Source organism: Heloderma suspectum, chromosome 1 (assembly GCF_057233095.1).
Source record: "Heloderma suspectum isolate Gila_16-S chromosome 1, 16-S_ref, whole genome shotgun sequence".
NCBI lineage: Eukaryota > Metazoa > Chordata > Lepidosauria > Squamata > Helodermatidae > Heloderma > Heloderma suspectum.
Window position 1 is genome coordinate 394,590,941 of NC_139458.1, and position 288,358 is coordinate 394,879,298.

The window sequence follows — 288,358 nt, forward strand, 5'->3', positions numbered from 1 at the left end:
AATGAAAAGCAGGCGACTATAATGGTATGGATGGGCTGTGCAGGGGAGGGGATGAAAGGAGTCATGGGCTGACAGGCAAAGCCCTGTAAGAGGATAGTGGGTAAAGCCATCTACACATCAGTAGACTTGGGGCCAACTATTGTGAAATACTTCACCCTACTTTCACTGTGTGAACAATTATTATTTTTCAACTGCATTTTCTTCCAGAGAAGGAAAATGGCAGTAGGAAATGCAGAGACAGCCAGGAGGAGAAAATAAGAAATGAGATGTGGGTGGCAGCTGGGCGGAAGGCTGCCACAACTGAGGAGTCTGGCTACTGCTACGCAATGTGTATAGAGAAACATGCGGAGAACCCCATGCTGCCTTTGTGGGACGGAGCCCAATTTGACCTTGTATGCAGTGTGTTTTAGTTCGGTGTTAGGCTCTATTCTCTCTCCTGTTTGATTTTAAGCTATTAGATTGGGTCAGTTCATTTGTATCATTTTATAAAGAGTTGTGTTTATTTATGTATTTTTACGCATCTACTTATTGACGTTATTCGATTATCTGTCATGGTTTCAGTTGTTTCGATTGTTACATTTATTGTTCACTTGATATATCATAAGCCGCTTTGGACACAATCGTGTGAGAAAACAAATAAATACAAATGCATACAAATAAATGGATGATGATTTACAAGCCTTATTCAGCTGTTTCTGAAAGGGCTTAAGAAAACATATGAGTGGGAAATGTGCAGCATGGCCCCATGCCTAAAGTCACACACTTGATGTTGGCGCTCAGGCATCTGCGTGCAAAGCATAGACATCTGGAGAGAGGAGCTCTATGCTGGGGCGGGGAAGGCATCATGTGTGTGATGTTAGGGGCAGGGCTGCATGATGCAGCCCCCACTCCCCAGTTGCATGTTTACTTAATCCCTTTGATAAACACCTGAATAGGGCTACAGTGTACAAAGGAAATGATCTTGAGAACATGAACAGTGGGAAGCATGACTCAGCCTACAACTGTCTCTCTACAACTTAAGGTTCAGGTGATGTTTGAAATATGAACTCCCATGCCTATTCCTATAAGTGGATGTAAAAGATGATGGAAGCCATGCTCCTCCTGCTTGCTACTGTAAAACACCTCGGCAATGTTGCTGCAGAAATATGATTCCATCCTATCAGATCCCAAATCCTGTAGAATTTTCAAGCAAAGAATAAAGAAAGAGCTAAACAAGATGAAAGGCCAAAAGAAAAAGAGATCGTCACAGGAATAAGTTCTCAAATGAGCTGAGAAAGCACTTGCAGGACAGTACAAACCAACCATAAAAGAACTAACACTTTTGGTATCCACTCCCATCATAAAATAGCAAGAGATATAGTGAACAAATGTTGAAATGTAGAGAACATTTGAAAGCAAGCAGATGTGAATACCCAACGTAAGTCCTGTCCCAAACTGCTCAAATAAGATTCATATTGTTTAAGGCAGTTGTCTTCAGCCTTTTCAGACCCATGAATCATTTTATGATAAAACATTTAATCCACTGCTGTCGTCCCATTTGTTTCTGCTTCCTTCCCCACTCTTTATTCCTTCCTATTTTCTCCTCTGAAAATTCAAACAAAAAATGGGGGGGCACTTTTTGTTATAGTGTAATTCATTTGTGCATCATGATCCATGAAGGGTTTTGAGTATAGTAGTAACTAGATGTTAAAGCCCCAAAATGTATAGCATTGCTGTAGAGAATAGAGATTCTCTCCTCTTGTATGTACAAGTCTTCTTTCAAAAAAGATGTTGGAGTTCTCATCATGAAGACACCAGCATTTTACTCCCATCCCCATCTCCATAGATGTTCTAGAGTAGACAACTAGAAAGATAGATTACTCTGAATTAAAAAAAATAGTAATTACCCACTCTGTCCCTTTAATACTATTTTGCCAGAAGACTTCAAATCGTAGGTTGATTAGATTTAAAAACAATCTCTGGAGAACTACAAAGCCTGCCCTGGAGGGGGTCACCCACGACTAGTTCTGCTGGCACCCACATAGGGCTTCTCTACAGCAGGTTTTTTATCCTGCAACTTTACCTGGCCTTTTGCTTCCAAATTCTTTTTGGGATTAAGATCGACTCCTTCACACACACTTCCTGGGGTTTTTTTTTCCTTGGAGGATTGGCTTTATTTGCAAATTCTGTATGTTTCATTATACAGCTACCAGATGGCACTGTTGTTATAGTGCTACTTCCTCTTTACACGGACAAATTCAAACTGCTTCAAACCGCTTCTTTTTATTACCTCATTATCTCCATTTCAAATAAAGCCACGGAAACGATCAGAAAGCATGGGAGGGGCACTGGAGGTTGATGATGTCATGTAAAGGACCCGCAAACTTCCATGAGTAACCAATCTCAATTGCAGGATAAAAGCTCCACGTGGAGAAGCCCTTAGTCTACACACACCACCTTCATTTGTGAACCACCGAGAGGGCTTTGGCTATTGGGTGGTATAGAAATGTAATAAATAAATCAATAAATTTGGCACATCACACCGGGGTGGCCATGTGTCCTTCTTTACAGTGGGCAGTCCTCTATTGGAAGAGCTGTCCAGTCCAAGTGTGGTTTAAAGATAAAGAACCATAAGCAGGGAGAGCAGAGTGGGTGTTGTCTATCAAGTTCTCTGTCAAGCCTGAAGTTGTCTATCAGTAGTTGGCACCTAGAAAGCAAATTAACCAGGCACACTGCACCCTTGGTCACAGTGATATCCCCACTACGGTGAGATGTATTTCTATTTAAATTAGTTATTTTTTCTAAATATAAATTAGCACATACAAATTTTATGGAAATCTGTGTTCTCTTTTTTGAAGATGCCTTTCCTCTTTTTTGGACGATGCATACATGGCCTGCTACACTTCCTTATCTATTTAAGACATTTGTATGAAAAAGTTCTTGGATGGCTTACAGTAACAAACATAAAAATAATGTGGACACAAAATAGAACATAAACCATAAATTCAGAAGCAACATAAAATACAACCTGAAATGAAACTCACAGCAACCCCAACACAGAGATTTTAAAACAAAGAGGCCAAGACTACGTGAGTTATTCAAAAGCCCTAGGTGAACAGAAGATCTTCATCTGGCACCAAAGAGACTGTAAGATTGGTGCCAGGTTAACCTCTCTGGGAAAGCTGTTCCATAACTGGAGCGCCACTATCAAAAAGCCCCTCTCTCTCTGGTAGCTACCAGCCTCACTTCATTCAGCAGGTGCATTTGGAGTGAACTTCACTCTGCTCCTGGGAGTAGGGCTGTCAGTGTAGTCATCCTTGGGGTCAGCAGGTACTCCCCCCTTTCTGCGTTTCATCAAGGCTGAAAGTCTTTGTTGTTCCAGCTAGCATTTGGCAAGAATGATTTTTCAGCTAGAAAAAATTCTGCTGTACAGAGGGAGACAGCTTATTTGTTTAATTTAAAACATTATTGAATTGGTTTTTAGTTTTTTTATTTTGAATATGTCTTGACGTTTATATGCCATTTGAGTGCAGCAAAAGCAGCACACCAGTGCTTTATAAACACATACACTAAACAATTCTCACAACAGCAGATGAAGTGACTCAATCGGTTTCTGGACTGTACCAGTTCAAGCTGCAGATGAGGGCTCATATGATCAAATGCTCCTGTAGACCTGGGGTGGGCAGAAAGTAGAACTTCAGATGTTCTGGACATCAACTCCCAGAATTCCTGACAATTGGCCGCACTGGCAGTGGCATGTGTTTAACTCCCAAGCATCTGGAGATCTACCTTCTGCCCACCCCTGCTGTAGACAACAAAATGTCCTGTCCATAGAAAATCAGCTGTGAGGGAGAAGGGTATTAATCTAATCTTCACACTCACAGCTAGTTTTCTATGTACATGACATAGTACATAAGCCATGAAAGACTCCATCTGAAGTTTGAAGTGGTATAGCCCGGAAAAAGGCTTACCTCTCCTGTTGTTTGTGAGAACTATGCCTAAATATGAAGTGTAAGGAATGGGGGAAAATGTATTATAAAAACACATGCACATTTTCAAGTAGATTTTTCTTACAATTAGTAATAAAATACTTCCAACAATAAAACACTTTAGAGGTTTTTTTTTTAACCAAGCTGAAAAAAGGAGTCTTTTTAGCTATACTGTATGTGATATTATATATTCACACAGATATTTTTCTTGGACTGATTGCTCCATTTCCATCTGGCAGAATGAGATGTACTCCAAATGTATTTTCAAGGGAGCATCCTCATTTTAATTTAATCAAGAGCAGATGGGGAGTTCATGCCAGATGTCCAGTGATGAGTTAAGAACAACTGTATTGGTGGTGGAAAATATGGGAAAGAGAAGAAAGTAAGCAAACATTTGGCTACATTCCCCTTCATTTTATTTTTAAGTTCCCCCACATAGAATAGCAGAACTAAATTTAGAATGTTTTATTTGGGATGTGTCAGGATAATGAAGTGTTTAATAAAGGAGTTGCAACAGCCAGTTTCTGTAGCTTGATGTCTGTAAACTAAATGTCCTAGGCGTTGTATTAAGACACAGGGATGTGCTGAACTTATCTAAGGCATTTAGTAGTGACATTGTTCTTGTTATCAAATTATAGTGCCATAAACATAATCCTAGATCTTGTCCACAAAGCTTGAGTGTAGTTGGGTTTTCCACCGAGCTCAACAACAAAAATCCTATCCTCATTTATTTGTCAATTTTTTAAAAGCCCATACCGGATCTCTCAGCTCTCTTTCCAAATACCCAGGAGCACACAGATTATGCCAATGCAATTTCCAGTGCTAGATATACAAGTGGAAATGGAAACACATGGTTTAATTTGTAGAATTTGGCTGCTGTTTTGCTTTTCTGTTACATTGTTAATCTTGATTTGCTTGTTTTCTAAATAGTTAATTTTTATTGGAGTGGATCCATACCCGGCCATACTTACAGTAGATCCATTGAAATTAAAGAGACTTAATCAGAACTTAAATCTCATCATTATAATAGATCAGCTGTTGTTGTTGTAAGCATGACTAAATATGGATACAACCCATTATGTTTCAATAAACTTTTTTCTTACCTTTTGATTGTACGCCATCTTAATTCTTTGCAAGGTGGGGTGTTAAAAGTATCAAAAATAATGCACACAAAGCCAGTGCATGATGTTTTCCTTTCCCCGCTTCTTTCTCCTCGTGTGTTTATTTAGAATCTAAATTTTAGATCATAAGATTGTTGTTAGGCTTGGTTGACTTTTATTGTATTTATTAAAAAACACTGTACAGCATTTTGATTTTTGTAGGGATTTAAAAAAAAATCATCAAAAATAATCTCCAATGTAGATGGCTACTACTACTGAAGCAATTTCCTTGTCAAACATTTGATTTACGGGTATTTTAAATTGCAAAAGATTAGAAATAAAACCAGCTCTGTACATTAGATGAACTGCTGTGCAAAGGCACTGTGCGCTAATGAATACATTGACTGTGTATTTAGTTTATTTTCATTCCAAAATAAAATAGGTGCCATTATCTGTTTTATTTTGGAATAGAAAGAGAGTGAAAATGTAAGGATGGCTTTGGTATAATTTTGTATATTTACTTTTGACATTAATAGGATTGTGTGTTTGTACTGTGTTGATTTATGGTGCCGAATGTGTTTTGGTTTGTATGTATTTTTGAAGAGACATTTAATCAATAGTATATATACTTTTAGAAGTTTGACTTATGGAAACATTTTGGCAGGAACACTGAAGATCTCAACTTGGATGTAAATCGCTAAGCTTCAAAAAAGTACATACCGCTTTGTTTTGTTCACCAGCCAAGAACACAGCTAATTTAATTTTATAAATATACATTACATCATAATGCCTTATCTAAATCCAGCGATTTTCTGATTTTTCTCCACTAACAACATTACTTTAAGACAGTCTATCAATCTTGCAGTGTTTATACTTCACATTGAACTTGTATAAAATGATCAAGTGGGGCTGAATTTGCAATAGCACTTTTGGCGGCAAAACAGGGCTGAGTGACATTTGGCCCTCTAGTTTTGGCCGACATCTCCCACCAGCCCTAACCAGCATAGCCAATGGAGAAGTATCATGGGTGTTGTAGGCCAAAACATCTAGAAGGCCTCCAATTACCCCCTTGTGAGTTAGGAAGAAGTGATTTTCATCAGAAAACCAGTGTGGGGCCCTGATCTGGAACCAGATAATGTTCTGGTTCAGGGCTTTTTCTCCAAAATAAAAGTGGCCAAATTAACCAGTCATTTAAATATGTGGTCCTAACACAGCTACTCTTCTATAATTCCTCACAAATTGCTTGGGGAAAGCTATTTTTTAAGGAAAGAAACAAAAGTGAGATGAGATACAAATAAAAAATGTATGACTTTTCCTTTCAACCAGTTTTGGAACTCTTGTCTCAGTGCTTTCACAGTGTTATATCTGTGGTTACAGTTGCTAGCCAATAGATTCTAACCCTTGCTTTGCTATTTCCCCCTTTTTCCCAGCCTCTAGGCTCACTATTTTTCTCTCATATAACGTCTAATGTTTTTAGACTGGAATCAACGCATAGTACAATTTACGCAGTACAAGCAGATTGGTTAGATTTGCTCCCCAGGTAGCTGAAAGGTAGCTGAAAGAACAAATTCCTAAAGAATTCTTTTGACAGTAACTTTTTTTTAAAGGGTCTATATTTTAATATTCCCCCCCCCCTCCTTTTGCTCCCTTTTCTGAACCTTTAGAGCAGGGTTGGGAAGCCTCTTTCAGCTGAATTCAATTTTGGAGACGCTTTCAGGGGCTGCTTTCCAGTGGTAGGCAGGGCAGAAGGCAAAGGAGGTGGTGCCAAAAATACAAAGAAAAGCAGCACGTTGTAGCTTAAAGTTCTTACTGCCAGTAACCAAGCCTTAATAGAGGCTTTTCAACCTTTTAGAATGGGGGGATTGCACAAAAGCTGGGAAACAACAAAACAATTGGTGATTAGGGGAAAAGGGAAGGCAGCATGGCTGTCTGGGGAACTGCGGAGGGCTGACTTGGGATCCAAGGAGGGCTGGATTTAGCCCCAGGGCCTGAGGTTCTCCACACCTGCTTTGGAGGTCATTTCTAGCTGACCCTACATAATTAAAGGCACAATCCTATGCATGTTTAGACAGAAAAAAAGTCCTGCAACTCCCAGCATACCCCAACCAGCATGCATAGGATTGCATTCTAAATAAGAGAATGAATGGTAATACAGTAATAATACTGTATCAGAATGGTAATTAATTCTAATACAGTAGAATGAGACAGCATAATCATAATCTCAAAGACTAAGTTTCTCTTGCCAAATGTCCCTGGGAAACACTGTTTGAAATGCTTTATTTTTCAGCTAACAACCTAAATGCTTTAGGCATCCACAGAACAAGAACGGAGTTAAACACAATTTGACATTCCTGAGAGCAATGTATCATCAACTTTAAAGGGGTTGATGGAACTTAGAAACATTCATTAGTCTTTTAAGGAAGTTTTAAAATTCCAAAATGTTAACTTCAGTAAACTTTGTTTGACTATTTGAGCAGGTTTCAGTATTTTGAGCTCTCTTTCAAAGAAGTCAGAAACACCAAGCTTAAGATTTATTATAACGTTTTTATTAGCAAACTTTCACTGGAAAGTTCTGGGTGTGCTAACAGAACAGGCACATGGGCTTCAGAGTTTGGCATATGACACTCAACAGAATTGCACTTGGTTGTTATGGTTCGGTTACAATACGGTGGCTTCTCAGGGCAAGACTCATAACCAGCCTCAATTGCTATATTGTTTTCTATACATTTCTGGTTAGCTTTCACGTCTGAAGCAGTTTGCAGCAAGTCCTGGACGCCCTCCGTTTCTGCTGGCTTGCTTTGCTTTGATGCAGAAATCCCGTTTTCGTTTCCATTTACTTCGGTGACCCTAGCATCCCAGTTGTCTCTGTAAGTATTACAGAGTCCCTTTTGCTTATTAGACATGGTTTTCTCCATTTCACAACAAGATCGAGGGAGCAAACTAGCACTTGTGGAGATAAATGGAGAAGAACTTGCCTCCTTTGGAAAAGTTCTCAAGTTCTCCTCAGTATTGGGAAGACCATGGGATTGAAAATGTTGCACAGAGTGGAGAAATATATTTCTGGGGAGTGAATTCTGAACTGGGGGCCTTTTTAATCTGCCTTGTAGACAGTTACACTGGAGAACATGCTGGACAGTGTTAACATAACCATCAGAAGAATGATGCAAGGCATTTATGGGAACTAGAGAACTCTGGATGTGTACATTTCCAGATGATGGACAGCAACGATAGCATAAAGTTTCATTTAACTGCTGACATGAGTGAGGGCTCCATTTCATGGGCACAGGTTTGTATGCATCTGAACAAGCAAACTGTTGGTTTTGACACAACAGCTGACAAGCAGTATCCTGCTCACCAGGAGATGTCACAGCTGAACCAGATTCACTTTTACCGTTTATATTCAGTTCATTGTTATATGTTGACTGGGGAAGAACATGTGCATTGGCTAGTCTACCATTGCAGAGCTCAGAGCAGACATGTGTTTCTTCATGGGTTCTCTTCTCTCTTGCCATGCAATTGTTGGTATGGCACGCTAAAGGCTCTAGCTCATAATGCTCATGCTCCATGTCTGTTTTTTGACCTCTAGAGTCTAACTGATATTTACTGACAGTGTGAGTTTTGGTTTGTTCCCCATCTCCTTGGTTTCCTGACAATGCCTGTGAAAAGGCACTACATTGCAGTCGTTTTGGCAGAGGAATCTGACCAAAGGTACCTTGGGGCCCAAGGCAACGGCACATGCACTGGAAGAAAAAGGTTGCAAACGCCCAACTAATGCACATTATAAGCATCATGAAGGTGCCAAGCTGAGTGTATGCTAAAACCGTGGAAGGCATCATCATTGCACCAGCTACAAATGTGGTCAGTGCAGCCATAGCAATTGCTGAACCCATGCGGCTGAGGGAGAAGATGACTTTTCCTTCTCGGTCAGGATCAGGAGCCAAGCGGTAAGCAACTCCATAATGGACAGCAAAGTCTACCGATAAGCCAACAGCGACAGAAATGGTGACAGACTCCAACACGTTGAGCTCCCAACCCAGAAGAACCAAAGATCCAACAGTGACAAAAATAGTTCCTGCTATTGAGACTATTGCATAAAGGCTTATTATAATATTCCAAGTTGTAAGCAACATTACGCTAAATGCAACAGCAACTGAAAGACCCATGGCAATCAAAGTACCATCAGAAAGACTGTCCTGGAGATCATAGAACTCTAGATTACTCACAAACCAACCACTACTTAGGCCCTCAGGAGCGGTACTCAGTTCATCTGAAATCCAGGTATCCACCTCTATGTAGAACTGATGCATCTTTTCATAGGCCAAGGTGAAGAGGTAGGTGCTTTGGAACTCCAGTACCACTGCTCTGATGGTATCGTTTATATCAAAACGGGGCCCGGGGGTTTTGCTGTCTAAATGGTACCCTGTGCTTCTTTCAAGCTCCATGATGGCCCTCTTGATACATAACTCAAAAACCTCCTGTTTGTAGGGGAAGCTCCAGTGGCTGCAGCATGGATAAAGAGCTGGTTCATCACAGTCCTGATTTTCCATCCACTGCCTAAATGTCTCAATAAAGCAGCTTGTGAAGTCTTGCTCTTCTGTTTGATAATAAAAGGTCTGGTTCCTCAGCTTCTGGCAAAATTTCAAAATCCAGAGCTGTGAATCTGGGCTTGCAATATTGAACGTGCTGTCTAATTTTAGCCTTCCTTTACTCTTAGGATTTAGGGGGTCCCCGCTATCCTCAGGAGAGACCCCCCAGATAATAGTGATGGGCATATGAAGCTCCTCCCCGTGGTGGACACGTTCAAACATAAACAGCTTTTTGAACTCAGCATCATAGCGTTCAAAAGGATGAGAAGACCTGAACACTTGAAATTCCGAGAGCTCCAGTGACGGCAGCTTCATCTTTGGATTCACACACACTATATATGCGCCCCCGACAGTTAAGGCTAGGAACCAGACCAGCCAAATGTAGCGAAATTTGATAACAATGCACGGCAATACTTTTTCAAAAAATATCCGAGATGCTTCCGAACCTGCAAAAACAACCTTACGGAACATTTGGCACACCACTGTCCAGCAGCTTTTGTTACTGTAGACTCTTGCCTGAGGCTTTCTGAAGCAACTAAATATATTGAGCAGGTACCGTTCATGTAGCACGACAACTGCAGGTAACCATGTTACCATTAGGACATAATTCACCAATATGGCGGTGCCAGCATAAACACCAAAACATCGGATTGCTGTAATATTGCTGACGTAATTGGCATAGAAGGCAGCAGCAGTGGTAAAACTGGTGACAAACATGGAAAGGGCAGCATGTTGCAAGGTGATGCTCACCGTCTCTGAAGTTGCAGCGTGAGACTTATCACATTTTGTGTAGTTCCACACATCACACAAGACAAAAGCATCATCTGCTCCAATACCAACAAGAATAATCAGTGCAGTGAGGTTCATAAAGGGGAAAAATTCAAAATTAAATACTACCCGATAAAGGAAGTAAGAAACAATCAAAGAACTAATTATTGCAAACATGGTCATCAGTGTGATAAACATGGACTTGGTATAGATGCACATGACTAAAAGAACAATCACAATGGCTATAGCAGGATACACAGTATCCATTAGAAGATAATCTTGGAACAAGCTATGCTTTATTCCAAACTCAATCCCTGTGATGGTGGTTATTCCATCAGAAGAGTTCCAGTTCTCAAAGTTATCCAAGTAGATATTCATCATGCTCTCCCCCTTTTCAGTTGGTGAAAAGAGCATGCTATACTTTAAAGCTGGTAAGGCATAGTCCATGGTCTTTGGGCTTAGAAAATCTTTATCCACTAGGTAGTGGAGGATCTGGTAAACAGCATTGTACTTTGTACATTTGCGAGGTACATTTGTACACTTGAGTTGGTCCTTCCTTCTGGCTGCCATATCCCAGCAATCTGGTCCCAGAGTCCCATTATAGTAGTATTTGGCACATGTACGGAGCAGCTTCAGAGTGTGAGAAACATCTCTCTCAACAATTTTTTGACAGGATGATCTGTTGTTTAAAATGGCAATATAATTGCCTAGGGTCCAGCTGGGACAGCATGAAGCAGCAGTGGTCCTCTGGCAGAGATCACCGAACTGAGAATGGGATCGTATCTGTGTAAAGAAGACATACAGAATTATGACACGAAGCAGACATGCAAAGCTGAATGGCCACTTGAACATTTTCTCCGCCCAGCAAGACAACACAACAAATCTTCCTACGACCCCTACAGTTTAGTCTGACTGTGTGTTTTCCCTGAGAAGCGTTTAGGTGATTTGGCACCAATACTGTACATCCTTAACTGGGCACACTTTGAACTCTGACCTTCCCTCATGCACATCTAGAGCACGAGTAATTTCAGTTGAGGAACTGGTGCTTTACAGGTCTGCAAAAGTTGTGCAAGTGATATAAGCTAATGAGGAACTTTAAAGTTAACTCTGGATACGAAGGGCAGGCTCGCGAGTCATGATAAGCCACCCTGAGAACAAACCACCATGGCTTGGGTAATTGATCGCTAACCAACAATGGTGCTGACAGACGATCAGCCTCTCTGAGGCTTGTTGTGGCTTGTTTCCTACCTACTCCTCCTGCCCATTCCCTGCATGTATCCCAGGGGCCTTTGCAGGACAACTCCTCTATGCTCCTGCTGTGATGTGAATCTCATCCCCTCTCTTTCTTGCAAAGCACCTGCACTGACATACGTCTGCCTTATCTTCAGAGTGGAGGACAGGGGCTTACCTTACTTTTTAGGATGAGGTGGCTGAGGATTTTATTTATATTCTTTCCTTAACACTTTCTTTAACACTTAAAAAAAGCCTCTTTGGCTGCTCTTTGCAGCCCGTTCGTCTTCCTAGCACAACTATACATGTAAGCGTGATTGACTTGCCTCTGGGTAAGTGCACGTGCCCCCAATTCAGGACCATGGTGATTCGGGAGGGCAGATTTAAACTTTCACCTCTCCTATTTTCAGGCCAAAATCCCCCGCCCCCTCCAGTGTAGAAAATGGTTTAAAAAAAGTCAGATTTTTTTTTAAAACCATTCCTCATCTCTGGGTGGTGGTGGGGGAATTTCAGCATGAAAAAGGAGGGAGGAAGCTGTGCTAACTCTGCCCACCAGGGGATAAAGGCAGTTGCTGTCAAATGAAGCACGGAGTTGGAGGAGGAGGGGCGGAGAGCATTGCGGGGAGCGGTCAGTTTTTCACTGCTCTTGCCAGGCATCTCTGCAGCCCCTTCAAACAAGCCATGCAGAACCCAGTCTGCTAGGTTTGGATGTCATGACAAGCCACCCTGAAAACAAGTCAACTTGAAAGCACAAAAACACGCCAACTTGAACAAGTCCCCTGGGTGTGTTTTTTTTAAATTACTGACTTCCTAATGGGATGCCCATGCTTTTAAGGGTGGACTACATCCTGGGAGTGATCCCCCAGCTAGCTGTCAAACTAGAACGGGCTTCAGTAGTCTTGAGGGAGAGGTGGAACTGTGTATTGGGCACCCTGAAAAATGAGCGCAGGGGACTAGACACAAACTATCCTCAATTGCAACCCTGTATGCTTGCTAAGTGAAACATACAGGGGCTCCAGTTATTCTTCATTAACCTGCCATTGCGCAAGACCGATAAACTGAAGAGGAAATTAAAAACAAAATTCGAGGGACGTTAGCACACATTCCCTGGGCACAAGGAAGTGTGAATCCCCCCCCCCGCCCCGTTTTGCCTCAAACACTGGGCTTGGGATGGTGTGGGGAGGGCTCCAACCGTGATCGGAACAGGAATGGAGGACTTGATGGCAGACAAGATGGGTTCTGCTGCCAAGTCCCTAGGATGCCAGGTGGAGCTAGCTGGAGGACCAAGGTGAAAGCCGGGGAGGCGGGCAAACTACACACTGTGGGTGGTGCACCCGACTGCCTGTCAGGTGCACCAACCATGCACTGTGGGTTGTTCGCAAATCAACCCACAGTGCATAGCTTGTCTCCCATCGTGGGTTAGCACGTCGTGCAAACGCGCCCATCCTATAACCCAGAAGAGCAGTAAGACTGTAATACTCACCCCGACCCAACCTCTCTTACCTTTTCCTAATTCCTCAAAACATTCAAAGGACTCACAGCAATGCTGACTTTGCTCCCAGTATTGGCATATATATATTTATGCAAGTACAGAAGGGCAGGCCCCTGAATCTGTGTCAATCCATCTATAAAGATCTGGAAATCTTGGTAGCAGCACAGCTCTGTTTGGAGGGCCAAAGTAGCCATTAATTAGGCCTCAAAAGCTTTAGAATTAAAATGTTTTTAATGTACAGTTGGGCTCACTAGTCAAATTTCCTGCTTGGAATGCATAACAAAGGGCCAGTTCCTGAAAGTACTTATGTACTTTCCCAATATTATCATAGGATTAGTCTTACTGAGCTAGTTACACACATGTTTAAGCATTTGAAAGCCAGGCACATTTCAGAGATCCAAGTGCTCTGGTTTTGAGTCATATTTAAATGGCTTTGGCTTATTATGAGCAATCCCTTTTATAGCACAGACAAAAAAACAGGATTTAGGAATTCTCCTGCACATTATAAAAGATTTAATATGGCCTTAATTTTGTCAAACAATTTCAGAACCAGAAAAAATAGGATAATTCACATTTGATTGTTTCCAGATAAAAACACTCACCCAGGCAAACTCAGGAAAAAATGAACAACCTAATAAATAAAAGGAAGCCCTGGAATGCCCTCTCTTTATTTTTTGTGGCACATGTCCAGATTTATCAAGGAGGATACAATATACAAGCCGTTTGGGTCAGCCAGGCGAGCTGGGAGGAAAAGGCTATTGTCTACTTCACTTATTCAAGTTCAAGTTGAAATGCTGGGCTTTATTTGCTATTCTTCAGCACATTGCAGGCCATACTCATTTGCTGCTAAAGTAACCATCACTAAAGATAAAGATGAATTGGCTGCTAGAACTTGGAAGGAGAGCCTTAGCCTTGAACTTATCACAATGCCTCTTAAAACATAGTTGTAGGAATATTGCTAGCACAACATTCAAGAGTTGGGGCCCGTTTTTTTTACTTGATCAAAGGGTGATGTTTGGCGCATAATAGGTCAGATGTCTCATTAGGATAGTTTCCACTTGTTCTGGAACATCTAAAGAAAACATTGTGCTTATACTATCTTCTCAGTGGTTTTCTTACCCTTTCTACATGGATTTGTCTGGCAATGGAACCCTGTACACTACAGGTATCACTAGGGCACACAGTGTATGAGGGGTGGCAGCCAAGCCTATTATCCCATATAGCAGGGGCAGACAACCAGAATGGCCTCCCGCCCAGCCCTCCACAGGCCAAATGACGTCATTTGGTCCCTGGCAAGCATATCATAAGGATGATCCTCTCAGCGCATCCACCCAGAATCAGCTTTGCTGCACATGGGAACCACTGGAGATCGTTCACATGCCGTGAAGCTGCTTTGCCTGCCCCATGCCTACTCCCATTGGGAAGAGGACACAGGGAAGGCAAAGGACAAATGTGCTGGACAAGTGCACAGCCAGCAATCCCCAATCCCCTTGTTATCTCTGATCTGTGATTGGAGATAACGAGGGGATTCCCCTGCATGACGCTCCTCCTCTATCATGAGGGGGAGCATGCAAAGGAATCCCCTTATAATCTACCACAGATCAGCAATAAGAAGGCAATTCCTCTCCCAGCCTCCTCACAACCCCACCCCACAGTTGCCTCCAGACCAGGGGTGGGGCTTGGGGAGTGGAGGGGGAGGAGCCTGATGAGGGAACCTAAGCCTCCGCAGGCCAGACTATGTGCCCGTTTGCCCTAGAACTCACCTAACATTTCCCTGTAAATAGATATTGCAGGGGCCATTTGGTAATGACAGACCACAGTCTTTCATGGGGACTTACCCAGCATTACTGAGGACTGAGGATAAGTTTTCAAGGAGCCTCAATGTCTGGAAGCTGCTGTTATATATATCACACACACACACTTGGATGTACCTACATACAACAGGATTTCCCTTGGATTGGATGCTCCCTTGTAGGAAACACCCAAGAGCAGGTAAGAACATAAGAAGAGCCCTGCTGGATCAGACCAAGGGTCCATCTAGTCCAGCAATCTGTTCACACAGTGGCCAACCAGCTGCCCACAGGAAACCCACAAGTGGAACTTGAGTGCAATAGCACCCTTTTACCCATGCTCCCCAGCAACCGATGTATGTAGGCATGCCGCCTCTGATACTGGAGACAGCTTATAGCCATCAGGATCAGTAGTCATCGATAGCCTTATTCTCCATGAATTTGTGCTATCCAAATTGGTGGCCATCACTACATCTTGTAGAAGTGAATTCACTAACTATGCGCTATGTGAAGAAGTACTTCCTTTTATCTGTCCAGAAGCTCCCACCAATCAACTTCATGGGACGACCCCCTTGTACTATAGGAGGAGGAGAAAAAATGGAGCAGGTTTTCCAGATCAATTAAAATCAATTAAAATTAAACCCTATGGCTGATTTAGAACAGTTTTAAATGTTAGCCATGTACAAAATAGAGGCTGGACCACTCCGCATATGGCATTATCATTAAGATTACGAGCGTGCCATGTGTGGAGCAGTTACAGGACATAATCCTAAATACAAGTAAACCAGATGGCTAAAGCTGATACCGCATGCCCAAGACAATTTGTGTTTGAATGGTACACAGCTGGAAATACGATTTATAATATATTTTTTTTACTCTTATGGACATACTAGGAATTTGTAATCAAAACTTCCATTAAAACACGTAATGGCACAGAAAGGCGAAGGGAAACTGGCGAAACCTTAAATTAGTCCTGAAGCTTAACTTTCAAAACACCAAAGCAGTTTGGATTTATTTCCACTAGAGTTAATGACACTGACTTCAGTACAAAAGCAGTCAGACCTCTAAGAAAGCATGAATTGGAAAAAGATATGGACTGCAGCCAACAAGAGAGACTTTAATAAAGATTAAAGACATCAATTCCTCATTACTTTGGAAAGCAGCATCAGTTCAAAGATCCAAAGATTTGCAATAGGGCAGAGCTGTTTTCTAAACACAACACACGCTCCAAAACACCACCTATTTCCACACGGCTTGAACAGTATACCAAGGAATTAAAAAATGATTAAAACGATTATATGCTACTCATATTACACCACCCACTCCATTAGCCCTTTTAGGAGTGCAAATGTTTCTAACAGGAAGCCATCTGTTTTAATATATGGGTAGCACTCCTGCTTCTCCAAACATTCAGGATGAAGGCTACAATAAATAAATAACTCAAAGCGCTGTCGGCTGGCTTAAAATAACCCCACTATTTTAGAGTAAACTTGATTGGGATTATGCCAGAAATAATGGTGATGATGTTGATGATGATGATTATGATGATGATAGAATTTAAAGGTAAAATGTCTGCTCCAAATTAGATATTGGCCTGTTCTCAAATTGTGTGATACTAAGATTTCTAATGTCTTTGAAATTCTCAGAACTTTTTATTTTGCTTTACCCACCAAAATGTACTTTCCCATAAGGTTCCTGGAAGTGGGGTGGAGATCATTACATGCGCAAACACAGGCAACAAAAATCCAACTGCCACTTCTATTAGATCCTAATTGCTAAAAACATTTTATTTCAACTTATAGCCAGTCCGATCCCTGGAGCTGAAGATGGATTGAGCAAGCCTTACAACAATTAAAGAAGTATTATGAATCTCTGTCCTGAGAGGACTAACAGATCCATCTTCTAACCACTCATTCCTGCACCCACATCCCAAAGAGGCTCTACAGATCCTCAATAAACTGAATATGTGTCTGCACACTTCTCAGCTTGCATGTCGTCTTGCACTGTTGGGTTATAGGAGTCCTATAATCTATAAAAACATAGTCTCCTGTTTTGTCCCACCAGCCCTGCCAATGCCCTGATGTACAGCTCCATGAGATTACCAAATTCTGGGGCTGCAACACCTTTCAAAGAATACCAATCACTGCACTTCCAGAGGCTGACAAGCTCACGTATCATCACTGACACACAATATGAGCATATGCTCTTCACTCCAGTGTAGACCTTGTGTCAGTTAAGGTCCATTAGTTAAAACCAGACTTCAGTCTCAACTATGTGCATTGTTAACTTCTAACACATGCAAGAGGAACTCATGAGGTCCCTGAGGCTGTCTGTTACTTTTTACATTTTGGTTCCTTAGGGGAATAAAAAAAAGGCCCTAACTATTCTGGAGATGGAAAACATTCTCTCCTGATCACAGCAGTCAGGACCAAAGTGTCTTCTTTCATCCCCTTGTGCTCTGAAGAGGAAGCAAACTTTGCTTTCTCAGAACACCATGATCTGGATTGAATTATATCTATTTTATTTATTTATTTAAACAAGTTACTGTATATGTTTGAGTTCCCAAATGCCAATCTATTTCTTTCAGGTGACACAGACCTAAATAACTGCCTCAGAAGCATGCTGACAAACTGCTTTATGGGGATTTTTTTTTCAAAAAACAGGCAAAGTAACGCTTTCCGGCCTAGTTTTGGAAGATTAGATGACAGAAACACCAACAAAGGGGAAAAAGCAAAGTCTTGTTCAAAAACATAGTGCTAAATCCTGCCCCTCACCCCAAAAAACAAATTTGTCAGAACAGGAAATGGTGGAAAAAAGAAACAGATGGCACTCTTAAGATTCAGAAGGGTTCAGGAAGAAATATCGGGCAGATGCCTTATCATTGAATAAGGCAAAGTTAGTTTTACTTTAATGAATGCTTGATAACAGCTTACTCTCCAACTAGAAAGCTGTTTAGTAGTTAGCACAAAATGTATATTCTGTCATATTAAAAGTTAAATATCTTTACTTACCCTCAAATTATCCACACTACACATTGATTTTATTGCAGGTAAATTCCACAAGTTCTCGCCATCTGCTGATGCAAAAACCACTCGTGAATAGCGATCACCTGAAAGCAAGATTGACAAATCGTGGAGGTTTCAGACATCACAGGCATTCAGAGCTAACATAGCCCTGTATATGACAGAAAATATCACAGCATGTTTACATTGAGCCAGTTATTATATCTCAGCTTAACCTGAGATAAAATGGAAGAGGAGAACCATGTACGCCACTCTGGCTAAAAGGGTCTCTCTAAAACATCTTCTATACTTCATTAAGATTCAGAAACTCTTTGCCAAGAAAAAGAATATATATAACAATTCAATAGCAGCTCAGCTTACTGTGTTACTATTGTTACGTTAGGGTTATTTTCAGAAACTCTGAGTAACCGTTTTGTAATAATGGCATATTCACAAGTTGTATAGGCTCAAGTAGAGGAAAAGGCTCTCAATGGCTACTAGTCTTGATGGCTATGTGCTACCTCCAGTACCAGAGGCACTGAGCTTAAGTACACCAGTTGATTAGGAATGGGGGGGGGGTGCAGTTGCACTCATGTCCTGCTTGTGGGTTTCTGGTCGACAGCTGGTTGGCCACTGTGTGAACAGAATGCTGGACTAGATGGACCTTTGGTCTGATCCAGCATGGCATTTCTTATGTTCTTAAGTGTATTATTTTAGAATGTTAATATATACCCTTTCAGTATCACTGTAATCTTTCTCCTGGTGCCAAAGGGACCCATGTGCTACTGGGGGGTGGGGGGTGGGCAAGACTGAGTGGAGGAAGAGTTACGTATTCTAGCAGCAAGAGGAAGAAGTCTGTAGGCCAGAGGTGGGGAATGTCTTTCAGTCCGACGGTCAACTTCAATTTTGGAGAAGCTCTCAGGGATCGCATTCCAGTGATGGGTGGGGCCAAACGCAAGGTGAGCATGGCCAAAGGAAAAAGGAATGGGGCCAAAATACAAAAAACCCTAACCCATTTTAGCTTGAAGCTCTCACTGCCAGTAATTAAGCCTTAGGAGAAGCATTTCAACCTCTTAGAATGGGTGAAAAAATGGACAAATGCTGGGAAGCCACCAAACAATGGTTGCTTGGGGGAAAGGGGGTGGGAACTTCTGGGGAACCCCAGAGGGCTAGATTAGGACCCCAGGTAGGCTGGATTTGGCCTCCGGGCCTGAGGTTCCCCATCCCTGCTAAAGACCCACTTCCCTCCAATCCCTATTCCTTCAGAAGTACAAGAATGACAAAGAATCTTAGGACACTGGTGTCAGTTTCCCAATCCCCCCAGTGCACATGCTCAGGCAATCTGACACTGGACACCCAAACCAGTGAGATTTCTTTATTGCAGGGAATCCCACTGCAAAAGCTTAATGGTTACACTCTTCAGAAATCATATAGCTGATCGTCAGTAGCTATAGGCTCTATGTAATTTCAGAACAGTCCAAAGCTAAACACTACTACCGTGACTGAGATGCTCATCAATGTGGTTTCTCCGTTGCCATCTCCAGGGTTTTGAACACAAGGGAAGGGACTCTGGATTCCTGGGTACCTAACCCAAACAATCCTTTCAAGGGGTTCCAATCCCGGACATGGAAAGGGAATGATTCCTGGAATGAACCCATCAGGCAATCAAGGGATAATTTCTTGGAAGGCCTAAACAACCCACACCCATAGAGATTCCAACTTTGAATCTTTTGTTGGTAACTCCAGGCTACATGGTCAAGGCCCATCAAGATCAAGAGAAGGGCATACCCACACACACAAGGAGTTCCAGGCCACCGCTTTCATGCTGGCAACTCCACACTGCATGAGTTTTGGCAGAGGGAAGTCCAAAAGTTGTAGATCAAACCCAGCCTGCTGTATACTGAACTGGCTACAAACACAGACACACAATCCACAGCAACAAGAGTTCAAGTCTATGAAAAGCCTCACAGTACTTTTCATGGCAAGTCCTTAACAATCCAAAGTTCCAGTCCACGTGCAGAGTGCCTCCAAAAGCCCAGACGATGATGGATCCAAAAAGAGAAGGCTTTGGGCAATGAAGAAAAGATGTTCCTAGCAAAGGCTCTTCGCCTTTCCATCAGCTTAAAAGGGAAGGCGTGATTGTAGGACACCCCCTCGAGATCCCTTGACAGGCATGGGCCTTTAGCCCTTCAACAAGGCCCCTGTCTAAACAGGGTGTCACTGCTCAGCCTTCCAGCAGGGACGCTTCAACCTGGGCAACACTTCTACAAACCCCACCCCACCTCTGTCAGGTTCTCATGGACAGCTTCCAGCCTCCTTGCCTGCTAAGGCCAGACCAGCAGGTGGACAGGGAGCTGGGTGACTCCCCCTGGCTCTGCTCTGAGAACACTGACAGAGATAAGCTCACACAGACTCTGACATTCCAGAGCCTGAATAGGCTCAAGCTCTTCCAGGCTACTTCTAATCAAATCCTGGCTATAACGTACAAGGCCCACTGCAGTACTGAAGCTGGGCCCTGACAATTGGTACCCAGTTTATCCCCCACGGCTGTACCTGTCCCGAATGATTTGGGAAAAGAAAGCACTCAGCTACCCATTTACCTCCAGCAGTAGGATGCAATGTCATTTCTTCCCATGTCACAAACTTCTCAAAGCTGCAGCTGGCAAGAAAGTCGGAAGTCTAGCAGCAGGAAAAATTTTCAGTGGGAAAAAGATACATGTCTGTATTTTTGTCTCACTTGTGGAAACCACCACTACAACAACCCACATACATGCTAAATTGTGCTCTACTTTGTTGGTAATCCAAATGTAGTAAGTCTACAATGGTCATCATCCTTCGCTTTTCCCAAATTGAAAAGAACGATTCCTAGGAAATGGAAATGCTTGACAGAAAGCACCAACTGCAAATAAAATATTAGTTTAAATTCCTCAAACCCCTTGTATACAAAGGCAGTTTAGTTTTAGTGCTGGGGGCATTTTCCAAAACATTTCATGCACTTAACAGTAATCAGCTTACTTGGAATGTCACAAAAAAAGCTGTCCTTGTGGAAATTCCAGTCTGCTTCCCTTCTCTCTCTTTCATAGTGATCCTCTGACCATCTGTCATCTCGATGACTAAGAGAGAACAATTTTCATCTTAAAAGAAGAGCATCCAAAGCAATTACATCAGCTTCTCCCGCACCTAGTGCCCTCCAGATGTGTTGGACTACACCTCCAACCATCTCCATCCAGCTGGCTGGGGATGATGGGGCTGTAGTCCAACACATCTGGAAGGCACCAGGTGTGGTGAGGGGGGAATTGGATCACACAATTTCAGCAGTTGTTTTTGTTTCACTAATAAATGCACAAACAGAAAAAGGGCCATTAAGAGACCTAGAAAAAAGGAAAATGTTCTTGAAGTAGCTGAATCAAAACAAAACCCAGACAGGGAAACCAATTGTTACTATTATGATTTTTAAGAACACATCTATCCTTAAATGCACACTATAATGAAAGAGTATAAAAAATAGACAACTCAGAGAAATAATTTTGTTTACCCTAAATAGGAGAGATACAGCCCCATTACACATCTTCAGTAAGTAAAGCTGGAGAAAGTTGAATTCCCTAAGAAAATAAATCATGTCCCACATGACTTCCTGCGTTTAAGAGCTCAAATATTCAAAATAGTTTTTATATCAGTGTAAACTTTTGTAGCATGCCACTTTGTTATTAACTCTGAGTGCATGGTTAAGAGAGCCAGATGTTAAATGTACACTGCTATTTTCGTTATACGGTAGGAAAATTTTTCTTTAAGAACTCCCATATTTCATTTCATACACCTGGCTTTAGTGTATGTAAATAATCAGTGGAAAACAATGGCAGAAAAGAACATGACCCAAAGTCCCTACCTCTTAGCCTGTTCATCTGCATACTTAAAAGGGTAGTTTGCCAAGGTTGCTTTGTAGCCTGTGTTTTTCACCATATTATTCCAGGTGACCAGTCTCTGACCTATAGGAGTTCCTCTTGGCTCAAAGCCCTAAGGCAGAACATTAGAGAGGTTATTTTAGTACATGCTGGCCTTTGATTTAACAGGAAGACAACAATTAAAAGTGATGAGCGAGTGTCATTAGAAAGCATTTTCTCTACAGATAACAGTTTTAGAGTTGAATTGCTTCATATTCCAAAGGGAGAACTCCATGAGAAGAAATATGGGACTTTGTCCTACCTGGTATCCCAATGTCATTACGCAGCACATGTTTCTGAGTCCACCAGCCAGTGACATGGAGTAGGGACAGGGAATGTAACAAGCATGAGGGAAATGCACAGAATAATTATGACAGGCACAAGGCATGTTGTGCTAACCGTTATGGTGGAAGAGAACCCAACATGGGATGGGGCTGCAGTTACGAACGTAGTAGCAGGCCTGTTGCATCCTCAGACCAGCATCTTGTTTCCCAAAAGGCCCATCAGATACCTTTGGGGAGCCCAGAAGCAGGACATGAAAGCAATAGCCCTCTTCTGCTGTTGCTCCCCAGCAACCGATATTCAGAGGCATACTGCCTGATCCTGGAGATGATATATAGTCATCATGTCTGGTAACCAGTGATAGCCTTATTTATTAATTTGTTACATTGATATCCTGTCTTTTTCTCCAAGGAGACCAAGGCGGCGTACATGATCCTTCTTCTCTCCCTTTTATTCTTACAATAACCCTGTGAGGTAGGTCAGGTGGAGAGTCAGTGACTAGCCCAAAGTCACCTACTGAGATCCAAGGCGGGGGGGCGGGGGGGGGGGGGCTAGAATCCCTGTCTCCCCAGTCCCAGTCCAACATTCTACCCATTGAACCACACTGCCTCTGCTGCACTGCTCACACAAGGAGACAATTTATGAATTTATCTAAACCCCTTTTAAAGCCACCAAAGTTGGTGACTATCACCACACCTTGGGGCAACAAATTCTATAGTTTAACTCCGCGCTTCCTGAAGAAGTACTTCCTTTTTCCTGTCCTGAATCTCTCACCACTCAGCTTCATACGATGACCCCAGGTTCTAGTATTAGGAGAGGGGGGGAAATGTCTCCCTATCCACTTTCTCCACAGTATGCATAACTGTATACATATCTATCATGTTCCCCCTCCTCACGCAACTTTTTTCTAAACAAAGTAAGTCCAAAACATAACTATAGGGGAGTTGCTCCAGCCCCCTGATCATTTCAGTTGCTCTTTTCTATACCTTTACCCATAAAATATCATTTTTGAGAAAAAGAGCTTCGGCTATTGGGCGGTATAGAAGTAAAAAAATAAAAAAAATCAGAGACCAGACTGCACACGATGTTCCAAGTATCATCACACCATTGCTATGTATAAAGACATTACAATACTGGGAGTTCTATTTTGTAATTCCTTTCAGTAGCAGCCTCATCTTTCTTTCAATATGTATTTCCACCCTGAGAATTCAAACATGAGAAGATCTGATCCCCAACCCCAGTCACTGAAAGTTCAAACTGCTTAATGAAACTTATACATAGGATTGGGCCCCATGCTCCAGTGTGAGGCCTGCTGCTTGTGCGGGGGCAGTCAGCAATGCTGCTGCACCGGCATTCCAGAGGAAATGCTTCATGGTGCAGCCATGCGACACCATGGGCTTTTAGAATGCTGGTGCTGCTATTTGGTCATGCTTCACTTGCCAGAGATATATGGCAGGTGAAGATGGAGCTTCCTGTGTCTTAAACTGTGGTGTAGCTTGTACAGGGTAATCTGTGTAGGACTACTCAGTGCATGGGTGCTGCTGACCTTTCAGCCAGAGATGAGAATGACCTGTAGCACCTCGCGATTCTACACAAATCAATGCAAGAAGTTCCCAAATACACTTTTTTCTACCTCTTCACCACTACCAGGTGAACAATTTTGCTCTTCCAGAAGTGAAGAAGGGCAGAACTGGATATGACATTAGTTGTGTGAATACAGTTCATGTGCTTGTAGACAAGTCACGGGGAAGCCTGAACAGCCTTGGAACTGTGAGGAGGAGGTTGGGAACTGAGGTTTAATCCTCTCTACCCCCACCAAACTCCTTCATGGATCACTGCCTTGTTGTGGTGAAGGGGCTTGCGTAACTCAGTGAAGCCATAAGCTATGCCGTGCAGGGCTACCCAAGACGGACAGGTCATGGCGGAGAGTTCTGACAAAATGTGGTCCACTGGAGAAGGAAATGGCAACCCGCTCCAGTATTCTTGCCAAGAAAACCCCATGGAACGTATCACAAGGCTAAAAGAGATGACGCCGGAAGATGAGCCCCTCAGGTCAGAAGTTGTCCAATATACTACTGGGGAAGAGCAGAGGGAATTTCCAAGTAGTGCCAGAAAGAGTGAAGCGGCTGGGCCAAAGCTGAAAGGACACTCAGCTGTGGATGTGTCTGGTGGTGAAAAGAAAGTCCGATGCTGTAAAGAACAATATTGTTTAGGAACCTGGAATGTAAGATCAATGAATCAAGGTAAGCTGGAAGTGGTCAAACATGAGATGGCAAGATTGAACATCGATATCTTGGGAATCAGCGAACTAAAATGGACAAGCATGGGCGAATTTAATTCAGGTGACCATTATATCTACTACTGTGGGCAAGAATCCCTTAGAAGAAATGGAGTAGCACTCATAGTCAATAAAAGCGTTGGGAAAAGCAGTACTGGGGTACAACCTCAAAAACGATAGAATGATCTCAGTACGAATCCCAGGCAAACCATTCAACATCACAGTAATTCAAGTCTATGCCCCAACCACTGAGGCCGAAGAAGCTGAGGTTGATCGGTTCTATGAAGACCTACAACACCTTCTAGAACTAACACCAAAAAAAATGTCCTCTTCATCATAGGGGATTAGAATGCTAAAGTAGGAAGTCAAGAAATCACCGGGATAACAGGCAAGCACGGCCTTGGTGTACAAAATGAAGCAGGACAAAGGCTAATAGAGTTTTGCCAAGAGAACACACTGATCATAGCAAACACTCTTTTCCAACAGCACAAGAGACGACTCTACACATGGACATCAACAGATGGTCAATATCGAAATCGGATTGATTATGTACTTAGCAGGCAAAGATGGAGAAGCTCTATACAGGCAGTAAAAAGCTGACCGTGGCTCAGATCATGAGCTGCTTCTTGCAAAATTTCGGCTTAAATTGAAGAATGTAGGGAAAACCACTAAACCATTCAGGCATGACCTAAATCATATTCTTTATGAATATACAGTGGAGGTGAGGAATAGATTTAAGGGATTAGACCTGATAGACAGAGTGCCTGAGGAATTACGGACAGAGGTCCGTAACATTGTTCAGGAGGCAGCAACTCAATCCATCTCAAAGAAAAACAAATGCAAGAAAGCCAAGTGGCTGTCTGAGGAGGCTTTACAAGTAGCTGAGGAAAGAAGGGAAGCGAAAAGCAAGGGAGAAAGGGGAAGATATACCCAACTGAATGCAGAGTTCCAGAGAATAGCAAGGAGAGACAAGAAGGCCTTCTTAAATGAACAATGCAAAGAAATCGAGGAAAACAACAGAATGGGAAAGACTAGAGATCTTTTCAAGAAAATCGGAGATCTCAAGGGAACGTTTTGTGCAAAGACGGGCATGATAAAGGGCAAAGAAGGCAGGGACCTAACAGAAGCAGATGAGATTAAGAAGAGGTGGCAAGAATACACAGAAGAACTATACAGGAAAGATCTGAATGTCCCTGATAGCCATGATAGTGTGGTCAGTGAACTTGAGCCAGACATCCTAGAGAGTGAAGTCAAGTGGGCCTTAGGAACCATTATTAACAACAAAGCTAGCGGAGATGACAGTATTCCAGCTGAGCTATTTAAAATCCTAAAAGATGGTGCTGTTAAAAGTGCTGCACTCAATATGCCAACAAATCTGGAACACTCAACAGTGGCCACAAGACTGGAGAAGGTCAGTTTACATTCCAATTCCAAAGAAGGGCAATGCCAAAGAGTGTTCAAACTACCGTACAATTGTGCTCATTTCACATGCCAGCAAGGTGATGCTCAAAATCCTACAAGCTAGGCTTCAGCAGTATGTGAACCGAGAACTACTGGAAGTACAAGCTGGGTTTCGAAGAGGCAGAGGAACTAGAGATCAAATCACCAACATTCACTGGATCATGGAGAAAGCAAGAGAATTCCAGAAAAACGTCTATTTCTGCTTCATTGATTACACTAAAGCCTTTGATTGTGTGGATCACAACAAACTGTGGCAAATTCTGAAATAGATGGGAGTACCAGACCACCTTACCTGCCTCCTGAGAAACCTGTACGAGGGTCAAGAAGCAACAGTAAGAACCGGACATGGAACAACTGACTGGTTCAAAATTGGGAAAGGAGTACGACAAGGCTGCATATTGTCGCCCTGCTTATTTAACTTATATGCAGAGTACATCATGAGAAACGCCGGGCTGGATGAATCACAGGTCGGAATTAAGACTGCTGGGAGAATTATCAACAACCTCAGATATGCAGATGATACCATCCTAATGGCAGAAAGCGAAGAGGATCTAAAGAGCCTCTTGTTGAGGGTGAAAATGGAGAGTGCAAAAGCTGGTTTGAAAGTCAACATTAAAAAAACTAAGATCATGGCATCTGGGGAAGAAATGGAAGCAGTGACAGATTTTATTTTCTTGGGCTCCAAGATCACCACAGACGGTGACTGTAGCCATGAAATTAAAAGACACTTACTTCTTGGGAGGAAAGCTATGGCCAACCTAGACAGCATAGTAAGAAGCAGAGACATCACTGTGCCGACAAAGGTCTGTCTAATCAAAGCTATGGTTTTCCCAGTAGTAACGTATGGCTGTGAGAGCTGGACTATAAGGAAGGCTGAGCGCTGAAGAATTGATGCTTTCGAACTGTCGTGCTGGAGAAGACTCTTACGAGTGCCCTGGACTGCAAGGAGGTCAAATCAGTCAATCCTGAAGGAAATCAACCCTGAGTGCTCATTGGAAGGACAGATACTGAAACTGAAGCTCAAATATTTTGGCCTTCTAATGCGAAGAGGAAACTCCCCGGAAAAGACCCTGATGCTGGGAAAGATTGAAGGCAAAAGGAGAAGGGGATGGCAGAGGATGAGATGGCTAGATAGTATCACCGATGCAATGAATATGAACTTGAGCACGCTCCGGGAGAGAGCGCAGGACAGGAAGGCCTGGCGTGCTATGGTCCATGGGGTCACGAAGAGTTGGACACGACTTAATGACTGAACAACAACAACCCCTACCAAAACCACCTCTAAAGCAGGTATTTGCATTTAAAGGGAAACTCCCTTGAAATTCAATGGTGGGTTCCCTTGAAATGCAAACAGCAGCTTTGGAGAGGCAATTTCTATCAGGACCACGGCAGGGACTATTAAATTTGCCATCCCCACTCCAAGATCTCCAGGCTGTTTGTTCTTTGCATTTATGCAATTAACATCATGGCCCTGAGTTAGCTCAGGATTTTCCTGTAATGTATCCATCCATTATGGTATTTGAAAAGGACGAAAGGAACTCTGCAAACAACGCATTTACTAATCGGAATGTCTATATACACCAAAATGTAGGTTTAGGTGCATGTCGTCAAATGGAAGCTCCTAAATGCATCAACTGGTTTTTACAAAATCAGGGGGTCTGGTCTAATAGTCCATTTATGGATTCTTATATCTATGTCAACAGCGACTCATTTAATGTCTAATGAAGTCCATGTTACAGCCATCCTAAAGTAAAAAGCATAAAACAGATAGCTCTGTAGCAGCTTTTATTAGCTTAAGTATTCTTTTTTTAAGAAGACTCTCACTTATTTTGATGGTCTCTTTATTGTTTGAAAAAGTCTCTATTACTATTTTGTTATTTATTTCACCACTTATATGTTGTTGCTGTTCAGTCGTGTCCGACTCTTCGTGACCCCATGGACCATAGCACGCCAGGCCTTCCTGTCCTGCGCTCTTTCCCCGAGCGTGCTCAAGTTCATATTCATTGCATCCGTGATGCTATCTAGCCATCTCATCCTCTGCCGTCCCCTTCTCCTTTTGCTTTCAGTCTTTCCCAGCATCAGGGTCTTTTCCAGGGAGTTTTCTCTTCGCATTAGGTGGCCAAAATATTGGAGCTTCAGCTTCAGTATCTGTCCTTCCAATGAGCACTCAGGGTTGATTTCCTTTAGGATGGACTGATTTGACCTCCTTGCAGTCCAGGGGACTCGTAAGAGCCTTCTCCAGCACCACAGTTCGAAAACATCAATTCTTCGGCGCTCAGCCTTCCTTATAGTCCAGCTCTCACAGCCATACATTACTACTGGGAAAACCATAGCTTTGATTAGACGGACCTTTGTCGGCAAGGTGATGTCTCTGCTTCTTACTATGCTGTCTAGGTTTGCCATAGCTTTCCTCCCAAGGAGCAAGCGTCTTTTAATTTCATGGCTACAGTCACCATCTGCGGTGATCTTGGAGCCCAAGAAAGTAAAATCTGTCACTGCTTCCATTTCTTCCCCTTCTATATGCCAGGAAGTGATAGGGCCAGATGACATGATCTTAGTTTTTTTAATGTTGAGTTTCAAACCAGCTTTTGCACTCTCCTCTTTCACCCTCAACAAGAGGCTCTTGAGATCCTCTTCGCTTTCTGCCATTAGGGTGGTATCGTCTGCATATCGGAGGTTGTTGATAATTCTCCCGGCAATCTTAATTCCGACCTGTGATTCATCCAACCCGGCATTTCTCATGATGTACTCTGCATATAAGTTAAATAAGCAGGGTGACAATATGCAGCCTTGTCGTACTCCTTTCCCAATTTTGAACCAATCGGTTGTTCCAGCTCTGGTTCTTACTGTTGCTTCTTGACCCTCGTACAGGTTTCTCAGGAGGCAGGTAAGGTGGTCTGGTACTCCCATCACTTTAAGAATTTGCCACAGTTTGTTGTGATCCACACAATCAAAGGCTTTAGCATAGTCAATGAAGCAGAAATAGACGTTTTTCTGGAATTCTCTTGCTTTCTCCATGATGCAGCGAATGTTGGCAATTTGATCTCTAGTTCCTCTGCCTCTTCGAAACCCAGCTTGTACTTCCGGTAGTTCTTGGTTCGCATATTGCTGAAGCCTAGCTTGTAGGATTTTGAGCATCACCTTGCTGGCATGTGAAATGAGCGCAATTGTGCGGTAGTTTGAACACTCTTTGGCGTTGCCCTTCTTTGGAATTGGAATGTAAACTGACCTTTTCCAGTCTTGTGGCCACTGTTGAGTGTTCCAGATTTGTTGGCATATTGAATGCAGCACTTTAACAGCATCATCTTTTAGGATTTTAAATAGCTCGGCTGGAATACTGTCATCTCCACTAGCTTTGTTGTTACTAATGCTTCCTAAGGCCCACTTGACTTCACTCTCTAGGATGTCCGGCTCAAGTTCAGTGACCGCACTATCATGGCTATCAGGGACATTCAGATCTTTCCTGTATAGTTCTTCTGTGTATTCTTGCCACCTCTTCTTAATCTCATCTGCTTCTGTTAGGTCCCTGCCTTCTTTGTCCTTTATCATGCCCGTCTTTGCACAAAACGTTCCCTTGAGATCTCCGATTTTCTTGAAGAGATCTCTAGTCTTTCCCATTCTGTTGTTTTCCTCGATTTCTTTGCATTGTTCATTTAAGAAGGCCTTCTTGTCTCTCCTTGCTATTCTCTGGAACTCTGCATTCAGTTGGGTATATCTTCCCCTTTCTCCCTTGCTTTTCGCTTCCCTTCTTTCCTCAGCTACTTGTAAAGCCTCCTCAGACAGCCACTTGGCTTTCTTGCATTTCTTTTTCTTTGGGACGGATTTCGTTGCTGCCTCCTGAACAATGTTACGGACCTCCGTCCATAGTTCCTCGGGCACTCTGTCTATCAGGTCTAATCCCTGAAATCTATTCCTCACCTCCACTGTATATTCATCAGGGATATGATTTAGGTCATACCTGAACGGTTTAGTGGTTTTCCCGACGTTCTTCAATTTAAGCCGAAATTTTGCAAGAAGCAGCTCATGATCTGAGCCACAGTCAGCTCCAGGTCTTGTTTTTACTGACTGGATGGAGCTTCTCCATCTTTGGCTGCAAAGGACATAATCAATCTGATTTCGATATTGACCATCTGGTAACGTCCATGTGTAGAGTCGCCTCTTGTGCTGTTGGAAAAGAGTGTTTGCTATGATCAGTGTGTTCTCTTGGCAAAACTCTATTAGCTTTTGTCCTGCTTCATTTTGTACACCAAGGCCATGCCTGCCTGTTATCCCGGTGATTTCTTGACTTCCTACTTTAGCATTCCAATCCCCTATGATGAAGAGGACATCTTTTTTTGGTGTTAGTTTTAGAAGGTGTTGTAGGTCTTCATAGAACCCATCAACCTCAGCTTCTTCGGCCTCAGTGGTTGGGGCATAGACTTGAATTACTGTGATGTTGAATGGTTTGCCTGGGATTCGTACTGAGATCATTCTATCATTTTTAAGATTGTACCCCAGTACTGCTTTTCCCACCCTTTCGTTGACTATGAGTGCTACTCCATTTCTTCTAAGGAATTCTTGCCCACAATAGTAGATATGATGGTCACCTGAATTAAATTCACCCATGCCTGTCCATTTGAGTTTGCTGATTCCCAAGATGTCGATGTTCAATCTTGCCATCTCATGTTTGACCACCTCCAGCTTACCTTGATTCATTGATCTGACATTCCAGGTTCCTAAACAGTATTGTTCTTTACAGCATCGGATTTTCTTTTCACCGCCAGACACATCCACAGCTGAGTGTCCTTTCGGCTTTGGCCCAGCCGCTTCACTCTTTCTGGCGCTACTTGGAAATACCCTCTGCTCTTCCCCAGTAGCATATTGGACACCTTCCGACCTGAGGGGCTCATCTTCCGGCGTCATCTCTTTTAGCCTTGTGATACGTTCCATGGGGTTTTCTTGGCAAGAATACTGGAGTGGGTTGCCATTTCCTTCTCCAGTGGAAAATTTCACCACTTATATACCACCCACTCAACACAGCCCCCTAGTGATTTGCAAAATGTTAAGTAAAAACACTAAAACTTAAATCTCAGAGAGATTAAAAATGACACCACTCCACGTCTTAATTATTGCAGTATACTAGATCTATTAACCTAGGTATTACTGGAATTGCTATGATACACTCAAAACTCTATTTTCAGAGGTGTTGCTGGAAGAAGTCTTTTTTATTTTTGTTATTGATTAACAGATTCAGCAGCAGCACAGACATATTTGAAGACATCTGGACTCAACTACCAAACTTCATAAATATTCAGATCTGGGGTTTTGATTTGTGCACATCTGTGTGTCGAAGCAGTATAATACATTCTCCAAGAATTCCTTACATCTCTCTTACCATTATAGCTGGAAAAAGGATATGCCAACACAATGCTTTGACAGAACAAGGTAATAATGTTTACTTACCAATAATGGATCAGAAAAATCTGGAAGATCTGGGACTAGGATTCCAACCAATGCACACACCACAATTAACACAGTACACATTCCTAAAACCACCACAGGCCAGTCAGCTATCAGAGCTGCATAGCTAGAACAAAATAGAAAAGAGCCATTAAAAGGGGATACATTCCAGGAGGGAAAAAGAAGCAAGGAGACTGGGTTACTTTACAATGTTGCTTGTAACACAGAAGACAGCTTTAAAGTCTTTATTTTATTTAAATAGGATTAAATTGGATATCACACATATAGGGCTTGTTCAGATGACCAGTGGGAGAAACAACGCAGTTGTTTCCCCCACCCCCACATGCACCGGTTGCACAACCGTGATTACTCTAATTACCTGCACCACGTTGTGAGTTGTTATGTTGTCCAAACCTGGAGCACAGCGCGAACACAATGCACTTTCACCCACCCTACAACCCATACTGCGAGCCGTGGGTTGTAGGGTGGGTGAAAATACACTACGCCTGCGCCGCGCACCAGGTTCAGATAACACAGCAACCCACAACGTGACGCAGGTAATTAGGGTAATCATAGTTGTGCGACCAGCAAGGGAAACAACTGACACTGCGTTGTTTCCCCCACTGATTGTCCGAACCCAAACATAGAATAAGACAGCCCTGCCCAACCTGGTGCCTTCCAGGTGTGCTGTACTATTGCCCCAGTCATCCTACCCTGCGTGGCTAATGTCAATGCTGGCTGGGGATGATGGGTGTGGTAGTCCAATAAATCTGGAGGGCACCAGGGGGTGTCTCCATGAGCAATTTACTCTCAGCTGGCTGCATTTGGAGGTCATTAGGGATACATGACGTCATGGCCATCCAGCAGCCACCCCGGAGCTTATCATGGAAAAACTGGATTTCCTGAGACTGCTTAAAGTCAGATTCTTTTCCTTAAGTCGGGTTGTCGGCGGTATAGTTGTGTGCCTCAACCCTACATTTACCTTGGGTATACTAACCCTGCCCAGGGGTGTGCCTTTCACCGTGACCCCGGTCAAGGGGTGTTTCCTGTCTCCTGCCCGTGTTTCCGGGCACAAACCAAGTAGTCTCTACTCAGAAGTAACTCCCACTGTGCTCAATGAGGCTTGTCCCCCGAATGTGCACTGCATAATTTTCAGAGATCCCCTTAATCGAAATAGCACATTTTAAAGTACTAATTCCCTAAAGGCTCTGAAGCGCTTTACCAAGCTGTGATTCGCCATTGTTTGGTTTATTGTCTTCGGAAGTAACTAATTCACACCTCCGTTACAGAGATCCTGCGCACCATTGGGTTAGAAAGGGGGCTAGTTTCCCCGGCTTGTCTTTCCCAGCACAAACATAAGTGTGTCTACTCGGTAGTAACTGCCCTTCTGGTCAAAGTGGCTTGTCCCTTGAATGAGCACATCGGAAGTAACTAATTCACGATCTGGTCGGGACCGATGTTGCTCTGGTAGCTTCCCACAGGGCTCCGTGGGAGCTTTCTCAAACAGTTTTAAAAGGCTGAAAAAGTTTTTCATCTCCCCCCTGGAATGGAAAGGGGGGGCAAGGCAACAGTTCTGGACAACATCTTGGAGAAAGGTAATTCCCACGTGATAATGGGGGGGCTGGATTCCAGAATTATCTCCCCAGGGCTTTACCAATGCAAAAAGCTGTATTGAGACTCCTATTTTATAGGAGAAAACAGGGCTGACATGTTCCATATAATATATGCTTTAAGAAATATCAACAACCTTTGAGGGATGATTTAAGAAACATTAACAATATTTGAGAACATCTGAGGACCTGTGTGAGAGAAATATGTCTGCACCAAGGAGAAGAAAGGAGCTGGCATCCACTCTCCCCACATCCTCTGTGTCCAAAATGTCAAAGACAGAAGATATAGGGTAATTATTTACACTGATAAAGACTTTATCTTCACAATTTACGGAGCAGGTCAAGAGGCTGGATTTAATCCAAAATTCCATCACCACCCTGCAAGGAGCTGTAGATTTAATTAATGCGTCACAGCAAAAAATGGAGACGAAAATTAATGAGCTTGAAGACCGTGTGGATGGAAATGAAACTACGACTCAAATCTATTTTAAGAACACCTCTGACAGAATTTCTCAACTGGAGGCTTTCATGAAGAGTTCCAATGTATTTTGGGGATTAAAAATTTGCCTAAAGATGTAAAATTGCTTGTTTTTGTGGATAAACTTTTGCATGAGATACTCCCTATTCCATCTGATTATTTACTTGATATTGAGCAGGCATTTCGTGTGCCAAATGCTAAAGGGACTGATTACGCCATCATAGTTCAATTTGCAAAAGTCTCCACAAAGAATTATATCCTGTGCTTGGCAAGAGAAGCTCGAAGTCTTTCCTGGAGACAAGATAAAGTTATGTTATTTCCTGACTACATCAAAGAGTTGGCAGATAAAAGAAGGCAATTTATCAAAGCAAAGAACTTGGCAAAACAAATGAACTTACAATACTACTTAAAATATCTTGCTATTCTTTGCATTGTGTCTCAAGGTCAGATTAAGAAGTTTCAAAATCATGAAATGGCGGAGGCTTGGCTGAGCGTAAAAATGCGTGAGAATCTTGTTACAACTCCATGAACTGGAATTTTTAAACAAGCTTTGTTAATTGTTTCTATTTAGCCTATATGATCCAGGCTAATTCAGAAGATAAATGATTATATATATATTTGCTTATTTCTTTTCATTTCTTATTCTTTTCTTGTTTTTATTTTAAAATAGATAATATATCTAGTATAAAATATATTAATGAATGTTGAAGGTTTATATTAAGTTTTATTATGATATAATATTAGTATAATTATATATATATATATATATATATATATGTATAATTATTACTAATAATACTAGGCTTTTGGGAATGAATTCTAGACTTCTTTCTTTGATATAAGATTGATGATATGATATAGAAATGTAAGGTTGTTTATTAAATTGTAAGATTGTTAAGGTTATAGATATAGTCTTTAAAATAGAATGACATTGGAGACCGGTGGGTGTTGGAGCTTAAACTCAGTTCTTTAGTGGGGAGGAAGAGGGAGGGGGGGAGTGAGGGGGAAAGGTTTTTTTTCTTTTTTCTTCGCTTCCTTTCCTCCTCCCTTTTCTCTTTCTTTTTTCTTCTCTTTTTGTTATTGTGGTGTCCTCCTCAGAATATTGCATTGCTGGGAAACTGAAGCATTGATAAGGTTGTTGGTAATTTTGGTACTGTTTATTTCATTCATATAAAATAAATAAAAATATATTAAAAAAAGAAAGAAAAAGGAAGTAACTAATTCACACCTTCGTTCCTGGCAGCATCGGGTTAGAAAGGGGCTTGTTTCCCATCCCTGTGTTTCCCCTGCATATCTTTCCCAGCACAAACCAATTAGTGTCTACTCAGAAGTAAGTCTCATTGTGCTCAAGGAGGCTTATAATTAAGAAGAAAGCGGGGGGGAGACCCTGGAGGCAGGGGGAAGCTTCGGTTATTGGTTGAGCAGCCCCTGCCAGTCAGATGACGTTCACTCCAACCTCCCCACCCTACCTGGAATTATGCTCTGTGAAGTGACTTAGAATGGTGTGATGCACTCACTCGTGGAGCCCTGCCCAGACCAAAACCGGCTCCTTGAAAAATGCAGGTAAGCCATGATTGGCTTCTCCTTCCATTGTTGTGGAGAAAGCCCGCAGGTTGGGGAAGCCTGGCATAAGACTTCAAAGTGAAACACTGCTTACTTTGTGGTGCTTTTAGAACGGGGTGCAAAACCTCAGGACTGGGCCAAATCTATCCCTCCTGGGGGCCAAACCCATGCCTCCAGGGTTCCACAGATGGACATACCACCTTCCCCTGGCCCCACCCCCTTCCCCCCAACCACTGATTGTTCAGTGGCTTCCTGCCTTTTGCACAGTTTTTCCCCCATTCTAAAAGGTTGGAACACCTCTCCTAAGGCTGACTTATGTGCAGGAAAAGCTTTAAGTGAAAATATGCTGGTATTTTGGCCCACCCCTTTTGCCTTCAGCTCTGCCCATCCATGGAGTGCAGCCCCTGAAAGCTTCTCCGAAACTGAATTTGGCCCTTGGGCTGAGAGAGGTTCTGCTCCCTTTTCAGAAAGTGGTGCTTTCAATAAGCATTAGTTTGTTTTTAACCAACCCCCATCCTCAGGTGATTCTTCTTCATAGTGTTGGTTTGAAAAAACATTTAGATTAGTCGATGAATATTTGTCCCAAATGTCTAATAAATGTACAGCCTAGTTTGTTATTTTTTTTGTGCAGCAATTATTTACTATTTCTGGTCTGGCCAAAAATAGATTTCTTTGGCTCACAGAACAGTAATGATACTTGCTATATATTTAATTCAAACCATTCTGGCACCTTCAGTTTAGAAAAACAGTGCCATTTTGAATAAAACTGTTATACTAGACTAAGCACACACACAATTGAATTTTAAACTTCTTCCTTAAGTTCATATTTTCAGTCTGGTCAGGAGGTTTCCAAATCCAGTACCAAAAATAAACTCTATGGAATATCAGAACTTGAGAGGAGCAAGGCTCCAGCTCTTCTGCGAAGGTTTAAAAGGAATTTAACGTAATTTATGTTGCAAAATATGAAAATGCCATTTGGGGCTTGGCTAACCGAAACACTATCAGTCAAACATAAAAGGAAAAAGTACTCCCACTACTCTGTACTGATTACGCCTTGGGGAGTTATGTCCAGTTTTTGGTGAACACAACTTAAGGAGGACACCAACAAAGTGGAGAAGATTTGGGAAAGCAGCATATACTCCATTAAGGGCTGAATATGCAAAATGTGATGAAAAGGTGAAAAGACTGGCCACATTTACTTACAGAAAAGACGAGTGAAGAGGGCCGGAGGGCTAGATAATTAAAAACTACTTGCTATTTACTAGATGCACCATGAGAAGGTTAATAAGTAGTGGATTCCAATGGCAGCAAAGCATATTTAGGCTGGATATCAAGATGCGATTCCCAACTGCAAGAATGCTTAGGCAGTTATCCAGAGCAGTTGAATCATCCCAGAAATATTAAAGAATGTTTATTAGGTGCTGCCTGTGTCTTAAGATGTCCTGCAATTACTGGGTGTGTCCATACTGAGAGTTGGTTCCATAATATGCTGGTGGCTGACTTGCACCCAAAGAACTGGACGCACATGTGGTCTACTAATCCCAGCAGCAAAACGTTAGTGCCAATGTTCAGCTCATGTTGAATCTCAATTTCTCTTCTAGTAAATGGAAAAATCCCAGCTTGCAAGGGGGCAAGGCTTGCATGAGTTATTTCTTTATTTATTATAAATAATTACATTTATATCCCACCGTTTTCCTCTTACAAGGAATCCAAGGTGGGTTATATGGTCCTCTTCCTCTCCACTTTATCCTTACTACAGTTCTGTGAGCTAGGTTAGGCTGAGAGTCCATGACTGGCCCAAAGTCACCCAGTAAAACTTCACGGCCAAGTGGGGATTAGAAGACGGATCTCTGGAGTCCCAGTCCAACACTCTAACCATTGCACAACACTTGCTCTGCTGCACTGCTCACAAAAGGAGACAACTTGGTTGAGCATCTCTTTTATTTCATGCCAACCAGTGTATTACTGGAAATCACTCTGACCTGTTTTTAGGAATCTAAGCAACATTTATGGATGTCTACTATGGCCAGGCTTCTGGATATGACAACTAAATTCCGCTTTCATCTAAAGTGAGCATCTCTTGTCCGATGCAATCCTAACTGCACTGTGCTGCAGGCATCCTGCTCAGCTAGGAAACCTTAACTTCAGGGTGGGGAGAAGAGGGCTACCACCTGCCACATTACTCTCAGCAATGTTTGCCATCTATGGATAAAAGCACGTCTTGTCTTGCTGCTGCAAGCAACTCTCTTGGCTCCTTGTTGTTTTTATAAATAAATTGGAAACAAGTATTTCAGTTTTAAATGGGGGTGATTAAGCTTTCATCAGTGAACTACTGTGGAGATCTTTCATCAGTTATTAATATGAATGATAAGACAGGCATCTTTTAAAGACAATTTCACAAGTAAAAGTAGATGAACTAGAAGGATTTGTCTGCCTACAGATCCTTTGCTTTTAGAAGCAGAAACTCCATGATCAACTAATTGTTTGTAAAGTAGCTTGGGGAGCAAAAACATTAATGATTAATGAGTAAAATGGATTATTCAATGTGCTCCTACCAATGTGTATTGTTTTTTAACATCATTTATTTATTTAGAGTCTTTCTATACTGCTTTTCAACTAAAAAGTTCTCAAAGCACGGTAGAAAGGTGGCTTACAAACATGTTTCAAGAAAGCTGTTTACAGTCTCAGCAGGGGCGGACTTCACATGCAGATCTTTCACCCTTGAACAAAAGAACAGACTCCATCACCCTACTCCTGATTGTCCATGCAGGGTCTGGCTGCCCTGGACAGCAAGCCTGGGAACGGATCAGATAATGCCAGGCAAAGAGGGCGGGGTGCTCCTACCACATAGTTCTTCCTTCAGCTGCCTTGATGGCAGTTGGAATCCTCCCAGGAGAGGGCCTGATGGAGTTGCCCTCCTGCATTGTCCCTGGCCGATTTCAATGATAGTTCAGGTGGCCGGCCTTGGGCTCTGAGACAGGAAGACCCATTTCTTGAGGTGATCAACAGTTCAACTTCATATTTAGCAGGCTGGATGTGTTTGCAAACATTATACTTTTTCCATATTCTATTGCGGGGGGGGGGGGGCTACCTGTGGCTCTCCAATTGTTTTGGCCTACAGCTCCCATCAGCCCTAGCCAGTATAGCTAGTGGTGAGGGATGATGGAAGTTGTAGGCCAAAACATCAGGAGGGTTAGAAGTTACCTTTTGAAAGACTAATTAGGCAGAAAGCAAAAATTATCTTCTAATGCAGTGAGTATGCTCTACTTGTACAAAGAACATTCAAGCTGCAAGATCAGCAATCATAAATATATTTTTGCTCCTACATATTTATTAATTCTTACAGTGGTACTGTGCTGTAGCTTTTGTTGATTAGCTCTGCCCTTCTGAATAACTAAAGCATGCAAAAGTAAATTTCTCACCTTTAGAACACAACACAGCAGGAAACCAGCACAGCTGTAGGTGAGCATCACCATTCTGTTTCCTCACAATGCAAATTCTAGTTATAGACATTTGAGTTTCCTGTTTTCAGCACTGAGCTCATGAACAGTTGACATTGCTAAAGAAATTGGTGTCAACCAAAGCACCATCTACTAATACTTCTGAGAAAGGAGGATTGCATGCTCATCACTGGGTGGTACTAGAATGGAATCCAGGATGGGGGGAATGGGGGGAGGAAGTGATAGTGGTGACTTCACTCATGCCATGTGGATTGTGGATTCCTGTTCTATAACTGAAGTGGACAAAGTTAACAGTGGGAGGATTACTCTGCCACTGTTGTCAGCAAGCTGCATCCATATTCTTTGATACAAACCTTGTTTATATGAGCATTGCAGGTTGAGGAACAATTTAATAGAAGTTAAGCCTTTCTCTAGATGCAATGACAGTATGTTTTGTTTTCTCTCTCACTTTGCTTTGGTTTTACATGAATTTCTTATTCTTATCATTAGTTGCTATGGATGGATATATATTATATTGATCACATTAGGTGATGCTGTGGAGAAACCTTAGAGGATAAGGACATCTGCCTAACCTCTAGCATTTTTGTCATACAAAAGCACAAAAAGTACTCTCCTCAAGCTCTGAGGTGGCTTGGACTGTTGCACAAAAGATATTTGGTTTTCTCCCCCTCCCCCGCCTTTATTTCAATGCATAAGAACATCAAAAGAGAACAGAAAACATGCAAATACTTTACAAGAGACTCTATCCTACCTTTTAGGCAGTGTTAATGTTCTGGCTGGCCTGAAAATGAAATACACAATCATTTTAGATAGGCAATACAAGTACACAACTGTTCAGATTATTAAGTGGTTCCAATAGGATGAAACTAAGGAAAAATTCCCTTTCAGAGTTCAACACTGTGCTAGTATTTTAAATGCACATATATCATATGGACCTCCAGTCATGAAGACCTTGCAAAAGTGAGGCAAACTTTTACAAGTTAAAAAAGAAGGGGGAAAAAATCCACATTGCACTCCCTCTCCTTTCTCCAATGAGTGGTGGAAAGATTTCCCAAGCACACTTTCAAAGGCAAGCCCAAACGTAAGACACTTGTACTACACTGAGTTGCCTGGCTTAGGAGAGAAACTGACAGGAAATTTTAAAAGAAACCCTGTTCCTACACAACTCTTAATTATATCATGTGCTTCTTGAGCAGGCCTGCTTTTAACTGCTATGTCTTGAAAAAACAAGACACACACAACTTTCGTTCTAATAGTGCGTAGTCTCGACATGTCAGCGAGGCAGTGGAGGCTGGTGGCTCTGATGTCAGTGGGGCAGTAAATTACAGTCCGAACGTCACACCTTGGATAGCTCCTTAAGAGTTCTGACTGAAACCAGGAGCAGGTTCACCGCCCCACTGACATTGGAGCCACCAGCCTCCACGGAAGGGGAGAACGCTTGCTCCATCCACCTCTGTTATCATTCTTATCCTCCTCCATGTGTAGAGGGTAGCTGTCTTCAGTGGGGAGCCTCCTCTATGCATGGAAGGTTTCCACACAAATTACAACCCTGTTTTTCTAGAGTTCTAAACCACATGGGATGCCTCCATAGATAGAGATGACTCCCCTCGGCTGATAGTTGCCTTCTACATGTGGAAGGCAACAGGAATGATAGGGGCAGAGCCAGTTTGTTCCCCCTCCTGTAGAGACTACTAAACACTTAGCATGACTGAACAGGGCTATACATTCATACACATACCCACACCCAAACCCCAAATAGAATACACATGCTCTTTATTTGGATCCCTAAGTAAAAGTACCTGACAGAGCACCTCTTCAGGTATGAACCTACCCATAAGCTGCAATCATCATCTGAGGTCCTCTTCCAAGTGCATCCTCTAAGGGAGGTTCGGAGGATATCCTTTTTGGTGGTGCTCTACCCAGCCCCCCAATTTATGGAACGCTCTCCTCAGAGAGGTCCGCCTGGCACTAGCATTTTCATTGTTTCGGCACCAGGTTAAGACTTTCTTCTATTCTCAGGCATTTGACCAGGTTTTAACCAGGCCTGGGATTTTTTTTAGTTGTTCGTTGTTTAAAAAAAAGTATGCAAATAGTTTTTATATTATATTTTATACTGTATTTTTACAGTTTTAATCTTTTGTAAACTGCCCAGACAGCGTTGGCTATTGGGTAGTACAGAAATGTACTAAGTAAATAAACATTATTTCAGTAGGAAAACCTGAGCAAGAAAAAAATTGTTTGTGCTCTTTTTTAGAAAAAGCAATTGAACTCTTGCTTTCTAAATCCTAATCAGATAACCAAAAAAGGGGCCTCCTAAGAAAGCTGAAAATCCCTTGAAAAATGACAGATATATGGACACAACAAACACAGCAGATGGTCTGAAGTAAGAGCTTCAGGTTACTTCAGGTAAAAAAAGGAACTTCACTTCACAATGGAGGTCAGCTTTAATGGTGGTTTTGTATACTCCTAAACTACTGAGTTCTGGATAAATGATTCAAGAACAGATCATTTGAAGACACGACGTTTCTATCTACCTGTACACTGTACAACCCAGAGACATATGGTACTGGACGATCTCAAACTGTTATAAATGAGTGATAGTTTTGAAACCCTACAGCCAACATATTGATCCAGTTTGAACATAATGATGAATGATGGCTGGGTTTGGACAACACGCCGTGGTTCCTCATGGGTTATTTAACCTATAACAAGCTGTGGTGCCTGAAGGCACCAATCTCGCTTGGGGGTTGCTTAGCCCTTGTATAACTCATCCTAGCCGTGTTCACATGGCACGACAAATCCTGAGCAGGGGTTCCATATTCACAACGGCAGTTGCACACACACTGCACGTGCTGCAGTCTCACTGTCGGTTAAATGAGCCATGATGGACTTCGTGCCATGTGAACAGCCCCAATGGGATATTGTTACGTGCACTCCCCAACCCTCCTCTGGCACAGCTGTGAGGAAATCAGAAGCTTCTGTTTCCCATTTGAATTAACCATGGTTTAGCAGTAGTTAACTTTAACTACTGTTAGTTGAAACTGGCTTGTTTAAACTAACCATAGTTAAAGCTAATCACTGAGACTACATTCTCACATCACGACAAACTCACATGATGTGTATGAGCAAGCCTCAAGTTTGTGCACTCCCTCTCCCACATAGACAGGACAATGACTTTGGCAGAGTTCACTTTCAGTTTCCCTTAAATTCAACATGTCATTTGTGTGAACTGGGGATCATGGTGTACACTAACTAAAGTTAGTTTAAACAAGCCAGCTTCATAATCCATAGTCTGAAGTTGGATTGTTTTGAAAATGACCATAGCTAATGATAAACCATGATCCTGAGTGTTCATGGGAACACTGCTGAAGCTCTCCTAGTTGCACAGGAATGAGGGGAGTGTGCAAGCCTGAGGTTTGCTTGGGCTGTTCCAGCTCATGGACATCACGTAAACCATGGTTTAGCGTGATGTGCAAATGTGGCCAGTTTGTCCAGGTTTGTACATAACAGTTAACTACAGTTAGTCTATAATGGAGAGGAGGAGAGCATACAAACCCAAGGCTTGCTGCAGCTCGTTCCTATAACAATAAAGCATGGTTTGTTGTTCTGCCTAAACAAGGCCAGGGTTTTGCTCAATGAAAGGAAGCATTTTAGGTCCAAAGCTATTATGCTTTTCAAGAGCAAAACTACAGATGTTGCTGAAACGTATTTCTGCAACATGTAGCATAGCATACCTACAGCTGCATTTGGGCCTGGCTCATCATTGTTTCAAGTAGGCATTTCACAAGATTAGTTTTACTGATACCAAGCACTTTTTGGAATACACTTTTAGAAAACGTGTGGATAAATCACGTAAAGCCACTACTCTCCCACTAAGAGTGGACAGCGCTTCCCTCCCCATTGCCCCACACAGTAGCATCTCTGCAGTGTGGATAGGGTTTCCTCAAGCATAACATTTTTAAAACCGTGCACATCACCATCCATTAACTGAGCGGGAAGTTCTATTTTGCTATGCATATCTATATTTTAGAGCATAACCAACACATTTTTATTGGTGAAGTCTAAGAGGGATAACATTTCTAACCAACCAACATAATAAAGTTGTCACACACAGCTGCAACGTGTTGGTTACAGTGCATGGATATTCATTTTGGTGCACAGTTTTTGTAAGGCATACTTTTCGAAGCAAAACAGTTTGATAGCAGGTGTGACCTTTAACATTTCAGATTTGAGGGACTTCATCATTGTTTTGTGCAGCATGGAATATGCTTAAAAACACTGAAGTAGAAGAGGATAAGACAGATATCATGGGCTGGGATACAACCACTAGCTTGCATGTGCCTAGTTCTTTTAAAAATCAGTTTTCTTTCTAAATGGCTCTTAAAACTCCCCTGACTTTCAAAAAGTGGATTGCTTAGAAGCATTGCTGGAAGAGGGTAGGGGCGATGCTGCTTTCTGAAAAACAACGAAGTGCAGTGTTGCAAGTCTTTGGATTCTGGCCTTTCTTTTCCAGAAAGATGCTGGGCAAATTATATATATATATATATATATATATATATATATATATATATATATATATATGCCAATTACTAAGAAAGTGTAGCCACCCACTTGTAGCTTAAGCTAAAATCCTATACACACCTATCTAGGAGGAAGCCCCATTGACAAAAGGTCTTACTTCTGAGTAGACATGCATAGGATTGTACTTTTAACATCTGGAGCACTGCATTCAAATTGCTCAGCAACAGAATCTGGTTCTCTGCTTCTGCTTAATGGATTCAGGCTTTTTCCTACCAGCCCACATGCCATGGAGGAAGTTTAAGGTGCAATAACTAATTCCACATTCAGAATGGTAAGAGGGAAGGCTCCTCTGGCAAAACCAGTGCAGCAATTTGTAAGATGAAGTAGAAGGGAAACCTCGTTCTTTGAAGAGCAGCTCTTACCTAATCAATCTGGTTGTTGGTGAAAATGAGAATCATTTTTGGGGGGTGTTAATATTTCAACACTTGCATTCAGACAAATCTATGGCCTATGGTAGATATTTTTAAATAAACAGATAACTTGGAAATGGAAAGCAGGACATGCCAGACAGAACACGGTGGGTGGGGTTGGCACGATCAGGGACAGAAAATAAGCCATGGTGGCTTATTTTCCTCCCCAGTCGTGCACACCTGGTCAGTAAGACACCATGGCAGAGCTTTGAAAAGGCTCCAGAAAGAGATCCTCATCATTGTCATCATCAAAATTGATAAACCGCCCTTTGTCCACAGAATCCCAAGGTGGTGTATACAATGTCAAAAACAGACCATCATGCTATAGAAGCATCACCCTAAAATAGCCTTCCTCAACCTGGTGCTCACCAGATGTTTTGGACTACAACTCCCATTACCCCTAACCATTGACCATGCCAACTAGGCCTGATGAGATTTACAGTCCAAAGCATGTGGAAGGCATCAGATTTGGGAACAATGCCCTAGGAGAACAGAAGAGATAGTAAAACTCACTTTTATATGGGGGCTTTATACTTTTGACTTCAAACAGGAAGATAATGGAGTCTTCATTTTTAGGTTCAGGAGGAAGGTTGCAGCCTAATTATGGCCTTGTACACTATTGCCCTGCTGTCCTGTGTCATATGCTGGCAACAATCTAAATTCCTTATACAAGTACTTACAGATTGATGTTTAAACCAGTTCTATTTTTTTTTTCTCCCTAGATGTCTAAGATGTTATTCCTAGGCCCATCTTCATATTACTTCATCATCCAAGTACACTGTTGCAAAGTCTTGACAGTCATTGAACAATAGGACCATTAACTTCTGGCATGAAAACCAATGGAATTAACTATAAATGAAGTCTTGCTGTGATCCAAAATGTTGCTAAGGGTTTGGATTTTGGAGTAAATGGAATGTACCAGAAATAATTTATATGGAAGTCCTTTTTACAGCTATTCCTACCTTGCAATTAATTCATTACAACCCCCCTCCCTTAGATTGATAAAATCAGATGTTGCATTTGACAAGGTAATATTTACTGAGCTCCATCTATTTTTGCTTTCTGAAAATGTATGCTCAAAGTGTGTACTATCTGAGAGAGTCGGGGTCATTCCAAACATTATATTTTCCTACATAAATATAAATACATACAATAGGGGGTGATTTTGGTATGAACATAATGCCATGAATATGGGGTACTTATGGTTGGCTTTCCCACTTGTGAATTTGCCAAAGGACACTTTGTAACTTGAGAACTGTTTGAGGTGTGTTAGGACCCAAGTACTCATTAAGTTAATCAGTTTACATGGGTGGCACCTGATGGTTGATTCACAGTGATATTTTTCCTATAGGCAGAACATTTCCAGTGGGCAGGCATAGGAGTGTACATGTACTCCAGCCAGCATGGCCCTTGCAGGTGTGTGGTCCAACGCATCTGGGGAGCACCAAGTTGGGGAAGGATGATCCACTGGTTGCAGATGCATATTTGTAAGTGTAAATACACATCTGGAACTCCGTGAGAGGCAGGGGAAGCAGTTGGGGGGGAGGTGCAAAAAGAAAAAAAGCCTCCTTGCCTCTTGCTGCCTCCAAATTGCCATTGCCCTAAACTGCTTAATAGAAGTGGCAGCCGGATTTTTGTGGCCCATATTTCTGCACATAATGGCTGTCCTCCACCACTCCCAGGACACTTAATGGGAAGATACAGTTTGGTAGGTAGCTAAATAAAAGATTCTGAGATATTCAATGATGATAAAAAATTTTAACATCGCCATGAGTCACAATCTGAGAACAGACCAACAGCTAATCCAGAGCAGACATTTCACTTCTAAATACTTCATAAGCTGAAATCTTTTTGTGCCTCTTCTCCACATTCCCTTCCATCATCTACCCAAATGAAACTCAATAGCAGTTGATCTAAAAGCCAAGTGGATTTCACCAGCTTTTTTGGTACATAGTGACTTCCGTAAAACATTTTATTTGTAGACCCACATTGTACTTTCATGAAGCACCACAAGGGCACGGCCACAAATGAGCATCTCTGAGAGGATGGTGAAACGATTCAACAAAAAATCACAACTCCTCCAAACCTCCACAAGAGCAGGAATGAAGGGCACATGGTAAAAGTTCAAAATCTATGCTGGAAGCAACTCATTAAAAATTCTAATTCTCTCTGTTGATTATAAATGCAAATGATCCAATCTGCACAACTTTGAAATCAGAATGTGAGTTGATTGTTCCTAATTGCTCTTACACATTTTTCTACAGATACAGAGGACTTTTATTTACAGATAAATCCTCAAGATCTTTGTGAAAATACATCAAATATTACAAATGTCCACCACCGTTTCTAAGACTACAGAATGGCCATAGACACATTATGGATCAGGAGAGTTTAGAGACTGCATGCACTGCCTTCTCAGATTCCAAAAAATGAATCAAGGATTGTGGAACCCAATTCTGCTTTTGGCGCATTACTATTTAACAGACGGAATTTAGAAACAGCCTAAAGAGCTAGCTAAATGTGGTCCTTAAAGAAGAAGGTTACCACAAATACAAAGTATTCACAGCTTTGACTGACACCAGCTATCCAGGAGAATCTCTTACACAAAACAACCTGCAGTCGTAATTCTGAAAGATATATCTTTTGGCCTAAGTCAATAAGGTTGCAATCCTAGGGTGCAGAAAACAGTCAGTCCTACAACTCCCAGCACTCCCCAGCCAGCCATAGCTGGGGAATATTGGGAGTTGTAGGACTGTTTTCTGCACCCTAGGATTGCACCTTAAATCACTGTAAATAATCCAGCTAATTAGTCCTGCTAATCCAAACATATTTGAGTGACTTAAATGCTACCTAGGCCATTTAGAAAATGTGAATTACGTTTTATTTGCACATGAACGTATACATTTCCCCCTCATTTTGTCCTTTGTTAAAGCAGTTTCTTTCAGTTTTCCTAGAGAAATGGACACCTGGCACCAACAATAAGAAGATCTTACCAATACTTCATTACCAAGAATAAAGCATGTACTCAGCCACAAGGCAGTCCCAGAAAAATATGTATTCCTTATAAATCCAGTAATGGGTTTAACTCACTGCTGACACACCTAGCTATTAAAATTTCTTGAGCTTGTTTAGACACCTACTTTCTTTCCAGAAGAAAAATTCTCTCTTTACTTCAATTTGGTGTCCGCATTAAAAGGAAACTGAAGGAAAGATCTGAGGCTGAATTCAAAGGAAATGCCAGCAGAGTTTAATATTTCATTTTATTTGTGGAAAAAGAACTGAAATTAAATTAAAGCAAAATGCAAAAAGAGCAAACTAACAAAAATGCGATAAGACTTAACGGTATTATTACTATTAAAGTGCATATTTAGTATTAAAAATGTTAGCCTGGGGGATGTTCACACACTAATTGTTTCTATTTTTTATTTCAAGCAAAAGAAAAAAAAAAGATTTAGGGAGTCAATCGAAAAGATAACCATGGCCTACAACACTGTGGCATTTATTCACATGTCTATGCCATCTCATCAAGCTTGAGACAAACAGAATAAAATTGGACCTACATTATAATGTCCTACGGTGGTTTCACTCTAGTGGTAAGAGAATTCCATATATGTGGGGCAAATATTCTGTGCCAGCTGCACTGGTTGCCAGTGTGTTTCTAGGATCAATTTAAAATGCTTCTGGTCACCTTTAAAGCTCTAAACATCCTGGGACCAGTTTATCTGGAGGACTGCCTACACCTCTAGGAACCTGCCCAGACCCTAAGATCAGCCACGGAAGCCCTGCTCATGTGCCTGTTGGTAAGATCTATTAGCTTGCTGGGCACAAGAGATAGGGCCTTTTATGTGTTGGCCCCAATTTTATGAAGTAGCCTACCATAGGATGTATGCGTGACTCCCTCTCTGACTGTTTTTAAATGGGTCTTAAAGCCCTGAATGTTTCGGTCTTCTTTTAAACTAACGTATGCCCATAGTGCTGTTGTTGTAAATGTTTTACGATTCTGAATTAGTTAACTGTATTGTTTTAGAATCTGATCTCGTAAACTGCCTCAAGGTGGCTTCACTTGAATGGAGGTATACAAATTTTAAACAAACAAATAACAATAAATAATACTGAGAACACTTCACCACATATCCTTACTACTGAAATGTGGGCCTTGTCTCACAGCAGTAAATGAGATTGTAAAAATGTGCCTAGACTGAACCACTTCAGGAAACAGGTGTAGGCTCATGTGACTAAATGGTTCTTCACACAAATAAAAGTTCTTCCATATAGATCTCAGGGAGAACGGTGCACACTTAGACTTCTAGATTTCTATGTATAGAAGCACTATGTAAATCAAAAGGCTGCTTCACACAATATGGAAAAGAGATCTATGAGTATACCAGCTACATGGTCCAGTGGTGAACCCCACAGTGTTCATGGAGGCTAAGGCTTCATGGTTATAAATGGCTACTAGTTATGACAGCTAAATATTACTATCAGAGGCAGAATGCGCCCAATACCAGTTGCTGGAGAATACAAGCAATGGGACTGCTATTGCACTCATGTCCTGCTTGTGGGCTTCGTTTCTGGTTGGCCACAGTGGAAACAGTAGACCTAGACAGGCCTGTGGTCTGATCTTGCGTGACTCTTCTTATGTTCTCACGTCTTACACCAATTTTCATGTAGCAAACTTCAGCTTAGACAAAATTCTATCCCAACACATTGTTCAATTAAGGCAGTAAGGCTTTATTTTGTGTGTGTGTGTGTGTGCGTGCGCGGGGGCGGGGGGACTTCCACCTGAGACTCTGGAGAGTTTCTGCTAGTCAAGGTAGAACATACCAGGTTGGATCCAGACTTAATCATACTTACAGTAGACACAATGAAATCAATGGGACTTCAGTTAATTATGGCTAACTGAAGTCTCATTTATTTCACTGCGTCTGCTCGAAGTGTGGCTAAGTCTGGATCCAGCACTCTGGGCCGGTTTGCATGTTTGGATGACATGACAAACCATGGCAATCCCCCACAGGGATTGAAGATTCAAAATGGCCACTGGCAAGCTAGCGCCAGTGGTACATTATTATTATTATTAATAATAATAATACGTTGTTATTGTTGAACATGATTTATTATTACTTTAAGCAACAGAGAAATAAATTTAATATTGCCACTGTGTTAGAGAGTTTCATTTAGTAAAATGCAATTTGTTCAAGAAGAAAAATGTGTTCCCACATATTTTTTGCAGGCTTTAATCCAGTGCTTGGCTACTGTACATGAACACCTATGATGAGCTGGAAGCTTCTGGAAGTTTCTAAAATTACTTGCTCTCATATCAAGAGCCTGTAAACAGAGGAGGCCAATCAGAGGAAACTATACTTCTTGCAAAAAGTGTGGAGAGCTGAGTTGGTCCATTAGAGGAAAAGCATTCCAAAACCTACAGTACAGTAATACCTTTATTAGGACCAACAGAAATGTCGCAAAGTCATCAGCAAGCTTTTGAGTTCTCAGTATACTTCTGAAAGTATACAAATATTTGAAGTCCACCTTCCATAAATAAACTTCAGGAAAAAAATGCCCATCACTTGTACACACATTCAAGAATGCAGAAAAGCAAAGAGACGCTTGTTGAGTCTGGCCTTTTTTTCAGACTGTCTAGTGTCTTGTTTAGAATTAGAGTCTTGTTGCTTAAGTGTTTGGAAAAAGGAAGCCATTCATCTATCTGACCAAAAGATCTCAGGTTTTTTGTCCTTAAATTACGATGCTCACAGCTTGTTCAAGTGTACATTTTTAGCACTGCCAAACGCCGCTTGTGCATAATTTGCTACACGCTTTAAAATGGTCTGAAATAGTACTCCTCATCTTTAATTAACAGTGGGACACAGCTCCAGTTATTCTGAATAAACAGGGGAGGCTTTTTTAGTTGGCCATTCTTGTTATATTAATTAACTCATTTGGACACCACAGTTCGAAGGACTAGCAGATCACTAGGTTAAGTACTAAGTATTTTGCTGTTGCTTAGGTGAGGGATGCAGGGCATGGGAAATGAGTTTTCAAACACTTTGTTGCTACCATTTGCAACTGCCAGATTCTAAAGGTCAAAAGACATCAATACACCAGGATTGTGGAGTAGAGGCCAATTTGAGAATTTACAAAGTGGTTTTTGAAACAGCAAAGAAATCTAGTTTTAAAAAGACAGTACAGTTAATGAGAATGACTACAAGGCCTGAGGTTGAATGTTTAATGTGTTGCCTTATTAAACCGAGCAAATTTAGCCAGTACATACTATATTTAATTGTCAAACATTAACTCTGAAATGGTTTTCAATACAGTCTGTTCTATTAGCACAGAACCTAAGGCAACGGTTTAATGAAATTACAGCATACTGTTTTCATATGCACGCTAATAATCAAAATGCGAGCTGTGAAAGGATATCAATAAAGCCTGAACAAACAATATTTAGAATATTTAGAACAATATTCTAAAGTAATATTGACTGTGATTCATTTATTTGATGAAAGACCTAGGCAGGCAGAGCCTAACAAATATGGGTTAGACTAACGTTCTAGAGCAGGAGTGGTGAAAGGTGGATCTCTGGGTGATTTGATCTCTGGGTGACTCGCAGTAGACAGAAGGCTATCAATGCCTACTAGTCCTGATGGCAAGATGTTACCTCCAGTATCAGAGGCAGTATGCCTACGTACACCAGTTGCTGGGGAACATGGGCAGGAGGGTGCTGTTGCGCTCATGTCTTGCTTGTGGGTTTCCCATGGGCAGCTGGTTCGCCGCTGTGTGAACAGAAGGCTGGACTAGATGGATCCTTGGTCTCATCCAGCAGGGCTCTTCTTATGTTCTTAACTTACAACAAATGTAAAACAGCAATATCTCAAGAAGACATTTAAAACTAAGATAGGCAAAGATTTCTGACACCCAATTATTTAACACATGACCCCTTCCCTGCTAAATGTTACTGCTGAAATGAAGAAAGGTGGGGCTGGGATAACCAGAAGTAGGGTTTTGTGTGGAAGAGCTGTGAGCTCAGTTCCATTCTGGTACTCCAAGCAAATTCCTGGGCTCAGAATCCTTTCATTCTAAGCATATGTCTTTTGCACCAGGCATTGGTTGGTGAGTCTTGGGGTTCTAGTAAAATAACAAAGGAGATCCCACAAGCCTGAAGTCTGCCCATCTGCTGCTCTAAAGAACTCACAAATGAGGAACTTCTGGAGTACAAAATATGTCATTCTGAAGCAGTGGAGGCTGGTGGCTCTAATGTCAGTGTGACAACGAACCCACTCCGTGTTTCAATCAGAACTCTAAAGCTCTGACTGAAACCCAGAGCAGATTCATCGTCCCACTGACATCGGAGTCACCAGCCTCCACTGCTCTGTAGACATTTCAGATACACAGGAAAAGATTATGGAATGTTTGTGTAGCCACAGGGTGGGTACTTCCGCTTTCGTGTGTCTTCCTAGATGTGTTCGCTTGTTGTAAGGTCTCACCTTTGTTCATCTGGAAATAACTGGGAAAGCCATGGGAAGGGGCGTAGCTCAGTAGTAGAGCACACACTTTGCATGCAGAAGGCCTCAGGTTCGATCTGCAGCATCTCCAGGTAGGGCTGAAAAAACTCCTGCCTGAAGCCCTGGAGTGTTGACAATACTGGGCTAGATGGACCAAGAGTCTGACTCAGTATAAGGCAGTTTCCTCGGTTCCTAAACGGGTGTGGGTGCGGAGGATTCTATTTTGCTGAACACCATGCCTCCATTCTTTGTCAAGGAACTTTTGCACCAACAGGAGGCATGCACTCCAGCAGTGAAGTACTTCACTTCCGTACTGTCCACATATACTGCTCATTGGAGCATGCTCACTGTGCAGACGGTACACAAGTGAAGGGCTTTACTGCTGATGTGGTGCACTGGACCACGTGTCAGACTAGGACTGCAGAGACCCGAGTTCACACTGCTGCTCAGCCATGTAGCTTACTGGATGACCTGAGACAGCCATTGGGTTGTATCCAATGTTAGTCCTACTTAGAGCAGACCCACTGAAATTACTAGGACTTAATTTAGCTGTGCCTAGAGCAGTTGCACTAAAAGCTCTGCACCTGGGTGAGTGACTTGTGGCCCTGAAGATGTTGTTGGACTACAACTCCCATCTTCACCGAACATTGGCTATAAGGTTGGGGGTGGAGTCCAACAACATCTGAAGGGCCACAGGATCCACCCCTGCTCTACACCAGGGGTCCCAATGCAGTGCCGGCAGGGACCTCCAACGGTGCCCACGAAGCTCTCCACTCCATGACCCTTTCAAACAGTTATTTTTCATTTTAAAAATCTGAAAAATGTTAGGGCACCAGGTTTTCCTTTCCATTCCTGAACCTGCTGTTAGGCAGGTAGAGAAGGGAAGAGTTGCTTCCTGGTCCCACCCAATCTTCTTCCATCCACACAGAACTTTCTCACTTGCTCTCTTTCTGTCTCTCCACACCCATCCTCTAGCCTTGCTCATTCTCTCCCCACTACCCCTTTGCCTTGCTATTTCCCCCTCCCTCCTAGCCTCTGGCCTTGCTGTTTCTCTCCCCATCACCTCTTTTGACTAGCCAGGTCCCCACAACAGCCTTTATGTAACTAGCCACATCTTCCATGGGAGCCATTTTGTGGTGGTGACCAGTTTCTCAAATTCCCAAATGTGTCCATGGGTCTAAAAACGTTGGGGACCCCTGGTCAGTGCAGGGGTGGGGAACCTTTTTTGACCTGACAGCAGGGCAAGTCAGGGGCCACATGCCAGCAGCAGGTGGGACCACCCACTGCTGGTACATGCCTCCCAACGGGACTGCCCAGACCCCATTCACACATACCCACACCCACTCATGCCCCCCCACATTTTTGCACAGAACACACACACCACAGTTTACCCTCCACAAAATCCCCCCTTCCCCTTCCCCTGCACGGCAATTAGACTTTTTAAAAGCCTCCACTTGCACCAATGGAAACTTTTTAAAAGGCTGACTGCAGTGCAGGAGAGGGGGACACAGTGCTTGGGGAGAGGAGGGTTAGCTCTTCCTTTTCCAGCAGCAACCCTTTCCTGGAATGCCCCACCCTCACCCCTGTCGCACAGCAATTAGGCTTTTTAAAACCTCCACTGGCACAAATGGAGACTTTAAAAAAAAGCTGGTTTCAGCTTGGGGCGAGGGGAACAGCAGGGAAAATCTCTTATACCCTCTTGTCCTAGGGCTGGAGAGGAAGCTGGTGGGTTAGATGGGGAACTCCTGCAGGCCATATCTGACCCGCAGATCAGAGGTTCCCCATGTCTAGTGGTATAACATTGTTCATGAAGAAGTACATCAGGATGTAATTATACTGATTTAAAAGGGCACACACATAACACAGGTTGTTTTAAAGGTGTCCAAATTTCAGTTACCGTGGCTCAGGCTTCTGTATAACTCCAAAATATAACCAAGGAAAGCAGTTAGTGAGTGCAAGGTAATTAAACTTTGTACAGTCAGATTCATTTTTAGAACAAAAACGCATACTGACTGCAGTCCTGAAATGCTAAAACAAATCTGGAGTGTGCACTTTTTAAAATTTCAAATTCATTATGATTTTCATAATTCAAAACTAAACACTATGTTGAATCTAACTCAACTAAAAAACAGAGCAAAAGTATTGCTTTGCTTTTTAGCAACCAATTTACAACACCAAGAATCAACACTTCATTCTTTTAATGTTAGGTCACTGAAAAACGTTAAGCTCTACAGGCTTGAAAAACATGCTCTAACCTGCTGTGCTAAATTGGTTACTTGCCAAGTCTCAATTTTAAGTTAAATTTGTACAGAGTTCCTTCCCCAGTAATAGCACTGTGTCCCATCCCTCCCCCCGCCCTCATTTCAATTCCCAATTAAATTGAACAGTGTGGGTATACACAGTAAGGAAAGGTGGTTTCATTATACACTACATTTAATTAATGTGTCATACAAAAATGGAAGGACACCTGCATTCAATACTACACTGTCAGAACATGCACACTGCAGCACTGGATGACTTCCAACTAGGGTTGCTTTACACACAGTGTTTTCCGAGTAGGTTTTGCATCCTTTGTACTCATGGCAAAGTAGATGTGTGCATGTTATTCACATGACAATATGCATGCTTTGTCCATGATTATTTCACACAGAGAGATTACTTCTCTGCAGGAAGATATATGTGAAACAGGCTCTAATGCAGTGACAGGCACCTTCCAGTCTGAGAGCCAGATGTGGCCCATTGAGTCTTGACCAAGGCCCCTCACCTTTCCTGAGGACCCGCCCCTTGGGAAGGGCAAGAGCTACCAGGAAGAGGGAGCTTGTTGTGTTTCTGTGCTGTGTGGGTGAGGAGGGGGCCCTGAACATGGAGAAAGAAGACGATCTCTTTCTCTGCGCCTAGATGCCTTGGTTTCTGGGCTGTGTGATGAGGAAGGAAGTCCCTTCCCACTGTGCAGCTTGCTAGCCCAGCGAGCTGGACACAGAGAAAGAGAACAATTCTTCCCGCTGCACAATGCAGAAGCCAAGTGTGTGTGTGTGTGTGTGTGTGTGTGTGTGTGAGAGAGAGAGAGAGAGAGAATGGGCGGGAGGTGTGCATGCATGCTTGTGTACTTAAATATCTTACGTAAGTCATAGGAGTGCCAAAAAATAAATACTGTATGTGTGTATATGCGCACGCGCGCACACGCATGTGTGTGAAAGAACGAACATGCAGTGTGTGTAAAACGGAGTGTGTGTGGGGATGAATGGGCTGTATGTGTGAGTGAACGGTGTGTGTGTATGTGTGTGCGCGTGTGTGTATGCACACACACATATGTGAATGAATGGGGGGTGTATGTGTACTATCTTGCATAGTTCACAGCATCTCCAAAAAGTGAATGGGGTGTGCATACACATGTGTGTATGGTTTTGTGTGTGTGAGAGAGAATGTGGAGTGTGTGCATGGGTTGTGTGTGTGTGTGTGTGTAAATGGGCTATGGGATGTGTGTACGCACAAGTACCATACTGAGGAGGATTTAACTCACTGCGGCACTGAGGTAAAATCTCCACCTATATTGTGCAAAGTACAATAGAAAGCATATCAAACTGGAATCAGTTCAAACACTATAGAAAATGTGATCTACTTACCGTATACTTGCTATATGTTGTTGCACAGGCTGGTGCTGAAAATGTTCAGGCCACTGATGATGTAGGCAGAATGAGGGCGAAGACTGAAGGCAGCAGGCAGTCTGATACAAGGGGGGGTGTTTTTGGCAAGCAGATGCTGAATATTCAGTATGAGGGTTTGGGCAGCAGGAAGTCAATGGAGATGGTGCTGAATTGGCAGCCAGCGAAATACACTCTTGTTGATTACTATGGCTATTTAGTGGATGATGATATGGGCAAGGACGACAACACTGTGCTAGCACCTGTGGAGTTCTTTGGTCATCGACAGGCAGAAATGATGCTTTTAGCATGCCATTAAGTGGAAGGCACCCATTTGCACTCACTGTTCTTCTTGTGGCTTCCTTGGGTGGGAGGCTTTGGACAGTGGCAGGGCCATCGCTGGTTGTGAGGAGATCAGGACCAGTTGCGTTGGATGGAATGCTGCCGTTACTCAAAACTACGAAGTCATTGTTTCCATTGCTTGTAGCCATGCTCCAAAATTCTGGTGTGGCCTGCAATGCTTCGAGGAGGAGGAAAAGGAGAAAAGTTTAAAAACTTTTAAAGGCATAGTTTTGTCCATAATAAACTAGTCTTGGGGCTGATGTTATCTACTGAATAAAAAGAAACCTGGGTTAGTGATGCACCACATCCTTTTTCAACACATGATGTTCCAGTTGCTGTACTGTTTCACAATCCAGACCTTCACTATTTCTCCGTGGGAAGACACTACACCACAGTTTAACAACTTGGAAAAGCAAATCAAGCAAAGACTATCAAGAGCTAATGGATGCTCTTTCCAAAGCCTTTTTCAAAATGAGATTAAACCAAAGCCGTTAAAGGTAAGCCCCAGGGGCCCTTATCAGGTCCGCCGAGGTTCCCACGGCAGACCATGATGCTCTGAACCAAAGTCAGGAGCAGGACGTAATGGCTTAAGTAGAACATATGGGCTGACCTTCCAATAACTGCTCCTACATCTTCATGCTGGTTTCTCTGCCCCTAATCAATTTAAATTCGCAGCACTGGTAACAACAATTGTGGAACCTGCTATTTTCCGGGAACTGTAGCTAAGTGGAAAGCTGTGGAATGGGGGAGTAAGCAGTGGTATATGGAAAGAGGGCCAGCCCTACCTTTAGGCAAAATGAGGCAACTGCCTCAGATGGCAGATGTTGGGGGCAGCAATGCCAGTTCCCCAGCCAGTCTCCCTGAGCCCCCAGCCATTCCCCTCTGTTGGAGAACAGGGCTGTGCTATGCGTGCCACACGACCTATCCTACTGCCCTCAGATATGGAAAGGAACACTGTCCTGTCACCAGTGTCAAAGTAAAATTAAACTTTCTGTATATGGAAATGGGGGCGGGGAGGAGGGGAGCCCCATCTTTTGCTTCAGGCAGCAAAATGGGACTGGGGTTTAGGGCAGTGGTGGCAAAATGACTTTGGCATGCAAGATATGTATGGATGATATGATGGGAATGGATGGTGAGCCTTCTTTTTAGAAGTTCATAACTGGCACCCTTCTCCATCAAAGCCCATGATATTTTTTTTCTTCCTGTGAAAAGTGACTGATGGGCATAGCGCTTGGACATCTGGTGGGAGTGGAGTTTTCCTGTCCTTTTGACTTTGGTGCTCCTGAATATCCAAAATCAAACCTGTCAGCTGAGGAAACGTCTCCAAGCAGCAGTGATCATGAAGGCAATTAGGATGAGAGTCTTGTGCAAAAAGAACAGACTAAACTAAGAAAAAAAAAGGGGGAGAAGCCTCTGGAAAGGTGACAAACTGGATCCTAACGCAAGTTAACTTAAGGACGTTCATGGAACGCAAATGTCCCTTTCCACCCTCCCTGCTGCAGCCACTTGAGACTCCTCAAAAGGATGGGGGGGTGTATCCTGAACATTGGCATAGGGCAGCAGGGGGGAAGAAGGGACAGGATGGAACCTTTCTTTCTCTGAATGTCCTTAAGTTAACTTAGGATCCAAGCCAAAGAATTTTGTCCCTGTATACAAGCAGTCAATAGGCTCAAAATGGCGTTTACTGAAGTGATGACAACAGACGATTTGGCTTGAAGCCAGTAGAAGTCAAAGGAGCCAACAGCAGGGAACAAGCTAAGGGACATTAATACAGAGCAGCAGCACTCATGCAGGGGCTGTGCTTGGATCACAGACCCACACTTCAGCCCCACAGAGTCTCTGTCAACATGGGTCAGGCAGGGAGTGGGCAGGTTTTGCCCACATTGCAATGTGATCCCTAAACACATTGCTTGATTCCCTACACCCTGCCATAGGAGCAGACAGTAGCGCTGGGGAGCGGGGAGGGGTTTGATGGTGAAAGAGGGAGTGAAATTCCCACCTCCAGATGCTCGCTGGCATTCCTACAGCCTCTATTTGGCTAGCAGCTGCCATTTTTATTTTTCAATAATGCCCTGAAATGACACTATTTAACAAACATAGCATCGTTTGGGAGCATTATTGGAAAATTAAAATAGCAGCGGCCAGTCCAAACAGCGCAGGTGAGTTTTGAGCCCCCCATCCTCAAAATTTGCCCCACCCTGCAAAATAGGCAAAAAGTCTTGCCCACTTTCATGGTTTCCCAAGCAGGGCTGAGAAAAAATGCCTTCTTCATTCAGCCCGACCAGTTGTTCATTTGTGGTGGAGAAAATGAAGGGATGCACTGTCAGACACCACTGCGGTCAGCCTAAATCTGACTTTTGCCTCTGGTGAACCAACTATTTGGAGAGATGGGCAGTTTTCGCTCCCCATTAAGGTGTGAACAGGACTGCCGCTAGCCTCCATCTTGCAAAGCCCTACCCCTCCATCTACACATTCCGACCTTGGGTTTGTTCCTGTTTTCATTCTAGAGTAGGGGCGGGGAACCTTTGGTCCTTCAGATTTTGTTGGACTCCAACCCCCATTATCCCTGACCATTGCCCATGCTGGCTTGGGCTGATGGGAGTTGGAGTCCAACAACACCCAGAAGGCCACAGTTTCCCCACTCCTGTTCGCATGATCAGCTGTGTGCCGGCTGCTATTGAGAATATTCAAGCCATGGCAGGCAGTTGCCGTGGCTTATTGTGGCATGCAGGATGGTTTGTTGTCATGGGTAACAAGCCAGCCAGAACCCACGGGCTGTAATAGGGTTCTGGGGTGGTTTGTTAACCATGGCAATAAGCCACCCTGCCCATCATTGCATATCACAATAAGCTGCAATGATCACCCGCCATGGCTGGAATATTCACAGTGGCAGCCAGCATGTGCCACAAGCCACTGTGGCTTACTGGCCCCTAGAGTTTGATGAAATCGTGGGCTTTTGAGAGTGTGGCAAAGAGATGTTGGGGACTGACTGTTACATAGTCAGTCTCCAACCTGGTGCCTTCCAGTTGTTTTCAACTCCCAGAATTCCTGACTATTAGCCATACTGGCTGGATCTGACGTGAGTTGAAGTCCAAAACGTCTGGAGGGCACCAGGCTGGGGAAGGACGACACAGACTGTAGGAGACATATTAAAAAAATCTCTTCAAGATCTAAAATAAGATACTACCATCACTATACTAATCTCTTTCGAACACAAAAAATATTAAACCTTGGTGTATGTTAATAGCTGGTTGAGATTTGGTTTGCTGATCTTTGGCCTTACAGCGTTAGTTTTCTCTTCCTTCTCCATGACTGATCTGCTAGAGTGCGACAAACGTTCAGCCAGCCAAGCTATTTAATTGGCTCACCACTAATATTAAGCATAAGGTGCTTTGCACACTGGAGTGCTGCCCATAGCAACCTAGGGTGCTTCTTCTCAGAGTCACTTGGGTTTGGAATCCTCAGTGCCTAAAGCTAAAGGGGAAAAAATGAGTCCTGGGTAATGTAACTTAACACTATTTCTTCTATGTTATACCCAGATGCTTTGCAAAGTTAATACCAAAAGGCAACTAGTCATAACTTGACAGGACGTTCACAGCAGGAATATTTCGCTTCGGGATTTGATTCCACACATTCTTGCTTGATATTCTCTCCCGACCCCCCAAATCAGTTGGTAATTGCTAAAACGTATTGAACAAGCACTGCTGAATATAAACTGAAGCAGTTTTTGAAAGCTGTTTTCTGTCTGAAAATACTTTAAAAAAAATACTGAATGACAGAAACAGCAAAAAATGAAGCAGTTCATGAACGCTGGTTGCTGTCTGAAAATACATTCATTTATTTTGTTCAAATACTAAAGGACTGAAGTAGCATGGCTTTCTTACAAAACACTTGGCAGCTACAAAGTGGCCACTAAACAGGATGGAGCCGTGAGTATATGTTCCATAAAGGATTTTTTCCCCTTAAACATACAAACACAGCCCTTTTCCTGCATTAGATTCAGGGGAATGTTGGAGAATCATCTTCCACTGAACAGGATATTCAAGCACTTTCCTCCATATATTTCTCTCCCTAGCAAGGTCCACCTGGCATCAACATTGTTTATCCTTCGAGCAGCAGGTTAAGACCTTCTTCTATTGCCAGGTATTGGATGTCATAAAATAGCCTTCTTAGGGAGCAATCCTATGTGGATCAATGGTCGCCTCTGACCCTGGCGACAAAACATCTGCCTATCCAGTGCAGGGTGGGAGGAGTGGATCTCCTCTACTTTCATGGCTAGACAGCTGATTTTGGCTGTCTAGCCACAGGACCTTGGAAAGTGGCAGCTGGCCAGCACGTAGGATGTATCATACCAGCATTTCTGACCTCCCTGCCCCACCCTGCCCCCAGGAATGCCCCCTTTTTGCCACTCCATGCTGCCTATGAGGTGGCACAGGAGGGGGTGGGAGTTGGTTCTCCCGGAACCAACCTTGGGAATGGGGGCTCTGAGGTTGGTTCCCAGGAACTGACCTATCCTATGGCCGTCTAGCTGCTGATTAGGGGCCATAGGATTGTGCCCTTAATGCATCAGTTGAATCATCCATGGTTGTCACTGATGCCTTAGCTGTTTATGGGGCCATGGTATTTTATTTATAATTGTTTTTAGCAGTTTTTAGCAGTTTTAAATTGTTTAAAATTTTTGTATGTTTTAATTTTGTTGGAAGTCACTGAGTCCTTTTTGTGATTGTTGAGAAAGGTGTCTAAGAAATTTAATTAATAATGATGATGGTATTATATAGTAGTGTATGGAGAAAACAATGGCTATGAACATTTAGACATCTGAACTGTCAGTTAATGGCTTGATCAAAAGATGAAAAGGTAGAATTGTGATAAAAAGGCATCTGGACTTCTACAAAAAGCAAGCTACACCACCAGGACAAGACAGACAAATGCTCATTCTATTGCAATGCAGCCTGTTAATGTGGATGGCTTACAGCAGCTTTCCCAAACTTGGTGCCCTCCAGATGCCCTCCATACTACAACTCCCAGCATTCCTGACCACTGATCATGCTGGCTAGGGCTGATGGGATTTGAAGTCCAAAACATCTGGAGGGCACCAGGCTGAACTTACAGTAAAAACACTAACACAAAAAAGTGGGCTGAAGAATGATTTTATGACCTGGCCAAGACTACTGCAGCATGCTAGTCAAAAAGAAAAACATTTTAATGCCTTCTTTGTTCTCCATGATAATTAGGCAGAGATGTGCAAGTTCCTGACTGTACATGGCAAGAGACAAGAACACACACACGCAAACAGATGAATCAGCAATACTACACCAGTAAACAAATCTCCCAGAAATTAAGAGCCCGGTGAAACAAGCATTTTAACCTGTTTGCAGAATGCCAGAAGGGAAGATGCCAGAAGGGCATTCCATAGCTCTGGGGTGGGGTGGGGTGTGGGGGGCAAATGAGAAGGCCCCATTTCTCAGAGAGGCCAATCTGATCCTTCAGCAAGTAATTACCCACAAAAGGACTGATACAGGAAAAGGCTGTGATTGCACTTCTGATGTTAAGAATGGAGAAGGGACTCGCATGGTGGTATTTAGAGAACTGGTTTACCAGGCTTTATTAGACTTGTTTGAATTTGTTGAGAGCTTGGCACTATGTAAAGGTATATATGACTAGTTAGCAGTTTAGCATCAAACTCCAGAAGGGAAAAAAAAACCTCTGCTGCTTTAAAAAATAATAATCCTACAACCGATCCTTTATTCTTTTCTGCTCAGAGAACTTCTTGTCAGGCACAAGACCTGATCTTGGCATAGGAGGGTTACCACATCAGCCAAAGGCTAGATATGCAGGCATTCAAAAAAAGGTAAGGGCTAACAGCAGACCAGCCACAGAGATGGGAGAACAACCAAGAGGGCAGGTAACATACATATACTAGAAAACCATTTTTTAAAGCTGCCTATAGTATAGGTTTTACAACCTTCCCCCACTCCAGAAGTGTTGGACTACAACTCCCATAGCATGGCTATTTCTGCTCTTTTGAACAGATGAATTCTTTTAAAATTTATAGCCCACATGTCTTTCAACAGAAGTACTCAAGGCAGGAACCAGAAGAAATATAAAATACATATGGGCCAAAAGAATGGAGGATCCAAAGCAGGAAACAAAAATCCAGATGAACTATTCTTGTATTTAGTCACATACGCATGCTGTGCACCAAGGCTTCATGTGAGAGTGTAGGTTGCATTTGTACTGTAATAGTGTAGCATAGTAGGTACGCGTGTACAGCGAAAGCCATGTTGTGAATGCAAAAGCATGAATACCAGGCTGCCACATGGAGTTCAGCCCCGTCACTAGAGGATTATTGGGGAGACTGGCACCATTTCGCAGAGTGCACTGCGCATAGGGTTGCCAACTGAGCAGAAACAAATTGGACTACTCTTGTGCCTGAACCACGTGATAGACCTGTACAAGTCAGGAGGTGAAGCTTTTCACAGCACAGATAAACATCACCAGCACCTAATGTGTGTAGAGCGAGTTTCTATTAAAAAGCACAGGGGCTAGTTAAAAAGTTGGCAACACTAATTAGGTGAGATGGCAGCTCTAGTCTGTTGAGTAGATAAGCCCAGAGTGCAAACCTGAGACTCTCCCTCTTCAGTCATGTAGAGCTTGCCATCTTACCCCAGAACACCTCTCAGGCAGCCCTGCTACCTTAGGCAGGCACAGGGCTGGGCCTAGACATTTTGGTGCTTGAGGCAAAGGACAAGATGGCACGCTCTCCCATTCCACATACAAAAGCCGAATGGACTGGCAGCAGAATCTTTCTTTGACGCTAGCAATGGGAAAAAGGCAAAACTGAAGTACTTTGGCCACGTAATGAGAAGACAGGATACCCTGGAGAAGATGCTGATGATAGGGAAAATGGAAGGCAAAAGAAAGAGGGGCCGACCAAGGGCAAGATGGATGGATGGTATTCTGGAGGTGACGGACTCGACCTTGGGGGAGCTGGGGGTGGCGACAGCCGGCAGGAAGCTCTGGCGTGGGCTGATCCATGAAGTCACGAAGAGTCGGAAGCGACTGAACGAATAAACCACAACAAGCAATGGGACCGCATCCTCCACCACACCTGAATGTTGCAGGCAAACTTAGGGGGGTGCAAGCCAGGCCACATAGCCCACATCTCTCTCCTCCATCACCTTGCTGCGACCTCCCGGCATCAGCTGCCTGGGACAACTGCCTCAGGCTGCTTAATGGAGCCCTGAGCAGGCAGACTGAGACTGGAGTACAGGGCATCAGATCCCACAGCATACAAAGGCAGACAAAGAAGCATTTCCTTCACAAAGGAAAGACACTCTGCACATGCTCAAGAGCACTCTGCCCTAGTCTTGTTTCAGGATGTTCCTGTGTCCATAGCACTTGACAGAAGGGAAAACTTACAGCTTCTGAAGGCCCCTCTTGAACTTGAAATGTTGGTCTGTACATTGTAAAAACTATTCTGATAGGATTGGGTTGGGTCCAGATGTCACCATCCATGTATAGAAGGGCTCATTCAGGCAACAGAAGGCTTTTGATCCAGCGGAGGGACCCTGCTAGCGGAAAAGAGCATCTGTAGGGGGAGACTTTTGCTGATACCTCCCCTCCCCATGCAGCCCCCAGTGTCAACTCCTCCATTGTTCCAGAGTAACCCCCAATCCTTCAGGGCACAGTTTCTGGACCCACTGTGTCTAGATAGAGATACAGTTCACAGGTTTATTTTCAGAGAAATCAGTATTGTATTTTACAATCCATATTCAATAATAAAACTGAAAATAGTATTTTGTTGCTTTTAGTTCAGAACTAACAAATCCAATCTCTATCCCCAATTGCACTGAAGGAAAAAAAACCTGTCCACAAAAGCACTCCCCATACTCCCAATAAATAAACCACAGATTCTAGACTGCTGAGTGGTCTGATAGTAAAATGCAGTTGAAAATTTTTCAAAGGACTCCAGAAACTGCTATATAATAATTTTGAGGGCTTACCTTTGATTATAGGAATGGGAGAGAGATGAACACATCACAGAGCTGAATATTTCCACCGCTCTCGCCCCAGCCCACCGCACTGGAGCCAGATAATGTTTACTTGCCTGGAAGACAGTGCTGGAAGGGGCGTTTAGTGGAGTGAGTCTGAGACACAATTAAACTGTGTGTGTATGTGGGGTTTGAAGGAGGGGTGGCAATCTTTACCTCTCCAGATGAGAGATGGGGAAGGGACTGAGCGATGAGACCCAGGAAGGAGCCAGGAGGAAGGCTGCCACAAGGGAGATGTTTGGTTGCCCAACCAGTTGCAAAAAGCCACATGCTGCCTTTGTGGAATGGAGATCCATTTGGCCTTGTATGTAGTATATTTTTATTGCTGTTAGGCTTTTTTCTCCTGCTTGGTTTTAAGGGATCGGGTCAGTTCATTTGTATTGTTTTATACAAAGTTGTATGGATTATATTGATCTGGTTCGCATGACGCGACAGTCCACCATGGCTTAACTTAACCACAGGAGCTGTCACGTTGTGCTGGGTGCCCACGGATGTAGTTTTTGCGTGGCACCCATGGGTGCCTGGCTTGCTGTGGCTTGTCATGTCATGTGAACCCAGGTGGCAGGGGTTGTTTGAGGGTCAGACAATCCTCAAATACCCCATGGCTTGTTTTAGGGTTATTTGAGGGTTGCCTAATCCTCAGACAACTTGTGCCACCTCGGTTTGCATGACACAACAAGCCATGAAAAGCAGGGTGCTTGTGGGCACCATGCAAAAATGGCACCCGCAGGCACCCAGCACAACACAACATCCCCCGCAGGTAAATTAAGCCATGATGGGCTGTCGGGACGTGTGAATAGGCCCTGTATGTTATGCCTTATTTCTATGCCACCTTTCAGCCAAAAATGCCCCCAAGGTGGCTCACAAAGGTTAATACAAGATTTAAACACAATGCAACTCATGGAGAATAAGGCTACCAATGGCTACTCATCATAATAGCTATATATTGCCTCCAGTATGAGAGCATGACTTTCAATACCAGTTACTGGGGAACCCATGCAAGATGGGGCTATTGTGCTCATGTCCTGCTTGTGGGATTCCCATAGGCATCTGAGTTGGCCACTGTGCAAACAGAATGGTGGACTAGATAGGACTTTCGTCTGATCCAGCATGGCTTTTCTTATGTTCTTAACTTACAACAAATGTAAAACAGCATTATCTCAAGAAGATATTTAAAACTAAAAACCTAAGACCCAAACACATCCTTCCCTCATGTCTAATAGCAAAACACCAGTCCACAAAAATATGCCAAAAGACAGCAGGAATATACCTCACCCCCAGGGGGCTCCTTACATGACTTTCTAGACAGAAGGTGGGACAACAAAGCAGGTGGAAAAGCTCATCTCTGGTGCACAAAAGAATCCTTGCTCTGCTGCAGTGCTTCCCAGACAGGTTCTTTCTAATGTGTCCAGGCAGGAAGGTGGGGCAGTGCCAATGGAAAAGCTCACCTTTGCTGGTCAATGAAGCCCAGCAAATGCTTCCAGCATGGACCAAATTCAAGCTGTTGAGGGCAGCTGGTATAGCGTCAGCTCTGGGGTACAGAATCTCCTGTCTTCCTTTGGCATCTGCTCCCATGCCCCGTTTTCAAAGACAATAGCCATCCAAAGCAGCTGTTTATATACTATCATCATTTAAAGCCACCTCCTGGTTCTACTTTCCTGGAGTTTTTCACTGTAATGAAAATGCTGGTAGAACACTACCATGTAAAGCTTTGATGAGCAAACTGCCAGATATAGGAGTGCTGTGAGTCCAAGAGAAATATAGGATATGCTTATCCTGTATTTACTGACAGATACTATGGGAACGGTTCATACTACTATGTTTTTGAATTTTTATATTTATTACTGTTCACCAGTTATGTTGCGAGCTGCTTTGGGCACCATCTTGTGGCAAAGTCACATCCAAATTAACTAACCTATTAATGAATGATTACATTATTGCCAATCTAGAAGGATGTTAACCCACCCCATATATAAATATCTCATCTTCCTCCACCAGGTTCTGGCCAGCCTCTTTATTTTCACTCACAGGGTAGGATGTGGAAGACACAAATACATTTGCTTCTTACTGAATGATCAGGTAGAACAGAGCCTGCACATTTTCCCTAGTATCTGGAGAACCAAAAGGGCTATGGACTTTTTGTTTAAATCAGTCTTCCCCAAACTGGTGCTCTTCAGATGTGTTGGACTACATCTCCCAGCATCCTTGACCAGTGGGCATGCTCACTGGGGGTGATGGGAGTTGCGGTCCAAAACATCTAGGGGGCACCATGTTGGGGAAATCTGGCTTAAATTAAAGTTAAGAAACCAGGCCAGCTAATGGCCCCTAAAAGGACAAGAGCATTCCCCAAGCCCAGGAAAAACTCAGCTAACCAGGCAGGATAACTACATATGGACAATTTTCATAACAATCCTACAAGTTTGTTTGCAACAAGACTGAGCTTTGTTTTCTGAGCAGAGAACCACCTTCTGAGCTTTGGACCTTTCAAGAGAATTGCAGTGTTGTACAACACTCAAACATATGTGTAGGATTTTGTGTTCACTCAAGTAAACGTTAATTTAGATGTAGGTAAACCTTTCCCATTCGTTTAGGCCCAGATGACGTTTTTCATTGCTCTAAAGGTTTTTTTAAAAAATATTATTTTTTTTAAAAGGAGGGGTTGGAGAGAAGCAGGCTTAAAACAAGATTGGTTCAAGAAAAGCCATCTGGACTAACACCACTTACTGTTCAAAAGGACAAGTGCAAAATCAGGTGGGAATGATGTATTGGAAATGTGGTTGAAGTTGCTACATAGCTCAGAGCATTTATAGATTTTAACTCTCTTACATTTAACCTAGATTCAATTTATGCTGCAGTTGTATATGAAGTGATTCATATACAGAGAGAGAGAGATCCTCCAGCCAAACAATACTGGTTAGGGAGATAGAGTTCTTTAAACCCTTATATTCCTGCCAAATAAAGAAATCAGAGTGGTTGTAAAAGTATAACTGATGATGTGCAAATGTCTTCTCATGCTAAGATGTTTCTTTAAGACGCATTTCCTAAATGTTCCAAGAAGGATAAATTTATCAATATGCAATGACTTGTACAATTTCATTACAATTCTCTATTCTCAGTCATCTTGACACATTCAGGTCCAAGTTTACAATGTCATACACAGTTTCCACTTTTTAGAAAAGAAATAATGTGAATATTAGCAGGAGGTAAGCCTTTCCAAACCAACTAGATAAAGGCAAGCTGCAGAAGTTAGTGTTCTCGTACTACAACACTTTGGATTTTGTTAAAAAACGAAACAGAAGTAATAGGTGGTGACGCCTGATCCTTTTATCGGTGAGGTCTACCTACCTCTCAAGTCAGTACTCCTCAGGCAGTTATGGACTTTAAAAAAATGCTTCATGTCACTGATCTTAGCTTCTGGCTCCCAGCTAGACATTTTTGGAATTCCCTAGCATCCTTGCTATTCACAATACATGGGAGCCTCTCACCATTTCCTGGCACTTAATTGTTATTTTGTTTATGGGCCGCTAGCTATTCCTTCAAACATTTGTCTTATTTAACTCTGCTCTTACTCCCTCATCAAGTAAGTGTCATACCAAGAGAATAGCGTTCCTGAAACAGAGTAGTTCAGGCCTACTTAAGATGTACCAAGAAAATTGGGGTGGGTTTAATTCAGCAAGTAATAATTTTGCTGTAACACTGTTAGTACATTAAGTTCAACTTGGTTAAAATGAAGTGTTTTAACTCCTCAATTACTGTTCTTGGAATACATGTAGAGCAAAAACCTCACAATACCTCCCCCACAATTTGACTAGCACCTGGACTGAGAGTGCTGCGCTTGCTTTTCCATCCTCCTCTCCTAAAAGGAGTTTATAGGCAAGGGCACTGATAAGTTGTTAAACAGAGTGCCCATTTTATTAGCTATTTCCTCCCTGATGTGAATAGGCCCTCAGCAACCTTTTCCCCTGGCAATGGATCCAAGTTGTGTGGAGTAACCTGTTTTAGCCAACAGATTGACTTCTCTTGACCAGGACAAACAACTATCCATTTCTGAAATGATAACCATGTTAGTCTGTTGCAGCAAACCCAGTGGAGTATTGTGGCATCTCAACAGACTGGCAAATTTATTATGGCATTAGATTTTGTGGACCACAGCCTCATTCATCTGATGAATGGAACGCCATCCTGGGTTCATTCTCTCTCTCTCTCTCTCTCTCTCTCTCTCTCACGCAAACGAGTGTCGGAAGAAGATATTTAGCAATGAAGTAAGATGGGAATGAAATGCAACAATAACAGACAGTGATAATTACATTTGAACTAAGCTTAAGTCTAAGTTTTAACGTAATTACCACTGGGTTTTAACGTAATTACCACTAAGTTAGTCATACTTCAGCCCCCTGAAATTAGTTTTAGGGATTAGGAAGAAGTTAGTCAATACGCTGATGACACCCTGTTCTGTTCCATATGAGTAAGGCAACACTGTGAAGATGCAGAACCAGCCTATGGAATCAGTAATGGGTTAGATGAGGGCCACTAAAATTAAGTAGAATCCCAACATGTTGGAGGCCTTGTGGGTATATGTTTTTTATGTCCAGGAATTGGATGTGTGGCCTGTTCTGGATGGGGTTGCACTCCCCTTGAAAGAGCAGGTGTGTAGTGTGGGGTACGCCTTGATCCAGCATTGTCACTTGAGACTCAAGTGGCTTCGGTGGCTAGGACTGCCTTTTACCAGCTTTGGCTGGTTCTACCAGCTATGATCGTTCCTGGACAGGGATAGTCTGGCCACAGTTGTTCTTGCTCTGGTAACCTCTCGATTGGATTACTGTAATGCATTTTACGTGGGACTACCCTTGAAGATGACTTGGAAGCTTCAGCCAGTGTAGAATGCAGCATCCAGAATTGTAACCAGTACAGCCAGGCAGAAACGTATTACGCTGGTTCTGGGAGGTTCACTGGCTGCCTATTTGCTTCCATGTCCAATTCAAGGGCTTGCCTTTAAAGCCCTAAACAATTTGGGATGCAAATATCGGCAGGAGTACTTCTCCCTGTACCAAACTGCCAATGACTTAAAATCATCAGTGGATGCTTTTGTCAAGGATCTCAGGTGCATTCTGTGTCAACAAGGCAGGGAGCTTGTGACTAACACCAAGATTGCCATTGTTTGGGCACCTTTTTGCTTTAATTGATTTTGTCAATTCTATTGTATTTGCCACCTTCTCTGATGATGTGTTTTAGTATTTTTATTGTATTGTGTGTTATTCTAATCGTATTTGTACATCCACCCTGGTATCTGCAAGGATGACAGGCAGTTGAAAAATGTTTTAATAAATAAATGAAATAAAAATAAGTATTAGTCATGACTAACTTAGGTCCCATTGATTTCAATGGGGCCTAAAGCACGACTAACTTAGGGAGCTATCTTATAGCCCCTAGACAGCATCTTAGGGGCCACAGAATACTTTGGTGTCAGGATTGAGCCCAGGCCCTCTGGTTTGGTTTCGGACTCTGATTTGGAGACGGAGGTAGAAGAAACCCAGCAGAGACAGGGTGTGGGGGGAGGAAATTCCCACAAACTCCCCTGGAATCACCGAAGAACCTTCCCAGGGGTTTATCGAGGAGGAAGGCCAGGCTCAGAGACTGTCTCTCCCCCCGTGGGAACCCAGCTCCTGTCGGAGAGGGAGGGAGCATCGGGATTCACAGATGCCAGAACCCACTGCAGAGTTAAGCGGGTGGGGTTGAGAGGAGGTAGGAAGCCTCCCACCTGATTGGCTGCCTGTCAGGAGTTGGGCTGGAAGGAACCTCCCTGAAGGGCAGAGACCAGAAAGAGCTGGCTGAGCTCAGCAGGAACCCCATCCATTTTAGATGAAAGGCATCTGCCCTGCTTTCAGTAGCTCTCTCACCAAAAGATTTATTTTGCTAATTAGGCCTAGAGGACACCTCTTAGCTTTTGTAGCAGCTTCAGAAGTGAAGAGGTGCTATAGCTGAATAATAAGTTTGTGGATTGCACAACGAGGAGGGCTTCGAATCCCTGACACTTCAGTTTCCCAGCTCCAAAGTCACAGACAGCGCTCCAACCTCGGAGGGGGGAATAGTAGCTCTGGCCCCCCTCCTCCTTGCAGTCGGCGTGGAAAGAACTGCACCAGCTGCTCTTCAAAGTCAAGAATCCAGCCTCGGAGCAGGAGAGAAGGGGGAGTTCCAGTAGGTAGGGGAGGAGACTGGAGAGATCAGGATATGAGCTATCCTGCAAACTCTCCAGTCTCCCCTCTAAGGTGCGCCAGCTAAATGGGCAAAAAAGCCCATCTAGTGCAAAATGCAGGGCAGGAGGACGGGGAGGTGAAGATCACCTCCACTGCTCCTCATGTTCTGCATGCGTTGACCGTAAGCCTCCAAGTTCAGAGACTTACGATCAACACAATAGAATTGTGCCCTTAGTCTGGATCCAATCCCCTGTCTGTATTTATTAGATTTCATTCCCCTTACTGCTAAGATTTTCCTTCTCCCTACATGGGTGTGTGGGTGTGTGTCAGTCTGAGAGAGACAGAGAGAGAGAATGAATGTAAATATCTTCCATGTATCTGATGAAGTACCTTTGGCCATAAAACCCTATGCTATAATAAGTGAGTTAGTCTTTAAGTTGCCACAAGACTCTTCCTTGGTATTAACTACCAATTATTATGGGTGATGGGTTGGGTCCAACTCTCGCACAACAGGACTTCCCCATCCTCTCCTCTCTCTGCAGTTTCATCTGCATGCCACCAATGTGTTCCCGGAGGGTCCCCCAACCCTCTGGAGCAGATTTGGGACTGCAGGGGGGAGAGCAAAATCCATTCTGCCAGTGGTTTCCTCCCTCTGGCAGCACAACACCATTATACAAGTCAGTACTCCTTAATTTTACATCCTTCTTACATCTGAATTAATAATTTTCCTTTTGCATAGGGTTTATATTACCTCCTTGAACATGAATTTTGAGTTACTTTTGTTGACTCAATCATTTGCTGGAAATGTCTATTTATACATTTGTCAGCTACATTCATTTGGCACATTATCCATCACCTTCCAAGCCACCAAACAAAACATTTTAAATGGATCATCTATCCTTTCATTCAATGCTGTGTTACATTATTGCCAATCCATACCCCAAAAGACTTTTATGTGCCCCTCCTGACTCTGAGAAATTATTTCATTTCCTGTGCTGAAGGCTGGGTCAGGAACTGCAGTTTCTCTGACATGGAGTTTCCAAAGATCACCATGCCAAGGTAGTAAAAAAACAACAACACTGCAGATAAGGCACCAAATGGATTGAATTTGAGAATGCACATTAATTCATCATTGGCAGCAATAGAGCGAAGGAATGACTAATGGGAACAGGCATAAGGATGGGGAGATGAAATAAAAAGCCTTATAAAAATTGTATTAACACGTTAGCTTAACAAGAAGCAGCTGAAGTTAAAGATGCAACACTGTGGACTGTATCCAGTGGCGACTTTGCACTTGCGGAAAGCACTTCTGCTGGTGCAAAGCAGGGCACCTGATTTCTACAGATCCACACCCACCTGCCACTGTAGCTCCTACCCCTTGTGGGGCTCAGAACCTTCTGGAACAATATAGGATAAAGGGCTGCAGTCAGTAAGAGGGGATTGGGAAAAATCAGGTGGCCTACCTTATGTGTGCAAAAGTGCTTCCCACTAGTTGAAAGTCATATTGGATACAACCCTGTGCAACCAAGTCCACTGAGCAGGGTCTTTTCTTCCCTGGGATCACACCATGAAAATTAAAAGGGACTTTAATACACAATTGCAATTTCTGTTTTGGCTAACACTTTGTACAGCACAAAGTAAAGGGAAATGAAAAAAAACTGAAGATCTCACATAACTGAGAAATAGGCAGAATCCTTAGTTAGATACATCAGTAACCTCTTCACCTCACCAAACTGCAGAAGTCTATAGCCAGGCATTGTAAAGAGTTAGGTAAATTTTCAAATCATATATTTTAGATGACAAATTATATAGCTACAAGGCATCTCTGCATCAAGCAAGGGAACTGCAGACTCTCAGCACAATTTAAAAGGTTTGTTGAGAATCCAGATGCAAGATGTTTACATCTTACATACTACAATTTCAGTAGCGTCATTGCACTAACTCTTATTTACACAGCTTAATGCCTTTTCATTACTACGTAAAAGAGTTTTCATGATTATAAATCCTATGCTTAAAATAATTTTCTCCACCCGTGTGATATGCTGTCTTTTTCCAGCTGAAAAAGAAACTACTTGTACTGGAAATTTCACAGGCACTTGCAATAATTTATGCAAACAGAGAAGGTCAATATTTAAACTAACACGGCAGTAGAAAATTCTGTTGAGATAATGCATTACTGTAAAAGAACCACTCTTATTACATGCACTTGAAAAGTTACATCATGCAAGAAGTTTAAAAACTCTTTTGGATACTGTGCATTCTGGATTTACCATGCTGTCTGCTGTGCCAAGTAAAGTTGCATAGCTGAAATAAATTAAAAAGGCTTCTGACAGACAGTAAACGTTATGGACAGCTGAGCTGTAATTCAAACATATAACTGGTTAAATATTTTTATATCTAAACATGGGCACACTTTTCAAAGTAGCAGTATATTTAGAATCCTTGAAGACATCTGTAGCCAATAACTGTATTTTCTCATGAACAAAAAGTAATGTCACAACACTACACAATTCTAGCATGTTAAACATACAAGAGATAACTATGCCTCTTTAGATGGCATTCATTGCAGTTCTCCTAACCTTGGTTCATCCGATGAGAAAATGGATTGCTGCGCATGTATTATCTCCGAGTAAATTTCAGATACAAATCAAATTGAATTGTTTAGCTTCTACTGCCAGTTTTGCAGGCACATCCTGCTTTCTTTCAAAACACTCAACATACATTTCTTCTCTGCAATCACTGTAAAAGCAGAGAGTCAGACACCCCCCCCCCCCCGTAATCTCTTCCGTAAAGGCATTCGCTGGCAATAGATACCCTCATCACACAAACCCAATTAGGTTTTACCATACTTCTTCTCAGGCATATAATAAGTCTCTCTCTTCAGCTGCAATCTCCTTTTAAGCCAAAAATTCTATGCGCACCAACAACATACCATTGCCCCCCTCCCCAAAGGAAAGGAAAGAGCTTAATACTTACATTAACTCACCTAATTCTGAAATGCTTGCCTGTTAAGCCATATCAAAAACATAGTACTGGAGATGAACAGTTAATACATTTCTTTTGGGAAGGGGGGAATCTTTCCTTGTTTAGCAAACAAATACAGCACTGAAGAATTGAAAGTGTCGTCTTCAAATGAACTGATGAAACCTCACAGCTACCCTCGAGGAATCTTTTGGGAAGTACTCAAGGCAAATGGTTAGCTGTTCAAAACAGCAGAAAGAAACAAAAAAGGCTGGTTGAGGCTGCTCTGCAGAGAGGAGCCTGAACGACACGCACATGCAAATCGCCTTGTATCGAGCTTGCTGGGGGCTGGAATTTCAGGCTCGCTCCCTCTCTCCTATAGGACAGCTGAGTTTCTCTCCCGTTTAAGCCCAAGGGGCAAGGGCTCAATGGTAACAGCTGGTATGGTGAAGACTTGATCTCCGTGCAAGGTTGGAAAGGCAGAAGAGGACCGTAAGGCGGCTCTCTCCCCCATTTCTATGGGGAAAGCTCTAGGTGTTGCTGTTAACTATAACTTCGTGGATTTTTTTAAAAAAAAAGTAGAATAGTCACTAGATTAAGACCCTTTTAAATGGCCTTATTTGAGTTTCAGAGAAACTTTTTAACTCCAGTGTCTAACACAGCCTTCTCCAACCTGGTGCTCTCCAGATGTGTTGGAGTACAACTCCCAGCATGGCCGGCTGGGGGACGCTGGGATTTGTAGACCAACATACCTGGAGGGTACCAGGTTGGGGACGCATGATACAGCAGTTCGGATGCATCATTTATATAATGGTGTGTCTGTGTATGTGTGGATTATTCACTACTTTTTACTACCATAGGTCTGGTTCACACTAAGAACACAAGTGCAGCCCTGCTGGATCCAAAGCTCCATTTCCTCCAACATCCCAAGTCCAAAAGCAGGAAATGAAGGCAATATTCCTCTCCCATTGTTCCCCACTCTCCCCCCTACGCCGTTACCATCCCAGCAACTGGTATCTAAAGCACAATCCTATACATATTTAGACAGAACTAAAGTCCTACAACTCCCAGCATTCCCAGCCAGCCATGGACTTTTTTTCTGTCTACACATGCATAGGATTGCGACCTTAGAGGCATGCTGCCTCTGAACCTGGAAGGTTCCATTTATCTGTCACGGCAAGCAGAACTCTCCTCCATCCATTTGTCCACCCTTTAAAAAGCCACTACAGAAGGTTTTACCACTACATTTTACAGCACTGAGTTCAGCAAGTTAGATAGTGTTTTGTCAAGTAGTTCTTTCATCTGTCCTGAATCTATGACCAAACAATGTCATCCTGGGTGGCAAAGAGTCTGGCAAAACCCAGAGATTTATATAAAGACATTATGATACTTGCACTTTTATTTCCAATCCCTTTTCTAATCATTCCTAACACGGACTTTGCCTTTTTCCACCACTGCCATACACACAGCTTGTGTTTTCATTGAGCTATCCACCCCACCCACCCACCCACCCTGATCTGTTTTCTGGTTAGTCACCATCGGCACTTGCGAAGTCAGCGTTTTTAAACCCCAAACATGCATCACTTTTACAGTTACTTACATCTCCCATGTGGTTGACCATTCACACGATTTGGACAGACTTCTAGGGGCAATCTCACATGCACCATATGGTGCGAACTAGCCTTCCATGTGATCATTATAAAGGAGTGCAGCCTATGAATGAGGCACCCCTTTAAAGTGGGGTTTATCAATCTCTCTATGGTATTTAAAACCTACCCTTTATCCCAAAAGGCTCCTGGAGTGGCTTACAAATAGCAGTAGTAATGCTGCTCTCAAGTTTACCATCTAAAAAATGTAACACACAAGGAAAAATGCATGGGGAGAGAAGAGGAAAAAAATTACACAGATAGCTAGGAGAGAAATAGTTTAGGTAGCTTGATGAAATGGCTACTGGCTATGTGTCAGATGGGGAGAGCCAAAGGCAGTTGTTTTTTCAGCAGAAGTGATGGAATAGCCCTACATTCTCTCCCTCTGTTCTGCAGCCAGATGGAATGGCTGCCAGGGTTGTGATCACATGAACTTATACTAAGCCAAATCCAATGGTGCATCTACTATAGTATTATCAAGTGTCAGCAGTCCTTCAACATTTCAGACTGAGTTTTAGCCCCAGACCAGCTATCTGAGATCCTTTAAAGTAGGACATGTTAGAGATTGAAGTTGGGATTTCCTGTAGGTAACCTATGTGTTTAACCACTGAGCTATGTGTGAAGAAGTACTTTTGCCTGTCCTGAATCAACTGCTAATTTCACTGGGTGACTCCAAGTCTGGAAATAAGCCATGTATGTATATAGAGATTGTACTGTTTGCACCGCATTGCCATTAATGACTGTCAAATCAGAAATGTATACATAAGAATTCAGCTTAGCATTATACAGCACCCTAGCCATCAGATAACGCAAGGAGAAAGATGCAGCCAAATTCCCAGATATAAGAACAACCATTTTGCCAACTCAGGAAGACCAGCATATGGGCAATGGAAGTCTAAAGTAATGGTATCTCAAGATGCAAGCGTTATCAATAACAGCCATGTCTAAAGATTAAGCAAGATGCCTAGTTTGGTTGGAACGTAAAGCCGCAATTTGTGCATAACACTAGGAATCTGGCAATGCCATTTCTGATTATCATTTCCACTACTGATGATCATTTCCACAAGCATGATTTAATCATGGAATATTCTGCTACCCACTGTTTTTCAGACACAACGTTATTCTCTTTCCATTAATAGGTGTGGTTGTGATAAAGATGTTGTGAGGACAGGTATATATAGACATAAAAAGAAACCAAAAAGGATTTCACACAATAGAAGCAGACTAATAACCTCATCAGGCATGCTTAATTTCGGCTCATTGTGGATAAGCTAGCCAGCTATATAGGCTCTTGAGTTCAAACGGAACACTACACACACCTGTGGAGTTTCAATCAAACCACAAAATCTGTTCAACAGACTGATCTCTGCGGCACTCTATACAGTCAGCTGGTTGCAAGCAAAGGAATGTGTGGCTTTGGTGGAGTCAGGTCACATGCATCTTACCTTGTTGGCAACTTAAAAGCTCTGGTGGCTTATTATGAGATACAATAGCTGGCCCTATGCCAATTTCACTAGAACGTATAGGCCCATAAACATTATATACACATAAAGTTATTACGTTCTGCAAGAATAAGCCCTGAGAAATTAAATAATGCAAAGTTTGTGACAAGTGTACCCACTGCGGATTAATTCAATCATTTATTGTTTCATTTACCTAAGGGCCAGCGATTCTGACCATTAAGGTACACATTGATCCAATCAGGGAATAATGGGATGGTACTAAGATGACTTAAGCTTCCACTTTGAGATAGCTGGTGGTATGGTGTTCTTCTAGATCACATCATCCTTCTGCCAGCCACTCCCATATACTCACCCAGAAATTCCACTCTGCCACTTTGCCACATTATTCTGTCCTCTGCTGCATTATTCATGCCCTGAGCACGAGTAACCAGGGCAGCCAAGGCGATGCGAGGAGAGAGATGGCTGGATGTGTACATGGCCGCAAGCATAGCTGTGCTCTTAAAAATAAGAAAATAACTGGGTACGCAGGCGGTGGGCCCTGTGCTAATCTCTGCTCACATGTGCATTGGTGCTCACATGGGGATGAATCATTCCCTCAAAGGATTTTTCAGTCATTTGCAAAAATGTCCTCATTTTGACACATTTCCTATGTGTTTGGGCTACTCATAACAACAAACATGCCGTATAGTTGACCCACCATTATAAAATAACTGCATCAAGCTGTAGCAGAGGGAATGAAGGGACGTAGGGTCTGCTAAGGAGTCACTCCTATCACGCTCCTCCTACCATCAGCTGTCACTGAGGGGAAGCCATTACACTGGGGGTGGGCAACCTGCAGCCCTCAGCCCATTTTCAAAAACTGTCTGTATGTGATCAATCCAAATCTTTGGCAAAAGAGATCTCCTCCCTTCTCGGGCAAACTTCTAGATGGAAGAGGGAGGAATAAAAAAGGGAGTGGAAAAGAGAGAAAGGGGTGATTCACCCCCTTTTGGGTCTGGCCCTTACCACCGCTGACATGCAGTCCCCAACAGATTACCTATAAGGGGATGCAGCTCTGGACAGAAAAAAGGTTGCCCATCCCTGCATTCATCAAGCTTATACCAGAGATCGTGAAAGGAGACAGGGCTACTCCACTGGTACTGCTGAGGGACTAGCAACTTACGGGTTCTCCTCTCCTTGAACTATATGCACTCCAGCTGGTTGCTGTAAGAACTTTGTAATTAAGATCTAGTTCCTGAGCTTGCTTTTTTCCTCTTCCCTCCCACTCCTTTTCCTTTTGTGTCTTGTCTTTGAGACTGTAAGCCTGAGGTCAGGGATTGGCTTATTACTTTCTTTGCAAGCAGTTCTGGAAGCCACTTTTCACTGAAGAATGGGGTTAAAAATCCTCCAAACAAATATTAAATAAAGTGCTTTATACTAAGCACAGGAGTAGTATAAAAATATAAATATATTAAAATGTATATTAGGCTTACATTAAAATACGAAACATATGATTTTAAAAGTCACAAACAGATCACGCAGAAGATTAGTTTAGCTCTCCCCCCTATCACATACCACAGAGGCTTGTTGAACCAACAGCTGTGTGATCAAAATGTAAGCCAAAAGCCTTGCAAGAAATTCAGTAAGTACAGCATACTGTACAAAATGGTGGATGTTTGAAACATTATTCTAAAAGTGCGCCTTGATCAAAACTTATCAGATTGGATGAGAAAATTAAGTTGTTTTAATAACCACAGGAGCGTGACTTTCCAAAATAAAGTTTAAACATGCCTGTTTGTAACCTCAGGTACGTTGCATGATCCTACAAACATGCACAATAATAAATGACTAACATTGGAGTGCAGCTGTACTAACATTTATACAAAGTTACACAGTCATATGCATTCCATTATCACAGGTGTTGGCTTTCCACTATGAGTTATAACTAATAGGAAACTTACATGAACAAGCACATGCAAAACCCCAGGCTGGGCTATTTTTTACAAGCAGCCAAGGCGGGAGATGATATAAGAGTCCATCACCCATAAACATAATATATGATGCAAATAGCCATATGCAGCACATCATAAATTGGGCAAGGCTGGTATATTATAAAAATCCTACCATCTTGATGTCATAAAGCGATTACATTGCTTGTTGGAACATCTAAGGAAGCCACCACCTGCCTACTTCAGGCCCATGTTTTTAGAAAGAAAAGGAGAAAATATTTTCAATTCTACTTGGAGAGAGAACTAGGCAAGGCCAGAAGTACAGGTACCACATTGGAGCTAATTGTTGTTGATTTTCCCCTCAGTTCTCAGCTCTTGCATGTTTTGAAAATGACTTCTATTTGAGGGAGTCACGAAGAATTCTGAAGAGTCCTGAAGATCTGTCATGTACCCCACAGATTCCAGCTAATATGGTTATCAACAGAACTACTAGCTCCAAAACAAACACTCCTCCCCCACCTCCCCTGCCAAAAAGGTTCAAAACAGCCAATACTTACAACACTACAAAGGATATTATAGAGTTGGAAAAAGTGCAGAAAAGGGCAACTAAGGGCGCAATCCTATGGCTGCTAGTCGGTGGCTAGACGGCCACAGCATAGGTCGGTTTCTGGGAACCGACCTTGCAGCCCGCACTCCGAGGTCAGTTCCCTGAGAACCAACCTCCACCCCATCCCGCTCTGCCTCATAGGCAGCGTAAAACAGTCCCGCATTCCACACTCAGAAGAGGAGCGCAGAGAAGCAATAATGGGGCATTCCTGGGGCTGTGCTGGGGCGGGGAGGGCAGAAGTGCCATTCCGATGCTTCCTATGTGTTGTCTGGCATCCACCCCACCCCCCACTCCAACTTCCCGCGCCTAGACAGCCTACTTAAACACACTTAAACTATGGAATTCACTTCCACAAGATGTAGCGATGGCCACCAATTTGGATGGCTTTAAAAGGGGACTGGACAAATTCATGGGGGAGGCGGCTATCAGTGGCTACTAGTTCTGATGGTTATATGCTACCTCCAGTATCAGAGGCAGCATGTCTATGTACTCCAGTTGCTGGGGAACACAAGCAGGAGGTTGCTATTGTAACACTTTCTACAGGGTCTCTAAAGGGACTCACAGCAAAGGCCTTATACAGGGACAATTAACATATATCATTTAATTTCTTAATTATCAACAATAATAATACACATATAAGAATTTTACATAAATATCACAAAACAATAAAACAGAGCACAGCCCTACCAAAGTTCTGTCTTCCAGATTGGGTCCACAACAAAAATACAAATAAAACTTCTCCCTGAAGTTTGGTTTTTCTGCGGGCCAAAGGAGAAAACAGTCTCTTCTTATTCCACCAGAGGTCTGCAGCAGTCTTCTCAAGGTGGATCAGCGTCCAGTAACACAGGAACAATTTTACAGACAGCCCTTTATATAATATAAAAGAACATAAACAGACAAGGAACTCGTAGTATTTGTGAAAATCATGACTCTCTAAAAATTTTAAAGGAAACCTCACTACTATCCTGTCTCAAGGGTTCAGGGCCTTACAGAGAGGAGAAAGCTTGCTTTCTTCCAAACTGCATTGAGGTCACTGCCCATAATGGTGGCCACCCCTTATTTCACTCCCTTACTGACCATGTGGAAGAATATGCCCCCTCCAGAATTCTTAAAGGGAAACATACCATTGGATATATTGCACTCATGTACTTGTAGGTTCCCCACAGGCAGCTGGTTGGCTACTGTGTGAACAGAATGCTGGACTAGATGGACCCTTGGTCTGATCCAGCAGGGCTCTTATGTTCTTAACCCTGTATTGCATTCACTACAGGGATCCAGAATGAGTCTGTGTTAGTTTTTTCCATAGACATAATGGGTGGGAGGCTGTGAGTATTCCATTAGGAACAACTTAAGCTATGTATATAGCCCTTATAAATGTTCCTTTTATTGAACGAACAGTTCTGGCTTCAACCTGGGAGGTTGATGCTTAAGTTGGAGAACTATAACACCAAGGACTCTAATCGCTGCCTTTATACAGCACCTACAGTGTTTCCTGCTTAGGGAAATGAAATAAGCATTCGACTGGGTGGTGTATTTTTTTCCTTTACAAAAGGAGGTCCAAGTGGTTTGAGTAAACGGACACCGCAATAGCTCATACAGAAGGTTTTATCTGACCCAAGATTTGCTGACACACTAATGAGGACTGAAGCAGACAAGGCAAGGGAAGATGTTATTTGAGCACAAATTTAAATGTTTATTCACCAGGGCTGCTTAGTTTTGAGAGCACTGCCCAAACACAGCTCTTCCAATGTGGAAACAATCCTTTCTAGTTGTCTCTTGGCAAAGAGATGGGAGCCTGGGAATTTCTCCTGCCTGCAGATAAATCAATGGTCAGGGTTTTAGCAAGCTAACCTTCAATGCTTTCAGAAGGCTATGTTAAATTTCTCTGGGACGCTCTGACTTTGCATAGCTTATACTAAATGAAAGCTGCCAGCCCAGTTCTAATTTTTAAATGGCAACTATTAAAAATGTTATCATTTTAACAAATATGCAATATACCTTCATTATTATTGTTTTAAAGCAATAACCTCTAACTATTCATAAACATACATTTAAGCTTATTTAGACATATCTGTGCTTGCTCTCTCAATTGTAACAATTATCTGGCTAATCAGATTCATGACTGCAAAAAACCCAAACTTTTTTTTAACGACACATCAAGAAATTGTTTAGGAGCTCTTCTCGTCCTCTCCTGTGTGATGCAACCGAAAAAAGAATCCCTAGTGTCTCCTTACCAGAGAACAGAAACTGACAAGGCTATTTGAGTTTAGAAAGGGAGGAACAGTCTCAACCCATTTACAGTTACTTTAGCCTTGTATTAAGGGGAGGGACACACACCTTAGCCTGCCCAGCCTTGGGTCCCCAGATGTTGCTGGTTTACAACCCCTTTGGTCCCTGACCATTGGCCATGCTGGCTGGGGATGATGGGGACTGTAATCCAACATCTGAGGACCCAAAGTTGGAGAAGGTTGCAAAGGAGGTATATAGGCAGCAGTTATACAGGTGGCTGTGGTGCCAAGGCTGAACAGGTGCTAAGCCTCCCATGCAGCCTGTAGGACGATTTGTCAGCATGCTCACCTTTATGGCCACACATTTATTTAATAAAGCGAAGCCAATTTATAACTAAATGATGAACATCTACACTAGGGGCGCAGAACCTCAAGCCCGGGGGCTACTTCTGACTCTCCAAGGGTCCCCAGAAGGCCACGCCCCATTCCCTTGATCCCACCCCTTTCCCCCAATCTCTGATGGTTGAGTGCTTTCCTAGCTTTTGCACTGGCAGTAAGAACCTTAAGCTAAAATATGCTGGCATGTTTAGACCTGCCCCCTTTGCATTCAGCCCTGCCTACCACTGGAATGCAGCTCCCCTTGGGCTGAAAGAAGTTCTGCAGCCCTGACCTACACAATGTTTTAATATTGCTACAACATGTGCCATAGTTCTTTAAAAAACGAATCCAAGTGCCAAGGGGATGGTCCAGTCACACTCTCCCCACCCTGTCCAGTGGCAGCATGTGCTGCTCCATGTGCACAGGGGGCTTGGGCTCCACCCCTCCATCCACTGCCATGAGTGAAGCACTGCGCTCGCAGAAAGACTATTCGTGCCAATTGTTTTTTACCCCCCACACTCCGTTTGACTTCAGATGGAATAATACCAAGAAACTTCTTGATTGTAGATAAATTTATAGAAAGCGTATTGCACTTCTCAGTGCTAGATTTTAAAGTTTTAAAAGTAAGTGTGACATCATGTTGCCAATTACTGGGTCAGTTCGCATGATCAAACAACGCTCAAATAACCCAGGGCCTACTGTTTGGTAATTTGAGGGTTTTCTCCCTGTCAAACTAGCCATGCCGGCCAATGGCCCGGCATGTACCGGCACATGCCGTCAATTTAAACAAGCCACCATGGCTTAAATAATCAGTGTGTGCTGGGCACCATTAAATCGGCAGTGCAGGTCATAATGTTTAACACTATCAACTGTGTCAGTCTTTGCACGGTAGTCTGCTAGCTGCGTTCTCACTCTCAGTACATGTTCTTTCAAAGATATTTTCAGTATTTCTAATTCTAGGGGAGGGAAAGGGATAGCTACTCCCAAAAATACATAAGAATGGACCACGTTGCACACAACATACCCGATACAGGCATTTACTCCCTCACACGATCAGGATCATGGGAGGGGACTGTAGGGACACTCTAGCTAAACTCCCTCTGTCACTAGCCTCGCTGCCCCCACACGCTGGAGGGCAAATGTCTACAGTGGGAGTCCTGTGATATTCGTGTAGGCTCCCAGTTTGATCAGGGTTCTAAAATTACACAGGAAACCCACACAAACTCAGTGGGCTGCCCGCTGTAGACGTCTGCCCTCCAACACGTGGAGGGCAGTGGAACCAGCAACAGGGACGCAATACTCTCCTCACATACTACTAGCCACATGAGGGAGCAAATTCCCATTTAGGGCTACGTCAGCCTCCTTGCCAACTGCAGTACTACATTTCTTTCTCTCTGTCACATGCACACACACTGCAAGCATCAGACTCTCCCTCTCCAATAGCCTAAGCCAATGCTTTCTTCTCACTACGGCCCAAGTCCCCCAAACCTGCAGACAGTTCAGAAAGAAATGAGAACCGCTTCCCTGCTCTCTGTCTGGAAAAAATGGTACGTTCGAACTGGTACAGTGACAATCCCAGAACTACTCAGCGGTGAAGCACATGCTTTATGGGCAGAAGGTCCCAGGTTCAATCCCCGGCATCTCCAGGTAGGCTGGAAAAATTCCTGCCTGAACTCCTGGACAGCCACTGCCAGTCAGCCTCAACAATACTGGGCTAGATAGACAGATGGTCTGACTCAAGACAGCATCCTATGGTCCTATGATATCCTATGATATTCAACAGGATTTACACCAATGTAAATGTAGCAGCTTTCCCCAACCAAGCACCCTCCAGACGTGGACTACAACTCCCACCCTCCCTGACCACTGCCCTATGGGCTAGAGTTGATGGGAGTAGTAGTCCAAACATCTGGAGGGCACCTGATTGGGGAAGGCTGGTGTATAGTTTTCTGATTAGGAACAGAAAACTGAGAATCAAAAGATATCTGTATATATGATTTCTGATTTATACCAAGAGTCTTACAGAGAACACTTTTATAGCTTAGAGAAAGCTTAAATGCTCTTCAAAGTACAAAATAAACTAAACCCTGTTTAAATACAGTGCATATGCACCCATGCCTTTCAACATGGTAAAAAAAAAAATCCCTAGGGAGAAAGGGGCCTAGCTCATAATTTCTGGATTATACTCTGTACTATTAGCTAAGGAATGGAATTATTAGTGACAGGTTCACTAAATTACCTTTTGAAAGGTCACTAGAGCTTCCTCAAAATCTAGAACTGCTACTGTAAATTTAGCTAATGACAAATGATTTTGTCAGCTACCAGAAGCTGATGTAAACTGATAAGCTGATAAGAATGGTTCCAAATAATGGGTTAGGCCCTTCATATTACTTGCAAAGACAATTTACCCTCTGCAGCAATGACATGGACATACAAATCGATATTCATCAGTGTAAATGCTTTATATACAGCTTTTATAACTGTGCTGAAGTAGAACTGCATCAATTCAGACACTAAAAACGGGGAACAGAGGGCTACACCCAGTGTTGTGTGAGCAGACTTCTGTTCACGCAATGGACCTTTCCTGTCCTTTCCGCCCCCTACAGCCCCCCCACACACCCCCAAATCTGATCTGGAGGGTCACCCAATGCCCCAGAGCAGATACAGGGGGGTGCAAGGCAGGTGCAGGGGAGGGGGAAACTACTCTGCTGGCAGATGCCATTCCATCAGGAGACAGACACAACTGGATTTCACCCCAAGCACCAGATAGATTTGACCGTAGGTCCATGGGCTTAAACGTGCATTGCCCTAATCAGTTAGGGCAGGTGTAAGGGCATGATTTTTAAACCAAAAAGGGGACACATGGAGAGCCAGTGTGGTGTAGTGGCTAGAGTGTTGGACTGGGAGCCCAGCGATCTGGGTTCTAGTCCCCACTCAGCCATGGAAGCTCACTGGGTGACTTTGGGCCAGTCACAGACTCTCAGCCCAACCTACCTCACAGGGTTGTTGTGAGGATAAAATGGAGAGGAGGAGGATCATGTAAGCCGCCTTGGGTTCCTTGCAACAGGAAAAAAGGCGGGATATAAATGCAATAAAATAAAAATAAAAAATAAAGACATAGGCAAGAAATATAAAGCCCCCCCCCCACCTGAGCTCACCTCTCTGCAGCTCCTCCCCCATAGCCATGCTCGGGTGCATAGCTGAGGAAAGAAGTGCCAGGGGAGAGGGGCAGCTGTGAAGGAATCCATGGGGGAATGGCTCTGCACTTCATCTGAATGCCCCTTTGTAGCTTAGACACTGCGCATTCCCTACCCCAAAACTACTCTACGTGATTGGAACGGTTCTCATTTAAGCTCATGGAACTGCCACTGTCAAACTGAGTTTGGCCACGATTCTCAAACCAAGTCCAGATGGTGATTCCTGATCAATACGTTTACCTGAAGAAGGCAATTTCAATTCTCAGTAAGCCAGCCTGTCTGAACTACCTCCTCATGAAACATACAGCAATTTTGAGATTGTCTGGTGTTGTCTGGAAAATGCTGAAGGCTACTCAGCTGGTGTTTGGCAGCCTACAAACATGTCAAATAATGAAATCAAGGAGCTGCTGAAAGAGTGACTCGGTTTGCACATTACACTGCAATTCCTGGGTTAAACAAGGATGAGTGGAGGGACGAGTGCGCTGCCTCCCTCATGCCTGTCATTTTTGTTTTCAACAACCCAGGAACGGGCCATTCCTGGATTGTTTTGTGATTGCAGTCAAACCAGAAATTTTGGGTTGTTTATGGGTTAAACAACCCAGAGTTAACCCAACCAACAAACCATGGCAATTGTTGGGTTAACTCTGGGTTGTTTAACCCATAAACAACCCAGACTTTCTGGGTTCCTGAAATAGCCCAAGAATGGGGTGTTCTTGGGTTATTAACTGGAAGTGGAAATGACAAGTGCATGGGAGGCACTCGTCACTTTGCTTGTCCCTGGCAATTCCTGGAGGGTTAAACAGTCCATGAATTGCAACATGACATGCAAATCTGCTCAGTAAGTGCATTTTTAGCACAAATAATGTTGCAGACCATGGGTGTGGAACCTCTTTCAGCCCAAGGGCCAAATTTCATTTCAGAGAAGCTCTTGGGGGCCACATTCTAGTGGGGGGGCAGGGGCAGGGGATAACTTGTAAAGATCTGTTATCCATCTGGGGAACTTCAGAGGGCCACATTGGGACCCTAGGCCTGAGGTTCTACACCCCTATTCTCAGCACTGATGGCACACACACACACAAATTTTAAGGTTAACCTAGAGAAAGTCTGCCTTGAAATGAAAGGGATCTGAAAGCCAACTTGGGATGAGTTTGCATTGCAAAGAAGCAGTCATTCTAGGCTGCAATCCTATGCAAGCTTACCTAGGAGAAAGTCCCACTGAACTCAGTAGTGCTTGCTTCTGAGTAGACCTACATTAGGTTGCTCTGTTTAAAGCTTTAGCCTTATTTTGAACCAACGCCCCTGGGATGATGAATCGCTCCCATAAACCTTATCCAACTAACTATAGGGTCAAAAAGGCCTAAATATTATAGTGTTTCTACACTAGGTCCCCCCAAACTGTCAAAATAAAATCCTCTGAATTTTGAAAGAAACACATATTTGTTGCGTAACCTTAATCAAAATGATCTGGAATAACCTTGGTAAAATTTGATTGCAGTAGTCATAAATAAAAAGTGAACTTCAAGCCATATATAAAAAGGTATATAAAATGCTAACAAGTTTCACATTTTCCTTTAGCAAGACCCTTCCCCTCCCTCCAAGATATACTTATTAAAGTGTCATCGGGTCTAATCTCAGAACTAAGTCATATAAGGCCTTTTTGTATATTTGGCCCCACAGTAAAAACAACGTGTGAAATGACCATGACATCACTCTCTAAAATTTACAGGGGTGGGGTGTTGACAAGCATTCCCAGTGTCCTGAAGGCCAATGAACTCACCATTTTGAATGACCCCACCCTTTTGAAACCTATACTTTCCCAGAAAGTTTGGAGGGTCTCACTGTATCACACTTCTACAGGCTACAATTCTGGACACACAAAGTTATGCACAAATTATACACAGAGACTACCAACTGTGCTCTCTCTGCTTATCATCAGATGTTCATAAGGACCAGAAAGGGAATCACTTAAAAGGTAGGTAGGCACACAAACACACTGACACTGGTAGTTACCAGACTGATCAGACAAAAGGGAACTTGAATTCTGTCAAACTGCATGCCAAAACCCAGGTTACCAGAAGGTTCTTAAGCATGCGACATACCAATGGTTATATGACTGGTCCTTCACTCTGTCTTCCCCAACCTGGTGCCCTCCAGATGTGTTGGACTACAACTCTCAATAGCCATGCTTGTTGGGGACTATGGAAGTTGTAGTTCAACACTTGGAGGGCACCGGGCTGGGGGGGGGGGGGCTGCTATGGAGGCATCTTCTTCCTCTGCTTTGGAATAGGACCTCTCCTTGGAATGCAAGTGAACCAAGAGCTATGAAGCAAGGGGACAGAAAACTATAGCTCATGGCAGAAGATGTGTGTTGATGTCCACTAAGTATGGCACAGAACACATTTGAAGGAATACGCCAGCCTTCCCCAACCTCTACAGATGTTTTGGACTATAACTCTCAGCATTCCTGACCACTGGCCATGCTGGTTGGGGCTGATCGAAGCTGAAGTCCAAAACACCTGGAGGGCACCAGGTTAGGGGAAGGCTGGGGTAGGCTATGGCAGTTGTGGTGGCAAACAGATCTTCCTTCACCACCACAGTGTCATTGGTGAACTGAAGCTCAGTCAAGTTTTCTTGGTGCTGAATGGGTTACTAATTAACAGTACAGCTCATCCAGAAGGGAAAACTATTTATAGCCTCCTGTGGAAGACTTGGATGACACTTTCAGGATAAACATGTAAAGGCCACAGTAAGGTAATACCTTTATTAGGATCAATTGAACTGTCCCAAATTGCAAGCAAGTTTTCGAGTCCTCCAGACCTCTTCTTCAGTCTGGATACTATACAGAATTGGGGTGTGCGGGGGAGAGAGAGAGAGAGAAACCCCAAGTCTGTAATTTGTAACAATCTTAAAAGGAGTTGTGCAGACTTAATTAGATTAGCCTCTGCTAACTGATAAACTGAATTTCAGTTTGCACCAAGGGCAACCATCTGGGATTAAGAAGCAATGATAGCTGTAACTTCAACATGGCTACCTACAATTTTTGTGTGTTTTGGAGAATACCGAATTTAGCCATCCATGAGAAGGATCATAAAACTGGAAGAAAATTATATAGCACCACCTTAATATGGGACTTGGAATCACAGAATAGTAGGGTTGGAGGGGGTCTACAAGACCATCAAGTCCAACCCCCTGCTCAATGCAGGAATCCAAGTCAGAGCATCCCTGACAGATGGCTGTCCAGCCTTGTCTTGAATCCCTCCAGTGTGGGAGAGCCCACTACCTCCCTAGGTAATTGGTTCCATTGTCGTATTGCTCTAACAGTGAGGATATTTTTCCTGATGTTCAGCCGGAATCTGGCTTCCTGTAACTTGAGCCCATTATTCCATGTCCTGCATTCTGGGATGATCGAGAGGAGACCCTGGCCTTCCTCTCTGTGACAACCTTTCAAGTACTTGAAGAGCGCTATCCTATCTCCTCTCAGTCTTCTCTTCTCAAGGCTAAACATGCCCATTTCTTTCAGTCTCTCTTCATAGGGCTTTGTTTCCAGTCCTCTGATCATCTTTGTTGCCCTCCTCTGAACCTTCTCCAGCTTGTCTGCATCCTTCTTAAAGCGCGGTGCCCAGAACGGGACACAGTACTCCAGATGAGGCCTAACCAGTGCTGAGGAGAGGGGAACTAGTACTTCCCGGGATTTGGAAGCGATGCTTCTATGAATGCAGCCCAAAAGAGCATTTGCCTTTTTTGCAGCCACATCACATTGTTGGCTCATATTCAGCTTGTGATCGACAACAATTCCAAGATCCTTCTCGCTTGTAGTGTTGTTGAGCCAAGTATCCCCCACCTTGTAACTGTGCATTTGGTTTCTTTTTCCTAGGTGCAGAACTTGGCATTTCTCCCTATTAAATTTCATTCTGTTGTTTTCAGCCCAGCGCTCCAGTCTATCAAGATCACTTTGAATTTTGTTTCGGTCTTCCAAAGTACTATCTATCCCGCCCAATTTTGTGTCCTCTGCAAATTTGATCAGCATTCCCTGCACCTCCTCCTCCAAGTCATTCATAAAAATGTTGAAGAGCACTGGGCCCAGGACTGAACCCTGTGGTACTCTGCTCGTTACCTCTCCCCAGTTTGAGAAGATCCCACTGATAAGCACTCTTTGAGTCCGATTCTGTAGCTAACTGTGGATCCACCGGATCGTTGTTTCATCTAGCCCACTTTGAGCTAGTTTGCTCATCAGGATATCATGGGGCACTTTGTCGAAAGCTTTGCTGAAGTCGAGGTATATTATGTCCACAGCATTCCCACAGTCCACAAGGGAGGTGACCTGATCAAAAAATGAGATCAGATTCGTCTGGCAGGATTTGTTCTTGACAAATCCATGTTGGCTTTGAGTAATCACTGCATTGTTTTCAAGGTGCTTACAGATGGATTGCTGTATCATCTGCTCCAGAATTTTCTCAGGGATTGATGTCAGACTGACTAGTTTGTAGTTCCCAGGTTTCTCCTTTTTACCCCTTTTGAAGATAAGGACAACATTAGCCTTCTGCCAGTCATCTGGCACGTCACCCGTCTTCCATGATTTCTCAAAGATAATAGACAGTGGTTCTGAGAGTTCTTCTGCCTGTTCCTTTATTACTCTAGGGTGAAGTTCATCTGGCCCTGGGGATTTGAACTCATTCAAAGTAATTAGGTGTTCCTTGAACATATGCCTATCGATGTCAAGCTGCAATCCTGCCCCTTCAGCCTGTACTTCGCCTTTGCCAGGGGGATCATAGACCCTCTTCTGGGAGAAGGCTGAGCCAAAGTAGGAATTGAGCACTTCTGCCTTTTCTTTGTCATCTGTTATCATTTTGCCATCCTTATTTAATAGTTGAACCACCATTTCTTTCCTCTGTCTTTTACTATGCACATAGCTGAAGAAAGCCTTTTTGCTGCTTTTAGCATCCCTCGCTAACCTCAGCTCGTTCTCAGCTTTAGCCTTCCTGATGCCATCCCTGCGATTCTGTGCTACCTACCTGTACAATTCCTTTGTTGCTTGGCCTTCCTTCTACTTCCTATATGTGTCCTTTTTTGTTTTCAGGTCATCTCTCAGCTTTTTGTGAAACCACATTGGCTTCTTCTGTTGTCTTCCCCCTTTTTTTCTTGTTGGAATTGTTTGTAATTGTGCCTTGAGAATTTCCTTTTTTAAAAGCTCCCACCCATCTTGGACTCCTTTTCTCGTTAGAGTCACTTGCCATGGGACTTTATTTATCATTGTTCCAAGTTTATTAAAATCAGCTTTCCTAAAATCCAGGGTACGCGTTTGGCTACACTCAGCTTTTGCTTCCTTTAGAACCATGAACTTAAGTATGACATGGTTGCTTGACCAGGGTGGATGGATGTTAACATACACTCCATTAGGTAAGGCTACCTAATTTGGCTTATGATAAAAAAAATCAGCTTATTAGTTGCTGTAGCTGGGAGTTCAAGCTACAAGGAGCTGGAAACATTTGGAACCTAGAACCTGAAATGCAGTGGGTAGAAGGCGGTGGTTTATTTTCCCTGCCTGGTTAAGAGGTCAGGCTTGAAGTATCTACACAAGGCCTGGTCATATGGCCTGTCAGTCATACAGGACAACCTTGCATTTTCCTTTAGTGCCTGATGTGGGCCTTAGCCTTGAGTGCTCCAGCTATGTTGCTCGCTATATTTATTTATTTAAATAATTTTATATCCAGCCTGTCTACATCAACCCTACTCTAGGTGTCTAGGTCCCAGCCTCAGGCCACATAGTTCCCAGTTAAAAGTCATTGACAGGGCTTCACAGTTTAACATTTACATTATGGTGGTTATTTTTACTGCTTATGTTCAATGATTTTATTGTGAAGTGGAGCAAGTTTCTGATCATGTGCAGAATAAATATACATAAATATTCAATATTGCAGGGCAAGATGATGAAATCTAGTTTTTTAGCTGTTAATTCCAAATGTTATGTGTCATCACATTTCATATAGGTTTCTAAAGCTCCAATGAGGAAAGGTGGGTATAAATGTTTAAATTAAATAAAGGTGCAAAGACAAATAAAGTAATTTTTCAACTCATCCAAATTACACAATGAGGCCTATGTGATACGATTTTTGATCAAATTAAGAAGTTTAAAAACACAGCAAATGCTATTTTTTGCTTTCTTTTGGGATGTGCAATAGGTTTCCCTCTCCCCAATTTACACAACTGAACTAAAGAGGATTCCCCCCTCCCCCTATCCTGAACTTCAAGCCAAATACATTTTAGGATAAGATCCCAGCAACTTTAATTTACTTCTCTTTTTGCTATTGTTACACAGTGTTTCTAAATATTTGCCCTTCCCAGATTACTAAAATGGACTGAAATGCAATTCCTTTGTAGTGCAGATGATTTGCACAGACCGCAAGCAGCAGAGAAATTCTCACGCTTTCAAGGGACAAACTGGATTTAGGAGATGCTTTGCTCACAAGGCAGGGCAAACTAATCATGAAAGTCAAAGAGAACTTTCTCCTGCTACCCCTCTGGACGTTCTAACTAACTTGCCCAAAAGAAAGGGATGGTACTACTACTATTACATCAAAGAATGGTATGGGTTTCTAATTTTTTGCACACTTAAAATCAAGCTGCATCTAAGTTTAACCCTGTTTAAGACATCAAAACTCTAGCAGTCTTACAGGTAAGTGATGATTTCTTTGTTATATTTATTTAAAGCCGTGAGCCATCACAAAACACAGCTATGACAAATCAGTATATCATATGGAACCAGCCTTCCCCAAATTGGCGCCGTCCAAATGTGTTGGGACTACAACTCCCACCTTCCCCAGCCAGCGGGATTGTGGGAGTTATAGTCCAACATCTGCAGGTAGCTAGGTTGGGGAAGGCTGCAAGTTTCTTCTAAAAGGATCTCTGTGACAAGGAACATTTTATTAAATGTAAATTTGTACAATTTCTGGGAGGTGCGGCATAAATATTCTCTGGGTTTAAGCAGGAAATACTGAAATGCCTATACAAAACCAGTACTGCTTAAACATATTTTGGGGGGAAATGAATGTGCCTTTATTCATAGCTTATTCAACACTAAAACAGATAGGGAGGAACAAAGCAACGACTTGCATGCTGACAGCAATCCCTGGGAAAATTTTGGAGCAGATTAGCACCTTGAAAACAATGCAGTGATTGATTACTTGAAGCCAACACGGATCTGTCAAGAACAAATCCTGCCAGATGAATCTGATCTCATTTTTTGATCAGGTCACCTCCCTTGTGGACTGTGGGAATGCTGTGGACATAATATACCTCGACTTCAGCTAAGCTTTCGACAAAGTGCCCCATGATATCCTGATGAGCAAACTAGCTCAAAGTGGGCTAGATGAAACAACGATCAGGGGGATCCACAGTTGGCTACAGAATCGAACACAAAGAGTGCTTATCAATGGAATCTCCAATGGGGAGAGATAACGAGCGGGGTACCGCAGGGCTCAGTCCTGGGCCCAGTGCTCTTCAACATTTTTATGAATGACTTGGAGGAGGAGGTGCAGGGAATGCTGATCAAATTTGCAGAGGACACAAAATTGGGCGGGATAGCTAATACTTTGGAAGACAGAAACACAAGTCAAAATGATCTGGATAGACTGGAGCGCTGGGCAGAAAACAACAGAATGACATTTAATAGGGAGAAATGCCAAGTTCTGCACCTAGGAAAAAGAAACCAAATGCACAGTTACAAGATGGGGGATACGTGGCTTAACAACACTACAAGCGAGAAGGATCTTGGAATTGTTGTCAATCACAAGCTGAATATGAGCCAACAATGTGATGTGGCTGCAAAAAAGGCAAATGCTCTTTTGGGCTGCATTCATAGAGGCATAGCTTCCAAATCCCGGGAAGTACCAGTTCCCCTCTACTCAGCACTGGTTAGGCCTCATCTGAAGTACTGTGTCCCGTTCTGGGCACCGCGCTTTAAGAAGGATGCAGACAAGCTGGAGAAGGTTCAGAGGAGGGCAACAAAGATGATCAGGGGACCGGAAACAAAGCCCTATGAAGAGAGACTGAAAGAAATGGGCATGTTTAGCCTTGAGAAGAGAAGACTGAGAGGAGATAGGATAGCGCTCTTCAAGTATCTGAAAGGTTGTCACAGAGAGGAAGGCCAGGATCTCTTCTCGATCATCCCGGAGTGCAGGACATGGAATAATGGGCTCAAGTTACAGGAAGCCAGATTCTGGCTGAACATCAGGAAAAACGTCCTGACTGTTAGAGCAGTACAACAGTGGAACCAATTACCTAGGGAGGTAGTGGGCTCTCCCACACTGGAGGGATTCAAGACAAGGCTGGACAGCCATCTGTCAGGGATGCTCTGACTTGGATTCCTGCACTAAGCAGGGGGTTGGACTTGATGGTCTTGTAGACCCCTTCCAACCCTACTATTCTATGATTCTATACACTGCTTAGGTTCATTCCTATCTTGGCTTATTAGTCCGATATATTGATTGTCCAAATGTGGCTAAATATAAACAAGAACCAAAATGAGTGCCCAACTTAGCGATCACATCGTCAAAGTCAGATCAGCACCTAAACCCAATTCTTATGCTCCACAACCAGCTCATCATTAAATTCTGATTCTAAGCAAAGAAAAGTTAATTCCACGATGGTAGAAAAATACTGCTATTATAAGCACTCTTCAAACCAGCCACCAAATGAAAAAGGTCTCGTGTTCTGTGGGGTAGTGGGAAATTCCATCCCCATCAGCCTGGTTGCATGTTTACTCAGACGTACGTACCACTGACTTCAATACTCTCATTAACCACTTGCTTCTATTAACAGCGCAAAGGACCATAGCTTAAGCAGTTTACATTTGTCACTGTCTTGCACTGTGTCCACACTGGAAAAAGGAAAAGCTGCAGCTGCCCCCTGTCCTCCTCTTTTCTCCAGGAAGGAAAAGGAGAAGTTGCTGCTCCACTCTCTCCACTATTTAATTCCATCCAGCTTTCAGCCATTGTGGCTATCTTGCTGTTTGCCCCAGCAGTAGCTGCTGTCAGGATGGCTGCTGCCGCTAGAGCAAACAACCGGCTTCTTTTGAAGAGGTAACTACAACAGCTGAAGACCAATTGACAGGAGGTACAGCAAGAACTTTTGATCCTTTTCTTTCCAGGAGAGTATGCAAAGGTTATTCTCCTGAGCACAGTTACATGGTAGTAAGCCCTGCTGAGTATAATCGGACTTACATCGGAGTAAACATTCATGGGATTGAGATCTTGCCAAATCTCGCTCCTCTACCTGTATCTGCCTCTCTTCTCCCAGGCTGATGCATATGCTGTTTGCACAATACAATGATATAACTGATAGGCCTTGCCAGCAAATCAACTAGCAACTGTTCCTTTCAGAATAAAAGTATCCATTAGATTGTATTGCTTTGCTCTCATGCCATAGTAATTAAAATTCTAGTATTCTTGAGTCACATTGGCTTTAAACTGCAAGAAAGAAAAAAAGAGTACCCTGACCTGCAATCCTGTATCTTGTAGTTTTGCATAAGTGCCATATAAAGCTGTACATACTGTAGTTCATATATACATCATGTAATACTTACGGCAATTACCTCTGGTATGCCTCTGTATACCAGTTGCTGGGGAACACATGGTTTTGTGAACCGCCCAGAGAGCTTCGGCTATTGGGCGGTATAGAAATGAAATGAAATGAATGAATAAATAAATAAATAAACACATGTGGGAGAGTGCTATTGCACTCATGTCTTGCTTGTGGGCTTCCCATGGGCATCTGGTTGGCCACAGCGGGAAGAGAATGCTGGACTAGATAGGCCATTGGTCTGATCCAGCATGGCTCTTGAGTTCTTAAATTAAAACCCAAACCCAAACATGCAGGCCTTCCAATGCTTCTGGGTGATGTTCAAATTCAGCATTTGTCAAGTCTCCAAGGGAAAGAAGGTCTATTGAGAATTTCATTCTCTCTCTCTCTCTCTCTCCCCCGGCAGAGTTCATTCACCACAATGTTTTTAACCTTTTTTGGTTGAGGAACCCTGTAACATGTTGTGATATCCTGTGGAACCCCAATCGCCTCTCCCTGCCCATGCTCCACCCACCCCTGGCCACACAAAAAGTAAAAAAAAGAAGAAAAAACTCATAATAAATAATTTACCTATTGAAAAATCCAAAAGCAAATAGTTATGACTTGGAATACGAAGTGCCTGATTTGGGAAGTTGAAAAATTTCACAGAACCCCTGTGAAATGCTCACAGAATCCTTGTTGAGAAACCACTGACCTACTGCGACAGAGAGTGTTCAAGGTAATTTTATACTTAAGAGACAAGATCATTTTCCTTATATATTTCCTTTCATATTTTCTAATCTATCTTCATTTGTGCCATTTTTAGATATAAAACTAAATTGTCCATATACTATGAATTCTCTTTGCAAGTCTTTTCACAGTAAACAAAATGGACTGACTATGTAAACAATCTGAAGATTCACACTTAACTCTTAACTATGGTTTAGCAGAGCCTTACCCCAACTTGGTGTCCTCCAGATATGTTGGATGACAGCTCACATATTGCAAGCTCACATGGCAGACACCTGGAGGACACCGTGTTGGTTTAATGCTACATGCATAAGCAGAAAGATGCCCAAACAGAGGCTTAAGCTTGCGCAGTCCCTCCTCCCTTCTCCTCCAGGATTCAGTTTCACTTTGCTTGATTCCTGGCATGTTACATGTAAACCAGGAATCACGGTTTAAAATAAACTCTAATAAAATGCTAAACAAGCCAACTTCAAACTATGGATTACGATGCTGGCTTATTTAACAAAGCAGAGCTTATTTTAAACCACAATTCCTGATTTGCATGAAACAACATGCCAGAAATCAGGCAAAGTGAAATAGAATTCTGGTTTATTTCTATTCCCAGCTGTGTGACAGCAGAAGAGAGGAACAGGGAATACTTGAATCCAGCACTTCAGTCTAATTTCTGCTCATGCACCTAGCACTAAACTAGGTGTATAATATCTTTGTGTTCAGTCAAACACATACTATGCCATCTCAAAGGGGGAGAAGGATTGAATACATCCGTTTTAGAAAAATTTGCACATGTATGCCCAAAATATTAACGGGCATCATTCCATTAACTAACTGTATTTTTAAAGCATTATAGCAAGCATCATTGTACTTGGGAATCCATACAACATGGAAATGTTAATATATTTATATGATTCATGCCAAACTGTCAATTAACAAGAGAAATGTCCAAATGCAAACATGGATTACAGCACAGAACAGGTCCAACATCCTGAACCCTCCTCTGGTGGTCTCATCTACTCAAAGGGCTGTTCAGACATCATGATAAACCAGGAATGCGCCTCAGTGAGTCTCAGGCTTGCAGACTTCTCCACCCTCCCATGCCATCCCAGCGTTGTTATTAACAGATCAGAAGCTTTCACTTCCATTTTTGATTAACTGAAGCTTGTCAGTTTGTCCGAACCCCAAACTGTGGCTAATCTTAAAAATAGTTTGCTTGAAACAAAATCACAAAGTCTGAGTCGCCAGTAGATTGACACAGGAGACAACCTTTTGTTGAAAAAAAATGTAGTTTTTTTTTCTACCCCCTGAAGAAGGCCTAAAAATAAGAGAAAGGACGAAACGCGTTTGGCTTCCTACAAGACATTTTTTTTGCATCCTGAGAACCTGTTTCTCTTCTTTGTGATTTACTTTGGATGCTCAGCTCCTTCTGTTTTCTTGTTTGAAACAAAGCAACTTCAAACCATGTGTTATGAAGCTGGCTTCTTTCAAACAAACTAGAATTAAGATTGACCCTTGTTTAGGGTTCAGATGCAACAGTAAACAATGCTTAATCAAACCAGAAACAAAAACTTTTGATCTCCTCCTCACAGCCATACCAGAGGAAGAGAGGGTAGAGCCCACAGGTCTGCTGGTATCTTGACATCCAAACCAGCTCAAACAAAAATAATCTATACTTGTATGTAGAAGTAGTAGTAGTGAGAGAGATTAGGATTTTCCCTAATTTTTACATGGCAAAATCCCTGACTAGCCTGTACAAACCAAGTTTTAAAAATGCACTAAAATTCCATTTAGTTGACGTTACATCAATGTGAAAATGTTTTAACATATTTCAAAGAAGATGACAAACTGTCATAAATCCTTTGCAAACCTTAATCAGTTTCATACCAGCCACTTAATAACTGTCAAAAACACCTAAACTGCTGAATACACATCTATTAATTGCCAAAGCCACCTTATACTTAAGCAACTGAAAGAGATTTCAAATGCCAAAGCCTTTATATATAAAAAACATAAATACATTAGGATAGTTTGGGTGATTTCTTGGCTGCTTTAGAACAGATTATACACTTTTCAGAAGCTGATTTCTCTTTATACAGAAATAACCTTACAGGCACATTCTTGTTCCTGAACTTTAAGAAATTGTTTGCTTGTCTTGTCTTTACAGTGCTATGCTGATCATCAATTTACAAACATCTTGACTCACCCCCTTTTCATAACATGTGGCAATACAGTAGGGTGGCCATGTGTTCTATTGTAGATGACAGTCCATCGTCTGAAAGTGTCCCCTGTGTGAAGGGTTGTCTGGCCCAAGTCCGGTTTAAAGATAAAAAACCGTAAAGAGGCAGCGTGGGCGCCTTGAAGCTGCCCATCGACAGTTAGCACCTGGGCAGCACACTGAGCAGGCAGACACCTGGTTGCAGATCTTTCCTGCTATAGTAAGACGTATTGATTTCTATTAAATTCCAGTGATTATTTCTAAATGTGCTTTTGTACATAAAAAGAAAACCAAGCAGGCAAGATGGCTGTCTGCTGAGACACTGGAAGCAGCCCAAGAAAGAAGGAAAGCAAAAGGCAACAGTGATAGGGGGAGATATGCCCAATTAAATGCAAAATTCCAGAGGTTAGCCAGAAGAGATAAGGAATTATTTTTAAACAAGCGATGCGCGGAAGCGGAAGAAAAGAAGAGAATAGGAAGGACAAGAGACCTCTTCCAGAAAATTAGAAACATCGGAGGTAAATTCCAGGCAAAAATGGGTATGATCAAAAACAAAGATGGCAAGGACCTAACAGAAGCAGAAGAGAGCAAGAAAAGGTGGCAAGAATATACGGAAGATCTGTATAGGAAGGATAATAATATCGGGGATAGATTTGACAGTGTGGTCAGTGAGCTAGAGCCAGACATCCTGAAGAGTGAGGTTGAATGGCCCTTAAGAAGCATTGCTTCTTAAGAAACAAGGCAGCAGGAGATGACAGTATCCCAGCTGAACTGTTTCAAATCTTGCAAGATGATGCTGTCAAGGTGATGCATGCCATATGCCAGCAAATTTGGAAAACACAAGAATGGCCAACAGATTGGAAAAAATCAACCTATATCCCCATACCAAAAAAGGGATGCACCAAAGAATGTTCAAACTATCGAACAGTGGCACTTATTTCACATGCCAGTAAGGTAATGCTCAAGATCTTGCAAGGTAGACTCCAGCAATTCATGGAACGAGAATTGCCAGATGTACAAGCTGGGTTTAGAAAAGGCAGAGGAACTAGAGACCAAATTGCCAATATCCGCTGGATAATGGAGAAAGCCAGGGAGTTTCAGAAAAACATCTATTTCTGTTTTATGGACTATTCTAAAGCCTTTGGCTGTGTGGATCATAACCAATTGTGGCAAGTTCTTGGTGGTATGGGGATGCCAAGTCATCTTGTCTGCCTCCTGAGGAATCTGTATAACGACCAAGTAGCAATGGTAAGAACAGACCACGGAACAACGGACTGGTTTAAGATTGGGAAAGGAGTACGGCAGGGTTGTATACTCTCATCCTATCTATTCAACCTGTACGCAGAACACATCATGCAATGTGCTGGGCTTGATGAAGCCAAGGCTCGAGTTAAAATCGCTGGAAGAAACATTAACAATCTCAGATATGCAGATGATACCACTTTGATGGCTGAAAGCGAGGAGGAGCTGAGGAACCTCATGACGAAGGTGAAAGAAGAAAGTGCAAAAGCTGGGTTGCAGTTAAACCTCAAAAAACCCAAGATTATGGCAACCAGCTTGATCGATAACTGGCAAATAGAGGCAGAAAATGTGGAGGCAGTAACAGACTTTGTCTTTCTAGGCACAAAGATTACTGCAGACGCCGACTGCAGCCAGGAAGTCAGAAGACGTTTACTTCTTGGGAGGAGAGCAATGACAAATCTTGATAAAATAGTGAAGAGCAGAGACATCACACTGACAACAAAGGTCCGCATAGTTAAAGCAATGGTATTCCCCGTAGTAACCTATGGCTACAAGAGCTGGACCATAAGGAAGGCTGAGCGAAGGAAGATAGATGCTTTGGAACTGTGGTGCTGGAGGAAAACTCTGAGAGTGCCTTGGACTGCAAGAAGATCAAACTAGTCCATACTCCAGGAAATAAAGCCAGACTGTTCACTTGAGGGAATGATATTAAAGGCAAAACTGAAGTACTTTGGCCACATAATGAGAAGACAGGACACCCTGGAGAAGATGCTCATGCTAGGGAAAGCGGAGGGCAAAAGGAAGAGGGGCCGACCAAGGGCAAGATGGATGGATGATATTCTGGAGGTGACGGACTCGACCTTGGGGGAGCTGGGGGTGGCGACGGTCGACAGGAAGCTCTGGTGTGGGCTGGTCCATGAAGCCACGAAGAGTCGGAAGCGACTGACCAAATAAACAACAACAAAACATATACATTAGCATAGGCAAATTTTATGCAAATCTGTGTCCCTTTTTTGGGCAATGCACAAGTGGACACCCTACAATACAGTAACCTTCTCATTCTATTTCCACGTGTTTGTCTAACCTTTTTGGAGCTACTCTTATGAAAACAGGAGAATAAACGTTCAAGAAACTTGAAATTAACCACATGACTGATCACCTGTGTCAACTAAAATTCGTTTCCAGGTTGTTCCCACTCTCCCCTTTAAGCTTTAAAGACAGCTGTTGGACCTATGTTTTAAAAGGATTGCATTTTAAATGCTGTGCACAGGGCTCTTTCACCATTCCAGGCTTAAATATATTAATTTTATGCAGAAGTTTTGCTTGCTGCAGACATACAGGCATTTCCTGCAGTTAATAAATAATTGTGCATAACAAATGTGTATTCTTAAATATCCATGTGCAGACATCAGAAAGCCCTGATTCAGCCATGCCTCTATGATGCATAAAGATGGGTGCTTAAAAGATATGTATGACATTCACACTTTACATGTGTTTTTATGAGGAAACACTATTGCCGGCTAAAATATGAAGCCACAAAAGCTCTCACTTGTGATTTTCTACACACACAAAAGAATAATAATACACTGTTACTCAACTTCACATATCTAAATTTTACTGAAAGCATTTTTCTTTTAGGAATACTTAGAAAAGACACTGCGTGAAATTTAGAAGACCTACAGAAGTCATTGCCTGTAGGACAAGCAACAGCTAATAAGGCACCACTTAGAAACAGCTGAAATTTAACTCAGAATGAACATGTTTAAAATAAAAGTTCCGGACAAGACCCTTTCTAGACAAGTGCCAATTTCAACACATTTTTCCCTACCCATCTTAAAACAAGGTAGAAAACGGTCAAGATGGCAAGATTTTAAAAAAGAAGTCAGATATAATGAATCCTGAATGGGCAGATCAGCTTTGAGAAGGTGCATGTGAACTGGCTTTAAATACAAAGATTTAACATGCCTAGACAAGGATCCAAGAATGGATCCATTTCTACACACTACAATTGCAATGGTGAAAGACCAGCAACACACGAAGTATGGCTGTCATACACAAATGCACATGCATCTTTAAATACCTATGTGCATTCCACCTTGGAATCCTGGCCCAGTAGGGGTTCCAGTATGTGGGTATGTAAAGTTGTGTGCAGTAGTTTGAACACTCTTTGGCGTTGCCCTTCTTTGGAATTGGAATGTAAACTGACCTTTTCCAGTCTTGTGGCCACTGTTGAGTGTTCCAGATTTGTTGGCATATTGAGTGCAGCACTTTAACAATATCATCTTTTAGGATTTTAAATAGCTCAGCTGGAATACTGTCATCTCCGCTAGCTTTGTTGTTACTAATGCTTCCTAAGGCCCACTTGACTTCACTCTCGAGGATGTCCGGCTCAAGTTCAGTGACCGCACTATCATGGCTATCAGGGACATTCAGATCTTTCCTGTATAGTTCTTCTGTGTATTCTTGCCACCTCTTCTTAATCTCATCTGCATCTGTGAGGTCCCTGCCTTCTTTGTCCTTTATCATGCCCGTCTTTGCACAAAACGTTCCCTTGAGATCTCCGATTTTCTTGAAGAGATCTCTAGTCTTTCCCATTCTGTTGTTTTCCTCGATTTCTTTGCATTGTTCATTTAAGAAGGCCTTCTTGTCTCTCCTTGCTATTCTCTGGAACTCTGCATTCAGTTGGGTATATCTTCCCCTTTCTCCCTTGCTTTTCGCTTCCCTTCTTTCCTCAGCTACGTGTAAAGCCTCATCAGACAGCCACTTGGCTTTCTTGCATTTCTTTTTCTTTGGGACGGATTTCGTTGCTGCCTCCTGAACAATGTTACGGACCTCCATCCATAGTTCCTCAGGCACTCTGTCTATCAGGTCTAATCCCTGAAATCCATTCCTCACCTCCACTGTATATTCATAAGGAATATGATTTAGGTCATACCTGAACGGTTTAGTGGTTTTCCCGACGTTCTTCAATTTAAGCCGAAATTTTGCAACAAGAAGCTCATGATCTGAGCCACAGTCAGCTCCAGGTCTTGTTTTGACTGACTGTATGGAGCTTCTCCATCTTTGGCTGCAAAGGACATAATCAATCTGATTTCGATATTGACCATCTGGTGATGTCCATGTGTAGAGTTGCCTCTTGTGCTGTTGGAAGAGTGTTTGCTATGATCAGCATGTTCTCTTGGCAAAACTCTATTAGCTTTTGTCCTGCTTCATTTTGTACACCAAGGCCATGCCTGCCTGTTATCCCGGTGATTTCTTGACTTCCGACTTTAGCATTCCAATCCCCTATGATGAAGAGGACATCTTTTTTTGGTGTTAGTTCTAGAAGGTGTTGTAGGTCTTCATAGAACTGATCAACCTCAGCTTCTTCGGCATCATTGGTTGGGGCATAGACTTGAATTACTGTGATATTGAATGGTTTGCCTTGGATTCGTACTGAGATCATTCTATCATTTTTAAGATTGTACCCCAGTACTGCTTTTCCCACCCTTTTGTTGACTATGAGTGCTACTCCATTTCTTCTAAGGGATTCTTGCCCACAATAGTAGATATGATGGTCACCTGAATTAAATTCGCCCATGCCTGTCCATTTGAGTTCGCTGATTCCCAAGATGTCGATGTTCAATCTTGCCATCTCATGTTTGACCACCTCCAGCTTACCTTGATGCATTGATCTGACATTCCAGGTTCCTAAACAATACTGTTCTTTACAGCATCGGATTTTCTTTTCACCACCAGACACATCCACAGCTGAGTGTCCTTTCGGCTTTGGCCCAGCCGCTTCACTCTTTCTGGCGCTACTTGGAAATACCCTCTGCTCTTCCCCAGTAGCATATTGGACACCTTCCGACCTGAGGGGCTCATCTTCCGGCGTCATCTCTTTTAGCCTTGTGATACGTTCCATGGGGTTTTCTTGGCAAGAATACTGGAGTGGAATTGCGCTCATTTCACATGCCAGCAAGGTGATGCTCAAAATCCTACAAGCTAGGCTTCAGCAGTATGCGAACCGAGAACTACCAGAAGTACAAGCTGGGTTTAGAAGAGGCAGAGGAACTAGAGATCAAATCGCCAATATTCGCTGCATCATGGAGAAAGCAAGAGAATTCCAGAAAAACGTCTATTTCTGCTTCATTGACTACACTAAAGCCTTTGATTGTGTGGATCACAACAAACTCTGGCAAATTCTGAAAGTGATGGGAGTACCAGACCACCTTACCTGTCTCCTGAGAAACCTGTACGAGGGTCAAGAAGCAACAGTAAGAACCAGACATGGAACAACCGATTGGTTCAAAATTGGGAAAGGAGTACGACAAGGCTGCATATTGTCACCCTGCTTATTTAACTTATATGCAGAGTACATCATGAGAAAAGCCGGGTTGGATGAATCAGAGGTCGGAATTAAGATTGCTGGGAGAATTATCAACAACCTCCGATATGCAGACGATACCACCCTAATAGCAGAAAGCGAAGAGGATCTAAAGAGCCTCTTGTTGAGGGTGAAAGAGGAGAGTGCAAAAGCTGGTTTGAAAGTCAACATTAAAAAAACTAAGATCATGGCATCTGGCCCTATCACTTCCTGGCATATAGAAGGGGAAGAAATGGAAGCAGTGACAGATTTTACTTTCTTGGGCTCCAAGATCACCGCAGACGGTGACTGTAGCCATGAAATTAAAAGACGCTTGCTCCTTGGGAGGAAAGCTATGGCAAACCTAGACAGCATAGTAAGAAGCAGAGACATCACCTTGCCGACAAAGGTCCTTCTAATCAAAGCTATGGGTTTCCCAGTAGTAATGTATGGCTGTGAGAGCTGGACTATAAGGAAGGCTGAGCGCCGAAGAATTGATGCTTTCGAACTGTGGTGCTGGAGAAGACTCTTACAAGTCCCCTGGACTGCAAGGAGGTCAAATCAGTCCATCCTAAAGGAAATCAACCCTGAGTGCTCCTTGGAAGGACAGATACTGAAGCTGAAGCTCCAATATTTTGGCCACCTAATGCGAAGAGAAAACTCCCTGGAAAAGACCCTGATGCTGGGAAAGACTGAAGGCAAAAGGAGAAGGGGACGGCAGAGGATGAGATGGCTAGATAGCATCACTGATGCAATGAATATGAACTTGAGCACGCTCCGGGTGAGTGCAGGACAGGAAGGCCTGGCGTGCTATGGTCCATGGGGTCACAAAGAGTCGGACACGACTGAACGACTGAACAACAACAAAAGTTGTGTGCACTGCTATTGGAAGACACTGGTGTAAGACCACTCCACACATAGCATTCATGTTTGCCATGTAATGTGAATAGCTGCCCACCAACAGTAACAAAGCAGGGAATCTCCTACCTCCTCATCCATGCTCATAATACAAACATGTCAAGAAAACACAGACAGACACAGGAACATAGCCCAACACGCTAAAGTCCTGCATCTACTCCCAGTTTGTTGTTGTTGTTCAGTCGTTAAGTCGTGTCTGACTCTTCGTGACCCCATGGACCATAGCACACCAGGCCTTCCTGTCCTCCACTCTCAACATCAATTTAATCCCATTTAAGAATCAAATCTCATATAATCTTTTAACAACACAATATTTAGGAATGATAACCAGAAGTTCAAAGCATCTTTTAAAAATTACTATCTTAACAAATAAATACCCTTTTAAAATCTTAAAGTTAGATGCGTGTAAAAACTATTGTGGCTTTTCAAAGTTCTTCAGCGGCTGCATTTTACAATGGAAATGGATCAAAAGGAAACATTAACTGAAGCTCAACTAGCACACTACAATCCGTTTGATATAACAGCTAATCCAGCTGTTAACGTGGCATAGATCTTTTAAAATAGCATTTAAACAAACAAACTCAAAATACAGAAATAAAAAAAACCCTAAGATACATTTTGTCGTTTCTTTATAATGTAATAACTAACTTTTCTTACTACAAGTGAAGGCTGAATCAGTATTCTTCCCTCAATCCTTTGATCTACCTGAACGCAAGATCTACTTGTCAGAACGTCAAACTTTGTTCTTCAGCAACTAGCAAAACAGAGACCCAAAAGGACCTAGTACATTGTAAATTAAAGCATCAATACATGTACAATCTAAAGTGGAAAGCACATCAAAATACAATACCATGTAATTTTAGAGCCCTAAGACAATCCACATCCACTAACCACAGCTTGCTTTATGAGATGAATCCACATTATAGAAGATGGTCATGGATTATATTTTTGTTTTATGATTGTTTATTTAAAGCACCGAAATGTCAGAATCGGATTACAATAAGTCTCCATGTACACCCGACCCGTCTTTGGATTAAAAATGCAAGTCATTCCCACATATAACTATTGAAAGGAGAACATAAAGAAAAAGAGGGCAAAAGGATAGGGTGCATTAGGGCAAATTATGTTGATCTGAAAGTATAAAGTCTAATAGAAGATTGGAGTCTATAGTTAGGATCCTGAGTTTGCTCCTGCTGGTGGGAAAATCTCCTCAGAGGAGTTCCACTCACAGCATGCTCCTGCCATTGGAAGAGGGGAGGTGACTTTCACCAGTTCCCTGTTCCCCCTGCAGCTACATGTGCCCCCTATCCCAATCTACTCAGGAAGGCTGGGAGACCTTCTGGAATGTGTGTGTGGGGGAGCAGAGAATTGATTAAAGTTATTTCCCTCCCCTCCCATCACTTTTGCAGGCAGGGTCCTCCGCTGGATCTTGAGCCTATCTGTGACAGACACTGTGAAGACACTATGGTACCTGCAAATGACAAAATGGGTAACGTAGTGCCTACAAAGTAAGGCAAGACCAATGCACAAACAACTCTACGACAGAATCAAGCCTATTCAGGAAGATCAACCCCAATTCCCACAGCCATTACTGTTCTGCTGTGTCTCAGGGCTAAGCTGGGTACAGACTAATGAGTAGGACTCAGTTGCTTGGCAGCCGCCAATCTGAAGCTAAACTTACAGGTAGAGGCAGCTGCTGCTGGCCAAGAAAGATCAGAATCAGTCAGAAGTATTTGATGCCATTTGAGGTGGAATGCTCTCTCACAGACGATCTATTTGGCCTGGTCACTTGACTTCTCCTCCCGCCCCCAGCCTCCAATTCTGGGTTCGGGCAAAAACAGAAAAGGGGCAGGGGGAGGGGAGCAACTGCCACTTTGCTGATGAAGTGCGAGAGTAGCCAATTCCACTTCTAAATCACTGGCCCTCTTCACACGTCACATGAACGAGCAGGAGCAAGCAATTGCTCCCGCCGGGTTAAACATCATTGTGATGTCCAAACCTGGCATTGGGGCGGTTGGAGGGAAAAACAAGCCAAACTTGTAACCCAAAACCAAACCATGGATTACAAGTCTGGGTTGTTCTCCCCCCGCCCCCAACCTCCAATTCTGGGTTTGGGCATCAAGGTAAACAACCCAGGGATAGAGTGTCCCTTGGTTGTTTAACTCAGTGGGAGCAGGCAAGCAGGTGGGGCTTGCCTGCTCACTCCCTTCTGCTTCATTATGAAAACCCCACAGTTAACAAACCGTGGGTTGTTTGCAACATTCAAACCAGGTCAAGCCATTCGGTCTGTTGTTGGGTTAACCTTTGCACAACATGACAAGCTGTGGCCAGGCGCAGAATATGCAAGTCCCACCCGGCACGCACCGCAGCCCACCGTGGCTTAAAGAACCCACAGCGGGCTGTTTTGATTGTGCAAACCAGGTTGGTAAGTCTAACAGGTGAAGCACTAGCAACCACATACAATTTGTGTTTCTAAGGTGAATTCAGTTAATTCATGGCAATATTTTCAAAATGTAATGTTGTACTGCCTTTCTTGCTAGAGCTGAACAAAATAGGAGTACTCCAAAAGGCACAAAAGAAAAAAGGAAGAAAAGATACATGAACAGCATTTATTAACTCTAAAAGCCGTATGGGAGGGAAAACACACACATTCAGAATCAAAATAGTCAAGGCTATGGACTATTTTGGTTACTGACCAATCTTGATTTATATCAGAAATATTCCATTCCTCCCCAGTTATTGAACAGCAACCACCAGTTGACTCATGAGAAACAGTTGACTGCATGTGTAATGAATTCTCTACTGGAAGTTACCCTGCATGTGTTATACACAATGTACTTCAGGCAAATGAAAAACTTCATTACTGCATACCAAGCAGATTTCTAGGAAGAGGGACACACTGAATTAGGGTATAATGAGGGAGTTGTCAGCTTCCTCTGCATCAGAAAGGAAAACAGGAAAACACTTCCTGGGGTTTTTAAAATTACACTTCAAGAGCTATTACTACCAAATGGCAGCTCCAGGTTGTAAACATTTGCAGCCCGCAAGACCAAAGGGCAAAAAAACCCCTACTGTTCCCTATTCCCCCCTCTCCCCCACCCCTGCTGCCTGGATTATTCACACAGTTAATAGGATCAATTGGAGTAAGTCTTAAGGTTATTAGAAATTTCTAGTCATATGCCAATAACTTTCACTGCATCAGTTTAACAATCTGGAAAAGTGAAGCAGAAATAATTCTGCCTACTAATAGGAAAGTTAACAGAAGTCAGTAATTGTCTATTTTAACCTTTGTAACAAAGAGATTAAAAAAAGAAATGAACTTTAGAAACTCCATTTTGAATTCAAAGTGCACCCTGTATTTCAAGAACATTAGACTAGCCCAAACAATAGCTTCTATCAATATTGCAGATTTGATTACAGTAGAATTAAGCTTAGTAGCTTTAAAAATGGTCTGACTGATCAAACTCTTATTTAAAGACATGGAATGGGAGTCCAAATTCAGGGGAAACTCCACTGACTAGGATTTAGTCATACAATTGTAGATGCTGTTACAGTATTATTTTATTTACCCACTGCTGCAGATATAGTCCTAGCATCCTGAGGCATTTCAATACAATGGCTTTAAAGCGGTATACAACTCTTCAATGGACAGATTGGAAACTAGGATCTCCATATAGCTGTTCATTGTCCACTCTGCCTGATGCAGCCTTATGCAATATGGCATACTATTTATTGGACCAACTGGATCAGCAAGAAAAAGGAAAGATGTCACCTTACTGCTTCCCTTGTATTTCAGCCATAGATTTACAGGTTAGGGTCACTCTCTCCTGATTTAGTAACCCTTTTTTTTTCCTTTTCTTTTTTTACTTGGTTGACAATTTTGGTGTATTTAGAGACATGGTCTTTAGAACCTAGTCCCCATCAACTAACATAGTGACTTGGATCCGGTATTTCCTCCCACCAGCTGGTGGTGGTTGGGTCTACAACAGGGAGGGCAGAATCAGCTCCTTGCCCCTGAGCAGAGCTCTACTCACCACACTCTGGCCAGCTGGAAGGGGCAAGGAGCTGATTCCACCCTCCCTGCTGTAGCCCCAAGCACCACCTCCCAAGATGTTCCAGAGAGTTTCCCCAACCCTCTGGAGCAGATTTTCAGGGGAAATGCAGACTGCAGGGGGAGAGAAGAATAGGCAAAGATTGCCGTCTCCTCCCTGCTTTGCCAACAGAAATTCTCCACTGGATCAAAAGCCTTCAGCGGCCCTTCCATCTACGGGAGACAGAGTCTGTATCCAAGCCAGGGAATACTGAGAACTCTTAAGCTTTTTCCTTGCAGCATGCAAAGATAGATAAACCTTCTGTTCCCCCAAGACTCAAACCCTCCTTATCTTTCAATGACAGCTACAGCGCTGCTCTGCTTTGCCTGGATACACCCTAGTAAATAATACACTGCAATTTAGAAAAGGACCTTGTTCTTGGCCCTTCTTCCATATTAGTCCTCATCCAGTACTTGTAAGGCAATATCCAATCCCGTATAGTGGGGTTGCTTTTAAAAAGAAGGGGAGTGGATGAGTAAAAGTTTTGTACCATAGCAAAAATACTGGCAGCAAGGACCTTTTCGTCTATCTCGGCTAGAGATAGCCTTGCTACTTTTAGCTAGTGCTGGATGAATACTTGAGCACAGTAATAGCACATCAAGGAAGTATAGAGCATAGCACTGATGCAAGAGAAAATCCCCAACATAAAACTGAAAGGGGACCATTAGTGGAAAAAGTAAAACTGTGGTAGTGGTTGCTGGAACTATATTTTGAAGTTTGTGAACTCCTCGCACACTGTATTTGTAAAATGATATAAATACATATAATGAAAATCACAGTTCAGATGCTGCTTTGTATGTAAAATTAGAATCCGCCTTTATTCATTTATTATAGGGATTTATAAACCCTTCAACAAGGTCCTAGGGTGACTTACAAAGATTCAAAGTTGTGATAAAAAGCTCTGCACCTACCCTCTTCAGCAGTAGAGTATATCTTGTAGATTCAATTTTTTAAAGGGAGTGCATTCATTAATTCATTCATTCAGGGCAGGGGCAACCGCCTCCGAACTTGGAGGCAACCATCTATCCAAAGCAAGGCAGGAGAGGCACGGGGGGGGGGGGGGATCATTCTCTCCATGCCTCTCCCGCCTTGCTCTTTTTCGCTAGATAGCAGTTTTCGGTTGTGTACCGGCAAGGGGGCTGACGGGGAGAGGAAGCTGCCATACGACACATTGGATGTGTCATATGCACAGCTTCGCTCTCCCTGCCCCGGAACGCCCCTTTTCAGTCGCTCCACGCTCCTCTTCCAGGGCAGGGAGAGCGAATCTGTGCCCCGGAGCGAAGACAAGGGGGGAGGTTGGTTTTCTGGGAACTCTGGGAGTGCGAACTCTGAGGTCGGTTCCTGGAAATGAGCATATCCTATGGCCCTCTAGACAGTGTCTAGTGGCCACAGGATTGCTCCCTTACTGTATTGTATTATATTATATTTCTATACCGCCCCATAGCTGAAGCCCTCTGGGCAGTTCACAAAAATTAAAAACCATTAAAATGCATTATGTTGTTGTTGTTGTTCAGTCGTTCAGTCGTGTCCGACTCTTCGTGACCCCATGGACCTTCCTGTCCTGCGCTCTCTCCCGGAGTGTGCTCAAGTTCATATTCATTGCATCGGTGATGCTATCTAGCCATCTCATCCTCTGCTGTCCCCTTCTCCTTTTGCCTTGTCTTTCCCAGCATCAGGGTCTTTTCCAGAGAGTTTTCTCTTCGCATTAGGTGGCCAAAATATTGGAGCTTCAGTTTCAGTACCTGTCCTTCCAATGAGCAGTCAGGTTGATTTCCTTTAGGATTGACTGATTTGACCTCCTTTCAGTCCAGGGGACTCGTAAGAGTCTTCTCCAGCACCACAGTTCAAAGCATCAATTCTTCGGCACTCAGCCTTCCTTATAGTCCAGCTCTCACAGCCATACATTACTACTGGAAAAACCATAGCTTTGATTAGACGGACCTTTGTCAGCAAGGTGATGTCTCTGCTTCTTACTACGCTGTCTAGGTTGGCCATAGCTTTCCTCCCAAGGAGCAAGCGTCTTTTAATTTCATGGCTACAGTCACCATCTGCGGTGATCTTGCAGCCCAAGAAAGTAAAATCTGTCACAGCTTCCATTTCTTCCCCTTCTATATGCCAGGAAGTGATGGGGCCAGATGCCATGATCTTCGTTTTTTTAAAGCATTATACAAAGTACAAAAAAGCATTTGCATAAAAACATACCGACAGGTAACACACACATGCACAACATAGATCTAAACATGTTTTTTAAACAATCAGCCAAATACAGTCACAGACGTAATTAAAATTCATTACATGCTGCCAAATACCTGGCAGAAGAGAGCACCTTTTACCTGGAGCCGAAAAGATGAGTGTTGGCGCCAGGCCCCACATCAAGTACCCGACTCCCAATACTTTCTGTACAATTAAAATGCTACTGCTGCTAAAGAGAGCACAAAAATATGGGGGGGTTGAGTCACTTCAATTATTCCTGCTTTTCCCAGCCTGACTGGCAGATTATTGTAATCCAACACATCTGGAGAAGACCAGGCTGGGGATAGCAGAGTTATTCCATCAAAAGAACCATCTATATACTGCAAAACAGAAAGAGTCATAACAAATTCCAAAAGGTACCTGAACAAGCCAAAGATCTGTACTGTTTATTAATTATTGAATGACAAACAAATAAGCAAAAACAGTAGAAGGTGGATTAACGTGACAAGTCTTTTTCTGAGGAGAATGCAACTGTGGCGAAGGACTCTTAATAAGAATAGAAGCAAAAGAAAAAGACAGGGTGGATGAGTGGGTGGGAATCAACAGAGTGACTTTCTGCTGGATAACAATCACTTTTCTATACATCCCACTAGAAGGGAGCAGGCAACTGTATTTGATTACAAGATTGTTGGGCAGGTGAGGAGAACAGGAAGAGAGGGTTGTTGTTGCTTTTTTAGGGTAGGGTCTCTTTAAGAGAAGAGCAATTGAAGTAGAGCCTGAGGCCACTGAAAGTGTGAAGATTTCCCCTAAGTAGTCTGGCTTCTTCTACCCTAGAGTTTGGAAACACCTTTGGAATTTTCCTATTTTAGTTGGCAAACTTGCATTAGAAGCGAATCTGGATTACTTCAATCTTGGGAATCTTACTTTGACTTCTTTAAGAAGTTTTTTTTTTTAAAAAACCCTTCACATTTATATTACAACCTTTTCAAGGTTGTCAGTTCTGATTTGCTGCCTTAAAGAGACACAAATATACATCTCTTAAATTCTTAAGTCTTTCACATTCCTGAAAATTATTAAGCACATTATAGTTCAAAGGAAACAGAATAAGCAAGTGGAAATCAAAGAGTGGTTCAAGCATGCATGAAAATAATGTGAGGACAGGCAGAACAGACAACCATTTCTGCCTGGCAGTAACGATCAGAACTGTGACATAAACGCCTGCATATTTGAAGTCATATTTTACTGTAAACATTAAAAAAGGTATGTTTGCCATGAACTTTGCAAATTTATCTGGACCCTTTAAATGTATTATTTTGCATGTTTTTGCCCCCTTTTCCTGCATGTTTATCCTTGAGAGACTGCTCTTTCCAGCCTTACAGATCAAAATAGCCTAAGGGCCACTTGTAATATAAAGATTATACATGGTAGCTCCATGTAATTAAAACCACCACACTTCATTTCTAAACAATTCATGCTAAACTCTTCTGTACAAGGAAGGCATAGAAGTCTGAGTTTCATGAACATCCAGCTTACATAGGCGCTTGTGTGACACCAAAATGATTTCTGTGAATTAAAAGAAAAATTCAGCTCCTTGGCAAAGCAACGGGAATATAGATAATTCAGGGTAACGAAATAGGAACAATTCAATTTGGGATAGTATATCAAGTAATCAATTATGCAAAAGGTAATTCTGAAACAGGCTTTTCCAACCACCCAGTACTTCTTTCTGTCAGTAACATATACTATCCCTTTGGCAAAATGAGAAGCAGGGTAGAAAACATCTTCTCTTAAGAGCATTGGTTGTCAGTTCAAAGCCTAGCAGGACAACTTTCCCTGCCTAACAGAGCCCACAATTTCACGTTCCCTCAGTCCAAGTGATCTCTTATATACCACTCATGCCTCCTTCTCGCCTATCTATACATTCCCCATTCCTTCAGTTATCCGTCCCATCCTGTAATCTCTCATCCTCTCCTACCACAACCCCAGTTCTCTAAATGCCACCAAACTGTTCCTCATCCTGTTCCACAATGCCCTTCTTCCCCGGTCTTCCCTAGTCATTCCACAGACAGCTTTCTCCACATGTGTCGTTCCTAGGTCTGCAATGCTGCGTTGATTCGTTAGCAAAATGAATGTGCAAAGATGTTTTTGAACTAAAAAGGGCCCCCGACCAGGCACCAGTCTTGTTTTTTTTAAAAAAATAAGTTTTAATACAGGTATTTATGGAAACTGGAGGTGTCAGATGGGCGCCATTTTAGAAGATGCATTGTCCCTCTCCCAAGTTGGCCAAATAAGGGTATTACAATAATATGGATCTTTTAAAATGGTGCCTGTTGTGACACCTGCATCAACCATCACCTAAAAACATGAAGGGGGGAGGTTCTTCAATCTATTTTTATTCGTATGCCAATTCACGCAGATTTAATTAAAGCTTGTGATTACTTGGTTAAGATTGCTTTAATCAGATAACAGTCCTAGTTCTTTCAGCACTCTCTCCAAGTAAAGTAGCAAGGACATGCTATAGCAACCACAAGAAAGCCACCAAACATGAGCAGTGGAAAAGTGTTGGTTAGTGGATTGTTTCGCATTTCATTATCAGCACTTTTTTTTTGTTTTGCTGTTTACTTCTGTTCCCAAACCTCCCCTGCATCTCATCCAAACCTCTTCATACCACTCCACCACACAATGTAATCTTGTGCACATTAAAAGCAATTTAACATCTTGCTCAGTGACAGTTTTGAGATATTGGCATGCGGCCGACTTGCAACTGATATCAGAGTTTAAATACCTTCCCAGCAAAGTTGCACATTAACTTCAAAATACTCTGGGATTAAATATGTTTTTGTTTCAGTTACAAAGCTAATGAAAACCAAATGTTGGAATTTGTTTTAGCTCGGGTAATGCACGAGGGATTTCACTTAAAAGAGAAAGGTTTGAACAAACTTCCATTTAGGCAGATAAATACATAGCCAGCACTGCGTTATGTAGAGATAGGACTAATTATAGACAAACTTTAATACAGGGAGAAATATTTAAACCCCTAGCTGAAATTGCTTCAGCCACACACTATGAAAATATCCAATTAATTAGCAACATTATTTTTGAGTTTTCTACAGCCTACTGAATTCTACATGTAGTTCAGAATTACAAAGTTGCTCACTACAAAAAAAAATTCACAGTGCAAACCTATACATGTCTACTCAGAAGTAAGTCCCATTGCGTTCATTGGGACTTACTCCTAGGTAGGTATAGGATTGCATCCTCAGTCCATTAACATCCTGGTGAGTTACCTAAAACAACACAGGCTATTCTAGGCTTATAGCAAAATCAAATTCTCCACAACATGCTGTGACAACTTTATAGTTTCTGCCCATACCTCAAGATGTTAGAAACAGGTGGAACAGATCCTAAACCAGAGTTATAAATGTTTCAATTGTACAGTCAGTGACAGCTGTTGAAAACAATCAAATCAAAGTACAGGCAATTAATGAATGTTGTAAGATAATTCAAAAAGGTCTTAAACTAAGAAAGATGCGTGAGAGTAATGCAAGAGAATATCATATTCATTTAAATATTTGTGTGCTGCTTTTCCACTTTACAGTCTACAAAGCAGCTCACTGACTGACTCTGATCTTTCTTGGCCAGGGAAGGTCTGTCTCGTTCTTGCCTGCAAATCTGTTCAGTAGCTGTGATACTGTAGGTGTGGCAGCCTCCCCTTTCTGCAAAAACATGTATGCCTGGCTTTCCCAACCTGGTGCCCTCCAGATGTGTTGGACTACAACTCCCAGCATGGCGGGCTGAGGGATCCTGGGAGTTATAGTCCAACACACATGGAGGGCATCAGGTTGGAGAAGGGGGATGTACACGTTTAGATCAGCAACAGGTTAACCTGGCTTTCATCTGAAAGTACTAGAGGGGGAGTCTCCTTCCAGCTAAACAAAGACTAGAGATTAGCTGTCAGTCATTTAAACTAGCTCAATGAGCTGTGCTTGTTGCTGGTTAGGTCAAGGTGGAGGTGAAGGGGCATCAGATGAATAGAGGTGTGTTTTCCTGGAAATCAAAGCAGGCAAAGGTTGTGTGAGCCATGATCACCAACCAGTGTAAGAACAGTCCTTTTATGCAGTCCATGACTTGGATGAGAAAGGTTTCTTGGTGCTGGTTTTATCTACCCTCCTTGAGAGATGGCTCACAGTCTGATGATCTGATTTGAGGGCGGGGTTTCCTTCCCCTGATTCCTTGCCCAATATTTACTTATTATTTATTGCCTTTCTATACTGCCTAATAGGGACCGCGGTGGCTTAGTGGTTAAGATGCTGAACTGCAGACTGGAAGGTCAGCAGTTCGAGACCCGAGTGCTGCGTGACGGAGTGAGCTCCCGTCTTCAGTCCCAGCTCCTGCCAACCTAGCAGTTTGAAAGCAAGAAATTGCAAGTAGATAAATAGGCACCGCCTTGGCGGGAAAGGTAACAGCGTTCCGTGCACCTCGGTGTTCAGTCATGCCGGCCACATGACCACGGAAGCGTCTTCGGACAGCGCTGGCTCTTCGGCTTAGAAACGGGGATGAGCACCGCACCCTAGAGTCGGACACGACTGGTTGGGGACACCTTTACCTTTTTTTTTTTACTGCCTAATAGACAAAGGTCTCTGGGCAGTTCACAAAAATTAAAATCCTAAAATACAACATGATAAACTGTAATAGAAAACCTTTAAAATTTAAAACAGAATAAAACCAGAGCACAGAAAGATGTAAAAATACAGTAATTCATTTAAAACCAAAACCGAAGGACTGACAGTTTATTTCTTTAGCTGCTTTTTGCTGCTCTGAATTATGCAAACTAAGAAGCAATAGTAAAACAGTATACGTTTGTGTGTAAAACTGTTGTTGCCTCGACCAGGAGCGAGGAACCTCTGGCCCACAGAGGTTCTATTCTGGCCTGAGGAGGGTCCTAGACTGATATAGAGGTGCCACTAAGAGAACTGGGAGAGACAAAGATCTGATCCAGTGAGCACAATTCACCTATGGGCTATCAATCTCTTGCACAGTTCTTCTTTATGGGGTTAATGCAAGGAGTCCTTCAAGGGGGGCTGTGCCCCATGCTAGTGGAAAGAAGAACGCTATGTTGAGTTTCTGCATCTGGTACCAAAATGTCTTGAGCTAGTCCAGTGCCTAGAATATTATGGCCATTTCTCACATCAAACATGTAAGCCAAACAGGTGCTAACATACTTTTCCAAAGAATGGAAGCCTGGCATGGAAAAGGTAACGCATGTGCCTGCCTTTTTCTGAGAGAAGACAGATCAGACATCTGCCTTCCTCTACTGGAGGACACTACCCCATCGCCTGCATTGACGTACGAGTCATTTGCTAGACTAGTCGGCTTCTATAGGCAGGGCGGGAGATGTCACCTTCTTTGCCTCAGGCAGAAAACGTATGGGCACAGGCATTTCACTGCCAGGGTGCCACCATTGAAGAGGCCCTTTCTCCAATTACCACCCACCTCACCTCTGAAGGCAGGGGTACCCAGAGCAAGGTTTCTGTTCCATAGTTTAAAAATCAGGGCACTTTCATTGGGAAGAAGACGGTCCTTCAAATACTCAGGTCCCAAGCCATTTAGGGTTTAAGGCAGGAGTGGGCAACACGTGGCTCACATGTGTCCCTCATCTCCCCCTGTTACCCCCAGCTGCACCGCTGCTAAGGAAAAAATAAGGGGGAAGTAGCAGTTTGGTGCTGAATTTTGGCAGCGATCTGCTACAGACTTAGAGCAGAAAAATTTAACTTAGGCTTAGAATGGACAAATTTATCTTGTTTTCAAGCTAGGTTTGTCTTCTCTAATACACCATAGCAGTTTGTTTCTGAATTTTGGTGGCAAACTGCTACTGCCCCCCCCCCTTTGCCACTGGCAGCATGGAGGGGGGCCTGTGGCCTGCGGAAGATCCAGGGGCAGGGGAATTGGCTACCAGAACACCCAAGGTTGCCCACCCCTGCTTTAAAGGTTAACATCAGAACTTTGAAATGTACCTAGAAACAAACTGGTGGGATATGATCAAAGTGCCAAATTACAGATCAGTAGCAAGACAGAATGTATCACATACCGCTGCTGCTGGCGGAAGGGGGGAGGAGAGAAAATATCAATATTAATTGGTTTTCCCCACACACACACTTTAGCCAGCCAAATAACCTAGCCTAATTGTTAGGGTTCATTTAGAATCCAGCTTGTTCTTGGGGATGAAGTAGCTTAACTGTGGGACAGGTCACTGAAAAGCTCTAGTGTAACAGATTTCTGAGCCATCTAGAGGTTTGCCAGGTTTGGTTCCTGCAATAAAATTCTGCCTTCCACACATTTTAGGATTGGCTAAGTATTCCAGGCAGCTGTTGAAGATATGAAGCACTGCATTTTTGGCACATGATCTAAGGTGATGAAGAAACCCATTATGGGTTTTATCTAATTCTAATGCATTTCTAGCTGTCTTTCAGATCTATATCCTACAGTGATTGTGATTTATAATTGCACATATGCTCTTCCACAGCAATGCTCTACCAGCTTGCAATGTATTTCACAATTAACCTATTATTGTCTGGGATTAGGAGATGAGCACCAACTGTGCTACCTATAATTGAATATTCTGTTTACAGACATTTGGGATTTTCACCTGTTCTTTGAAATGTATTAGCACATGAAAGCAATTCTACAGTAGTCTAGCCTCTACTCTTCATTTTTAATTTATATTTTATGAATTTTAATACAAACACAAATCAATCAATACATAAGGGTTATATCCAATGGAATTCCTCTGCCAGCGGAAGGCTTTTTGGTCTAATGGAGGCTTCCAACAGTGGAATAGGGATAGAGGTGATTCTCTCCGATTCCCTCTCTTCCTGTAGTCCCTTGCACCACCTCCTACATGGTTCTGAAGGGTCTCCCAACCCTCTGTAGCAGATGGAGGCTACAGGGGAAAAAGGAATAGGCGAAAATCGCCTCTCTCCCCATTCTGCTGTTGGAAGCCTCCACTAGATCAAAGAGCCTCTTGCTAGTAGGACATTGCTGGATACAACCCAAATGGTTTTAAATGGTTTGTCATGAATGGCTTATTCATTATCACTCAGCTTCCCCAATCTCCCCTTAAAACACTGTCCTTGAAATTTCAACTTTCTGCAAAAGTTACTCATTTGAACACTGGCCATGCTGCCTAGGGCTGATAGGAGTGGTAGTCCAAAACATCTGGAGGCCACATGTTGAGGAAGGTTATTCTACTGCTTCTCCTTACTAAACAGAAGCTTTAGTATTGCATTGAGCAGGAGGTTGGACTCGATAGTCTTATAGGCCCCTTCCAACCCTACTATGCTATGATTCTATGAGAATGGGCAGTATCCAACGGGGTGCACCTGCTAGCATAAATTACAATGCGTAAACTACTCTAATGCAATGCTCTAGAACCTGGTTTGCCAGCTAACACTATTGGTGTTGCATTAAAGTAGATTATGCTAGTGCAATGTAATTTACATTCACAGTTGCGCCCTGTGGAATGCTGTTGAATGTTTGCAACTGTATAAAGCAGAAAACTGCAATACTCATATCATAATAAAAAGCATATCCACCAGCCTGCTAGAGATCATGTTTAAAACTATAAATGTTTATTTCATATGTTGAGATAATTTAGGAAGAAGAGTCTCACAAGTACCTTGAAGCGTCTCATTAAGGTTACCATGTTTAAAAAAAACACCTGACATTTCATAAAATCATGAATTAAGAATTTAACCAAGGCATATTTTTAAGGTAGCTTCCCTACCAGTACCAATTAAAATGCAAATAAGCCTTCAGATTGCTAACCATCAAAGACATATTGCTGATAGCTCTAGTTTTAGGGTGCATGAAAATGTATGTAGGTTTCTACCATGAGATAAGAATCTACTGTCACCAGAGCTATAAAAATAAAACTATGAGAATGAAAGAAGACTAGGCTAAGGAAGAGTTCTGCTCAAAATGCATCACTTGGGTTTTCTTTAAGAGAGCCAGCTGATCTGAAATCATTTTCTTTACATTCTGCTAGTCACTTTGAGAATGTAAAAACTAGAAGGCCATAAATAAATCACTGCTTCAAGTCAGCTTCAGGGAAAAAAATGTTTGAGCTATAAAAGCACTACAGGCAAAACAATATTCAGATGTGAATGTATGCCAAAGTGAAAACCTATATTTTAAGAACACTTTTGGATGAAGAGGCACGCATGATGTGTAAGCATGTCTAAAGCCAATGTGACACATGAGAAAGCAAGCAGGAACAAGTTTTGGAAACACACCAGTCTACCTCATGGGAGGCTGGTTCCAAAAACAGTAAAGCTGCAATCTCAAGGACATTTACTGGGAAACAAGCCCCACTGAACTCAGTGAGACTTGTTTCCAAGTACAAACATTTTAAGTCTTGGGCTGCAAGTCTCTCAACATCTACACAAAACTGTCAATTGAATATTAAATTCTACTGCAGCAGAATACAAGAACACACTGTTCTACAGATATCTTTGGGTTGAGTACGGAAGTACTAGTTCCCCTCTACTCAGCACTGGTTAGGCCTCATCTGGAGTACTGTGTCTAGTTCTGGGCACCGCACTTTAAGAAGGATGCAGACAAACTGGAGAGGGTTCAGAGGAGGGCAACGAAGATGATCAGGGGACTGGAAACAAAGCCCTATGAAGAGAGACTGAAAGAACTGGGCATGTTTAGCCTTGAGAAGAGAAGACTGAGGGGAGATATGATAGCGCTCTTCAAGTTCTTGAAAGGTTGTCCCAGAGAAGAAGGCCAGGATCTCTTCTCGATCATCCCAGAGTGCAGGACACGGAATAATGGGATCAAGTTACAGGAAGCCAGATTCCGGCTGAACATCAGGAAAAACTTCCTGACTGCTAGAGCAATACGACAATGGAACCAATTACCTAAGGAGGTGGTGGGGTCACCCATGCTGGAGGCATTCAAGACAAGGCTGGACAGCCATCTGTCAGGGATGCGTTGACTTGGATTCCTGCACTGAGCAGGGGGTTGAACTTGATGGTCTTATAGGCCCCTTCTAATCCTACTATTCTATGCTTCTATGAGTATGGTAGAATTTCAGGGTACCAGTGTTTAGGATAACGACAACCCTTAAGCGATTACCAGCTTAGAGTGTTCACTAACCTGGTTACATCTTTCGTCCTACAACTACTTATAAAAGTTATTTAAAAAAATATATCCTGGTATTCTTAAGCAAAGCTAATCTAGTTATTCATTAAGATATCATGGTGTGCTTAACTTTGTATGTGTACATATTGGGGTGGGTCGAGATTTAGGCCTGTGCATCTGAGCTGACAGAAGTAAACTTCCCTGCCCCCTCCTCCCCATGGCAGCCTTTCCAACCCCCCCAAACTGCAACTGGGGGGGGGGGAAACACAGCATATAGTAGCCAGGTTCAAGTGCCTTTGTGACATCAAATCACAGTGGACTAATCAGATCACAGAGCGAGCTTCCTTCCCTCATATCTATGTGCATGTTTACAAATCACCACCAAGTGATGTGAAGCGACAGAATAAATTCAAACTTGCAGTGGCAGTTGCTTTAGGCCCACATGCTCATTACACAGGCTCTGCGTGTGGGGCAAAGATGGCCATGTGTTGCAAAACCAGAAAGTGACCATGGGCCCCGCTTTTGTCTACCTCTTTACCTCCCCAGGGACCAATATAAGGACACGTCTCATTATTGTTCCTTGCAATATGATGATGCAAGGCAGGGAAAAAGAAAAGACGCAGTTGTGTTGGGTCCAGGGAGTTAAAGAAAGGGTGTATATGTGTGTAAGTGCACTCACAGAAGATGAAAACACAACCAAGACTTTTGTGACACCTTAAAGACTAGCCAGTTGACTGTGGTATAAGCTTTGGTGGACTACAGCTCATTTAAGCAAATGCATGAAGCTCATTTAAGCAAATGCATGAAGCGTTACCTAGAGTTACAGGTATACACGTGGTTGGGGCAGGGGAGGGATTGTAAAATGAGGCCAGGGGGAAATGAAATGCAGTAAGTACAGACAGTGACAATTACTTTATTAACAGTGGCCATTCACGAAACAGTTGGTAATAACAGAGATGTCCTGGCATTGGTAAGTTAATTAACCCTTGGAGGCAGCAATTCTATGCATACTTTCTTGAGAGTAAGCCCTATTGAACACGGTGGCGTTATTTTTGAGTAAACAAGATAGGATTGCACTGTGCGAGATATATTTTTTTTAAAAAAACCACCTTTATCCCGATTCAAGCCACACAGAAACTCTGCTCGTTATTCAACAACTCACCCATACCTAGCTCTCCATACACATTCCCACCACTGGCGGACATTTCACTACTTAAGGCGGCCCCACGTTTAGAGCCCTGCATCACTCACCTCCTTTGCTGGTGTGGTGTCACGATGCCTATCCCAGGTGAAATCGGCAGTTCTTCGAAGTCAACAAACAGAGCCGCCGCCGCCGCCGCTGCGGCCCGTCACTGAATTTCATTTGGCCCGCAGCAATTACTGGGGAGGGGGCGGGGGGGAAACACCCCGCCTCCTTCTCCAAGAGATCTGCCCCAGGAACAGAGAGCGCTTGGCTGCAGCCGAGAGCGATTTTGCCGAAGTACGAGGGGGGGATTTCAAGGCACACCGAGCACCAGCTTTGCCGGGCTCTAGGGAGCCATCAGCGCCAGGGTCTAGGGCAGAGCACGTGACAGAGCACGGCAGCTGAAGCCATTAGGAGCTGGCTTTGATTTTAGGGAAATAAGCTCCATGGAGCGGCGCCTGGGGTCCGGGACTCGTTCCGGGGTAAAGTATCAACGTTCCAACAGCCTCACCGGGGGAGGAAGGGGGGGGGACAAGGATACCCAGTATCCGGTCGTTACCCCGGAGTCTCTTCTAGGTAAACTAATCATGCCCAAGTATCTTCCCCACTCCGACTGTCGCCCACCCATTAAGCAACGGAAGACCAGTTCTCCCGGCCCCTTTTTTTTTATTTTTCTCCGCTCCCGTCCGCCTCCCCCACTTCCAGAGAAAATGGCATCTCCCAGAACGCCGCTTTATGTTTGCGGAAGGGAATCACTTGCTGTCGGTTTCCACTGGGCGGAGGCGCGAGCGGCGTTGCCGGAGGAAGGCCGGGCTGCGCGGGGGAAAGCAAAGCAGCGGGAGAGCTGGAAACCCTGAAGCAGCGGAGGCTGGTGGCTCCGACGTCAGTGGGGCCGGGAATCCTCCCTGTGCTTCGGTCAGAACTCTAAAGGAGCTATCCAAGGTGCTGAGCCCACGCACCCACCCCCAAAATAGCTTCAGCACCTTGGATAGCTCCGTTAGAGTTCTGGCTGATTCTGACCGAAACCCAGAGCGGATCCACTGCCCCGCCGACATCGGAGCCACCAGCCTCCACTGTCCTGAAGGTTTGGTGAGAGTCCCCCAGGGATAGGGAACATGTGGCCCTCCAGTTGTTGCTGGACTGCAACTCCCAGCAGCCCTACCCCATATAACCAATGGTGAAAGAGGATGGGAGCTCCAATCCAACAGCATCTGGACGGTCACACATTCCTGACCCCTGGGTGAGAGGATGGAAGTGTGAGCGTGAGGCTGAAGGCCTAACTATACAAGGCCTTAAAAGGCACGTTTGGGAAAGGTACTTCTATCACAGCTACACTTATTTTTATTTTCACTTATTACATTTCTAAAGCACCAACAGCCGAAGCTCTCTCGTTATTTTGAAGGAAAAGCAGCTGGTAGAGCGAGGAGAGGCCATAAAGGTTAGGCGTCTGCTCTCCTTTCAGGAGAGACTGGAAAAGAACGCGTTCAGGAAGCCCCTCAGGTCCCCAGCGCCACAGTGCCTCTTCCTCTGAGTGGCAGGCAGGCAGGGAACGGCAAGCAAGAGAAGGCAGTGGCTGCTCCTACCTTCTTTCTCTTGCTCACCCTCCCTGGTCACCATGGGAGGGAGGATTGGGCCCCCAGTGCTGCCTCGGCAGTGGTGAGCAGCTGCCAGTGCTGGGTAACTACAGCACAGAGGGTTTGCCATTGAAGGAGCAGCCATCTCCTCCCCTTGCTAACACACCTGCGCTCTCCCTCAGACTGGTCTGGTTGTGGAGACGGCCCAGCTAGCCCAACCCCCCAGCGCCCAGTGAAAGAGGGCAAGGTGATGGCTGCTTCTCCAAGGAGCAGCCACCTTTTCCTTGCTTGCTCCCTCTCCTCCACACTGCCCAGTGAAAGAGGGGGTGTGAGCAGGTCACTGCCACCTTTTGTTCCCTTCCTCTGGGTGGCCCTGCTAAGACTAATCCTTCCTGCTGCATTACCCAATGGGAGAGGATGAGCGAGAAGGTAGAGCAGCCTCCCGCAAACTGGATGTTTTGGATTACACCTCCTATCTGGGGCTGATGGGAGTTGGTCCAAAATATCTGAAGGGCACCAGGTTAGGGAAGGCTGAGTTAGAGGGTTGCAGTGTGGGAGGATAGGTGAGCAATCGGAGACAGCTGCGACCATCACTTGCCACTGTCAAGAGAAAGGCATCGCTTACGCACATGCACACATGTATGTACACCTGCCAACTCAGGATGACATGAAATGGACTCTAGTCCATCAAAACTTATGCCATAATACGTCTGTTAATCTTTAAGATGCCAGAAGGTGCCACAACAACTTCACAGTAAGCTCAAGTCTGGGACAAATGTGCTTCCCTCTAGTCATCTTCCAAACCAATTCTCACCCAGCTAATAATACCCACAACCCTCCACCCTCTTCCATCTCTCGCTTCCAACTGTCAACTGACTCAACCCCCCCCACACACCCCAACTGTGATTCCATACTCCTTCCAACTCCCCCTTCCAGTTATCTCAACATTCGGTGTGTTAATGGCCCATTACAGATAAAAAGTTCTCCCATCCCTGGTTTAAACAGAGATCAAGTCTGCAATCGTATACATGTTTATCTGAAGTAAGCCCCATTGAACTCACTGGGACTTACTTCTGAGTAGACATGTAGAGGATTGCAGTGAGATAAGAGGCATTTTAATTCTGAGAGAGTGGCAGGTTCTGAGAATAGTGTAGAGAATACAGCCAGGAGTTGGCATTTTGCGCTAGAAGAAATGTACTAAGTAATTTTGTGACCTCTCAGGACTCTATACTAGCAATTCTGTTTCAGTAGACTAATAAACATTTTCTCTCTGTTCAGGCAGACAGACACCCATGCAGTAAACAGTAATTTATGGTTGTGAAATAAGAGGCTTCCAATGAGGCTTTTTTAGTTCACACCTTTAAATTAGTCACTACCCTGAAGCACAACTGTTGAGAACTAACATTCTCTACAGACAGCATTCCAATTGAAATGGAGGTATGTGAATTGTTCCCCCAGCTAATCCTTTTTTCTCTCCATCCTTTTTCTTTTTGAACTCCCAAACCAAACCTTGAATTTCTAAGTAAATTCACTCTGGAACAACACAATACAACTCCCTTAAAAATACACAAACACACACAAGAATTCACTGCCCGTGTTTTGCAAGGCACAAAGTTTTTATTATTTTAAGCAATTATTGTTTATTTTTATATTTTAATTATGGGTTTGTAACTAGAATGTGTAATGCAATGCCACTTAACTTTCTAAAAATGCTTGGACAGTTTTCTGTACAAAAATAATACTAAACTTTTGCAACGTATTTTCAGGGTTAAAAAGGTTGGGTTGGAATCCAACAAGTGTCCCTCCACTGCTAGAAGGCTTCCATCAGTGGAACACGGAGGGGGGTGGTTCCCCCTCCGCTCTGCTGCCCCTTGTATACCCCCCAAAAATCTGCTTTCAAGGGTCCCCCAGTGCTTCAGAGCAGATTTTACAGGGAAGGTAATTGCGTCCCTCCCCATTCTGCTGACAAAACCCTTCCATCAGCTGGGGGGGGGAGGATTAATTGGGTGCCTCTGTTATTTTGAATAGTTCTACTATACTGAGGGTGCAGTCCTATCTGGATGCCTGTCAGCCTCTGAAATTGGAGGCTTAAGCCATCCAATGCAGAGCGGGAGGAGGGGCGCCTCTGCACTCACATTGTGCTGCATTTTCACTAGACGGGCGTTTTTACCAGTCTAGCTGAGGCGTTGGGGAGGGGCAGGGAAGAAGTCTGGAAAGATTGGAGGGTTCCTTGTAAGCCACCTCCCCAGTCTCTTCCCCTCCCCTGTGAACACCCCCTTTCTGTCCTCTCCGAGGTTGCATTTGCGAGCTCAGAGAGGCAGCTGGCACAGTTCTCTCCACACTGGCTGCGAGGGGGAAGGGGAGGGGAGTTCAGGCTCCTGGATCTGAGGTCGGAGCGCTGTCTCTGACCTCAGATTGAGGAATCCAAAATATCCTATGCCCCCCAGACTCTGTCTAGGGGCATACGATCAGTCTCTAAAGTAATTACATGTGTTTAAAGGATTCCATAAACCTGGGGCTCTCCAGATGTTGTTGGATTCTAACTCCTATCAGCCCCAGCCAGCATGGCCAGTGGCCAGGGATGATGGGAACAAGAGTCCAGCATCATTTGGATGGCCAAAGCTTCCCCGCCCCTGCTATAAACACAGCTGAAGTGCAGAATTTCAAATAAGCCCTCATCTGATGAAAGTAGCTGAAAAAATATGTCTGTATGAAAAGGCACCAACCAGTTAAGAAGTAAAATGTGGATAAATTACATTCTCAAAGAGCTTTTTATAGCCTGCTTTCAACATTGTTCATAGATACAGGACAGAAACTATTAACTAGTTCTGAGAAGTAAAACATAATGCAAAACGTGGTTGAAATAACTTCATCACAGAACTTCAGCATGCAATCAGCGCAAAACATAAGGAAACTAGTTGCAAAAATTGTTATGGGAGTAGATTCATCACTAGTGTTGTACTATGTAGTAAGTGCAAAAAAAAAATCCCAAAAACAAAACAGGATTTCATCAATAAATATGTAAAATTGAATTGGGGGTGGGGAAGAATCCCTAGTAGTATTTATATTGCAAAACATAATTAAACTTTTCTTTTAAAGACCAGAAAGGCAACTCTGTCCCACTGTACAACACCCTTCTCCGTGAGCCCCTGCCAAAGGAAGTGAGGTGGGTGGCTACTAGGAGGAGGGCTTTTTCTGCTGTGGCACCCCGGCTGTGGAATGAGTTCCCTAGTGAGGTTCACCTGGCACCTACATTGTATTCTTTCCAGCACCAGGAGAAGCCATTTTTATTTTCCCAGGAATTTTAGCATTTTATCTCTTTAGACTTTTAGCTTTGCTGTTTTAAATCTGTATTTTAAATCCCTGCACTGCTGTTAGGTTTTATTCTGGTTGTATTGTTTACTGTGGTTTTAATGTTTTATATATTTTGTATTGTTTTATTATGTGCTCTTTGGTTTTAATTTTTGTGAACCGCCCAGAGACCTTCGGCTATTGGTCAGTATAGAAATTAATTAATTAATTATTCTGTTCCTCAGTTCCCTCTCCCCAGGGACTCATTGAAAATAGCATATGAGCTTCTTCTAGAAATACTATTAAGATTTGTTTTTTAATTGGTCTGGACTTTGGTGTCTGAGGATGTTAGTTTTATTTTAACAGGTTATGGCTTTTTTACGCTTTTAAAATACTATTAAGGTACCACACATGTTCAGGATGGAGCTGGCTACATACAAACCTTTAATATCTGAAGAGGATGCCAGGGAGATGAAAAGTATTTATGGAAATGTGACAACCTAGGCAGTTCAGGAGTTTTGACAACGCAGTTGCGTTTGGTCTATTTCTGCTGATTTTATATCTCTTTGTGGGGGTGGGGTACATTGCTGGAGTTGAAGTTTAGTTGTAGGATTAATGTTCACACTGTATTTTACTTTTGCAGATGGACTGGAACACTGAAATGGTCCCAGGGCCGGCCCTACCATTAGGCAGAGTGAGGCAGCTGTCTCAAGCAGTAGATGCTGGTGGGGGAGGGGCAGCAGCGGCAGCAAGGAAGTGTAGACCTGTGGGTGCTAAGCAGCCTTTTCTATGCCCCATAACCTAGCTTGCTGTCCTTAGGTGTGGTGGAAGACACTGTCACATCGCTACTGCTGAAGTAAGATTCAACTCTCACTCTGGTCAACGTCTGTATATGGGATTTGGGGTGTAGGTACCATTTTATCCTTTGCCTCAGGCAATAAAGTGTCTTGAGCTGGCCATGAATGATCCACATCATATGGGCTTGTTCCAAGATGGTATCGCATGAATTGGGTTCGGAAACAAATTTTCCCCTCTCAGAAGCTGACTTTTCTTGACATCTAGTGGAACTACTTTATCTGAAAGGATCCAGAAAGTGTACTAGATCCTCAGCCACACTCATTACACTATCCTTCCCTAACCTGATGCCCTCCAGATGTGTTGGACTGCAACTGATGGAATTGTAGTCCAACACATCTGGAGGGCACCAGGTTGGGGAAGGCCACATTAGACAGTTGCACATGTCTAACAAAATCACCCCTTTCAGGCTACCTAGTTCCACCTGTTTCTCACCACTTGTTGATTGCAGAATTCAAACTAACAGCAAAATAAATGGGGGGGGGGATCACTGAATCCCTCTCCTCTCGCAAAGTTGTGTCCTGTACTAAAGTTTGCATTTAGCTGCCTGAAGGCCCCCATGCAGGTGGCGGCGGGGGGGGGGGGGATTTCAGAAAACAAGTGGCTACACAGGGGAAGTTTAAACCTCCTTACCCTGTGTGTGGTGGTCCCGACCTGGATTGGGAGGGCCTTGCGCTTACTTTTGAGTGAAAACCAAAGCAGATCAGCTGCACGCTACATATTTAACATATTGTGTAGTTTGATCTGCAGCTAGCCAACTTTGGGGGTGTGGTTGTAACTTCATGAGGTTGTTCAGATGATCAGCAGGGGAAACAATGTAGAGTCTGTGGTTTCTCCCGCCCCCGCATGTGCCTAGTTACCCTAATTACCGCGCTGCATTGCACGTTGCTGTGTTGTCCGAACCCAGCATGCAGCACACGCATAGTTGCATTTTCACCCACCCTACAACCCATACTGCAAGCTGTGGGTTGTAGGGTGGGTGAAAATGTACTCCGCCTGTGCCATGCACTGGGTTTGGACAACACGGCAACCCATGGTGTGGGTAATTAGGGTAATCCCAGTCATGCGAATGGCACACGCAGGGGCGTGGAAACTGATGCTGTGTTGTTTCCCACTGCTGATTGTCTGAACCTGGACAAAGAGGAATGCTGTGGATAGTTTGTGAAAGGAGATATCTTATGTGGGAAACTGACACATGCCTCTATAGAATCTGAAGATTTAGGAGTCAGCGTTATATGAACTCTTCTTTCTTTCTCTCCTGCCAAACCCTTTCAAATGTACTTTGTGTTTGACATTGTCTACATCTCTAACGGAGAATTAACTGGGGTGTGTGGAGAAGACAGGAAGAAGAAACATTCATGATATCTGTGCTTGGGTGATCTTTCTTTCTTTCTTTCTTTCTTTCTTTCTTTCTTTCTTTCTCCACTGATGACTCCCCAAATTTAGGAGACCTGCAATGGTAAGAGGGCAAGAAGATTGCTGAAGACCACTTCCATCTCATTGATCAACAATCCCCGTGACGCGACAGAGAAGTTAAAATGTTGCTTTCTTCTTCTCCGGATGAGCTCACAAGCCTCCAGAAAACTAGATTCCATTACAGCTAGGAAACCTAAATAGCAGTTGGATACCTGATGAAGTGAGGATTGTGAGGCACAATCCTAACAAGATAGGTGGCCGCCTCCGAACTCGGAGGTGACCGCCTATCCAAAGCAGGGCAGGAGAAGCAAGGAGCGGGGAAGGGGGGTGCTGAACGACACATAGGATATGTCATACAGGCAGCTACGCTCTCCCTGCCCCGGAATGCCCCCAGCCATGCCCCTTTCTGGCCGCTCCGCGCTCCTCTTGCGAGCGCGGAGGACAGGGCTGTTCCACGCTGGGGGGAGGTCAGTTCTCTGGGAACCGACCTTGGAGTGCAGGGTCCGAGGTCGGTTCCTGGAGAACAGCATATCCTATGGCCATCTAGCCGCTGTCTAGCAGCCATGGGATTGCTCCCTCCAAGTACTAGAGAATAATTGTTTCGTTCATAAATGTAGACATGCTTTAACTTTAAAAATCTCAAACTTGGGAAATCCATATTGTAGGTTTGTAGAAGGGTGCTACTGAGGAGTTCACCTTCATTTAATAACATTTGAATTATGGCAGTACTACAGTGTTGAAATATATGCAGTACAATCCTCTATATCAGAGTGGACAACTTCTGGGGGCCAATTCCCCTCCCACACAGAACCCCTGCCCCTGCTGCACCACTGAATTTGCAGCCAAAATTCAGCAGCATGACAGCAAGAAAGGGCCAGTTTTGATTTCGAACAGCTCTTTTTTGCCACTGTGCCACAGAATTTGGGTGGCAAATCACAGCTTATTCTATTGGAAATAATGGAAAACTGGCCCCTTTTTGATGCTGTGCCACCAAATTTTGGTGGAAAATTTGGCAGCAAGGGAGTAGTGGCAGTTGCAGAGAAGGCCAGGTGGGCTGCACGTGGCCCACCGGACGTGTTTAGCTTACCTCTGCTCTACATGTTTACTCAGAACATCCACTAGGTTTCATGGGACTTCCTTCTAGGTAAGTGTGCATAGGACTGCAGCCCTAAATGGATAGACCTGCCAATGTTCTAACCCACCTCAGCTATAAAACTGAACCATAATTAAATGAAGTCTAGATATATTGGGAACAGGGGAGTTCAACACAGCCTTAGCATCCACTACTTCAGAAATGTAATTTTTGTTGCAGACTCAAAGTGAGTTAATTTCTTTCCACTCTAAACCACCACTCCAAAATGTGAGGAAATATTTGCAGCCTCTATTTCTACAACAGATTAACAACGCTAGCAGAGGCTCATGTTAATGCTGAACAATCCAGGACAAGGAGCAGTCTGGTTTCATAAATGTTATGGCTAAAGTTAAGAGGGCTCACTTTGCTCTGAATAGCACAGGAATGTAAATATTCTGATGTAGTAGATTCCTAGTTCAGCACATGACAACATTAACCAAAAGATTATTAGGGCTGTGGCTCAGTGATCAAGCACATAAGGTCTCAGGTTTGCTCCTAGATAGACATCTCCAGTTTAGAACATAAGAAGAGCTGTGCTGGAGCAGACCAAAGGCCTATTTAGTGCAGCATTTTTAAAGGAACACAGGTAGCCAGGTTGGGGAATATCTCTGCATGAGATAAATAGATAAATGCCAAGTTCTGCACCTAGGAAAAAGAAATCAAATGCAGAGTTACAAGATGGGAGATACTTGGCTCCACAATACTACAAGTGAGAAGGATCTTGGAATTGTTGTCGATCACAAGCTGAATATGAGCCAACAATGTGGTGTGGCTGCAAAAAAGGCAAATGCTATTTTGGGCTGCATTCATAGAAGCATAGCTTCCAAATCCCAGGAAGTACTAGTTCCCCTCTACTCAGCACTGGGTAGGCCTCATCTGGAGTACTGTGTCCAGTTCTGGGCACCACACTTTAAGAAGGATGCAGACAAACAGGAGAGAGTCCAGAGGAAGGCAACAAAGGTGATCAGGGGACTGGAAACAAAGCCCTATGAAGACAGACGGAAAGAACTGGGCATGTTTAGCCTTGAGAAGAGAAGACTGAGGGGAGATAGGATAGCGCTCTTCAAGTACTTGAAAGGTTGTCACCGAGAGGAAGGCCAGGGTCTTCTCTCAATCATCCCAGAGTGCAGGACACAGAATAATGGGCTCAAGTTACAGGAAGCCAGATTCCGGCTGAACATCAGGAAAAACCTCCTGACTGTTACAGCAATATGACAATGGAACCAATTCCCTAGGGAGGTGGTGGGCTCTCCCACACTGGAGGCATTCAAGACGAGGCTGGACAGCCATCTGTCAGGCATGCTCTGACTTGGATTCCTGCACTGAGCAGGGGGTTGGACTCGATGGCCTTGTAGGCCCCTTCCAACCCTACTATTCTATGGTTCTGTGAGACCCTAAAGCAGGGATGGGGCAACTGACTGACCTGCAGATGATCTTGGGCTCCCTCTTCCATCACCCCTGACCATTGGCCGTGGTGGCTAGGGCTGACAGGAATTGGCGTTGGACAACGTTTGGAGGTTGCCCACTCCTGCCCTAGTGACGGCTGCCTGGCAGGGTCAATAACGCTGAATTAAATGGACCAATGTTTTGAGTTGGTAGAAGGCAACTGGATACGATCGTATCTGTTCAGATATAATTTCACTTAACTAAAAAAGCTATGAAATTTCTTTCTGTGGAGATTGTTGGGCAAGCAGATGCCTTTGGCAATAGGGTGCCCTGTTTTAGGGCAGACAGTTAAGCTAGGCAATCCACAAAATCCTTCAAATTCCACCTTTCATAATAATCTTGTCAGCCAGTCAATACATACACATGCATCTTTTAGGTGTGAAAGCCCATTTTAAGAAGGTGACTTTTGCACACACATGCTAAACAATCTGAACAAGAGTTTTAATACCCAACTCAAGCATGTAAGAATAAAAATCCTTCATCACAGAATTTAATAATGAAACAGAGGAGTCTTCCTTGAGGCAAAGAATGAGCCATCACTGGCACTTTTTTGATTTCTCTGAAAAGCAGAACGCGAGTCCGTCGGATGACTCTTCTAATAACAGGGTCAGACAGCTCTCATTTTGGAGATCAGGAAACACCATATCAGTAATTCCAGTCACCAAAGCCCAAGTCCCCACCCCTCAACTAGGAACATCAGAATCAGCCTTATACCAGTTGGTCCATCAAGCTTAGCATTGTCTACGCTTACTGACAGCAGCATTCCAGGGTTTCAGATGGGGTCTTTCTCAATCCTTCCTGGAAATGACAGGGATTGAACCTGGGACCTTTTGCATTCAAAGCATGTGCATTACTACTGAGCTATGGCCCTTGCCCTAATGAGAAGTTCCCAGCCAGTCCATATTGCTGGAACAGCACAGATTCTGCTATCTTCACAGCTGGCTTCCACTATTCAATTCAACAAGAAAATGTACCTAAATTTTCCCCAGTGCAGACTGGCAGTCACCATTCTCGGATGGTGCTTCTAGTTCATCAGTGACTGAGTAACGAAACAGATCGTTAGCTATTCCAGAATAATAACACTGAATTAAGAGTGTGTTCTTGAGAACAGTCCTTACACCTTGATCTTCACCATATTTATTTTGGAATAAGTCCTATTGAGCCCTAGTAAGTTTGATTGGTGCTTTTTCTTAGCTTAGGCTGGTTTGCCAACTGCAACCGTGTTTGGAAAAGGTAGATTTTGGCTCAGTTACACTTACCCTGGTTACATTCCAACTAGACTACTCTAACATGCTCTACATGAGTTTGCCTTTAATGAGAAACTTCAACTGGTGCAGAATGCAGCCACCTGGATGCTTGCTGGGGACAAGTATTTGGAGCATAACACTTAATTCGTACCAGACGTATTGGCTGCAAACTCACTGCCAGGCCCAATTCAAAGTGCTGCTTTGACCTTCAAAGCCCTAAATGCTTTAGGCAAGGTTATTTGAACCACTGATTGTTGTTGTTGTTCAGTTGTGTCCGACTCTCCGTGACCCCATGGACCATAGCATGCCAGGCCTTCCTGTCCTGTGCTCTCTCCCGGAGCATGCTCAAGTCCATATTCATTGCATCAGTGATGCTATCTAACCATCTCATCCTCTGCCGTCCCCTTCTCCTTTTGCCTTCAGTCTTTCCCAGCATCAGGGTCTTTTCCAGGGAGTTTTCTCTTCGCATTAGGTGGCCAAAATATTTGAGCTTCAGCTTCAGTATCTGTCCTTCCAATGAGCACTCAGGGTTGATTTTGTTTAGGACTGACTGATTTGACCTCCTTGCAGTCCAGGGGACTCGTAAGAGTCTTCTCCAGCACCACAGTTCGAACACATCAATTCTTCGGCGCTCAGTCTTCCTTATAGTCCAGCTTTCACAGCCATACATTACTACTGGGAAAACCATAGCTTTGATTATACGGACCTTTGTCGGCAAGGTGATGTCTCCGCTTCTTACTATGCTGTCTAGGTTTGCCATTGCTTTCCTCCCAAGGAGCAAGCGTCGTTTAATTTCATGGCTACAGTCACCGTCTGTGGTGATCTTGGAGCCCAAGAAAATAAAATCTGTCACAGCTTCCATTTCTTCCCCTTCTATATGCCAGGAAGTGATGGAGCCAGATGCCATGATCTTAGTTTTTTTAATGTTGAGTTTCAAACCAGCTTTTGCACTCTCCACTTTCACCCTCAACAAGAGGCTCTTTAGATCCTCTTCGCTTTCTGCCATTAGGGTGGTATCATCTGCATATCGGAGGTTGTTGATAATTCTCCCGGCAATCTTAATTCTGACCTGTGATTCATCCAACCCGGCATTTCTCATGATGTACTCTGCATATAAGTTAAATAAGCAGGGTGACAATATGCAGTCTTGTCGTACTCCTTTCCCAATTTTGAACCAATTGGTTGTTCCATGTCCGGTTCTTACTGTTGCTTCTTGACCCTTGTACAGGTTTCTCAGGAGACAGGTAAGGTGGTCTGGTACTCCCATCTCTTTCAGAATTTGCCACAGTTTGTTGTGATCCACACAATCAAAGGCTTTAGCGTAGTCAATGAAGCAGAAATAGACGTTTTTCTGGAATTCTTTTGCTTTCTCCATGATCCAGCGAATGTTGGCAATTTGATCTCTAGTTCCTCTGCCTCTTCAAAACCCAGCTTGTACTTCTGGTAGTTCTTGGTTTGCATACTGCTGAAGCCTAGCTTGCAGGATTTTGAGCATCACCTTGCTGGCATGTGAAATGAGCACAATTGTGTGGTAGTTTGAACACTCTTTGGCGTTGCCCTTCTTTGGAATTGGAATGTAAACTGACCTTTTCCAGTCTTGTGGCCACTGTTGAGTGTTCCAAATTTGTTGGCATATTGAGTGCAGCACTTTAACAGCATCATCTTTTAGGATTTTAAATAGCTCAGCTGGAATACTGTCATCTCCGCTAGCTTTGTTGTAACTGATGCTTCCTAAGGCCCACTTGACTTCACTCTCTAGGATGTCTGGCTCAAGTTCAGTGACCGCACTATCATGGCTATCAGGGGCATTAAGATCTTTCCTGTATAGTTCTTCTGTGTATTCTTTCCACCTCTTCTTAATCTCATCTGCTTCTGTTATGTCCCTGCCTTCTTTGTCCTTTATCATGCCTGTTTTTGCACAAAACGTTCCCTTGAGATCTCCGATTTTCTTGAAGAGATCTCTAGTCTCTCCCATTCTGTTGTTTTCCTCGATTTCTTTGCATTGTTCATTTAAGAAGGCCTTCTTGTCTCTCCTTGCTATTCTCTGGAACTCTGCATTCTGTTGGATATATCTTCCCCTTTCTCCCTTGCTTTTCGCTTCCCTTCTTTCCTCAGCTACTTGTAAAGCCTCCTCAGACAGCCACTTTGCTTTCTTGCATTTGTTTTTCTTTGAGATGGATTGAGTTGCTGCCTCCTGAACAATGTTACGGACCTCCGTCCATAGTTCCTCAGGCACTCTGTCTATCAGGTCTAATCCCTTAAATCTATTCATCACCTCCACTGTATATTCATAAGGGATATGATTTAGGTCATACCTGAATGGTTTAGTGGTTTTCCCTACGTTCTTCAATTTAAGCTCAAATTTTGTAACAAGAAGTTCATGATCTGAGCCACAGTCAGCTCCAGGTCTTGTTTTTACTGACTGTATAGAGCTTCTCCATCTTTGGCTGCAAAGTACATAATCAATCTGATTTCGATATTGACCATCTGGTGATGTCCATGTGTAGAGTCGCCTGTTGCCATTGATTACACACATACAAATCTGCCCAGCCCTTAAGATCTGCCTCTGAGGCCCTGCTCGTAAGCTTTCTATCAAGATCTATTAGATTGAAAGGCACTAGAGACAGGGCCTTTTCAGTTGTGGCCCCAGACTTCCCAAGAGATATATACATATGGACTTTCATTATCTTTTATACAAGCTTTGAAAACTTTTATTTTCCTGTATGCTTTTAATTAAAGTGTTGTGCTAGGTTTTCACTGTTTTGCATTACTGCTGGCTTTACTTTAACTGGTTTTTTAAACTCAAAGTGCTGTGCTGGGTTTTAACTGCTGCTGCTTAGTTTTTGTAATTAGATCGCTTTATGAAATTGTTGTCAAATGACTGTTATTGTTTTAAGTGACGTTTGTATTCGTTAAGTTATTGGAAGCTGATTTGTGAACGGTCACCTTAAAAAGTAGAATATAAGTAAGTACATTAATAATTTGGACTGTGCAGCTGAAGCCTATGCATGTTTACTCCTACTTATTTCCAAGTAAGTGTGCATAGGGCAGTGCCCTATCCAGTCCTAGCGCTAACATGAATTACGTTGTACTCATGTAAGTGGCCTCTAGCACAACACCAACCAGGGGAATCCCCTACACCAGCAAACACTATTGGCATTGTGCTAGAGGTTGTTTATGCGAGTGCAACATAATTTATGCTAGTAAATAGGACACTGCCCATAGTTCATGGCTCTAGGGTAGTTTGTTTGTTTACTCTGTGGCGTTCCAATAACGCTGTGTGTCTACTGTGTTGACGATTCAGAGAATCTTAATTAAATGGCAACTTATTTGTGATTTATCAGCAGGGATGTTTCAGCCTATATGAGAAACATCAGATGGTATTCCATGCTATGACTGAGTACTGTAAAACTGAGGTATAAGCAATGCACAAATAATTGCAACAAATTCTCTGGAAAAAAACAGGCATCTTTTTCATCATTTAACCTTGGATGCATTCAAGAGCAGCCCTTGCTGAATCTTATTCTTCCTCTTGAAATGTGAAACGGTGCCCCTGACATAGAGTTCTTATCATGGTCGAGATAAAACTGTTCTTCCCATGGATGCCACAATATTTCTGTTCTCTGATGCCTTCTTAGAGAAGCGAGAAGAGTGGAAAGGGATAAGAATATTTCTGACCAAAGCCTTGACACCGTTAATAAATTAACTTTCACTCTCTTGCTTTGGGTAACAAATGTAATTGCCACAGGAACTTAATCACACGTTAGTTTCCAGACACAATCTTGAATGTGTATTTTTAACTGAGGGGAATTATACTCAACGAGACTTACAGTCCCCTTGGAGATTGGACCTTCAGACCCTACAACACTGAAAACAGCATTTTTCTTCACAGATGACTGTGATATCCTTGTACAAGAGCTGCTATTATTTTATCTTATTTTATTTACTAGTTGCCAGTAGATTGACACAGGAGACAATCTTTTGCTGAAAAAATTCTGCAGGCTTTTTTCTTTACTCTCCGAAGGCCTAAAAATAAAGGGGGAAAGGCCAAAACACTTTGGGCTTCCTACAATAAATTTATTTTTGCATCCTGAGAACCCATCTCTCTTCTTTGTGATCTTCTATGTAGCCATGCAAAGGCATATTCCCCCTTTGTAAATATCCCTCTTAGTTACATCCCCTCCACACACTACTTCGCCCAGTACTGAAATAGAGGATGAAATTGACAGGTATGGAATATGGCTCTGCTGGGCTAAAGGAATTAGTGTGTGGAGAGGATGAAACTGACAGGGATATTTACAAGAGGGGAATATGCCTTTGCAGGGCTACATAGCGGATAGGCGAACTTGTGATCATGAACACTTGTGCAAGTTCACCAATATTTTTTTTTACAAAAAATATGATCCTGGTTGTGCAAATTTCAAGATTCCTCTCCCGCAAAAAATCAAATTTGCGCAAATTGCTGCCATTCAAAAAACCCAATCTGTGTATTGGATTGACTCGCGATCCAGTTGACACCAGCAGGGGGAAATGGAATTAAATTCACCAGGGCTGAACAAGAAAAATCCATCGCGATTTCACCCCCAAAATAGAATTCTCATACTTCCCTACCTCCAGGTAACTGTGTGTAAGACTGTATCATAACTCTAGGAATCCTCTATAGCAGGGGTCCCCAACCCCCGGGCCGTGGACTAGTACCGGTCCGTGGCCTGTCAACAACCGGTCCGCAGGGATGCGCAAAACCCCCTCACCTTGGGTCTGTGGAGGGGGAGGCGATCCGTCTCTCCCCCAACCCCCCGGAATCCTTGCTGGCCCCAGCCGGCTCCATGGCGAGTCCGCAGAGCTGCTGGCTGGCTCCGGCCGTTGGCGGACTTCCGGCCGCTGGGATGCAAATGGTGTCCGCTATGCGGACACCATTTGCATCTCTGTTCTACAATTAATAGGCTACGTAAATCTTTATGTAGCCAATTACTGCTAAGAATAGGGATGCAAATGGCGTCCACATAGCAGACGCCAATTGTGTCCCAGCAGCCGGAAGTCCGCCAGTGGACCCCCCCCCCCCAGTCCATGGAAAAATTGGACCGGTCCCTGGCGCCAAAAAGGTTGGGGACCGCTGCTGTATAGAATGCATTTAATCCTGCTCCTTTAGCTCAACCTTCCCTAACCTGCTGTCCTCCAGATGTGTTAGGACTACTCCCATCATTCCCGCCAATGACCATGCTGGCTGGGGGATAATGGGAGTTGTAGTTCAACACAACTGGAGGGTGGCAGGGTGGGGGAGGTTGCTATAAAGGGAGGAGTGCCTCTCAGCATTTTCTAAAGTGTTTCCCTTTACTATTGCATTTCCAAATGGGGCTTCAAAGAAGAGGAGATTGTGTAGAGCAGAGGGTAGACATTGAATCAAAGAAGCAGAAGAGTTCAGTAAAACTTGCTGGTGTGACTTTAATATGCTACCAATTTCTGTTTGGCTTCTTTGACATAGTTTCATCTTTAGTTAAAGACAGAGGAAGGCACTGATGGGCCATCTGGGCTGGCAACCAACTATAGAGCTTCCCCATATCTCTCTGTCCCGCTCTTTCTCCACTCTAGGAATATGAGCCTTTCTACATGAGGCTTTTATTGTACGCTCATGATTCCTCACTCACAGTAGTTTGTGGGTGCTTTACACAAAGTCATCCTCCAGGGCCTCTTCCATGCTTTGCAACCATTTTAGCACTTATTTTCCCTAATGAGGCAAGTCTGGTATGTCTGTGAATGGCAGCATGAAACCCTTGTGTATTTCCTCAATTCTACTGTACCACAGTGCCTCCTAGTGGATGTATAATGGAACATATAGAAAAGGAGAGAAAGAAAAACCCTGGAAAAAAACACATGCAAAGGAGCTGATCTTAATCCCACAAAGAATTTGGAAGCAGAAGCCTTGGTAAAGGTGTGGGTTAAAAGCCTCATGTAGAAAAGCCCTATATGACTCAAGAGACCAAGGGACCTTGGACAGTGGCACAGACTCCATGTGTCTGTTCTAGTGAACAGCCAAATCTGGGACTTAGTCCACCACTTTGCCACTGACAGCCATCCAGCTCCAAGGCAGCAGTGAAGCTAGAACTAACCCCAGCATAGGATTCTGTACTATATGCACATTACCTAAATAATGCATCTGTTAAGGGCAGGGCCCATAGCTGCAGTTTCCTGGCATTTTGGAGTTTGAGTGAACATGGAAAGCCCTTAACACAACATGTTAAACCAAAAGTTTTCTAATCTTAGATTCAGAGCATCTCCATGACTTGCATGAAGAAATAATTTAGTCTGTGGGTGCTGTTAACACAGCACAGAAATAACAAGAGAGCCATTTTCAAATTGAATTAATATGCCATCCAGTTTATGCTTTACATTCGAATTACAGATGTAGGAAACAGGGAGTGGCAATTAAACATCATTTATGAAAACAAAACCAGCTATTCTCTCTCACACACACACTTTTCTTAATAGCAGAACATGATCATCATTTCTTGAGCAACTTTTAAAAGCTGTCAAAATTGGAGCTTATTATGCAGTGCCATCTTGTGGTAAAATGAAATTCAAACTAACTCTAATTAATCCATACTCCCCATATGAATGAATAATTTCAGCATAAAGTTCCATTGACAGAAGGTGGGTATGTGTAGTTTTTATTTAATACATTTCGTATTTATATTCTGCATCACTTTCAGACTGCAAACTTTCAGGATAGTTTAAAAGTGATGGAGGATGTAATTCTGTCCCCTCCCAATTCTTTTAGTGTATGGGAGAGTGATGCCAATCTATGTTAGCAATTATGTGAGCAGAACCAAAGGCAGAAGTTATTTTTCTGTTCTAGTGTTATTGCCGGTTAAAACTCTGCTATTCAGTTAGGAAGCATCACCAGCTATAAGATTTGCTGGACAGACTTAACAACCTACTGATATGCTGTCCATTTTCAGAACAACCTGACTGCTAAGATTCAAGTTGAGACACATCAAATTTTAAACATTCCATCTACCAACCTTAATTTATGCCAGAGCAAATTGCCAACAACTGCAAAGAATAATGAAGAGACATATTTCATGGAAGCTATGACAAATATAAAGGTGTTCCTTTTCTGTTGGACATTTGTTTCCTCCGTGCCTATGTTGGACAAAAAGAGAACCTGGGGTAGTATCACATTCTGTTCATCTGCCAGCAGAATGGATATCACAGGAGGAACAGATTCACAGCCCACTTTAAATGTGCTCCAGAGGGTAGGGGACCCTCCAGAGCAGATTTGTGGAGACCCTGGGGAGGTGCAGGAGGGAAAAGAGCAAAGGGAAGCCCCACTGCGTGAATAGAAGTCCTTTCACACAACATTGGATGTAGCCCATACCTCCCTATAAGACATTGGTTTTTCAACATTTTCTACCTTGTGGAAATCCTTTGCACATCAAGTTGCGTACTGAGGAACCCATGCATGTTGCAAGGAACTGTGGAGTATATTCTAGGATACACATGGTTCATCTGATCTCTTGAGCCTGTCACCTCCATGAACCGAAAATGCACTGTAGAATACAGTCAACACTCCTCCTCTGGCCATATGCTATAGGGCCCAGAAGTGAGGAAAAGTATTTCAGGGAATCTTGTTTACTGTTACTGATCTCACTGAGAACCCCCGCCCCGCCCCGCCCCGCCCCGCCCCGCCACACATACACACACAAGCTTCCAAGGACCTTCAGAGTTCTCCAGATTGAATGCACTCCTTTAAGCTCACTCCTGTGTTACTTCTTGAATTACTAATGGCACGATCCTATGCATGTTTGGCTGGGGAATACGAGGAGTTGTAAGACATTTTTCTGTCTAAACATGCATAGGATTGCACCCTAACAATTCATTCATTTCCTACTGAGTAGACAGTTTGAGTTGGCCAGAGGCAGTGACTCACAATAGTGCCTTCATTTCCCAGTAGCTAGGGTTCATTTTTGAGGGTCCATTTTGGTGTATGGTGTGGAGAAATTGAATAGAGAGATGGCTTTCTCCCCTTCTTGTAATACTAGAACCTGGGGGGGTCATCCCATGAAGCTGAATGGTGGAAGATTTAGAATAGGCGAAAGGAAGTACTTCCTCACAGAATGTATAGTTAAACTGTGGAATTTGCTTCCAAAGATTGTAGTGATGGTCATGAACCTAGACAGCGTTAAAAATGGTTTAGACAAATTAACCGAGAATGTATATCAATGACTGCAGGTTATGATGGCTACATGTTATCTCCAATATCAGAGGCAATAGGTCTCTGAATACCAGTTGCTAGAGAACACAAGCAGGAGGGTGCTATTGTGCTCCTGTTCTGCTTGTGGGCTTCCCAGAGGCATTTGTCTGGCCACTCACTGTAGGAAACAGGATACTGGACTAGATAGTCCTGTGGTCTGATGCAGTGGGGCTCCTCTTACGTTCTTATGGACCCATCAGGCTACCTTCTCCAATTTCATTTATGTTTGCAACAGTGTTTTCCTGAGGAAGGACGGCCGTGTCTCCACAATTAATGGACCCATATCTTAGGCTCTGCATCTCCAGGTGCTGCTTTTCATTTGGTGCTGCAGCTCCTTCCATTTCCCGCATCTCTTCACCATCTTCATCGCTTTCACTTCCCTGAAACATATCCCAGACGATACAAGTCTTATGGTACCACACATAGCTGATGCTGGTAATCTTTTGATGAAGGCACATGATGGTGATAGCTAGGCAAGAGTTTCTCCTTCCTTTCTGAAATATTTTTTTTAAAAACATTGTGACTAGACAAAGCTGCTGCCTACATGGCTACTGTAAGCTTTTATATGTTGTGGTTAACACGAATCAATTGGCGAAAATGCATAAAAAGCCAAAGTTGTGCCTCAATTGACAGAAGAATTTAAGCACAATGTATGTACGTTCATACATTGCCCTGTCGATGTTCATAGTCTCCACACAGCCACAATGCAGGCTGACTGGGCAATATACAAAATTTCTCAGATGAATTCACACCCTGCATCTGTCGATGTTTACTCACATTCTCCACTCAACTCACATTAGCGAATATACTGGTATACTATTAAACATTATCTGCATAACGTTGGATATACATAACAACTTCTTGCAGATATTGTATGTCATGTGATTTTAGTTAAAATCCATTAAAACAATTTCCCCTAATTTACAGTGCCATCCTGTACATGTTTACTCATATGCAAATCCCACAGAGTACAGTGATGCTTATTCCCAGTGATCATAGGATTGCAGCCTTATTTTCTAAATTTATACACCTCCTTATTGCCAATATGTCAAGTAAATGGTGTGGGGGTTTTTAAATGAAGCACTCTAAACCCCACTAAAAATAGCAGATAAAGACAAAATCAACCAAGAAGAGTACTAATTCAGGGTGAAAGAGAAACCATAAAAGTAATGAAATACCATTAAAAGCTTGTGTGAGTCACATAAAGTTAATATATATTGACTTAATGTGCATCCTCTTTGTCCTCTAAAGGCTAACTGCAAGGTTTTGGATTTTTTTTAAAAAAATTATAGTAAGGGTTGGTGTCATAAATTAGAGGTCCAGAAAATCCAAAGTTATTTTCCAAATTAACATTCATGAAATTTACTTGCACATGAGCACATACACATAGAAAAACTGAAGTCTGGTAAAAAAAATATCATATGTTAGGAACTTGTTTTTTCCTGTTACTACTTGCTGACAAACTATAAGCATGCCATATTTTCACTTCCTAGGGTGAGCAAAAGACGGTGGGTTGGATTCAGAGAAATAATGGCCAAAGGAGGCGGGCAGAAGGTGACTCTCTTACCTTCTCCTCCCTCTAGTAGCCACCTAACCCCCCCCCCCCACTCCAAAGGTTCTCCCTAGAATCAGGGGGAACCCTGCTGAATGGGGAGGGCTGTGTTTCAGGGGGCTCAGTGGAATGGGGGAACCACCCAAAATCAGGCATAGGGTGGGCTAGGAGAGGTCACAGAAGGTGCTTCCCCCCCATTTTGGGTGACGGCCAGCACCACAGCCCACCCTGTGCACCAGGCTCTCTGACCCTTGGGAGTGCCGGGGGGGGGGGGGCTGCTAGAGGAAGGAGGGGTATGAAAGTCACTTTCTGAACTTCCTGAATCCAACCTGGTTAGAATGTAGGTAAATCATCACATGTAAAGTAAGACCCCAGCAATTTACAAATGAGACAGAAGCAACAACAACGAACAGTTGGGAGCACAGTTGGAAACCCGTATTAGGTTTCTGCATCACAGGCCTGCTTCTCACAAACAGCTGATGAAGTGATAAACTTGTACCTGAGCTGAACCACTTCAGACAGGAGCTGAAGGCTTACTTGAAAAAATGCTGTACTCCCTCCAAATCCGAGACACAAAAAATGCAAAGTCAGGGGGCTGATTCAAAAGTTCACCCCTCAATTAGAATTGCATGGGACGGGGAGCAGGGATGAGCCCATTGGCCTCTCCCCCTCAACTGCATCCTCATTGACAGTCTTTGTAGCCCTCCATCCATTGGAGAGATCACTTCTGCAGTGGGGAGACTACTCATGTAGACACCCTGTGCAACTTAGAAGCATGTAATAATCAGGCTTCTAAGTTGCCCGGAAAGCCTTCCTGAACAGAACAGGCTCCCTGCTGCTGCAGTGGTTATCCCTCGAATGGATGGAGAGCTGCAAGGACAACAACAAGGATGCGACAGAGGTGGCTGGGCAGAGGCCTGGTCCCTGCTCCCACCCTCATACAACTCTCATTTCATGGATGGTTGGTGGCCTCGGTTCTCCTTACATGGGTGCTGTATCTACTTTTTTAACTGCATGGATGGGGGCTGAACTTCTGAATAAGGCTACTGAGAAGGTGAGGACTCCCATATTTAGTTTTCTAATTGCACCTTCAGTCTTGTGCGTTTCCACGTGATACAGGTGGTTCTTCCCTTATTTATCTGCTGTTTGGGAGAACTGGGCCGTGATCATAGCTTGACTGCAGAAATATTTCAAATGCACTAACATCAATGTGAGGCACTTGTCATAGGGGGTGAGTGCTAACATGTCTTCAAAGCATCCTCATTCGTTCTTTCCTGCAGAACTTCACAGCTGGAAAAGTTTCTCTTTACCCATCACAAGTTCCCCCTGCCTCAAGCTGATTGCATTCCATTCGCACGCTTCGTGTTGCTGGCCATCTCACAAGACGACACCAGGACCTGTCTTGGAACAGCTTCACCTCCAAAAAGTACCCATTTAACATGGCAATCAGTAACTGGTTTCTCAACATCTCAAGGTGACCCAGTCATTTTGTTCTGAATCCTCTGAAGAGTTGCCAGAGAAAGAGATGCATAACTTGTTCCATGGAAGTAATTCAATAGCATCAGTGTTCTGGGCCATGAACCATAATTACACAATCATGCAGTGCTATGACTGGTCTGTAATTATTTCCTGGTAAGTTTGACAAAAGTACTAAATGGATGATTTTTTAAAAACAGGTTGGCCATTCTATTTCTCTTCTTTGTTGTTATATGAGTATTGCATGACAGAGGCTTATAACATCTGGAGTGGTTAGGCAGAGCTGTTCTCCTTCTCTCGCAATGCTAGAATGTGGGATTATTGCTCAATTAAATTGATGGGGGAGTACATTAAGACAGGCAGAAGGAAGTTTTTCTTCATGTACAGCATAACTAACTTCTGGAATTCACTTCCATGAGAGTATTTTTTTTCGTAAACAAGAAAGCCACAGATTATGCCAGCATTAAATAAATGTTAGACTAGGAATCCCATTAGCAGTAATATTTAAGAACTTGACCCAACGGTGAATCTGCATCAGTAGCAGGATGTCAATGTAAGCTACTTAGGGCACAATCCTATCAAGATAGGCGGCCGCCTCCAGACTCAGAGGTTACCGCCTATCCAAAGCAGGGCAGGAGAGGCATGGAGGGGATCATTCCCTCCACACTTTTCCTGCCTTGCTATTTTCTGCTAGACAGCCATTTTCGGCTGTCGAGTGGCGGGGGGCTGACCAGGAGAGGAAGCTGCTGTACAACACACTGGATGTGTCGTACATGCAGCTCCGCTCTCCCCGCCCCGGAACGCCCCCTGGAACACCCCTTTTCAGTTGCTCCGCGCTCCCGAGCCCAGAGGATGGGGCTTCTCCACACTGCCCCTGAGGCAGCGTGGACGTGGGGGGAGGTCAGTTTTCTGGGAACCGACCTCGGAGAGCAAGCTCCTAGGTCGGTTCCTGGAAAACAGCATATCCTGCATATCCTATGGCCCTCTAGAGAAGTGTCTAGTGGCCATAGGATTGCTCCCTTAGGGAGGAATCCTATACCCACTTACCTGGGAATACGTTCCACTTAATTCAGTGAGGCTTACTTTTAAGGAGATATGTACAGGATTGTGTTGTAAGCAGTCCCAGTAATATTCTCGTTTCCTTGTTTTAGAGAGAGAATATTGTGGCTAGGACCAAGGACAGTATCTAATTTGGCACCAGCACCAATGTATATTACACTGTGCTAGCATAAGCACCAACAAACACTATTGGCATTGCGCTAGAGGTCGCTTATGCTAGCTAACAGAACGTAATTTATGTTAGCACTGCTGTCGAATTGGATACTGCCCCAAAACAACAGATTCTGGAGGCATGCAAATGAATGTAATGAAACCTTGACGCTTGCTCTTATGCACTGAAAAGCAGCCGGGGGGGGGGGGGGGCTACAGTTTTGATGAGACAAACACTGGGGAGTGCTTAGCGCTTTTCCTACCAATCGCTAAGTATGCATTTGAAATCTTCTAAGTGGCAAAGCTGTGTGCATGTGTGTGTTTTGAGCAGCAAAACAGCCAGAAAAGCAAGAGTTAAGTTCCCCTTCACCTGCCCCCTAACTCTTCCACTCAAAAACAATCACAGCCTCCTGAGCAGTGGTGGGGAACCTGTGGCTCTCTAGATGTTCAGACACAACTTCCACTACCTGTGACCATTGGCCAAGTTGGCTAGACTGATGGGAGTTGGAAGCTGAACAACATTTGGAAGGCCGCAGATTCACCAGCCTGGCTCCTGAGGTTGCGCTTCAGTTAAAAAGAAGAGGGCTTTGATGCCCACATTTGCACAAAGCATGCAGTTTGTCCCTCATTCATCCAGCTAGCATGCTGATATGTAAACAAATAGGGCACATGGAACATCCTGCTGGCTTTTCCAAGGAGAACTTGTAAATATAATCTGGGGGTGGGGCAAAGCAAGTCAAAAAGATTAAAATGTTACCCACAACATCAGTGCCACAGGACATTCAAGAACATTTTCCTATAAATCTTTAAAGTAACGTGAAGAAACCCAGTAACCTCGATAGCAAATAAAATGCCCAATACTTTTTACTCTCCACTTGGGGCTACACTGTGCTTACCTTTTTCTGTATCCTGTAGTATTCGTTTATTGCATACTGATATTTAGGTTCAGTGAGTCCAAAGAATGTGGCTAATTTCCCACCCAGGAATTCACAGGCTGTAAGGATATTGGAGAAAAACAACCATTGGAATCTTCATGTTCAGGATAGAGGACACGTAAGTGGTGAAAAGTGAGGCAGGGGGGATTGTCAAGGCATCCAAATGCCCTAAGTCAGGGGTGCCGAACCTCAGGCCTGGGAGCCAAATCCAGCCCTCCTGGGGTTGCAGTCCAGCCCTCTGGGATACCCCAAATGGCCACACCCCCTTCCCCTTTTCCCTGACCACGGATCATTGGGTGTTTCCCTGTTTTGTGCAGTCTTTTCCCTATTCTAAAAGGTTGACATGCCTCCGCTAAGGTTAGTTACTGACAGTAAGAGCTTTAAGCTAAATTATGCTGCTATTTTTGGACTACTGACCCCACCCCTTTTGCCTTTGGCCACACCCACAACTGGAATGTGCCCCCCAAGAGCTTCTCCAAAATGGAACTTGTCACACAGGCTGAAGAAGGTTCAGCATCTCTACACTAAGTGTTAGCTCATTAATCCTTCCATGTTTCTTGCACCTTGCTTTCTGATGGCTTCCAATAAGATAAACAGGCTTTCTTCCTGATTACTGCGGGAAGACTAAAACCATTTCTTACCCAAGAGGAAGAGACTTAACCAACTCCTTTACCAACTGAGTAAAAGCCAGTGTGTTTTTCAATAATAACTAAGGATGTGGTAATAGTTCTCGCCATACCAAACTGAACATCGTCCACGGCAAAAAAACTGAAAATATATACTTACTAAAAAAAGTTGTCATTGCAATTCGAAGTACCCAAAGTCGCAGGTAACTACCCCAGGAGAGGTTGGCCTACGAAGCAAAGACAAAAGTCTTCAGGTGTGACCAGATAGAACCTCGTTTATGGCCAGGGCCATACCATTAACAGCATGATACTAAATCTCTGTCTCAACAAGGAAAAGGACAGATTACCGCTATATCTAAGCTAGTGGTGTCTATAGAAATCTCATTTTTTCAAGACGTTCCAACAAATGTATAAACATGCATCATCTTCCTGAGAACATTCTCCTACGGAAAGATCAGAGCAGAGATCAGAGCAAAATTCTGCCTAGGATAGTGTCTAAAAAATAACAGTAATAATCTCACCACGTTAATAAGCGGCTCATGGTTATTCTCCTCTGGATCTTCTTCCTCTGTACTGTATTCTTCCATAGATTCACCATTTGCAAAATAAATAATCCTTCTTGGAGTTTTATTTTCGTTTTTCCTTTGATTTTTCAGCTGCTTACCACTATTTTCTTCCTCCTGCTCATCAGAAAACATATAAAGGATATTAATGGATTGGGTTGTAGCTGCAGTTGTCTGTTGTAAGTTTTATTTTATGCTGGTGTTTGTTGTTTTTTAGAATGTTCGCCACTCTTCCTGTTTTTCCCATTTTTATTATCACATTGGGTTTTTATTATGTGAGTTTTATTGTTGTATGCTGCCTTGGAGGGTTCCTGCCCTGAAAGATTTTAAATAAAAATAAATAAATATAATCAACTCAACTGAAACAGTTTTAGGAGAATGTGAAAATGCAGTTTGCACCATAGCTTTTATCTCACCTCATAAGGTGAAACCAGATTTATTGGCATTTTGAAGATTTCATTCTAATGTTTCTAACATTAGTAACACAGCCTCTGTATCAGGCAAGGTCAGGCCTGAGTTTTATAAATAGTGTGTAGATAATCACTGTGGTACCTCCAGTGCAGGGGTGGGCTACCCACAGGCCACCTGCAGCCCTTAGAGGTCACCTTTGTGGCCCACTGAGGGTGCTTCCTGCCCCCAGTCCCACCCCTGCTGCTGCCACACAGGATGTGTGAGGAGAGTCTTCCCTGTGCACCCAGTATCCTAGCAGCATTGGGCGCCCGGTGGGCTGCTGGAACTCCAGTTCTGCAGGCAAAAGTCAAGTGCAGATGGCTGCTATGATTTAGTATTTGAAAATCAACCAGCCACCACCATCTTGTGTGATGCAAGAGTCACCTTCATGATTATGATACTGGTTGCATTGACTCTTGGGAATGATGCAGACTTGGCTATCCCCATATCACCTCACAATATCCTGATAAACAAATAAATCCTCATCTGATCCTTCAATTGCTAATTTGTGACAACTATAGGGGAGGAAGGACCGGTGGTGCCTCCCTGCTTGCTGGGGATAATGGGAGCTGCATTCCAAGACATCTTGCGGGCACCAGGTTGGAGAAGGCTGTTTTAAACATTAAGGGTGCAATCTTATGCATGTTTAGATACTAAAAAGTCCTACAACTCCCAGCATTCCCCAGCCGTTATGCTGGCAGTTATAGGACTTTTTAAATCTCTAAACATGCCTAGGATTGCACCCTAGTTTTATGTAATGATGGATCCTGCCAAATACATCTCACTTACTCTGAAGTAAAATATATTTATTTATATTTATAAATGGGTTCCCCCTGCCTCCCGTCACAGTTCCAAACAGCACCTAAAACTTTCCAAAAGTTACAACAGATTTTCTCCACCACCATACGTAAAAAAATTAGGATATGTATCTATTGCTACAGTATTAAAGATCTATAAAAACACGATAGTAACTCACCTTCAGAATCTCCCTGCTATCTTCCATCACAGAAATAAGACCTGATTAAAATGCTGCTGAGGTAGCAAGGAGGAAAAAGAGAAAACGTAACTGGGGACCCATGCATAGATCTTTTTGGAATATTGGCTGCTCAAAACCAAGAGGCCCGTCAGGAAAAGCAGAACCGTAACGATTCAGGATATTGCTCTCTGCAAAAGGGCTGGCTATATTTGAACTGTGGGCTGGGCTTTTTCTTCTTTTTGTTAGGCACCAGATGTCCAGATCTAAGAGATTACAATGGGAGCTGGAGGGCAGAGGGAAATGCAGGCACCTGTATTTCCCCTGTAAAAGCGATACTGAGGAGCAGGGGGGGGGGGGGCATATCTGCATTAAAAAAAAAAAAAATCAACGTGTTCCAATTTGGGGAGAGCCATTTTCAGTACCTCCTTTTGATGCACCCCCACACACATCAACAGGGTCTTCTATTTCACAGGGTTAAAAGCCACAGACGTACTATTTACTCTTTCCCAACAGATCTAAACCGGCCAGAAACAGACACCACACCTTTGTTGAGAGAAGAAGACTGGGTTCGCCGCCCGAAATGCCGCGCCAGCTACTGGCCGCTTTGTGAAATTGCCACGTGTTAGGGACTTCTACGTGAGAATGGGGGAGAGCAATCGCGACGTGTGACTTCCTAAGGAAGGAGAGAATGGCTTGTTATCGGAACTGTTTGTTGTGTGCATAACAGAGAGCAGAGCACAAGCCAACTCGGCAAGGGGATATTTATTTTGTGCTTAACTCTTCCAGAGTTTGAATGCTTCTTTCCCGCTCCTATCCAATCCAGTAGAAGCTAAGAATGCATGTGCACAGCGCATTTCAAATGCTCAAAATGCTATATATTCTTTCTCAGTAGTCCTAACCGACCCGTAGGGTAGACATTTTGTTGTTGTCGCATGTTGCAAAGTGTAGGGGCTGAAAGATGGAACAGCCCGACGCAAAATGTGCGTTGTGTAGCCCTGGGAATTTTGTAGCTGCATTTAGACCAGCTGCAGCAACTGAAATGTTGTTTTCTACCCAATTCCTTTGCAACTGTTTCTGGAGCGGTAGCTGTGTTAGCCTGTTGCAGCAAGAACATCAAGGAGTCTAAGCCAAGGGCAGAGCCTCTTTCAGCCCTTGGCTCAAATTCCATTTTGGAGAAACTTTCCGGGGCCACATTCCAGAAGTGGGTGTGGCCAAAGGCAAAAGGGGGCAGGGTAAAAAGTTCCAAAAATAGCATATTTTAGCTTAAAGCTCATACTGCCAGTAACTAAGGCTTAGGAGAAACATTTCAACCTTTTAGAATGGGAAAACTGTACAAAAGCTGGAAAACCACCAAATTATTGGTGGCCAGGGGAAAGGAGGTGGGGTTAGGGGAAAGGACATGGCCATCTGGGGAATCCCAAAATGCCGGACTGGGACCCCAGGAGCACCAGGTTTGGATCCCTGGTCTGAGGTTCTGCACCCCTAGTCTACGTTTTGCTGCTGTTCAGTCGTTCAGTCGTGTCCGACTCTTCGTGACCCCATGGACCATAGCACGCCAGGCCTTCCTGTCCTGCGCTCTCTCCCGGAGCGTGCTCAAGTTCATATTCATTGCATCCGTGATGCTATCTAGCCATCTCATCCTCTGCCGTCCCCTTCTCCTTTTGCCTTCAGTCTTTCCCAGCATCAGGGTCTTTTCCAGGGAGTTTTCTCTTCGCATTAGGTGGCCAAAATATTGGAGCTTCAGCTTCATTATCTGTCCTTCCAATGAGCACTCAGGGTTGATTTCCTTTAGGATGGACTGATTTGACCTCCTTGCAGTCCAGGCGTTTTAGTCTAATGTAAATGTCATTGCCCGCATTTCTTGCATTTCATTCCCTCTCTGACCTGATGGGGTGGCACATTCCCTGGTTCAGTTTCTTTCAAACTACGTTACCACTGTGTAGTCATTATGCAATCTTTAAGTAGAGGACATACAGAGTTTTCTATTTCCAGAAACCACTCTCTTAGACAAGATTTGTTTTTGTTTCTTTACTATAAAAATATCAGTATTAAATACAAAACTTATACATGCATAGATTCAAGCACATGATACATTCAACATAAGTTACGGCTTCCGAGTAGAGAAAAAGCCATTGTTAGTTTCAGGCTTATTAAGATGATTTACAAGCAACACATTGGGGTAGCTCCCACCATTGCACATTCAGAATCACCTTTTGGAGGCTATCAAATATGTTTAGATTGTTTTTACTTCATTTATTTGTGTCCCATTAAGCTACATTCCTATAGATACATTTCTATTCTTAACTCACTTATGTCTAAAAAATATTGTTGAAATTTAGATCAGCCAAGATCAGTGATTATAGCTACATGCATATAAATGTATTTCAGAATTCCATGACATTACAGGTTTGTTTGTGACACAAGAATTATTTCTTTGACTTCATCCTGTCTTGTATGTGTTCTCAAAACATGTCTTTTGTATTTACAATCTGAGAAGACCTCTTCTGTTACTTTATCTGATCACATTTCTGTTTCTATTATTAAATTAGTGAGCAAATCCTATGGCTGCTAGACAGCGGCTAGACGGCCATAGGATATCTGGTTTTCTGGGAATTGACCTCAGAGCCTGCGCTCCGAGGTCAGTTCCCGGAGAACCACCTCCCCTCACTTCCACGCTGCCTCCGAGGCAGCGCGGAACAGCCCTGTCCTCCGCACTTACAAGGGGAGCACGGAGCAGCCAGAAAGGGGTGTTCCGGGGCGGGGAGGGTGGAAATGCCTGTACAACACATCCAGTGTATCATACAGCAGCCTCCTCCCCCGCTCAGCCCTCCCACGGCTAGATAGCCGCAATCGGCTGTCTAGCTGAAAATGCAGGGCAGGAGAAGCGCGGAGGGAACGATCCCCTCCGTGGTTCTCCTGCCCTGCTTTGGATAGGCAGTCGCCTTCGAGTTCGGAGGCGGCCACCTACCTGAATAGGATTGCGCCCTTAATTCTTTACACCTTGACATTTGACTTCATTGTCTTGAAGAGGTGTTTCTCTGGAATTTATCACTGAAATCCTCCCCATATGCTAAGACTGCATGGCTATTACGCTACTCATTTGTGTTCTAAGGATAGTTCACCAGGTTCTGTAAGATTTGGTATCCTCTGGGCTTAGAGAAAATAAATCTAAAGCTGCTTGTTGTGTTTTGTTTGCCCCTGGGAAAGGTCCTCAGAAATCGGGCTTAGAATCTGCCCAAACAGCTGGACAGCCTAGAGTGTTCAGCCTAAATTCAATCTGTCATAGCAGCTTCTCAGGGCATTTTTTCTGGAGAACCCTTACAAAAAGAGGGTGTTCCCCTCCACTGCAGATCTATTACACGAGATTTGAACCAGAGACTTCATTGCTTATGCTTTTAGTTTTAGCCACTATAATATACAAACTCTTTTCTTAGGGAAGAGCTGTAGCATCTGTTGCCATGCATGAATAGTAGAAGAACCTCTGGTGGGGACTACTTGTGAAATAAACCAGGAAACCTGATGAGAAAGCTGTTGTGGACCAAGAACAGTAGTATCCGGAGGGCATGGAAGAATTATCTGGATGGCACTACTTTCCTTAATCCACATAAAACCCCATAACACCATGATGATACAGCAGATGTAGCTTGCCCTAAATGAGATTGCTGTCCCACTGCCTAATAGGGTTGTCTCAAGTCAAATAAAAGCTAAAGAAGTTGATCCTGACAAACCGGGGACTAATCAGATAGAATCATAGAATAGTAGGATTGGGCCTATAAGACCATCAAGTCTAACCCCTTCTCCCATGATAATAGGTGAATGGCCCACAACCTGGCAAACTCATTGCAAACAAACCAGCTCTCCAGCTGTATTAGTTGCTATCCTATCTCTGGATTCAGCCTGAACTGAAGTCAAGAAGCAAGTCATAGATTCTGGGCTACCTTGAATCTGTCACTGCCCAGGTTTTTGCAGCAGACATGGAGAAGGAACACCATCATTGCTGTCAGAGGAACACCACAAACCAATAGTTTTAACAAAGACAGACAGTTACTACACACCAAAATAATAAAACCCTCCTCATAATTTTGTTACCTCCAGGGATACACAAGGTTTCATCTTATTCACGGCTTCATTTTTTCAGATATATGAGGCTCCTATATAGGAATATGCAAGGATCTGAAGGGAGTTAGTACACTTAGAACACCCAACTCCAGCTCGTTTCAACACCCCTCCCAGCAGTCTCACTCAGCTCACTCATTGTTTCCTCAGGACTATTTTATATTTATTTATATATTGCATGTAATAGTGTTACACATATGCCACATTTCCAATACATTGCCTTCAAGGCTATGTTTAAAAGAAAACATACAATTTATAGTTAATTTGGTCTTGGCAATAAGAGGCCACCTTAGTGGCTAATTCAAGTAGGTCTTGATGTGATGACCCAGAGATGCATGTGTCTGATACTGGCAGATGGTCAGGCTTCATCAAGTCTTTTTTATGAAGGATCCATTCAGTCACTCTTCATTAACCTTGAGCAAGGACAGGTTTTGGACTCCTGGATTAAAAATGAGCAGAGAATCACCACGGACAATGCCATGTTCCTGTGAAGTGGCTATGGGCTCATGGTTTCTCATCCACAGAACTCATGAATTGTGCAAAGTGCTTTATGCAGAGGGCCAGACTGAAATCCCAGTCAGGCAGGAGTTGCCCACAGGCCTTAGCTGCAACAGCCCTGTTATATAGGGATGTGTGTGTTGGCTTTGCACTTGGCATGCATTCCTTAGTACTAAATGTTATCATGTTAGATGGCCCTCATGGCCAGGTCTGGACATGACTGAGCAAAGTTGAGGTCAAATAGGATTTGAAAACCAGGTGGTAGATGGGAAGGGCTTAGCCTCCCTTGCATCAAAAGACCCAAACTTTTCTCCAACACCAAAGTTCGGCCCTGGAACATGCGAAGTAGCAAATAAGTTATCTGGAACATATGGTGAGCGTCTCATCATGATGTAACCATAAACAATGCCAACACAAATGGAATTTTAGAGGGGCTAAACTTCCAGGGGGTAGGGGGGAAGCAACCTCTGAACAGGCTTGAACCCTACTTTCATTCTAGAATGAAAGAGCAACACACATACTCTCACCCATACGCTCAGAGGCCCTGAAGGATGCAACTCACTACATCATCCTTCTCCAATCTGGTGCCCTCCAGATATGTTTGTCTACCACTTTCAGCATTCCCCAGGCAGCACAGCTGGCCATGAGATGCTGGGAGTTGTAAGACAACACATCCAGAGGGTACCCAATTGGGGAAGGCTGCAATACACAAATGCACTTAACACAAGCATGCCATTGGAAAAACAGATGCCCCACAAAGCCTGATGTGCGTTGGGCATTCAGCATATGCCAAGGTATACAAATCACAGCATAAATACATGGCAACCATGTATTAAATAGGTTGTGTAGCACCCCCTAAACACAGATTCATAGCCATGGGCGCTTCTGGATTCATCCAACCTAACCAGAGTTTTCCCATTCAGTTATTTGAAATGTGCAATGGGTTAAATGCAACGTCACGCAAGGAGATGCCCACTCATGCAGTGGGACTTCCCCTTACTCTTAGCCCCTTCATATCTGCTCCAGAGAGTTCCCTAACCCTCAAGAGCAGATTTCGTGGGCACCAGTGTGTATGTGCGCAGGGGGGAAGGAAATATCTGTTCCACTAGTCGTTTCCATTCTGTTTGTGGACAGCTACCATTGGAGCCAACCCAATGTTCTATCTCAAACAATCAGGGTGGGCTACAGTGGGAAGATATAGCTTTAATGTTTAATGATGCCCTATTATGGAATATTTATCAGTACAAGTAGAATGTCATATTCACAGGATTATACAGCACTTGAAAAGCAAGATTAAGGTTCCAAAGTGCAAAGTTGTCTATGCGGTACTACTGAAATTCAGCTGCTTGCTTTGTATGACACCCTAGAATTGTCATTAAGACACAAAGACGTTTTTGCACTGACTACATAAATGAATCAAGTATCTTTGTATGCACACAAAAACTCATAATTAAGCCAATTAAAGGATGCATATCTATGAGACATATTAACCTTTTGAACAACACATGCTAAATGGAAACGTGATATAACCAATGTTGTTGTGTGGTTTCTTCATGGAAAACTAATCATCCCATTGGTTTGTCTGAGTTATCTGGAGGGGAAATTAAGCATCTACAATACCGTTATTTCTAGCAAAGCTTTTTCACATGAGCTAACTAGTCCAAAAAGGCATACTAGGTATCTTATCGTAGATGTAGCATATGCAGAGAATGCAGTCTACGTGTGGCCAGTGGCTTTTCAATCAAAAGCCCCACAACCATTTAAATGAAAGGACATGGCAGATCGGCAACATTTATATGTACACGTAGCTCATGTAACCTGGAATCCCAGTGTAAGGTCTCTGAAACCTCCTGCTGCCCTCAGCGGCCCGATCCAAGCCTGCTCAGTCCATCTGCAGAATCAGAATAGCTAAACCAAAGGTATTCAGAGAGTCTACATAGTCTATGGTGACATCAGAGACCTAAAGGATAACACTCACAACCTATGTGCTGTGAACATGCCAATCATTTTATTATTTGTACAGCACCATGAAGATACATGGTGCTCTACAAAGCCATTTTGTTTCAGATACTTTGAAACTAGTGTAAGGAAAAGCAGCCTAGCATCCAGCATTAATAAGAACGAGACCAGCTTCCATCCTAGCAGATCATTTATCCATATATCGAGTGATGCGATTCCCAGCTAGCCCTTGAATAGTGCAAGCACACTGAAGATGCATATGGAAGGTATAAATTTGTGTGAAGTTGGTGTTGAATAGCATGATAAAGATTTTTTCATGAGGAAAAAATTTACAAAAGGGAAACACACATATTTATAATTATATACATACACACACACTTTTGAGTGTGAAAGATCACACCTTATTCTCATTAAAATTATGTTCACTACATTACACAGGAGTCAAAAAGATGATAAAAGACTATTTCTGTATTGGTTCATTTTAATTTATTCTACATTGTTATATGTAAGGCTCAACGGTCATCCAAGCATGGAAAAGGGATCAGGAAGAAATGTACAGTCCCAATGAAGAAGATTTAATAGCATACATAGATCTTGACCTGCATTCTGGCCAGACAAGGCTTAAAAAGGAACATATTCCTAATGCCGAAAATATGATATTGTGCAAGCAGGACTTTTTTCTGTGTGTGTGTGTGTGTATTTGTGTGTGTGTGTGTGTACACGTGAGAGGGGAACAAGTCAAATAAACAGTTACTAATACTAAATTCTAATGGTGTGTGCGCGCGCTATAAAACGTTAAAAATGTATATATTCCATTCTATTCCATTCTTACATGAGTGGTCCCCCTCCAAATTATTGATCAGGTCTGCACCTGCTTAGATTAAGTGACTCTGCAGTATCCGTTGCTCCCAAATCATTCACCAGACCCACGCTAGGAAATCTTCTCAGACAAAAATAGAGTGGTATATCTTTACTACCAAGATTACTTTTAGAATCCTCAAAAAGAGAATTCTAGAAGGCCCCAAGGCTGCAAATGAGCTAGTTAATGTTCTGCCTCATTGGCAACTGCAACAAAATGAGCACGCTGTGTAAAACGGGTGCAGAACCTTAGGGCCAGAGGCCATATCCTGCCCTCCAGAGTTTCCAAAATGGCCACACCCTCTCTCCCTAGCCACATCCCCTTTCCCCCAACCACTGATTATGGCACTGAAATAAACAAGAGCTCTAGAAGTACTAACTGTAAGTGAAAGCACACTAAGGCTGCACTTATTTGGAAATCCCACTGAAATCAGTAAGGGCTTACTTCTGAATACACACAGATAGGATTGGATTGATTTTCTTTGCTAAGTCTATGGATGGATTGTTCACTGATAACTGTTTATTCATGGCACATTTTATTAACTCATCAGTGGTATAATGGGCAAAATGGTTAATAATTTAATGTTACTAACCACAACCTCTAGTAAGAACATAACTACAATTCTTTATTATACATTCCAAGGCTTGTGAAGCCATTGAGGGTTATCTGATCACTGTTGATTGCTGACTGAACATCCTCCAGACCTTTACATACCCAATAAGACTTCACTACATAGAGACTTTCATACAAGTTTCCATACATTCAAATATCTTCCCGTTATTCTTTTATCCAATTTGGTCTGAGGCAACAGGAAGACCTCCAAACTAACTGGATAGTTTTACATTTTAATCAAACTGAGGGGGTTGAGCTGCACTAGCATGGCAGACACATCGAATTTTAATAGCTAAATATTTTGGATCAAGATTTTTGGCCCTGGTAAGTAATTCCAAGTCCAGCTAAGCTGAGAACATTAAATAATCTCACTCATACTCTCACCAAATACAGGTCCAAGAAGCAAACCAGAACAATCTACAGAAGTTGCCACAAATGTATACAAATTTGGTTGATAAACACACAAACTGGAGTGTCAATTATCACAAGCACGTTAACTGCCGTTCTTGTTAACACCACGTTCCATTTCCAAACTGAGGTTCTATCAAAACAGAATTCACTTCAGGTTTTCATAATCATTTATTTAAATGGTTCGCTAAGATTTATCTACCATTGTTAATTTAAAAAATAGAAAGACTGAAATCAGTATTTTCTGAGAAGCACAACTACCATGGCAAGTACTACTACCTTGCAATCTTCCATTTCAATCTCTGTTTTCGACATTTGATCTGTGCAAACTTTTCAACTGCAAAGGAAAAACCCCTTCTTAAGGACTCCATATAATATCTTGCTACTCCGTATATGGAAACTAAATCCTTGAAACCCTGTTAGGAATCTCTCATATCCTAACAAAAAGAGGCATGGTCCAAGCAGCACAAACAGAGATGCAGCACTATTATTTTCATTCCTTGTCTTTATTTCCCAAGAGTCAGCATTTCTGGTTTCCAACATTACTGCTCTTCTGATATTTGATGGCTTATGCATAATCTATCAGGTCTCTGAGCAGTATCAATATAGCCACGCTATACTGATGAAGTGCCACTAATGTACTTCCTAACCTCTTTGCCATGTTTTGTTTCTGCTTTTCTACACGACCATGTATTGCAGTCTTGCCTCTTTCCAATCTAATTCCACATCTTTCTCTTTAATCATTATTTCTCTTGCTTAGGAAGACCTGTTGCATTGCTTTTAGCCTCCATTCCCAGTTGTGACACAGCAATGGGTACAAACCTAGAATCCAGTCATTTCTTCTTCATCCTTCTCACAAATCATCTTTTTGTCTTCTCTGCATCGTTCCTTGGTCCAATCTGCTCCTATACCCCTGGCCACTTGTTTAAATCCCCTTCCGATTCCTCTTTATGTAGTGCAGCAGTTATCTGTGGATACTCTCCATAGGGGATTATTTCCTAGCCTCTGCTATCATTATACAGCCGAACAGCTTAATACTTATTCATGATGACTTTAAGTTCAATTAGGAATTGTATTTATGTATACCTTCCATAAACGTTTTACTGCTGTTGAGCAATTCTGGTTCAAAGGCTGAATCAGACTTCACACACAGTTCTATAATCTGTCTCATAAGACCTTTTGTTTCTGTCTAAGGTCATGAAGGTCAAACACGATCTAAATGCACCTTTTACTTGTATTTCCCTTAGAGTATTTTAAGTGCAGAGATGGCATTAGTTGTACTCCTGCCAGGGCTAATATTACACTAGTTAGAACCTTCTATTTCCTGTGCAAGGTATTTTTTTTCCTACCATTTCCTTACATGGTTTATTAGTTTGATAAGCCTGTAAATTCCCATAGATTCAAATAATTGCCTTTGCTCTTGAAATGTGATGGTAATACCCATTTCTTCTTGTATCCTTGCCTTGTTTGTTTTCAGTCAACTCTGTTTCCACAGCACCTTTAAGAAGCTTCCACAAAATTCATCTTGTTCAGTCTCCCCACTGCCCCCAGACTGCTTCGGTCTCATCCCTTCTATTCACTAGATTTCATTTCATAATCAGGTGCCTAGTAATCTAAATGCTTACTTCCTACACTGAGATCGTAACCCTTTTCCAATCCAGTTTTAATCTCTTCATTTCTGACAAGCTTCTTTTAAAATGCAGCAACACAGCCAAAGATAGGTATCTATAAAAGATGAAAAGCAGTGAACTCATTTTTAGGGAGAAGTCCAGAAGAGCCAGCAAACTGGTAGACAATAAAATCCCAGAGTTCACAAAATGTAGCTCACAAGGGGTATTTCAAAGCACTTGTGGGGTTTAAGAGATCTGGCACCCAGTGTCCTTTTGAGGTTTTATATCTGGCTCTTTCAGAGGTTTCACTTCTTCCTCTGGTCTTGGTTTAGCCTGCAAATGAAAAGAAAGTAAAAGAAGATCTCATTATGTTACTGGGTATGACTATTTTAAAAAAATGATACAGCTTGCAGCAATGTGGCTTTCAGAATCAAGAGACTAATAGCCACTGAAGTTTTTGCTTGCAAGTTTGGGAGACTAGTTCTTCAGCTATTATAAAACCGTAGCTGAATAAATCAGATAATGGTAAAATGCATCTTTTAACAGCTTTGCAATGCAAGGCAACCCTTCATGCAGGGTTTTGAGAGAAGGCAAAGATACCCAATAAACAAACACAAAGCCTTCACAACATCATATTCATATTCTCTCCTTCTTCCTTGCTCACCAGAGGAGTAATGGTGATGTATGTGAGTGCGAGAGAGAGCACTGATGTAGAAGCAGATGATCACAGGTAACATTAATGGAAAAAGCAGAAAGAATTATTGGTCTTACACTGTCCTCCTTTGGCCTTTTAGTAAGATCAAATGCAGCAAGGGATTCTGGGGTCCAGTGTGTATGCACAGCAGGGAACTCAAAAGGAATAGGCTCAACCAGACCATAGTTTGCCTTCAGCTCCAGCTGGGGAGCCTCTGGGGGAATCTTCTGGAAGTAACTAAAAGAGAAATATTTTGAGTGTTAGCGATTTCCTACGTCTTCTCATTGAAAAGACTCATCAAAGCCACAGTCCACTTGCACAATTTAACTGCATTAATTTACACATTAGTTCCATAAATATGGCAGGTATGGCAGCCAAACACACTGTACTTAATGTTGTACAATTAACTTTCAAAAGGTACACCTAGTGAATGCATCCCATTTGGACTACTGTAATATGCTCTTTGTGAACCTTTGAGAAGTGTTTGGAAATTGCAGTTGGTCCAGGACACCATGTTGACTAGGGCCAGTTACAGGGAACACGTGACTGTTTCCAGGCACAATTCAAAGTGCTGGCTGTGACATATAAAGCCCTACACAATTTGGGGCCAGACGATTTGAAAGACTGCATTCACCCATACAAGCCTGCCCGGGTTTTAAGATCAGCAGGGGAGGCCCTTCTCAACCACCATCAGAGACACATTTGGTGGGAATGTGACGAAGAGCCTTCTTGGTGGCCACTCCCAGATTCTGGAGCCCCCTGCCAAGGGAGGCTGGGTTGGCTCCCTTTTTGTTGTCCTCCCACTGGCAGGCAAAGATGTTTTCATTTAGGCAGGCCTTTGGCATGTAAACTGGTTTGGTGCTGAAGGGGTGTTTAACTGGTTGGCTGCTTTTTATTTATTTTATTGCTGTGTTTTAAATTGTGCTTTTAATTTATTCATTTTTATGTTTTAATCAACATTCAGTTTTTATCTTTATTGCCTGCCAGTATCAGGGGAAGCCTCATTCCTCTTCTATTATATATTTTATCTTTCAATTAGCATTAATTCCATGATCTGCTGTGGATGGTACTGTCTCAATTATGTTGCTATAGCCACTTCCAACACTAAATAAACTGCATGTCATATTACATCCACTTCATTAGGGAAGAGGACTGTGGACATGACACGTGCCTCTTCAGCCTAAGAAGTAAACCAGAGAGCAAAGTAGAACACTAGGACTGGGATGCAGCTGGGGTCAGGAATCCAGGGCCACAACTGAGACAATGAAGTTTTTAAAGACCCTGTAGCTTGACTGGTTGAGGCAGTGCTCGCTCCAGAGACAGAAGCAACAGGGAAATAGCCTTTCCACCTTGCTGGAGGCATCTCCAGCTCTCGTGCTGTATGGGCAAGAGATCTAGGCCTTCACAAGGCAGTTTAGCCAAACCTCCTGCTCCCCCTATACCAATACCATCTTTTGGCTACATCCTCAGCCCCAAGGGATGCTATCTGAAGATCTTAAGGAACTATTGATCCCTTCCAACAGCCTTCCTTAACCTGGTGTCATCCAGATGTTTTAGACTACAATGAGGTTCCAGCCAGCATGGCCAATGGTCAGAGATGAAGTTGTAGCCCAAAGCAGCTGGAGGGCACCTGGTTGAAGAAGGCTGCCTTAAGGGATACTTGTTAAGGCAGATGGGAATCCAGGCAATTTAAATCCTGAGTTTCCAAGAAAAAGGCTGATTTAAATAACATTGCCCATGTTTCCTAGACAATTATGCCTACTATCGGCTAATCTTAGAACCGAAATATGTCAGTTGACAATACAATGGCATATTAACACTACCTAGCAGCATATATATTTTATAATTTATGGGTTGGATCTAGACTTGCCCTTCTGTGAAGAACGGAGATTGAGCAGAAACAATGTTTGCCAATTCCCTTTCCTCTGAAGCCGCCAGTGCCAGCTCCCATGCTACTTTTGGGGGCAGGTGGGGGCGCACAGGGAGCTGCAAGGGGAATTGTTGAAAAATGACCTCCCTGCATCCTCCAGCAGGCAAGTCCCATAGGCAGTGTCCCACTCACAGCTAGCCTAGATCTAACCCCTACTATATTCAAATATAGCTCAATATTTTCACTAGTTTTAGAAAATGTTACACTGACCCCAGCTTATTTAGTAGATAAATTTGCTCATCATGTATGTAAAAAGGAAGGGCTAGTAGTTACTGGGCAGAGCACTGTTTGTTTAGAAATAGCAAATATTAATAGAGAACTGAGAAAATTGCAGAGCCCAGATAAAGTGCATAAGAATAAGAGTACACAACACCATGCAGGTGGGCATAGTGGATGGGTTGGGGGACCATCCGCAATATCATGGAAGGTGGTGCTGGGGGTTGTAGTGGGCCAGAGATCGCCAAAGATCACCAGCCACCCCTTCCCACTGGCTGGAGTGTCCCAAGTAGATCTCAAAAGAATATAAGAGAGTTCTCCTGCTGGCAGGGTGAAAGCTGGATCCCACCCACACAGATACATTTACAATTACAATTATCCAGTTTTTAATTATTCTTTTTAAAAAGTCATTGGCTTATATGCACCCTGCTAGTAAGCCCTCCAAAAACGTGAGAGCAGATCTGTGCCAAATCTAACACCCTTCCTTGGACTATAGATTAACATGTATTCTCACTCAAGGGTGGGAGATAATTGCCCCACACACCACAGCCTGACAAAGGAATAAGCTGAAGGTTCAAAAATTTGTATAACTTCTCAGGCTTCTAGAGTTCATTCTGCTGGCGTACAACTTCAGAAAAATGCAACTTTCTGGTTTCAGAGTTGCAATAAACTAAAGGCCCCTAACGGTATTCTTATTTGAAAATAACCATCCCAGGCGTACAAAACACAAGGCAACCTTATAAAAAGCACAATATGTAGACTACAGTCAGGAAAGCTCAGGTTTAGGAACAACTGATTTTTTATTTACTTTACTGTCTCCAATTCTTCAGCACTTTTGCCATCATGATTGCAAATTTCTGAAGCCATGCGAGGAACTGTAGTAAGAGTAAGCTGGGATTCTCAAGATTCTCTCAGAAGGAGCTCACAGATTGGAAGAGAGTTCATAAGGGTAGCCATTTTGTCTATTCTGGACTAGATTCTTAAATGTAATTTAAGAATCATCACATCAGGGGTCCCCAACATTTTTGGACTGGTTGGCTGGCACATTCGGAATTGTGAGGAAGTGTCATAGGTGCTATCACAAAATGGCTGCTATGGGGGGATGTCCATTCACGAAATACCTGCCATAGTGGGTGCGGCCAGTCACAAAACACCCATTTCACAGAAAGGTTAACAGGAGAGGCTAAAGACAAGCAACTTCACCAAGAACCCAAGTACAATGCAGAGGTGGAATCTGAACCATAGAACACAAGATCACTCCTTTGAATCCACAGTTCTCTGTCTCATTCAAAATCAATCCCCTGCCCCCCCCCCAGCTCTCTCACCTCACACTCCCAGCACACAAGATCCACTCCAGTGTGCCACAGGAGGAACTCAAGACTACATAGCAGGAACTGAGCAGAATGTTGGGTTGGCACAGAGTCAGAGAACTGGAAGGGCCATCCAGCTAACTAACTTTCATTGTTAGATTGCCCTGTATTTAAAGTGTTTTTCATAGACGCACAATTTGAAAGCATTCAGGAATGAAGGTTTCACCACCATCACCCCAGCTGTTTATTGTTGTTGTCAGGAAATGGATAAAGTGTTTGCTCTTCCAACTTTTCACTACCCAGGAAAGAGGTAGGAAATAATACAATCTGCTGGTGCCCTGTGCTAAATCATTAGAACCTCAGCCACACAAAATGGTTGTTGATTTTTATATGCTCCCTCATAGCTATCGCTACTAAATAATACCCATTGAACTCAGTAAGACTGACTTCTTTATAAATATGTTTATGATTTGGCTGTTATCATACTTCAAGAACAGCAATCAGTCATTTAGAGAGAAAAGCAATAGACATGAAGGGTGCAAACCTATGCATGTTTAGACAGAAAAAAGTCCTATAAGTCCCTACATGCCGGGAGTTTTTTGCTATCTAAACATCCATGGGATTGTGCTCTAAATATACTTACATGAATCCATTCTCTCGCTGGCATTTTTCTAAGGTATTTTTCACCACAGTTCCTAATTTCCTAAAGAATAGGTGGCCAGAAGGCTTAGCTGTAGTCCCAGGGCCTTTGGTTTCACCATATTCTTTGCACAATCCTTCAGCCTTGGCATAAACTATACAAGAAAGCAGTGAGTAAGACTGTGCTCTTTATTCACTCGTTTTCTACAACTTAATAAAGTTTAATACTTACATTTACAACCTATTGTATTCACTAGAGATGAATCTTTGAAATGTTAAGAGTACATTTCCTTTATACTTTCCCCATGGATGCAATTAGAACAGTATATAACAATTACATGTACCTAGAAAAATGGCTCCAAGCTGTGCAGTAACAAAATAGGTACTGTTTTTTTTTAATTGCTGCTTGTTTTATTTATTTTATTTTTATTTATTTATTTATTTATTTATTTATTTCATTTCTATACCGCCCAATAGCCGAAGCTCTCTGGGCAGTTCACAAAAATTAAATCCAAACAACACACTATAAAACAATTTAAAATATACAGAACATTAAAACCACAATATAACAATACAACCACAATAAAACTTAGCAGCAGTGCAGAAGTTTAAAATACAGATTTAAAACAGCAAAGATAAAAATTTAGAAGGCTAAAATGCCTGGGAAAATAAAAAGGTCTTCACCTGGCACCGAAAGGAATACAATGTAGGCGCCAGGCAAACCTCACTAGGGAGCTCATTCCAGAGCCGGGCTGCCACAGCAGAAAAAGCCGTCCTCCTAGTAGCCACCCGCCTCACTTCCTTTGGCAGGGGCTCACGGAGAAGGGCCGCTGATGATGATCTTAAGGTCCGGGCAGGCACATATGGGAGGAGGCGATCCTTCAGGTAATCTGGCCCCAAGCCGTTAAGGGCTTTGAATGTTAACACCAGCACTTTGAATCGGGCCCGGAAATGGACTGGCAGCCAGTGCAGCTGGAAAAGTACTGGCGTAATATGAGCTCGCAGGCCAGTCCCTGTTAACAATCTTGCTGCCCTATTTTGGACCAGCTGAAGTTTCCGGACCGTTTTCAAAGGCAGCCCCACGTATAACGCATTGCAGTAATCCAGACGAGAAGTTATCAGAGCATGGATAACTGTAGCTAGGCTATCTCTGTCCAGATAAGGGAGTAGTTGGTATACCAGCCTAAGCTGATAAAAAGTGCTCCGTGCCACTGAGTTCACCTGTGCCTCAAGTGACAGTTCTGGATCCAAGAGCACCCCCAAACTACGAACCTGATCCTTTAGGGGGAGTGCAACCCCCTCCAGAACAGGTTGAATATCACCTAGCCGGGCAGACGAACCACCCACTAACAGTACCTCCGTCTTGTCTGGATTGAGTTTCAGTTTATTGGCCCTCATCCAGTCCATTACCGTGCCCAGGCACTGATTCAGAACAGCCACTGCCTCACCTGGTTTTGATGAGAAAGAGAGGTAGAGCTGGGTGTCATCCGCATATTGATGGCACCTCAGCCCACACCTCCGGATAACCTCCCCCAGCGGTTTCATGTAGATGTTAAACTGCATGGGGGATAAAATAGAGCCCTGTGGAACCCCATGGCACAATTGCCATGGCACAGAGCAGTAATCCCCCAGCACCACCTTCTGGAATCGGCCATCCAAGTAGGAGCGGAATCACTGTAGTGCAGTGCCTCCTACTCCCAACCCAGACAACCTATCCAGAAGGATACCATGGTCGATGGTATCGAAAGCCGCTGAGAGGTCCAGGAGAATCAACAGGGTCGCACTCCCCCTGTCCCTCTCCCAGCAGAGGCCATCCCACAGGGCGACCAAGGCAGTTTCCACTCCAAAACCAGGCCTGAAGCCCAATTGAAATGGATCTAGATAATCCGTTTCATTCAACAGTGCCTGGAGCTGTCCTACAACCACCCGCTCAAGCACCTTGCCCAGGAAGGGGATGTTGGCCACTGGCCTATAATTGTTAACATCCTCTGAGTCCAGGTTAGGCTTTTTCAGGAGTGGTCTGATTACTGCCTCTTTTAAAGCGGCAGGCACCACTCCCTCTCTCAAGGAGGAATTTACAACCTCCTGGACCCAGCCGGACAACCCCTCCTTGTTTGATTTAATAAGCCATGAAGGGCAAGGGTCAAGCACACAAGTGGTCGATCAGACTTGGCCAAGCACCTTGTCCGCATCCTCAGGCCTCAGTGACTGAAACTCATCCAATAAAACTGGACCAGACGGTGCTCTGAACGCCTCTACCAATGGAACTGCATTAATGGTGGTGTCCAATTCATGACGAATCTGAGAGACTTCATCCAAAGTGCCGTGCAAACTCGTCACAGCGTGCTACCGAGGGTTGCACTGTCTCTCTCCCTGGCCCAGAATGTAACAGGCCGCGAACCACTCGGAAAAGCTCCGCTGGACGACACTGAGAAGATGCAATGCTGGTGGAAAAGAACTGTCTCTTTGCCACCCTCACCGCCACAGAGTGGGCTTGATAGTGGGCTCGTACCTGTGTTCGGTCAGACTCAGCACGAGTTTTCCTCTACCTGCGTTCTAGCCGTCTCCCCTCTTGCTTCATTGCCCTCAGCTCAGGTGTATACCAAGGAGCTGGCCGGGCTCTGCTCAGAGGGAGAGGGCGCTTGGGCGCGATCGTGTCAACCGCCCGAGTCATCTCTGCATTCCACAGAGCGACCTGGGCTTCGACAGGAGCACCAGCCATACCAGCAGGAAAATCCCCCAGAGCCCTCTGGAATCCATCGGAATCCATTAATCTCCGGGGGCGGACCATTTTAATAGGTCCCCCACCCTTGCAGAGGGGAAAGGCCGCCAGGTGTCTAAACCTCAGCAGAAAGTGATCTGACCATGACAAAGGGACAGATGTTAATTCCTCCACTTTCAGATCACCATCCTCCTGCCCAGTCAAGAAAACCAGATCAAGCGTGTGTCCTTTTGTATGCGTTGGGCCGATGACATGTTGGGACAGCCCCATGGTTGTCATGGCGGCCATGAAGTCCTGAGCCGCCCCGGATACAGTGGCCTCGGCATGGAAGTTGAGATCCCCCAGGACCATCATCCTAGGGGTCCTCAACACCAAGTCCGAGACCACCTCCGTCAGCTCAGGCAGGGAGTCTGATGGGCAGCGGGGTGGGCGGTACACCAACAGAATCCCCAATCTGTCCCGGGTACCCAACACAAGGTACAAACACTCAAGATCTGCGCTCGAATGAGCAGGAAGCCTGGAGAGGGAGATTTTATGCTCTAGATTGGAGACAACAAAAGCAACATCACAACTTTTCCTGTGCATATGGTTCTAGTATTTTAACACAATCATACATGGTCTCTCTCTGCCCATCAGACTGCTATTGGGAAAGGTACCACAGTAATTCCTAGACTTATCAAAAACCTTATGGGTGATGGGTAAACCATTCCCCCATCTCACTTCTAGAAAAAGAGTTTTTTCTGGATTTCCATACATCAAAACCATTTATGTAGACATCCAAGAATTTAAATATAAATGTAGAGAATCCAAGGGTAACTTTAAATCTGCCCCTGAGATGGGTGAATTATTCCCACTCCATCCAACTACCTTGTTTCCCTTACTTGAGCAGGTGAGTCTGTAACTCACCTGACCAAGACTAAGGATCAAACAACTGTACTTACATTTCTCTGCTTCTTGTAGAGACCTAATAGATTCTCCACATTTATCACTGGCCAGGAGGGTTTGGCCATGGTAGCAGTAGGCCTGGGGGAAGAAAGTGCTTGTCAAATAATTTCAGCATGCTGTGAAGGAACATTGAATTCTCACTTGCTTCAGTGGATGGGGCAGGAGAGCGAGCACCATGACCTGGGAAGGAACAAGGCTGAAGGCACAATGGTGGCAAATGATCCTACTGTTTTGGTACTGTTAAAAGGTAAAGGAAGGTTGTTCAGGTTGAAACCTGGCAATACTACCAGCATGTATGAAGGGAAATACACATGGTAGTTGAAAGTTGAGTAACACGGTGGGACAGCATGGTAGCTCAGCAAGTCTATCAGAAAAAGAAGGAACCTGCTCTCTAAACCACCAACTATCCCAGTCGGGAGTGAAAGAGAAGGGTGTTGTACAGGAATGAGTGTCTGCTCTCATTTATGCCACACATCCTCACTTGAGACAGCACGCTATTTTTAGTTTCAGTACCAGTGGAGTTTTCATAGACAGAACAAACCATGAGGTTGGCCAATGTAGAAAATACTGGGTTAAACCCAATGCCATGCAAGTGGACTTCCGCTTGTGCAATGGGACTTTGCTTTCACTCTTCTCCCAGCTGCAGCCCCCCAAATTTGCCCCAGAAGGCCTCCCAGACGCCCAGAGCAGATTTGGGGGTGCATGAGGGGAAGAGAAATCCATTCCATCAGTGGTTTCCATTCTGTTGGTGGACAGACAGTGTTGGTCCCCAATCCACTACACTGGCCTAGATGCTCTTAAGTGCTGAAACGTTTATAGCAGGGGTGCAGAGCCTCTTTCAGCCCTAGGGCCAAATTCCATTTCAAAGAAGCCCTTACGGGCCACATTTCAGTGGTGGTTGGGGGCTGCAGACAAAAGGGGCAGAGCTATAGTATCAGCATATTTTTGCTTAAGGCTTTTCGTGCCAGTAACTAACCAAGCTTTAGGACAGGAATCTCAACCTTTTAGAATGCGAAAAAACTGCAAAAGGTGGAAAAGCACCAACTGGTTGGCGGAAACTGGGCGTGGCCACCTGGGGAACCCTAGAGGGCTGGACTGGGACCCCGGTTGGCCAGGCTTGGCTCCTGGGCCTGAGGTTCTGCACCCCTAATTTACAAGGATGTTTTTATGGAAAATAGAAGCTTCCTGAAAGGCTGTGCTCTAAATACAACACTGTTATAATTTTATGCAAGATTTTGCTATTCTTTTGAAAATCTTTTTGAAGAATTTATAAACATGAACAGAGTACTCACATAGGCCATATAGAAACATGACTTTAGCTGAAGGTATTTTCGCCACTTAGTTGTGTATGCTGGGTCCAGACTGGATAACATTTGATCTAGAAAGAGAAGACAGCATGGTATTTGTATTTGCCAAGAGATTAATTTGGTATGAAAGCCCTGGTTACTATGTGAATTGTCTTTAATATACATTGTTGTTCTAAGATACTTTTGTACACAAAAGAAAGATGCACAGCAAGCTAAGTAAGTGCTGGATTTAAGTTTGATTCCCCCTGACCCCAAAGTCATTGTTAAAGGGAAAGGTAAACATTATCAAGGAAGTTTACTTTGGGGACCCAATGTCAACTCAAACCAAGCCTTTTCTCAGCTAAACCAGAGGACCATGGATTCCATTTATTGTCCATGGCATTTCCTTGGTGTTATTTCCATGTTTAAAATTCTATGCTTTAAACCTTGTATATTAAATCATGAGGTATTCATAAAACAATTATTTTAACATACCTGCTCTTTGATAGAAATTGGCTGTTTCATAGGCCAGGGCAGCTATTAGACCAGGATTGTGTTTCAGCTCAATAGCTCGGGCAATTGTCACTAAGGCAAAATGAGATGTAATTAGAAACATCACCATTCACCCCAATTACAGATTTAATAGTTTAAATATGGATGACAAAATAGCCATAGAAGTCCTGTTCAGAATGCAACATGTTTTGCCTTTTATTTCTAGCAGCTGAATATAGCGGCACTGAACAGAAATGTTCTTTCATTAAGATAGTAAAATGATGAAAAAATGCTCAATTAAAGACTGCCAAGGCATAAGGCAACTTCTTATGCTCTTAAAATCCCTGAAGCAGATGGATTTTTCATTAACACTGACTGCATAATTTACACTGCATTTGTCTGGGCAAGGTAAAGTCAAACGTTTACTACAAAATCACATACGACCAGTAGAATAAATAGCTAAAGTAATCCAGAGATAGAGAGCCATTAAAAATTGCATTACTACCTTCTTGTGCTTCAGCTTGGCTTTGGATAATGTAGGAATCTATAAGCCGAGCTTCTAAATCTCTTCCTTTTTCTACAGGAGTGATCAATTTAGGGATGTGGCTTTCCTATGGAAAAAATAATAATGAAATGATGAATAGCTGCATTTGGAGATACATACATACGTATGGATTTACGGGATCACACTATATAGACCCATTCTCCCTCCAGACATAGGAAAGCATTCCCTGGGTTGAAGCAAGTGGGGTAGCCATTGCTACCATGGAGCTCCATGGGTATTAGATCATGTGCACCAACATGGGATGGCAGCCATTAGACCAGTACCTGTTAGTCTTGCAGTCAATTTCAACATTCAGGAAGGACATGTGGTGTAGTCCTCAGAGGACATGACTGTTTGTTTGAATGTATTTTCATAGAAACATCTGTATGCATTGGAAAACTTTGCATGTAAGGGAAAAGAGGATCTAGTTCTCCATGCATATAAGGATTATGACACTGGAATGCATTCCAGCACGTGATTCCTCCAAATACATTCTGAGGTAGTCCAGTCCCTTGAGAGGTATTGCACATGTCCTTCCTGAGCATCTGGAACTGTTCTTAGTCTTACCTTTAAGTGTTTGAAAGTCCCAGCTGCTATTTTCATACTTCGGTGGACATCTTTTGCTTCATCTTCTGTTATGCTAAAGGATGAGCAATGTATTAGTACTACTAGTCACCAATGATACTAAACATCACACAAATTCACTCACATTCAACCTCAAATTTGCCAGGATTCTCATTAGCTGAGTATCTATCTATCTATCTATCTATCTATCTATCTATCTATCTATCTATCTATCTTTTTAATCTGCCCCATAACAAACATTCTCTGGACAGATTAGAAAAGCTACAACAATACAAAACAGCACAGGAATAAAATATATAGAAGCGAAAAAACTAAACTCTATAAAATCTAAAACAACAACTCTAAAATATCTGGGGAAAAAGAAAAGCCTTCACCTGTCATATTATCTCACCCTATTTCAGGATGGCTCACTGGATAAAATACTACTTTAAATGTTTAGAACAGTCTAGGGAGTCAGAAGAAATTAGGAAACATAGGCTCAATACAGTCTGTCCTAACAGGCACAGCTCTCAGGTAGATGTCCTTCCCATCACTTACTACCTGAGCCTTTTAACTCAAGATACCAGGGACTGAACCTGCGATCTTCTGTATGCAAAGCACATGCTCTAGCACTGGGCTATGGTCCTTCCCCAATTAAAAACTCCAGTCAACCCAGTGCAGCAACCACAGCTTGTGTGTGTGCGTGCGCACGTGCGCACCACCACAAATATTGAACGCTAGCCTATATTTCTATACAGAAAACAACTTGGTAGCACGATTCTAAGACGGGACTGTAAAGCAGAGGGGAGCATGAGAGATAACATATATCACCCATTAAAAGCATGGGAGAAGACTGTCTTCGCCTGACACCTAAAAGCTAACAAGGTAGGCACCAGCCATGTATTCCACAACTGGAATGCAACCATTGAGAAGACCCTATCTGGTCACCTATCTGAAGACCAGGGCACTTGGAGCAGGGCCTCTGACAAACATTTTAGAGAAGAGGCAGGCTCAGATAGGAGCAGGCGGCCCTTCAGATCCCCTGGTCTCAAGCCATATAGAACTCTGCAGATCAAAATTAGCACCCTGAATTTGTACCCACATGTTCTATCGGCTACTGAATATGGTTTCATTCATTGCTCTCTGGTGATTTAATTAATATTTTTGGACTGTATTTTGTGGATTTAACTGCTGTATCCTGCCTTCAGAATCACTGTATTCAAAGGCAGGTTACAAATCTAAATAAAGCAAGCAAGGTCGCAGCATCAATACAAGAAAACTTTTCATCCCCTTCTACCTGTACTGTGGGGTAACAATAGCCAGGTAGCCCAGTTGTACCAACACTGAGGAGAAGCTACTATCAGTGCAGGAGCAGCACATAAGGAAGCCATTTCAGAATGGGGAGCAAGGACACCTGCGCTGTCTTGTAGCATGCCCAGAGGGCTGCATGACTAGATAATACTTGAAAAGGACAACTGTTTTGTCAAACACAATTCATGCTTGGTTTTAGCCTCAAGGAAGAATGGCTGAAGCATAACTTTTGTACAAAATCCAAGTCTCTATTAACTCCTCCCCTGAAAATTGAAGGCATAAAAGTAGCAGTCTGCTAAGTTGCTACAGAACTTCTAAAGTTTTCCATTGAGTGCAAGTATGAAGAAGCTAGGTTTCAAAAGTTCTAGCTTTTTTGTACTTCCAATGCCACAATCCTCTCCAACCTGGTGGGACATTTCCAACCAAGCATGCATAGGACTGGGGTCTAGATTACTTGGACAAAGAAATGTGCATGTCATAACTGGAAATGTCTTTTGCGCTTAGCAGTAATGCTGATGAGACATGGGTTAACTAGACTGCAATCCCATGCAGAGTTAGGTGAGCCAAGCCTTCCAATTTCAATGGACTTAGGCACACCCAACTCTGCACAGGATCAGTAGCTAGTCTTCTAATAAGCAATTATGATTAAAGTGAGAATACTTACTCTTCTTTCCCAGCCAACCTTGATGCGTATTTAGTGTACCACAAAGCCACATTAAATCCCATAGAAACTAGTTCAAATACAGCGTCTTGTTGGGCACTAAGGAAAAAGAAGAAAAGCCCACATGGTTTCTTGGACTATGTGTAACCTAATTCTGAATGTTAACACACTAACTACTCTATTTATCTTTCGGAGACTTACAACACAACCCAATCCATGTCTACTCAGAAGTGCCACTGACTTCAATACGGCTTACTCCTAGGTAAATGCATCTAGGATTGCGGTGTTGGAACAAAAAGCTTCTGTTTAGTTCCCTTTTCTCATTCTCCTATCCCAAATCATGTGAGCAAGCCACAAAGTATTAAAATGTATGCTCCTCACATAGATGCTTAAGCTTGAAAAGGACAACTGTTTTGTCAAACACAATTCATGCTCTGTTTTAGCCTCAAGTAAGAATGGCTGAAGCATAACTTTTGTACAAAATCCAAGTCTCTAGTAACTCCTCCCCTGCAAATTGAAGACATAAAAGTAGCAGTCTGCTAAGTTGCTACAGAACTTCTAAAGTTTTCCATTGAGTGCAGTTGAGAATGAACAAGTCACAGTATTTTCATAGAAATGGAAGCTTCTCTTATGCAGAAATATTCATGCTCACTGCAAGGATAAGGTTCATGCTGACTAACATTCATCTGTCTGGGCTTATACTGTCATGCAAGAGCTTTTTATAAAAAGGTTACTCATACAAATCCCAAAGAGATGCAGGTGTTATGAAAGACTAAATCATATACACGTGGGGAAAAATCAGCTTACATTTTTGTTTCCAACTTGCCTAATTGCAATATTTTTGTTGGATCATTCATATTTGGGACTATATGGACCATTTGACAAAAAAGGAAAGCAGCAACAAGCACACATGGCAGTGGCAGCATAATACAGATTAAGTTAATTGGCATAATGATATAAAAAGAGCTCAGACCAAGGTTTCATCTAGTCCAGCATCCTGTTTCCAAGAATGGGCAGCCCAATGCTTGTGGGTAGCCCAAAGGTTGGGCATGAAGATAACCCCTTTGCCCCAATTTGGCTACTATGACTAATAACTTTCATAAAAACATAAGACTGGCGATACAGCCGGCCGCCATTGCCATGCCGTATCGCTGGCTGAGGGCTGATTCCGGATGCAAATGGCGTCCGCTACGCCATTTGCGGCCGTAAAGCCCTTGGTTTAAGCTAATTGTAGCCATTTACGGCGATCCATGGGATTGCTGTCTGGCTTCACACGGATTCTGGAGGGAGACAGAGGTGAGTGCTCCATTTCGCCAAAGACTCCAGAGGCCGGATTCTTTGGAATCTGGCCTCATTGGAGTCCGTGGTGGATTTTTCCAATATCCCTAGTTGACGGTCGCCTCTGAGCCCGGGGGCAACCACCTATCCAGTGCAATGTGGGAAGAGTGGTGAGGAGCGGATCTCCTCCTCGCTCCCCCCGACTGGCCTTTGTGGCTTGACAGCAGATTTCAACTGTCTAGCCGTGGGACCTCGGAGTGCTGGAAGCAGTGGTCGGACAACATGTAGAATGTGTCGTATCAGCATTTCCGATTTCCCCACCTCAGCACGCCCCCAGGAACGCCCTATATTTACCACTCTGCGCTCCTGTTCCGAGTGCGGAGTCGTTCTGCACTGCCTACGAGGCGGCGCAGGAGCGGGTGGAGGTAGTTTCTCAGGGAACCGACCTATCCTATGGCCATCTAGCTGCTGACTAGCTGCCATAGGATTGCGTCCTAAGTTACTTACTATTTATACTATTGTCTAAGAATTTTTTTTCACAATAGGCACTGAAAACCATACTGCATGTATACCTTGGTACATGTCCTTGCAAGGTGTCTGTCCACTTAAAATTCTGAATGTATCTCAGCTTGCTGTCCTGTGAAGAGTCATCCAGCGAAACTATAAAACCTGTTAAAATAAGAACACCTCTACAAATGAAAGGCAATTTCAAAATTATCATCTTAATCCTCAACATTTGTGTTATCTCTACTATATGTTCAAGTCCCTCAGGTTTATATCTGCAATTTATTTTTCACACACACAAAATATTGCTATTATTTTCACATATTAAAAAGTCCACATTCTCCCTGTATTAAAAAATAATCTCCAAGATTCATTCCATTAGGCTAATCTGAGGTCAGTTTTATACCATGCTGTCAAAGCAAACAGTTGAGATGATTTCTTTACCTGGAACTAATTAACCAAGCAATGGAAGACAAAGAATCCTAGAAAACAAGGATATGAGCCGGGGAAAGAGTAGACTCATTCTAGTGAACCACAGAAAGGAAAGATACAAGATGGGAAATTTCAAAATGTGTGGTTGGGTTCACAGATGCTGACAGAAGTGGAAAGCACTTCTGCTCATACTAAGTTGAGCTGCCAATTACTGCCAAGCCTGTCTACCCAGCAAACCTCCCCACCCCATAAACCACCCCTCATTATTCCAGACTTATGAGTGGCTTTCTGGGATAGGAGATGGTGGCGAAGAGTATTTAGAAAGGGGGAAAGTATTTAGAAAAAACTCCCAAAACATCCCATGCTCAGTGGCCATAGTTTTTGCTGGACAGGGTAGGGGAATGGAATGACATATTCTGGAAGAGGGTATGGCTGGCTGGCACCCTGAATTGGAGCACTCCACATTGCAACATTTTTTGCAGGTGCCAGTTGTGATTTAAAAAAAATAAAAGCTGTATATGTAATAACAGGAGAAAGGGGCCTATGACAATGAGTTAAATGCACTCAATAGACTTGTGGCAATGGGTAGAAGATATCAGAAGAGACCCTGGCAGAAACAGCAGTTGTTCTGAGCTGATATTGTTCAAGATGCCATAGACAGGCACATAGGTACAAGCTCAGGTCTTTTCAGTGCAACATGCTCAAAAGATTTTAACTGCCTGGCATATAAGTGAAGGACAAAAGGAAAATGTTGACAGAACATATCAAGTGCCTGAAATCGTGAGAAAAGAAAAGGGGGGGGGGGAATATATGGAACACTGAAATCAAAATGCCAATTACAACACCGTACTTTATTTAGTCAAACTAACACTAGCTACAACTTCATTATTTTGGTCACTCAAAATAACTTGTTTTAGTGTTTTTGAACTTGATAACTGAGGGGATGATTCTCTACTGTGTACCTTTTAGAGATACAGAAGACAAATGTGTCAAATAACTTGTGGCAACTAGACTACCTACACCACCTGCTTGCAGCAAAAGGGACTGGAAGACACATGAGCTCTTCCTCCTGCCAATTTACCATGAAGCTACATGCCAATACTAGAGGATTCATGAATGAAACTGTATGTGTACACACAGGCATCGATAATACCACTTGCCACTTCTAGGGATGAGTGCTCCTTGGCCCCTAGCAAGGAATACTCATGGTAGTGCAGCATTTTAAAGAAGAACAGGCAAAGCAGGGATTTCTCCCACTATTTCCATCCTTATCTATGCCTCTGAGGAAGAGAGGCAAGACCCCAACTCTTCGTGCTTAGAGGGCTTGAAGGAGAGGCAGGGTCTTCTCTCACTTGCAGGATGCTTGAGAGAAACAGCCAGAGAGGTGCCTGCTATTTCTCCCCCTCCAAAGCTTTCTACAAGACTTTGCCTCTTTTTCCAGCCCTCCATGCTTGGTAGAGAGCTGAAGGGAGAAGCAAAGGTCTTTCTGATTTGCAGAAACCTGCATGAGGATAGAAACAGCAGGCATTACCTCTGCTTTTTCTGACCTTATGCAAAGCTTTTTGCAATTCAGAAAAGTAGTTTCCTCTTCCTTATGCCCTCTAGCACACACAGAGAGCTCAGAAGAGAGGTGGGGATTTTTCTAATACTGTGGGAGTGGGGGTGGAATTGGTGGCAAGGATAGAGGCTTGGCTGGTGAGCCTAGCTAATATTTGGTACCCCTGGTGTTACCCTTCTCTACATACCCATGCTTTCCCAGAATCAAGAAAAGTTGAGTAATTTGGGGACTAAGAGAACCTGCTCCCAGCTCCATAACTCCTTTTCTGAGTAACAGACAGGTCACTTGACCTCTGTTTCCCAAAACAAGAGTTTTCAGAGGCTTCTGAGATCCATTTTTATTTTTAAAAGTTACCAGTAAACCAAGAGCAATTATGCCAGATGTGTTGATCCCTTACCTTTCAAGAGTGAAAAATAGGAATCAGTCGCATTTTTCATCATATCAGGATTGCAACTCAAATCTGTAAAAAGCTCCAGGAGTCGAGTTCTTGATGACCTTAAATCACTGTATTAAAAAAGCCACAAACAACAACAAAAAACCACAGTTCAAAGGCAGACATTTAGTAGTATTGTTGTCTTATATCACTACTTGTAAACATATTTTATAAGCCCACACATTTTTAGAATCACTTACTTGCAAATCTTTGTTGCAGCTGGAGTGGTGGCTACCCCATAGTAATTGAATGAGACAGGAGCTGTAGCCTTTAAAGGGTTTCGATGAAACCAGTGGGTCATTTTGCTTGAAAACTTCCAACAGGATTAGAACTACAGCAAGCCTAAAATAGAAAAGGAGGCAAGTTATATATTATATACATAAATACAACTGCAAAAATAAAAGCATCTAATACCTTGAAAATAACTCCATTCATTGCAGAGGAAAAACCTAAGGCTACAATCTTAGACACATTTACTAGGGAGTAAGCCCAATTATATAGAGTAGGCTTTACTTCTGAGTAAACACATATAGGATTGCACTGTGTGAAACATTACTGTATATTTAAAGTCAGTATTAGATGCGACAGTCAGCACTGAAATGCTCGACTCTTAATACATGACCACTGCAGCAGAAAGATACTACAGGAATGAATGAGACTGCTATCATTATAACACACAACACATTTGCAAACCTATATGGATTTTTTCTTAAAATGTCATTCTCATTCCAGTTCTCATAAACTAGGTATATTATAATACTTTATTTGGAATGAGTATAAGACCTTAACTTCACAGGTGAGTTATCAATAACCTCTTTTGAGAGGCAAGAAGTGCATGGCACTCATCCATCTGCATCAATAGATTTTCTACTCAGAATTTCTATCAATGGAGCCATTATTAACTAGTCTTTTGTATTTGTGAGGTCACTATAGTCCATACAGGATTTTGGTTTAGTGTGCGAAATACTTGCTAGAATGAGTTAAACCTGATCATTCAGGGCAGATACATCTTTCTTTTTGTTTTACACCAACTCCTACATTAGTAGATTTGTTCAAATGAGAGGCTAACACATTTAAAAATACCTTCAGCCCTTTCACAAGCTTAGCTCAGAATGAAGAAATGGAAGATTGCAGGAACCCTTTTCTGGAACAGACTAATGAACCATTTGGCCCAATATTTTCTAGCAGAATGGAGCCACAGTATAATTAAACTAATATTTAAAGCAAGTTCATTGTTTAAAGTGTCATTGTAACTATCCTAACCACAGACCATCTAATTACTATAATTTCTCCCCCCCCCCCATCTTTTGCAAAAACGTAAGAAGTGGAATAGCTCTTACAACAGTTGCCCCAGATGAACTGCACTCATGGACAGTGCCTCTATAATTAAAATCTGCTTATATTCTCTTGATGAGTACACTGATTTTTAGAAAGTTAGGGAACTTGCATCCATTACATTGAGCTCAAAACTCCATTCAATTCAACTGGCTGACAGATCCTGCATAACATATACAATATAAATGCTGACCATCATGTGATATTTCTTACCAGGGTTCTTTAGTGTAAAACCCTCAACGCAGGCTTATTTTGCAAACAATGACATGACTGAAGCCTATTTTATCGGTAAAGGAAATAAACAAAGGCTATGACCCTACAAAAATATGTGTATGCACAGGGAGAACTGCACATGCAGCTGGAGATGTCTTTGAAATTTCTATTGTAGCCACTCATATGGCTCAACAGGCATGCTGATTTAAACTGAAAAGCATCTTGCCTAATTAGCCATTCAAGAGGCTGCAGCAAAAACCGCACAGACAATTCCACTATAGGTTCATGGAACTGCAGCCCAAGATCTATCCTAGCACACTTTTGTGTCTAATATCCATTTTATGAAAATAATGAATCTTAGAAATGATAAATATCCTTCTCAAACTGGCTATCACTGCTTAATACAGTTTTTTTAGACTGCTCACCCTTATTAGACTGCTCACCATTATTATCTTACCTCCAGTATCAGAGGCAGTAAACCTGTGTACACCAGTTGCTGGGGAACACGGGTGGCAGGATGCTGTTGCACTCATGTCCTGCTTGTGGGTTTCCCATCAACAGCTGCTCTTTTCGTTCACCTTTCCTTTCCCTTGCAGATAAAACTGTTGTGCTTTAAAACCATTTTATTTGCCTTTTGACATTAATTCAACTTTCTCCCTAATATGACATTCTGAGGCAGGCCATACATCACTTATATTTATACAGAGCAGAACTATTGGACATAATTCCCCCTAACAGTGGCAAATGAATCCATTTTGACCAGTATGGCAGTGAAATAGGGGCCACCCAGAGAGGAGGGGGCGATTTCTGCATATCCAGGGGACATCAAAGGTTCACAAAATAGTATTTTTAAAAATATTTTTCAAGCGCAAACACCCACACCCCCAAATGGGAATTCGAAGAGTTGCTGCTCTCATGCTGCCACAGCAAAACAAAAGCTTCATCTGGAAACACCCTGTGTCTGTGACACATGGCTTCCTGCCATGAAGACCAGCAACTCTTATCCCAGCCTTCCCCAGTCTGGTGCCCTCCAGAAGTGTTGGACTGCAACTCTTATCGTCCCCATCACATCAGTATGTGCCTGGGAAGTGAGGTTATTTGGACCGGAGGAGCTGCACCTATTTCGGTAGTCATGGGCAGAGGGAGGTATGGTGATAGGAGCTGGATAAGCCAAGTAAGGGGAAGAGTGCTGGAGACATCTTGGACCTTTTCCCTCTTTGATGCTTTCCTGAAGCAGAGGGTTTTAGGTTGCCCTGTCAACTTGCTCTCTGGTCTCGACATGCTGCTTTTGAATGCCAGATTGCTCCACAAGATATCTATGATTCACCATTTAATTATGGATGAAGGGGATGATGTGTATAACAGAAACCTGGGTGGACAGAATGGATCTTTCCCAACACCGTCCACCTGAGGAAACGGTGCAGCACTCACAATGGCTAGAAGGCCAGGGAGGGGATGTTGCTATTATAAGGCTTTTATCTCCCTCATCAAGAGACTGGTTTGTCAAGTGCTGGGTTTGAGTGTTTATACCTGGTGCTGGGCCAAAAAGACAGGTCAGGGATTCTGCCAGTGCACCTGCCACCCTGTTGTTCTTCCTTGCTCACGGTAGTCTTAGTAAACCCCAGGATGCTTGCCTAGGTCAGTTTCAATATTCAAGCTGGGGTCACTTTAGGAGAGCCTGATCAGAACTTCATGGTGGTCATAACAATCATGGGGCTGTCCCAATAGGCCACTGGCACAACACATCTTGCAGGACATGCTCTTGTCCTAGTACTTTAGGCAGAGCAGGAAGTTGGAGGTCTGGAATGGGGGGGGGGGGCGCTCTGTCACTTCATTGTCAGGTCAGACCATTTGACTCTCCACAATCTTTTACTCTTTGCATTTTAAAGAGTCCTTAAGGAACAATTGATTTGGATAACTCTCTGACTCAAATCAACGCCTTCAAATCAACTGACTCAAGGACTATGTAAATTGTGAAGGAGGACAACCCCTTAACAGGTTAATGGATCATTAATGGATTGGGTGTGGGTGCGCACGCGCATCATCAGAGGTGCATCCCCAACCCCAATTTCCCCTGAACTTTCCCATACAGCATGCAAAAGGGAAGGTCATCTCCCCCCTCACAGACTACATCAGAGGATTCAGGGACAGTTGCCTCCCCAGCCCCAAACTAGAGCATTTGTTGTTGTTCAGTCGTTAAGTCGTGTCCGACTCTTCGTAACCCCATGGACCATAGCATGCCAGGCCTTCCTGTCCTGCGCTCTCTCCCGGAGTGTGCTCAAGTCCATGTTCATTGCATCGGTGATGCTATCTAGCCATCTCATCCTCTGCCTTCCCCTTCTCCTTTTGCCTTCAGTCTTTCCCAGCATCAGGGTCTTTTCCAGGGAGTTTTCTCTTCGCATTAGGTGGCCAAAATATTTGAGCTTCAGCTTCAGTATCTGTCCTTCCAATGAGCACTCAGGATTGATTTCCTTTAGGATTGACTGATTTGACCTCCTTGCAGTCCAGGGGACTCGTAAGAGTCTTCTCCAGCACCACACTTCGAACGCATTGATTCTTCGGCGCTCAGCCTTCCTTATAGTCCAGCTCTCACAGCCATATGTTACTACTTGGAAAACCATAGCTTTGATGATACGAACCTTTGTCAGCAAGTTGATGTCTCTGCTTCTTACTATGCTGTCTAGGTTAGGAAAGCATCCATTGTTTATCTCCCCTCACCATCTCTCTCTCATGCGTGCACACACACGCTTTGTTACTGAATGAAGGTGTTCCCATAGAAGGCTGCCTACCTACCCAAACCACTGCTTAAGCCAAAATCCTTGTCCAATTTAGCAGCAAGGAAAAGAGGCAAGATAGCGCACTTTCATATAGGCTTACCATCTTTCGCTTAAAGGCGAACACATGTCCTAAATTAAAACAAAACAAACCCTCTGTATATGTTCAGGGAACCTTTGTGTCCACGATGACTTCACAGGTTCTAATCCTAGGCCCTGCCAGATGTAATTTCTGCTCCCTCAGTCTATCCCCATTCGACGCAAATACACAGCCAGGCCGGAAAGTTAAAAGGCCGCCGCTCCCTTCTGCATAAACAAGGTTACAAAAGCGGGCGCGAAGGACAAATCAGGCCTTCGGCCAAAGCCCCCACCCGTTATTGTCTCCTCTCGCCGAGGCGGGGCTGCTCTATTTACCTTCCCCCTCTCTCTCTCTCCAACAAGGCTTTCCTGCTACAGCCGCTGCCTCGGTAGCCGCTTCCTCCTGCGGGTGGAGGAGGAAAAGGCGCAGAGCTATAATTAAAGGGCCGGGAGGCGGCGGCGGCTCCTCCAAGGCGCACCAACAGCTCTTCCACTTCCGCCCATCTCTATGGCGCACGAAATGGCTGCGCCACGAAAGCAGACGGAATCGTTAACGGAGCGGACCTGCCCGCCGGCACCGATTCCTCTCAGGTGTGCTAGGAGGAGGTCCTCACGGCCTCCGCCCTACATCGCGCTCTGCGAGCCTAAGCACACTTCTGCTCGGAAAGAAGCCCAACTGGCCGCAATGGGGCTTACGTTGGAGTCAGCCGCCCCGCCCCACAGCCGACCGGCTGTCCTAGCCGTCTCGGTTCAAGCCTAGTCGCATTTACTTGGAAGCAAGGCCTACTGACGGCTGGGGCTTACTCCCAACGAAGTGTACAGGGGATTTGACCTCCTTGCAGTCCCAGCTAAGCACTTCAGCGCCCCCTCCACCCGTTTTCTCCCTCCGAGGGACTCCTCCCGAGTTATTTCCCCCCTCTCCTCCCACAACGCACAGGAAAGGGCCTGCAAGAACAGGAACGAAGGCATGTTGTTTGCAACCCGGACCTCTTCTGCATGCTGGGACACAGCGGGAGGAGGCTGTTGCCCTCACGCCCTGAGGCCGGGGGCTTCCTGGGGGAAAACAGAGTGCTGGACCGGATGGGCCTCGGATAAGATCCCTGCCTGGCTCTTCTGATATTCTTAGCTTTCCTTGTTGTTGCAGAGCGCGCAACCTGAGGACGGCCTCTCCACAAACCGCACACCTGGGATGGCGGCCGTATTCCACAGCAACCGGCTTGCTCCACAGTAGTCCCGTTGACTATAGCGAGCGAGCCTACTTTGCTGGACGAGCTAATGGACCCCACAGGCTATCAATCACAAGAGAAAGCGGGCGGGTCTCATTGTTCTCTCCCTCCCTGTTGCTACTGCCACGGCTGCTACAAACACCCCGGGCAGACAAAACCGCGAATACATCGGGGCTTATTTCTCGCGCGATGAAGGCTGCGCCCCTGTGCTCCTTTACTGGGGAGTAAGCACCACAGAACACACAGGGGGCTTTATACGGAATAAAAATGCAAAAAAAACAGGTTGCGAATTTGGCAAGTCCTCCCATTGTGTTAATAGCAACCTTCGTGTGTCCGCGACTTTTGTTCCCAAGTCGCGCCTAACAGCACTGCACAATCCTAAACACGTCTACTCGGAAGTAAGTCCCACTGAGTTAACTGAGACTTACTCCCAGGTAAGTGTGCATAGATCGTAGCATTGGTGTCTTCGGCTGCCGTCCTCAGCGAATTTACTAGGAAGGAAATCCCACTGAAATCAATGGCTAGATGGATCATGTGTGTAGATTTGGGGAGGGGAGCAGGAAAGTGGGCCAAAACTTATGCCAGGTTAGATTTGTTAGTCTTTAAGGTGCCACAAGACTTTGTTGTTTTTTAAATCAGTGGGATTCCTTTAGTAAACCCGGTGAAGATTGGGCGGCCGAAAGTTAGAATTGCCACATGCAAATTTCTTTGTACAGATACTTTAATCCTGTTCTTGATCTTCGCAATATTTGATGGTTGCAGTCCTCTCCTTTGCGGCTCTAAAATACCATTCTAATACCGTTCGTTAGGGCTACATCAGCATTAAGACTACATTCTTAATATAAGTATTCTCATCTCATCCACCCTTATTATAGATTGCGACTTCGGTTCCCCAACGTTTTCCCAAAGAGTATCTGCCTACTGGTACTTTACAGGACTTTGGCCTGGCGGGGGCAGGGAGCATCTTCGCGTAAGCAAATATTTTGTAAACAATAGGTGGTAAAAGCAATTGTAATTCAGACAAACCAGAAAGCATAGCAAACTATATTAGAGAATAACAAGGCTGTGCTATCCTCAAAGCATTTAAATTCAACAGACCTGAAACCAAAGTGGGAATGAATGAGTTTAATTGAAGTACAGTCCTGGGCAATTGAAATCAATTCCATTTACTCTGGGGACTGTGCTGGATTTTTTCCCCCAGATGGGTTGTGGATGATAATGAGAGACGAGAAATAGATTATCCTACGTAATAGTTGATCGTAATGACTGGCATTGTCTTAATGGGGTGGAGGGAAGATAAACTAGCTTGAAAACGTACCAACAATTTGAGAAACTAAGTGATATACATGCAAGACGACGAAACGAAGCTGACGATACAATTAGGTGGAAAAAGAATGGGCTTCCCCATAGCAAGGGAGTTATCCTCCCCGACTCTGATCGCATCCATAAGATCTCCCCTATAAAATAACGCTGAAACCACGCGCACTCTTACAGCCCGATCCTATGCCTGTTTGTTGTTCAGTCATTAAGTCGTGTCCGACTCTTCGTGACCCCAAGGACCATAGCACGCCAGGCCTTCCTGTCCTCCGCTCAATCCCATGCCTAAAATCGGACTATTACTGAGCCCACTGAACTAAAGAGCACTTCCGTGCACATATGATAATGTGCAAGAGTGGGCTGTGGAAGCACCACAATCAGCCAAGAGAGAGATGGGGAGAGTGGCTCGGCGGATTCATCTGTGTACTTCAGATGTTGTACAGAGGGGAAAATCTTTTGAAGCCTTCAGGTTGAAAAGCAGGATAAGGTGTTTTTGATAATGAAACTTACCTGCCACAGAGGATTCTTCACTCCAGAGAGCCAGAGTGAACTAGCTCAAAAAAAAAAGGCTAAGAGGAGCGTGAGGATCAAACACGCCCACGCCAACCTGCAGGATGACCCCAGCAATAACGCGCCAAGACAAGAGAGACCCTTCCCGGCTCCTAAGGCAAGTCCAATCGCCGAAGATCACGTGTTCTCCATCGCCCTGGCAAGAACCTGGTGAAAAGGCGGAAGTGCTTCGGTTGCTGGCATCACAGTGGATGGGCGTGTCAGCTGCCTAGCTAGTGGCGGCTCCTGTCTGCTCGATCCTAGGCAGCTACATCTATTTCCGAATAAGACCGGGCTGCCCGAGAACTCCAGAAGAGGGCGTAGACCTAAGAAAAAGGAATAAAAGTCTACTCAGTGAGCTCGCTTCCTGTTTCCGTTGGAACGTCGCCACAGGCGGAGTAAGGAGCGTAATGAAAAAGCGGGGCGGCCGCTCCATATAACGTCTCTATGGTGCCCTGTCCTATTTCTTGCCATTGGTTAGCCGGCACGCTCAATCATAGAGGCAGAAAGGTAGATAGTCGCATCTACTCCTCTGGCTTCTGGGTTGAACTTGAATTTGTATATGCTGCGCGAGCGGTAAACAGCATCGCGAGTCTTGATTCTGCAGGAAAGCGAAGGGAACGCGAGGCGTTTGCTTTGCAGCTGAGTGCGGGATTAGCCTGCGGGGGTGATGGAGAGAACAACTTACCCGTTACTGTAGGTTTTTATGTCGAGGGCTCTTGTTCTTGCTGGTGGAAATCCGAACCAGTAGAAACTGGCATGAGCGGGTCATTTAACAAGCCTCCCAGCGCCATCCTGTGTATACACGGAAGTATCCTCCCAGGTAGCTTACTCCCAGGTAAGTTTGTATAGGATTTCAGTCTCATTATGGTACAAAAGGGTATTGCACTAGCAGAGGGCATGAGACGTTTCGAAGTACGCAAGAACGTACTGGGTAATCACTACCTTGCAGGATTGTCGTAAACTGCCCTCCCTCTCTCAACTTCGCTGAAACCACGCGCAATATGGGAGTGACGCTGGAGGGCTGTCCTATGCCACTCACTCCCGGCCAGTAATATGGAGATAACGACGGGCTGAGTTTGCAGTTGCACCACATTTCAAAACATGCTTTTGAAAAATAAGAATCCTTTCCACACGAAATAAGACCGGAGTTAGAACAGGGATTCCTGTCTTTGCTTCTACTGTTTTTTTTTTTTTTTGTCCTATCACAACTTCTCTAACAGTTCAATCCTATGCATGTTTACGCAAAAGTAAATTCCGCTAAGTTGAATGAGGCTTACTCCCAGGTAATCGTGCATAGGATCGCATGTTAAAAGTCCTGGATTTCCCCCATTGATTCCTAAGGGGGCAGCTACCACTTTTGCACCGCAGCCAAGGCGGGAAAGGGCGTCCGAAGTGGCCCAGAAGTCCCGTCCTAGGCTCGGTCTACCATTTTTTAGGTCTATGACCGCGCCCTCCTTCGGGAACCGACCGTGCCGCCGCTGGCTCTGGCTCCCTTGCGCCTGGGAAGGAGAGGGAGGCGGGGCTGGCACAGCCAAACATGATGAGGACGGGGGCGGGGCTGGGCAGAGGCGGCCGCCAGGCTTGGTTGCGACGGCGGATGGGCTTGGTCGGTGACTGAGTAGCGGTGCTGCTGGGCTGGACGGAGCAGCGGTTGCCCGGCGCGATCCCCGCCCGCCTGCCTGCCCGCCCGCCCGCCTGCCCCTCGCCCCCGGCGCGAGCATGGTGCCCTAGCAGCGCTGGGACCATGTCGGAAGCGGCCCGGAGCCTTCTGCAGCGCTGGGGCGCCAGCTTCAGGAAAGGGACCGACTTCGACTCCTGGGGGCAGCTCGTGGAGGCGATAGACGAGTACCAGATGTGCGTGTGCGCGGGCTGGTGGGCGGCGGTAGCAGCGCCGGCTGGCTGGGCTAGCTGAGGGCAAGCTGCTGAAAGGGGCGAGGGGCACTGGGTGGGGCGAGAAGTTGCGGCTCGGCTGAAGGCGCTCGGGGGCTTTGGGGCGGGTCTGGAGCTCCGGGGCGGAGCCCGGGGGGGTGACCCGAAGGGCAGGCACTGGAAGAGCTATGGGTGGGGCGGAGGGCTGACGAACCGGAGGCGGTGAGGGGCTCGGGCTTCTCCAGGAGGGCTTTAGACCAGCCTTTCCCCAACCGGGAGCCCTCCAGATGTTTGGGACCACACATCCCATCAATCCCAGCCGGCGCAGCTAATGGTCAGAGATGATGGGAGCTGTAGTCCCGAATCCTTTGGAGGATACCAGGTTGGGGAAGGCTGCTTTAGACGGAGAAGATGGGCGGCGGACGGGGAATCAAGAGGTTGCAAGAGGTTCTGCCCAGAGCCCGGTTTAGTAGGCTTTGTTCATTGTGAAGGCTATGGTGGGGGCGGTTAAGGGAATCAGGGTGTATCGGGGAACCCTGGCAGGATGAATGGGATCACTTCCATCACTGCCCCCATCTCTATGCCTAAATCTTGTTCTATAGGACTAGGTTGGTGTACATATATGTGGGGTGGGGGGGGGATTTGCAGACTTTAGCCCCCGACTCTGCTTGTCATGGATGTGTATCTATATCTGCTTGAAACATTAACAAGTTATGTAAAAATAGAAATGTGGGGGAAATGGTTCATTAACGTCGTGTTGCTTCCCCATGCTCTGCACTATTTATCTTTGGCAGCATTGTGGCATCCAGTGAAAGTTTTGCCTTTGGAAGCCACCTGTTGTTTCCACATTGTTAATCTGGATATTGCCATTCACGCTCTGCCTTTCCTAGAGCTGGCAGATGTGGTGGGGTACAGGGTTCCTTTGCAGCGTTGTAGTGCAGCCCTCCTCAACCTGATGCCCTCCAGATGTTTCAGACTACAACTCCCAGCATTCCTGATCATTGGCCATGCTGGCTGGAGCTGATGGGAACTGAAGTCAATACACCTGGAGGGCACCACGTTGGGGAAGGCTGTATGTAGCAGAAAAAAGTTTGCTGTTGGTGTCGCTGCTTCTGTTACTACAGTGTGAAAATCTGCGTGCCAGTATGCTTCCCTTTGTGCAACAATTATGGACATAGGACTCCTGCCTGACATAAAATCTGATAAACCTGGCCTTGCTTTCCTGCCAGGCTTTCATGTTTCACTGATGTGTACTGAACTGACACATACAAATTTTGAGTAATAGCAACAGCTTGCTGCGAAGCAATTATGACTGCTGTTCTTCTCTTGACTCAAACCTACAAAAGGCCAGGAAACAGACTGAGATCCAAAGAAGTGCTTAGGCTCATGCAAGGGGCTCTTGTTAGTGCATTGGAATTTGTCCCTTTTTGAAAAGCTGCCCCCCACCCTAAATCACACATATATATACACACACACACGTTTGAAATCACAGGGTGTTTTATGGCATACTGCAAACTGCTTATTAAAACAAGGTGAGTAGTTCTTTGGCTTCTAAGCATAAAATATACACATTCAGTAGTATATACCTTTCATCTTTCAAATGAGTTTGTGTTGAGCATTACAAGTTCTTTTAAAATTCCAAATCCCTTTCCCTCCCTTACCCCGCCCCCCTACACATTGCAGTATCTCTCCCTGAACGTCAAGCATGTTGCAAATAAGGTAGAACTCCTGTCCCTTCTGTTTACATTTGCTGAAGCCTGTTCCAGGTCTCTCATGGTTTGTAGATGCTTTGTCCTGGCATCATGATATATGCTGCTGAGTAGAGTCCAGCAACCCCAGTTATATCCTCCTTTCATTCAGTCTTGTAAAGTTACATCCCAAGCATCCTTTCTCTGTCTGTGCTCAAAAATTTATTTTCAACTGCAAAGGCTACAAAAATAAATGTTGAGACTACTAGGATGCCAAAATTTATATTTTTGCTTTTGTTGAAGAAACTGGGGGTGGGGATGGGTGAGGGAGGATGACCATAAGTATAGAGATGTGCAGCATCTCTCCTTCCTCATCTCTACTTGGAACAGACACTGTTGGTGAGGGTTGGTGCTGAACCTCAGGGCCAGGGGCTAAATCTGGCCCTCTTGGGATTCTGGTCTGGTTCTCTGGGGATCCATGTCACCAATTGGTTCCTGCTTCTGTTCTCCCCACCCCACTCCCCCGGATCTTTTGATGATTTCTCAGCTTTTGCTGTCCTAAGGTTTAGTTAATTTATTGGCAGAAAGAGCTTTAAGCTAAAATATACTGGCATGTTGACCCTGCCCCCATCGCCTTTGGCCTTGCCCACCAGCAGATTGTGTCTCTCGCCCCTGCATCCCCTGAGTTTTCTCCAAAATTTAATTTGGCCATCAGGCTAAAAGATATTCAGTACCCCAAGTGTAGAAGTCAGTAAAATATTATATAAGACAATCCACTCAAGGTAAATGCCAAATACCGTATCAGAGGATCTGTGCGAAGAATGCAAAACTTCCATTTGTTCAGTGTGTCTGCCTCGTCTGGATAAACTTGGAGACTTACCATATGTCTGCTAAAACAGGGAGTCCATGACTTTTGAATTTTCTTAGTAAGGTCTCCAAATAACTATGTCAGTTAAAGGTAGGGCACCACTATCTATGTAAAGGTGTGATGAAAATGGAGATTAGATTAGACTTTAATTTGTATGCTGGTTTTCCACAAAGTGTTCAAAGTGACTTACAATATACAAAGTAGAAATGGACAATATACAAAGTTACATAACGCATAACACAACATCAGTGAGCATTTCAGTAATGATATAACAATACCATTTTGATGATAATTCATTTCTGTGGGTAGTGGGTTCAATCCAGCTTGATGCACATGCAGTTGGTCTGGTGGAAGAAAAATTGCCTATAGCATACCTTCCAGTCCCCTGAAAACGCTAGACAGACGGTGGGTTATGCGAGGGTTGTTTAACCCTCAAATAACTCCCGCTGGCTAGGTTCATATGACACAACAACCCCCGTCAGGGTTGCATATTCATAATGGTGGCTGGCATGCACTGTAGCTCCTCAAGGGTCAATTAACCCAGGATGGGTTATCATGCTGTGCGAACCAGGTCAATGGGTCACAGGATCCTGCTGAATGTGGTAAGCTGGGGGATACCTGAAAATTAGGTGGAGGCATCCTCCATAAGCAGAGCCCTTCTGTCTCTGGAAGGCAGATCCTGGATCCAAAACTGTGTTTGTTACAGAACTTAATACAGATTTAACATGGAAAATACGATAGGATGTCATTGTAGGGGTTTGTGCTTCTCAAGATTTTTTTTCTTGTTAGACAGATTCAGTTTATGCAGTAGTTTCAAACATTACTGGAAAACGGTTAAATGGCCAATGCCAGTGCTTCTGGTATAGAGATTTCACTGCTTTGTGGGGCCTCTCTAAATTTTCACATGTTTTAGAAGGAGGGGATAAATAGCAGCTAAAGTGATAATACCCATTACCTTTGTAAATGGCTAGATCAGCAGAGAACAGCAATGATGGCATGGCCAACAGCAATTATTTTCCCTTGGCAACAGTTTAAGTAGAAGAGCATAACACCATTTTCCTTTGAACTTTCTTCAGGGCTGTCTTCCACACTACTTTTAGTTGGTATTTTCATTTCATTTATTTCATTTCTATACTGCCCAATAGCCAAAGCTCTCTGGGAAGTTCACAAAAACTAAAAACAAAAACATAATGTAAAAAAACCCTTTAATTTACACAATTTAAAAACAATATAAAACAGCTAAAAACAGTTAGACTATACTGGGACCTGATAAAGCAACGGACAATAATGGCTTTGATATGGGTGTGCATGCCAGTTCTCAGCAAGATAGTAGTGAAATGTGGAAATGTCAAATATGGTCCTGTATTTTGATGAAAGTTAGGACAGTGCAATCCTGTGTGCAGATTTGGACTTGAATCCAAATCTCTCAGACCCAAGTTACAGTTCTGCCAACTTGACTCATTGTGTGGTCTTGGACAAATTGCTATCTTTTCAACATCAGTTTTGCAACTTTAAAATAGGAGTAATAGTGGCTTGTTTCAAGGAGTGGTAGAGAGGTAGAGATGTGGTGGTGGTGATGGGGAACTTGGCAGGGGTTGGACACACCCAGTTTTGCTGTTTTTTCCTAGACCTGTGCTCTGATTCTTCTGGTGGAAAATTTATAAATTTGGGGGAAAAGCACCCATCATTGGATGAGATCTAACACTGTCATTCCAGTGACAGAAATACTTCCATTAGTGGAACCAGGAGGGGAGCGATTCTCCCTCTGCTATGCAGACCCTCACGTGCCCTCAAAATCTGCTCCAGAGGGCTGGGAAACCTTCCAGAGAAGGTTTTTGGGCAGCGTGGGCTGCAGCAGAAGGAAGGGGAAGAAAGTTGGGTATCTGTCAGCACAATGCTGGATTTAAGCTATGAACTATTTTCTTTTTTAAAATGTGTGAAATGCTTTTTAAAGCAGCATTTTAAAATATTTGTGTTAGCTACAGTTTACTTCCTCAAAATGGTTTCTAATAACTTTATAATAACTATGTAAAGACAGTCTACAGAATTAGATAATTACAGTCACTGAGTATTGTAGACATGTACAACACAAATCCTATTTTGTTAGGCTAGAGACAGGCATTATTTCTTTAAGAGAGTTTGAAATCGTTTTTGGAAGAGGAATAATTGCTTATATAGTGTATATATAAAGTCATATAATGTATATAGTGTATATATATAAAGGCATCCCATTGAGTTTTTAATTTAATTTCATTTTTTACCCTTAGCCAAAGCTCTCTGAGCTGTTTACAAAGAGTAAAACCATAAAAATACAATATAGTAATATAATAACATTCACATGCAGACATATAAAACAATTTTACGCAATTGTTGTATTGTTTCTTCTGTGGTTGTTTTTGCTAATTCTGACTAGGGAGACTATTTCTAAGCCCAAATAGTTAAAACTTCATTTTGTTTATTGCAGTGTGGATCGTTTCTGTTCTAAATTTATTGTTTTCACTATTTTCTATCTGGCAAAAACCAAGATATATTTGATACTTTAGGCTGTAGCAACTTGCTGCTCCGTTTCTAACACTGGTTATAGATGTAATGATTGTTTGAATAAAATGGAGGTATTTATACAGTTTAATAAAGTGAACAGTACAATTTTATGTGCTGTGTTATACATGAAGCATTTTATGTTCTTGCAGTGCAATGCTATACATATCTACTTAGAAGTAAGTCCCGTTGAGTTCAGGGGGGCTCACTCCCAGGTAAGTAGGTATAGAATTGCAACCTCAAAGTAAGTTTAGAACGGGGGAGAGAATGGACCAGTTTGCACTATCAAAGTAAGCTTACTTAAACCACAGTGAGATTTCCATAATCACCGCCCTGGCATGTCTTGTTGTGTTGTCTGAACCTGGGCGGCATGGCTTGTTGGAAGGGGAAACAACCCTCCAATAACCCATGGGCTTTTGTAGGGTTATTGGAGGGTTGTCTCCTGACATGCCCCTTCATGGATCACTGCCTTGTTGTGGCGAAGGGGCTTGCGTAACTCAGTGAAGCCATAAGCTATGCCGTGCAGGGCCACCCAAGACGGACAGGTCATGGCAGAGAGTTCTGACAAAATGTGGTCCACTGGAGAAGGAAATGGCAACCCACTCCAGTATTCTTGCCAAGAAAAGCCCATGGAATGTATCACAAGGCTAAAAGATATGACGCCGGAAGATGAGCCCCTCAGGTCGGAAGGTGTCCAATATGCTACTGGGGAAGAGCAGAGGGTATTTCCAAGTAGCGCCAGAAAGAGTGAAGCGGCTGGGCCAAACCCGAAAGGACACTCAGATGTGGATGTGTCTGGTGGTGAAAAGAAAATCCGATGCTGTAAAGAACAATATTGTTTAGGAACCTGGAATGTCAGATCAATGAATCAAGGTAAGCTGGAGGTGGTCAAACATGAGATGGCAAGATTGAACATCGACATCTTGGGAATCAGCGAACTAAAATGGACAGGCATGGGCGAATTTAATTCAGGTGACCATCATATCTACTATTGTGGGCAAGAATCCCTGAGAAGAAATGGAGTAGCACTCATAGTCAACAAAAGGGTGGGAAAAGCAGTACTGGGGTACAATCTTAAAAATGATAGAATGATCTCAGTACGAATCCAAGGCAAACCATTCAACATCACAGTAATTCAAGTCTATGCCCCAACCACTGAGGCCGAAGAAGCTGAGGTTGATCGGTTCTGTGAAGACCTACAACACCTTCTAGAACTAACACCAAAAAAAGATGTCCTCTTCATCATAGGGGATTGGAATGCTAAAGTAGGAAGTCAAGAAATCACCGGGATAACAGGCAGGCATGGCCTTGGTGTACAAAATGAAGCAGGACAAAAGCTAATAGAGTTTTGCCAAGAGAACATGCTGATCATAGCAAACACTCTTTTCCAACAGCACAAGAGGCGACTCTACACATGGACGTCACCAGATGGTCAATATCGAAATCAGATTGATTATGTCCTTTGCAGCCAAAGATGGAGAAGCTCCATCCAGTCAGTAAAAACAAGACCTGGAGCTGACTGTGGCTCAGATCATGAGCTGCTTCTTGCAAAATTTCGGCTTAAATTGAAGAACGTCGGAAAACCACTAAACCGTTCAGGTATGACCTAAATCATATCCCTGATGAATATACAGTGGAGGTGAGGAATAGATTTCAGGGATTAGACCTGATAGACAGCGTGCCTGAGGAACTATGGATGGAGGTCCGTAACATTGTTCAGGAGGCAGCAACGAAATCCATCCCCAAGAAAAAGAAATGCAAGAAAGCAAAGTGGCTGTCTGATGAGGCTTTACAAGTCGCTGAGGAAAGAAGGGAAGCGAAAAGCAAGGGAGAAAGGGGAAGATATACCCAACTGAATGCAGAGTTCCAGAGAATAGCAAGGAGAGACAAGAAGGCCTTCTTAAATGAACAATGCAAAGAAATCGAGGAAAACAACAGAATGGGAAAGACTAGAGATCTCTTCAAGAAAATCGGAGATCTCAAGGGAACGTTTTGTGCAAAGACGGGCATGATAAAGGACAAAGAAGGCAGGGACCTCACAGAAGCAGATGAGATTAAGAAGAGGTGGCAAGAATACACAGAAGAACTATACAGGAAAGATCTGAATGTCCCTGATAGCCATGATAGTGCGGTCACTGAACTTGAGCCGGACATCCTCGAGAGTGAAGTCAAGTGGGCCTTAGGAAGCATTAGTAACAACAAAGCTAGCGGAGATGACAGTATTCCAGCCGAGCTATTTAAAATCCTAAAAGATGATGCTGTTAAAGTGCTGCATTCAATATGCCAACAAATCTGGAACACTCACCAGTGGCCACAAGACTGGAAAAGGTCAGTTTACATTCCAATTCCAAAGAAGGGCAACGCCAAAGAGTGTTCAAACTACCGCACCATTGCGCTCATTTCACATGCCAGCAAGGTGATGCTCAAAATCCTACAAGCTAGGCTTCAGCAGTATGCGAACCGAGAACTACCGGAAGTACAAGCTGGGTTTCGAAGAGGCAGAGGAACTAGAGATCAAATCGCCAACGTTCGCTGGATCATGGAGAAAGCAAGAGAATTCCAGAAAAACGTCTATTTCTGCTTCATTGACTACGCTAAAGCCTTTGATTGTGTGGATCACAACAAACTGTGGCAAATTCTTAAAGTGATGGGAGTACCAGAACACCTTACCTGTCTCCTGAGAAACCTGTACGAGGGTGAAGAAGCAACAGTAAGAACCAGACATGGAACAACCGATTGGTTCAAAATTGGGAAAGGAGTACGACAAGGCTGCATATTGTCACCCTGCTTATTTAACTTATATGCAGAGTACATCATGAGAAATGCCGGGTTGGATGAATCAGAGGTTGGAATTAAGATTGCTGGGAGAATTATCAACTACCTCCGATATGCAGACGATACCACCCTAATGGCAGAAAGCGAAGAGGATCTCAAGAGCCTCTTGTTGAGGGTGAAAGAGGAGAGTGCAAAAGCTGGTTTGAAACTCAACATTAAAAAAACTAAGATCATGGCATCTGGCCCCATCACTTCCTGGCATATAGAAGGGGAAGAAATGGAAGCAGTGACAGATTTTACTTTCTTGGGCTCCAAGATCACCGCAGACGGTGACTGTAGCCCTGAAATTAAAAGACGCTTGCTCCTTGGGAGGAAAGCTATGGCCAACCTAGACAGCATAGTAAGAAGCAGAGACATCACCTTGCCGACAAAGGTCCGTCTAATCAAAGCTATGGTTTTCCCAGTAGTAATGTATGGCTGTGAGAGCTGGACTATAAGGAAGGCTGAGCGCCGAAGAATTGATGCTTTCGAACTGTGGTGCTGGAGAAGACTCTTACGAGTCCCCTGGACTGCAAGGAGGTCAAATCAGTCCATCCTAAAGGAAATCAACCCTGAGTGTTCATTGGAAGGACAGATAATGAAGCTGAAGCTCCAATATTTTGGCCACCTAATGCGAAGAGAAAACTCCCCGGAAAAGACCCTGATGCTGGGAAAGACTGAAGGCAAAAGGAGAAGGGGACAGCAGAGGATGAGATGGCTAGATAGCATCACGTATGCAATGAATATGAACTTGAGCACGCTCCGGGAGAGAGCGCAGGACAGGAAGGCCTGGCGTGCTATGGTCCATGGGGTCACGAAGAGTCGGACACGACTGAACGACTGAACAACAACAACTCCTGACATGCTCTGCAATTTAAATAAGCCACAGTGGCTTATTTAGGTTGTGCAAACCAGGTCAGTAGCTGTTAAGGACAAAACACAAATGCTTTCAACATGTTCCTGGTTTGAAAATGGTAGGAGAAGAGGTGACTCCTAGTTGATGACTCTGAATGTGCCAACCACCTTTTGAAGTGTAGGAGCAACTGAATCCATCCCCCCAACCCCTCTGGTTTTTCTTCTTATGCTCCAAGCAGGCAGCTTCTACTATGAAAGCTGACTACATCAAATATCTGATTAATGGTCAGGTGCACAGAAATAATGTGATCTTAGCAGTGTGCGTACATCTTGAGGATTGGTTCTGGGTTTGGCTGTGAAGCATGCCATGTTGCAAATTCAAAGTGTTACATAAATCTTAAGCAGGCCCACTTCAAGAATTATGTCTTATGTTATATTTTTGTATATCGTAATAGATGTGGAAAAGCACTCCTTGCTTTTCTCACTTGCCTTATCACTCAGGTTAAGGTTGGGGAACAATCTTAGAAATGAAATTGCAAATCATCTAGAAGTAAAGTGAGATGTGGCCTCCACTGCTTCATAGTCCTTTGTAAGGGCAAGGATAGCGTGTTGGATAGAAATCAGGTAAAACTGACAGTTTATATTAATATGTACATAACTGGCAAATTATATAAGAACATAAGAGCCATGCTGGATCAGACTAAGGGTCCATCTAGTCCAGCATTCTGTTCACACAGTGGCCAACCAGCTGCCTGTGGGAAACCCCACAAGTAAGACATGAGTGCTACAGCAACCTCCTACTTGTGTTCCCCAGCAACTGGTGAACATAGGCATACTGCCTCTGATAATGGAGGTAGCATATAGCCATCAGGACTAGTAGCCACTGATCGCTTTATCCTCCATGAATTTGTCTAACCCCCATCCAAATTAGTGGCCAGTGCTGCATCTTGTGGTAGCAAATTCCATAGTTTAACTATGTTCTGTGTGAAGAAGTAATTCCTTTTATCTGTCCTGAATCTTCCACCAGTCAGCTTCATGGGATGATCCTAGGTTCTAGTATTATGAAAGAGGGAGAAAAATGTCTACCTATCCACTTTCTCCATACCATGCATAATCTCGTACATCTCTGTCTCCCCTTATTTGCCTTTTTTTGAAGCTAAACAGTCCCAGATGCTGCAAGCTTTCCTCATAGGGGAGTTGCTTCAGCCACTTGATCATTTTATTTGCTCTTTTCTGCACTTTTCCCAACTCTATAATATCCTTTTTTAGGCGGGGTGACTAGCACTGTACACGGTATTCCAAGTGTGGTCACACCATAGATTTGTATAAGGGCAGTATGACCTTGGCAGTTTTATTTTTTATTCCTTTCCTAATTACGCCTAACATGGAATTTGCCTTTTTCACAGCAGCTGCACACTGGTTCAACATTTTAATCAAGCTGTCCACCACAACCCCAAGATCTCTTTCTTGGTCAGTCAGTGCCAGCTCAGATGCCATCAGCATATATGCGAAGTTGGGATTTCCCCCCACCCCCCAACGTACATCCCTTTAAACTTCCTTGCATTGAATGGCATTTGCCATTTTGATGTCCATTTTCCCAGTTTAGAGCAATCCTTTTGGAGCCCTTCGCAATTCCTTTTTGTTTTAACCACCCTGAATAATTTGGTATTGTCAGCAAACTTGGCCATTTCACTGCTTACTCCTAATTCCTGATCATTTATGAACAAGTTGAAAAGCATTGATCCCAATACAGATCCCTGAGGGACCCCACACGTTTACATCCCTCCATTGGGAGAGTCTGCCATTTGTTCCTACTCTGTTTTCTGTTCTTTAGCCAGTTACAGATCCATAAGAGGACCTCTTATGACTGTTAAAGTTTGCTCAGTATTTTTGAGTGAGGGACTTTGTCAAAAGCCTTTTGGAAGTCCAAGTAAACAATGTCTACTGGATCACCCCTGTTCACATGTTTATTGACACTCTCAAAGAACTCTAAAAGGTTAGTGAGACAGGAGGGCTGGATTAGGAGGGCCAGATTTGGCCTGTGGGCCTGGGATTCCCCACCCATAGCATAGTGAATGCTAGGCATTCCCCCTGTCCCTGTTTTTCCAGTGTAATGTGGGCGCCCGGTATCCACTTATTGTGGTGCTGAATAAATCTGTTAGTGATCAATCAAACAATTCCCTCTCTAACTTGCTTGGGTTCCCTTGTTGAAGAACTGAAAGCATGCCATATTCATTGCTCTTTGTCACGGATCTGCCAGGCACTTTGTCTGAGCGTCAGCTCTGCCAGCCAAGTTGTCTTCATTGCCGCAGAGGCACAAACTATTTCTGGACTCGGGGAGAATGTTACGACAAAGATTAGGAACCCCCTGTGCTAGTCAGTTGGTTTTCAGACTTTTTTCAGTGAGACCTTTATACATCAACCTGTCTGCTGAGGAGCCCCTATGTGTTGCAGAGGATTTGGGGAAGTGTCCTAGGGTTCACAATGGGGGTTGGCCAGCATACAATACTTCACCGTTGCTCTGCATGAACCAAGATTACATCCTAGAACACTCCTACCATGCTCATGTAGGAAAGTTTCAGCAATGGTGGACAAGCTGTCTTTCAACAATGTTTGGCCGCCATTTCAGGGATGTTTGGTCATCACTACTGATCTTTTGTTTGGGGAACAAATTATAAACTTGCAAGGAACCCTAGAACATAGTTTGAAAACAACTGCTCTGTGGGATGTGAGGAGATGGAAGGCGCTATTACCAGATAATATGGTAATATTTTCATGTGCAGACACGTGAGTGAATATCTAGTTTTGATTATCTCATCAGACATCAATCCAGTTTTGTTTTGTGATTTGTTGGTCCCTGCCCTTGGCTTACTGACTTTGAGAAGTGATGTATTTCTTTTAAGTGGCGAACAAACGGGGATTCCCTTAGTTGCATGTTGAGTGGGAGGGGGCAAGGTAATGTACTGAATTCGTGTAAAAAAAAAAAAAAAAGTTTCAATGTTACTATACAAAATGAGATTAAAATGGAAATATGTTCCATTTAGTTCTTGAAGAAACCAGGCTCGACTAGACTATAGTAAGTCTGTGGTGATCTTGGGATGTGTTATCTTAAGCATTTGCTATCCCAAGCATGTATGTTTAGAAATAAGCTCTACTCAAATCAGTGGGATTTCCTCATCAATTTGTGATGAGGCAGAATATCTAGACTAGTCAAAAGTAAAGGGCTTTCTGGTGACTCCTGATTTTAGATGGATCCCTGCTACATTTTCCCCTCTTTTGACCCTTTTGTGATAATACTGACTCTGTTCAGTAAATGTTACTTGTCTTAGGGCACAATCCTATATATGTTTAGACAGAAAAAAGTCCTACAACTCCCAGCATTCCATAGCCAGCAATGCCTGCTTGGGGTTGTAGGGTGTTTTTCTGTCTAAACATACATCGGATTGTGTCCTTATTGGTTAAAATTAAACCACATTACTACCTTAGAGAAAATGATACCAATGAGCTCTTAGATGGGCTTCTTTATGAAACAAGTATAAATTATTTAGATTTGATATAAATAATGGTGGGAATAGATCATGTAGGCTCATGTAGGCTCAGTGTCTAGGTATGACATTATCTTTCTTTCATGACTGTGAAGCTCTCCAGTTCTGGGGGGCATTTTTTGGGGCAGGGTGGGGTAGGTGGCTGATGTTAGGAAGAAGGACTTGGAAGCTGCTGGGTGTGTGGTTGTTGTATCCCAGCTCTAATTCCTGTGCCACCTGACTGAGCTTTGATGAAGTTGCCTGGTGTCTAAATTGCCTATTATGTAAAAGAACATTACTAAAGTTAGGCAACACATTAGGAACTCCTTTGTTTTACTGGCCCTCTGCTTAGAAAATGCTTTGGGAGTTGTATAGCTGCTTCAAGCTTGCCATTCCAATTTCTTACAAGTCAAAGAATCTAGATAAAAAGAGCAATGGCAGCAGGGATGTTGCTTTGAGAGTCTTTCTGTGCTCTGATCACTGCCTTGATCATATAAATGCTTCCTCAAAGTGTGATGCTTGATATTTTCATGCATAAACAATTGTTGGGCTCTGATAAAGACCTACAGAGATGCTAGTTGGCCTTTCCCAACCTGGTGCCTTCCAGATGTTTGGACTACAACTCCCAGCATTCCTGACCATTAGCCATGCTGGCTCTGGCTGATAGTACTAATATACTATGGCTTTTTAAAGAGAATGGCAACAAGTCTTAACATTTATGTTGTCATGGATTTAGTTAAAATTACATTTTATTTTTTCTTAGCTACTGAAAACTTGGGTCTGGGGTTAGAGTTGTCTTAATGATCATACCAGAATCTCCATACAATATGTAATGATAACATAATTCATTTTCCATGCATAAACTTAAGCAACGTTAGATTGCTAATCAATGTAAATTTCAACTGTTTTAGGTGGAATTGTAGATGAATTTGTAGAAGTTCTTAAAAGTTGGTCTGTGTATCATCATCATCATTATATTTATTTATACCCTGCCTTTTTCCAAGTACTGGGACACAAGGCAGCTTACAAAAATTAAAAGGTATGAAAATATACAAAATATAAAATATAAATTAAACAACAATATAATTAAAATTATATTAAAACATTAAAACAGCATTTTAAAACAACATTTTAGCAGCTTACCCACAGGTGCCAACTATGTCCCAAAGGCCTGCTGGAACAAGAATGTTTTAGTCTGCCTTCGGAAACACATCAAGGAGGGAGCCATCCTAGCCTCCCTAGGAAGGGTGTTCCACAGCTGTGGGGCAGCCATCGAGAAGGCCTTCTCCTGGGTTCCCACCAAATGTGCCAGTGACAGTGGTGGGACTGAGAGAAGGGCCTCCCCAGAAGATCTTGGAACACGGGCAGGTTCATAAGGGAAGATACGGTCTTTCAGATAACCTGATATCATTCCAATTCTTTTATAAGTTTCTAGCACTACACAATATGTACACTATTCTACTTTTGAAGAGGAAATGGCCTGTAGTCTTAAAGTATAAAGACGGCTGTCTACAAATTGTGAGCATTGTATCACCTTTTATTATCCCAGACTTCACAAAGCCCTCAAGTTGTGTATTTTTTTCTCTCTCCATCCAGATTAGCAAGGCATTTACAGAAAGAGGCCCAATCTCAGCCCAACAACTCGGAATTCACAGAAGATCAAAAGGTACATAATAATGTGTGTGCATTTGATGGTGGATTATACTTTTGAAGCAGTTTTTAACTCTTTCCTTGTCATTTGGAGGAGTTACCCATGTGACTGAACATTTTCTTTGCAGTTAGTATGCGGTGAAAAGAGAAAGTATTGTTGGTTGGCTGGGCTGCCATTTACAAATACTGGGTTCTGTGTGATGCTGTATGTATGAAAACATGCAGTTCACTCTTAAGAGTAAACTGGTCATAGTTTAATTTCTTTTTAAAAAGAGACATGAAGATGTACAATATTTCTTCAGTGCAGATATTAGTACAAGTTACACGTGATCTAAGACAGTTTGGGTAGGCTTCAGGGATCTACTTAGCTTTTTCTTTACTAGACTTTAAGGTTCACCTGCTGGAGCCAGGTGCAAAACAGGGCAAGCATATACTTAAAGAACAGCTTGTCTCTGAGCACACAGCTCAGACAAAGAGATTGTTTCCAGGAGCGGAATTGAGTTTGCGGTCTTTTCACACACAGCTCCACTCCTGGTTTTCCCCCGAGGTTCTTTCATTTCAGCACCCTAATTGGGTGGGTGGGGGTTGTTGTCAGACAACTGCAACTTAGAAAACCCCAGTTTTCTGACTCCCAGGTTTACATCTATAGCTCATCCTATCCAAAGGTCTGAGGTTAGATAATGGCATTAGGAACAAATGTGAATACAAATGTGAAATGTGGCATTCCATTAGTGTTATAATTTATAATTGTTTATATCTGCTGTAATTACTGTAACTCAAGGATTTGTATTATCCTTTTTGAATTTGGTTCCACTTACTGTTTGTGCTTTGCAAAATGGTAAAATTTAATGGTTCTTGCTTTAAATGTCAAGATGTCTCTGAAAGAGTATCCCTTTTCTGTTTTGTTTTGAAATATTTTTAATGTAAGGAGAGTCTCGTCACTATCCAGAGTAGCAAATTACGTCAAGTAACTCGAAGGGGCTACCCCTTGCCATTGCCTCCTTGGTGCACGTGCTCCTTATGTTCAGAAGAAAACAGGGGCACAGAAGATGTTCAGGTCCTGGTGCTCTAGGAACCTGGCAAGGCAACAGGCAGTGAATGTCAGGAGCTGCGGATGGGACCAGAAAAGAAGTCTATGAATTTGTAACTCCTCGGAGAAGTGGATAGGCTATGTGGGATGCCTAAGTAAAAAGAAATTGGGTTGGATTGGAATTAGACTGAGAACTTCTCAGCCACATCTACTTGCTTGAATATGAGGAAATACAGAAAAGTATTGGCCACATTCTGGTGTTTAGGCGTGTCATTACAGATGACCTGTTTTTCTTGCATTAGTTATATCTGTTTCATTGTTTGATTCCTTCCGGCTGGTCACAGCTACTTTCTCATGCTGAAGTTGTGACCTCTCTAATCCTTGGCTCCTGTAAAAGGGGTTTTGCTTCATAATTTCTTTCTGTTATACTTGGCCATATGAATTAATGACAATCCTGTTCCCTTTGCAAACTAGTAGTAAGCTAAAATCTACTTCAAGCTGATTGCTAGCAAACTAATAGTCTAATGAACTACTTGAGCCCTCTAACAAAGCAAAATTCCCTTTTGGGCTGCAAACTTCTTCACAAAGTCTTCATTATGTTTCTATTAGCACAGTAATTGCTTGCACAGCAGAGCTGATGGCTAGCATAGTCATTGCATGATTTTTAAGATCCCGTTTTTACTTCAACTGGGGACAAAAATGTATCTTGCAGAGTACATTAGAACTTTAATGCTTTTAATGAGGTATTAAGTGTTTTCATTGCTGCAAAATGAACTATCTTGTTGGGGATAGTAACACTTGGAAAAACACTAGCTGTGTCTAGCTGTGGTGTTTTGGTTTCTTTTTAACGTTAGCTTTGGGTGTGGTTCCTGAGAAACTGTTATGAATAATGCTTGCTGGTATCTTGCCACAATTCAATAGATCCCTTAAAAAAAATTTTTTAAAATCCTATTCCTTGTAACTCCAAATCTCCCATGCAAATCTGTTCCGAGTGCGTGATCATTCTTCAACTCTCAAGTGCCTTCTAACACATTTCAGAAGTTTCTGCTCCACAACAAAGGGCAGCTGGCAAGTTCAGGCAGCTATAATGCTCTAATTTCAGTAGAGGAAATAGGGCTCTTAGCATAGTTGTGAAGCCAGGAAAGGAAAAGCAGGCTGATAACTCACTTACCTCTAGCTCAGTGCAGAGGGTGAGTAGAAAGGAGTATGGAAGAAGAGAGAAAATCTTTACCCCTCTTGTTTGCATCTTCCCTTATTAAGGAGCCTTCTCATTGTTGTTGTTCAGTTGTTGAGTCGTGTCCAACTCTTCGTGACCCCATGGACTATAGCATGCCAGGCCTTCCTGTCCTGCGCTCTCTCCCGGAGTGTGCTCAAGTCCATATTCATTGATTCGGTCTTCTCCAGCACCACAGTTCGAAAGCATCAATTCTTCGGCGCTCAGCCTTCCTTATAGTCCATCTCTCACAGCCATACATTACTACTGGGAAAACCATAGCTTTGATTAGATGGACCTTTGTTGGCAAGGTGATATCTCTGCTTCTTTTTGCACTCTCCACTTTCACCCTCAACAAGAGGCTCTTTAGATCCTCTTCGCTTTCTGCCATTAGGGTGGTATTGTCTGCGTATCTGAGGTTGTTGATAATTCTCCCAGCAATCTTAATTCCGACCTGTGAGTCATCTAACCCAGCGTTTCTCATGATGTACTCTGCATAGAAGTTAAATAAGCAGGGCGACAATATGCAGCCTTGTCGTACTCCTTTCCCAATTTTGAACCGATCGGTTGTTCCATGTCTGGTTCTTTCTGTTGCTTCTTGACCCTCGTACGGTTTCTCAGGAGACAGTTAAGGTGGTCTGGTACTCCCATCTCTTTAAGAATTTGCCAGAGTTTGTTGTGATTCACACAATCAAAGGCTTTAGTGTAGTCAATGAAGCAGAAATAGACGTTTTTCTGGAATTCTCTTGCTTTCTCCATGATCCAGCGAATGTTGGCGATTTGATCTCTAGTTCCTTTGCCTCTTCGAAACCCAGCTTGTACTTCCGGTTGTTCTCAGTTCACATACTGCTGAAGCCTAGCTTGTAGGATTTTGAGCATCACCTTGCTGGCATGTGAAATGAGCGCAATTGTATGGTAGTTTGAACACTCTTTGGCATTGCCCTTCTTTGGAATTGGAATGTAAACTGACCTTTTCCAGTCTTGTGGCCACTGGTGAGTGTTCCACATTTGTTGGCATATTGAGTGCAGCACTTTAACAGCATCATCTTTTAGGATTTTAAATAGCTCAGCTGGAATACTGTCATCTCCACCAGCTTTGTTGTTAGTAATGCTTCCTAAGGCCCACTTGACTTCACTCTCTAGGATGTCCAGCTCAAGTTCAGTGACTGCACTATCATGGCTATCAGGGACATTCAGATCTTTCCTGTATAGTTCTTCTGTGTATTCTTTCCACCTCTTCTTAATCTCATCTGCTTCTGTGAGGTCCCTGCCTTCTTTGTCCTTTATCATGCCAGTCTTTGCACAAAACGTCCCTTGAGATCTCTGATTTTCTTGAAGAGATCTCTAGTTTTTCCCATTCTGTTGTTTTCCTCAATTTCTTTGCATTGTTCATTTAACAAGGCCTTCTTGTCTCTCCTTGCTATTCTCTGGAACTCTGCATTCAGTTGGATATATCTTCCCCTTTCTCCCTTGCTTTTCGCTTCCCTTCTTTCCTCAGCTACTTGTAAAGCCTCCTCAGACAGCCACTTTGTTTTCTTGCATTTCTTTTTCTTTGGGATGGATTTTGTTGCTGCCTCCTGAACAATGTTACGGACCTCCATCCATAGTTCCTCAGGCACGCTGTCTATCAGGTCTAATCCCTGAAATCTATTCCTCACCTCCACTGTATATTCATCAGGGATATGATTTAGGTCATACCTGAATGGTTTCGTGGTTTTCCCTACGTTCTTCAATTTAAGCCGAAATTTTGCAACAAGAAGCTCATGATCTGAGCCACAGTCAGCTCCAGGTCTTGTTTTGACTGACTGTATAGAGCTTCTCCATCTTTGGCTGTAAAGGACATAATCAATCTGATTTTGATATTGACCATCTGGTGATGTCCGTATGTAGAGTTGCCTCTTGTGCTGTTGGAAAAGAGTGTTTGCTATGATCACTGTGTTCTCTTGGCAAAACTCTGTTAGCTTTTGTCCTGCTTCATTTTGTACACCAAGGCCATGCTTGCCTGTTATCCCAGTTATTTCTTGACTTCCTGGTTTGGCATTCCAATCCCCTATGATGAAAAGGACATATTTTCATTATAGGGGATTAACACACACTTCCACACCAGTGGGACTCTGTTTTTAACCTCTACTGAGTAGAGAGCAGGCACAAGCTAGTCTAGAACAATCACAAAGCTAGACACAAAAAGGGAAAAGAGGCAATGGAAGGACAGGACTCTCCAGTGGTGGTGACTTGCAAGGTGTGTGCAATGTTTGTTTTCTTGCCTGAGAACAACATGGCCTACACCTGCAACAAGTGCAAGTTGATCACGCTGCTGGAAGAAAAAGTAAGTGGACTGGAGCGGCGACTGTCGACCCTCAGGGGAATAAGAGAACATGAAGAGTTTTTGGACAGAATGAGGGAACTACAGCAGCAAAGGGAAGACCAGAAGCTTGAAGAGCAACAGCAAGATGAGGCAGTGGGAAATGCTGAGGTGAAGAAAAATGGAGTAGAAGATACTCCTTGGAAAAGGGTGACAGTTAGGAGAAGAAGAACTAGACGCCACTCTGCGCCAGTGGAAACAGTGTAGCTGTGGAACCAACTCCAGGTACTTGCGGATGAGACTGGAGGACAGCCTGCAGAGGAAGAATCACAGGGGAACCTACATGAGAGTGAGCAAGAGGCTGAAGGTCAGTCAAACAGAGGCGATGAAACCCAGGCCTACAACAAGAAGAAGAGAAGAGTGGTAGTAGTAGGAGACTCCTTGCTGCGTGGGATCGAGACCCAAGTATGTTGCGAAGACCCGTGGACTCGCCAGGTATGTTGTCTCCTGGGAGGACGAATTAGAGACGTGACTGAAAGGTTGCCTGCACTCATAAAGCCCACTGACAGGTATCCCTTTCTTCTCATCCATGTGGGAACAAATGATACTGCCAAGCGGAGCTACGAAGAAATCACGTCAGACTTTGAAGCTTTGGGAAGAAAACTCAAGAACTTTGGGGCCCAGATAGTTTTCTCATCCATCCTTCCAGTAGTTAGAAGAGGGATAGAAAGGGAAAGAAAAATACTCTGGGTGAATGACTGGCTACGAAGGTGGTGCCGGCACGAGAGATTTGGATTGTGGAAACACGGCCTATACTTCCTGGAAGATGGGCTGTTGGCAAGGGACGGGTTGTACCTCACAAAGGATGGGAAGAATGCGTTTGGCCACAGCATGAAGAACTTCATCAGGAGGGCTTTAAACTGAATCCTACGGGGAAGGGAGATGTAAAGTTGGGGGTAACAATGGACGTAGGCGCATGCACTGCAACGGAGAGAACAGCTCTGATAGCGCCCAATAATAGTCTTCAGACACATGTAGGAAGAAAGCCAGACTATGAAGCACATGGTCTTTGATGTCTATATACTAATGCCCAGAGTATGGGAAACAAACAGAACGAACATGAACTCTTAATACAGGAGGGAAATTATGACTTGTTAGGTATAACTGAGACTTGGTGGGATGACTCTCATGACTGGAATACAGCAATTAAAGGATATAACTTGTTCAAAAAGAACAGGAGGAACAGAAAGGGAGGTGGGGTTGCACTATGTGTTAAAAATACATGTCTCTGCACAGAATTACAGGAGGATGAGCTTGGTAGCCCCATTGAGAGCATCTGGATCAAAATAAATGGAGAAAGAATAAAAGGAACCTGGTGGTCGGAGTCTACTACCGGCCACCCAACCAAGGAGAAGACGAGGATGAAACTTTTGAGAAGCAAATAGCCCATGTTTTAAGGAAGCATGATGTAGTAGTAATGGGGGACTTGAATTTCCCCAATATTTGTTGGGAGACAAATTCTGCAAAACATGGCCCCTCGAGGAAATTCCTGACTTGTGTGGCGGATAACTTCCTCCTACAGAAAGTAGAGGAAGGAACTAGAGGATCGGCTATCCTTGACTTGATCCTAACCAACAGAGATAACTTAGTGGGTAAAGTAGCAGTTACAGGAACTCTAGGGGAAAGCGACCATGTTGCACTTGAGTACTTGGTTCTAAGGGAAGCAAAAGCTGAGTGTAGTCAAGTGCGTACCCTGGATTTTAGGAAAGCTGATTTTAATAAACTCAGAACAATGATCAGTAAGGTCCCATGGCAAGCGACGCTAACGAGAAAAGGAGTCCAAGATGGGTGGGAGCTTTTAAAAAAGGAAATTCTCAAGGCACAATCACAAACAATTCCAACAAGAAGAAAAGGTGGAAGACAACAGAAGAAGCCAGTGTGGCTTCACAAAAAGCTTAGGGATGACCTGAAAACAAAAAAGGACACATATAGAAAGTGGAAAGAAGGCCAAGTAACAAAGGAAGAGTACAGGCCGTAGAATCCCTGTCCAAATGTCTGGAGACGGTGAGTGGCTGGATGGGGAGGAATAAGCTGAAGCTCAACCCTGACAAGACCGAGGTACTTTTGGTGGGAGACAAGAGGAGGCTGGGGGATGTTGACCTGGTGTTGAATGGGGTACGGCTACCTTTGAAAGACCAGGTCCGCAGCCTGGGGATCATTTTGGACTCCCAGCTGTCCATGGAGGCTCAGGTGTCAGCTGTGAGCCGGACAGCGCTGTATCAACTCCATCTGATACGGCGGCTGCGCCCCTTCCTTCCCGACCATCTGCTCCCATCGGTAGTACATGCCCTGGTCTCGTCTCGTTTAGACTACTGTAATGCGCTCTACGTGGGGTTACCCTTGAAGACGGTTCGGAAGCTGCAGCTGGTACAGAACACGGCGGCTCTTCTGATTAAAGGCGGCCGCCGGCGAGATCACATCACTCCAGTGCTGAAGGAGTTGCACTGGTTACCAGTTGTTTTCCGGGCCAAATTCAAGGTGTTGGTTTTGACCTTTAAAAACCTATATGGTTCCGGCCAGCCTATCTTAAGGAGCGCCTCCAGCAACACCAGACAGGCCGCTTAACAAGATCAGCCTCAGATGGCCTTCTCTCTGTCCCATCAGCCAGGACAGCTAGACTGGTGGGGACGAGGGAGAGGGCCTTCTCTGTGGTGGCCCCCACTCTGTGGAACTCCCTCCCTAGGGAACTCCGTCATGCCCCCTCTTTAATGAGCTTCCGTCGTGCATTAAAAACGTGGTTGTTCAGGCAGGCATTTGGGGTGGGTTAGGGTATTTAAAAAAAAAAAATTATGGTAAAATTTTATTGTTTTAAATTGTTTTATGGTGGGTTGTACATCGCCCAGAGTGGCTGGGTGACCAGTCAGATGGGCGATTAATAAATGTAATAAATAAATTTAATAAATAAATAAAATACAGGCAGGTAGCACAGAATTGCAGGGATGGCATCAGGAAGGCTAAAGCTGAGAACTAGCTGAGGTTAGCGAGGGATGCTTAAAAACAACAAAAAGGCTTTCTTCAGCTACGTGCATAGTAAAAGGCAGAGGAAAGAAATGGTTGTTCAACTATTAAATAAGGATGGCAAAATGATAACAGATGACAAGGAAAAGGCAGAGGTGCTCAATTCCTACTTTGGCTCAGTCTTCTCCCAAAAGAGGGTCTATGACCCCCCTGGCAAAGGCGAAGTACAGGCTGAAGGGGCAGGATTGCAGCTTGAGATCGATAGGCATATCGTCAAGGAACACCTCATTACTTTGAATGAGTTCAAATCTCCAGGGCCAGGTGAACTGCATCCTAGAGTAATAAAGGAACTGGCAGAAGAACTCTCAGAACCACTGCCTATTATCTTTGAGAAATCATGGAGGATGGGGGAAGTGCCAGATGACTGGAGGAGGGCTGATGTTGTCCCTATCTTCAAAAAGGGTAAAAAGGAGGAACCTGGGAACTACAGACCAGTCAGTCTGACATCAGTCCCTGGGAAAATTCTGGAGCAGATGATAAAGCAATCAGTCTGTAAGCACCTTGAAAACAGTGCAGTGATTACTCGACGCCAACATGGATTTGTCAAAAACAAGTCCTGCCAGACAAATCTGATCTCATTTTTTGATCAAGTAACCTCCCTTGTTGACCGTGGGAATGCTGTAGACATCATATATCTCGACTTCAGCAAAGCTTTCAACAAAGTGCCCCATGATATCCTGATGAGCAAACTAGCTCAAAGTGGGCTAGATGAAACAATGATCCGGTGGATCCACAGTTGGCTACAGAATTGGACTCAAAGAATGCTTATCAATGGGACCTTCTCAAACTGGGGAGAGATAATGAGTGGGGTACCGCAGGGCTCAGTGACGGGCCCAGTGCTCTTCAACATTTTTATTAATGACTTGGGGGAGGAGGTGCAGGGAATGCTGATCAAATTTGCAGATGACACAAAATTGGGCGGGATAGCTAATACTTTGGAAGACAGAAACAGAATTCAAAGTGATCTTGATAGACTAGAGCGCTGGGCAGAAAACAACAGAATGACATTTAATAGGGATCAATGCCAAGTTCTGCACCTAGGAAAAAGAAATCAAATGCACAGTTACAAGATGGGGGATACGTGGCTTAACAACACTACAAGTGAGAAGGATCTTGGAATTGTTGTCAATCACAAGCTGAATATGAACCAACAATGTGATGTGGCTGCAAAAAAGGCAAATGCTCCTTTGGGCTGCATTAATAGAAGCACAGCTTCCAAATCCCAGGAAGTACTAATTCCCCTCTACTCAGCACTGGTTAGGCCTCATCTGGAGTACTGTGTCCAGTTCTGGGCACCACACTTTAAGAAGGATGCAGACAAGCTGGAGAGGGTTCAGAGGAGGGCAACAAAGATGATCAGGGGACTGGCAACAAAGCCCTATGAAGAGAGACTGAAAGAACTGGGCATGTTTAGCCTTGGGAAGAGGAGACTGAGGGGAGACATGATAGCACTCTTCAAGTACTTGAAAGGTTGTCACAGAGAAGAAGGCCAGGATCTCTTCTTGATCGTCCCAGAGTGCAGGACATGGAATAATGGGCTCAAGTTACAGGAAGCCAGATTCCGGCTGAACATCAGGAAAAACATCCTGACTGTTAGAGCAATACGACAGTGGAACCAATTACCTAGGGAGGTGGTGGGCTCTCCCACACTGGAAGCATTCAAGGTGAGGCTGGACAGCCATCTGTCAGGCATGCTCTGACTTGGATTCCTGCATTGAGCAGGGGGCTGGACTCGATGGCCTTGTAGGCCCCTTCCAACGTTACTATTCTATGATTCTATTATCGTTTTTTGGTGTTAGTTCTAGAAGGTGTTGTAGGTCTTCATAGAACCGATTAACCTCAGCTTCTTCGGCCTCAGTGGTTGAGGCATAGACTTGAATTACTGTGATGTTGAATGCTTTGCCTTGGATTCGTACTGAGATCATTCTGTCGTTTTTGAGGTTGTACCCCAGTACTACTTTTCCCACCCTTTTGTTGACTATGAGCGCTACACCATTTCTTCTAAGGAATTCTTGCCCACAGTAGTAGATATGATGGTCACCTGAATTAAATTTGCCCATGCCTGTCCATTTTAGTTCGCTGATTCCCAAGATGTCGATGTTCAATCTTGCCATCTCATGTTTGACCACCTCCAGCTTACCTTGATTCATTGATCTTGCATTCCAGGTTCCTAAACAATATTGTTCTTTACAGCATCGGATTTTCTTTTCACCACCAGACACATCCACAGCTGAGTGTCCTTTCGGCTTTGGCCCAGCCGCTTCACTCTTTCTGGCGCTACTTGGAAATACCCTCTGCTCTTCCCCAGTAGTATATTGGACACCTTCCAACCTGAGGGGCTCATCTTCCGGCGTCATATCTTTTAGCTTTGTGATACGTTCCATGGGGTTTTCTTGGCAAGAATACTGGAGCGGGTTGCCATTTCCTTCTCCAGTGGACCACATTTTGTCAGAACTCTCCGCCATGACCTGTCCGTCTTGGGTGGCCCTGCACGGCATAGCTTATGGCTTCACTGAGTTACGCAAGCCCGTTCGCCACAACAAGGCAGTGATCCATGAACCTTCTCATACTTTGACTTAATAGATTTAGCCTTGCATGCAGATACGTGTCTCTTGTAGTTCATTCTAGAAGCTGATTGTCATTCTGTTTCCAGGCCACATGTATTGCACAACTGAACCTGTGTGACAAAACGTACATGTTTTTGTGCATGAGTGTGGCTGCATGTATGAAAGTATAATGTGGGAAGCAGTTCTTAGAACTGCAGGACAATATTCCTGCTTGCTACTGCCTCTGTTTTACACCTGAAACAGGATAGCTGATGCCTCAGTGCATATCCTGGAAAAAGACTATCTTTGTTGAAGTGCAGAAGCGTTATTCTAATAGTACAGTGTCAAACGAGTCAGCTTTCCCCTTTCTCTTGCAGAAAACCTTAGCTAAGATTGCAACATGCCTGGAACTCAGGAGTGCAGCTTTGCAGGTACAGTTGTTGTTTCCAATTTCTTGGTTTTAAGAAATGTTAAGGGACTATTTATAAAGAGCTGGCTTATACATACATTGTATTCTAGCTCAGTCCTCTATGAGTTAATCTGCAAGTCCCAAAAAGGAACATGACTTCTGAATATTGAAGGCGGTGGCTTTATACCAGCATTCTCAAGCCTTCCATTCGAATGGCGTTCAAATCTTACTAGATACAAGAGTGAAGCTAGTGAGATGACTTGTGCTCTGCAGGCTTGTGCTGGACTTCTACATACGAAGCTGCCTTATACTGTGTCCGGCCTTTAGACCATTGAGCCCAGTATTGTTTACTGCAGCCTTCTCCAGCCTGGTGCCCTCCAGATATTGTGGGCTACAACTCCCATAACCTCATGGCCATGTTGGCTGGTGATGATGGCAGCTGTAGTCCATCACATCTGTAGGGCACCCCATTGGGGAAGGCTGGGTTACTATCACTGAGAACCCGTTAACTAGAGATGCCATCTACTGAACTTGGGACCTTGTGCGTGCAAAGCATATGCTTTACCATGGAACACCCAAACCAGGTGGGGGAGGAGTGTGACTGGGGGGAAACAGCCAGGTTCTACCATTGGGAGCACTGTTGAGGCTTTGACATGCTTGCCTGGATGTCATACAGAGAGTGGGGAGAGATGCTGCTCTCCAGCAGGCTTTTATCTCACGACTTCTTGAAAAGAAGAGAGGAGATAAAAGCCTGCCGGACAGCAACATTTCTCCTCCTCTCAGTGTGACATTAGGGCAAGCACCTCTAGCTTTCCCTGACTGCTGGCTAGGAGTATTCAGGACCTGGTTATTTTTTCTCACGCTGAGTGTAATGCGAGACTCTAAACAGAAATAAAGTGGGAGCAGGTATGACTGGAATGAATAGTCTAAAGCAGATTTCCCCAAGCTGGTGCCCTCCAGATGTGCTAGACTGCAACTCCATGAATGATGGGCATTGCAATCCAGCACATCTGGGGGCACCAGCTTTGGGAAGTCTGGTCTAATGAGTCATTTCTTCTTATGAACATAATGCAACATTACATACTGTTTCAGCTAACTGACAAGGTTACCACTGGCCCTAAGCAAATGTAGCATTTGCCTTCAAAACCAGCATAACTACTCTTGGATATTTATATATTGCCAACCCTTCACCATGCAATATAAATTGCAAGCATCCCCAGGGATGCTTATTTAATGCAGTGAAAGATGGCTAGTAGTTGTTGCTGTCTTGCGTTTGCTCCAGCCTTTTTCTTCCTGCCCTGCTGTGTCTTCCTGCTCCGTCTATGATATCCTCTTATTCAGCTCTGTAGCACAAGGCCCCACCTTAGCTCTGCCTTATCTCATGTTGTCACTGGTTTCTTAACCTCTAGCATGGTGTCAAGCCATACTACAAATTATTACCAAGGCTTAGCTTGGCTTGTTCTTCTGGCTTGGCCCAGCAGAATAACACATAGCCCTGATCCTGCATGTTTTTGTCCTGGTTCTAGTCTTCTAAACCCTGTCCTGGACCTTGCCCTTCTGACCAATAAATTGTTTGCCCTTTCATTTAATTAGAATTTAAGGGGACTATTGCTTGTGTACATGTTGGGAAATGGATGTTGAAGTCTAATATGGACAATGATCAGACATTAGTATCTCCTTCAATATTAGAAAAGTCAGCAAATATTGACTTAGATCCATTAGAGAAAACCATTTTCTAGTGCATTAATGAGTCTTCAAGAAGTTGGAGAGAATGCTCTCTTCTTGGGTGTATTTAAGATGCAACAAAAGGATGTAACCAGCTTTTCCAGACTTCTGGGGCAAGCAGTCAGCTTTAACATCAACAGGATTTTGTGTGTCAATAACCCTTTCCCTTTAGGTAAACAATGCAGTTCAAAGGGTCTCAAAGAACTAACCGTTTCTCTTTGAAATACAGAGCCTTTTCAGGAAACAACAGATAAGACAGAAAAAATGCAAAACCAGCACTAATTTACTGTTGTAACTGGTTATAGCAATTAATAATAGATACAGATTTGTAATATTGTTTTCTTTTTAGTCTACGCAGTCCCAGGAAGAATTTAAGCTAGAGGATCTGAAAAAACTAGAACCAAGTAAGTATCTTGCTTTTAATTACAAGGGATAGTTTTAAAGAAGTGTCAGTGTTGGGAGAAAGGAATGCAGTTGAAGCAGTGATGCTCTTGTGGGTGAGTTTCCCAATTTCATTTACTGTGCATTTTGGTACACCACACAGAATAACTTACAGTGCCCAAGAGGCAAATGTGTTAAATGTTTTCTCAAGTTTTTGTTTTTATATTTATACAGCTTAGGCTGTTACATCTTTGTACTTGGACTCCAAATTGCTATAACTGTGTTCAGAACAGTTATATTGAGTTGTATCCAATGTTAGTCTACCTTAAATCCCATTCATTTCAATGGGTTTACTCTAAGCAGGACTAACATGAGATAAAACCCAAAAGTTAATGCTGATAACCATCTAACAGCTGGTCAGTTTTCTACAGGAAAATACTGTTTCAAGCCATACTGCCCTGTCAGACAAAGTGAAGCAAATTTCTGGGCCACTATTTCCTCAACTGCAAGAGACCTGTCAGGGTGCCAAAGGACATTAACTAATTGAAGGAACCTATGAACCCCAAAGACATACACATTCAGGAGGCTGCCTGCTGCATCTGTGCATGATTCATTGGCCCTGCCTCCTTCCAGAGCAATTGGCTTCTGCTCACAGGAGAGTGAGTAATTCTCCTGTGTCTCTGCAGTGGATATGCTTGGATGGTTCAATCACTGTCACTGTAAAAATGGATTATTCACTATTGGAGGAGGATGCCCTATTGTACCGCTAGCTGAGCCACTTGCGATGTATGCCCAGAACAGTGACTAATGCTGAAACATAAGGTGTGGATTCCATTTTGGCAGGCAACTGCCTTCCACCCCAAAAGGATTCCTTTAGATTCTGTAAGAATGAAATGTGCCTTCAGTTCTAATTTGGGCGGGCGCGGGGGGCGGGGGGGAGAGCGGGAGAGATAGCAGCATCATTCTCGGTATCAGGTTTGGGAAGTATTGATCTCAGCTTCGGTATGGCCTGGTTGGGGAACACTGATGGGGAGACGGTGAGCACTGCTAGGAGGTTGGCTGTTCCGAACATCTGTAGAGGTCTGCAGCTGGATGGCCTTTGACACTGTGTATGAAAGAAGGGAAGCGAAAAGCAAGGGAGAAAGGGGAAGATATATCCAACTGAATGCAGAGTTCCAGAGAATAGCAAGGAGAGACAAGAAGGCCTTCTTAAATGAACAATGCAAAGAAATCGAGGAAAACAACAGAATGGGAAAGACTAGAGATCTCTTCAAGAAAATCGGAGATCTCAAGGGAACGTTTTGTGCAAAGACAGGCATGATAAAGGACAAAGAAGGCAGGGACCTAACAGAAGCAGATGAGATTAAGAAGAGATTAAGCAGATGAGATTAAGAAGAATACACAGAAGAACTATACAGGAAAGATCTGAATGTCCCTGATAGCCATGATAGTGCGGTCACTGAACTTGAGCCGGACATCCTCGAGAGTGAAGTCAAGTGGGCCTTAGGAAGCATTAGTAACAACAAAGCTAGCGGAGATGACAGTATTCCAGCTGAGCTATTTAAAATCCTAAAAGATGATGCTGTTAAAGTGCTGCACTCAATATGCCAACAAATGTGGAACACTCACCAGTGGCCACAAGACTGGAAAAGGTCAGTTTACATTCCAATTCCAAAGAAGGGCAACGCCAAAGAGTGTTCAAACTACCACACAATTGCGCTCATTTCACATGCCAGCAAGGTGATGCTCAAAATCCTACAAGCTAGGCTTCAGCAGTATGCGAACCGAGAACTACCGGAAGTACAAGCTGGGTTTCGAAGAGGCAGAGGAACTAGAGATCAAATCGCCAACGTTCGCTGGATCATGGAGAAAGCAAGAGAATTCCAGAAAAACGTCTTATTTCAGCTTCATTGACTATGCTAAAGCATAGTGGAGCACAACAAACTGTGGCAAATTCTTAAAGTGATGGGAGTACCAGACCACCTTACCTGTCTCCTGAGAAACCTGTACCAGGGTCAAGAAGCAACAGTAAGAACCAGACATGGAACAACCGAGTGGTTCAAAATTGGGAAAGGAGTACGACAAGGCTGCATATTGTCACCCTGCTTATTTAACTTATATGCAGAGTACATCATGAGAAATGCCGGGTTGGATGAATCAGAGGTCGGAATTAAGATTGCTGGGAGAATTATCAACAACCTCCGATATGCAGAGGTTGCATATGGCAAAGCAGTGAAAGTATTATTTATTTATTCATTCATTAGCAATAATTATATAATTGCTTCTCATTTGAAACAAATCCCCCCAAAGTATAGTGATTTACTCAAATGTCTATGTGTATTAGGTATACCAGCCTTCCCCAGCCTGATGCCCTTCAGATGTCTTGGGCTGTAACTGTTACCATTCTTGACCATTGGCCATGCTGGCTGGGACTGATAGGAATTGAAGTTCAAAATGTCTGGAGGGCACCAGGTTGGGGAAGGCTGAGGTATACCATTAAAAAGGAAAAACCTGCATGCATGCATAGCATGGTTGTAAATCTAAACCCACAACATAAAGCATTAAATGAAAGGCCATCTCCATCTTGTAACCAGGGCTGTGGTGGGTTGGACTTCATGAGGTTCTTATAGAACCTTCCCCATATTAGCAGGGCATTGACAATTTGCTCTGTCTATTCCGTCTTGAGAAGGTCCTATGTATACAATACCTTACTTTCCCCTTTAATTTCCTCTATGGTGGTGGAAATTTTTCAGTAAAAGATGTTGATGTACTGTATGTCATTGTGGGACCAAATGGCAAAAGTACCATCAACAATTGTTTGTATTCTTTCTGAGAGGTTATTGTCTGAGTTCTAGTGCCAATGAAAGTAAGCACTGTCATTTCTTTGAATTGTCAGTGTTTGAGAGTTGCTGTTTTTCTGTCAATAGAGCAAGCTGTTTAAATTGGAAAAATGTGTTTCTCTCATTTTGTGATCTAATCTCATTTTTCAAACATGTGTCCACCCTGTGCCCACCTTTTTCCCCCTTTGCTTTCCTCAGGTAAATTGTCTTGGTGTAGAAATGCTGCTTAATTAATGGGCATATGAGAGAAGTACAATTCTGTGGCAACTTTCCAAATTATAGATGTAATAATTTGTACCTGTATAGTGTCAGTCGTAAATGTCACCTGCATCAAGGGTAACTTTTCAGGATGGGCTGTATCACCTCCGTGTTTTGTGAGGAAAATGTGTTTTGTTTCTAAAGGCCCAATTACTTTGTTTTGAAGCCCAGAGCTCATGCCAGTGATGTGATATTCCATTTCCCCATCCCACCCTTTAGTGCATGGTGGTATGGAGGAAAGCTTTTCTGCTTTTTAATTGTGGGAAGTGTGTGCTTTGATGTTGAACATGGGGAGTACATAGCCCTGAAACAGTTTAAATTTTGAAAAGACAAAAAGGTGGAAAGGTTAACAAAATAGCGGGGCATTACTGCAGGCGTAAGGGTAGCCTTGCGGGTATTTGGCACTTCTGTTGATTTAGGGCTACTCACGTGCCTTAATGCTTATGGAGATCATTGCTGAGGACATTCTGCTTCTAAAGATATAATCAAATTCCAATTTCCCCCCTGCCACTCTGTTTTAAAAGTGACAGAGATCACTATAAGTGGTAGCATTTTGTCTGCATTTAGGCTAACATGTAATCATTTAGCTCTGCAATAACTTCTAGAAACAGTTTTGTATTGCCCAAACCACATTTATTTCACAAAACCTAGTATACAAGGTTCCTACAATTTCAGAATTAAAATTCAGAGTAGTTTGTGTTTCTTATGCAGAAATAATAATTACAATGACCCTGCTGTCCTGTTCTTTTATGAGAATGAGTTGTGCAGAGTTACTGGCCCTTTCAAGTGTCTTCTAAGAGGGCGCAAGAATGAAACTCTCTGCCCCTTTATTTCATTTATACACTGATCTGGCTTTTTGATGATGATTGTCTTCCCTTACAGTCTTAAAGAATATTCTTACCTATAATAAAGAATTCCCCTTTGATGTTCAGCCCGTTCCACCAAGGTAAGGAAAAATTAAATCAGAGGTATGCATGCAGAAGGGTTTAAGACTCTAGAAACTGTGGAATATAGTGTGGAATACAGAATTATTGAAAGTAGATTCTAAATGTCTAGCCTGTATATAGGAGGCTACAGATATTCCCATGTTTTGCCTCAAACTGTATTATTCAGCGAAGGCAGCTCATGCTTTGGGCAATAAAGATGCATGTCTTAATCAACCCTCAGTTGTGTTGTGTGTTTTTTTAAAGGAAGATCTTAGCACCTGGTGAAGAGGAAGACTTAGAATTTGAAGAAGATGAGGAGGAGGGTGGAGCTGGAGCGGGATCTCCAGACACGTTTCCTGCTAGAGTTCCAGGTAGTGGGGACTAGATGAATCAAATGTGATCTATCAGACGGAGGGTGGGGATATGGGAGAAAAGACTTGTTGCAGAGGTGATTGGATGAAGACATCTGTAATTGGACCTGGATGGTCATTAGTAGGATATCTTAATTAGCGGTGGCTTAGTGGTTAAGATGCTGAACTGCAGACTGGAAGGTCGGCAGGACAGCAGTTCGAGACCCGAGTGCTGCGTGACGGAGTGAGCTCCTGTCTTCAGTCCCAGCTTCTGCCAACCTAGCAGTTCAAAAGCAAGAAATTGCAAGTAGATAAATAGGTACCGCCTCAGCGGGAAAGGTAACAGTGTTCCGTGTACCTCGGTGTTCAGTCATGCCGGCCACATGACCATGGAAGCGTCTTCGGACAGCACTGGCTCTTCGGCTTAGAAATGGGGATGAGCACCGCACCCTAGAGTCGGACACGACTGGTTGGGGACACTTTTATCTTTTTTTTAGTACTGTATGTACTATAACAATCTGTGCTTAGAAGTTTTTATGAAGTTTTGTTAACCTAGGCTTAACCTGAAGAGAGTGAAGCAACTTATAAGAATAATAGTTGGTTACAGAGCAAAGAGAAAATCATGGGTGGAATCTTCTCAGAATAGTGTGCCCAATATCAAGAGAGCTTTTAGTGAAAAAGTAACCATGCCAGTTTAGATCTACTGATGATTCTAATGTTCTCACTTCTCAAAGATAGTATGGTTTATAGTGTAGGCTTCATATGGCTTGTAGAGTAATAAATCATTACTAGTCATGTACGGAATGATTTTGCTAACTTTGGGAATTTTTTATACTAGGCCAATAAGAAAAAGAAAAGAACAGTATGGGATAGATGTTAGCAGTTCATCTGCTGATACAGCCAAGGCTTCAGCTGATAGCTTGTTACATATTTATTGCAGGAATATATATCACAACCATCAGATAAATTCTCAGAGTGGCCTACAGTACAAAATCAAAGATGCGATGAAATATTTTAAAACAAAAAAACATACAGAGTAAATAGTAGGGTTCAAAATCCAAAAAGAGCAGTGTAAGAGTCAGAGAGATAAAGCAGCTTAAGTTTAACGGCTTAGGAATATCAAAAGATCTTTCCTTGGCACTGAAATTATTGTACCAATGCTTCAGTATGAAAGTGCACTTTTTTGTGTTGGACAGCAGTAAGTTTATCAACAGGGATCTGTTATAAGGAATGGAGTGTAAATGTGATAGTTCTTCATGATATGATAGTTGCTTCCTGTTTCCTGTGCTCATCACCATGTTTGAACTGGTTCTTAGACCAACAGCGCTAGCTTACAGTCTCAAGAAGTTCTATTTCTGCCTTTTGTGTGTCTTCACAAAATTTGTAAGTGGAGGTGTGTAAACATGGCATTGACATGACATTTACAGATGAAAGTTTGAAGTGGCTTGTGCACACCAGATTTTGGGGGCATCAGATACCACTATTTTCAATCAAGTGCTTTGCTGACTCTGTAATTTCTATAGTAATTGCTTTGCCTGTACAATCTGCTTGTTTCCATGGATCCCATATTGCATTATTGTGCTGCCTAACTGTACATGGTCTTGTCTTCTACATGCATGGCTCCATCGTGTAACCATGTGCTACATCATTCATCTAATCCAGGAGCCAATGAAGGTATGATCACATTTAATGTGAACAGCTATTAATTGTGAATATGTTCCTATTACTGTGGCATTGATCTTGTGCTTCCACTTAAAATGTTGATGCTCTTGTATGTTAAAATCAGCAAGAACCAATCCCCTCCCCCAGTGAATGCTAGATGGTGTATTTCCTCCCTGTGTCCACACAAAACTAAATATGTAGGCTGAGTCTCTCCCATGACTTTGCATTGCTTTACAGGTCTTAAGATCACATGGACTAAATCCACCTTTGAAAAAAATGAGTTGAAAGCATGTGGCCGTCCAGCTATTGTTGGATTTCAACTCCTGTCAGTCCTAGCCAGCATAGTGAATGGTGAGGGCTGATGGGAGTTGTAGTCCAGTGTGGTGTAGTGGCTAGAGCGTTGGACTGGGAGCTGGGAGATCCGGATTCTAGTCCCCACTCGGTCATGGAAGCTCACTGAGGGACTTTGGGCCAGTCACAGATTCTCAGCCCAACCTACCTCACAGGGTGGTTGTTGTGAGGATAAAATGGAGAGGACTATAATGTAAGCCACCTTGGGTTCCTTGCAAGAGGAAATAAAGGCGGGATATAAAATGCAATAAATAAATAAATAATAGTCCAAAATTTGGAGGGCGACAAGCTGTGCACACCTGGGGTAGATCCTGGAGAAGAATCCCTGAATGTAGCTTTACTGGCGTCTGTAGTATTAGTACTAAAAACCAAACCATATGATCTTGAAAACTATTATCTGGGGAAACAGTTGTATAGAAAAACTGTATCCATATCCTCTGGGCTACGGTTGCCACCATCACTCTGCACAATTAATGAAAGTTAATGTGCATATCTGTATCACTGCAACGTTTTATTTAATTTAAAAAATATATTTTTAGGCTGCCTTTAAGGCTAAAAGTTTATCACCTTGTCTCCAATTGAGCTGTCTTTAGTGAATGGGAGAGTTCATACTTGTCCCATTGAAAGGCTTGAACAGTAACATTGAGGACAACTTCACAGAATGAGCTTCATTCAGTTTGTTTTTAAAAGTCCTCACAATAGCAACATGAATGCACATTAAAACATATTTTGAATACAGGTTCTGAAAACAGATGTTTCTTACCTGGTTAGGACAACATGGAATGGGATATTGGAAATAACCCCCGAAGGATAGGAAGGTATGCCAATAGTTGTTTGGCACTTGCCTTAACCGGTCTGGAAACATGCAGACTTGTATTTTCCCTGCCTTAGGTGCTGCCTGGGATCCTTGATGGCCGTTACGGTCACCTGGTTTCTGATGCTGGCTGATCTCCCCCCCAAAAAATATATCGAATGTGGCTCACCTGATATATTAAAGTTGCAAGAAGCCTCATATTGGAGCACTTCTGTCAGTTTTAAAAACATGGGCTGCATCTTTCACTAGAATTTCCTTTTGGCGGTTCACGCAGTAGAATTTCCTTTACAGCCAGCCTCTCCTGCTATGGCTTTTGATTGTTCCTACTTTGGCATTGCGTTATGCTTTTTCAGTTATCCTTTCGCAGTTAATGACTCTTGTGCCACATTAATTGCTATGTAAAGTTCTGTGTTTGTTGCACACGCGCATCTCTAAAATGTAGCCTTCTGGGCACCAGAGCCTATGGTATTTAAGTGCAAAATAATTTGTCGTTTTTTGACCTCCATTATGACACAAGCATGTAGGTGACTGTTCAGCCCCTTCCCAGCTGGGTATGCACTGCTGATCATAAGAAGTGGTCTGATTTGGGGTTGGCAAATCAAATTGCCAATAAATTTATTTGCAATAAATTGCAAATAAAGCAGTCAGATTGGCTGTTTTAAGATACAGGAAGGTGATATCTACTAAATGGTACCAGTTTCAGCCATATACCTTATGACATAATTAATGGTCCCCTTTTTGGAGGGGTCATTTATTTCAGGGCTTACGTGTGCTCATGCACTGTAGTTGCTGCTTGCAATCCAAATGTGCAAGGGATTTCAACCAATGATGGCCCCTTGCCTACCCACACGGTGAATTTTGAAAATGAACTCATAAGTGCACTTCTGGCTCCTGTGCCAGATCCAGATGAATAGTAGTTTGTGACCCAAGATAGTATTTTGATCTTATGACATTAGGAAAGCCAATCCTTCCTTGCATACAGCCAGTAGCAATGGACTGAATCTTCCAGGCTCAGAATGGAAATAAAAACCAAAAGCAATAGTGGAAACTGTTGCAGGGGGACTCTTATTCTGTTGCTTTAACGCCTGGTCCATTTTCTTCCCAGGTACTTTATTACCCAGATTGCCATCTGAACCCGGGATGACGTTGCTTACTATCAAGATAGAGAAAATTGGTCTTAAAGATGCTGGGCAGTGCATCGATCCCTATATCACAGTTAGTGTGAAAGGTAGTAGTTCCTCTATGAGTTGGGTTGACAGGCATTACGGGTGCAATCCTATGCATGTTTAAATGCACAGAAAAAAGTTCTATAACTCCCAGCATTCCCCATCCAGCATGGTGGCTAGGGAATGCTGAGAGTTGTAGGACTGTTTTCTGTCTAAATATGCATAGGATTGCACCCAGAAGCTTTGTTCCTTTTGATTTGCTTACCCGCCACTAGCACAGACTTGGCAATAACTGTCTAATATTCCTACAGCAAGTATTTCCCCAACTTCTAAAGATTTGCTGACTTAATCAATATTACTTAAGGGTTGAAAACATTGACTTTTATTACATTTGCATCTTACCTTTCCTCCAAGAAATTCATAGGGTTATCCCAAGATGCTTCTGTTTTAGAGGTATTCTGAGGCCATACATACATCATCCAAATTTCTTGCATCTTAACATCAAAGCTCCTGTTTACACACTTTCTAATGAAGGGTTACTTTTATATAATGCTCTGAACTCCTGAATCCTACCTGCCTTTTAATATATCAACCAAACCCTGACAGTTTTCTCTTGAATTAACTTTCTCTGATGGTGAAAGTCTGTTAAACATAAATGAAAGGTAGTTCCTTATCTGCCTTTGCATCATTTTTGCTCAATTTTTTAAAATGACTGTATTCCCAAAAATAGTTATAAATGAGTATTTTAAAATGGGTCTGTGGGTATCATGGATATCACAGGTGACCTTTGAAGAGTAAAAATTACCTAGCCTTACAAAAAGATGATGGATTATCTCTTTTCAGAGGGGCCTATTGGAGAAGAATTTGTGAAAGTTCAGTGGAACATTGTTGTGATGCACTCAGGGCTGCCTTGGCAGAAGTCAAGTATTACTTCCACATAGTAAATAGTATGTGTCCTGAACACATAAGTATTGGAAAGCATACTTGAGTACTTTGCCAGGTGTAATGTGCAATGGGAAGCCATGATAGGTGATGGGTTACTTTGGCATGCATATAGAGCTATATAGGTACATGAGTTACCCATGATGTTGGGTACACTATTTCCTACTTAGAAATGCAATTCATACACGCGCACACACACACACTATAATTTTTTCACAAAATTAAATGGCAGTGTTACATTTTGAAAGGCACCACTGCTGGAGTTTTCAGAAATGTAATGCAGTGATCATGGTTAACTATTCCCAAAATTGCAAGAGCTTTTCCTCCTGATCAGCTCAACTTTTTTTCTCCCAACAGATCTGAACGGGATAGACCTGACCCCTGTGCAAGACACCCCAGTTGCTTCAAGGAAAGAGGACACATACATTCATTTTAATGTGGACATTGAGATTCAAAAACACGTTGAAAAATTAACAAAAGGTGTGTGAGGCTCGGAGATCTGGAGATCACAACATAATATGGCCAGCAGATCAAAGCTGAATTTAGATCGAGGTGGGGAATCTCTTCTAATCAATAAAAGGTGGTGGTGGGGCCAAAAGTAAGCAGGCCCAAAGCAATGTTCATTCTCCTGCAACACTGCCCCCCCCCCCAGGGGGGGGAATTCACTTTTCTGTTTAGGCTTTTCTTGGCAAATTTCCAGGGGAGAGGAGAACAATTTTGAATTTAGCCTTTTCTATGGCTAATCACTGGGGGTGATTTTTTGGGGGGGACTAGCAGTGCATGCGGGGGAGGGTAAACCCATCCTTAGCTATCACCTGAAAATTGTGGAGTGGGGGATGCATGGCAGTTAGCCTTAGAAAAAGGGTCTCTTTCACACAAATATAACTTTTTCTCTAAGAGAGCAAGCCCATGGCCCCTAGACAGAGTCTGGGGGGCCGTAAGATAGTTCGGATTCCTGGATTGGAGGTAGCACTCCAGCCTTGGACCCAGGAGTCTGAACTCCCCTCCCCCTCCCTGGTGGTGTGGAGAGAACTGCACAGGCTGCCTCTCCAAGGTCACAAAGATGACCTTGGAGGGAGGGGAAAGGGGGCGTGCCAGTGGGCAGGGAGGGGATGGCTTATGCTATTTCCCTAGGCCTTGCCAGCCTCCTTCCCTCCCCCCTTCCCTCCCCTCCCCTCCCCCCCCCCAATGCCTCAGCTAGACAGGCAAAAACACTCACCTAGCTAACATACGGAGCGGGAGGCACAGTGGAGGTGAGGAGCACCTCTACTGTGCCTCCTGGTGTGCTTTGGATGGCCATAAGCCTCTGAGGCTGACTGCTGTCTCCACAGGATTGCACCCTAAGGCTAATTGCTGTGTGCGGGCAGTGGCAAGGAGGGAGGCCATGGACTAGATTCAAAGATTCCATGGGCTACAAGTTCCCCCGCTCCTGCTTTAGATCCTCTGCAAAGGTTTGCGAACTAGTGGGGTGCGGAGGCATTTTTTAATGTTTTGCCTTCAGGGCGGATTGATGAGTGTTTCTAAGACCAGCTCAGTATCTCTTATTGCATATAGCAGAAAATGTTGCCACTGATGGCGGACAGCTTCATGACAACCTTCTAAAGAAGCAAGGTATTGCTTAGATTGATTGGTTTTTGCCCCCTCTTCAGGTGCAGCTATTTTCTTTGAATTTAAACACTATAAGCCTAAGAAAAGGTTCACCAGCACCAAGTGCTTTGCCTTCATGGAGATGGATGAAATTAAACCTGGACCAATTGTTATAGAACTGTGAGTGACCTCGTTTATCTAGAAGGACCTATCTGGTCATGCTATACTAGTTTGGAAATTGTTGTTCAGAGGCTGCTGGACTGATAAAAATGCTGAGCATCTTCTATAAAAGTAGGAGAATGCATTTTTTTCCTCTGCAATATAGACTGTGGTGTTGATTGTATAGATTCATCTATGGAGGGCTGATAGGTAGATGCCCTGGTCTTCTTGGTACTTAGCATTGACCCCTAAACACCAGCCCAGATAGAAGGCCTGCATGGCTGTCAGACTTGAAAATGGTTTGATATGGATAAATTTAAAGCCGAGAATAGGATGTCCAGGGATTATGCTTTCTTATATGCCTTACCCAATCTGATGACCTCCAGATGTTTTGTGCCACAACTACCAGCATTCCTAACCATTTTGGACTTCAGTGAGTTGAAGTCCAAAACATCTAGAAGGTACCAGATTGGGGAAGGCTGTTATAGGCAGTGTTATATGCTTATGTCCCCTTCATGGATCACTGCCTTGTTGTGGCGAAGGGGCTTGCGTAACTCAGTGAAGCCATAAGCTATGCCGTGCAGGGCCACCCAAGACGGACAGGTCATGGCGGAGAGTTCAGACAAAATGTGGTCCACTGGAGAAGGAAATGGCAACCCACTCCAGTATTCCTGCCAAGAAAACCCCATGGAACGTATCACAAGGCTAAAAGATATGACACCGGAAGATGAGCCCCTCAGGTCGGAAGGTATCCAATGTACTACTGGGGAAGAGCAGAGGGTATTTCCAAGTAGCGCCAGAAAGAGTGAAGCGGCTGGGCCAAAGCCGAAAGGACACTCAGCTGTGGATGTGTCTGGTGGTGAAAAGAAAATCCGATGCTGTGAAGAACAATATTGTTTAGGAACCTGGAATGTCAGATCAATGAATCAAGGTAAGTTGGAGGTGGTCAAACATGAGATGGCAAGATTGAACATCGACATCTTGGGAATCAGCGAACTAAAATGGACAGGCATGGGTGAACTTAATTCAGGTGACCATCATATCTACTATTGTGGGCAAGAATCCCTTAGAAGAAATGGAGTAGCACTCATAGTCAACAAAAGGGTGGGAAAAGCAGTACTGGGGTACAATCTTAAAAATGATAGAATGATCTCAGTACGAATCCAAGGCAAACCATTCAACATCACAGTAATTCAAGTCTATGCCCCAACCACTGATGCTGAAGAAGCTGAGGTTGATCGGTTCAATGAAGACCTACAACACCTTCTAGAACTAACACCAAAAAAAAATGTCCTCTTCATCATAGGGGATTAGAATGCTAAAGTAGGAAGTCAAGAAATCACCAGGATAACAGGCGAGCATGGCCTTGGTGTACAAAATGAAGCAGGACAAAGGCTAATAGAGTTTTGCCAAGAGAACACGCTGATCATAGCAAACACTCTTTTCCAACAGCACAAGAGACGACTCTACACATGGACATCACCAGATGGTCAATATCGAAATCAGATTGATTATGTCCTTTACAGCCAAAGATGGAGAAGCTCTATACAGTCAGTAAAAACAAGACCTGGAGCTGACTGTGGCTCAGATCATGAGCTTCTTGTTGCAAAATTTCGGCTTAAATTGAAGAACGTAGGGAAAACCACGAAACCATTCAGGTATGACCTAAATCAAATCCCTTATGAATACACAGTGGAGGTGAGGAATAGATTTCAGGGATTAGACGTGATAGACAGAGTGCCTGAGGAACTATGGATGGAGGTCCGTAACATTGTTCAGGAGGCAGCAACTCAATCCATCCCAAAGAAAAAGAAATGCAAGAAAGCCAAGTGGCTGTCTGATGAGGCTTTACATGTAGCTGAGGAAAGAAGGGAAGCGACAAGCAAGGGAGAAAGGGGAAGATATATCCAACTGAATGCAGAGTTCCAGAGAATAGCAAGGAGAGACAAGAAGGCCTTCTTAAATGAACAATGCAAAGAAATTGAGGAAAACAACAGAATGGGAAAGACTAGAGATCTCTTCAAGAAAATCGGAGATCTCAAAGGAACGTTTTGTGCCAAGACTGGCATGATAAAGGACAAAGAAGGCAGGGGCCTAACAGAAGCAGATGAGATTAAGAAGAGGTGGAAAGAATACACAGAAGAACTATACAGGAAAGATCTTAATGTCCCTGATAGCCATGATAGTGCGGTCACTGAACTTGAGCCGGACATCCTGGAGAGTGAAGTCAAGTGGGCCTTAGGAAGCATTACTAACAACAAAGCTAGTGGAGATGACAGTATTCCAGCTGAGCTATTTAAAATCCTAAAAGATGATGCTGTTAAAGTGCTGCATTCAATATGCCAACAAATTTGGAACACTCAACAATGGCCACAAGACCGGAAAAGGTCAGTTTACATTCCAATTCCAAAGAAGGGCAATGCCAAAGAGTGTTCAAACTACTGCACAATTGCGCTCATTTCACATGCCAGCAAGGTGATGCTCAAAATCCTACAAGCTAGGCTTCAGCAGTATGCGAACCGAGAACAAACTGTGGCAAATTCTTAAAGTGATGGGAGTACCAGACCACCTTACCTGTCTCCTGAGAAACCTGTACGAGGGTCAAGAAGCAACAGTAAGAACCAGACATGGAACAACCGAGTGGTTCAAAATTGGGAAAGGAGTACGACAAGGCTGCATATTGTCACCCTGCTTATTTAACTTATATGCAGAGTACATCATGAGAAATGCCGGGTTGGATGAATCAAAGGTCGGAATTAAGATTGCTGGGAGAATTATCAACAACCTCCGATATGCAGATGATACCACCCTAATGGCAGAAAGCGAAGAGGATCTAAAGAGCCTCTTGTTGAGGGTGAAAGAGGAGAGTGCAAAAGCTGGTTTGAAACTCAACATTAAAAAAACTAAGATCATGGCATCTGGCCCCTTCACTTCCTGGCATATAGAAGGGGAAGAAATGGAAGCAGTGACAGATTTTACTTTCTTGGGCTCCAAGATCACCGCAGACGGTGACTGTAGCCATGAAATTAAACGACGCTTGCTCCTTGGGAGGAAAGCTATGGCCAACCTAGACAGCATAGTAAGAAGCAGAGACATCACCTTGCCGACAAAGGTCCATCTAATCAAAGCTATGGTTTTCCCAGTAGTAATGTATGGCTGTGAGAGCTGGACTTTAAGGAAGGCTGAGCACCGAAGAATTGATGCTTTCCAACTGTGGTGCTGGAGAAGACTCTTACGAGTCCCCTGGACTGCAAGGAGGTCAAATCAGTCAATCCTAAAGGAAATCAACCCTGAGAGCTCATTGGAAGGACAGATACTGAAGCTGAAGCTCAAATATTTTGGCCACCTAATGAGAAGAGAAAACTCTCTGGAAAAGACCCTGATGCTGGGAAAGACTGAAGGCAAAAGGAGAAGGGGACAGCAGAGGATGAGATGGCTAGATAGCATCACCGATGCAATGAATATGAACTTGAGCACACTCCGGGAGAGAGTGCAGGACAGGAAGGCCTGGCGTGCTATGGTCCATGGGGTCACGAAGAGTCGGGCACGACTGAACAACTGAACAACAACAAATATGCTTATGTGGCTGAAGTGTCTTTTAACCTCTTCTGTCTAATATGTAAGACAACAGTCTGCATTAGCCATTTAGAAAAATGTAACTTTGATATCCACTGATAACAGTGCAAAGCAATTTTACTCAGAAGTGATCTTAGGAATGCTGCTTGAATGTTTCTGTAAATAGCATGCTTGTGCTAATTTGATACTGCACAGTGCAGCCCTACCACTAAAGTCAGGGTTCGGTTAGTTGCAATGATTAATTTGGGGGGATGGGGTGAAGTTATGTAGCTATTCTTAGTCCTCTGTTTAGTGAAGACGTATTTCTTGGTGTGATAACTTTGAGCTTTTCCAAAGCCCTTGTTAACTTATGTAGAGGTATTAAATCTTAAGAGGCCAGACAGGGAAGTCTGATCTACTTTAGGTAAGTTTTAGTCAAAAGGCTATTGGACACAATACATCTTGAGACAAGATGCTGCAGCATACTGAGGCTGTTTCATAGTAAAGTGTGTGTAGGTTTTTGGGGGAGTCCCAATTCTTAAACAGCATTAAAATCAAAACATAAAACTTCTCTTTGTGTGATTACAGGTACAAAAAACCCACTGACTTCAAGAGGAAGAAACTTCAACTGTTGACCAAGAAGCCACTTTATCTTCACCTTCATCAAACACTGCACAAAGAGTGACTTTTGTGAACTGAACCACTTGCCACAAAACCATAGTAGCTGCCTATGTAGCACTCATCCTTCAGGTGGCAGGAAAAATGGCTGCATTTATTCCGCTGGTCAGGTGGGACCAACATATGATGCACAGCAGTGGATCAGTGGCCAAGCCCACCACCCAAGTCCAGGTGTCTTTGGAATGTATATTTTTATCACAGATGTTCCAAAGTGTGTTGTCAGTTTTTCCTAATTCGGCTGGTTGTGTGAGTTTAGTTTTGTAATTTGGTTTTTACACCCATATCAGAACCCTTAATTAAAGCAGTTTGGGAAGTCCTCATCTGCTAAACCTGATACAGCAATAAAGATGTTCCAGTATCAAATTTTTATTCTTGCACTGGTTGTTACAACTCTTATAATCCGCATCTCTTTCATCAGCAGATTAATTTTATGTTGTCTAATCGTTGACAAAAAAATCAGCATTTGAGTTTAATTGGTATAGAAGGATATTAAATCATGGAAGGACTCTGAATTATGATGCACTCAAATGCATTCATCTGTTTTTCTTCAGTTTGGGGGTAGAAACAGCTGCAAATGAGTCATAGCTATTCTAAGTTCCTAAGCTCACTGTACTTACTAGATTCCAGATAAATTATTCTGTTAGTAGAATTTCACTGTTGGGAATAATTGGTTGCCCAAACAGCAAGAGGAGGCTTGATCTTAAATTTTTGGAAAAGCAAGCAGTTTGCCTACTGCTTGGCACCTGCTAAGTTGATTACTAAAGGAAATAAAGCCATCTTAAATTGCCTTAAGGAAATATTGCCGTTTCCAGAGAAATTAATGAGCTCTTTTCCCGTTTTCAAATTTGCATATAAAATTGCTGTTTAAATAGGTAATAACTAGCTGAACCTTTATACAAGGGAGAGGTGCAAAGTGTAATGAGTTTGAGATCACTGGCTTATAAATAGGTACATCTCCTTGACTAAAAGATAACTTGCTTAATGACTTTCATATATTCCATAGTTGTAATAAGTTCCACCTATGGATGCATCGGAGCATAACTTATTTTGGAGAGATCAGTTTAACAGCAGTGGATTGTTAATTATTTTGGTGCTCTGCGCTGAACTAATGTTTTAGTTCAGACCTACACATGTCTGTACTACATACAACCAAGTACAAGGACTACCTCATCACATGTCTTAACACCACTCTCTGCTTCTAGGCAGTTCCCCCTGAAAAGGCACCTGCTGAAGTTCTGCCTAAGATCTCTGCCTGTTTCCCAAAAGTAATTAAAACTTAACAGACTGGGGGTTACGTAGATAGTAAAAAATAACATACAAGCCCACATCAAATCTTCTAGTCCAGCCTGCTGCTTGAAGGAAGCTCATGCGCAGGTGTTCTCTCTCAGCCTGGAGCTCATTGTTGATAAAACAAATTCATATTATAAATCTAAACGTTTTAAAAACATCACATCTTATGACAGCAAATTACATAAGTTAATCGTGAGTTAAGTACTCCTGGCTGAATCTATTGCCAGTTATTTTGAGTTCTAGTATTATAAAAATGTCTATCCACTTTTTTTATATAAAGCAGGAGTGTTTACTTTTGGTATAGTTTACTTCTGATATCATTAGATTGCTCTTTTATACAGAACATACATAGATGGTCTGTGATGGAGAATATGCTTCATTCTAATATCCTCCTAGCCAACAGAATTACAATGAGGAAGTTAACCTTGATAGAGAGCAGTCTTAGCACAGGGTTGGGCATCTTGTGGCCTGCAACTCCCTTCAGCTATGCTGACTAGGACTGATGGGAGTTGTAGGCCAAAACAGCTGGAGGCACACAAGTTGCCCACCCCTGTCTTAACAGTGGTCTTTAGCAGTTCAAATTAAGACCTTGTTAGGGCCTTAAGGAAAGCGGAAGTTCCAGGAGGGGATGGGCACATAGACACCATGATCACAAAGGCGGTTTTCCCAGGGTGAGGCTCATCCATTGTACTCTGGGTGTGCTGACCCCTGCCATTTCCCCAAATGCGGGAAACTCGACTGCATAATTTTAGTTATCTGGCATTCATTGTTTCCTCAGCCTAATGATGGCCTCCTTCACTCGCATGGACACCTCTTTGGACCTCATGTTGGGAGTTCCAGTGAACAGCTAGCAAATGCAAATGTAACACTCAGAACCACCTCCAGGCCTTTTATCTGCTTGATTGGTCATGCGGTACCCAGGAAACAGGCCACACCTGGACATGCAGCTGCTTGTCAGCCATTCATTCCATTGCTTATGAGCCACCAATGATGGGGGTGTGTGTGCTATGCCACTGGCTGTACTTCCTGAATGGTTAGTGCCCCACTTTTGTCAAACCCCTTGAATTACAGCTGAAAGTCCTGACTTCGCTCCCATCTGGGTGTGTTTCCTTTCACCTTCAATGTGGTGGTGTACAGAGGCCAACTGCCAAAACAGTTGTTCTTGTTCTGATATTTCTGGCCCTGACTGTAATTACTGAGTGATTTGCTGTAAAACGGCACCATTTTAGTACATGCCTTTTTGAGCCTGCAATTTAAAAAAGGCCTGCATTTCAATTTGCGCTTCACTCGCCAGACAAATTTTAGTTATCAGGCTTCATGTACCTGGACTCTGGAATTTCCCTGGGCTCTGAGTAGCATTTTTTGCGCTTAACAAGAGCATGATACTGTCTACTCCTCTATCACAGTAATCCACTAGTTGGGACAATTTACTCCTTGTCACTTAATCTTTACACCTACTCACAACTTGCTTTCATGGCCAAAATAGAATATTACTTTGTACCAAACAAAATTCATTCTTCAAATGTAGCAAAAAAGGATCTTGCTCTTTATTTGATTTGTCCTTCCAGTACAGTGTAGTTTGCCTCCGGTCTTGCATACCAGATGTTTTAAAAAGATTTGCATTAGAATCCTTGTGTAAACCACTTGTCTACAGTCACTGTAGGCTATATGTGAAGGGGTAGCATTTCTTATCGAAACTATTTCCACAGGAAATGTTCAGATTATAATTTTGAAATCATTCACCAACTTGTTACATAGGCTACATTAATTAAAAACTAACCACACAGGTACTTTCATATATTGCACGTTGAGAGCTGTGGGGCAGCCACAGCAGTAGGAGCAGGCTTCAGGGTCATTCACAGAAAAATTATACTTGCATCCCCAAAGGATGAACAAGTCCTGATTTAAAGGTGATCAAAATGCGCATTGCTAGAGAAATTATTTCTGGGGGGAAAAGCTACACTGAAACCAAAACTAAAGGAAGAAAAAGAGTTGATTCTGCTGAAGCCATTGAAATCCTCACCACCTGAAACGTGATAGAGATCAGTCCAGCAATCCAAAGTCATGGTTTCTGTTCAGGATGATGTGCTGAGTCCCGTGAGCTAGCTGGAGATGGGGGACAAGGAGCACCTCCTTGGTGGTCATTAGGTCCTGAAGGTGGCAAGTCTCTGATAGGAGGAGGGGGATAGTCCCTTAATCCTTGTGGAGGCAACCGTGGACCTGGAGGATAATCTCTGGGGGGTGGAGGCCGGAAAGGTGGTGGTCCACGGTGATATCCTCTCTGATCAGAGGGAGGTGGTAGTGGGCCTGGTGGAAAGTCTCTCATTCCAAATGGAGGGCCAGCTGGATAGTCTCTGGGAATAGGCGGTGGAGGAGCTCCACGAACTGGAAGGAAAAGCATGAACAGTGAAGCTGGTACTTTTTAAACGCAAGTTGCCCACCCCCATGTTAGCAGAGAATTCCAAGAATTCTAACTTTCATTTTAAGAAAGCACGTTTCTAGCCTTTATGCCTGAAATTACGTGGTTGAAAACAGGCTCTTGTCCTCAAAGGATGATGCTACTGTGCCCTTCATGGCCTCTTGCCACTTCCAGTCACTTTCCCCCTTACAGGGCTTTCCTGTTGCTGGAAATGCATATTTATTATCAGATGGAATACTTCAGTAAAATATTTAAAGCTTATGGTGCTAAAAACCATAAACTATGTATTATTGACATTGCCCACCCCTTACCAATTCTGCAGAAGGCAGAAAGACTGAAACCTGAATGCTCATTAGGTTGCATTTTTAAAAGTTCTGTTTTGCAACACAATGCAAAAACGGTTTCTGGAGAGTGTAAGGCCATAAAAATTGATCATGAAAAATGTTTAGTACAAAGTAAAATACAGCAAGCATACCTAGGGAGAGAGGAAGAGGCCGAGGTCCATAAGGTGCCCGGAGTGGAGGTCCAAATCGAACTGGAGGTGGCAAAGGTCCAGTTACTGGGGATGTCATCATGGGGCACCCCGGGAAAGATGGTGGGCCTTTAGAACCTATGTTAACCTGTGCAAGACTGCAGCATTAGCCTTCTACTAGATATTATCAGCGAAACATGAAAATCAAACTTCTGGAGTTTCAAAACTCAAGTTTCTTTGAACACAATGGAGAATTTCTTCTTCCTGAATACTCTGACTTCAAGCATCAAACAGGCACTGTCCTAAAAACTAGTCTTTCTGCTGTTTTACAAACCTGAACTGGTCACCTAAGAATCTTTCATGTGTATTCTTTTAAAATATCAGCAAAGCCAAACAAATAATAATTTCAACCCAGAGAAATCTAGGAAGTGCCCAAGAGTTAAAAATGTCTGACATGTCAGGAACCACCACATCAGATGTTTGTAAGCATGACTTTCCTAAATGCAGTGTTATGTATGTTAGCTGCCCCCAACAACGCATATAACCTTAAAGTCAAGAAGCCCAAGGGTGAAAGAGTTTTGCAGCACATCTCTCATACTGAGAAATGAAGCATCATGCTCTTAACTCATCCTCTCCATCAAGCCAGAGAGAAGCAAAAGCACCACTCCCAGCCTCTTGGTACTCACTGCAGTTGCTTCAGCAGCTGAAGTTGAAACAGCAGAAACGCTTGGGGCTTCATGCTCTTTGTGAGGGTTTTGCTTTATTTCCCCCCCCAGCAACATAAGGACAGTGAGATGATAGACAAAATAGAACATGATACATAAGTAAGAAGTGACATAGTGTATACAATGGGGTAACAAAATAAAGATTCTGCCCAAGAACAAAAAATCTCACTGCATCATACCATTCCATCCAGTACTGCAGAAGGAGAAGATGTTCTTGGCCCACAGTTGATTAGGGCTGCTACAGCAGGACCAAGATCTGGAAAGGGGAGAAAGAACCATATTTTATATTGCTTCTCAAACAAAATATATACTCTTTCAGCTGACCAGTATGCTTGTATAGCTGCAGCCTCTGGCCCGTCTCACCTGGAGCAGACATTCTTCCAGATAGCTCAGGATGCCTTCTTGGGACTGGAGGTCCATCTATCATAGCAGCATCTGAAGGAGGTTAAACATAAAGCTTGGTGAGCAGCTATTGTTGCACCACAGTTTAGAGACAGGGACTATGTAATACCTTCCTTCCTATTTATGCATACAAAAATGTATATCCCACTTTTCCTCTTCAAAAAGAAATGACTCAAAGCAGATTACACAATAGGTATTACAATAATATTCCATCATTAAAACACAACTACCAGACTAAAAGCATTAAAAAGCAAGAACACAATACATTTAAATTAAGCAACGTAATAAAAAGCTTGTTTAAGGAGATATGTCTTCAGTTGTCAGCAAAACACAAAGGGAAGGGAGGATAAAGTAACCCCTTGGGCAGAGAATTTCACATGCAGAACTCAGTCCCAGAGGTAATCTGTGGGTTGGACTAGGACTAGGGAGACCCAGGTTCAAATACCCATTCAGCCATGAGGCTCACAGGGTAAACTTAGGCCAGTGACTCTTTCTGCCTAAACTACCTAACAGGTTTGTTGAGATGATTTGGGGAGGGGCGGGGGACGCGGAGAGAACACACCCAGCACTCCAAACTCCTTGGAATAATAATGGAATTAAAAAATATATTGGCACCAGAATGCCAAAAGGAAGGCTTATGGATTTAAAATCAGGATATGAAGCTGATGAAGAATCCTCGCTACATAAGAAACCTGATTAGCCTTAACAATGCTTGTTAAGGTTAATGTTGGTGTGCTGGATTACCTATGGATTAAAGTGGTATGGCATGGATGGGAGGGAGAAGAGAAACATGCAATCCTCCAGTCCATTCCTGACCTATAATTTCTTTGGAAGGTCTGCACTGCTTTTAAGTGAAACAAGAAACCTGAGCCAGAATATTTTAACAGATTATCACAATTAACTTTTTGATGGCTTAGATTTTCCAGTACAGCCACCAATGTATTGAAACACAACTCTTTATCAGGCATGCATACATACTGGAAGTATGTTCAGCTGATTTTAAAAAACAACTTTTTAACCAAATGGGTGCTTACAATCACAGCTTTAGATATGATGCTGATATTCAAGTTCTTCAGCAAGGCAGAGTATAGTATTGGGGATTATCCACTGATAAACAAGGGGCAAAAGCCTGCCAAAAAAGGCTTGTTACCACCCAGACTGTAACCCAACAACTTTAAACACAGAGTTAAAGAATGTGGTTGATTTAGGACAAACCAGAGAATGGCTACAGATGTGCATCTTTAAAGTGCATCAGACACAAACAACAAATAACTTTTGGGAGGTTGCAGACTACAATCTCTCAGAGATAGTATGGGCTAACCTTTTTATTTTAAAGACTCACATTTTCAACCATTTTCTGGGCCACTTCTCTACATAAGTACACATACAAGAAAATGTTCATTGAGGTCGTTATATAACAGAAATGGCAATATTTTTTCTAGTGCTACCCAGACTGTGAGCTGTCTGCATTAGTTCTTCTGGTCAGGAACAACCAAAAATGGTGCAATTCACCACTGATAAAATAGTTACTTGTACTGAGAAACCAATAAATATGAGTTGGTGTCAGATGGCATTTCCATCTCATTATAGCCTCACCCAAGATACATACAGAGGTGGTGGTGATTGTGCGTGAAGAGTAACAGTACCCATTTATAAAGAAGTTAATGGGTTGCAACCAACCATTTTCATCTGCCAGCAGATCCTTAGTGGAATGGATTCCCTCTTCCACCTGAAGTCCCCCCCAGACACACACACACACACACTCCAGTCTGCTTTGGAGGATTCGGGGACCCTTTGGAGTAGATTGGAGAGGCGCGGAGGGGAGGAGGAGAAGGGGAAGTCCCGTTGCACAAGTGGACATCTGGTGATATGAAACTGGATGTTGCCCAATGTTTTAAAATAGGTTTCTTGTAGCAAAGTAACCCAAGGAGAAAAAAGGGTTTCTTATAAAGTTCACCTCTTGACCCATCCCTTGGATTGGCAGAAAGGGGTCGCCCAGGGGGTTCCATCATTGGTGGTGGCGAAGGAGCTCCACCACTCACAGGTGAAGGCCCAAAAGATCCATCTCGACTTAATGGACCTGTAATGCAGTAGGAATAATGCACAGTTACTGGTGTAGAATATTTATTTACTCTTTAAAAAGGCTAGCTCTGACATTTCAAATCACTAACAACAGATCAGAGAAGAGAATATTTACCTCTGCGAGGATGGTCTGGGCGGCCTGCAGTTGGTTTCACAATTATTGGTCTCTGAAGTGCATCTATTTTTTGATTCACCTCTATTAACCTAGTAAGGGGAAAGGGGTGGGGGTAGGGGGAAAGACGTACATTCAAAAAGCTATAATGCTTATACCATACAGGGTTGAGGGAATTTACCTCATAAAAAGATACACTTTCATAAGTGTCTATTGGTCTAAAACTGGCTACATTTTGTAATCATATGTAGAGAACATGCTTACTTTTGCCTCAGGTTGGCAGCTTCCCTTTTTTCTTCAACTACTGCCCTCTCCGCAGAACGTGCTATGAGCTGTAAGAGGACAAATTGTGCAAGTCAGGTACTGCTAGGAAAACACACATTCATACCTAAGGCTGATTACTACTGCTCTGACAACAGCATCCTGTCCTGCTCAAGATTTCTTTTAAAAGAGTTCACAATGTATAAATACAATGCTGCAAATCTAGATGTGATTATTTAAACAACACCTTACCCAGTTGTCGTGGGCCTTCTTCTCGTGGGTAGCAATCTTAAAGCATTTAGGAAGGAAAAAAAATTTTTTTAGTCTGCATACTAGCTTATACCCCACATCCACCTTCTCAGAATGACCTCTTGGGATAGCATCACACCTGATTTTTGTAAGACCGCTCTGTTTTTTGCAATTCTTCTTCCATTTCCTGAATTCTCTGTCTGTCAAAGAAGTTGAAAAATTAATTCTGCTCACAATCCAAAAATACAAGACATTAATTTTTCTCAAGTTACAATTACTTGTAAACTTTCACTTCTTCAACAGCCAGGATTGCCTTTTCATCTGCAGCAGAGAGCCTTTGCTCTTTCTCTTGACGCTCATACTCCTCTTGTGTCAACTTCCTAGGACAGAACAAAAGGAGGTGTACTTAAGCTAAACAAAGATGCCCCATGTGGCAGCAAGCCCGGGGGGGGCTGGATAAATTCATAGCTTCCTTGCAGAAAAAGATCAGAGGATTGTTTTCTGGTATTGCTAACAGAATGTAAGAAAAGCCATGCTAGATCAGACTAAAGGCCTATCTAGCCCTGCATTCTGCTCGCACAGTGGCTTACCAAATGCCTATGGGAAGCCCACAAGCAGGACATGAGCCCAACAGCACCCTCCTGCTTGTGTTTATCATTTATTTATTTATTTCATGTCTATACCACCCCATAATTGAAGCTCCCTAGCAACTGATATCCAGAGGCAAACTGCCTCTGATACTGGAGGCAGTATATAGCCATCCTGACTAGTAGCCTTGTATAGCCTTATACAGGAGATGGGACATGCCCCTTCCATTTGTGGGAAGGGGTTTCACTCTTGTACTCTACTTCCTAGCCCAAACCATGCACTAGGAGCCAACAGAGAAGAGGTCACTCAAAACACAAATGCATCCCCCTAGACAGAGAGAGAAAGACAGAGTGAGTGAGTGAGAGAGAGAGAGAGAGAGAGAGAGTGAGTGAGTAGGGGGGAACTCACCTCACTTTGAGAAAATTTAAACCTTCAAAACAAATCTTCAAAACTGCAGTTGCCTTTTCAGGGAATGATGTTTATGTCAAAGAACCCCTACACCTAGGAATCAAGTCCACTTTAAATGCAATGCCAAGTACATGGAAGCCTGCATGGATAGGGTTTTGGTTTTACATGCCTGGCATCACATTTAAACCAGACCTGAGCTCTGATTAGTAGCAGGTTGATTGATGAAACATCTCAGGGACAAACCTAGCAATACTTCCACCTCTTTTTTATGTTGCTACTTGTTACTTTGCAGCTACAATGTGTACTGAAACCACAGGAGTGAAGAAGGAATTGACTTTTGGAAACCTTTCAAGCAGATCCCAACACTTCAGTGCAATGTGAAAACATGGAGGAAACTTGAATAGTGGTGTGTGATACAACTACATTTAAGGACTATCTAGTTAAGCTATTTTTAAAAACAGACCTTAAAAAGATTTTCTAAAGTTTTTCATAACTTGACTGACTGGCCTTGTGGTTCTATTTGACTATTAGTAGGAGAAGTTAGGATGTTTTGGTTGAACTATGTTTGGTAGTATTTATTATTCGTTAGCACGCTTCTCTGGAAATCCATTTTGAAATGTAGCTCAAAGGAGAAAAATCAAACAAGAAAATGTTTAGCTTTTATCTGTTTCATAAAGACAGAGAAATCGAGCATATTAGGGAATATTGTTCCACTTGTGCCTCCCCAAAAGCATTCTTACTTCATGCATTGTTAGTTACCCATTTCCAGGAAATAATCTGTATTTGCCTGAACATCCTGGAGGAATTCTTTTAATCTATCATGAGAACTAGAACTGCTCAGGTCAAAGGTCCATTCCTACATAATTATTCAGAGTCATTAATACTGCATCTTCAAATAAATCCCTTCTGGTTTAGTCTAGTGGTTCTTACAGATGCTGTGACTTTAATCATACCTTTGCTACGATATCTGATGAAGTCATGATAAGAGGAAGAAAATTTCCACCCCCACAAATATTAATAGGGACGACTCAGCAAGAGCAGCGAAGTATTGATTTCTAGCCTAATGTTCCTTGGGATAAAGCACTAGAGGCAACTCTCATAAGGTGCTGAATAAAGTGGTAGTTTTTATTGATAAAAGTACTCCAAATGTCTATTGCTATGCCTATCATGTTTTGAGTATAACACTCTTCATCAAAGGCAATAGTGATCCCTTGTTTCCTGAAAAAGACCACCAAGCACCTAGTTGGAGCCTTAAAAAGGTACTTAGTGTAGCCCCATTGCTATGGGTTGGCCCATACATAGATGAGGGCCCAAATAATAACCCGGCAAGCTCTTTGAAGGAAGGAGAGAATGCAATTATAGCAAAATGCAGCATAATAGCTAAGCAGAAAAAAGAGCACAATTATCTCACACCACATTTTAGGATTTTTCCCCCTTAAAAGACCCCAGTACTTACTTTTGAAGTGCCAGCTCCTTCTGCTGATAAAGCTCATTGAGAATCTCTACTTTTTGTTGCAGGGTTTTACATTCACTTTCTAGCTGAGATTTTGCTGCCTGTAAGGAACAGGAATCATGTTCCAGCTTCTTGATTTGCTCTGCAATAAAATACATGTACATAGTATTGCATCTATGACAGCAAAATCTCTGACAGCTTTCTGGGAGGTTTACAAAGATTAAAAACCATTAAAATACATTGTGCATAGTGTAAAAACCATTTACACACAAATATATAAACAGACAGCACACACAGTCAGACATATCTCTAAAACAATTTTAAACAATCAACAATAAGAGAAATCCAGGACCTGCATTGTATTCTATACTATTCCTTCACTGAACACACCTTCTAATTCATGCCTTGCTGCTACTTCATCATTTAGCTTGGAACGTAAGTGATCTCTTTCTTCTTCAATGATAGATAATGTTGTTTTTACCTGCAAAAGGGTAACAAATTGGCAAGTGAAACACTTTGCTATAATAGAAACAGAGGCCATATTATTTAGCTAAATCAGTATGTTATACCCTTGAAACATCCATCATCTGTTTAATCTGATTCTTCATCTTTTCATTCCTGGTCTCTAAAAAAGGAAGAAAATACATTATTTCCATTGTGTCTAATATTCAAACAACGTTTTCAAAACTGACAAGAGCAAGCTCTTTGAATAATTTCTTAAAAGTGTAGAGATCAAGGCAGTAAGTTTCAACATGAGACAAGAAAATATTACAACAGGCATTAAAAATAATTGACTCAAGAAAGAAAATATCACAATGAACCAGTTATCTTGTAAATTGCTCACATTGTAGATACAATCCAGAATTTAAGGAATTTTCTTCTGAGTGAGATACCTAGCATAATGCTAGATGTACTATATAAATTGTGACTGGATCTTGGAATAGGGATATCTATTTCCATTTGTCCCTGTAGAAATGTAACAGGTCCTGCACTTTGTGCCAACAACAGCATCAAACATCATCATAAGAAAGTTGATCAGTCACTATTGGGTACCATTGCTGCCATTAACTTTCAGCTTCCTTAAAATTGGGCCTTATGTACTTATCATGTCCACATATCTGCTGGGTTGTCTTAAAATTTAAGTACCTGAGATCTCTCCATTGGCCAGATCATTTCCTTCATCCCTCTTGCCTTCTGACTCAGAATCTGTATCAAGCTGCTTCAGTTGCATAATGCAGTTAGTCAAAACCTAAAGCAGCAGTAAAAAGCCAAACCTTTACCAAAGGACCACAACAGTTTGTGTAGCAGTTCAGTCATATAATTACAGAACATAGGAGAAAGCTGTTCTTAAAGCAGGCTTACTTCAATTTCATTGTCTTTATAGGCAAGAGCTTCTTCAATGTCTTTCTGAGACTTCTGATATAATTTTATCTGTTCACTGAGCTCAGCGTGCCTCTCACTCCAGCCTTCTGCTTCTTGCAGCAGCTGCAAAAATAGGTTCAATACACTCAATATTACTGGCATGACATACATCAAAATAATCAGAGCTTCAGGTTTAAAAAATACTCTAGCGTCTAGATGGTTAATATGCCTAAAAGCTTATGCCATAATAAGTTTGCTAGTTTTTAAGGTGCCACAAGACAGTTGTTTTTCCAGAACAAAAAATAATTTACCACCTTTATTTAAAAACCAAAACAAAGAACATTTCTTTGCTGGCTCACAGCATTTGGGGGTGTGCTAGAGGGGAGGGAGACTGATAAACTACTGTAGCTATCTATGTATAGATAGATAAAATGGAAATCATGGCTTTAAAATGATGTATAAAACAATCCCTTGTAATAGTGGGGTGAATGCAGGGCACAATCTTAGTGTTTTCCCTGGGGAAGTAACACTCCTAAAGCTGCCCTGGGACATCCCCTGCTATCTGAAACAACACTACTAGGGCACAATTCCAAACTTTGAGAAGTTAGTAGTGCGCCTAAAATGTTAATGAGTCTACCGGATCCTGCTAGAAATTATGAAGGGATTGTGGCAGAAATAGGACTATTTCCGTTTCAAGCTGAAAAGTTGTTATCCAGATTTGAATTGGTGGGTTGTCTTTTGCCCCAAGCAAGAAAATTTGTTAGGATTGTTAGTACCCTTAGTCAGTATTGTGAGTCTGTCTAGCCACCAATATTGCTTTAGATCTAATTGATGACACACTCCACCATCTCCAATTTTAATTCCACTACTGTTCCAACGGTGCAATCTGAGAGGGGAATCAAGGAAGAGATCACTTTTTGAGGAACAGCCTACAGAAAGTATAGTGTATTGTATTTGGCTGCTCCTACATGGAATTTCCTAAACACTTATATTTATTTTCCATGAAAGTTCTGTATTCATGTTCCAGCCATACCAAAGGACTTTATATCAGCAGTACCATTTCAATAGAACATGGCTGTTTCTGGAGGCTATGGAAAGAAAAAGAATCCCTCTGTAGACACAGCCATTTCCTCCCTCTATAAGTATCATCAAAATAGTAAAGTTGAGCAGATTTCTCATTAGCTTTCTACTTTTTCCACAAAGCAGCAAGTGTCAAATCAACTCAAGAGCCTGGCTAGAAATGACTTTCCAGACACTAATGTTACATACAAAATTAAGCACTGCTGGGGGGCTGGGGGTAGGGGGCACGGGGAGACTGCTATCCTTGCCACTCATGGAGAGGTACTATAATCAAGTTTCATTTTCTCACTAGAACTTTGTGCCTGGTATTGTAATGACCAGCTTTGAACAGTCCAGGAAGTGTAGCAGCCATATCGGGGGTCAGACTAAGTAGCCTCACGCAGTCTCATAATTCATTTTTCTTGCTGAGCTCTTGCTCTCTGAAATATATGTTTGTAAGCTGACGAGACACAGGAATCTCTTAACTTGTCACCAAGGCTAAGGTCATAGTGATATGTATATCATGTTCTCTGCTGTTCTCTGCTTATCATGGCTACCCTATAACCCATTTCTTGTATTATAAACAATGGTGCTAGGAGAGGAAATGCTGAATACTGCAAACCCACACAGAAAGGGGCGGGGGAGATTTTGCATGTGTGTCATAATGTCTATAAAAACAATTTGCTGATGTAAATCGGGGCTTTTGGCTCTTTGGAAGTGATTCCAGCCATAAAGCCCGCGCGTTAAATAAAGAAAAACTCTTTTTCCTTCACTCCGTGGTCTCTCTGACTCTGAGTTCTGCAACAGAAGGAACACTCACTGTAAAAACTCTACTCCTGAAAAAAGGAGAGGACCTACTGGAGGAAAATGTGAAGCTTGAAAAGGTCAGGCATGTCTGGAATGGTGCTATAAAGACAGACTGTTGCTCCTTAGTTTGTGTGTATGGATGGGGACTCAAACCAATATGACCTCAGCTACAACTGTTAAAGCAGAGGTGGGTAACTTGTGGCCCTCCAGTTGTTTTAGCCTAAAACTCTCAACAGTCCTAGCCAGCATAGCTAACAATGATGGATTATGGAGTTGGAGGCCAAACCATCTCAGGGCCACAAGTTGCCAACCCCTGTGATAAAGTATCAAGCTTACATTAGGAAAACAATGCTTTCCTTTTGCTGGAAACTTCCAACTTCCTTAATCATAATCTTCCTTTAGTTCCTGGTGCCACCATTTCCTCACAACTTCTACTAGGATTCATCACACTCACAGCAGCACCTAGGCATCCCCATTGTTCTAGGCATCCTTTCTCTGCCTTGCTCAACTGCTTCCCAATCCCACTTCTCTGTAACTGCCTTGTGGCATTACTTGTGCCCATCACTGAATTTTTAAATAGGTAAAGTTCAAGTCTTCAGCAGACCTAACCGGCAGTCTAATATGTTCACAAGGCAATGGTTAATTTATGAAGAACACTACATTATTTAATAAGCACAACACACTTACTTGTTCCTTACTCTTCTTGAGTCTTACATTCTCTTCTTGCATATGACGCAGTTCAGATTTAACTTTTTCTTCACTTAATTTAGTTTCATTGAGAGCTATCTGCACCTAAAAATTTCAATGATTTCAAGTCTGAGATGCAAATCATGTAAAATTGCCAGATTACACCAAAATGTAGAACATGTTAGCTTGTATCCAACAGTGTCCTCCCATCAGTGGAATTGACATTGCTGGCAGAATGATTACCTCCCACTGCACCCCCAGTCTACCTTGAAGGGTCCCACAACCCTCTGGAGCAGATTTGGGGGGCACGCAGGGGGCAGGGGAAGAGAAATTCTTGTTGTGCAAACGGAAGTCCACTTGCATAAAAATGGATTTAGCCCACAAGAGTTTCATCTACTGGAACCTTGACTTAAATCTTGCTTTTAACATGTCACACTTAAAAACCAGTTTATACTCAAGATCCAGATGCTTTACCTCAGAGAGCTCCACAGAATGCAATGTGATGACTTCTTGGAGTTTCTCCAAAGATTTCTGTGCTTCAATGATCTGCGCAAATAGAAAAAAGTTGTCATGTATGTTGGCTTCAAAACTTGAAAGTTAAATTGAGTTACTCTAACATCTCACCTGCTGTTATATATGTACATAAAACTATTGGCTCTTAGGCTAATAGCAGCCCAATGATTTTCTACAATTTATATCAAGAAATCCAATCCAATCACAGGTCCCCAAAGTGTTGGAAACAGATTCCTTAGCCCCTAAAATAAAGGAGGATCTTACCAGCGATGCCTAAAAATTTACTACTGTCAGAACAACAATTAATAGCATATTAGCTACAGAATGAGCTGGGAAACCTCTGGTTCATCATCTTTCAGCACCACACTCATAAGTGGCCTTAGGCAAGCAATCCACTGCTTTCTCAGCCTCACTCCCAGTCTCCACAATATGGGGATAATACTGGCCTACCATACAGCACTATTGTACAGACCAATACACCCTATGAAGCACTCTCAATACTGAAATATTATTGAAGTATGATTACTCTTTAGCAAAATGCATCTTGGCATTCTGGCAGAGAATCACTGGAATTAATACTTTGCAAAGAAAGGGAAGGAAGCACCTAGAAACTTGATGTCTATGCTGCCTTCCCCAGCAAGCATCATGAGAGGTTACCACAATCCAAAAACGTAGGTAAAATTAGCATAACTACAATATTAACGTAAGAATGTTCTATGAACTATATCTCCCAACCAGGAAAAAACTGGCACTCAAACATACTATACAGCTTTTGAGGAGCAGAACATACTATATAACTTTTGAGGCGCCATAGCAATTGAACACTTTTTTCTTTCCAGGGAGAGGAAAGGCCGACCAAACTCCAATAAACAAAGATCCAATGGCAAAATAGGAAAAATTGCTTACTTGTTCCTGTTTCTTCAAGTTGTGCTCTCTCTCCATTTCTAAGATGGTGTTTAAATTTTTTACCCTATCATCCAGAAGATTATTTGTTTCTTTAAGCCCCTTGACTGTGTCCTGTAACAGAAATCACAAGAAGTTTATTTTGTCTGGATATCTTAACAACATAAAAAGAAGATCCTTGCATCATACCTTCAGCCCTGTGGCTTCATCTGAAAGATCTGTGTTTTGTTTCTGGGCTTCTTTCACAGATTGCTTTGCTTCCTTTATCTAGTTATAGAGGAAAACAAACACAAGAAATAAAAAACAATGGCAACTAACATAATTTCATTTTCAGTGTTACAAATTGTAATTATCTCCCCCACTGTACCATTAACAGAAAGCAGACTGACAACACACATTTTAGATAACACTGATATTAAATGTTTTACTACTGAATACAACAGATACACAGACAGCACAGTACCTTTTGATCATAATCCGACATCTTTTCTAAGATTTCTGTCTTTTCTTTTAGAAGAATCTTAATTTTTTCAACAAGTTGTTTTTCTGTCACTAGAAAAAAGAATATTATGGACAAGTGTGGAGTATTTTCCTATAAAATTGGCCCATTTTGTTCATCCTTATGCATCACATGTACCTCAACAATTATGCCATGAATTTACAGTGTGGCCCCCAAGCACTGATATCCACCACTGAGATTGGTGAGCATAGGCATCAAGCTGTATTAGGTATCTCATTGAACTGAAGCACTGAATTGTGGTTGTCAACTCTGATGTGTATGTTGTAATGACAAAGTGTGCAGGACAGAGGGCTCTCTTTCCACCCTGGAGCCATTCATTTAAACTGAAATGTGTAAGCTGCTCTGGGGGCTTTTTCTGATTGAAGGGTGGTGGGTGGAGAATCCTTCAAATAAATAAAGAAATAATGCTTTATGCTGATAGAGACACCACACTATTGGTCTTCTTTGGGAGCCAAGAGGAAGGTGCTCCTCATACTGAAAGCTACCATGCCAAGATGTCAGCAAGGTGGTGAAGACATGACACATTCAAGACTTATATTGGAAAGAGTGAGGCAGGCACCACAAGTGTGGCTATTAGAAATAGCCCAGATTCAAAAGCCTGCATGCATGCTAAGGCTTTTCGGGCTTCTCCTTCCCACCTTCAGGTTTGGCTGAAGGTTGAGGGATCCCTCCAAGTGCCATCTAGCACAGCACAAAGGTGTGCAGAGAGACGGGACATTCCCTATGCATGAAAGCACAACCTGAAGTACACACACACACAGGGGGCTTTGGATCCCAACCCTGGCCTTCCACTTAAACACACAGAGTTCAAAGTGTCCAGATAATCGAAGGGCCCAAGTGGCAATAGAATACAGGTGATAGCCTTGGAATATTATATTTTATTAGGTGCTCAAAATTATATTAAGTAATATTAATTAACGACCCTGCCAAAATGTTCACAGTATAAGGATAAGGGGAAAATAAGCCTACCTTGATACATTCTACTTTTTACCTGCAAAGAGAAAAGGCAGTGTTATGCGGAAGATTAGGCCCTGTTATTAATGCCATCCAGCAATGAAAAGTAAATGTCAATAACAACTTCACTAGTTTCACTTTATAGAAATTTCAACACGTGTACTACTTCCAATCTCCAGCAAAGGAGATTGTTACCTTGTCGTGGTGCTGAAGCACCTCAATGACGTCATGAGCTAAACCGTGAAGGGACACCCAAGATGGGAAGGTCATGGCAGAGAGGACAGACTAAATACGATCCCTGGGGAAGGAAACAGCAACCCACCCCAGTATTCTTGCCATGAAAACTAAATGGATCAGTACAACCAGAGATATATCGGTATACTATCGGAAGATGGGACTCCCAGGTCAGAAGATGGTCAAAAGGCTACTGGGGAGGAACAGAGGATAAGTTCCACTAGCCCCAGATGTGATGAAGCTAGCTCAAAGCCGAAAGGACGTCTAGCAGCCAATGGTGCTGGCGGTGAACGACGAATCCGATGTTCTAAAGATCAACACACCATAGGAACCTGGAATGTAAGATCTATGAGCCAGGGCAAATTGGATGTGGTTATTGGGGAGATGTCAAGATTAAATATAGACATTCTGGGTGTCAGTGAACTGAAATGGACTGGAATGGGCCACTTCACATCAAATGACCACCAGATCTACTACTGTGGACAAGAGGACCACAGAAGAAATGGAGTAGCCGTCATAATTAATAATAAAGTGGCTAAAGCAGTGCTTGGATACAATAAAAAAAATGACAGAATAATCTCAATTCGAATTCAGGGTAAGTCATTTAACATCACACTGATCCAAATATACGCCCCAACCACAGATGCTGAAGAAGCAGAAGTAGATCAGTTCTATGAGGATCTGCAGCACCTACTGGATAGTACGCCAAACAAAGATGTTATTTTCATTACAAGAGACTGGAATGCTAAGGTGGGTAGTCAAACGACACCTGGAATTACAGGCAAGCATGGTCTGGGAGAACAAAATGAAGCAGGACATAGGCTGATAGAATTTTGCCAAGACAACTCACTGTGCATAACAAACACTCTCTTCCAACAACCTAAGAGACGACTTTATACATGGACTTCACCAGACGGTCGACACCGAAATCAGATTGACTACATCCTTTGTAGCCAAAGGTGCGGACGTCTATGCAGTCGGTAAAAACAAGACCTGGAGCTGATTGTAGTTCAGATCACGAACTTCTTACTGCACAATTTAGAATCAGACTAAAGAGAATAGGGAAGACCCACAGATCAGTTAGATATGGGCTCACGAATATTCCTCATGAATATGCAGTGGAGGTGAAGAATAGATTTAAGGGACTAGATTTAGTAGATAGGGTCCCGGAAGAACTATGGACAGACGTTCGCAACACTGTTCAGGAAGCGGCAACAAAAAACGTCCCAAAGAAAAAGAAAACCAAGAAGGCAAGATGGCTGTCTGCTAAGACACTGGAAGCAGCCCAAGAAAGAAGGAAAGCAAAAGGCAACAGTGATCGGGGGAGACATGCCCAATTAAATGCAAAATTCCAGAGGTTAGCCAGAAGAGATAAGGAATTATTTTTAAACAAGCAATGCGCGGAAGAAGATAATAGAATAGGAAGGACAAGAGACCTCTTCCAGAAAATTAGAAACATTGGAGGTAAATTCCAGGCAAAAATGGGTATGATCAAAAACAAAGATGGCAAGGACCTAACAGAAGCAGAAGAGAGCAAGAAAAGGTGGCAAGAATATACGGAAGATCTGTATAGGAAGGATAATAATATCGGGGATAGATTTGACAGTGTGGTCAGTGAGCTAGAGTCAGACATCCTGAAGAGTGAGGTTGAATGGCCCTTAAGAAGCATTGCTAATAACAAGGCAGCAGGAGATGACGGTATCCCAGCTGAACTGTTTCAAATCTTGCAAGATGATGCTGTCAAGGTGATGCATGCCATATGCCAGCAAATTTGGAAAACACAAGAATGGCCAACAGATTGGAAAAAATCAACCTATATCCCCATACCAAAAAAGGGAAGCACCAAAGTATGTTCAAACTATCCAACAGTGGCACTTATTTCACATGCCAGTAAGGTAATGCTCAAGATCTTGCAAGGTATACTCCAGCAATTCATGGAACAAGAATTGCCAGATGTACAAGCTGAGTTTTGAAAAGGCAGAGGAACTAGAGACCAAATTGCCAATATCCGCTGGATAATGGAGAAAGCCAGGGAGTTTCAGAAAAACATCTATTTCTGTTTTATGGACTATTCTAAAGCCTTTGGCTGTGTGGATCATCACAAATTGTGGCAAGTTCTTGGTGGTATGGGGATACCAAGTCATCTTGTCTGCCTCTGAGGAATCTGTGTAAGACCAAGTAGCAACGGTAAGAACAGACCACGGAACAACGGACTGGTTTAAGATTGGGAAAGGAGTACGGCAGGGTTGTATACTCTCACCCTACCTATTCAACCTGTACGCAGAACACATCATGCGACGTGCTGGGCTTGATGACTCCAAGGCTGGAGTTAAAATCGCTGGAAGAAACATTAACAATCTTAGATATGCAAATGATACCACTTTGATGGCTGAAAGCGAGGAGGAGCTGAGGAACCTTATGACGAAGCTGAAAGAAGAATGTGCAAAAGCTGGGTTGCAGTTAAACCTCAAAAAAACCAAGATTATGGCAACCAGCTTGATTGATCACTGGCAAATAGAGGGAGAAAACGTGGAGGCAGTGACAGACTTTGTCTTTCTAGGCACAAAGATTACTGCAGATGCTGACTGCAGCCAGGAAATCAGAAGACATTTACTCCTTGGAAGGAGAGCAATGACAAATCTGGATAAAATAGCTAAGAGCAGAGACATCACACTGACAACAAAGGTCCGCATAGTTAAAGCAATGGTATTCCCCATAGTAACCTATGGCTGCGAGAGCTGGACCATAAGGAAGGCTGAGCGAAGGAAGAGAGATGCTTTTGAACTGTGGTGCTGGAGGAAAACTCAGAGTGCCTTGGACTGCAAGAAGATCAAACCAGTCCATACTCCAGGAAATAAAGCCAGACTGCTCATGTGAGGGAATGATATGAAAGGCAAAACTGAAGTCATTTGGCCACATAATGAGAAGACAGGATACCCTGGAGAAGATGCTGATGCTAGAGAAAGTGGAAGGCAAAAGGAAGAGGGGCCGACCAAGGGCAAGGTGGATGGATGATATTCTGGAGGTGATGGACTCGACCTTGGGGGAGCTGGGTGTGGCGACTACTGGCAGGAAACTCTGGCGTGGGCTGGTCCATGAAGTCACGAGGAGTCAGAAGCGACTGACCGAATAAACAACAACAACAAACTACTTCCAATGTAAGTGTCAAATGACGTTACACAAGCAAGCTTAAAGCAAATTCTAAGAATATCTTCAAGGTCAATGTCCGACTACAAAGTCAGGCCAAAGGTTTGTTTACTCAACTACTCTTTGGGTACAATCAACTCAAGTATGTTTTATTTCAAAACTGAAATAAAAGATTGACAAATATATAAAGTAAATGAGATCAAAAGTTATCTTTAGCATAACTGTTTCCTATTATTTATCCTGAATTTGCAGAAATTAAGCAGATGCCCACAATTCTGCCCTACCAGTTTGAATGTTATTTGCCCATGGGGAGAGCAATCCTATGGCCCCTAGACAGAGTCTGGGAGGCCATAGAATAGCTCAGATTCCTGGATCCAAGGAAGACACTCCAACCTTGGAACCAGGAGTCCAAGCTCATCATCCCCTTCTCCTTCCCACTGGTGCGCCAGCGACCTCGGGGGAAAGGGGGTATGCTGATGGGTGGAGAAGGTAGGGCTTACACTGGATCCCCAGGCCTCCCCGCCCTCCTTTCTTCCCCCTCCCCAACTAGATGGACGAAGACACCAGTCTAGCATCAATATACAGCGGGAGGAGCGCAGAAGCAAAGATCGCCTCCACCATGCCTCCCACTCTGCTTTGGATGGTCAAAATCCTCGGAGTTCAGAGACTTACAGCCATCCCCATAGGATTACGACCTAAGCCATTATTGTAATTTCAGTCGGAGCGCCTTCAATGACAGAATATGTTGCAAGTGTGTTTAGCACATTTGTAGATTCCCACAGCTGTTTTCTACATGAATTCACTTTGGGCTGTATCCTATGCTGCATATGAGAGAATGGGACCTACCACTAGTGGAACAGGGAGCTAGCGATTCTAAAAGCAACCAGAAATAAACAGAAACACTTGTTTTGGCAACTGGGCAGGTCAGCGGACCTCAAATAAGGGAGCTCTGCTGACCTGTCCCGATCAGGAAACAAGAGTTTCCAATCATTTCTGGGCTTGTTACAGGCAATATTAAGTCCCCATTGTGCTAGTGGTGGGTCCTGCTGACGCAACAGAATGAGCAGAAGTGCAGTAGCAGTACTGGATATTGCCTTTTATAAGTTACTGGAGTGATCATTTGTGTCATGTGTTTGTGCTGCAGGAAATCCTGGGTTAATTAATTAACCCACAATTGTATTTATTTCATTTCATTTCTATACTGCCCAATAGCTGAAGCTCTGGGCGGTTCACAAAAATTAAAACTAAAGAGCACACAATAAAACAATATAAGATATATAAAACAGTAAAACCACAGTATAACAATACAACCAGAATAAAACCTATTTGTTGCTATTATATGAGAACTGGGTCTAAGTCAGCCCACTGGTCTATGTAGCACAGTACTGTCTACAATGACTGGCAGCGGCTGTCCAAGGTCTTAGACCGAGGGAACTTTTCCAGTCCTATTTGGAGATGCCAGGGATTGAACCTGAAGCCTTTTGCATGCACAGCAGCTGCTCTACCACAGAGCTATGACCCATACCCTAATTTAGGAAGGATTGACAAATGGAACAGGACAGACTGTGGCACTGTATCTTAGTCTAAGAAACTAAGATGCCTGCTGAAATAGTCCCAACTGTTATATATCAATTGAGATGATCCCACAAAATAAATATTTTTAGGGAATGACCTAAATAAGTTGGTTGAATTTTTATATTGCATCTGTTACATTCAGATGTTTTAGGGCTTTTGTCGTGAGTTACTGATGTGGTTCCATACACCCCAATATTACCTTTCTCCCTCCTTGAAAAACTGGTTTTAATAAATTTAAGCTTAAAAGTAGGTTTAAGTCATAACAGAGATAAAGCTGTCAAACAAATTATTATTGTTATAGTAACTTCTCCCTTTATTCAGGAAATATATACTGTTGTCCAAATTATCAAAATTGAAAAATGTTAAACAAAGATGAATCCTTCCAATACTCTTTTACAGCCCAATCTTAACACATGGTTTAGTTGCACAAGAACCAGTAACGAATGTGGCAACTTTCAGGCAAATGGGACAGAGACTCAGCTCTGCCTTATTTTCTTTTAAAACAACCCATTTTTTTACAGTGTGGAAAAATGAAAGTTATGGGGGGGGTTGCCATTAATGATTAAAAGATTTTAAACCAACTTATCTACCAAGATTTCAAAGTTTGACCAGACAACTAAAAATCAGTATATTTGACCATGAAAGTTTACTTACAGATAGGCAGGTTCTCCAAAAGAAAATGGCAAGCGTTCCAATTCCCACAAGGGCAGTGATGATTATGGGCTCCCAAGGAAGTCCATGGAAGTCAGGGCCAGGCCGCATGTCTTCAGGTAGCGTTGAAACCAGCTAGGACAAAGGTTGACAGAAACCTTTAAATATATTTTTTAATATCAATGGAGCACACATTTAGAAAGTGTGGCCCACTCCTTTTCACATTTAAACAGAAGAAAAACTATCAAGTTCAGCGAGGCTATGTGCATCCTATGTCTGGCAAACCTCTTCTGAGCAACCACAAATCCAGAGCCTCACATGCACACAAAGACCAGAAAAGGACAAACACAATGTAGATTCAAACAGAATCATCAGGAGGGTTTTCTCATCAAAGAAAAGCCAACTTGAATTGTAACAAGAGTTATGGGGTATGAATTCAAGCAATTTTCTCCTGACCTGAATTTGCTTAAAGAAACTCTAACATTTTTAAAAAACATTTCCATACAGTTAGCTTTTCAATATTTTTTAACTGTTAAAGTTCAAATTTAGCAAATTAAACTTTGCATCTTAATCCACTATTACGGGTTTTATTTTTAAGTATTCCTTAACTAGAATTTCAAAATAAAAGAAAAAGAACATTGAAACTCAAAAAGTGAAATCTGGGTTCTGAAATGTACCTATCGCATTTTGGATATGTGCAAAACTTATCTCTATAACCAATGCACTAGCCTGGCCACTTTAAATATTTGGGAACAGTAATAGACATGAACATGTAGCAATTCTATCAGAAGAAAGTAGCTTTATTTCAACATACTTGACATGACCAAGGGTTGCTTTTATCCCTCACCCCTCACATCCCACATCCCTCACAAAAAGAAATCTAGGAAGAAATCTGGTGCCTTGACATTACCCTTTTGTTCCAAAAAGGACGCTAATAAAAGGTACCTCACCGAAATAATTCATAATCTATGGAAATTGTCTCAAGTATTTTGAGCCAAAGAATGTCAAATTAAAATACAACTGCTTTCTCTAAATAACTTTGCATTTGAATAAATGTTAATGTTGCGTCAAATCCATATTCAACAAAACGGATCAAACTAATCTTAAGTATTTTCTCCTGAACTCCAGATCCCAACATTTTATAAAGAAAAGAACACAATGTAAAAGTATCCACTATTAAAAGTGTTGGAAGGTTGTTACTACCCGACAGCTTGTTACTACAGCATAACTTTAGAACATCTCCTTATACAGAGGGTTACACAAGCTTTCAGTTTCAGTTTCCCAGAAGTCAAAACACAATTAAATCAAGTACTTATTCCACAATATAGAATATTCCCCTACTTCCCCCACCAACAACAATAGTAATTCCAAGACTTTACTGCAACTAGAACCTTGTTTCTAGTTTGTTTCCCAGAAGCATTTTGGGGAAAAAGGCAGTCCTGTAGACTTTCCAGAAGAGTCTGGTGTTGCTTAACACAGGAACCTGCAACTTCATTTTATTTCATAAGCAACTCATTTGGGGGAAAGCACCTTAAGGCTCAACTTGACAGCCAAGTTACTGGACCCTTTAAAAAAAAAATGCCAGACCTCTTCTGCACAGTTGCATGAACAAAACACCAACAAGATCCACAAAATGTGATCTAATCATGTTATTTCCGCTTGAGCCTGTATTTCGCACAAGTTCTTTCAGGGCACAATTGGGGGGGGGGAGGGGGGGAGTTGAAAGCACCAAAAACACCACTCCATTAGCACCGGATCAAGGTGAACGTTTGCTAAATCTTGCCTTAGGCAAAAGCGCTCCACCTGTACTACGGGGGCTGGGGGACACACGCAAAACCCTTTCCTGATCTTTCGTAGTAGGCTGGGGAAAATTCGCCCTGCGTCACCTCAACCAACCTCGGCACAACGTCCCCCTAATTTCTCCTCGCAACGCCTCTGTAGGCCTACCGGCTACCTTCTCTTCCCTCCCTCCCCAAATCACCGCGGCCGCCACGCTCGTCTTCACGGGGTCCCGACGGCCGCCTCCCCTCTCGTTTACCCGCACGAAGCCGTGGAAACTCTGCCAGCCACGGCAGGCGCGGGGCTGCCGGCTCCCTGACGGACGGCGTCTCTGCAGCTGCCGCAGCGATGAACTGCCGCTCCCCCAGTTCTGCCGGGACTAAGCCTCCACCACCCCGACCCCATCCTCTTCTCACCTGCAGAAGGCGGCCCGTCAAGGAAGCGTAGCCCCGGGACAGCGGCCCCAAAAACAGCGCGGTGCCGCCGCCGGGGGGGCTGGAAGGAGTGACAGACTCCATAGTAGGCGCGAACGGGGAGGGCACCTCTCGCTTTCTGAAGGGGAGGAAGAGGCGGCGGCGAACTTTGCCTCTTTCTTCTTGCCGGTGGTGGTGGTGGTGCTGCCTCCCGCCCCCGCTCCTGTTCCCACAGGGACACGTCACCTCACGCTGACCCCTCCGTGACCCCTTTGACGTCATCGGCCCGTGCCGGCAACTCGGGAGGGACGGTTGGAGATCCCGGAAGAGCAATCCCGACCGGAAGCGGGGTGCGGGTATAAAAGAGAAACGGACACCGCTGTAAGCCGGGTCGTCGAGGCCAGCCTTGGGAGCTTCTTTAATGTTATGTTTGTAAACAATACCGACAGGTGGAATAGCTTTTATATAGCAACGGGATAATGCATTCTACGGAGTTCTAAGGAAGGCTGAACTCTTAAAGCATGCTTCCTTAGTAGTAACTGCCATTGAAATCAGTTGAATTTGCTTCTGAGTAAGCATGGTTTGGATTGGGCTACAAACACAGTTGGGCACACAGTTTAGGCTGCAATCGTATACACACTCCAAGTTAAGTTAATTCCAGTAAACCACGGACTTCTACACAGGATCAGGCAGCTCTAGGCCTTTTGATTGTTTAATTAAACACATAATTAGACATTACCACCCACACTAACTACGTACACAGTTTAAGTAGGTAAAGTACTTACAATCTCCACGAAAGGCTGCATATTTTCCTTGGCTAATAGAATTGCACCATCCAAGGAAGCAAGAATATCGGAAGCTGAAGCATCTGCTTCTGATGGATTATTACCCTCTTCCATTGCATTATCCTTAGCGATAACTGGACCTTTGGTTAAAAAAAAAAAGTTTCATATATTATTTTGACCAAACTCTGAATTTATAAAAAGTTTTGTGGTACCTTAAAGACTAACAAATTTTCTGAGTGGTAACAGTGTTAGTCTGTTGCAGCAAAACAAAGTCCTGTGGCATAAGCTTTCATGAATTACCCTCCATCAGATGCATTATTAAGTGTTATCCTCTGTTGGCAGCTGTCTGTGTGTATTTTTATATACACACACAAACACACAAATGTAGAGGAAAAAAATTGTCAGCGGAGTCACAATTCAGAAACTATTTTTAAAATTTTGAACATCTGGCTCCATCACTTAAAATTATTTCCCTCTACACCTGTGTGTGTATACAGACATCAACTGAGGATATGTCATGCATCTAATTAAGTGTACTCCAGTCCATGAAAGCTTATGCCACAATAAATTTGTTAGGCTTTAAGATGCCACAGAACGCTTGTTTTTGCTGCAAAAGACTAACAGGGCTATCCCTCTGGAATCACTGCAAGCTATTAGGAAAGTCCTGAAGACTTGCCTGTTTTCTCTGACCTTTCCCTGAGAATGTTTCATTGATTGTTCAGGATTTTTTACATGCAATTGTGTTTTAGTTTTTGTAGTTTCAGGGCTATGTGTTTTATTGCCTATGTTTGTTGATTGCATTATTTTTTTGCAGTTTTATAATTTTATACTGTGCAAGGCTTTTGACCTTAAAAGCAGCCTAGACATAGTGTATTTCTAGGCAACAGGAGAAGTTGGGGGATCCTCCTGAGCAGGTTTGGAAGGTGTGTGGAGGGCTGCAGCAGGGAGGAGAGTGACGAGAAGTCTGCTCGTGCAACATTGGATTTAACCCCATATCTTTGGAAACCGTTGTCTGCCTTCTGAATTGCTGACTTCCAGGAAATGGTGCAAAAATCATTTTAGATTGGTTTTCAGTACACTAGCATATGGGGGCTGGATTTCTGCAACGTATGCCCCCAATTCAATGCCCTCTATAGATATGTGGGACTCCTATGCCTGCATGTTGCCCGCTCACTGAAATGGGGAATGCAGCTGCATGCGAACAAAGGGATCTGTGCCTTAAGCAGTCGCTTCCATAAAAATGAGTGCTGCAGCCCTTGTGGGTGGGAGAACGCCACATATGCATCAGAGGCTCCTCAGTCATAGGAAATTGCTTGACTGGGGTGTTGAATTTCAGTAATTTTATTTTTAAAGGTTATACACATTTATTAAGAGCCCTTTGGGCACTGGATGTATTTTTAAGAAGTTAGGCAACAATGTTATCAGTAACATGTATTTTGGATATAATCTGCCTAATTTTTAAACTTTAGCAGGTATGCTTCATTAAAAAAGAACTTCAGTTGTAAACTATCTGATTTTTGTCCAAAGAAATGAATTAAAGAGAAAAGCTACCAAGAAAGTTACCTGCCATAACATCTCCCTCAGTCCCTGAATCAACTGGTCCAAGGGTTGTAGCAACATCTGGCATTCTTTGGTCATTTTCAAAGACATCCTTGATTTCTGTTTCATCCAAAGTTCCAGTCTCTGCCAAAATGTTCCCATCTTCTTTTAGCTGATCTAGCTGAAGAATGTCTTCTTTTTTTGACATCTGCTCTATATCGTGTAAAACCTTTTGATCTGTGCTTTCAGCTAGGCTTTCTACAACATGTCTGTCACGTTCAGTTTGTTTTGCATTAGCTACAGTGAACAGAGAAGTATGCATTTTAGCTAAGTTACAACTGCCAGCACCATGTCTACTTCTTGAATTAAATTATGCATGCTCAGATGCATTTTTCTTTGTTTGGAAATACTTGAGCTTTATTTTAGTAATCCTGAATTAGGCATTTTATGGTATACAAATATTGGTAATATGAAACACCACATTTCTCTGCAAGAATGGAAAATATTCTGTGAAGGACTTGTGAGCTTTTGTTTATTTATTCCTTTCTTTATCCTGCTTGTCTTCTATCAAGGCACTCAAGATGGAATATGTAGGATTTCCAGACGGTCTTCTATCCAGGAATTGACCAGCCCCCTGACCTGCTTAGCTTCAGCAAGTTGGCTGCAGTGTATTTTCAAGCCTCAGGATTTTCACAGGTTTTAGCCAAGATATTAAAGGCACAATCCTATGCATGTTTATTTATTATCAAATTTATATCCTGCCTTTTTTCCTCCAAGGAACCCAAGGTAGCTTACATGGTCCTCCCCCTCTCTATTTTATCCCCACAACAACCCTGTGAGGTAGGTTAGGTTGAGAGTCAGTGACTGGCCCAAAGTCACCCAGTGAGCTTCATAGCTGAATGGGGACTAGAACCCAAATCTCCTCAGTCCCAGTCCAACATTCTAACCACTACACCACACTGGTTCTCTGTTTAGAAAAAAGTCCTACAACTCCCGGCATTGCACCCTAAGTGGCTAACAAGTTTTGGTTGGGGGCAGGTGGGTTGGTATTGGTTCCTGACTAGGAACAAGTGCAACAGTTCCATCAGGTATGAATTGGCAATGGAAATTTAATGAAAATGATGTAAAGATTATAATACAAAATGCTGCAGCTACCTATGCAGTACATTTCAGTGGGCTTTCAAGGCTGGTCAAATTTCCCACCCTCCTTTTGTTGTTTCGATAACACAGAACACAAATTATGAGTCTCTACACCAAGGATTATCCAACAAATCTATGGTAAAACATTTGCCCACAGGTTCATTTTTAAGGAAAGTGTTTCAAGTTGTAAGAAATCAAGATAACCCACAATTTGATGCTACAGCTTTGGTTCTAATTTTGTATGTAGCAAATTACATATAGTGGGTTGGATCCAGATTTAGTCATGCTTTGAGTGTACCCACTGAAATCAATGGTACAACTAAGTCGTGACTAACTTAAGGCACACTGATTTTAATAGGTTTACTCTGAGCATAACTAAGCCTGGATCCAACCCAATGGCCCAGTTCGCACGTAGCCACAACCCCATGGGTTGTCAGGGCTGTGCAGAAGTGAGCAAACATGCTGCTTTGCAACTGCTAGCCACTTCTACTTTGTTTCTGGTTTACAAAACAACTCAGGAATTCCTCTAAAACAACAAACCATGGATCCAAAGTCTGGGTTGTTTCTTTTTCAACAACCTAGAGTGCCAGGTTTGGACATCACAGCAAATAACCCAGGAATGGGGTGTTCCTGGGTTGTTTTGTAAATTTGAAAAAAGCAGAAGTGTTGAGCAGGAAGAAGCCAGCTTGCTTGCTTGCTTGCTTGCTTCTGCACAGCCCCAACAACCCATGGGCTGTCGTTATGTGTAAACCAGGTCAATATGTAAATGTTTGGTCTGCGATGCCTAAGAGCATATGCTCCATCATGGTAAAATTCTTACTGTCAGATGGTGCCAACTAAACAGCTGTCGATTTGTGTGGCAAAATGTGCTTCCAGCCTTCAGGCCACTATCTTGAAAACAGAATGCCTCACGAACACAAAAGTTGGTAATCGATATTTTACATTATGCTTCCAAGGTAAAAATTAGGTGTTCTCAAACAAGCTTCTTGAAGTGTTGACAAAAACGGGACAGATTCAGACCTGCTTCCTACGAAGGTTGTAGGCCTGTGTACGGACTGTACCATTTCAGACTATAGAAAGGGACTCATATGACTGAATGCAAATAACTCCTTCCACATGGGAAACTATATCAGAGAGAAGGACCTCTAGCCTAGCCTGCTTTCCAATATGCTAGTTTCCTATGTGGAAGGTGTTTTTTTTTTTAATGGAGTATTCCATCATGTGAGCCACACTGCAATCTGAAATAGAACATATCAGATATAGGTTTATCATCCTAGTAAGAACTAGGATCTAATCAAATAATTTACCTGACAACACTTGTACTTACTGCAGGTCAGGGAGTAAGAAGGAAAGCGGGATGGGGAGAGAGAACTGGAACAGCATAGTGATTAAGAGCATGCCAGGAAGCCAGGTTTTTTCTACGAAAGTTGCAACTCCAAGGATACTTGCTTGGGTAGTCTGTTGTAAATCAGTGGAATATACTTTCTAGTAAATATTGTTGGAATTGGGGTGGAAATCACAAACAACTATCTTGCTTGAAATTAAAATATAAATCAAGATATTTATATTTTATATAAATATCACCAAGGCCTCCAGCATAAGCCACACTCAGTTCATTTCTGTTTAAAACTCCATGATTTAAATCTGGAATTAGTGAATTTCTTAGATGTACTGATCAATTCCCCTTCATGGATCACTGCCTTGTTGTGGCGAAGGGGTTTGTGCAACTTAGTGAAGCCATAAGCTATGCTGTGCAGGGCCACCCAAGACGGACAGGTCATGGCGGAGAGTTCTGACAAAATGTGGTCCACTGGAGAAGGAAATGGCAATCCACTCCAGTATTCCTGCCAAGAAAACTCCATGGAACGTATCACAAGGCTAAAAGATATGACACCGGAAGATAAGCCCCTCAGGTCGGAAGGTGTCCAATATACTACTGGGGAAGAGCAGATGGTATTTCCAAGTAGCGCCAGAAAGAGTGAAGTGGCTGGGCCAAAGCCGAAAGGACACTCAGCTGTGGATGTGTCTGGTGGCGAAAAGAAAATCCGATGCTGTAAAGAACAATATTGTTTAGGAACCTGGAATGCAAGATCAATGAATCAAGGTAAGCTGGAGGTGGTCAAACATGAGATGGCAAGATTGAACGTCAACATCTTGGGAATCAGCGAACTAAAATGGACAAGCATGGGAGAATTAATTCAGGTGACCATCATATCTACTACTGTGGGCAAGAATCCCTTAGAAGAAATGGAGTAGCACTCACAGTCAATAAAAGAGTGGGAAAAGCAGTACTGGGGTACAATCTCAAAAACAACAGAATGATCTCAGTACGAATCCAAAGCAAACCATTCAACATCACAGTAGTTCATGTCTACACCCCAACCACTGAGGCCGAAGAAGCTGAGGTTGATCAGTTCTATGAAGACCTACAACACCTTCTAGAACTAACACCAAAAAAAGATGTCCTTTTCATCATAGGGGATTGGAATGCTAAAGTAGGAAGTCAAGAAATAACTGGGATAACAGGCAAGCATGGCCTTGGTGTACAAAATGAAGCAGGACAAAGGCTAATAGAGTTTTGCCAAGAGAACACGCTGATCATAGCAAACCCTCTTTTCCAACAGCACAAGAGGCGACTCTACACACGGACATCACCAGATGGTCAATATCAAAATCAGATTGATTATGTCCTTTGCAGCCAAAGATGGAGAAGCTCTATACAGTCAGTAAAAACAAGACCTGGAGCTGACTGTGACTCAGATCATGAGCTTCTTATTGCAAAATTTCGGCTTAAATTGAAGAACGTAGGGAAAACCACTAAACCATTCAGGTATGACCTAAATCATATCCCTTCTGAATATACAGTGGAGGTAAGGAATAGATTTCAGGGATTAGACCTGATAGACAGCGTGCCTGAGGAACTATGGACGGAGGTCCGTAACATTGTTCAGGAGGCAGCAACGAAATCCATCCCAAAGAAAAAGAAATGCAAGAAAGCAAAGTGACTGTCTGATGAGGCTTTACAAGTAGCTGAGGAAAGAAGGGAAGCGGAAAGCAAGGGAGAAAGGAGAAGATATATCCAACTGAATGCAGAGTTCCAGAGAATAGCAAGGAGAGACAAGAAGGCCTTGTTAAATGAACAATGCAAAGAAATCGAGGAAAACAATAAAATGGGAAAGACTAGAGATCTTTTCAAGAAAATCGGAGATATCAAGGGAACGTTTTGTGCAAAGACAGGCATGATAAAGGACAAAGAAGGCAGGGACCTAACAGAAGGCAGATGAGATTAAGAAGAGGTGGAAAGAATACACAGAGGAACTATACAGGAAAGATCTTATTGTCCCTGATAGCCATGATAGTGCGGTCACTGAACTTGAGCCGGACATCCTCGAGAGTGAAGTCAAGTGGGCCTTAGGAAGCATTAGTAACAACAAAGCTAGCAGAGATGACAGTATTCCAGCTGAGCTATTTAAAATCCTAAAAGATGATGCTGTTAAAGTGCTGCACTCAATATGCCAACAAATTTGGAACACTCAACAGTGGTCATAAGACTGGAAAAGATCAGTTTACATTCCAATTCCAAAGAAGGGCAATGCCAAAGATTGTTCAAACTACCGTACAATTGTGCGCATTTCACATGCCAGCAAGGTTATGCTCAAAATATAATAAGCTTCACTAGGCTTCAGCAGTATGTGAATCGAGAACTAGCGGAAGTATAAGCTGGGCTTTGAAGAGGCAAAGGAACTAGAGATCAAATCGCCAACATTCGCTGCATCATGGAGAAAGCAAGAGAATTCCAGAAAAGCGTCTATTTTTGCTTCATTGACTACGCTAAAGCCTTTGATTGTGTGGATCACAACAAACTGTGGCAAATTATTAAAGAGATGGGAGTACCAGACCACCTTACCTGTCTCCTGAGAAACCTGTACGAGGGCCAAGAAGCAACAGTAAGAACTGGACATGGAACAACTGATTGGTTCAAAATTGGGACAGGAGTACAACAAGGCTGCATATTGTCGTCCTGGTTATTTAACTTATATGCAGAATACATCATGAGAAACACCGGCTTGGATGAATCACAGGTCAGAATTAAGATTGCCAGGAGAATTATCAACAACCTCAGATACGCAGACGATACCACCCTAATGGCAGAAACTGAAAAGGATCTAAAGAGCCTCTTGTTGAGGGTGAAAGTGGAGAGTGCAAAAGCTGGTTTGAAAGTCAACATTAAAAAAACTAAGATCATGGCATCTGGCCCCATCACTTCCTGGCATATAGAAGGGGAAGAAATGGAAGCAGTGACAGATTTTATTTTCTTGGGCTCCAAGATCACCGCAGACGGTGACTGTAGCCATGAAATTAAAAGACGCTTGCTCCTTGGGAGGAAAGCTATGGCAAACCTAGACAGCATAGTAAGAAGCAGAGACATGACCTTGCCGACAAAGGTCCGTATAATCAAAGCTATGGTTTTCCCAGTAGCAACGTATGGCTGTGAGAGCTGCACTATAAGGAAGGCTGAGTGCCAAAGAATTGATGCTTTCCAAGTGTGGTGCTGGATAAGACTCTTACGAGTCCCCTGGATTGCAAAGAGGTCAAATTAGTCAATCCTAAAGGAAACCAACCCTGAGTGCTCATTGGAAGGAAAGATACTGAAGCTGAAGCTCAAATATTTTGGCCACCTAATGCAAAGAGAAAACTCCCTGGAAAAGACCCTGATGCTGAGAAAGATTGAAGGCAAAGGGAGAAGGGGACGGCAGAGGATGAGATGGCTAGATAGCATCACCGATGCAATGAATATGAACTTGAGCACACTCTGGGAGAGAGTGGAGGACAGGAAGGCCTGGCGTGCTATGGTCCATGGGGTCACAAAGAGTCGGACACAACTTAACGACTGAACAACAACAACTGATCAATTGTTTCATTTTGATTTGTAGTCCCATCAGCTTTCTTAATATCTTTTCTCAGCAATTATCCTAGTCAAAGGTTATAGTAGGGGTAGGCAACTTGTAGCCCTCCACATGGTTTGGCCCAGAACTCCCATGATCCCTCAACACTGGCTATGCTGACTAGGGCTGATGGGAGTTGAAGGCTAAAACATTTGAAGGACCACAAGATGCCCATCTCTGGGCTAGAGAAAGCTTTGAAAGACTTTCCCAGGTCAGCATCAAGTTTGTGTGGGCCTAAGTGCCTACGATATCTAGCTTTGTTTCAGCTCTATCACCAGCTCAATATACAGGACAATTCTATGCATGTCTACTCATTCTGTTCAATGGAGTTTACTCTAAGATAAGTGTGAATATTTGCAGCCATAAAGTCTTACCTGTAATGGGTTCAGTGGAGTCCATATCAGATTCTGGAAGGGATGCAAGTGGTGCACTCTCACTAATTGGAGAGTATTTTTGCCATAATGAATATATTAGTTCCTGAATATCATCCATTATGGCAGCTTCTTCATCAAACAAATCCATTTCCTTGATCACTTCTTCTTTATTTTCTACCTCCCTTGAATCTAAAACTTTGTTCAGAATGTCTAGAATATTAGACTCTGAAGATTCAAGGATCTGGTCCAAAGCCTTTTCAGTGACCTTGTGGTTATCATTATGTTTCTGAGCAAGCAGCACCTCCATCTCTATGTCATGAAACAAAGATTCTATCCTGAAAACATGTTCCCCAAGATACTTTTGTAAACGTGCAATACGTTTTTCATCAAGGAATTCTTTCATTATAATGAGCTGCCTCACAGGCTCACTGTATTCTGGCTCTATAGCTTCATTTGTGTTTTCTGATATCTCTCTAGCATCACGGGAATTCTGGTGTTTGTCTTCTATCTGCTCTGTTGACATCTGTAGATCTTTAAGGCCCTTCTGTGTAAAATCTTTGGGGAGATGCTCCTTTGTTTGATTAAAGTCATCCCTGTCTTCTAACTCAGAAGTATTTAAATTGCTTGACATTATTCTATCATGTATATCCTTTATTTGATTTTTTCCCTCAAGCTGAGGATTTTCCACTTCATGAAATATTGTTGGATCTACCTCCTCGTGCTCTTCCTCTTTGCTTTCCTTCAGTTGAAAATCCTCAGTTATCTGCGTTCCTCCATATTCCTCATTCAAATCTTCCATGCCATCTTCTTCCTTAGCCTGCTCAAGTGTTGTTATTGCTTCTTCTCCTGTTTCATCAACAGGATTAGCAGCTCTCGAAATAGCACCATTTGGCATTTGCTGCCAAGGGCTTGCACTTTCAACATCTAATGTGAAACTTTGTTCCTCTGTAAGTTTCTCTTTAGACAACTTTGCACTCATAGCATTTTCATCTTGTAGTAACTCTTCTGATTCTTCTAGGAAATCTTCTTCTTCTTCTTCTTCTTCTAGCTCCACTGACTGGAATTCTTCGGTGGGAGATTTCTCTCTTCCTGTATCTAGTCCAGTAACTTTTTCCAAGTGTTCAGCCTCATTGTTAACAATGTTTTGCTGAGTCAGGTTTCTGTATTGTGTAGCACTTCCGGATTTCTCTAGAATAGATTTTTTCCTTTGTGTCTTCTTGCTACTTGTAAGGTCATCCTCCTTCTCATCTCCATCTTCTTCTAAATCCTGGGTTACAGTTTCTTGTTGAGACTGTTTGATAGGCATTTGAGCATCTTCCTTGGTGGGAATATTTTTCATAGCAGAGACATTTGATTGCTTATTAGCGCGTATCTTTCTTAGTTCAATATCTTCTCCATCTTGCTTTGTATCATACTTTGTTTTGCCTTCCAAGAGATCAGCATCATCCAAATCACTCTGAGATTCATTTGTTAGTTCTTCAAGCAAGTCTGGTAAAATGTTCATTGGCTGTTTATCCTCTCCATCTTTTTTGCCCATTTCTTCCCATAATGTTGTGTGTTTTGTATCATTTTCCAAGGCATCCTCCAGATTTTTCTCTTCTCCTCTTTCCTTATCTTTTATTATTTGATGCAAAGAAAGGGCTTCTGGGTCATCTCTGATATCACCTTGGGGTGGCTTTAAAGTTTCTTCTTTTGTTTCCATGGGCGCTTTGGGTTGCTGACCATCTCCATAATTAGAAAACACATGAAAATTATGTGTAGAAGACCTTTGCAGTTGTTCTTCTGTAGTCGGTTCCTCCTCAGTTTTTGCATGCTCTTCCACATAGTCCTGAATTTTATGTTTTTTCCCCTTAAGGTCCCTGATATCTACATTATGTATCTCCTTTGTAATAAAATCATGTTCTGATGTAATGGGATCATCTTCTGATGAAATCTCTGAATAAGCTAACACATCTTCTGTACTTTCCTTCTTGCTAATTAGGGCCAGATCATTGTTGTTGTCGTCATCTTCCTCCTCCTCCTCTAAATCAACCTCGTCCCTATCAGTTTCATCAGCTGTTCGTTCACCTCCACTGACAATTGCAAAAAACTTATCCCCTAAATGTGTTAATAAGCCAGAGTCATCTTCTTTCTCATGAATTAATTTGGCAGCAGCCTCCCCAGCATCAGCATCATCATTTGTTTCTGATTGAAATACACCATTAGATGATATATTTTCAGCTTCTGGATCTTCCGAAGATTTTATTTCTTCTGTAAAAGACAGCAAAGGAACGTCTACTGACTGTTCCTTCGGTTCGTCCAGTTTCTCTGTATCATAAGAGTCGATGTCCAGATCTTCCCTGAAATCACCATCAAGTGATGTAACAAGGCTAGTTGTCTCATCATCAGACACAAGGGCATCCGCAGTTGAGCCAAATTTTGTTTTCAAGTCCTCAGATACCTCCTGGGGTAGAAGTGTGTAAGACCCATCATCTTTGCCTCCATAGTCTGATTGTTTAGCTTCACCCTGAGATACACTAGAATTTTTGGCACTTTCATGTTTTGGTACTTTTAATGTTTCTGGCAGTATTTCTTCTGAAGGCTGATGTGAACTTTGGACTCCCTGAGGATTATCTGTATCGCTATTTCCAACAAGGTTCTCACTCTTGGACTCAAGAGCTCCTTCTATATTCTCATCCTTTTCAAAAATAAAATTATCATTTTCATCCATTTTGGCATTGTCTTCATTTTCTTCTTCTGACCCTTCAAACCTCTCAGTCTCTGGATCAGTGGACTCTGTAGGATCAGCCCCTTCATTCTCCTCTTCCTTTCCGGTGCCCAGCTCAGCTGCAGCATCATTAGTCACCATATCCTCTGATATTTTTAAAAGCTCATCTGCATTATAATTGTCAAAATCATCTTTGCCTCCATCAAAGCAAACAAAATCTGTTTCCTGAAGGATAAACAAATTTCAGTTACTTAAGGAACTTCCCCCCACCCAAGTATTACTATCTTCATTTAATTTTTTCTTTTAACTTAGCTAAAATTTAGATTAATTGTTCCTACTAAAATCTGCAAGTGATTCACTTGATTAAAAGTAACAGTAAGAACCACTTTAGAATTCTGTGCCTGCTTACCTAGGAGTAAAGCCTATTAAACATAGTGGGGCTTAGGTAAATATGCATAGGATGAGGTTGCACAGAACATAAACATTGCTACATTGGATCATATCAAGGCTTACATACCTTTATCATTTATGTCAAATGATAAAGGCTTACCACCTTTGATATTTAGCAAGAAAGAGTCTAGAGCTGCACTCTTATGTACACTTAGGAAGGTGCCCAAGGCCAGATCAGACTATGACTGGGTTCACACAACACGATAACCCACACTCAAGGGTTGAGTGTAGGTTGTCACTGAACAGTGGGTTGTTGTGTTGTCTAACCACCAAACTATGTTTAGTAACTACGAACAACCCATGAAAAGAACTCATGGTTTGCTGGATTGTGAACTGTGGGTTGTTCGTGGCTAACAAACCAGTTTGTTATTGCGGCTGGGTTCAGATAACACAATAACCCACATTTCAACAACAACCCACAGTTCAATGACAACTCACACTCAACCCTTGAGTGTGGGTTATCATGTTGTGTGAATCCAGTTTGGGTGAGCATCTAGCCCAGGACTGTCATATTGTCTACTCTAACTGGCAAGAATTCCTCAGGGTCTTAGCTTGGGCAGAGGTCTTTCACATCACCTGCTACCCGAATATTATTTTTAACTAGAGATGCCAGGGATTGAATATAGGCCCTTCTGCATACAAACCATATGCTCTACCACTGAACTATGGTTCCTCCACTTACCAAGAAGAAAGCCCCATTGAGCACAGTGGGACTTACTTCTGAGTGAATATGCGTAGGATTGCACTCTAAGCAGGCAAAGACACCATCTTACATAGCCCTGCATAATGTGACCCACAAAGTCCTGTACTGTGGCCTGCCAGATGCTCAACAACCCCCATGTTTTAGAAGTCCTGGTCAGACAGAAAAAGCCCCAGTGAGTTTTCATACATTGCTAGCAGACCACATTCAGCTTGGCGAGTCACAAGTTGTACGGGCCTGATCAGCTAGTAGTCCTTCAGACTCTCCCCAAATATTCAGAGAAACTAATTGTTCTCAGTCAGTTGGTCTAAAATATTAGTCAAATGTTTTAAAGAACTGTTTTTCTCACCCCGATCTCCCACTGTTCCTCCTCTCAGGTTAATTTATATTATTGGTTTTTTAATTGTAATTATTTTAGAAGACAAGGACCCATTCCATAATATTCCCAAACCCTCAGGACAGAATGATGTATAGATCACACACACACACACACACACACACACACAAATAACTTACATCTGTTGGCAATTCAAGCTCATCATGGGTATAAATATGTTTTATTTCAAGTAAATCCTTTGGAAAATATCCAAATTCACTTCCAACCTGCCAAGAGGGGTGGGGAGAGAAGAGAAAATAAAAGTCAGTATAAAATATGCTTTTAAAAAAACATAAAAATGCTCCTACTTAGAGACAATTGTACAATAGGTGATGACAAGAGTGGCAGTGAGCCTTTCTACACAAGGTACTTACTGTACACTTGTGATTCTTCAGCTCATAGTAGTCTGCAGGTGCTTTACATGACATCGTCATCCTCCAAGGTGTCTCCCGTGCTTTGCAACCATTATAGCGGGGGGGGGGGGTTCTAGTGAGGAAAGTCTGATATTTCTGTGAATGGTGGCATGAAACCTTAGTGTATTTGTGAAATTCCACTATACCACAGTGCCACCTAGTGGTTGTGTAATGGAACATATAGAAAGCTAGAGAAAGAAAACCCCCAGAAGAAATACGTGTAAAGGTGGCATCCTTAATCCCACAAAGAATCCAGAAGCAGAAGCCTCAGTAAGTGGCAGGTTATAAGCTTCATGTAGAAAAGCCCAGTGTCCCCACCCAGAGGATTTACACAGCATACCAGGGCTCCAGTCCAAAGGTGTACCTCATAAAATTCACATGTACCACAGGGCATTTCAGTATTCTTTTTTTAAAAAAGAACTGCACTGCATCCAAATAACTACTTATGGCACTTAGGAGTTCAACTGCCTATTTAGTGCTTATTTTTAGCGCTTTCCCCCTTGCCCCTCATTCAACAATTCTAAGAATTTTGGGATCTAGACCACAGAATAAACTAGTGTTAATGTATCTGAAAGAGAGTTTAAATGACAGACACTGGAAAAGGTCACATACCCTAAAGAAACTCATGTAAATGTATACAAGGGCTGAAACCAACAGGCATGCTTGTGCATGTCGTTCTATCATGAGTCAGTAACAGTTTGGGGCATCCGGAACAAGCAACTGCTCTGCCTCCACATTACTAAGCAAATCTGTGGAAAAGTCAGCAGAGCACTGAAATATTAATGCTAAGAAATGACAGTTCTCCATTTCAATACAGAGCACGGGGGGGGGGGGAGCGTGTGAGATGATAAGGCTAGCTCCAGAAAAAGTTAGGAATTCTAAGTCTTGGTGAAATCAATAGGCGTGACACCCTCACCTATATATATTTACTTGGAAGTCCTTTTAGGGCACAATCCATCCAATGCAGGGCAGGAGAAGCATGGAGGGGATCGTTCCCTCTGTGCTTCTCCTGCCCTGCATTTGCGGCTAGACAGCCAATTTCAGCTGTCTAGCTGTGGGAGGGCGGAGCGGGGGAGGAGGCTGCCAGACAACACATAGGATGTGTCGTACCGGCATTTTTGCCCTCCCCACCCCGGAACGCCCTGTTTTGGCTGCTCCACGCTCCTCTTCCAAGTGTGGAATGTGGGGCTGTTCCACATTGCCTGCAAGGCAGTGCGGAAGGGGGGGAAGGTTGGTTCTCTGGGAACTGACCTTGGACTGTGGGCTCCGAGGTTGGTTTCTGGAAAACCAGATATCCTACGGCCGTCTAGCGGCCATAGGATTGCTCCCTCCATCATTTAGATAAAGTTGGATACACTTATGTCTCACAGAATGCTTAAACTGTATGTCAAGGGCTACAATAAGTTCTGCAAGTTGAAAATAAGTTCCATTAACATTTAATGAAACTTACTGTAGCCTCTGACACGTAGTCTAAGCATTTTGTGGGACACAGGTGTGCCCAACTTTATTTAAATAGCCTTTTTTGCCTGGTTCAACAGCTGAAGTTTGTGGTTACTTTTCTTGTGCTTGACCATACTGTATTTCATTGTGCATATTCAACACCCATACTCGTCATGATATACAATGAAAATTAAATAGAAACAAGCAACAGAATACTCAATGCCAAATAAGGCATGACATTAAAATCACTTCTTTTTTTTGCACTTAACATGCACATTTTAAAAAGGCAAATAGCAGCCACTGGGGGAGACTGATCATTATTGGGATAAGACCAAGTGGGGAGGAAAGTTTAACCCTTTCCTCCCCTGCTGCAATCCTAATAAAAGTGGTTCCTCCAAAGCTGCTATTTGCACTGACAGGAAAGCTCTAGTTGGGCCCTGAGAGGCAGAGCTAGGGCTAATGTTTACCTTTGCCTGAAAATGGGAGACTATTATTGGTGGCACAAATGAGCAAGGGTGGCTGGAATTTCCAGCTTCTGGAACAAGCAAAGCAAGTATCTGTGTTTTGTACATACAAGTCAGCTTGCCCTCCCTCCATTTTTTCTAATGCTACTACCATTATCATTATTCATTAATGATAATGAAACTTGCATTGTTTTTATATCTGTCATATCTTATTTTCTAGCAAAGATCACATTTGAAGAAGTAGACCTAATCTGAGGAGGTTATACTTATTCTCAATAACTGAGGTGTCATCTGCAAAAAAATCTCAATAATTGAAGTTGATGACATTGCACCATTTTAATCCAACCCCCTTTCTATTGTTTCAATTTTTCACATTCAACATTGGTGGAAAACAACTGTCTCCTCCTCTTTGTTATCATATACAATTCCATTAGGAGTCATTGTTTCCAGAGGGACAAGTGATTTGCTCTAGTCAATGCTGTAATCCTAAACACACTCACTAGGGAGTGAACTCTGTTAACACAGTGGTTCTTACTTCTGAGTAGATGCATAGGTTTGCATGGCCTGGTTGTAGTCTGTATTAATGCCTTCTAGAAAAATATTCACACTCTCACTTGCAAGTTCTTACAACTGTTGTCAGGAAGCCAATATTAACAGTGGAGAATTGCTATGGAGATTAGATAACCTAGGCAATTAGAAACTGGCAGAACACATTAAAAGTAAATACACTCTCTAGAGATACTAGAATCTGTGCTCCATGAGTGTTTCCCCGTTCCTGGATATCCTGATGCTTTTATTATAGGAAAAATAAGATAACCTATTTCTTAGAGAAACATTCCTAATGTTTACAAATACTTAGATGGACCAAATTCTGACTTAAATTGATGTAGTAAAAGTTGCAAGTGGTTTCATAGGCTTCAGAGGTCTCTTTGTAGGGCATGAAAAATATATTCCAAATTTCTAGATGCCAGCATCAATTTTTTAAATGAGTCAGCGTGAAATTCTTAAATGGCAGCCCTATGCAGGATGGAAAAACAATACCATACAGTTCTTAGATGCAAGACACCAGCATCAATTTTTTGGGTGACTAAGGGTGCAATCCTTTGCATATTTAGACATACCCTTACAATTCTCAGCATGCCCTAGCCAGCATGACTGGCTGGAGGGATGCTAAGAGTTGTATGACTTTTTTTCTGTCTAAGCTTGCATACGATTGCACCCTAAACCAGACATTTTTTCCTTGCCATTGATGTTTGGCTTGCAAGATGGTATAATAAAATGAAAATCTGTCTTAAGAGATATTTTGCATACATGAACACATAGAACAAATGCTAGTTGGATGTGTCATTGATCAATACTTACTTTGTTCAATATTTACTATTAAACTTATCAATGGAGATATGAGTTACTACGTTCAATTAGCCATTTTAAAGGGCTTGTGCGGGTTTTTTTTTGCCTATTATCTGAAAATCCTCTAGGAAATATAGCAAATTTCCTTAATGGGCTGTAGCCAGTGGCAGAACACATGTTCTGCAAGTGAAAGGTCCAAGGTTCAATCCCTGACGTCTGTAGGTAGGGCTGAGAAAAAAACTCTTGTTAATCTGGACCTGCCCAACTGAGGAGTACTGGGTTCAGCAAACCCCAGAACCAACCATGATGGGTGACTGCAGTGGAAAAGTTTGGCTCTCTGTAAGCATTGTCATACAGAGAAACCACATGGCAGATATGCAGATGAGGAAAGCATTGGTCTTGGTAACCCAGTGGACAATGAAGCCATAACAAAGCTGGCAGAGATGCTGAGGTACCATTTGATTATGAGACAAGTGGAAAACTTGCAAGGACTGTGCTTGTCCTGAAGAACAGTGGGTCAACAATGGGTGAAAACATTTTCCCCACCTCTGATCAATATAAAAGGCTAGAATGGACTTTCTAGATTCTCTCTTTCCCTGTTAAAGCTGGCTTTGCTGGACATCACTTTTTTTTCATTTTCTGTGCTTTCTCCCACCTGGCCCCCTTCTCTTCAGTCTGCTGACAAAAGAGGAAAGACCCCTGGACTCATTGGACTAGTAGCTATGAAGTGCTTTTGTGATAAAGAATGCTTTGAAACGTAGAATGATTTAGAATGTTTTTCTTAAAAGCATTTAAACAGATGGGGTGGCCTTTCTTATTGGTCCAGTGTGTAATCAGTGTGGCCTTTCTTATTGGTCCAGCCTTGTAATTTCGAACCCAGATTTACAGCTCTGGTCTGAAAACCTGGAGGTTTCACTAGTCAGTATAAACAATACCAGGCTAGATAGAACAATGGCTTGATGTGGTATAATGCAGCTTCCTATGTTCCTACGAAAGAACCTTCCAAGTGAAAAAGCCAAAGCCTTAAAGTAGCTTTCTTATGGATTATTCTTACTAACTGACATTATCATTTACAAGACAATGTGACAAAGTACAAATCTTTATGTTAACTCCCTTTATAGACTAGTCTCAGACTAAGTCAGTATAGCAATGTCTATAAATGGCTTTCCTATAATCCAAGTCCTTGTATATAGACACAGGTTCTCTGAAATGACCTTCTTTGCAACTTTACACTGTTGGGAAGAAGCTTCTAAATTACTGTCGTCTGTGTAAGCGGAAGAGTTTCAGACCTACTCAGTAGCTACTGATGGACATATCTGCTGACCATTTAAAAGTAAAAGAAAAAAACAGATGCTGCAATCTTTGCCCTAGATTTGGAAGGCTTTGGAAGTCTGATCTTGGTGAGTTGGAGCTTTTTAGCATGGATATTATGTGTTCAGTTGCACTGAAAATCAAGCTTCAAGTTTCCTTCAAATTACTTTGAAGCAGCACAGCCTGGCAGCAACTAAAGTAATCTATGCTATGCCTACTATTTTTTATATATTATATATAAGTTAGCAGGCACTTGTCATTCATGCTGGCAAGAGGTAGAGCCAGCATGGTGTAGTGGTGAGAGTGACGGACTGGGAGCCGGAAGATCCGGGTTCTAGTCCCTACTCGGCCATGGAAGCTCGCTGGGTGACTTTGGGCCAGTCACATACTCTCAGCCCAACCCACCTCACAGGGTTGTTGTTGTGAGGATAAAATGGAGAGGAGGAGGATTATGTACGCCACCTTGAGTTCCTTGGAGGAAAAAAGGCGGGATATAAATGTAATAAATAAATAAATAAGAGGTAAACTGTTATTGTCAAATGTTTCTCTACATCTCTCTCCACATTCCACACAGACATGCCTGGAATACTGGTTTCACTAGCACTGTGTCAAAGGTAGGCAAATGCAAATGCCACCTGTCCTTCTATTCTGCCCCCCTGCTCAAAGTGCCCCCCCAAATCAGGAAAATCTAGTTTTGTTTGGTTCAAGGAATTTCCCCACAATAATACATCTTTCAGATTCGCCAAATGTGAATCTCTTCAATGAAACAGATTGCAGAATTGATCCTATGTATGTTTAACTAGGGCTGGACAAAATACTCATAAGGTTTTACTTTTGCATCTATGTTTACATATTCCAGAAAGTATGGAAAAACTGGAGCTGTTTTGCTGTTTTTGATCCAAGCTAGGATTCTTAATGATTCAGGTCCAAATTTTCAGGATTACTGTCTAGATGTAATAGGCCTCACTTGCATTAATTTCTTCTCTTGGGTGAAAATAAAAACCATAATTAAGCAATATTTAGATGTCTAAATGCACACACTGTATTGTTTAGTTAGCTTAACAGGGACCATCTGGGTGTAATGGGTGGAATACTAGGTTTCTACTTATAAGACAGTGATCTACCATTTCTCAGCCAATTACTTCAAAAACGGTGGTGTTGGTGGTGATACACATGATCAGAATTATGCAGTATTTTGAACAGTGAAAGTGCTATAGGAATTGGCCTGGCCTAGGTCTACGGATGCCCATACTTGCATTCAAAGATCTGCAGTTGCCCAGTTTCACGTGCAGATTCAGGGAATAAGTGAGGTCCAGATTGACACTACCAACCATCTGATTAGTAGGAGTGTCCATGAAACTGATCTAGTACAGATCACCACATGTAGACCAAGGAGCAGGGGACCCAGTCTGGAGGACAAGGACAATTCACATTGTTTCTACATAAAAGATCAGCTTCCCTGGACCAGGGTGAGTCCATAATCTTAAATGACACTATGCTTTTCATCATTTTTCTACAGGGTTAATATCAGTCTATTTTAGCAATTCGACTACATGAGAGAACCTGAGCATGACATTCCATAATACCATTGACTGGTTACATTTACACCTAGACTCAAGGGAGAGAATACAGTGCTAGCTAGAGAAAACAGAGATTAGATGCATTATTATGTAGCAATTAAAAAAAAGTTAACAGGCAACATCTGCAGCCCACTGAAACAAAAGGCAAAATCTTACTGATTTCATAGATTACACCATTTTTGTCACAGAGAAGGTCAAGTTCTGTATTTTGTTAAAACATTTTGATAGTCTGGCATCCCCAGTGGATTTGTAATCAATTGCAAAGGCATTATGATTATTGTACCCTCAGCTTGAACTTTTACCAGTTGCCTTTAACTTGTTATTGCTTACAGATACTGTCTGTGCGCAAATTAATTTGGCTAATGTGGATGTTAACTGTTTAGTCTCTTTTGTTTAAAAACTTGAGCCTCTAATTATCCAACCCCATGTTTCAGAGCTGGCCTTAACCATTCTTCATATTCTGTGCTTATGAAGAGCTCACAACCCTGGAAACAGATGCCTCCTAATTATCCAGGTTATTTGTGGCACAGCAGATATCAGAAGGGAATTGCCAGCATGATACAATGATTTCATTCTGCCACTTTCGCAGCATGCAATGCTTTTCCCGTTTCATCTGTGCAACTTTAATTGGACTCTATTGCTGCTGAGAGCTGTTGTGTCGTAACCCCACTTGCATAGTCTAATGAAAGCAGCACCTCCTGGCAAGTTCAAGGTCTTAGAATGGCTCAAAGCAGCAGATCTTCCTTTGCAAGAGGAAAAAAAAAGTCTGCTCAGAGATGTGCAGGGAGTCCTGTCAACCAGAATACCCATCACTAGGGACCTGCTCACATCCAACTTACTGGTGAGAAATTGCAGCCTGGTAAGAATATAGGAGACTACCCTCCTATCCCCTGACATCTCATTGCAGAGAGAAAGTAACACTTGATGTAAGGCATAAAATACATTTAACTTAAACCAGTACCTCTTTGCCAGAGACCCCAATCCAGAGACAGTGAGTTGTACTTAAGATACATTGATTTCACAGAGTTTTAAGTTATTTGCAACTAACTTGTTCCATTAACTTCAGTGGGATTTAAGTGTGTCTGTCTTTGGATCTGAGCCATTTTTTGTTAGTCTGCTACATTTTTATAAAGCAGAATTGAAGGACCAAATATGACACAATTGGATTCTTTTGTATGCCTCAGAAAGTGATTTAAATATTTATCTCATGTGAATACTGCTCTTATTGCATATTTTTCCATGGGTGGGATCCAACTAGCATCTTCCACCAATGGAATGGCATCTGTCACCAGAACAGATTCCCCCTTCCCTCTGCAGCCCCCATGCCAGCTCAAAATATGTTCCAGAGGGTTGTGGGATCCTCCAGAGTATATGGGGTGGGGGGCAGACAGCTGCAGAGGAAGGACAGGAAGGGAAGGTACCACTGCCAAGCAGAAGTCTTCTCATGTGACAATGGATATTACCACAAATTTCTCAGGGACAAACTACTCATTATGCATAGTTGCATGTTTTACTCAAAACTGCCCTCCCTGAAGTTGCTTTTCTCCCCTCACAAGAGCAAAAAATAAATAAAAAGTACAGGGACCCCCATATGTTTTCCACCATGGGTAGGAAAGCGGGCGGGGGGGGGGATTTTGAGTAGGCAAATGGCAGGAACGGGAAGGGTTAAGCAGCCTTTCCTTCCACTGTTGTTCTCCCAATCACAGCCTCTGAGGGTGATTTTCAGTAAAAGATGACAGAAATTGTTGAGGAAAAGAAACTTGGAACTGTGGTAATATATAGTTGGGCCCTTAAGCTGCTTTCAAAAGAAATGCCAATAATATAAAAAAAAAAACTTGCAACCATGATTAATATATTGTACCGTGCAGGAACAGCAATTTTAATTACGAATTCCTAGAAATCTGGCTGTTTCATTTGGATGCTCTGGTGCATGTGCATTTTCCCACTCCCGTGAATAGATGTGGTCTTAAGATGGAAGCAGAACCAACTTCAGCATCATCACCAATTACTATCCCTCCCCACCCACCCCCAAAGACAAAGGCAGCATCAGTGTTTTCTGCCTCAAAGCATAACCTTTTCTGCATTAGAAAATAGTGCAGGTGATAGTTCTACTGGTATAAACACAGATAGACCCAGTTTGCACATCAAAATGATGTCAGGTTGTTTTATCCAGGGGTGGGCAGAAAGTAGATCTTCAGATGTTTGGGACTTCCACTCCCAGCATTCCTGCCCACTGGCCATGCTGGCAGGGGCTTCTGCAAGTTGAAGTCCAAAACCTCTGGAGATCTACCTTCTGCCCACCCCTGGTTTAAATCATGGATTACCTGTGACAGTGTGGGAGCAAGTAAGCATGATGCCTTCTGACTGCTTGCCACTTCATTTTCACTTTGCTAAACAACCCAGGAACACCCCTTTCCTGGTTGTGCTCCGTGACACTGAAACCCAACATTCAGGGCTCTTGAGGAAGAAACAACTCATGGTTTGTTGTTGGGTTAAAACTTTGGGTTGTTTCTCCTTCAAGAACTAAAGAATGATGGGTTCAGATGTCACAGAGCACAACCAAGGAATGGGTCATTCCTGGGTTATTTACCAAAGCATAATTGAAGTGGAAACAGTGAGCAGTTGGGAGACAAGCACATTCACTCACTCCTGTGCAGTCACAAATAACCCATGGTTTAAACAACGCAGTATTGTCATGAAGTGCGAACCAGATCATTTATTATTTTATTTATTTATTTATTTCATTTCTATACCGCCCAATAGCCGAAGCTCTCTGGGCAGTTCACAAAAATTAAAACCAAACAACACACAATAAAACAATTTAAAATATATAGAACATTAAAACCACAATACAACAATACAACCACAATAAAACCTAGTAGCAGTGCAAGAGTTTAAAATACAGATTTAAAACAGCAAAGATAAAAATTTAGAAAGCTAAAATGCTAAAATGCCTGGGAAAATAAAAAGGTCTTCACCTGGCGCCAAAAGGAATACAATGTAGGCGCCAGGCGAACCTCACTAGGGAGCTCATTCCAGAGCCGGGGTGCCACAGCAGAAAAAGCCCTCCTCCTAGTAGCCACCCGCCTCACTTCCTTTGGCAGGGGCTCACGGAGAAGGGCCGCTGATGATGATCTTAAGGTCTGGGCAGGCACATATGGGAGGAGGCGATCCTTCAGGTAACCTGGCCCCAAGCCGTTAAGGGCTTTGAATGTTAACACCAGCACTTTGAATCGGGCCCGGAAATGGACCGGCAGCCAGTGCAGCTGGAAAAGTACTGGCGTAATATGAGCTCGCAGGCCAGTCCCTGTTAACAATCTTGCTGCCCTATTTTGGACCAGCTGAAGTTTCCGGACCATTTTCAAAGGCAGCCCCACGTATAACGCATTGCAGTAATCCAGACGAGAAGTTATCAGAGCATGGATAACTGTAGCTAGGCTATCTCTGTCCAGATAAGGGTGTAGTTGGTATACCAGCCTAAGCTGATAAAAAGTGCTCCGTGCCACTGAGTTCACCTGTGCCTCAAGTGACAGTTCTGGATCCAAGAGCACCCCCAAACTACGAACCTGATCCTTTAGGGGGAGTGCAACCCCCTCCAGAACAGGTTGAATATCACCTAGCCGGGCAAACGAACCACCCACTAACAGTACCTCCGTCTTGTCTGGATTGAGTTTCAGTTTATTGGCCCTCATCCAGTCCATTACCGTGCCCAGGCACTGATTCAGAACAGCCACTGCCTCACCTGGTTTTGATGAGAAAGAGAGGTAGAGCTGGGTGTCATCTGCATATTGATGGCACCTCAGCCCACACCTCCGGATAACCTCCCCCAGCGGTTTCATGTAGATGTTAAACAGCATGGGGGATAAAATAGAGCCCTGTGGAACCCCATGGCACAATTGCCATGGCACAGAGCAATAATCCCCCAGCACCACCTTCTGGAATCGGCCATCCAAGTAGGAGCGGAACCACTGTAGTGCAGTGCCTCCAACTCCTAACCCAGACAACCTACCCAGAAGGATACCATGGTCGATGGTATCAAAAGCCGCTGAGAGGTCCAGGAGAATCAACAGGGTCGCACTCCCCCTGTCCCTCTCCCAGCAGAGGTCATCCCACAGGGCGACCAAGGCCGTTTCCCAAGGCAGATCATACTGCTACAGCTGCTGGGTGACAATTCTTTGTTAAGCTGATAGGCTGAAGTTTTATCAAAGGGGTCTAATGACAAGGAATGTTCTCCTGAAAGGGAAATTTACCCACAGGAATGGGATGTGAGTACAGTACCCTGCATGGGTGGGGGAGGGGAAAGAAAGTGTTTGGCAGTTATTGAATTTGTAGAAAGACAACGGGTTACATTTGGATGATCATCTCTAAGCTTGAGAAACTGAGATATGAACAATCACTTTGCCCACACACACAGCCCTCTTGCTCTTATCTTTGTGGTGTGAACAATCAAACCAGGAAACCTCTAACTATACTCTGCCATTTCATCTAAACTTTGAAACCATGGTTACTAGCTTCAGAACAAGCCAGGATATTAAATCACAGTACAAAGTTTGCTAGAGGTTGATGGGGGCAGAAAGGGGCAACCAAAATGATCAAGGAGCAAGAGCAACTTCCCTATGAGAAAAGATTGCAACATTTAGGGCTCTTTAGTTTAGAAAAAAGGTGAGTAAGGGGGGACGTGACAGGGGTGTATAACATTATGCATGCTGTGGAGAAAATGGATGGAACGTTTTTCTCCCTCTCTCATAATGCTATATCCAAGGGTGAAGATGAATGGTGGGAGATTCAGTACAGTCAAAAAGAAAGACTTCGGGGATCTCTACACCAGCCTAAAATCCTGCATTTAAAACAGGGCTTTCTGCTTCCATTTTAAATGCAGGATCACAACTCCCTTTTTCACCCACTTCCTTTCCCCCCTCCCTTCCCTCCTCCTTCTCCCCATATCTGAGTCTTCCATTATCTTTCATTGATCTCACTTCTCTTCTTGCCGCTTTTCCTCTTTTCATGGGGGGAACTCAAGAGGAACTCAACAGTAATTTGATAGTTCATTATCTGCAATCTATTTAAAAACGGAACAAAGGGCATTTAGTGCAGGAGACGCCCTGGAGGGTCATGGCGTCTTGTAAAGAGCCCGCAAACTTCCGTGAAGGAGCCATCTCAATCGCAAGATAAAAGCTCCATGTGAAGAAAGCCTTCTTCACATAGTGCATGGTTAAGCTATGGAATTCATTACCACAAGGGGATAGCCACCGACATGGATGGCTTTAAAAGGGGACTGGACAAATTCATAGAGGATAAAGCTATCATTGGCTATATATTATCTCCAGTATCAAAATCAGTATGCTTTTTAAGACCAGTTGCTGTGGAACAAGAAAGGGAGGGTGCTATTGCATCCATGTCCTGTTTGTGGGCTTCCCATAGCATCTGGTTGGCCACTGTAGAATGCCAAACTAGGTAGGTCTTTAGTCTGATTTAGAATAGCTCTTATACTTTTAAAATCCTGGCTTGTTCCAAAGCTGGGAAACCACTGTTTCAAAGTTCAGACAAGATAGAAAACTATGGTTAATGAGATGCTTCCTGGTTGACTGTTCATGCTGAGAAGGGAGAAGAAAGAGGGCTGCATGTGCAGGCAAAAGTCTTGTTCATATCTTGTCCTATTAAGCCAATATATGATCATCTGAATTGGGCTAGAGAGAGCTGTTGAGTTTAACTAGACTGGAAGCCACTTGGTAGTTGTGGGACTCCACAACCTGGTTGTTGCTCTCTGGGAATCTAATGCAGGATCTTTGATTTTGCTGACTGTTTTTAGGCATCTGCTTGCTTCCAGTAGCCTTTGTTGTATATTTGTAAATAGAACAAATATTAATTCAAAAATAAGTCAATGGTGCTCTCTTATGCAAAGGAAGCTAAAACCCTGTAGATTCTGTAGAACTATACGTGGACTTCTAACTCCTCAGCAAAGTGAAGAGCACTTAACAATACATAACAATGCATTACTGAACTGGCATAGGAAATACAAAAATCATAAGCATCTCTGGTTAAAGTAGCCATAGAAAATAAGAAATATTAATTAAAATGTTATTAGAAGAGACAGATTCATTTTTCCAACGTGTGTAAAACCAAATAAAGTATGTAAAACTTACACTTCCAGCCCAAAGATCACTTGTTCTTCCTGTTAATTTATAATACACATACACCGATTCACCTTCTTTAAAATCTACAAAACGACAATCTGGACCTTTAAAATCCTTCACTGCCTTCCCTCGACACATTAGCACTGTTGAAAGACAGTGAGAAAAAGACACTGTAAATAAAAGATAGTTCTCTGCACAGTAAAAGAAATCTGTCAATGACATGCAGTCCATCATATAAACAGACGGATTCACGTAGCCCAAGAACAAGAAATTATGACTGGTACACAGATAGTATTAATATTATTTTATGCCTTCATTGTGTGTTGAGACAATGACATCGCATAATGAGATTTCAATCTACATTTTATTGAACTTAATGGCGAAACTCCTACTTAGTTTAATGGACTGGGAATATATCCTCGCATCCTATTCCTAAACGTATTCACAAAGTCCTATCAAATTTTAGGGACATACTTTTAAGCACAAAGGGTCAGGATGCCAAGCAGAAACTCTCACTCTAAACTTAAATGTGAAAATACATCTGTGAATTTCCAAGTCGAACTGTTTCCAATGTAAGTGTCTTTAGGACTGAGGTGCCAAAAAAGGATCTCATGGTTACAAGTGTTTTCATTCATAGATATCAACTGTTTCTTGAATAAACATAGTTAGGATTTACAACACAATGACACCTGTAGTTCTGCAGAACATTGGTTGGTTTTAACTTGAATTCACATTTTGCTGATTTGTTTTCTGATACGGTGTATTCGTTTTATTAAAATATATTTATCTTCTTTCAAAAATAAGTCCAATATGGCTAACAGACCTTTAAATTAAAACAAATATAAATGAAGTAGCCCCAATATTTTATAATTCACAAACACTTTGATGTAGTTAGGATGTAATTTTTAAAAAAACTAGTGTATCTCAAAAATATTTCATTTAACTGAATATTCAAGTCTTGGATTATTACATTACTGGAGTATTATTTGTAGTCCAATAATTTCAGACTAACAACACAACCTAGGGATACTTACTTGGAAGTAAGTCCCACAGAGTTCAATAGGGCTCACTCCCAAGTATGGATAGTTCACAGCTAAAGACTGCAATCTTATGCCAACTTACTCAGAAGAAGTCCTACTGAACTCAGTGGGACTTACTTCCAAGTAAGTATGCATAGGATTGTACAGCACAGCCCCAATCCTATGCACATTTACCAGGAAGTAACCCTTCCTTCCAAATAAGCACATCTAAGAGTGGGCTGTCAGTGACACAAATTAAACACACAGAATCTCAATTTATAAGTCTGAAACTTTTGAGACATTTTCATAGTTAACTCTGGATAGGAAGAATAAACACCACCCCATCTCCCCCCCCCCCATGGAGCTAACAGGGTAGTCAAAGAACCCCCCACTTATCTGTATATTTCCAAGAGAACAAATTTTACATACTAGGTTACTTTGAGTAATATGATACCAGACAGAGGCAGAGAAAGGAGGAGAAGAGAATGAGGTCAATAATTCGCTTCTCACTAAAACCAGGTTCTAGAAGATGCAAGTTTGTTTACAAGCAAAGGGGCAGGGAAGGCATTGGCAAAAGCTTGATGCTTATTAAAAAAATAAAATCCTGTTGTGAACAGCTCTAATTCAAGAACAGCATTAACACAAACAGATCCACCAACACGTTTTTAATGGGTGTTTGCTCCAGACGCTACCCAGGGTTAGACGAATTCCACAAGCAGCCCACGTGGCCAACTCCAGGCAATAATATTTTAGGGTTACAACTGAAGTCCTGGTTGATCCAAAAGATGCAGCCTGACATCCTTTGTGACACAGCAGGGTATCTCAGATTGTGTGGTGCTGCTTGCTTGGGGCATAAAAGACCCCCCAATCAAAGTAAAGTATATATATGAAAAAAGAAGATGAGGATGGAGATGAAATTTGCTCTCTGCAATTAGGGATGGAATGGGGAGGAATAAAGATGTATGTGCAGGTGCTATATATCTTGGCTACCTTCAGTTAGGAAGGGGATGTAGCCCAGTGGTAGAGCACATGCTTTCCATGCAGGAAGTCCCAGGTTCAATCCTTGGCATGAGCAGGAAAAACTCCTGCCTGAATCCCTGGACAGCATGTGCTAGGCAGTGTTGACAATACTGGGCTAGATGGACCAATGGTCTGACTGAGTATATGGCTGCTTTCTATGTTCCTAGTGTGCACAATTGCTAGGGAAAGTGGAAGGCAAAAGGAAGAGGGGCCGACCAAGGTCAAGATGGATGGATGATATTCTGGAGGTGACGGACTCGACCTTGGGGGAGCTGGGGGTGGCGGCCGACAGGAAGCTCTGGAGTGGGCTGGTCCATGAAGTCAGGAAGACTTGGAAGCGACTGCCCGAATAAACAACAAAGTGCGCACAATACTTTAGAAACTCTAAGGAGACAGGTCCCTGCCCCCAGGAGCATACAACTGAAAATGTGACACAGAGGGAGGCACACGGGAGGGAGGTGGAGGCAACATTTCCCAGTTCTGGCTCTAATCCTAGGCATGGAAACATTTTTTTCTTTACTCAGCTCTAAGTCCCATCGAGTTCAGTGAAGCTTTAGGCAATATGAGGGGCTCCCTGCCCACAGGAGCATACAACCGAAAATGCGACACGGAGCGAGGCACACGGGAGGGAGGTGGAGGCAACATTTCCCAGCTTTGGCTCCAATCCTAGACACAGAAACGTGTTTTTTTTTTTAAACAAAACAAAACAAAACTCGGCACTCAGTCCCATCGAGTTCAATGAAGCTGACTTGCTAGTAAGTTTTACACTGAAACAAACTGAAAAGAAAGCCCCGTCTGCTTCCATTACTGGGTGCCCCCTCCCGCCCGCCGCAAAAGAAAAGCATAAAGTTTGCGAGGGGTGACTAGCTGGTCGCGAGCAGCGGGCCCAAAGCGGCGCAAGGGAGGAAACCTCCAACAGCATCTTTGTCCTCCTCTCAGCTGGGGAGGGAGAGAGAAGGGATGCCGGCCGCCGCCTCCCCGCAGCCTGGAGAGCCGAGGGGGAAGCGGAGACGAACGACACCCCGCCGCGGCCTCTCGCCTCGCTCCTGAGGAGAAGGCAGGCGGCAGCGCCGGCCCGCCTCGCCTTCTCGCTGCGTGGCCTTGGGGAGGATGCCAACAGGTCCTCCGTCCGCCGCCGCCGCCGCGCGGGCAGTCGCAGGGACCCGGCGGATTTCCTCCGCCCTCGTCCTCCCCACCGCGACTTACTGCTGCATTCGCGGTCGGCGCAGCGCTTGTATTCGGCGAAACGGCGGTCCGGCCGCGCCTGGCTCCGGCAAGAGGGCGGCTGGGCGCCGAGCAGCAGGACGAACAGCGCCAGCGCGAGGGGGAGCCGCCGCCGCCGCCGCCGCCGCGCCGCAGCCATGTTTCGCGAGCGAGACTGCCGGGATGGCTGAGGAGCGAGAGGAGGGAGCCGGGGGCCGAGCAGACACGTCAGCAGAGCCGGGCTGGAGAAGGATATGGAGGAGGAGACTCGCCCGCTGTCCCGAGGGAGCAGCAGGAGGCGGAGGGAGAGGGGATGGAGGAGGAGGAGGAGGAAGAAGGCCGCACCCTGCGCGGGCTCCGGGGGGAGCAGCAGGAGGGATAGGAGCGCTCCCCCACCCCTGCGGAAGGAACACTTCTTCGCCCCTCTCCCTCCATCCCCGAATCCGTCCTTCCGTGGGCCTTGTTTCCTGCTAAGGAGGCCCGCATTTGGACCCGTCTCTTCTCCTTGAGGCGAGGCCAGGGGGTCAGTGCAGCCATGCCTCTCCCCACCCACCCGAGTGCCTTCCAGATGTGTTGGAGTATAACTCCCAACACCCCCCCCCCCCGGCCAGGAAGGCACCAGGTTGGGGGGAAGGCTGGGTTAGAATTTCTACCTCACCCGGCCTGGTTGCTGGGAAAAGCTTCGCCCGTCGGCTTTGTGCTTCCGACGCAGGGTTGTGCCGAAGGCTGCAACCGGCTGAGCCTATTTAGTAGGATGGCCACTTCGGGATCGCCAAAAAAGAGGACGTTGCACTCGTGTCCTGCTTGTGGGCTTCCCACAGGCGGTCAGTTGGGCACTGTGTGAGCAGAATGCTGGACCTGATGGACCTTTGGTCTGATCCAGCATGGCTCTTCTTGTGTTCTTATGCTCTTACCAAAAAAGAAAAGACCAGTTTGCATAAATTTACATATGCTAGTTTTTATGTATAAATGCCAGATTAGAAATAATTATTACAATTTAAATAGAAATACATCACATCTCATTATAGTCTGGAGCACTGTGGCCGGGTGACCTGTGTGCCTTGCTTGGTCTGCTGTTGATGGGCAACTTCAAGTCCCAACTCTTTCTTTTGATAGTTCTTTATATTTAAACTGGACTTGGACTGAACAGCCCCTTCAAACAGAAGACGACGTCAAAATAGAACACTGTCTTCTGGCAGCCCTTTAAACTAAGGACTGTCTTCTGTAAAGAGGATATTTTACTAGAGAGCAAGCCCCACGGAATATATTTGAGTTTGCTGACTCTCCAGTAAATGAGGGTAATTTATGTCAGGATTGCAACTTAAAGCCTGTGCTGGAATATATATGAGGACAATTCATAAGTGTTATACCAATCATACCTGTGTTTTTTCTCCCAGGGAATTTGTATGTCCAGGCAGTCCAAACTGCCACTCCTGATACCCATTTAATGGCACAGCTACTGATGAGGGCAGAAACCGAAATGTTTAGCTGAAAATATATTTTTAATGCTCTGTTGTTAATCTTTCTATCTTTCACATATAGAGGGACAGCGGCAACAATCTCACTCTGGGTCTACACTTGCAGCAGAATGAAGTGGCAGAGTCCTAAGGTGGTAGAATGGATGGTATCGTTTCAGATGCCAGGGGAGGGATCACTTAAAAAAAATCCATATGGAAAATTCTCTCTGCAAACAGAAGTCTAGCACAGCAGGGAAGATAGAAACATTTCCCTCAATGTGTAAGGGAGTAATTACATAGGGAAACAACAACAAAGAGTCTTGTGGCACCTTAAGGACTAACGCATTTATTTTGGCATGAGCTTTCCTGGACACTCCGCTTACACCAAAATAAATGTGTTCATTTTTAAGATGCCACAACACTCGATTTGGCTGCAACAGAGTAACATGGCTGGGGAAAATGTACATGGGGGAGATTAAAAAATGTGATCTCCCACCTAGAGTCTGAAATGTGCACTCTGTTGTACCACCTCATTCTGTTACTTGTGTTAACCATGCCTCAGTTTCAACAGGTCACATCGACTGAGCCATCTGGGTTCTTATGTTTTTATGATAAATGTTACCTTTTCCTGTCCAACAGTATTTTAATAATGGTCAGAAGCGTTGCATGGTCCTATTTGGTGCATCCTCTCTGTTGCTATTATTCCAAATGTTATTTATAAGGAACTGATTTAAACTTGGTAGCCCCCACATGGAGGTGGCTGAACATCTCTGAGCATGTTGGCACTCTACATGGTTGGCAAAAGGTTCAAAAGACCCTTACTACCATGTGTTGGGCTGAGCATCCCACGCCTGTGCCAGCCATAAATGGGGATATGTAGCGCATCTGTACAGCTTGTGTTTGGGCCAACACACATAATAAGGAGCTTTTAAATGATTCACCCATTGTTCAGAGGCCTGCTATGCCACCTTGTGTGTGTGTGTGTAAAGGTATAGATACAGTGTGGTAGCAATGAACACTTCTCTATGTTTTCAACTGGCTTGCATTAAAAATATTGCTTTGGTTTGGTTATATATTTGCTCTAATAAAACATCTGTTGCTGCTACTTTTGAGTGGTTCATTGTAAAACAAGTTATGGTGAATGCTATACAGGAAAATGTGTGTGTATCTAGGATTATGACAAAAGAAAGCCAAGGTTTGTTGGACCTTGTATCCTAACATGAAAAGTAGTACTACTTTTCATGTACTTTTCTACATGAAAAGTAGTAGAAGAAGCTTATGATTCAGATGCAAATACCTTCTTCTTTGCACATTTGGCAGAAGAGCCCTTTTAAAATCATTAACATGTGTCAAGCACACAGAGCTCCTTGTATCAAGCACGATGATGATGATGAACTAGTTGGGCTCATAGTGCAACTGCATACATAGCAGCCTGTTGCAGTCTTCCAATTATTGCTGCTTTCTTATCAGAGATCACTAATTGTAATCTCCACTACTAATTGCATCAGAAGTGAAGTTGATGTTCTTATAGCCTCACAGTTATTGATTCTTTGCTGTGTGCTATTCTGTTGTGTACTATCTCAGCATGGAAGCTTTTTTAAAAGAGCAATTGCCAGGCAGGGAGCGCCATAGCTGGAAAGGGAAAAGTTAACCCTCTCATGCTTTAAACCAGGGTGGGTAACCTTTCCCACCCAGAGGGCCACATTCTTCATGACTAGGCTTCTGGGGGCCACATGTCAGAGGTGTGCAGAGCCAAAGCCACACACTCCCCTGCACAACTACACGCTCACAATTCCCTCTCCTGCACAGCGATTAGGCTTTTTTAAAGCCCCCCATTGGAACTAATGGAAAGCTTTTTCAGACCCTAAGTGCTGGGCAGAGGACCACTGGGGGCGGGGGCGGTGTCATAGTGCACAAGGAGTAAAGGGTTATCCCTCCCCTCCCCAGCTGTGACCCCCTCTAAAATCGCCCCCATGCTTCAATTAGGCTTTTAAAAAGCCTCCCATTGGTTCCAACAGAAACCCATGTGCTTCACGTAGCTTGCAGGCCATCAGTTCCCCACCCTTGCTTTAAATCCATCCCATTCATCTTTCCCCAAATTTGATATGTTTCCCTTTTATTTTTCTTTCCTATGTTTTGCTTATTTTTGTAAATTACGTTAATCTTTTTCCCATGTCTGGTTATTCCCCCATTCCTCCAGTATTTTCACTAGACCAGAAATGCATACATTGCCCAAAATGTGCATGTACTATTGCTTGATATGACACTATATTTTGGGTTGGATCTAGATTTACACTGGAACAACTACACTGATGCAAGTGGACTTCCCTGACCCCCCTCCCATGGCAGCCCCTCCGGCCCCCTGAAAATGCTACACAGGGAGTCAGGAGACCCTGCTGAATGGGGTGGAAGAGGGGGATCCCTAAAATTCAGGCACAGGGGCCTTCCGCAAGCAGAGCCCTTCCTCTTGTGGAAGGCAGATCTTGGATCCAACCCTTTATATATTCCCCAACTGGCCCTAACACTGATTTCCTTCCTGCTGGTTGCAGCTGACCAGTGTGATATTTACAAGGAACTATCCACCTTAAGTTCAATATATGTTTTCCTGAATGCCTGCAGAAATTTCAGAATTCAATATTGTTCTTTTGTAACATAGATAAGTTTACATTTCTAAGAATTTAATTTCAGCAGCCATCCTGTTTCTGCTAGGATATGTAATCTGAAGGATCAGTGGAAAACAGAAATGAACCTAACACATGATGATGATGATGATCATAGAATCATAGAACAGTAGGGTTGGAAGGGGCCTATAAGACCATCGAGTCCAACCCCGTGCTCAGTGCAGGAATCCAAGTCAGAGCATCCCTGACAGATGGCTGTCCAGCCTCATCTTGAATGCCTCCAGTGTGGGAGAGCCCACCACCTCCCTAGGGAATTGGTTCCATTGTTATATTGCTCTATCCGCCAGGAAGATTTTCCTGATGTTCAGCCAGAATCTGGCTTCCTGTAACTTGAGCCCATTATTCTGTGTCCTGCATTCTGGAATGATCGAGAGGAGATTCTGGCCTTCCTCTCTGTGACAACCTTTCAAGTACTTGAAGAGCGCTATCATATCTCCCCTCAGTCTTCTCTTCTCAAGGCTAAACATGCCCAGTTCTTTCAGTCTCTCTTCATAGGGCTTTGTTTCCAGTCCCCTGATCATCTTTGTTGCCTTCCTCTGAACCCTCTCCAGCTTGTCTGCATCCTTCTTAAAGGGTGGTGCCCAGAACTGGACACAGCACTCCAGATGAGGCCTAGCCAGTGCTGAGTAGAGGGGAATTAGTACTTCCCAGGATTTGGAAGCTATACTTCTATTAATGCAGCCCAAAAGAGCATTTGCCTTTTTTGCAGCCACATCACATTGTTGGCTCATATTCAGCTTGCGATCTACAACAATTCCAAGATCCTTCTCACTTGTAGTGTTGTTGAGCCAAGTATCTCCCATCTTGTAACTGTGCATTTGGTTTCTTTTTCCTAGGTGCAGAACTTGGCATTTATCCCTATTAAACGTAATTCTGTTGTTTTCCGCCCAGTGCTCCAGTCTATCAAGATCACTTTGAATTTTGTTTCTGTCTTCCAAGGTACTAGCTATCCCGCCCAATTTTGTGTCATCTGCAAATTTGATCAGCATTCCCTGCACCTCCTCCTCCAAGTCATTCATAAAAATGTTGAAGAGCACTGGGCCCAGGACTGAGCCCTGTGGTACTCTGCTCATTACCTCTCCCCAGTTTGAGAAGATCCCATTGATAAGCACTCTTTGAGTCCGATTCTGTAGCCAACTGTGGATCCACCGGATTTTTGTTTCATCTAGCCCACCTTTAGCTAGTTTGCTCATCAGGATACTATGGGGCACTTTGAGGTATATTATGTCCACAGCATTCCCACAGTCCACAAGGGGGTGACCTGATCAAAAAATGAGATCAGATTCATCTGGCAGGATTTGTTCTTGACAAATCCATGTTGGCTTCGAGTAATCACTGCATTGTTTTCAAGGTGCTTACAGACTGATTGCTTTATAATCTGCTCCAGAATTTTCCCAGGGATTGATGTTAGACTGACTGGTCTGTAGTTCCCAGGTTCCTCCTTTTTACCCTTTTTGAAGATAGGAACAACATTAGCCCTCCTCCAGTCATCTGGCACTTCACCCGTCCTCCATGATTTCTCAAAGATAATAAGACAGTGGTTCTGAGGGCTCTTCTGTCTGTTCCTTTATTACTCTAGGATGCAGTTCATCTGGCCCTGGAGATTTGTACTCAAAGTAATTAGGTGTTCCTTGACCATATGCCTATCAATCTCAAGCTGCATTCCTGCCCCTTCAGCCTGTACTTCACCTTTGCCGGGGGGGGGGGGGTCATAGACCCTCTTTTGGGAGAAGCCTGAGCCAAAGTAGGAATTGAGCACTTCTGCCTTTTCTTTGTCATCTGTTATCATTTTGCCATCCTTATTTAACAGTTGAACCACCATTTCTTTCTTCTGTCTTTTACTATGCATGTATCTGAAGAAAGCCTTTTTGTTGCTTTTAGCATCCCTAGCTAACCTCAGCTTGTTCTCAGCTTCAGCCTTCCTGATGCCATCCCTTCCATTTTGTGCTACCTGCCTGTACTCTTCCTTTGTTGCTTGTCCTTCCTTCCACTTCCTATATGTGTCCTTTTTTGTTTTCAGGTCATCTCTAAGCTTTTTGTGAAGCCACACTGGCTTCTTCTGAAAAGCTCCCACCCATCTTGGACTCCATTTCTCATTAGAGTCGCTTGCCATGGGACCTTACTTACCATTGTTCTGAGTTTATTAAAATCGGCTTTCCTAACATCCAGGGTATGCGTTTGGCTACACTCAGCTTTTGCTTTCTTTAGAACCAAGAACTCAAGTATAACATGGTTGCTTTCCCCAAGGGTTCCCGCAACTGCTACTTTATCCACTAAGTCATCTCTGTTGGTTAGGATCAAGTCAAGGATAGCCAATCCTCTAGTTCCTTCCTCTACTTTGTATAGGAGGAAGTTATCTGCAACACAAGTCAGGAATTTCTTGGAGGGGCCATGTTTTGCAGAATTTTTCTCCCAAGAAACATTGGGGAAATTGAAGTCCCCCATTACTACTACATCATGCTTCCTTGAAACATTGGCTATTTGCTTTTCAAAAGTTTCATCCTCATCTTCTCCTTGATTGGGTGGGCGGTAGTAGACTCCGACCACCAGGTTCCTTTTATTCTTTGCTCCATTTATTTTAACCCAGATGCTCTCAATGGGGCTACCAAGCTCGTCCTCCTGTAATTCTGTGCAGAGATATGTATTTTTAACATATAGTGCAACCCCACCTCCCTTTTTGTTCCTCCTGTTCTTTTTGAACAAGTTATATCCTTCAATTGCTGTATTCCAGTCATGAGAGTCATCCCACCAAGTCTCAGTTATACCTATTAAGTCATAATTTCCTTCCTGTATTAAGAGTTCAAGTTCGTTCTTTTTGTTTCCCATACTCTGGGCATTAGTATATAGACATTGAAGACCATGTGCTTCACAGGCTGGCTTTCTTCCTACATGTTTCTGAAGACTATTATTGGTCACTATTAGAGCTGTTCTATCCATTATGGTGCATGAGCCTTTGTCCATTGTTACCCCCAACTTCACGTCACCTTTCCCTGTAGCATTCAGTTTAAAGCCCTCCTGTTAAAGTTCTTCATGCTGTGGCCAAACACATTCTTCCCAGCCAATGTGAAGTGCAACCCATCCCTTGCCAACAGTCCATCTTCCAGGAAGTATAGTCCATGGTCCCAGAATCCAAATCTCTCTCATCGGCACCACCTTCATAGCCAATCATTCACCCAGAGTATTTTTCTTTCCCTTTCTGTCCCTCTTCTAACTACTGGAAGGATGGATGAGAAAACTATCTGAGCCCCAAAGTTCTTGAGTTTCCTTCCCGAAGCTTCAAAGTCTGACGTGATTTCTTTGTAGCTCTGCTTGGCGGTATCATTTGTTCCCACATGGATGAGAAGAAAGGGATACCTGTCAGTGGCTTTATGAGTGCAGGCAACCCTTCAGGCACATCTCTAATCCGTCCTTCTGGGAGACAGCATACCTGGCGAGTCCACGGGTCTTTGCGACATACTTGGGTTTCGATGCCACGCATCAAGGAGTCTCCCACTATTAGTCTGGAGTGGACTCTGGAGTCTGGCCTGGAGCAACTGAGGCTGCTGGACATACACGACCGCCGTCCTATGTGAACTGAAGGTGGGAATCTGCGGGATAAATGGTTGATGAGTTCCCTCCCCTCAATGACGTTATCTTCCTGGTGAGGTGGGGTGGGGGTGGCCTGGAGGGATCTCGCTCACCTGACCTGAACCTGACCTCACCTTCACACACAGACAATAAAACAAAAGATGAGACTACGTGCAGTTCGTGACTCAGCCTCAGGCAGGCTACGTGCACTTTGTGACCCCGTCCCTCCCAGCGAAAGAAAGCCACATCGTAGCAGGAAACTGCATGTTTATTAAATAGTTTCGTAAAATCCCTTTTGCCATCTTTCATCCGAATTTGCAAAGTTCCCTTCGTAAATACCTTCGTAAAATTTTCGGCAGAGAAAAAAAAAAAAGTACCGCGTGAGCTCTGGTTCGAGTAGACCGGGGTGCCCCGTCCTGGGGGAAGGTTCGGCGGGCCGAATGTGTTTGAATTCGGTCCCATTTGACTTTCGAGCGGATTTCTCTGACATCCCTAACTACTATTCCTCTTCTCTTGTTGTTGTTGTAGGCCTTGGTTTCATTGCCTCTGCTTGGCTGACTTTCAGCCTCTTGCTCGCTCTCATGTAGGTTCCCCTGTAATTCTTCCTCTGCAAGCTGTCCTCTAGTCTCATCCTCAAGTACCTGGAAACAGTTCTATAGCTCCACTGCTTCCATTGGTGCAGAGTGGCGTCTAGTTCTTCTGCTTCTAACTGTCACCCTTTTCCAAGGAGTATCCTCTACTTCATTTTTCCTCACCTCAGCATTTTCCTCTTCTGCCTGAGCTTGCTGTTGCTCTTCTAGCTTCTGTTCTTCACTTTGCTGCTGTAGTTCCACCGTTCTGTCCAAGAACTCTTCGTGTTCTCTTATTCCTTGGAGGGTCGACACTCGCCGCTCCAGTCCTCTTACTTTTTCTTCCAGCAGTGTGATCAACTTGCACTTGTTGCACATTGATCACACTGCCATGTGTAGGCCATGTAGTTCTCAGGCAAGAAAACATGATGATGATGATGATGATGATGATGATGATGATGATGATGAAATCAAACTCCATAAAACCACAATAGTTTGAGTGGTTAACTTGTCAGCAATTTAACTCACACGGTTGCTATATGGCATATAATATGAAACAAAATTACCTCTTGATATATCACAAACGAAATTAGTTTAGCATGCAATCGAATGCATGTTTAGATAGAAAAATATCTGGGGAATGCTGGGAGTTGTAGGACTTTTTCTGTCTAAACATGCATAAGATTATGCCCTTGGGGATGAAAGTATCAAGACAAGAGTTTACAAAACAATGTAATATACATAGCCCTGCCTACAGACATGCAAAGAGCATATTCTGATAAATGAGATCTGAGTCAGGACTACAATACACAGTCTTAAGTATAAATAGAAAGTAACTGTGAAACACCAAATTGGAGGGAACAGCAGTCAAAATCCAAAACTACACAAGTGGGTGTTTACTTGCCTAGTGGGACTTTCCCCTCTCTGGAGCAGATTTTGAGGGTGTGCAGAGGTTTATTAAATACTCAGAAATGCAAAATTATATATGTTAGAAAAGAACAATATTG

General features: G+C 43.1%; 5 protein-coding genes across 28 annotated transcripts; 1 reads left to right on the forward strand and 4 right to left on the reverse strand.

Annotated features, from left to right (window-relative positions):
- Window positions 1–592: 592 nt before the first annotated feature.
- DISP1 (dispatched RND transporter family member 1) lies at window positions 593–120,012 on the reverse strand. 6 transcript variants are annotated; one of them, XM_084828701.1, is made up of 9 exons: window positions 119,277–119,871; window positions 78,463–78,642; window positions 54,563–55,100; window positions 39,201–39,230; window positions 31,341–31,464; window positions 21,823–21,950; window positions 20,952–21,049; window positions 17,946–18,043; window positions 593–11,205 (listed from the first exon to the last, which is right to left on the reverse strand). In XM_084828701.1, the coding sequence occupies exons 3-9, from the start codon at window positions 55,069–55,071 to the stop codon at window positions 7,603–7,605; spliced, it is 4,590 nt and encodes a 1,529-aa protein (XP_084684827.1). In that variant the 5' UTR covers window positions 55,072–55,100; window positions 78,463–78,642; window positions 119,277–119,871; the 3' UTR covers window positions 593–7,602. The 6 variants fall into 6 exon arrangements, with proteins under 6 accessions (XP_084684827.1, XP_084684825.1, XP_084684829.1 ...); XM_084828699.1 differs by lacking the exon at window positions 78,463–78,642 and having other exon boundaries at window positions 119,277–120,012; XM_084828703.1 differs by lacking the exon at window positions 119,277–119,871 and having other exon boundaries at window positions 78,463–78,722.
- A 15,577-nt stretch (window positions 120,013–135,589) lies between these two features.
- Window positions 135,590–146,771, reverse strand: FAM177B (family with sequence similarity 177 member B). Its single transcript, XM_084828706.1, has 5 exons — window positions 146,208–146,771; window positions 144,740–144,898; window positions 144,379–144,445; window positions 143,554–143,651; window positions 135,590–138,800 (listed from the first exon to the last, which is right to left on the reverse strand). Exons 1-5 carry the CDS (start codon window positions 146,232–146,234, stop codon window positions 138,606–138,608), a joined length of 546 nt encoding a protein of 181 aa, XP_084684832.1. The 5' UTR covers window positions 146,235–146,771; the 3' UTR covers window positions 135,590–138,605.
- An 8,040-nt stretch (window positions 146,772–154,811) lies between these two features.
- Window positions 154,812–181,434, reverse strand: BROX (BRO1 domain and CAAX motif containing). 12 transcript variants are annotated; one of them, XM_084828718.1, is made up of 15 exons: window positions 179,124–179,196; window positions 178,214–178,242; window positions 175,794–175,925; window positions 173,989–174,130; window positions 173,753–173,859; window positions 171,434–171,530; window positions 169,587–169,682; window positions 167,615–167,687; window positions 167,009–167,114; window positions 166,507–166,596; window positions 166,018–166,103; window positions 164,722–164,803; window positions 161,063–161,213; window positions 157,041–157,200; window positions 154,812–156,602 (listed from the first exon to the last, which is right to left on the reverse strand). In XM_084828718.1, the coding sequence occupies exons 4-15, from the start codon at window positions 174,087–174,089 to the stop codon at window positions 156,516–156,518; spliced, it is 1,236 nt and encodes a 411-aa protein (XP_084684844.1). In that variant the 5' UTR covers window positions 174,090–174,130; window positions 175,794–175,925; window positions 178,214–178,242; window positions 179,124–179,196; the 3' UTR covers window positions 154,812–156,515. The 12 variants fall into 12 exon arrangements, with proteins under 12 accessions (XP_084684844.1, XP_084684842.1, XP_084684843.1 ...); XM_084828716.1 differs by having other exon boundaries at window positions 175,794–175,938; window positions 179,124–179,186; XM_084828717.1 differs by lacking the exon at window positions 178,214–178,242 and having other exon boundaries at window positions 179,124–179,186.
- A 1,448-nt stretch (window positions 181,435–182,882) lies between these two features.
- AIDA (axin interactor, dorsalization associated) lies at window positions 182,883–225,855 on the forward strand. 8 transcript variants are annotated; one of them, XR_014786924.1, is made up of 11 exons: window positions 182,883–183,137; window positions 197,036–197,105; window positions 207,636–207,689; window positions 209,742–209,796; window positions 213,754–213,817; window positions 214,062–214,168; window positions 215,762–215,821; window positions 218,080–218,202; window positions 219,440–219,634; window positions 220,732–220,849; window positions 224,972–225,421. XR_014786924.1 is itself a non-coding variant. In XM_084828721.1 (11 exons), the coding sequence occupies exons 1-11, from the start codon at window positions 183,028–183,030 to the stop codon at window positions 225,066–225,068; spliced, it is 981 nt and encodes a 326-aa protein (XP_084684847.1). In that variant the 5' UTR covers window positions 182,883–183,027; the 3' UTR covers window positions 225,069–225,851. The 8 variants fall into 8 exon arrangements, 7 of the variants coding, with proteins under 7 accessions (XP_084684847.1, XP_084684848.1, XP_084684850.1 ...); XM_084828721.1 differs by having other exon boundaries at window positions 219,440–219,562; window positions 224,972–225,851; XM_084828722.1 differs by having other exon boundaries at window positions 215,810–215,821; window positions 219,440–219,562; window positions 224,972–225,851.
- A 2,019-nt stretch (window positions 225,856–227,874) lies between these two features.
- Window positions 227,875–279,248, reverse strand: MIA3 (MIA SH3 domain ER export factor 3). Its single transcript, XM_084828707.1, has 29 exons — window positions 279,081–279,248; window positions 275,845–275,978; window positions 263,284–263,370; window positions 258,911–261,842; window positions 252,475–252,747; window positions 250,912–251,051; window positions 247,938–248,069; window positions 242,343–242,364; window positions 241,317–241,405; window positions 241,043–241,120; window positions 240,857–240,967; window positions 239,912–239,983; window positions 239,438–239,542; window positions 236,885–237,007; window positions 236,669–236,771; window positions 236,092–236,147; window positions 235,913–236,003; window positions 235,526–235,664; window positions 233,352–233,453; window positions 233,213–233,273; window positions 233,077–233,112; window positions 232,828–232,895; window positions 232,567–232,655; window positions 232,327–232,449; window positions 230,331–230,402; window positions 230,147–230,223; window positions 229,929–230,000; window positions 229,246–229,390; window positions 227,875–228,736 (listed from the first exon to the last, which is right to left on the reverse strand). Exons 1-29 carry the CDS (start codon window positions 279,235–279,237, stop codon window positions 228,414–228,416), a joined length of 6,012 nt encoding a protein of 2,003 aa, XP_084684833.1. The 5' UTR covers window positions 279,238–279,248; the 3' UTR covers window positions 227,875–228,413.
- Window positions 279,249–288,358: the final 9,110 nt, after the last annotated feature.

Bases quoted from the DNA above. Each gene is read 5' to 3' on its own strand.
- AIDA (XM_084828721.1), top strand. From the start codon at position 183,028: ATGTCGGAAGCGGCCCGGAGCCTTCTGCAGCGCTGGGGCGCCAGCTTC. The intron at 215,822-218,079 runs GTATGATCACAT...TTTTCTTCCCAG, and splicing joins TAATCCAGGAGCCAATGAAG to GTACTTTATTACCCAGATTG. The intron at 220,850-224,971 runs GTGAGTGACCTC...GTGTGATTACAG, and splicing joins GGACCAATTGTTATAGAACT to GTACAAAAAACCCACTGACT.
- BROX (XM_084828708.1), bottom strand. From the start codon at position 174,089: ATGACCCACTGGTTTCATCGAAACCCTTTAAAGGCTACAGCTCCTGTC. The intron at 171,531-173,752 runs GTAAGGGATCAA...TTATTTTAACAG, and splicing joins CTATTTTTCACTCTTGAAAG to GTTTTATAGTTTCGCTGGAT. The intron at 166,104-166,506 runs GTATGTTAAAAT...TTCTCTTTCTAG, and splicing joins CAATTTCTATCAAAGAGCAG to ATCAAATGTTATCCAGTCTG.
- MIA3 (XM_084828707.1), bottom strand. From the start codon at position 279,237: ATGGCTGCGGCGCGGCGGCGGCGGCGGCGGCGGCTCCCCCTCGCGCTG. The intron at 235,665-235,912 runs GTGTGTTCAGTG...ATTTTATTGCAG, and splicing joins AGCAAGGCATGAATTAGAAG to AGCAAATCAAGAAGCTGGAA. The intron at 230,001-230,146 runs GTATGATGCAGT...GGGGAAATAAAG, and splicing joins CTGCAGTACTGGATGGAATG to CAAAACCCTCACAAAGAGCA.
- FAM177B (XM_084828706.1), bottom strand. From the start codon at position 146,234: ATGGAAGATAGCAGGGAGATTCTGAAG. The intron at 144,446-144,739 runs GTGAGATTATTA...TTTGCTTCGTAG, and splicing joins ATGAGCCGCTTATTAACGTG to GCCAACCTCTCCTGGGGTAG. The intron at 143,652-144,378 runs GTAAGTATATAT...ATATCCTTACAG, and splicing joins TGCAATGACAACTTTTTTTA to CCTGTGAATTCCTGGGTGGG.
- DISP1 (XM_084828699.1), bottom strand. From the start codon at position 55,071: ATGGCTACAAGCAATGGAAACAATGACTTCGTAGTTTTGAGTAACGGC. The intron at 21,951-31,340 runs GTAAGTAAACAT...GTTCTGCCTTAG, and splicing joins ATTTTTCTGATCCATTATTG to GGCTTTGAGCCAAGAGGAAC. The intron at 18,044-20,951 runs GTAAGCTGATTA...TCTTGCTTTCAG, and splicing joins CTTTTTTTGTGACATTCCAA to GTGATCGCTATTCACGAGTG.